We start from the raw sequence: 255888 nt of genomic DNA on the forward strand, positions 1-255888 counted from the left end.
AGCTTCCTTGTGAGCAGCAACCCTCTATCAAGAAAACCATGATAGGAAATGCAAGCACGGAAATATCGTATCAATTTGGAGATATATACCCCGTATGCAGGTGCTGCTGGAATGTTGCTACTTAGAAATGAAAAGTTCACAATTGGAAAACTGAAATAATCTCTTTTGTCCTAAAATAATTTGGGGAAAAAAAATCTTTTGCGAATTTATATTGACCGAGCCGTATCTAAAATATTTCGGAAGGATCCAATTATTGATTCGATGAAAATGTTATCTTTTCAGTCCAGTCTAACACTTTTGAAACCAAAAAATAAATAATGATGGTTACATGACTGGTTATACGACTGATCATTTGTGTAGTTTATATGCGTTACAAATAATCCTCGAAATCACTAATAATTTCTATTTATTTTTAGATAAAAATAGTGATGCAAATAATGAAAGAATTTACACACCTAACCCAGCACCAGATGACAGCACTACCCCGACATGCAACTATTGCCAGTTTACCTCGCCAATACCTGACATCGACTTTCGGGAACTACGAAAATTAGGTATGATGTTATATAAAAAAGTCTTACTGAACTTCATTCGATTTATGTATAATATTTTTTTTTATATTTGAAAATTTGAAAAGTCATAAACTTAGCGTTATATTGCGATATAGTCAAGAAAAGTTTCTAAACACGCCAAGTTTTAATTTTCTATATTATATCCATTTAAGATTCATAATACTGTAATTACTAAGAAAAATTAAAGAAAACTAAATTTTTGAAAGATACATACATATCAATATAAACTATGATATATAAAAAACAAATCAATGTATTATTTTTGTAGCTGAGTACACCTATATATGCTTTAATCCCTTATTCCGTTTTATTAATTTTGAAATACTAAATGTTACATCTTCCGACATCAGACTCGGACTTCTCTTGAATTGAATTTTAAGTGTGCGTATTGTTATGCATTTACTTTTCTACATTGGCTAGAGGTATAGGGGGAGGGTTGAGATCTCATAAACATGTTTAACCCCGCCGCATTTTTGCGCCTGTCCAAAGTCAGGAGCCTCTGGTCTTTGTTAGTCTTGTATTTTTTAAGCCCCGCTTACAATAGTAAGGAGGCATTATGTTTTCTGGTCTGTGCGTCCGTCTGTCCTGCTTCAGGTTAAAGTTTTTGGTCAAGGTAGTTTTTGATGAAGTTGAAGTCCAATCAACTTGAAACTTAGTATACATGTGCCCTATGATATGATAATTCTAATCGTAATGCCAAATTAGAGTTTTACCCCAATTTTACTGTTCACTGAACATAGAAAAAGAAAGTGCAAATTTCAGGTTAAAGTTTTTGGTCAAGGTAGTTTTTGATAAAGTAGAAGTCCAATCAACTTGAAACTTAGTATACATGTTCCCTTTGATAAGATCATTCTAATTTTAATGCCAAATTAGAGAATTTATTTCAATTTCACGGTCCACTAAACATATAAAATGATAGTGCGAGTGGGGCATCCGTGTACTGTGGACACATTCTTGTTTAATTTTAGTTTCTTGTGTAAAATTTTGAAATTAGTATGGCGTTCTTTATCACTGAACTAGTATATATTTGTTTAGGGGCCAGCTGAAGGACGCCTCCGGGTGCGGGAATTTCTCGCTTCATTGAAGACCTGTTGGCGACCTTCTGCTGTTGTTTTTTATATGGTCGGGTTGTTTTCTCTTTGACACATTCCCCATTTCCATTCTCAATTTTAATAAGTAAGAATGACATATTATGAACACTTAATTTTGTATACTGTCATAGAGTTAATTTTCGTCAAGCTGAGTTAATATACAAAGAAGACGTGGTATGATTGCCAATGGGACAACTTCCACATGAGACCAAAACGACAAAGACATTAACAACTATAGTTCACCATACGGCCTTCATCAATGAGTAAAGCCCATACCGCATAGGCCACGATATGACAATGTAAACCAATTCCATCGAGAAAACTAACTGCCCGGTTTATATGAATTTTGATTTTGAAGTGTCTTTGAGTATGCATGGGACATGAGTACATACAATAACCACTGATTTGTCGAACATATGTGATTGTAATTTCATATTTTAAAGACTCCTTAGTATCTTTCGATAGTAGTTATCATTGACATAAGTAAAATTGTCTTCATATTAATGTTTTTACAGATAATAGGTTTAAACATATTTCTAGTAGGTAGCACTACTATGATCATATGCTTGTTCAAAACTAAGATCAATAACAAACGAAACGATTGAAGTTTAAGAAGCTCTTGATAGTAGAATAATACTTTAAAATAACTATCATAATCTTTTCAAGGAACAATTGAGACAATAACTTCTACCCCCGTCCTTTGTTTACCATGTGAATCGAAGTGTGAGGAGACTACCTCTTCGTCGCCAACAACAATAGTACCGTCATCAGCAGCTATTACAACGACAGAAGAAGCCACGACAAAACATTCCTCATTACTACAAACAACAACGGAACCATCGTCTTCTGAAAAAGCATTGTCACGTACAACAGACATAATAACACAGTATACAACAGGAGAAACACCATCACGTGATATACAACAGACAACAACGGATTTATCAAAATTACAAATCAGTACGACAGAGGACAGAACGACAGAGACATCGACAACTATAAAAACAACACAAACAGCATCAGTAACAGAGGTGAAAACATCTCAAACAACGTCGAAATTGACTACAAATATTGTGATATCAGACACTACAACAACAGACATTATTTCAACTACAACTACATCACATATTTTAACAACACCATCAAAAGTTGTTGTTGCATCGAAAGATATCTCAACATCAACTGATGAGTCTATTTTGACAACACAACAAGAAAAACCTACAACTACTGCTAAATCGTCCGGAACAGGTAGGAATAGTAAGGTGGAACTAATAGTTTAAATACTTGTGTTTGTAAAAACCTACAACTACTGCCAAATCGTCCGGAACAGGTAGGAATAGTAAGGTGGAACTAATAGTTTAAATACTTGTGTTTGTAAAACCTACAACTACTGCTAAATCGTCCGGAACAGGTAGGAATAGTAAGGTGGAACTAATAGTTTAAATACTTATGTTTGTAAAACCTACAACTACTGCCAAATCGTCCGAAACAGGTAGGAATAGTAAGGTGGAACTAATAGTTTAAATACTTGTGTTTGTAAAACCTACAACTACTGCCAAATCGTCCGGAACAGGTAGGAATAGTAAGGTGGAACTAATAGTTTAAATACTTGTGTTTGTAAAACTTACAACTACTGCCAAATCGTCCGGAACAGGTAGGAATAGTAAGGTCGAACTAAAAGTTTAAATACTTGTGTTTGTAAAACCTACAACTACTGCCAAATCGTCCGGAACAGGTAGGAATAGTAAGGTGGAACTAAAAGTTTAAATACTTGTGTTTGTAATCGTTTTTGAAATCAGGGCAACTAAAGGTATTATATCTAAATTCATAATAAGAAAAATACCAAGAAATTACCTTTTTTTTATGTTTTTTAGAAGGGAATCAATTACATGATGTACATGACATATTGGACCAATAGGTCAAACTTAAAGAAGCATTCACATTTTGTACGTAAATTTACGATGCAAAAAGTAACTGTTGATATATATTTCAAAGAAACAGCCCAATGAAACAAAAAAATATGTCATCTTAGTATAGTTGTAAGTAGTTGTACAGTATGGGTAATACTTTGTTCAAATAAACGTCTTCGATCATTTTACATTTTAACATTCTCTAGTCATCGTTCTGACTATCCTTTTAATTTAAAAAAAAAAGTATCTTGTTACTGTTGGTAGACTTTCGTGCAATCCGCAAGTTTGTCATGTTCTGTCAAAGGAAACACAAACAAATCAAGTTGTAAATAACGTATTCCTAATGTATAAAATTTATGATAACAGGAACATATAAATGTTACCATGGTAAACAAGGTTGTGTCTATTGGTATATTTTCTCATAGATAGTCACAATGCAATCCATTTATGAGAAAGCAGTCATAAACTTCGTTATAATATTATGTACTTGTTTATAATCTTGAAAAAAAATGTGTAGTACCGTCATATTTGTATTGCAGGATCGATAGTTGACAACAATACTGAAGGATTGAGTGAATCCAGCATTTTACTCATAACAGCAAGCAGTATATCTGGTGTTTTGTTAGGTCTAGCTATTATAACTCTAGGTTTATGTTTAATTCGCCATAAAAGTAAAATAGCGAAAGGTCGTTCGGCCCAACAACAACATCATCATCATCATCATAGAGACAGAACTCGGGACTATTTCAATCCACTTTGAGTTCGAAATTTTTGGAGAACTTACTTACACATTGCAAAGACAATCTGACGGAAAACGTTTTTGAAAAAGAAAAGGATTGTGGGCATTAATCAGCACATGATCAATATCATGATCAACAAATCAAATGTACAGCACTGTTCCTCTGCAAATAAATTTTCATTTATCGAGAAAAAATAATTCTAAACTAACGTTTTGAATGTAAATGTGTTTACCTTAATTCAATAATTCAATCATATTTTAATATGATAATAGGAATAAAAAAAAACCAGTATATTGATTAATGATGAATTAGTAGAAACGACATTAAAGTTGAAAATGTGTAATATTTATATACAAACAATTTTAAAGAATTTCACTTGTGCCAAATATGTTTATTGAATAAATTATTATTGTTTTTCTTTGTTATCACATAGCATACGAAGTTACTTGACCTATTGCCTTCACATGGTTTCTGGTATTGTCGTCTGTTTATCGTCGTGAACATGGTCATTTAAACTTTCAAACTTATGCGCCAAATATAACTTAACTTTACAAAATTATTTCTACGGAATTGCAGTTTAGAATTGTATTCCGGGATTTGATCTATCAACGTACATGAGTGTTCTTGCTAAAAATAGAACAAAGTGAATGATTTAAAGTTTTTGTCTCGCCTTGTTAAAAGCGGAAAAGCAAGACTTGGACTTTTTGTTTCCATCTGCGGTGGCGGCGGTGGCAGCGGTGATGGTGGTGGCGTCAATGATGTATTAGTTTGAGACTAGTTACCTTTGAAATATGTACAATTGTGGTGAAACAAAAGTAAATAGAGAGAATCTTCCAGAAGTAAAAGTAAAGGTTATCCAATATTATAACATGGACGAAACCATTAATTCTGCAATTATTGCAGCTGTTGTCCTTGACAGACGACTTTAACTTTTTTTTGTACTTTTGCAGAAAATAAGAAAAAAGAAGTCAACATTAAAACTTATTGAAGCTAAATGACATTTTTTAGTTGTCACGTTAACTTAGATACATTTGGAGACATGAGCAAACCTCGCTGCTTTAATACATTCTGTTAAAACAAGTTTTCTCTAACAAGCATATCCACATTCACATGAATATAGTTTTTTATTTAATATCATCTAGAAATAATCTTTTGTCTTATTATTTCTTTTATCACTGTGTGGTGCACGCATATTCTTTTGCGCGTCATTACATTTTCTGTCTTCTTTTATATCAGACATTTTAGCCAATTGAGGTAGATGTATAGCTGATGATTGGTTTATTTCAAGGCTGGTAAATAAATACAACAGTAGTATCCGATGTTCAAAATGCATAAATTGATTGAGAAAAAATAAATCCGGATTTCAAACTTAAAGGGAAATCACACTATTTAAACTACTAATAATAATTCAATTAAATTTTGCATGTAGACAGCTCATACTTATTACAATATTTTAGGGGGGAAAAAAATTGGGGTCACCGATGTTGTTTTCGAGATATGACGTCATCAAAAATTAAAGAATTGCGTTATACCGTAATATAGAAATAGCGCTCAAAAATGCTAAAAGAAGGCAAAATTATTCAAAAACGATGTTTAACTGGTAAAACTAAAACAGTCAATTGTAAATTTTATCTTGTACACATTTATTTTTCTCAGTTTCCTTATTTTTAAGGCCCTTTTACATTTCCCGCCATTTTTAATTGCCATTTATTATAGATTTTTCTTGAAATAAAAAAAATCTACTAATGTTTTTTCCTTCAAACTTCTGCATTAGTTGCAGCCTCAGGGGAGATTTTAAAAGCATAAATAAAAAAGGGGGGTCACCGATGTTTAAAATCCGCTACAATGGAAATAATCTTATTATCGATTTTTGGCGAGAATTATAACTTTTTCTCCATAGCAGCATTTATTGCAATGCTTTGAACTATTGGGTTAAACCTTTTTACTAAAAAATTATAATATGTTTTTATTTTATTTATAGTATTAATGAATATTTTTGTTTAGATATTTTGATTATTCATTATTAAACATACAGTAACAGTTTATTAAAAAGTAATTGTCAAAGTTGGAGTCATCTAAATTTTTAATTGCATTTGTTGTATAGGAAAAACTAATGTGTGCATCATGCCGTATTACAGAATTAATTTACGGCATGCAGATTTAGAATCTTCTACTTCGGAAAATTTAGGGTATCTGGGCTGAAAAGTAACACGTTCCATTTATACTACAAACAGAATAAATTCACCAACTTGTCCATTGCAATGGGAATATAAAACCCGAAATGCCGTGTTTAAAAAGTCACAAACTCGGCACTTTAAAAAAGCCCTCAATGACACCGTTTCGGTAGAAATTTAAAATTGGCTAACATTTCTGTTAATACACAACGCCCCATAATCGAGCCAAATTAAGTTCGAGTTCCAGTTAAATTTTGAGTTATACTGTTAGATAGAATAAAAATTCTGGTAAGAGTTTAAATTTTGAGATCCGATGAAATTAAGAATAAGAATGTGGTTTCTATTTTCTGTTGGTGCACCTCTTTTTGTTTGAATGTATATTCTTTCATTGTGGTAAATGCACCTATTTTTGCCAATACTGATTAATGAAAAGGGGGGGGGGGTTATAAAAAAACTGGATGTCCTTTTCAGTCACGGTAGGGATCCGACAATCTCCCTTTATCCTGTCGACAGTGGTCACATTAAGTGACCTAAACTCGAACCTACATCTAAACTTTTATTTCTATTTTTTTCTATTTTTTTCATTTTTTTTATTTTTTTCTTGATTTTTGCAAAACTTTCAGTGGCAAATATTAGATGAACATCATCACAAACATTAGTCTATATGAGTGGAATATTCTTTCACCAGACGGACCATTAATGTGTTTGTTACAGTTTAGCAGTACTCTGTAAGACATGAATATATCTCTACATAAGTACATGTGTGTGTGTGTTAAATATTTCTCTTGTTTTAGACTGGTAAAGCCAAATGTATAGTATGTGTTGAAGTATTATATATATATATATCCGCCCGGTTACGGGACGTATTATGGTATACATCTGTCCGTCCGTCCCGTCGTCAACATGTCGGACATTAACTCAAAAACTCTTTAACCAATTGGCATAAATCTGGTGAATTGATTATATCTATTGACGTGAGCTCCCTTTCTTCTTCTTTTTTATGGATTTTGGGTTTACGTTTCCGAGTTATAGGGTTTTATTCATTAAAAAAAAGGGGATTTTCCAGTTTTCGGAGAATTATAACTCAATAACGCTTTCATCAATTCTCATACAACTTTGATAAATTGTTTATATCTGTTGATGTACATACCCTTTTGATTTTCATAAATTCTAATATGACATTGAGAAGTAATGAATCTCTCTGAAATTGTACCACAAAATTCCATATCACCAATGAAAGGCTGAAATTGATTTAAGGGGTACATGTAAATGCTCAAAACGTTCAGGAATTAATAGGAGCCACAAACAAGCATTTTACTAAATTTACTATTTTACAATAACTTGTGTTTAAGTGTATGGATCTATCTAAAATTGTACTACAAGGTTCAATACCACACAGGGAAGGCTGGGATTGAGTTTGGTGGTAATTATTCCAAGAGGGGAGGGGGTGAGGTTTTATTTTTTGGGGGCAAATTTTTCGAAATATCTCCAGAAGAAATCTCCAATTGCACAGTATTGCACAACACATTTTTAATATCTTTGACCACATTTATTTTGTGTCAGAAACCTATATTGTGTCATTTTTTTTTATCACAATCCAAATTTAGACCGTATCAAGCTTGAATATTGTATTCAAACTTGCCCTAACTGTTCAGGGTTCAGAGGCGTTAGATATTAAAGGAACATTTGTGAAAAATGGACGACACTTATATCATTTCTGTCGTCACAATTGAAATAAATAACGATATCAAATAAGAATTCACACATTTACGTCCAGTGGCAAGTTAAATGCATATTCAGAACTAGAACATATGAATTCTGACTCTGCTTGGTAAAAACTCGACAGGCTGAGCCGGATGAATTCTTGTATGAAATGAGATGTTTGATGAATTATATAAACGTGTAGTATAGAAGACTATATTTATGACGTTGCATGCATCAATATTTTAAACATGTAGTATAACGTAATCAGAGATCAATATTTTAATTAGATAGGAGAAAACTGTAAGTTGAAACTCATTGTTCTTATATTTACCACCCTCTTTTGAACAGAAAACTACATATTCCGATAGCTATACGCTAACATGATGGTACTCTTGGTCTATTTGTAACCCCCCCTCCCCCCTCCCCGAAAATATATATTACCTATTTTTTTGCCATACATTTTGCCATACATTTTGTCTATTTCGGGTAGCATTTTCATTTTTGCACTGAAGGTCAAGATGAGTCAATAGAATTTTTTGAAATTAAGAATTCAATTAGATATTGAACATAATATACATCAGAAAATAAAAATAAAATTATGTCACCGACTTCGTTATCGAGAAAATGGTCGGAGGGGGTACTAACTTATGACTAAGCTTCATTGAATATGCTACATGTATGAAATTCCAACGTTCTTAGTGTTGATTATGCGTGATGATTATGTGTTTTGTATTTGTAGATCCTTTTTATCATAATGGTCTGGATAGTGGATCATTCATTTATTAATGTTTATTTTGTGTTTCCAATATTTTGTATTCTTTATATCTTAGCAATTCTGTACAATTCATCATTCAATCTTTTTTTTTTACTTTTATTCTGCAGTATTTGCCAAATATTTTGTTTTCCGCAGGTAAGCCCCAATACAATCTAGAAACTCGCTAGTACAACATATCAGTTGTAAAAAAAAAATAATAAGTCCATTTAAGGAATAACAGTACTGTAGTTGAAGAGTTGCCACCGTCAATTGTAGATTTGACGGTCGCAAATGCAGTTTTACTGGCGACGCGTAGTGGAGACAGTAAAACGGAGATTTGCGACCGTCAAATCAAAATTGACGGTGGCAACTCTTCAACTACAGTACTGTTATTCCGATTCTAATGCATTACAAAAAGAAAAAAATACGATAAAACTTAAAAAATTGTCTAAATTTGTCAAATAAAAAAAATTCCACGAAACTTCATGAATGATTTTGGCACAAAGACGTCATGGCTAAACGTGACGTCATACAAATGAAAACTTACAAACTGGAGGTTATTACGTTACCTGTACGCTTCAAATTCGAATAAAATTACATTAAAACGGCAAATTCGAGGTAGGTGGTGTTTTATTTTCGATTATATAGTAGTAATCGAACATTTGTTGATTCATCAATTCAAAATTGCGGGTCTCTCCTTAGTTACGCCTGGTCAACTGTGGATTTGACGGCAACTTTTAGCCAATGAAAAAAATTGTAACATCCAAATTGCATTAGAATATCATTTCTCCTGCTTTAGTGGAACGTACCTTCGAGCGATCGCTTTTTCATATGAATTGGCAACCTTTACGACGGAATCGAAAACGGCGACGTCATAATACAGTTACGACACTATGGCGGCGCCGAGAGCGATGCGTATAAACAATAGTGTGATTTCCTTTTAAACCGAGGGGAACACATCAAGTATAAGTGGGAAAAAGAAATAACACAAACGCTTGTCATATGTGAATGAATTTTGCACCATACGACTACAAAAACATGTCGAAAATAAGGGTGCACAATTAGTACTCATTTGGAAACCCATTGTCTCATAAAATATAAATTCTCCAATCTCGACAGCATTTTGACATAATCTTCTTCAGTGTATTTTCAAATAGAATCAGTGTTGTTCGGATCGTCACAAAATGATAACTGTTATCATAACCCAAAGCAATTGTTTAACTCATATCGGATTTGTTTAGACTAGTGATAATATGAGCTTTATGTAGTAGTAACTCATGTTCATCATTGAAGATTGTATGTTGACTTTTTTATGATTTTGTTTTTCGGGATAGAGGGATGGTTAGATTAGTGAAGTTAGCTGTTTTACTTTGTTACACATATCTTATTAATAATGGAAAAAGAGCATATTGTTATGAGCAACTATAATATAGTTTGATCAAATCTTTTCTTAAAATTCAAAAGTGGACGTTGGTCCCATCTTGTCTCGGTCGCTCAAATCTCTCTACTGTAAAATATGAACATAAGATATTACATTGTTGAGGAACGATCCACTCTTCCAACCTAGCTAAGAGTTGATTTGTGGCAGATTTGCATTCCTACCTTTGGTTATCTTTTTCATTGATTCTATTGTTATGATTTTAATTTATGTAACGTAGTATAATTTTATACTTTTTCAGAACTGATTTGCTAAATGTTTTTTTGCACAAGTATTTCATTTTCCATTTTATCGTTAAAATGGACTTTTTTAGTTTTTGTATTATTTAATTATTATTGAGCCAGACATAGACATCGTACTATCATTCAATATATCAAATACAATTGCCCTTTTGATTTTAGTATCTAATAAACTGACAAAACCATGAAACTTAACAAATTAAGATCGATGAATAAAGAAAAAGAGGTCAACATCATTTAGGAAATATACAGACCGACATGTACACCTAACACGACATGCAGTGGCCCTATAGATACAGGTATATCAGCAAAAGGTCAAACCACATAAAATAAACATTACCCAGTGATGCATGATAATAAGGCCCAGGTTAGTTGATAGTTATCAAAGGTACCAGGATTATAATTTAGTACTCTAGAAGCGTGTTTCGTCTACATACGACTCATCAGTGACGCTCATATCAAAACTGTTTTAAAGCTAAACAATTTCAAAGTTGAAGAGCATTGAGGATCCTAAATTCCATAAGGTTGTACCAAATACGGCTAAGGTAACCTATGCCTAGTCGAAAATATACATCTTACAATCATTACTTACATTGTACTCTAAAGATTAACGAATCTGTGGTACGTACTTGACTACGCAACTAAACCTTGATCAATAAAATAAGGCACAGTCGAGGTCTGAACATAGCAGAATATTTTGAAATGCTTAATTAGGATCATCGATTTAAAATTTTATAATGGGGATAAAAATGAGCAATGAAAATTATAAATACACAATAAAACAATACCATTTTTTTCATAAGAAAATGAAACTTATGAAGGACGGACAAGTGGACTGATATTGCTTTAATAATTCATCTAGTCTGTGTGGTGTTATGAGATAATAAGATTCAATGGTATTAAACAATAATAGCCCAATTCATCATCAACAAAAGAAACCCAAGTTAGTCATGCAATTCTAGTTTTTTCTAAACCAATAACAAATATAAATTATCATATATTTGAAGAATGATTTGAACGACTCGATAACATCAGATCTTTCATGATCCTTAAAATGTTCACGATCTTCAAAATGCGGTACATGATCTTTCACAATCCAAAATATCAAGTTTGTGTAAATATTTCTTTTTTTCTTGCCGAGGTTCTGATTATACTTACACATAATATCTTTCAAAACCACTTGATTCATTCAATTTAAATGTATTGATATTTTTTGATAAAAAAAATCCTGTTTTTTTACATTTTTGATATCATTGTTATGTCAAGGAGCAATCTGTCTTTTGAAGTTTCGTAAAAATGATTAAGTTTAAATCTGGATTTTCCTCGCATACCACTTATAATGTTCAACCATTTTGACAGACAGCAAAGATTTTTATAAAGGAGTAGGTCCAGTAAGGGCCGATTCTGGCCTGAAATCTCAGGTTCATATAATGAACAATTTTAGACACGTTTCAAACACTTTTAGTGTCTAGTTCGGTCGATTCAATTTGTTTATGTGAAAGCTTTGAACTGATAACGAAAGACATTACAGACGCTCAAATTCAAGCTAAAATATGAAAAATCTATCAAATATGCCATAATGTCATTTTCAGATGTTTTTTTTATCAAAAATGAAGGTGGTCGAATCCGTGTTCATTCTCAATCTTTACATATGTTACAGGTATATAGTATCAACAAATACAACTTACATTTAAATATCATGAATGAGCACAAATGCGGCCACTTCCATTTAGATGGAAACCGTCTTGAATTTAACTAAAAGGCTTAAATTGTGAAGATTCCAGTAATTTAGCATGACTTAATGATGCTAGTTCCCGTTATATGCGCCTTGTATTGTCAAAATCAGCATATATGTATGTAGCAGAAGTATTCTACCTTCCAATTAAAAGCTAAAAGCCTACATTTTAAGAACTTTGTAAAACTGCTATCTTTTGGAACCAAAAAGAGGTTGACTAGTTATTGACCTTGCATATGTTTTCTGGGTTATATTAAATTCACGATCCGGTATCAGAGCTTTCACAATCAAGTCTCAATATTTAACCACTGTTTGGTATTCATTCACGATCATTACTCTCAATAAACCGAAGGACACATGTAAACATAGTAAATTTTAATCAATCAAAAATAATTAAAAACTTTAACAGTACGAGTAGACTGCACCATATGGACATTTCCGACAGTCATTTACATAATCGGTCTTTCACATTATTTCTTGTACAAGTATTACCGAAAAAAACGTTACGTTAGGATTGCATAATTCGCAAAGGGCAATAAATGAACTCTAGTTTAAGATTGTATATTTCTCGTTTTATTTTTCAATTGAATATTTCTTGTTTTTTTAATGTATGTAATCTATATTTTACTACATATTCTTTAATACAATGTTTCTTTATTTAAAATACCCAACTAGATTATATATTTCAGTTATTTACAACTTAAAACGATGCCTGTCAAAAAACTGCGAAAGATTATACATGTTTATACCGCACTCGTTCTATTTGAGCAGTCAAAATGCGTCAATCGTATATTTCCATGTCATATACAGTCACTGACATGATATCACTTTTCCTCATGAATATTTAAATAGAAATTGCCGAAATGATAATTAATTATTTATACAAACTATTCAACCTGTTCTTGATTTAAGTGTATACAACGATTTAACCCTATATTATTTATTTTGCAATTTATATAAAAAAAACATATTTCACTTATTAATATTTTGGTCTGCAAACTATGAATCATTATGTTTTATGCTTATTGTTGATAATTTAGTTTATTTAGTTAATTTAGCACCATATGGACATTTCCGACAGTCATTTACATAATCGGGCTTTCACATTATTTCATGTACAAGTATTACCGAAAGAAACGTTACGTTAGGATTGCATAATTCGCAAAGGGCAATAAATGAACTCTCCTTTAAGATTGTATATTTCTCGTTTTATTTTTAAATTGAATATTTCTTGTTTTTTAAGGTATGTAATCTATATTATTCTAGATATTCTTTAGTACAATGTTTCTTTATTTAAAATTTAAAATACCCAACTAGATAATATATTTCAGTTATTTACAACTTAATCCGATGCCTGTCAAAAAAATGCGAGAGATGATAGTTGTTTATACCGCACTCGTTTTATTTGAGGAGTCAAAATGCGTCGACCGTATATTTCCATGGCATATACAGTCACTGACATGATATCACTTTTCCTCATGAATATTTAAATAGAAATTGCCGAAATTATGATAAATTATTCATACGACCGACCTATTCAACCTGTTCTTGTTTTAAATGTATTTTGAACGATTTAAACTTATACTATTTTCTTTTGCAATTTATATGAAAAACATATTTCACTCGTAATTATTTTTGGTCTGCAAACTTTGACTCATTATGTTTTATGCTTATTGTTGATAATTTAGTTCATTTTCATACTAATTCGTTCACCATCGATTGCGAATTTACAGGTAATGTACATTTCACCGTGTTGCTTATTTCACCGCCTGCATTATATGAGGCCTTTTTTATATAAAAGGGGGAAGTTTCCCAATAATTAAATCAAATGATAAAATTTAGACATTAAACAACATTTGATTTTTTGTTTTATATTGCAGTATAAAGACAATAATAGTGCATTGACTTGACATATCAACGATATGAATATTCGGCCCAAAACGGGGAAAAGGCTCGGCAGAGCCTCGCATTTCTCCGTTTCTACGCTTCATCCTTATATCGTTGATATGTCAAGTCAATGTACTTTTATTGTCTATTTATACCGCACTCGTTCTATTTGAGCAGTCAAAATGTGTTGACTGTATTCGATATCACTTTTCCTTATGAATATTTAAGTAGAAGTTGCAGAAATAATATTTGATTATTCAAACGACATATTCAACCTGTTCTTGTTTCCGATGGCTGAAACGACTCATTCTTGTTTCTTTTACAATTATTGGAAAAACATTATGTCATTTGTTAACATTTTGTGTTTGCAACCTATATATAATTATGTGTTATGCTTATGGTTGATATTTTATTCCATACTCAAACGATTTCGTTCACCATCGAGTGTGTGTTTCAACAGGTAACTGTATATTTCCCCGCGAACATGATATGAGGTCTTTTTGAAGGGGATTTCACCCAATATTTAAATCGAAAAAATAACCGTTAGGTTCCACTAAAGTCAAAATATAGGACATTACATAATCGTCTTAACTTTGCCTTATTTCTTAACGTAAAATGCATAAATTCCTTAAATATGGAATACATATATATTCAATTAAACAAACTTAACATATAAATTGTAAATAAACTTGAATTTTTTGTGTTATTGTCAAAAAGGCTTGTGGGATGAGCACTTAATTTTCCAAAAAATCTGGAGGCCTCTGAGATGACTTGATTTGTTTTAAATAGGTATGAACGAATATTGTAACATGTAATGCAGTACAAGCTGATGTTTATTTGTCACACAAATATGTTTTAATGCCATTTGTCAACTTTCTCTATTGTATCTTCAAAATTTGTTCACTCAGATCCATAAAATTAACTGAAACTCGTAAATCAAAAACCTTTTCTTAAAAATCAACATTCGCTTCTTCTGCATTACATGTAATAATTTTCAAATTTAGTGTTCACCGCAAAAACCGGTTTGACCATAACACAAAAATTTCAAGTTAACTTACATTTTACACAGTGTGTTTGGTTAAGTGTGTTTAAATGAACATATTTTTCCAAAGTTTAGGACTTTATTCAGTTTATTTTGAGAAATACAGACAAAGTTAAGATGTTTCTGTAGTGTGTTATATTTTGACTTTAGTGAAACCTTAACGCATTAAACAACAATTGCAAATTATTTTTTAGATTGCAGTTTAATGACACTAATAGTGCATTGACTTGACATATCAACGATATAAGGATTCGGTCCGAAACGGGGTAAAGCTCGGCACAGCCTCGCATTTGCCCGTTTCGTAGCTTCATCTATATATCGTTATATATCAAGTCAATACACTATTATTGTCTATATCTTACACTCAGCTTCAAAAGCAGCAATTATCGCTATTTAACTAAGTTTAGTCATGGACAATATTCCGATTATTATTGCATTCGATTAAACAATAATAGATATATTTTATGAAAACCTTTTGTAATGTTTTAAGCCGTTTAATAAACAATATGTTTTGTAAACTGTTGATTGGACAATCTTTAATAAACAGTATGTTTTGTAAACTGTTGATTGGACAATCTTTAATAAACAATATGTTTTGTAAACTGTTGATTGGACAATCTTTAATAAACAATATGTTTTGTAAACTGTTGATTGGACAATCTTCTCCGAGCTTTCAAACTGTACACTTTTGAAAAAAAATGTATATTCTGTATACGCTCTTGCGTTTAAAGCAGCCGCAGCGTCGATTATATACTAACAGATTTTAATGTAACCCATACCGAAATTTACGGGGTTACATGTATATAAGGAAAGTTATACTATATGTTTTAGAACAGAAAACAAAATGTACCATATGGATAATAGAAAAAAATGACAACACTATCGCCAACAAGCAGTACACAAAAATGAAATAACGTCTAACTAGATACTACACAGAGAAAAGAAATGATGATTAAAAGTCCAGACCTACCAATATACTGTCGGAGAATAAATCTGCACTGGATGATGATAAGTTTTAATCATGTAGAATCATTTTGCTCAGGTTTAGAAGTTATATTCTGCTTATATAGCAATATGAACTTTTTAAACATAAAATATTACCAAATCCTCGAAATGTTGAAACATCTTTTTAATACTTTTGAAGGGTTTGAAGAGTTTACTCGACTTGTTAGTAATTGTTCGATTTAACTGTTACTTTTCTTTAAAGCTCTTTTTGTAGCCCCACCCCTGTTTCAATTTTTAAAGAATTTGAAAACAAGACTTGAATTATTGTCAGCTTAGTACTCTATGTGCATGTTTTCTGACACGTTTGAAATAATTGCATTCCATCTAATGTTTTAATGTATATTCAGACAGCCGTGTAATAACAATTATTTGCTTATTAATTAGCATGTTTAAAAAAAACAGAAAGAAATGTTTAAAAGTGCAACACACGGTATTTTAGGACAAGAAATCAATTTTCTTACACTTTTAAAATTCAAATGTAGGGAACAATTACATGCAAAGGAAATCAATATAGTTGACGCAGCAATGAAAAATTGTTACAAAGAATAATAAATATGAAATTGGTTGTCCCAATAGCGGGTTAAACATATTTCATTTGCAAAGGTAGCCAAAGGGATTGGACACAAGTTATAGTGACATTAGTGACGTCTTCTCCTAATTGTGGTTCACTTCTTTGCATTGAGTCTCAAACTACATATACAGAAATCTTGGTAAGAATATAGTCTTAGATGCATGATTGTTTTATTAGTTGTTAGTGGCTTTGAACTAGTAACTGCGAGTACTCTCAGATCTGTACTTATTATATTTTTGTTGTTAGGATATACAACTACCCGGTCACGTCTACTCTGTTTTTTTTTTGTTAGATGTATTTTTATTTGTATTCATTTGCTGAGTTATGCCCGTTTGAAAGGATTTGTATAGTTTGCTCTTATATTACACTGTTACACCACTGTTTTAGGTTAGGCGGAGGATTGGAATCCCGCTAACATGTTTAACACCGCCACATTCTTTATGTATGTGCCTGTCCCAAGTCAAGAGCCTTTAATTCAGTTGTTGTCGTTTGTTGATATTTTAATAAACTCAAACAGTGCTGATAATGGTCTGCTAATTCAAAGATGTAGGGTAGGGTAGATAAAAAGACGAGAAACATTATTTTTGTTTTATTATTTAAAGTTACATTGAATTTATTTCACAAATTAGAATCAAAACAATTTTGTTTTGCGCAATGATCCGTTTGTTCCGTAATATAAGAGACACATATTTTTTTCACTGTTTATTTATAACAAAAATTATAAAAATTGATCTCGCTTCGAAATCATAACAAGGCATCAACACAATTGAACATTTGATGATTTCAGAAAGTGTTAGTACAACAATGAGGATTACGCTACTTCTTCTTATCTGCAGTCTGACAATAGTTAATGTGGATGCCTTTGACTTTATGCGAATGGGGCATTATCTAGGTAACAATGTAATCTTAAGTTGTAAAAGATGAATAATATCTGGACATTCACCAAAATGATTAAATTTCAAATCATAAAATCAAAACCTTGTCATAAAAATGACGCAACTACGTGACACATTATTTCTATATATATTTTTTTTAAATAATAGTTATGGATAAAGAGTGTTTCAAATAATAATTTAAATCATTGATCTATCTGTTGTAATACTAGATCGTTGATAACTATTCAGGGTATCTGCGTTTACATGAAAAAAGACTGAAGACGAATGTGATGTAAAAGAAGTATGATTTGTTAGTATGTATATGTTTTCCAGAAGAAGAAAAATTGTATTATTTGACATTTATTTATGTCGGTATGGTGAAATTTTAACGGTAGTAGCCTTAAGCTTTTTATTGCGTTTTCCTATTTATTATTACCAAATCCAGGAAAACAATTGTTTGTAATTCGTTTAGCTTGTAATTGATTGTTCTATCCAGGTTATGTTGGCTGTTATGTTGACAAAAGTCAGAGATTGTTGGCGCGATTTGCAGGTGAAGGTAATATGAGTCTAGGGAAGTGTAGACATCTCTGCAGGGGATATAGATATCTTGGACTACAGGTAAACCCTTTTTTCATTTTTTTTTTTATAATTTCATTATATGTCAAAAGAAGATGTTGGTTTCCTTTTTATAATGTCGGGTGTTATACTAAGTCATACATGCGTGGGTCACACTTCTCTTGAACTGAATTTTAATGTGCGTATTGTTATGTGTTTAATTTTCTACATTGGCTAGAGGTATAGGGGGTGTTGAGATCTCATTAACATGTTTAACCCCGCCGCAAATTTGCGCCTGTCCCAAGTCAGGTGCCTCTCGCCTTTGTTAGTCTTGTATGATTTTAATTTCAGTTTCTTGTGTATAATTAGGCGTTTAGTATGACGTCCATTATCACTGAACTAGTATACATTTTTTAAAAGGCCAGCTGAAGAACGCCTCCGGATGCGGGAGTTTCTCGCTACATTTCGGCTGTTGTCTGCTCTTTGTCGGGTTGTTGTAGCTTTGACACATTCTCCATTTCCTTTCTCAATTTCAAATCTGTAATTCAAAAAAGTATGTTTGTTTTTATTCCTTTATTCCAAACAAGCCTTGCTGACCACATGTTGCGTACAATGGCTTTGTTCTTAAGTTTAGTTTTCGAGCGAGACCGGTGTTGATGATGGTTTGCTATTCTTTTTATTTTATTTTCAAATTCAATTGTATTGCTGTAATGTAATATTTCTGTCGTGCGAACATTAACTTCAAAAAACCATGATGAATATACCAAAGAAGAAATAAAAACTTCATGATCTTAGAAAAACAAAACATATTTGAAAGGTATATTTCTGACACGTGTATGAACCTATTCCGGAATTTTTCTTTTTAAAATTAAAAAGTTGAATTGATATAATTTCCAGTATGGCAAGCAGTGCCTTTGTGGTAACTATCTCAACCATCGGGCTTATCCACAATCATCAGAGTTACAATGTAACATGGTATGCACTTCAGAACCACATAGGATGTGTGGTGGACCATGGAGAAATTCGATCTACAGAGGTACCTTATTACTATTTGTATTAGCTTAGACAATGCATCTTATTTTACTTTTTGGAATTTTAGATCCTCAATGTTCTTCAACTTTGTAATTGTTTGGCTTAATAAATATTTTGATATGAGCGTCACTGATGAGCTCGAGTCTTATGTAGACCAAACGCGCGCCTGGCGTACTAAATTATAATCCTAGTACCTTTGATAACTATTTTAAACGGAAGATAAATCATTCTGTAAATTTTTAATTTTTATTCATTGTATCAATAAACTCAAACGAATTTTTAGAATTTTTAGTATCATATAAAAAGTTAATTTTTTTAATATTTATTTTACAATATAGTATAATACATTTTTTAGTTCGAAAAGGATGAAAGTGTCTCATATGTCTTAAAGGCAGAGATCTAATATGGGTTTAAAGATTGTTATGTGATGATGTATGTTGGATCGTGACACTAAAATAAACTATTTACTTACTTACTAAAGATAACTACAGAAAAAACTCCATACACAAAGACAGAATGAACAGAAATAAGAAATAAGGACAACAAATATAAGTTCGAAAAACATTAAGTAAAAAAAAATATATTAAATAACGTCAATCTACTTTAAACGAATTGTATATACATATAATACAAATGTGGTATAATTGCTAATGAATTCCATTAAGATCAAAGCAAAGGGTAAAGATGACTATATTTCCCTGTAAAATCTTCAATAATGAGGACAATTCGTATTGTATAGACGTCATTAAAGGTCAGATTTTTTATTTAACCATAAGTTACTCGAAGTGTTTATAAGTTCTTACTATATCACTGACAACTACTAGCTACTTTTGTTAAGATTATGTTACGTCATGGAGTAGATTAAAACTGTTTTTTCATTGAACAGTTTTTCAAAGACACTGAAAATAATAGCAAATATGAAATACAGTGATATCCTAGATCAAAAATAAATGCATATACAGCTTGCAACAATTATTTCATGTTATCTTTTAAACACATTTATATTTTTCAGTTTAGTGATTTGAGCGACAAAGAAAAGATTGAACCTTCCTTCACTTGTTATTCTAAATAAAATATAATTATGCAATCTTCTAAACTTTCAACAAATTCATCTAACTCATCAGCCTTAAGCTTTATGAAATAGAAGATGTGATATGATTGCAAATGAAAGCACTCTTCACAAGAGACAAATGCTTAATGACACAGAAATTGTCAACTATAGGTCACGGCCTTTAACAATGAACAAAACCTTTACCACATAGTTAGCTAAAAAGGCCCCTAAAGAACAGATCTGTAAAACAGTCTAACGTAAAAACGGCACATTTACGTACAAAAGACTATTCTAAGGGTACATCAATATATGCATTTCTCTCATATGGAAGAATTTAACGTAAAAATAAGATCTTGGGGTAAGATCTATTAATACAGCTATATACCTAAGGCGAAGAATCCACGTATGTTGACTGACAAAAAAAACATATAGTCGTCTAGGTTGAACAACAGTTTTTACTACATGAAGCTAAAAGAAGCCACAAGTCCTACTATCCTAAACAAAATGTGTATACATTATACAGTTGCTCTTGAAAATCTTTCCTTTACACCAAAAAAGAACAACAATCGTATGTTGAGTAAACCTGAGGATAATAAGGAAGACGATACAAGACTATTGACCGTACCCTTTTAAATAGTGAACCAAAGATAGAATAAAATCGTAGATATACCAGATAAAATTGTCTACCGTCACATTACAATAAATTCCACAAATGATTTTACGGGGAATGCGCAGGACTTTAAAAAAAAAAGATACAACGTAAAAAGGAGTCTTCTTAACAGAAATTGGAGATATTTTAAAGGAGTCAAAAAAGTTGACGAGAACAATACAAACAAACTTGATTGATTGTGTGTGGTTATGAAACATGTAGAGGTAGCCCATTATAATAAAGTTTGATACAAATTTGAAGGTTATCCTTGACCTTAGTTCATGATCGCAGTTAATTTAAAAATAAAAAAAATACCAGTCACTGGACCAGGCAGTCTATTTTCTTTAATGGTGCGGAACAATTATAAAACTGTTTTGCCTATCAGGACTGACAAAAATGGCTCGAATAATCCCCCTTTGTGTATAAATGTAGAACACCAGGGATTATCTCTTTGTTTACCAGACGCAAGACGAAATTAACAATATGATCTTAGGTTATACTACTTAGTTTAGTGTTTAGGTACACAATGACATGAGGTCGTGTCCTCTAATCTATTGATTAAGGATACTAATGTCAATCCCTTGTCTGTGATAATTAGAACACAATGGCTCTAGTTCATCCTCCTTTGTCTAGGACATTTACATGTATTATAATGAGTAAAGCAACTATCGTAAGTCACCCTCCTTTGACTTATATTTTTTTATTGTTTTATAATTATAATAAACAAAAGGAAATCATGATCACCTTGCGTCAATTTTCAAAAACTTGTTCCATATGAACACAAGGCTAAGGTTTTGTACTTTTACTGATAATAGAAATGAATGGACCATGAATGGACCATTGTCATTGTGTTCTACGTTATGATATGAAGGGATGACTAGTAATTGGATGTTCCACACTATCAAGCAAAGTTTATACGATTTGTTTTCTTTTGGTTTATGAAGACATATCATGTGAGAAATTTTCTTCTTTATACAAACCTTTATAAATTTAATTCCTGTCCGAAATATCGTCAACCTAAATCCATCAATTGAAAATACTATTTCAAAACGTTGAGGGATTCAGTCGAGGGTTATGCCAGGTAATGGACTAACCCCGAGAAGGAAGACGTAAACACTCTTTCCTAGTGGTTCAAGGTGGTGAGGTCGTTGATCGAAATCAGAATTAAGAAACTGAATGAGTCTATCAATGCCCATTCTACGTCAAACTTTAAAGACCCAAAGGTTGCAAAACACTTATCCTACTTTCATGGCAAGTTTGTTGTTGTCCCGCAAATAAAGCCCCTAATAGCATCTTTTTTGTTTGTAAAGCTCGTTACATTGACTGCTTGATAAACAAATTAGGTATTGACAATTCACTTTGTTTATTTTAAATTTCATCCAAAGATGAAGAGCTGGATCTTCCATCACTGTATTGGATACATAAACTAAATAAATGACCTTACAAACAACGGTATATTGCTGGGTCTTCCAAGTGATCCACGAAACCTCTTTCTAAATTATTAACATCTATTCTATCAGCAATCAAAGACGGGTTTCAAAGTTATTGTGAAACTGCCTATACTAGAGGTGGCGTGAATCAGATGTGATTACTTAAAAATTCCAAAGATTTTTTAGAATACATACAAAATGTACAATCTAACTCTCTTTCATCTTGCAACAGTGGACCTTTCTTCACCTTACACAAGTATGACACATTCTAAACTAAACGACATTGAAAGAGTTGGTATAGCTCTGTTTCATACAAAACAGAAGATCCAACGTAGATACAAGTATCTTGTCTTAGGGAGAGATAAATCCTACTTTGTAAATTTGTAAAGGATCACTCTGATTCAAGCAAAATAATCTCTGAAACTGACATTATCAAGCTGCTCAAATGATTTCTAGATTGACAACATATTTGTTAAGTTCGAAAGTCGTGTTTTTCAACAGACTATCGGCATTCCAATAGGAATCAATTGTGCCCCTCTTCTTGCCGACTTGTTTCTTTATTATTATGAGGCTGATTTCATACAGGAACTTCTTAGGGAGAGAAAAAAGCAATATCGTTTTATTTGACGTTCCGCTACATAGATGATGTTCTTTCACTAAATAATTCAAAATTTGTTGACTATCTTGAACTCATCTATCCAATCGAAGTAGAGATGAAGGATAGTAGATAAATAGTTAAGTCGGCCTCATATTTTGACTAACATCTAGAAATTGACAATGAGGGTCGGTTGATAACAATTCAAACCATGTAATGGGTTCAAATATCAAATGTACAATTAAACAAAGCATGTTCATGTGAGACGATTTCTTAAATTCAACCCTATAAAATACAAAGTAATCATAGTAGGATTACTTTCATATGTAGTTAGTAATAAGGCACATAAATATTGACAGTCTAATAAAATACATTGACCAGATCGACCTCTATTACCCTGAAACGCACAAATAAAGAACCTGTCTATTGTGCAAGAGTAAACCTGATGAAAGATTAATGATAAGAAGTTAGCAATATCCTTCAGCTCTACTTTCTGCTATATACTAGTAGATGATGTTCTTTCACTAAATAATTCAAAATTTGGTCATTATGTTGAACGCATCCATCCCATCGAACTGGAGATTAAGGATGCAACATATGCAGTTAAATCGGCGTCATATTTTGAATTACATCTCGAAATTGAAAATAAAGGTCGGTTGAAAACAAAACTTTACGACAAAAGAGATGATATCAGCCATCCAATTATGAGTTTTCCATTTCTAAGTAGCAACATTCTAAAAGCACCTGCATCCGTGGTATATATCTCCCGATTGAAACGATATTCTCGTGCTTGCATTTCATATCATGATTTTCTTGAAAGAGAGTTGCTGCTTTCAGGGACGCTATTAAACCAAGAGTTCCGAATGGTTAAGGTGAAATCAACCCTTCGTAAATTTCACGGACTCCATCATAAGTTGGTTGACCGTTATGGAATAACCGTTTTACAAATGATATCGTATATGTTCTTTACGTCGTTACTACAATTCTCTTCCCCTTTCATGAGTGTGACCTACCGAAAAAGACTATTTACCAGATGTGTTATAACATGAGGAACACAACGGGTGCCACATTAGGAACAGGATTTGCTTACCCTTCCGTAGCCTCTGAGATCACCCCTAGTTTTTGGTGGGGTTCGTGTTTCTTATTCTTTAGTTTTCTATGTTGTGCCATGTGTACTGTTGTTTGTCAATTTGTCTTTTTCATTTTTAAGCCATGGCGTTGTCAGTTTGTTTTAGATTTATGAGTTTGACTGTCCCTCTGGTATCCTTCGTCCCTCTTTTATGCACTTGTGTAAAAACATTATGGTTACATCGACGGCAAACAGTCAGCACAGAGAAAATAATCTGAAGGTACATGGAACCATGAGTGCATAATAACATATATTATAGCTTGCAGTATGATTTGTTCGAACTAAAACAATTACTGATCGAAACGTGCGATTTTTCCATTTAAAGTGAGCAGATTAGTTCAGTCAAAATAATAATTTTGACCCACGAACTGCGCTTTTCTTTATAATTTATTTCGTATTTACGAATACAACAGGACAGTTAAGAAATTTTAGTGTTTATGCCTTTATGATTCGATATTAAATTTCTCAATAGACGAGCACCGTTCATAACCTTTTGTCTCATGCATTTATTGTCAGTCGTAAAACCAATTTCATCGATAATATGATATAATATTCTAAAAAAAAATATAGTTAGAAACATTGTAGATATGACAATGTTAATAAATGTGTTCAGACATTCTTTATTAGGAAAAAAGTTAACTACCAAAAAAAAAAAACTCAGAGGAAAATTTAAAAAGAAAGTCTCTAATAAAATGTCAAAATCAAAAGCTGAAAAACTTCAAACAAATAAATAACCACTACCATATTCCTGATTTGGTACAAGCATACTCTTATGAAGAAGATGGTGTGATAACAGTGTTAGTGTCATTCTACATATATGATACAAAATTACTTGTATATCAGTTCTTCTGGTTGCTTTTTATGCGGATTTTACTTATATGACTTCCACTCACGCAATCTACACTAATTTGAAAATAGTAGACTTAGAATTGTTACACACAATATCTGAAAATAATGTACAGGTACAAGCTTCTGTATTGAAAACACATCCACCACATTCCAAATCCAAAATACAAAGACACGCGCATTCCTCTTCTGAATTTTCTTCCAAAATTTTGAGAATATTAAGGGTAGGAAAATTAGAATTCCTCTAAGTTTCCATTCTACCAAACTCTTCTTTTGACATTGTACAGTTGAATCTGAAACAAATAAGACTTTTTACATTTACAGTTAAATTTATAGTTGAAAATAATATGTGTATTTACATTGTATTTGAATGACAAACAAAATGAAGATATCCGCATCCTATGGCTATTTTGTTACTTGATGTAAATAAAAAGCTTTGGTAATCAAGTCAAAACATGTTTTAAGAAAATTTGTACTGTTTATAGGATGTTTATTTTTTAAACTTTTTTATCTGTTGAATCTAGAGTTGTACGTCATTCAACCAATTAAAATAAACATAAGAATTTTATTCTGACGGAATTTTCAACTGTTCTAATTTGATGGCAATCATCAATTGCCAGATGCAGTCGGATCTACAGACATATCTAAATTCAAGAATCAACTGCATATTGAGATAGAATCTGGACTTTTCACTCAAATGTGTATACATATTTTCAACTATTTATGGCGAGTTTTTTTAATTACATTATCAAAAGTCAATCACAAAAAAATATACTACAGGTATTCATGGGAATCAATTATCAAAAAAACAAATAATAAAATTGTGCACTCACCATCAAGAAAAAATTTCAAGTTGAAAGATGCTTCATGCATTGTACTGATTTCAATATTTTGAACTGCAAATGGGCAAGGCTCTTGCCATGTCATGAAGATGTGTTTGTTTAGAATATTTCCTGTTCCAACTAGAACATTCCCAACTAATCCAAAACGTTTTCTCTTGATTTATGTCAAAAAGCCCAGGTTTCTTAAAAAAGTTCACAACATCACGTGTGAGAATTTCACTCCGACCAAGGACCGATTTTTTATTAATCCATCCCGCTATTATATTATAGAAAATGGGTTTGCGAACTGATTACTTCCTTGATAGTAGTTGCAGATGAAGATCTTATGGTCCTTAACCTATGAATTTCAGAAACTGTTATTACTTTGGAAATTCTCCATAGTCTTGGAGAAGATCGTTATTTGTCGCGTTAAATTCAAAAGGAAGCGATTTAGTTGAAGCTACAAATTAATAGAGAATGTTAAAACATTTCAAATGTCGTGCAATGCTCTGTCAACAACGTGTTTCACAGTGTCTTGAGTTTCAGTATTTATTATTAAATATTCTGAAAAGTTTTATAGGAAAGAAAATGCATCGACAGGGGTATTGAAACTTGTTCCTTTATTTTGATTAAATTTTGGTTGGATAGTATTTTGATTTATTTTAAACGGTGAGATGATGTGACGTTATTTTTAGAGGAAGACAGAGGACGATAACTATGTTATGAATTGTCACTATTCGTTTTGAAATCATTTAAAATAAATTTAGATCAATGTAAAACTTATTGAGAAACATAAAAATCTATCTCTGTTTTGCCGTTATATATAGAATTAAGCCTACATATTTTTAGCAAAACAATTCCATTTATTATACTTTTTCGTATTTATTCGTTGTTCCGTAATATAAGAATCATCGATTTTTGTCATTGTATATATATTTATGTTAAGATTAATCACGCACCAAAATCATTTCAACGCATTTAACGTTAAACATTGACAGATTTCAGAAAGTTTTAGCGTTCAGAATAAGAATTCAACAATGAGGATTACGCTGCTTTTTCTTATCTGCTTTGTGACCTTTGCTAGTGTAAATGCCGCCAGAAACGATTTTATGCGAGAAGGGCATTATAAAGGTAACAACGCAATCTTTAAAAGTTGTCACACGATTATTATCGGTACAATTAACAAACTGGATAAACGTGCAATCATAAAATCAAAACCTTAACGTGAAAATGATGACATCACGTCACAAATTATTTCTTTATCTGGTTTCGCAAATGATAGTTATAGATCAGTTAGCTTTAAGATCATTAATAATCTAATTATTGAACTATCTATTGTATTACTTAAACATTTAGATCTTGATTGTTGATAATTAATCAGAGCTTTCTACCCATAAAAAAAAATTGAAGACGTGTGTGATGTAAAAGTAATATTGTGTTAGTATATAGTTTCGTTTACTAGAAAAAGAGGTTTAATTATTTGATATTATGTCGATAAAATGTAATTGTAAATTTAACCTAATTTTTGTGCTCCTATTTATTTAAACCAAGTCCAAGAAAAATTAAAAACCAATTGTTCAGAGAACAATTGTAGGTCTTTCCACTAGTAAAGATCTATTTTGATATTGAAATATGAAAAATCAGTTTAAAATGTTAGTTCCTATGGCTTTATGATGTATTTATATGAATTTAAAGCAAAGGTCAAAATCTAGAACGTCATCTTAACCTATGACCTTGACCTCAATTTCAAGTTCATTAACCAAGGACTTTAAATCAAAAGACCCTAGGTCTTTAATATGTTTGGTTTATTAGTAATATCACTTTACGAGTAATTCTAAATGTAAGATGGGCAAAAACTCCCATTTATTGTCTGCGCACCCTTTCAACCAAAATATACAAGTAAGGACATGTCGCAACTAACAGTTTATGAACAATTATTTGTCGATATGTCATAAGGTATTTGAAAATAAATGAAAATAAGCCAAAATCAAAATTTAGAATATGACCTTGACCTTTGACCTTGACCTCATTTTTATTTTTTTGGACCAAGGACCTCGAATCAAAAGACCCTATGTCTTTATCACTTATGGTTTACCATTTAGAAATGCATATCACTTAATTAAATGAAAAAGGGGGAATAACTCTCATATGGAGTCTCCGTAAAGCTTCGGTCCAAATGAATATCCTAATCCTGAAGATGTAACGAGCAATTTGGTAAAATAAATTTGTCATTATCTTTAACGGTTGCGAAGGAGTAGTGGCCACAAGAAAAACAGTGTTTGGGGAGATAACTCTTACAACGTAAAGTATTTTGTTACGCAGTTGTAAATTCTAAAGCGTATAAACTATACGATACCATATTCTAAATATCTAAGCGACATCTTTTGAAACATCAATACTACGCAAGAAAAAAAATTAGGCGGAAGAAAAAAAATAAAAATAATAATAATAATAATTAAAAACCAATTGTTCAGAGAACAATGAGGAACATTGGTCAATTATTCCCCTTTAATGACAACACAGGTGGCAGTGCAGTAGATCAGGTCCAACACACAGCATCTCTTATCTATATCATATTGAGAATTACATTGATACTTGTATACAAACTGTTATAAGAACTTTTTTTATTACTTAATATCTTTTAACTGATATTGTGAACTTGGATGTGTTTTATAGAGATGGACATATGTTTTTAAACATTTTTAAATAAGAAATTGACATTTGCAACAAAAAAGGAAAAAATATGAAAAGCACATATAATTGATAGTCCTATAACATTTATGATATATGACTTGGGGGAATTATTTTCTTTTTCAAAATTGATTTATTTTTTTACTTATTTTGCTATTTATTATCTTTCATTTTTACTATCAATTTGCATTAAAAAAAAATATCAGCATTAAAACATTAATTAACCAAAATATAATGCTAATGTATATACTATAGAACTAAAAGATTAATGGACAGCTAGCAAAAACAGTTTAATTTGCTGTGATCTTTATTTTTTGCAGAGTGATCATAAATCAGTTACAAGTTTTTTACAAATGAAACTAATTTGTAATTAAACAAAAAAATAACAATCTTATATTATATGATATTCGTCAAGAGCTACAGGTTTGAAATATTTTTCATAAAAAGAAGTTCTTTTATTTCAGCAATGTTAGGCCAGTATTAGTAACATGCAACACAGTCACACAGAGACTTTAAAATAATTAGATCTTTATTTATGTAACATTTTGTAGGTGATTTTTTGTTCTTTTCATTTTGGTATGAAACTTTATTTCGACATAGAATAAGTTATCTTTTGTTCCCAGTCGCAGGTATTTCAGAAATCTATTGTTGTTCAATTGCTGAGTTGTATTGGTGTTTTTAACCCTATTTGTTTCAGATATATCTTTATTGATTTTGATGAAAAATGTGCAGTCATTTCCAAAATTCTGATTTCTGTCATTTGATTCTCATTTTAAAAAAATGAAGTGAATTAAATCTTAATGCAAAAAAATATCAAATTTGAAATTGAAAGCTAGGTTTTGTTTTTAATTTGTTATATATACAAGTATAAAGATTTCTACCAGTTTAATTAATGAAATTTATTTAAAGAATAACACAAATGAAAAAAATATACTATATTTATATATGTGTAAACAATTTAATTATTATTTAAAAATATTCATAAATATATACATGAATCTAACAACACTTTTACATTCCATTTTTTTAAATAATAAAAAAAGAAATACATTCATTTAATTTATATCTTTAATTGTAAGTATGTTAAAATAAACTCTCTCATTTTTCTTCCACTGCATGATAATACACATGCACTCCTGTAGTTTTTCTTTAGTTCAGGCAATCAGGGACTTTCTATACTAAGTTCACTGAGGGAATGGATTCAAAATTATACACATTTGTCATTAATATACTAAATAGTGATTGAAATAAAAATAATATGTAAGAATTTATTTGAATTAAGATTTATCAGCATACACATATTTGTTTATCATATGTGGCAATGACTGCATGCTGGCTTTCTTATCATACAAACAGATGTTGTTGGACCTGATCTACCACAGCGCCACCTGGAATTAAGTGGGGATAATCTTCACCAATGTCTCTCATTGAAGGTCTTTCCACTAGTAAAGTTCTATTTTGATATTGAAATATAAAAAAATCAGTTTAAAATGTTAGTTCCTATGGCTTTAGGATGTATTAATATGAATTTAAAGCAAAGGTCAAAATCTAGAACGTCCTTTAACCTATGACCTTGACCTCAATTTTAAGGTCATAAACCAAGGACCTTAAATCAAAAGACCCTAGGTCTATAATATGTTTGGTTAATGAGTTATATCACTTGACGCGTTATTCTAAATGTAAGATGGGCAAAAATTCCCATTTATTGTCTGCGCACCCTTTCAACCAGAATATACAAGTAAGGACATGTTGCAACTAACAATTTATGAAAAATTATTTGTCGATATGTCATAACGTATTTGAAAATAAGTGAAAATAAGCCAAAATCAAAATTTAGAATATGACCTTGACCTTTGACCTTGACCTCATTTTCATTTTTTTTTACCAAGGACCTCAAATCTGAGGACCCTAGGTCTCTATCACTTATGATTTACTAGTTAAAACTGCATATCACTTGAATCAAATGAAAAAGGGGGAATAACTCTCATATGGAGTCTCCTTAAAGCTTCGGTCCAAATGAATACCCTAATCTTTAAGACGTAACGAGCAATTTGGTAAAATAAATTTGTCGTAATCCTTTACGGTTACAAAGGAGTAGTGGCCACAAGAAAAACAGTGTTTGGGGAGATAACTCTTACAACGTAAAGTTTTTTGTTTTGTCGTTGTACATTTTTAAAGCGTATAAACTATACGATATCATATTTCAAATATCTAAGCAACATCTTTTGAAACATCAATACTACGCAAGAAAAAAAATTAGGCGGAAGAAAAAAAAAAAAAAAAATAATAATAATCAGAACAACTTCAATAGGTCTTTCCACGGAAAAGTGGAAAGACCTAATAATAATCAGAACAAATTCAATAGGTCTTTCCACGGAAAGGTGGAAAGACCTAATAATAGCGTGTTATTTTTTAGCTGGTAACTGATTGTTTTATCCAGGTTATATTGGATGTTTTGTTGACGATGGACACAGATTGTTGAGGCGATTTGCAGGTGACGGTAATATGAGTCTAGGGAAGTGTAGACATCTTTGCAGAGGATATAAATATCTTGGACTACAGGTAAATAAAGGCAACAGTAATATAACGCTGTTCAAAAGTAAACTGACTGAGAGAAAAAAACATATTCTGCTTACAAATTAAACCGAGGGAAATATATAAACTTTGTGCTGTCTGCTATTCAATTAATTTTGATTATCTAGCTTATTTTGTTATGTAATTTTCAAATTCAAATCTATTACTTTGTTGTATATTTTTTTCCAAGCGAACGTGAACTATAAAAAATCAAACTAAATACAAAAATAAAAATAAAAAATGATCTTTAGAAATATATAGAAAGATGTATTTCTGAAATTTGTAGTTGCACATATTCATCACTTTTTCTTTTTTGAATTGATATAATTTCCAGTATGCCAACCAGTGCTTCTGTGGTAACTATCTCAATCATCGGGTATATCCACAATCATCAGAGTTACAATGTCATATGGGATGTACTTCAGAGCCACATAGGATGTGTGGTGGCACATGGAGAAATTCAGTCTACAAAGGTACCTTATTGCTCATTCAATTTACAGAAAAAACCTTTATACACATAGATGAACATGACCATAAATACCAGGTCCAAAATAATGGCCTTACATATTTTCAGAAACATTAAAAGAGATTAAGTAGCTTCAAGCTCCTTTTAACAAATTATGTATAACCATACAGAAATGAAGTATAGTTGCCAATGAGATATAGAACTAGATCGAAGAAAATGGTCAAGAAGACTACAGATTTCTGTAAAATCGTAACCATGAGCACAATTCGTATCGTATGGACGTCAATAAGATCAGATTTATAACTAAACAATCAAATTACCCGGAGTTTTTAGAAGTTTATACGCTATTACTTACATCTATTTGCTGATGATGTTAAAGTTATGACACGTCATGAAAGAGATAAAAACTGTTTTCGTGAAACACTTTGTGAAAGACACTGAAAATGATAGCAAATATAAAATAAAGTAATACATAAATCAAAATTAAATGAATATACATATTTTAACGATTCATGTATGTTGTATTTTATACAAATTGATATTTTACAGTTTAGTGACTTCAGCGACAAGGAAAAGATTGGACCTACCGACACTTTTTATTCTAAATAAAATAGAACTATCCCATCTTTTCAACTTTCAAATTATTCATCTAACTCATGAGCCTTTATGAAAAAGAAAAGTGGTAAATTCACATTGTGATAAGACGTGTCACGGTACTTATCTATCCCAAATTCATGTATTTGGTTTTGATGTCATATTTGTTATTTTCGTGGGATTTTGTCTGATGCTTGGTCCGGTCCTGTGTGTGTTACATTTTAGTGTTGTGTCGTTGTTCTCCTGTTATATTTAATGCGTTTCCCTCGGTTTTAGTTTGTTACCCCGATTTTGTTTTTTGTCCATGAATTTATGAGTTTTGAACAGCGGTATACTACTGTTGCCTTTATGCATGATTGCCAATGAGACAACTCAAGTACAAAATGACATAGACATTAACGACTATATGTCACTGTATGGCCTTCAACAATGAGCAAAAATTATAGTCAGCTATTTAAAGACCCGAAAGGAAAAAATGGAATACACTTCAAACGAGAAAACTAACGGCTTAATTTATGTACAATAAACTCATCATAGATACCAGGACTAAATTAAGTATATGCGACAGACGCGCGTTTCGTCTACAAAAGACTCATCAGTAACGCTTGAATCCAAAAAAAAACCAAAAAAAAACGCCAAATAAAGTACGAAGTTGAAGAGCATTGAGAACCAAAATTCCTAAAAGTTTGACAAATACCGCTAAGTTGATCTATGCCTGAGGTAGAAAAACCTTAGTATTTCAAAAAATTCTAAAATTTGTAAACAGTAAATTCATACATATAACCATATAAATGAAAATTCATGTCAGCACAAAAAGTGATGACTACTGGGCTTGTGATACCCTCGGGGAAATAAATCTCCACCAGCAGTGGCATCGGTCCAGTGGTTGTAAAAGAGGGACGAAAGATACCAAAGGGACAGTCAAACTGTAAATCTAAAACAAACTGACAACGCCATGGCTAAAAATGAAAAAAGACAAACAGACAAACAATAGTACACATGACACAACATAGAAAACTAAAGAATAAACAACACGAACCCCACCAAAAAGTAGGGGTGATCTCAGGTGCTCCGGAAGGGTAAGCAGATCCTGCTCCACATGCGGCACCCGTCGTGTTGCTTATGTGATTACAAATCCGGTAAATAGTCTAATTCGGTAGGTCAAATTCATGAAAGGGAAGGGGATTGTAGTTACGACGTAAGGGACATATCCGATATCATTTGTGAAACGGTTATTCCATAACGGTCAACCAACTCGTGATGGCGTCCGTAAAATTTACGAAGGGATGATTTCAACTTCACCATTTGGAACTCTTGGTTTAATAGCTTCCTTGTGAGCAGTAACCCTCTATCCAGAAAATCATGAAAGGAAATGCAAGCACGGGAATATCGTATCAATTGGGAGACATATACCCCGTATGCAGGTGCTGCTAGAATGTTGCTACTTAAAAATGGAAAGTTCACAATTGGAAAGCTGAAATCATCTCTTTTGTCGTAAAGGTTTGTCTTCAACCGACCCTCATTGTCAATTTCTAGATGTAAGTCAAGATATGAAGCCGACTTAACTGTATCTGTAGTATACTTTATCTCCAATTCGATGGGATAGATGCCATCCACATAGTCAACAAATTTTAAATTATTTAGTGAAAGAACGTCATCTATATAGCGGAAAGTAGAGTTAAAGGATATTGCTAACTTCTTATCTTTCTTCCTTGATAATATCGGTTTCAGAGAATTTTTTGTTTGAATCAGAATGATTCTTTACAAAGTAGGATTTATCCTCCCCTAAGACAAGATACTTGTATCTGCGTTGGTCATTCTTTTTTATGAAGCAAAGTAATACCAACTCTTTTAATTTGTCTTTTAGTTTGGAATGTGGAATACTTGTGTAAAGAGTAGAAAAGTCAAATGTTTTAATACTGTTACAAGATGAAAGAGAGTTAGATTGTATGTACTCTAAAAGATCTTTGGAATTTTTAAGTATCCACATCTGATTCACACCACCTCTAGAATAGGCAGTTTCACAATAACTTTGAAGCCCGTCTTTGATTGCTGATAAAATTAATGTAAATAAACTCATTATAGATACCAGGATTAAATTTAGTATAAACGCCAAACGCGCGTTTTGTCTACAAAAGACACTTCAACTTTATATCAATATATGCATTTGTAGAATGATTAAATGTAAAAATGTAAAAAAATAATCTTCTAAGATGAACAAGAGTTTTTACTAGATGAAGCTAAGCCCAAAGTCCTACTTTCCTAAACATATTGTATATACACTATACAGTTGCTCTTGAAAATCTAGATACAAGTATCTTGCCTAGTATGGATGAATAAATCGTACTTTGTAACTTTGTAAAGGATCACTCTGATTCAAGCAAAATAATCACTGAAACTGACATTATCAAGATGCTAAAATGATTTCTTGATTGACAACATATTTGTAACGTTCGAAAGTCGTGTTTTTCAACAGACTCGGCATTCCAATAAGAATCAATTGTCCCTCTTCTTGCCGACTTGTTTCTTTGTTATTATGAGGCTGACTTCATACAGGAACTTCTTAGAGAGAAAAAAAAAGTAATATCGTTTAATTTTACGTTCCGCTACATAGATGATTTTCTTTCACTAAATAATTCAAAATTTGGTGACTATGTTAAACGCATCTATCCAATCGAACTAGAGATGAAGGATAGCACATATATAGTTAGTCGGCCTCATATCTTGACTTACATCTAGAAATTGACAATGAGGGTCGGTTGATGACAATTCATGCCATGTTATTGGTTCAAATATCAACGCTGTAAAATACAAAGTAATCATAGTAGAATTACTTTCATATGTAATTAGTAATAAGGCACATAAATATTGACAGTCCAATAAAATGCATTAACCAGATCGACCTCTATTACCCTTAAACGCACAAGTAAAGAACCTGCCTATTGTGTAAAGTAAACCTGATGAAAGATTAAAGATAAGCAATATCCTTCAGCTCTACTTTCTGCTATATAGATGATGTTTTTTCACTAAATAATTCAAAATTTGGTTATTTGGTTGACACATCTATCAAATCGAACTGGAGATAAAAGATACAATAGATGCAGTTAAGTCGGCCTCATATCTTGAAGTACATCTAGAAATTGACAATTTAGGTCGTTTAGAAACAAAACTTTACGACAAAAGAGATCCAATTGTGAACTTTCCATTTCTAAGTAGCAACATTCTAATAGCACCTGCATCTGTGGTATATATCTTCCGATTGATACGCTATTCTCGTGCTTGCATTTCAAATCATGATTTTCTTGATAGAGAGTTGCTGCTTTCAGGGACGCTATTAAACCAAGACTTCCAAATGGTTAAATTGAAATCAACCCTTCGAAAATTTCACGGACGCCATCAAAAGTTGGTTGACCGTTATGGAATAACCGTTTGACAAATGATATCAGATAATCATTTTATGGGACATAAAAACATTTTTGTCAGGAAATTATTCTTATCAAGAGTAATATGAAACTGTAAATTTGCATGGGGTTGTCTGTAAGTTTTTGATTACAGGCAAAGATCAGTGGGGTTATCTCACGATCAGGGTCAAGATTAATTACTAGTATGATTGTTTAACGATATTTAATTGACCAATGAGGATTAGGTGCATGTTATCTTTTCACATGTGTTTAGATTAGCCAGCATTCTCGCAATTGCACTGAATGCTAGAGGACGCCATTTTAGTGTTATCAAGAAAAGTGAAGATTTTTAATTTTAACAACGATGTTGTATGCTGCAATGACGCAGAAAGCAGTTTTTGTCAGACGATTACATATGTTGGAATGTACAGAAGCAATTAATAAGAGATAACTAAAAAGGTAAAAGCCATCTGAAATAAATTTATAGGCATAGTTTAATATATTTTTATTTGATTTATAACGTAATCATTTTATAGCTTTGTGCATTATAGTTTATGGTTCATAATTTGAGTATTTATAAAGTTGGTTTTTTTTCAATTGTGCATGAGTTATGATCTTGTTATACATATTGTGAAAGTGACAACGGCCGATAAAATTTGGGTTTCGACAATTCCCAAATTCAGGTTGAATTTGCAAGTTCATATTATGTGGAGGTACATGGCATCCGAGTCAAAATACACTGACACACTTTAATGCATAGCCATATCGATCTTTATTAAAATTAGTGGTATCTAGTAAGCGGGAATGCATCAGAGAAATAATTGGCGCGAGATATTCGCATCATTCACGGACTACATATTATGTATGATTACGTGAACAATGAATGTGATAAGTGTCGAGGTATTCCGAAAGGTCGGTTTTATGGTCTTCAACTCTGAAATCGCGTAAAAAACATTATTTTTTTTGTGTTTTAGAAATGGAAAGATTTTCTGTTTGATTTCTATAAATAGATCTGAATATACACATCAACAATTAATATGTGTGTAGCTAGCTGTTGGCAGTGCAGATCGTCTGTTTTTGAGGTTTTAGCATTTAATTAAGTACAAGTTTGCCAAAAACATTATTTTTTTTTTTGGGTTTAATCATTAGTTATGTATTCCATGTCATTAGACACATTTTTTTTCAGTTTACAGTCTGTGGTTGAATTTGTATCTTTAATACGTTTGGTTTTATATGATTATATATGTATCATTTACACTAATGGTTATATATGTATCATTATATACATATGGTTATATGTATCATTATACAAATGGTTTTCTGTGGTTATTGATGTACCATTATGTACATATGGTATTATATGGTTATATATGTAGCATTCTACATATGGTTATATATGTATCAGTATACATATTAGTTTTATATGGTTATATATGTATCATTATACATATTGGTTTCATGTGGTTATATATGTATCACATCTCTATACATATGGTTTACATTTTATATATGTATCATTATATACATATGGTTTTATATGGTTATATATGTATCATTATACATATGGTTTTATATGGTTATATATGTATCACATCTCTATACATATGGTTTACATTTTATATATGCATCATTATATACATATGGTTTTATATGGTTATATATGTATCATTAAATACATATGGTTTTATATGGTGATACATATTGGTTTTATATGGTTATATTATGTATCATTATACATATGGTTTTATATATGTATCATTATATACATATGGTTTTATATGGTTATATATGTATCATTATACATATTGGTTTTATATGGTTATATTATGTATCATTATACATATGGTTTTATATGGTTATATATGTATCACATCTCTATACATATGGTGTTATATGGTTATATATGTAGCATTATACATATAATTTTATATGGTTGTATATGTATCAGTATACATATTAGTTTTATATGGTTATATATGTATCATTATACATATTGGTTTCATGTGGTTATATATGTATCACATCTCTATACATATGGTTTACATTTTATATATGTATCATTATATACATATGGTTTTATATGGTTATATATGTATCATTATACATATGGTTTTATATGGTTATATATGTATCATTATATACATATGGTTTTATATGGTTATATATATATCATTATATACATATGGTTTTATATGGTTATATATGTATCATTATACATATTAGTTTTATATGGTTATATTATGTATCATTATACATATGGTTTCATATGGTTATATATGTATCACATCTCTATACATATAGGTTATATTTTATATATGTATCATTATATACATATGGTTTTCTGTGGTTATATTTGTATCATTTTACATATGGTTTTTGCTCTCATTGTTGATGGTCGTACGGTGGTGTAAAGTTGCTCTAATTATATTCATTTGGACACTGTTGGGTAGTTGTCGTCTGAATTTACAATCATACCATATCTCCCTTTTTATGAATAATTACACTGATTTATTTTATAGTTATATACATGTTTCCATAACTATACATACAGTTTTATTGTTTATTGTTTAAGTTAATTATGAGGTCTAAGGTATTAGTTATTTTCAAGTATGGTTATTTTGTATTTGTCATTGATACTGTTTATTGGGCCACTATTTCGTTTCCTTTATAGATGATATATGAGAGAGCTGGGGTAAGAGGAATTACTGCTATTACAGATGTGACAGAGAGATTTAGAGTTGCAGCTTGTATGATTCAATGAAAAGGACGAAAACAGACCTGAAATAATAATGGTCTACGAAGATCAACAGCTCATACGATACTTTTGTAAGATGTCCCAATTCACTATCCTCATTTATAACACAGCCAACAGCTAAAGAAATGGCAGCGACGGTGATTGCTCAGTTGAATGGAAAAGTGTTGGTTTTTATTTTCGTATAACTGATAGCGTGTTGATCATTGGCAGATTACAGATTGTATATCATGTGTAGCTTCAACATTAGTTTAACACAGCTTGGATTTTCAAAAAAACAGAGATATAAATGTTGCCTTCACAACATTAGCAAACGCTGTACACTGCTCCCTTGAACCGTCTGTGACATCATACCGATATGTTTCAGCACATTTTACGCTCACAGCAACCCCAATGTGAGAAGATCGAACTTTAGGTATTGACAATTCTGTATTAGGCTAGACAGTTACGTACTTCTCAACAAAGATTTTGACCTTGGGCTTGAATTTGAATTAAAAACAAGAAAAGACAGTTGTGCTGATAACTTTATAGACTTAGTTATCCTTTCTCCAAATTTCAGTGAAGATAAAGATGATTGACAACTATTGGAATCAAAGGCGGTTTAACATAGTACGTAAATAATGTCGATCCATCAGTGTACTGCAACTTGTGATATTTATGTCTTTATATTATGTAAATATCTGGAATATCTTCTCACATTTTAAATATGTATAAATTATTAGCCCATTGGCAAAACAATTTGATTTCAATATTGCAAAATCATATGATGGAACATTTCTTGAGGTACTCAGAGTGATGAAGTTTGATTGGACAGTTGTAAATGATGATCATGTTTTTATAATAATAGCAAGTATACCAACAACAACAACTGATCAATTTTAAGTCACACGTAAAAGTAAGAAGTCGCATGCAATTCAGAATAAAAATAAATCGAACAATTTCATCCTTCCTGGGTTATAACCGGAGTCAAAATAGAAATAATTCACGGGTTTAAGTTTAAAAATATTTCATAACTAAGTCTTATTAAAGAAGATTAGCATTTCCCTCCAACAATAAATGTGCAAGGAAAATCCTGTGTTGGTCACTCTTAAGTCGAACATATGCAAAAGTGATAAAGGCAGAGTACGAGGACATATTGCTTGATGTATTTGCTTTCACTTGGGTCTGGTTCTAAAAAGAAAAAGATAAAGGAAAGCAGATTTTTTTGCTTAATCGTGTTAATTCACTACCAATCTTTTATTTAAGAGAAAGTATCGATGTTACTTTTGGAAAACCACTTGAATAAATGCCAGTTTCATATAAAATTGTTGAAACTATCATTGAGCTGGTCCAAGAAACATGGTTTTAACTTTGGAAGTAGAAAGCAGAATTACTATTTATAAGTTAGCCCCCTTTTTCAGTTCTCATGTGGTACATCATTGGGCGTTTTCCGTTAAGTCCTTGTTGAAGTCCGTTTTATTTTTAAAGCCGTAAGTCCAGAATGGTACCAGGATCTTAGGTGCTGCATTATTAAACAGCTAAAAGAGTGTTATCATTAAATAAACGCACGATTAAATTATATTAAATTGTACACTTTTATATCATGTCTTGGGCAGAGGTCAACAGGGCTTGCTTTGCCAAAAAGTAATTTTCTTAGTAGAGGTCAACAGGGCTTGCTCTACACTCTAGTAGTTAAGTAAGGTTTTAAGAATACCAGCAAATCACTCTTTTTTATGTGATGATGGATAGAGGTCAAAAGAGCTTGCTCTATCACTTTATTAATTTGTTTTGAATAGTTACAACAATGTACAGATTATTGTTTTGTTCTTTAAATCTGTTTTGCTTATCTTATATCTGCATGTATAAACATGTATGCATATGTATTTTGTCTTCAATTAATGTTTTTGTTTTTCATTCTACATTACGTACACAAATACATGACATCAAGGTATTTGTTTTATTTTTTATCATTTTTTTTTTCTCAATATATTTAATAACCTTTTATAGGTTGAATACAATAAGAAGTTATAATTTTTATTCATTATGCTATGGAAATGTAGGGAGGGATCAAAATAGTTTGCCTTACATTGGCATGTGTACTTGTCAAACATAAAAGGTAGATGTCAACATGGCTTGCTCTGCTTTTTTATAATCTTTTAACCTTAATATCCAGACATGGACAGGAGCAATGCTTTATATTATACACATATTTTTTCTTTCTCTTTTCATTTTAATGTCGTCTTAATTTGAATGAAATGATTGCATTTGGATGTAAAGAAAGCAAACATTTATATTAATCAATTTAACTCTTATAAAATTTATCTCCAAGATTTCTCGGGTGGCGGCTCCCCAACTCTGTGATTTGGGGATTGTGGCGGTATTTATTCCCCACCTTTGCAAATTATTGTCATTTATTCAGTATGTTCTTTACGTCGTAACTACAATCCTCTTCCCTTTCATGAATGTGACCTACCGAATAAGACTATTTACCAGATTTGTTATAACATGAGCAATACGACGGGTGCCACATTAGGAACAGGATATGCTTACCCTTCCGGGGCAACTGAGTTAACCCCTACTTTTTGGTGGGGTTCGTGTTTTTCTTCTTTAGTTTTCTATGTTGTGTCATGTGTACTGTTGTTTGTCAGTTTATCTTTTTTCATTTTAAAGCCATGTCGTTGTCAGTTTGTTTTAGACTTATGAGTTTGACTGTCTGGTATTCTTCGTCCCTCTTTTATGCACTTGTTTAAAAACATTATGGTTAGATCGACGGCAAACAGTCAGCACAGAGAAAATAATCTGAAGGTACATTGAACCATGAGTGCATAATCACATATATAGCATGCAGTATGATTTGTTCGAACTAAAACAATTGCTGATCAAAACGTGCGATTTTTCCCTTTAAAATGAGCAGATTAGTTCAGTCAAAATTATTATTTTGAACCCACGAACTGCGCTTTTTTTTATAATTTATTTCGTATTTACGAATACAACAGGACAGTTAAGAAATTTGAGTATTTATGCCTTTGTGATTCGATATTAAAGTCCTCATGAGACGAGCACCGTTTATAACCTTTTGTCTCATGCATATATTGTCAGTCGTCAGTCGTCCATAAAATTGTTAATACGATTCCTCGATAATATGATATCATTTTCTGAAAAACATAATTAGAAACATTGTAAATATGACAATGTTAATAAATGTGTTCAGACATTCTTTATTTGGAAAAAAGTTATAACACAAAAAAAAAAGTCAGAGGAAAATTTAAAAAAGAAAGTCTCTAATAAAATGGCAAATCAAAAGCTAAAAGACATCAAACAAATAGATAACTGCTACCATATTCGTGATTTGGTACAAGAATACTCTTATGTAGATGATGGTGTGTTAACAGTGTTAGTGTCATTCTACACATATGATACAAAAGTACTTGTATATCAGTTCTTCTGGTTGCTTTTTATACGGATTTTACTTATATGACTTCCATTCAAGCAATCTACACTAATTTGAAAATCGTGGACTTAGAATTATTACGCACAATATCTGAAAACAATGTACAGGTACAAGCTTTTTGATTGAAAACAAATCCACCACATTCCAAGTTCGAAATACAAAGAATCGCACATTCCACTTCTGAATTTTCTTCCAAACTTTTGAGAATGTTAAAGGTAGGACAATCAGATTTCTTCTCAAGTTTCCATTCGACCAAACTCTTCTTTTGACATTGTACAGTTGAATCTGAAACAAATAAGACTTTTTACATTTACATTTAAATTTATAGTTGAAAAAATAACAATTATATGTGAATTTAAATTGTATTCAAATGACAAACAAAATGAAGATATCCGCATCCCATGGCTTTTTTGTTACTTGATGTAAATAAAATTTGATGGAGATCAGTGTATGTAAGGTGCGGATCCTAAAATTTCATTTTTACTGTATATGCCATAAATGTCTAATGTAGAATGATAAATAAACAGACGAACTTTTTTTAATTTTTGAAGAAAATGAAGAAAATTAGTTAAAATGTATATGCTCAGAAATACATAATACTAATAAAACAAAGTGAGTGTTGCGAGCGGGGTTTTATCGCGCCTAAAGACATCCAGCTGTGAAATATATACCAAAATAGGTGAATATTTAGGACATTTCACGAACAGATCGTGCAGGTGCTTTATAACTAACAGATAAGATGTTGTTGCAGTAAAAAATATTCATTTTAATACAATTATTAAAGTTGTATAACATAGAATATGTTTTGTCATTCAGTTTCTTCATATTTAACAAACAATTCCACTATGATGATTTCGTAATGCTAGTCATGTTTACTGTCGAATAATGATACTATTCTTTCATTTTCACTGTGGAGCGAATCATTGGTATTGTATATGCGGTGCATTTTCACTGTATAATAAAAAAAAATATCTATTACAGCTCATTTCTTTTAGCATGTAGAGCAAGACTTTAGTTGACTTGCTTGCTTTTTTTTATTGGATAATCATTATGATAACACCCAATTTAATTCAAATATTAAAAATACAGGTTAAACTTTGCCTATTCATATTGTTTAAAAATGTCAATCTTATTACAAAGTTTGTATAAACAATTATTCAAACAAAGCAAGCAAGCCAACCAAAGTTTTGCTTTACATACATTAGGAAATAAGCTGTAAAGCTTTAATTTAGCCGACTTGCTCAAACAATAGATAAAGTAGGAGAAAGATTTGATAAAATTTAACTTAGGGAGGAAAGTTTGGTTTTAAAACACTCTAATAAATTCAATAGAAATAACATATATATACAAATGCATTCCATTTAGATTCAGTCAGAATAGAGTAAAATAGTGGGTCGCATTTGGGTATAAGCGTGACGCCGGATTGCTAATTTTTTGCAAACGTGACAGGTGAAAGTCAAATGATTGTGTCGTGAAAAATGGGGAATGAAGTCTAGCGGGACACGGATAATTACAAAAAAATGAGAACTGCATAGTATAAGCGGGATACGGGAATCTGACAAAACAATAAGCGGAATACGGGAATCTGCCAAAACAGTAAGCGGTATCCGGGATCAGAACCCCCCAATGAGACCCCAGTATAAGATATTTTTGTATATTCATCCTATTGTTACAGTCATGCCTTCAATAAGAAATGTATCCGATGCATGCATTTTTTTTTATATTTTTGGTCCCTTTTCAATTTTGTGGGGTCCAAATTTATAGACAAAAGTCCTTTAATATAGATATTTGGGATTGGTTTACATGCTGAATAGGTATAAGTAGGGGCCCACTGACTGCCTTAGAGGGTCCGCTGCCTGCACGCTCCAGTAATTCCCTATATAAGTAACCAAATGTTTTCCCAAAAAGGAGGGCGACTCCCTGTCCCCCTCGAAATCCTCCACTGGTATCGAGTTGTGCATTGCGGATCATTTTTTTTTTGTATCAAGGGTGCTCTACGTTACGTACCAATGCAAACAACTTACATTTCTTGTTTAATGACTGTGAATAATTTATGTCACATGCCGTTTCACCTTATACAGGGGAAATCATGCAAGCAACAATCGAGGCAAGAACATTTATTCTAACAAAAATATTTTTTTTCAGAATATAGAAATTGAAGCAGTTGAGGGCTCAACAGTAGAGGAGGAACGTGATGTTGGATCACAGGAAAACATATAAAGTTAAGAAGGAGGGGTCTTTATACCGGTGCACTGATTGTTCATTCAAGACTAAATGGGTATCTAGCTGGTACAGACACAAGAAGATACACACTGATGACTTATTTAAATCAAGGAGAAACGTAATCTGAAGAATACAATATGACATTTTGAGAATCGCCTTTGTTACAAGTTTGAAAAGCTATATATTTGATGAAGAATGAATGAGGAGTTTGTATTTCAATTTGAAAATACATGTATCATAAATCCTATCCTAAAGTCATCAACTAAGTTTGTTGCAAGTGCATTTATCACATAATTCTACAATAAAAATTCCTCGCATCTTTGAAAATTCTACATTAATAATGACTGCAATAACAGTGATAATTCATCGCATCTATAGTTTAAAATGGGTCGCTTTCAATGATCGATATGCTATATTATGATGCTTTTATAACACTTATTTGAACTTAAATGCTATGTGTGTATATTATAAAGACATATCACAATGAAAATATGTTAAAACTTGCCTTCAAATCACTTAACTTGATATTTTCAAAACGTAAACAAATACAGTTTTCCCATGATCTTTTATTCTACAATAGACATACCCGCATATAACAGTAAAAATGAACTAGCTGGATTCGCACTTTATATACACTGAAGATCATCAATTGCCAGATGCAGTCGGATCTACATACATATCTATACTCAAGAATCAACTGCATATTAAGCATGTTGAGATAGAAATCTGGCCTTTTCACTTCGATGTGTATACATATTTTCAACTATTAATGGCGAGTATTATTAATTTCATTTTCAAATATTAATCACAAAAAAATATACTACCGGTATTCATGGGAAACAATTATCAAAAAAACAAATTATAAAATTTAAGCACTCACCATCAAGAAAAAATTTCAAGTTCAAAGATGCTTCATGCATTGTACTGATTTCAATATTTTGAACTGCAAATGAACAAGGCTCTTGCCATTTCATGATGATGTCTTTGTTTAGAATATTTCCTGTTCCAACTAGAACTTTTCCATTCTCCCAACTAATCCAAAATTTTTTCTCTTGGTTTATGTCAAAAAGACCAGGTTTCTTGTAAAAGTTCACAACATCACGTGCGAGAATTTCACTCCGACCAAGGACCGATTTTTTATTATTCCAACCCGCTATTATTATATAGTAAATGGGTTTGCGAACTGATATCTTGCTTGATAGTAATTTCAGATGAAGATCTTTTGGTCCTTGAACTGTGAATTTGAGAAACTGTTGATGCTTTGGAAATACTCCATAGTCTTTGAGAAGTACGTGGTTTGTCCCGTTAAATTCAACAGTAAGCGATTTAGTTGAAGCTAAAAAAAAAGGCTAATGTAAAACAATTACATGAGAATCATTTCTGGTGTATTATCATAATGAAATAGCGTGTCAGTTAACAAGTTCTTAATTTTGCAAACAATAGCTGTTGCAATAAACGGCGTGCAATACTCTATCAGTATTGGGTTTGTAATATCTTGATGTTATCTATTCTCGCATTACATTCTGAGATTAAAAGAATAGCATGTTTGCATATTTTATTCATTTAAAAAGTATCATAGACAGATAATCATAAAAAAACGTGAACAATATTGGCACATGTTAACATGAAAGAAAAAGAAAATTTCCTGTGACTTTGGATTGTCGGGTCGTCAATGCTCTTCAACTTTGTACTTGTTTGTACTATTTTGATCAAGGCGTCACTGATTGTAACAAGGCAAATCGGCACCCAAATCCGAAGACATTTTGATATCCGGACATTTCGGAACCAAGACAATCCGGCACCTCGTTTTTAAAAATAAATTTATTATGAAAAAATTCTTAAGGGTTCCGCGGAACCCAGTGTCTCGCCTACTTTGGCTGTTAATTGCCATGATTGCAGGCTCAACGAAATAGAGGAAAAAAATCAATGAAAATATTCCTCTTGATACTATCTTTTGATTATAAGAAACTTCCATCCAAGTTTGGTAAAGTCCAGGATAGTTTATGAATCTAATAAATTTAAATGTTTTGAAAACTTTAACTGCAGATTGTATGTAATGTTAACTGGGAAAAACTAAGTCTATTTATAAGTAAAATACAGATACACAGGTACAAAGTTTTAACAAAATTTCCTTCTAGGAACTAGCTTTTGGTCATAAACAAGCTTCTGTCTAAGTTTGGTACAAATCCAAAATAGAATAAGAAAGTTCATAATATTTTTAAAACTTTAACCACAGTGTGAATGTGTAGTTTCCTGTTAGAAAATCTAAGTCCATTTAAAAGTAAAATACCGAAAAAATGTTGTTTTTTTTTCAAGATTTACTTCTGGATACTATCTTATGATCATAAACAAGCTTCTGTCCAAGTTTGGTACAAACCCAGGATAGTTTAAGATAGTTATTTAAATTTGAAAAACTTTAACTATAAAGTGAATGTAATCTTTCCCGGCAGAAAAACTAAGTCCATTTATAAGTAAAATACAGAAAAAATGGAATTTTATTTTTACAAAATTTAATTCTAGATACTATCTAATGATCATAAACAAGCTTCTGTCCAAGTTTGGTAGAAATCCAGTATAGTTTAAGAAAGTTATTTAAATTTGAAAAACTTTAACCCTAGAGTGAATGTATTTTTTTCCGGCAGAAAAACTAAGTCCATTTATAAGTAAAATACGGAAAAAATGGAATTTCATTTTTACAAAATTTAATTCTAGATACTATCTAATGATCATAAACAAGCTTCTGTCCAAGTTTGGTAGAAATCCAGTATAGTTTGAGAAAGTTATTAAAATTTCAAAAACTTTAACCACAGAGTGAATATTTGTGGACGCCGCCGACGACGACGCCGACGCCGACGGAATGTAGGATCGCTATGTCTCGCTTTTTCGACAAAAGTCGAAGGCTCGACAAAAATAAAGAATTATTGCATAGATATTATAATTTGTATTTGAATTACAAAAAGAATAATCATCATTTGATTCAACTCGTAATGATGTATGAATAAACATCTTTTAATTAAATCATAATTGATTGTTAGATATGTTATTGTTTGAATAAATATTATTTAAGTGAATCATAATTAAATCATGATCAATAGTAGTGTTGCATTATAAGCATTTTATGTTTAAATCTAATGATTCCTCAATATAGATCAAAGTGTATAGATTGTGTTTGCAGCTTGTGTTCTCGTTTGATCCATACATCTGTTAAGAAAACATGATAAATACGCGGACATCTAGTGCAAAATAACATTCCTTATCTCTTGTTATAATTCCTTTTTCGATGGATACTCCTAAAAATATTTTATTAGAACATTAACTAATAATATCAAAATGTTTTGTCGTTAAAAATATATATATTAGTTTTAAAAAATCTTTAATATATATGCACACGTACAACAAATGTGTGTTAACGCATACGGAAGAATATCTCAAAAAAGTTTGCAATCTCCCATGCAGAGTTATCTGTCTTTGCTATCTCTCAAGGATTCTGCATGGGAGATCAAACATTTGGCTGGAAAATATAAATGCTTACACAAATCCAATCTATTAGAAAAATCGAATTATTACAGAAGAGTGTCCATAATGCATTTGCACTGCACTATTATTAATTTGGTAGAATAGATGATATGCAAATGAATATAAATTATATATACATGTAACTGATATATACAAATTTTAATACAATATAAATCAACAAACAAGAGCGCCATGACTGATTTGTATCACTACAATATAATAGTTATTAAAATAAGATTGAATTCCCAGTCATTTTTTTATCATCAACGCATGAACTTGTTTAAAAAATATATATATATATATCTGTACATTTTCGTCATTAATCTGACTTTCATGTATAAATCTGTGAATTTTTTTTCGACAAGTGCTTGTGACCATCCACAAGCACTTCCAGTATACCGATAGAATTGATATAATTTTGTAATTACAATGAAATAGTTTCTATCCATTGACAAGACCTTTTGTTTTCTTGTTAATTTTTGTATGCAATTTTCTATCTTTTTTACAATGAATTCATATAAGCAAAATCAGAAATGGAACTCACTTTGCATTAAAGATGACCCCGTCAGCAACATAATATACCATATCTGTACTTGGAACCACAAAATAGAACACATATCAAAGCGCCTTAACACCCAAGCGGCTTCGATTACAGTCCTTCAAGTATATACCCTTTTTATCTGAAAGGTGTTTTTATTTATACTGCATTTGACCAAAACAAACATCGATTTAAAAAAAAAAATAATAAACATAATATAAAAGTATCCCCGGAAAACTGAATTAGAATTAGTGAATCACTATGGTTATATTAGCAACCAAAGATTAATTAAACAAAAAAGCAGTAATAAAATTACATTGCCAAATTCTTTCAAATTTATCCAAACAACATATGATAAACTTTGTTAAAACATTAATAAAAAAAATAGATTAACAAGAAATTTCCGGATATTAATCCAAATTGATTCGAATAACTTCGAAATGTAAATTAATCTATTTTATCATTTTTCGGTAATATTTGCTCTATCCTGTTGTATCATAAATAGGAATTTTGATTACTTTTACAGTCATCATTAAATAGATACATTTTAATACAACGACACTTTAAACAGAAAAGTGAGCTTACAATGCCCTGCACCAAAACGCCTGTCTTACTTATTAATAACACTGCACATATTCTAGCAAATATAAATACCATATTTTTCACACAAAAAATAAGTGTGAATTCATTTTTGATAAATTGTTTGTTATCGTTAGTTTTGTGTTTTTGTGTCGAAGATACCAATTCGCGTGACATTAGGTACGGTATAAATTTGTAAAAAAAAACAATCTATTGTTGTCGCTCTGTTTAATTATACCTTATAACGTTCAACTATGCTTTGAATAAATAAATAAAAACACTCCAAGATAGGTGTTGCTTGTCTATCTTTATAGAACCAATTGGAATTCAGAAATATTTAAAACAAATTGGACTTCCTAATTGAAATCAAGTTCAAATCAGAATACTAATATTTACTTGTTGAAATTCAGATATCGAGATTTGAGGAGGATCCAGGATATATCTAAGCACAATATAGTTAATTATGAATCTGGATATTACTAATTTGTTTTTGTAACTTATTGTTTTTATTGAGGCAAATGATCAGGGAGAAAACAAAATAATGAATAATGAATAATGCAACTCAATGTCAATTCCTTATTACAAACAAAAGTTGGTAAGAATATAAACAGCCTAAAAATTCAAAGTACAGTATTCATTGTTTGTAAACAAGGCCATGTGAATGCCCAAAAATGCCGCATGACCCTATGTTTTTATTGTTGCAAAAGATAGGGCTACATTTGTACGTTCATGAATGATATATGAAAGATTTTAATTTCTAAAGGTAAATCAGGTATAAATTTATTTCCACACATAGATTAGCATGAAAGTCAATGGGAGATTTTTTACTGAATTTACCCCTATATGGTGTCTTGAATATTAAAAATAATCAAAGATACCACGATTATAATGGGCGAAGATTTTTAGGCTTCAAAATATAAATGCATAAAACTCACATTTGGTGAATCAACTCAGAGTTTGAATTACGACAAACATGTTACTGCATACGTTCATTAATTTAAGTCTTTTTGTTTTTATCAAAGAAATTGGTTTTTACATCTTTGAATGTTGCAAATTCGGGATAACTGTGCAAATATTGTTCTTAAAAAAAATTTCAATACATTTCTGATTTTTAACGTTTTGTTTCCATTGTTAATTTTCAAAGTTTTCACGCCCTTATGATATACAGTTATTGACAATTATTTGTAAATCTATCTACTCCTCGTGTGTCAATATATCGCTTCTGCGTGTGTTGAACAGATTGTCGTATGTATCACTTTCAAACAAATAGCACAATCGTTACTAAGTGCTTACTGTGCTTTATTTGTTACATTTTTTTGTTGTTGTATTTTATGATGATTTAGATATTGCTGTATCCCTTTTTTTTATTTAAATTTGTTAACTGATCGTTATAAATATATGAGGTTTGATGCAACGGTCAAGTGAGAGGTTTAACTAGCTATAAAACCAGGTTTAATCCATCATTTTCTACATAAGACAATGCGTGTACCATGTCAGGAATATGACATTGTTGTCCATTCGTGTTGTGTATTTTAGGTTTTGTTTTTGCCTTTTGGTTTGGGCTTTCCATTTTGAATTTTCCTCGGAGTTCAGTGTTTTTGTGATTTTACTTTTCAATATAAGTTGTAGGTGAAACAACTGGATGTTCCTAATGTGCTTTTGAAACTTATGAATTTATATCTTTTTTTTAAACCATCAATTTTATAACTTATTGATAGCGACGTTACTCGAAACATTTGTAAATGCTTTTTTAAACAAACATAATGCTATCAGCATGAATCTAAATTTTAGAGTTTCTATAACAGTTTTATATTAGTTTATCACTAATCTGTCAAAGTTCAGAAATAGTCATAACAACATAAACTTTCCCTTTGATTTGTGAAAATATCCAATAAAAATACTAATTAAAACTCGATTGTAAATACCAAATGCTTATTGAGAACATGATATACCCGGGACGTGTCAACTTTTCTGTTGAAATCGCTATTAAGTTTTTTAACAACATAAGAATGCGTTCAACTCTTTTGAAATTATGATGGAAAATAATTAACCAATATTTACCTTATGTGTAATTTATTGGCTTATAAATATAGTTTACTATCATCTATGTAGGAGTGTCTCAGGTTTTTGTCCGAAATTTTTATTTCGTATTAAGAAGTACTGTTTTCTAGAATTGCCTATATACTTCGTGTAAAGGGAGTCTTATTGGTCGAATAGGATAAGGTAACTACCAGCTTACTTATGCAATATTCTGATAATCGGACACTGTAAACACTTTGCCCTTAAATACTGAATATTATATATTTAGATACTGCGAGACGTTAAATCACAATGGTATTGACAAACCTTGTTTTCGGATTTAACAACTTCATGTTTCATTTAGTTTTCAATTTGTTTTGATACGAGCGCCTCTAAGAAGTCTTGTGAAGACGACACTTGCGTCTGTCCCTCCTTACCATAAACCTGGAATCTTTGATTTGTGAGTATCATTTCTCGGTGAATGTCACTGCTGGTAGAGATTTTTTTGATTTTTTCATATTTCTTGAGACAAGTATTATTTGTTTCAAAATATACTGTTCTCGTCGTTAACCGTATATGCTAAGCTTATCCCTCAGTGTGTATCAAAATGAAGAGTTCAAGTATTTAAAAAGACGATGCTTTACTCTTCCAAAGTTAACCATTTAACCTATGATGATTTCATTTCCACATCTGCACGTGCCTATCTTATATAAGAATCATCGTTAGTCGTAAATTGTTGCATACATGATCATCAACTTGTATCATACTTGTTCCTCTTACAATAAAAAAAACAACAGGTAGCCAAAACGTTTTTCATAGTTACTGATTAAACTCATCTTATTAAATGGTCAAGGACAGAAAATATCGGTCAAATGATTTAGTAGCGTTGTTAAAACGAGTCAAATGTAGTGTACTGAAAGAAATCATAAATATTAAAAAAAAAAAGATGTGGTATGAGTGCCAATGAGATAACTCTCCGTAAGAGAACAAATGACACACAAAATGCCCGTAAAGGACAACTGTAAAAGAATTCAAACGAGAAAACTAACGACCTCATTTATGTACAAAAAAATAAAGAAAAATACCAACAAACGAAAACTACTTAATAACAGGCTACTGACTTGGAACAGAGACAAACATACAGAATGCGGCGGGGTTAAACATGTTAGCGGGATCACAACCTCCTCTTAAGCTGGGACAGTGGTGTAACATTACAACATTACATGCCTCAAACAAAATATTCTTCAAAACATTACATAAAAAACTAAAGATCAGGAAACTTAGCGAACACCTTGGTTTCTCTACTAGTAGTTTGTCCGGGATAGGAAAACTGGTCAGGCTTCACATGTGGCATTAGTCGTAATACGTATCTCATGTTTGTTCTTTTCATGATTTATTCATTATTTGTGCAAAATAAAAATACATTTGATGTTATATTTCATTTAATAATTTGTCTTTTGTTTTTTTATGTTAAACCGTTGTTGTCTTGCCTGGTTCTTCTAAAATTGGTCTCCAGTCAATCATCGGTTTCAGTGAATTTGTAAATTTCTACAAAAAAAAGATAATGGCACTTTACAGTAATAAACATATAGTGATCTAATATGTGATATTCCATTTGAAATACGTCAGACGTCAAATGTATCAGTGGGAAATTCATATGCATGAATGGGCAAAAATAAATGTCACATACTCAAACATATGTAAATTAATATCAATTCTAAATCTTTGAACTTGGAAACAAACGAGAGAGAGAAAGAAGTGCTACTGAATTTACTGAACGATTATTAGTACATACTAACTTCAGTGTAATATCAAAAATAGTTTGTAAATCAAATTTAAACTTAAAAATCAATAAAATGGAATGTTTGAAATATTTCGTAAATAGCAGTCAGTTTAGCCAAAGTTGGTCAAAGTAAGCTCAAAATATAGATAATGTAGTATTCACTTGCAAGTCATACATTCAAACTCAGTTCAAGTGAACTTCAATTTAACTACCTAACTGGGGACAGATAGCGCGTGAAATAGCAGTGGGCAGTTATTTAAAAATAAAAAGTTAAAGCATGTAAAAAATAATAGTGAAACAAGGGTGGACCATTTCGTTGACTGATTTGATCAACATAACACAAAATTCAAAAACGATGATTACTTCTTCAAATAATATACAAATTAAATAATTTTCAAAGGGTCCTTGCAAACCATATGTTATCTTTTGTAAATTGAATTAGTTTTGAAAATTCAAAACGAAAAGTCCCTAATCAAAAGGAAAAATCAAAAGCTCTAACACATTAAACGAATGTACAACAATTAACTGTCATATTACTGACTTTGTATAGGCATTTACTTATGTAGAAAATGGTGGAATAAACTGTATTAATATCCAAAATAGCGAGCAAAACCTTTCTCTTGTATGACAGTCGCATAAAATTCCACTATATTGACAAGGATGTGTAATCAAAACATGATAGGTAAAAATGTCAAAATAAGGGACATTGTGTTACTATCTTCATCTCTAAAAACAAACAAATATATAAACAAACATTTACCATACTGCAAATCACCAGCAGTTTGTAAAATAACTATTTTAAATTTTTTGAACCGATTCGGTTCTTCATAAAATAGTTTTTATAGATACCGACGAAATAGGTGTTTACATCGGTGAACAATGTAATGTAATTTGATGCGACTGTCATACAAGTGAGAGGTTCAGCTAGCTATATAACCAGGTTCAATCCACCATTTTCTACATAAAAAAATGCCTGTCCCAAGTCAGGAATATGACAGGTATTATCCATTCGTTTGATGTGTTTGAACTTTTGATTTTGCCATTTGATTGGGAACTTTCCTTTTCTTTGGAGTTCTGTATTTTTGTGATTTTACTTTTTCCTAATACTCTATTTTTTGTGCATTACCTGCAAAATTGTTCCATTAGCGCACCACAGTGTTTTGATAATGTATAAGGGAATTGGTAACACAGATACCATACCAATAACCCAGCCAAATCCAATAGCCCATGCTGGATACTGGTATGTGTCAAAGGAAACTGGTTTCAATTGCAACATGTTAAACAAAAGTATCATCTGAAATGTGAATTTATCAAACACAGCATCATGGTAGCACATTTGAATCGAAATCAAAATGACCAAACGCTTTATAAAATTACAATGATCAAAACATAAGTCTATAAAATAAACACCACCACCAAAAATCAGGGTGTAATCATGTGCTCCTGTCGGAAATCCAAGTAACAGGTCCTGTTTCATATCTTACTTGTCATTGAGTTGCTGTGATATTGACAGAGGCCTTAGGGTTCAATATATTTTGCTGACTAGTTAACATTGGGATGGAATGACAGCTTTTATCAAATCACTTTCAACATATAGACTGATTGCTACTGACTTATGAAGTCAAAGAAGCCTATATTTAGTATATATATTCTTACAAAGAACAAATACTGTATCAAGACATTTTAGATTTAGTTATTGAGGTTGAAGACAAGCACAAAGATATTGAAGTTGAAGACAAGCATAGTTATTGAAGTTGAAGACAAGCACATAGTTATTGAAGTTGAAGACAAGCACATAGTTATTGAAGTTGAAGACAAGCACATAGTTATTGAAGTTGAAGACAAGCACATAGATAAGTGTTTAGACCAAAATGTGTCAAAATTGTATTACGTTCTATAATTGCTATTCGTTTTCCTCTCTAATTGGTGTTACATTCACTCATTCCTATGTGAATTTTTGTTATAATCGGGGGAAAGGAATAAACATAATCCAAGGGAAACAGAAGGCAGACCTTTATTCATTAAAAACTTCTGTGATATTACTTTGCCATATATTTTTTTATGTTGAAAAGTAAACTACAGAAACATCAGATTAATTCTATATATTACATTAGACTCACCATCAGAAAACAAGGAGTCAACCATTTCCAACAAAATTTCCACCAGCAACACGGTGGATATCCTATCATCATCTGAATGTCTTGGTTAAATCTGTCTGTGCCTGAAATTGAACCATTACCGGTATTCTCAAAATTTACGCAACACACATGGTTTCCTTAAAATTATCAAAGGGGTCCTAGTTTCCAATGACGTTCTCTCACAAAATAATTCAAAATTTCGTGACTAGGTTTAACGAATCTATACCATCGTACTTAATATAAATGACACAACAGATAGCGTAAAGTCTGCCTCATATTTTGACAAACGTCTAGAAATTGACAGTTAGTTCAGATGATTTCAAAACTAAAAAAAAAGATGATTCCCCCATCCAAATTGTGAACTTATATGGAGCAATATTCCAGGAGCGCCTGCATACGGGTCTATCTCTCTTAGTTAATACGATATTCCAGGGCTTTTGTTCCCTATCAAAATTTCCTGGATAGAGGATTACTGCTCAATAAAAGCTATTAAATCAATCAATTCAGTACTTAAAGTTCAATATCCAATGGCAGTAGACCTCATCGAGAGTTCTAAGTGGTTATGTATTACAGACGCTTTCACGAGTTGGTTGACCTGTATTGAATATTCGTCTTAAATATGATAACGTATATGGTCCTTATGTCGAAACTACAATCCTGTAACTTTTCCCGATTGTGACTTACCGAATTAGACTTATCAATGCGTTTATAAGCAAAACAACGGATGTACCATGGTGTGTAGTATCTGCCTACCCTGGCTTCCGGACCACCTCAGATCACCTCTAGGTTTTGGCAAGGGTTCGTCTTGCTCAGCCATTAGTTTTCTAAGTTGTGTTCTTTTTTGTACTATTGTTTGTCTATTTGTATTTTTTTTAGGTATGGTGTTGTCTGTTTATGTTCGATATATGAGTTTGAACGTTCCTCTGGTATCTTTTGTTTCTGTTTTCCATCATTCATTTTTTTAATGCAGCTTTAAACGTTTTTGAGCCTTTATTATTGTGTCTTTCTATTATTGAAATTCGATATTTCTTGTAATCATGGCAGCATGTGTTCACCCTTTCAGAAGAGATTTTGAAACTTAATATTTACTGTACTATGGTAAAATACCTGATACCATACAATATGAGTAACCTAATTATACAAAAGCATACCATATATCCATCCAATGACCAAACACTCTAGAGTTGCCACTATCATTGGTGTAAATAGTCCACAGTACCAGTCAACGATTTGTAAAACATATATTCCTCCCTAAAAAGTCGAATTAAGTTTTAAATTAAACTATTGTTTCCTGTTCTTAAAAGTAAATTTAAACGAATAAAAAAATGTTCGTGTGTGTTTGTGAAGTTCGCATTGATTAAGTTATGATGCTTATAAGATATATGATGAATTGTAGCTTTGAAACTTTATAAAATGCTTCTTTTGTTATAAATTAATATCATTATAATGATTATGTGTCAACCGTATACAAGTATACTGACTTTTAACGTATGATCGAGGCTAGGTTTTTCTTATAATATATATGTAAATGTATATTATGTGTGTGAGTGTGTGAAAGTTTGTGTGTCACACTTACCTCCGTTATAAATGGTAAACCTAAAATAAATCCAATGCAACAAAAACAAACTGTGACCAGAGACTTTCTTCTCCTCAAAATATGTGGATATTCATCAATAATGGCATTTGTAATGGTTTCAAATGTACCAAACTACAATGATATCAAACAATATTTATTTGCATAGGAAAATATTCACCTTTCTATTTTTTCTGATATATCTATTTTGAATAAAGAAAGTGCAAGCAGGCTGTTTTTGAAAAATGCATCTGTATCTACGTCTGCATCAGTCAATTAATAAAAGCATTTAAGACGTATTTTCTTAATCTGGCTATAAACTGTGTTTCATTGTAATACATGTACAGTAATAAGATCGCTATCAAAGGGGCACAATTGGTGTCCATAGCAATACCTATAACCTGTCGATAAACTTTGAAAATTATCAAGGTGTTGTACAAACACATTTACAAGGGATTGAAAATAACCTATAATAGCTTTCACATCTTGCAAAATAGACACAAAAGGTTGATTTGGGACGTCGTTGATCAATATTGTTCTTTATATCTCGACAGAAAATCAGATAGAAAAAAAACACACTTATCGCTCATTTATTTACGCCAACAGATTTTTGTAAAAGAAATTCTTCTTAGAAATTACTATAGTTATCTTTATTATGAATTTTAATTTTTTTTACAAATATGAAAATAGTTCGTGTTGATCTACATATAGATACATTTTTACTGACCTGGGTATCAATGGCTATTGTCATCAGCATTAGAAAAAATAAAACTGCCCACAACGGCGATATTGGTAATTTTGAAACTGCCTCTGGATAAGCTACAAATGCAAGACCTGGACCTAAAAAAATAAAAATCAGTGCAAACGAGATAGAAAAAATTAACATGCTTCCTATTCGAAATAAAGGTGTTTTGGAAATTAGCAATCTCAAATGCACGCATATAACTTTTTTCAAACTGTCAGTTTGGAAAGGCTTTTATAAAATTTTATGATAATTTATCTAAATGCACACCCATAACATTAAAGGGTATGATCTATGGTCGGGTTGTTGTCGCGTTGACACCTTACCCATTTCCTTTCTCAATTTTATCAAATTAAACAATTAAACAATTAAAAATAGGGCATTCTGCTCCCACAATGATTTTAAAATATAGTAAACTATAATTAAAGTTATGAATATAAGGTTGTATGATTGTCATTTAGACAAAAATCTCAAAATCATATAACTTAATTTATAGCAAACACTAGAAAAGTTCTAGACTTCGTGCTACGTACATGTGGCAGGACTAACCTTAATCAGAAATACAAACAGTGTGAATAAAACAAATCAATAAAAACTAAGAGAGAAAAAACAAAATTGGTATTATAAGTGCATTGCATACATATGAATACATGGACTATTTCATATCTACAAAAATGCGTTCCTATACCCAAAAATCATCCAGGGATTTTAGCTCTTTTCGGTCAATAGTATACACTGTACACGCATATCATGAAAAAATGAATGCAAGTCTGACATAATGTACACGTTCAGCGAACTATAATATTGCTCCTTGACCACATACAAGTTTGTATATACCTTGTGTCACTACATCGTCCACTGACATTCCCTTTTCATGAGCCATAAATCCAAGTATTGAAAATGTTACAAATCCGGCAAAAATACTGGTTCCACTGTTTATAATAGGTACCATGATAGCATCCCTACAACAAAAACGAGGAACATTGACTACAGTTAATTGTCTTTTGTATGTCTATTTTACTGGTTATTCATGTTAAATTATTTCCTGTTGGTATCATAAGTTTATTTAAAAATAAGACTTGTGAATCTTCAAACAGTATTTCTTCAATGAAGTGCAGGTCTATTTATCCTGATACTGCCATTCTTCTTCAACACAATTGTTAAAATTCTTTAAAAAAAAATCCAAGATAATAACTTTTAAAGTATGCATATGCTAATAAAGTTCTGGAACTATTTAAATTTTGCTGCAATTACCGTTCCTATGATTCACTTATATATTTGTAACTTTCTTAAACCAAAACCACGAAAACCTGGATGATTCAATTTATTTAAGAATATTTATTTTAACGTTTGAACATGTAAATACATGCCAAGTTCGATTTTTACTGTTTCGAATTTCCATTTACGATGGTAAATAAAGGCAACAGTAGTATACCGCTGTTCAAAACTCATAAATCCATGGACAAAAAACAAAATCGGGGTAACAAACTAAATCCGAGGGAAACGCATTAAATATAAGAGGAGAACAACGACACAACACCGAAACGGACCACGCATCAGACCAAACACCACGTTAATAACAAATATAACGTGAAAACCAAATACATGACTTTGGGAAAGACAAGTACCGTGCCACGTCTTATCTCAATATCTCAAAAATAAGAGAAAACACAAACGACTCAACGTTAAAAGGCAACACACACAGAAACGAACAACAATATAACAATGGCCACCTCCTGACTTGGTACAGGACACTTTCAAAGGTGAATAAAAGTGGTGGGTTGAACCTGGTTTTGTGGCATGCCAAACCTCGCACTTTAATGGCAAAGTTAAATATAACATTGAAATGACAACATAATATTACAGGACTACAATACAAATAAATAGGAGAACATATTAGACAAAGAAAAACATGATTAATGGATAACAAAAAGCATCAGGTTTAAAATTCAATACGCCAAAAACGCGCCTTGTCCACACATGACTCACCAGTGACGACCAGATATAAAAGATCGAAAGTGAAAAAAGTACAAAGTTGTACAGCACTGAAGATCAAAAGTTGAAAAGGTGTCGCCGGTAAGTATGTTTTCGGGATAGTAATCTAATTTCGCGTGGAAGTAGTTCCATTTATCTACAGATCTTTCGTACCTTGTATGTAAAGTTTGACGGTTCATTGAAATATCAAATTATACAAAACTTTAATTAAATTAAAACATTATCATGATCATACCTTTGAATATTATGGTGAAATTTGTTAAAGCTTGCAAATGTCAGCAGTGCTCCCCAACCGGCTCCAGACGAGAAAAATATCTGCGTTGCTGCCTCACCCCAAACCTGTTTGAAACAATCAAAAATACGTTGTGCATATATACTGTGGCAAGTAACGATATCACATGTAACTGAAATGTATCTAAAAAGTTCAACCTTCGCAGTGATGGTCATTGTTTTTAATAAATTTCAAATTACCATTCCGTTATAAGTCATTTCTCATATATTTAGAGCAGATTTGACCTGTTGGAAATATCTTCCTAATTAGGATTGATATAAGTTATTCTAAGTATAAATTTTGTTGTTTCTAGTTCAAATCAAATCAAATTGTATTCGCTGAACAAGAATGAAGGTCTATATCATAAATTATAGTTCATCTACTCTCCACATGAAGTCTTAAGCTTATACAGGAAGTGTCTTCAGCAAGCTTCCTATCGCAGTACATGTAATAGCATGGGGAGAATTGTTATTACTTGGAAATGTATTGTTTTATTTGTTCTCCTTTTTATTCAGTATAAGTGTGATTCTTTGATCTTTTTTACTACTTTTATCCGAGCGTCACTGATGAGTTTGTGTAGACAAAGTGTGTGTGTCAGCCAAACAAAATCTTAATTTTGGTATCCACGCTTAGTTAATATACTACTCGCCCCAAGGAAGACGTCGCACTATAAATTATTCATATTCCTCCGATGTCTTGGAACGTACCTTTGTAGAAAGCATTTTGTGCCATTTTGGAATTAAAAAGAACTTTATTCCTTCTGCAGCTCCTGGTAATGTTACTGCTCTTACAAGAAAGATGACCATTACTATGTATGGAAAAGTAACAGTCACATACACTATCTATTAAAAAATATGAGACAAAATGTTCTACAATATGATAGTACTGTATGTATTAATGTACTTATGCAATAATGTTCAAAGTTTTAACTCGAATAATGCACATACCATTCAAAAATAGACGATTCCGGTGAAAACTACTTTATTGCATACATTAATATTGTTTGATTTGACCGGAAATCATTTTTGTCTGATATTTGACAGTTAGCATATATGTAACCCTTTTGTTACACAATTTTAGGGTTTATCAGTGTATATAAAGTGCGAATCCACCTAGTTCATTTTTACTGTTATATGCGGGTATGTCTATTGTAGAATAAAGGATCATGGGAAGACTGTATTTGTTTATATTTTGAAAATATCAAGTTAAGTGATTTGAAGATAAGTTTTAACATATTTTCATTGTGATATGTCTTTATAATATACAAACATAGCATTAAAGTTCAAATAAGTGTTATAAAAGCATCATAATATAGCATATCGATTATTGAAAGCGATCCATTTTAACTATAGATGCGATGAATTATCACTGTTAGTGCAGTCATTATTAATGTAGAGTTTTCAAAGATGCGAGGAATTTTTATTGTAGAATTATGTGATAAATGCACATGCAACAAACGAAAAAACTTAGTTGATGACTTTAGGATTTATGAAACATGTATTTTCAAATTGAAATACAAACTCCTAGTTCATTCTTCATCAAATATATAGCTTTTCAAACTTGTAACAAAAGCGATTCTAAAAATAAAAAATTCTAGATCCGCGAATGGATACGTCCGCAGAGGTAAAACCATACACATTTGGGTTATTGTACACAAAATGCATGCTACAATTCATTTTTGTTGATTTTAGACCCTTTGGAACTCTTTTTGGGCTATTTCAGCAACTAGGCAAAATTTCCCCAAACTAGATACACGGTTAGATTCAGCATGTAAGCGAATCCCAAATATCTATATTAAAGGAATTTTGTCTATACATTTGGACCCCACAAAATTGAAAAAGGGACAAAAAATATAAAAAAAAATGCATGCATCGGATACATTTGTTATTAAAGGCATGACTGTAACAATAGGACTTATATACAAAAATATCTTATTCTGGGGGTCTCATTGGGGGTTCTGATCCCGAATCCCGCTTACTGTTTTGGCAGATTCCCGTATTCCGCTTATTATTTTGTCAGATTCCCGTATCCCGCTTATACTATGCAGTTCTCATTCTTTGTAATTATCCGTGTCCCGCTAGACTTCATTTCTCGTTTTTCACGACACAATCATTTGACTTTCACCTGTCACGCTTGCAAAAAATCGGCAATCCGGCGTCACGCTTATACCCAAATGCGACCCACTATTTTACTCTATTCTGACTCATATTAAGCCCATTATAAATATATTAAAAAAGTAGCGTGGATTTTTTTATCCCGTCTCGTTTCGTTTTGATAGTTATCAAAAGTACCAGGATTATAATTTGTTTTACACGCCAGACGCGCGTTTCGTCTACATAAGACTCATCAGTGACGCTCAGATCAAAAAAGTTCAAAAGCCAAACAAATACAAAGTTGAAGAGCATTGAGGACCCAAAATTCCAAAAAGTTGTGCCAAATACGTCTAAGGTAATCTACTCCTGGGGTAAGAAAATCCTTAGTATTTCGTAAAATTCAAAGTTTTGTAAACAGAAAATTTATAAAAATGAGCCATATATAGATGTCGTATGTGACAATGAGACAACTCTCCATCCGAGTCACAATTTATAAAAGTAGACCATCATACGTCAAAATACGGTCTTCAACATGGAGTCTTGGCTCACACCGAACAGCAAGTTATAAAGGGCTCCAGTGTAAAACCTTTTAAACGGGAAAACAAAGGTTCAATCTATATCAAGATGTACGTAATTAGTGGTGAAGTGTCATGGAAATGGATAAAAAAGTAAGGATAAAGATCCCTATACGCTTTATAAGAAACTAAATGGAATACATTTAAAATAAATGTTATTTCTATTGAATATATTAGAGTGTTTTAAAACCAAACTTTCTCCGTAAGTTAAATTTTATCAAATCTTTCTCTTACTTTATCTATTGTTTGAGCAAGTCGGCTAAATTAAGGCTTTACAGCTAATTTCCTAAAACATGTAAAGCAAAACTTTGGTTGGCTTGCTTGCTTTGTTTTTTAAATTGTTTATACAAACTTTGTTAATAAGATTGACATTTTTAAACAATATTAATAAGCATAGTTTAACCTGTATTTTTAATATTTGAATTACATTGGGTGTTATCATAATGATTATCCAATAAAAGAAAAGCAAGCAAGTCAACTAAAGACTTGCTCTACATGCTTAAAGAAATGAGCTGTAATAGATAACAATATACAGTGAAAATGAACCGCATATACAATACTAATGATTCGCTCCACAGTGAAAATGAAAGAATAGTATCATAATTCGACAGTAAACATGACTAGCATTACGAAATCATCATAGTGGAATTTAGTTAAATATGAAGAAACTGAATGACAAAACATATTCTACGTTATATAACTTTATTTATCATATACTTAGCATTAATATGATAGCTTTTGCATATGTGTAACGAACGGAAGTAAACAAGCCATAATTTCCCACCCAGGCTGATAACCCATATCAGCCCGGTCTGATAACCCATATCAGGGGCATCTCGTGCAAAAAAACCATAACAGTGCTTCTTGTGCAAGTTACTTCCGGTGTTCCCTGTATCAGTTGTTTACTTTTCCATTGTGACGTCAGATATTTTTTATGACGACGTCAAAATTTACGTGAACTTTTGTGGGGATAGTTAAGTACTTGCTAACAAATGCCATTGGCATTTATGAATCATTTTATAGTACAACAAACCTGGAGTAATAATGATCATAAAACTCTTCCAAATTTTAAATGTTTCAAAATGCCTTTATAGGAAATGTCACCATATATGAGGGTGGTAAAGGGTTATTTTCGTGCAACGTGATCGCCGTTTTTTTTATTTCACGTTCAACGTGTTTTTACTTATTTATTTCACGTTCAGTCGTGCTGTTGAAGACGGGTGCCTCGTTCAACGTGTTCTGCTTATTTAATTTAACGTGCATCGTGATGTTCAAAGTCTTAATTTGCGTGCTCGGTATTTTTCAAATAAAATTTAAACACTTTGCAGGGATCGTCAAGAAATACTTGTTTAAAAGCCGTAAACCAATTATATCATAAATGTGTATACTAAATCGGGAATATCAAGTAAAACAAAGAGTTAATATATACAAGAAGACAGTGACTTACAAAGGTTCGCATAAAAGTATTTGTTTTTCGTGCAACGTACATTGCAGAAATTATTTCACGTTCAACGTGAAATTACGTCTTATTTCACGTTTTCTTCGTGCAAGCCCCCCCCCCCCCTTTACCACCCTCATACATATATGTGGAGGAAGTGATGCTGTTTTGGACCAATTATAGTATATTTGATTCATAACTTATTTTCTTTATAAAGTTTTTGACTGTTTTAGTTGTTGCATTTGTTTATTTGTCTTAAAAAAAACTATTGTCGGAAGTATATGATAAAGGGATTAATACATGGCATTTTCCATATCAGCCTGGGTATCATCCCTCGACCCATATCAGCGCCTCGACTCCGTCTCGGGCTGATATTGGGGTCTCGGGATGATACCCATGCTGATACGGAAAAGGCCATGTATTAATCTCTTTTAATTGTATTAAAATGAATATTTTTTACTGCAACAACATCTCACCTGTTAGTTATAAAGCACCTGCACGATCTGTTCGTGAAAAGTCATAAATATTCACCTATTTTGGTATATATTTCACAGCTGGATGGCTTTAGGCGCTATAAAACCCCGCTGCGTCTCTTACTTTGTTTTATTAGTATTATGCATTTCTGAACATATACATTTTAACTCATTTTCTTCATTTTCTTCAAAAATTAAAAAAAGTTCGTCTGTTTATTTATCATTCTACATTAGACATTTATGGCATATACAGTAAAAATGATATTTTAGGATCCGCACTTTACATACACTGTTTATGTTCAATCGCGTTTTGTTGCACTATATACGCGTAGAATCATAAATATACATTCACTCTATTTGTTTTCGACGCCAATTTAAAAACTGAATGTAAAAGTTCAAGTATGATAATTATAAAATTTCGGTTCTTTTGCATGTCATTTAATATGCGAATAAACAGATTACATGCACACTCTTTTTTTTTCGAAACATGAATTGATTTATGCAACTATATGATAATTGTAAGATGGATTTTTAAAATTTGTAATGTAATATGCGAATTATTAGATTACCATATATTATGAATAGTCATGCACCGAATTTGTTTTCGACGTCAATTTAAACTAATTTATGCAACTTTAATAATTATGAAATGCGTATAATCCATAATGTAAAATGAGAATGACAAGAATATACTATGAATAATAAACATGTATCTGTATTTGTTTTCGACGTCAATATTGTGAAATGTCGCGTTGAAAATCGTAATGTTTTGTTCAGTGTACGGATTCAATACGACTTGAGTAATTCGTATCCAAAAATCTGTCGCGCGTGTTTCGCTGACGTGAAAATTTTGAAATATTTTCCTCTGCTATTTTTTGTGTGTGTCTTTCATTGTGAAGTTGGCCCATTATCATCTAATATTGTCAACCGAATCTCGACCCTCATAATAATCCTTACAGATTCACGTATGATGTTGATTCTAATAGTAATTGCAGTATGATGAATCTAAGTATATTCATGTTTAGGTACAGGTCTATGTTTTTGGTTTTGTCTTATAACCATGACAGGCCGTATGTTGAATCCAGACATATTTATTTTCAGTACAGGTCTATGTTTTTGGTTGTGTCTAAAAACCATGACAGGCCGTATGATGAATCCAGAGATATTTAGTTTCAGTACAACTCTATGCTTTTGGTTGCTGTCTCGTTAACGATTTACCCAACATCACCTTTTCTATATAACCAAACTTAGTGCAGAATCTGCGCGTCCGTTTGGAGGTTAGGAATTCATTCCAAATTACAAAAAATATGCTTAATGTCAATTATCTATTTCATTTCAAAAATAATTAAAACTTTTGAAGGTCAACATTGATACAATCCATGACCTCCAGACGGACATACAGCTACAAAATACCTTTCCCGAAGACTTTATTCCTTTACATAAACAAAGAAAGATGATAAGCCAAGCGATAGCCAGACATACAAGAAGTTCCAGTCTAATTCCTCCTATATCCTCTATCCCTACTGTAATTTGCAGTACATTGTATCTGCAAATATCATTCATTTAATTCTGGCTCAAAGCGCAAAGTTGGCTCATTTTGCGAAAGATCTCTATTATAATTTTTTTTAATACGTCTTGAAAAATAAATTATACATGAAATTTCACCTTTATGAACGTTATAAGATTTTGATTTTGATCATTAAGAATTATTATGCGTTCTGAAAAACCCGAAATTATTAAAAAAATATATATCAATGAATAAAAATAATTAATATAAATATAAATTTGGGAAAAGCTTTCAATTTCTTGATAAAACAGTACTTCAAACGCCAATTAACAGTATCTTCAATCGAGTATGTGGATCTGAGCAAAACATTATTTTCTGTATCATCAAAGTGATAAATGAATAGCTCAAGACCAACTTACGAAGCAAGGTTGTCGGCTCTCCGGACATTCCCGAAGTCCTGCGTTCGATTGCCGGGTTTATTAGCTTCGTTCCTTGCTTGAAAGTTGGCTCATTACAATACAATACAAGTAGATGCGGAAACTAAGGCCGCATTTCTTTTTAACCAATATTTTGTAAACGTTGTGTCGCGTTTGTTGTTGTTTTCTAAACGCTACAAAGGTAGAAACGAATACATCGTTTAATAAGTCTTTATTGACCCTGTTTGCACTTTCAGTAATGCATGCAGATGTTGCTGGTAAACAGACTTTTTATAAACGTAGAAACAAATACTTCGATTAATCAGGTCGAAGTTAGAAACAAATGTAGCGTTAAAAACTTTGTACAAACGACAAACGACAAACTGCAGACGCATGTTTAACGTGTGCATAGTTTGTCAAAGTTTATATAAATTTTGCAAACGTATGTTTGAAAGAAATGATCAAACCATGTCTGCGCTTAGCTGTTTGCATCGTTCGTGTAAGAAAGTAATGCACTCATAGTCTTTACCTAGCATTACACGTTAAGCTTGTTTTATCGTCAAATTAAGTAAGGTTTGCCCACGGACATAATCAATCAAACGTTGCCAGATTTCGAACATCGTCAATTGAAATACTAATGGTCTCGACAGTTAGTTGTCAGTCTTGGAATTTATTCCACTGTACAAAAGTTAAGCTCGTATAAATTTTTGATCGAGATTATTTTTTTAAAGTGACCTCGGTGACCGAATGGTCGAAAGAAGTCATTATCGTTGTGAATTCTATGGAAGGCTGTTTGGGGTCATAACTTATTTTGTTACACGTACGATATTATCAGATTATTACATGACATTTTTCATATCGCATGTAATATCAGCCCTAGGTTCAATATCAGCCCAAGAGCCACATGGCTCAAGGGCTGATATTGACCGAGGGCTGATAAGTATAGATTATTACATGGCATTTTTCATACCAAACCCTTTATCGGCCCAAGGTTGTGGTATTAACGGAAAGGCATGTGATAACATTCCGGAAGCAGTCAATAAAGGTACCTTTATCAGCCCGCTATGGAAATTGTTAAGAATTTGATCAATAAACCTAGTAATCCTTTCATAGCCTTTTGATATTTTCAAACGTTATTGAACTGTAAAATTTTAGTAATATTTTATACAATATATGATAATACATGATATATGAAAAATGACATGTATTATGATCTTTTTATCATATGCTTCAACAGTGGAGAAAAATAACATATTCATATATTGATCCTTTTACGTGGTTCCCGAAAAGAAGTTGAAAGAGTTAAAGGGTCCCCGACGTCGGACCCTAAATTTGATACATTCAATAAGAAATCTTTCTATCATATGCCTCAGCAGAGAAAAAAAACACATTTTATATGGACGGATCGACAAAAAAATAATTCAACAATACTCATAATGAACATTGGTTGGAAAAGTCAACTTTTTTTAAAGTAACTTTCTAAATTATGTTTCAGAAAAACTTAAAAAATGCATTTATTTAATATATCTATATGTATACTTTTTAATTTAATTTCATTATTTTACACAATATACTTTCCAGTTTTCAAATAATTGCTTTGTACACTACTTTGTAATGTTTTTCACTGAAAACGTAGCATTGAGGTGTATTTTCCGAAATTTGCCGAGTATCACCGGAATGCCATGTCATAACGTTACGGAAAGGCATGTGATAACAATCGAAGCATGTGATAAACTTTTCATATCAGCCCGCTAAGCACCAATTCCAAAAATATGGAAAATACTTTTATTTAATGCTATTATCATACGGTAAAACTCATATGTTATTTAGTCTAAGTATATGATAAAATATAGGTACACGTCACATTTTGTTCACTTAGTCTTCCATCGTCGATAAAAACAGGTCACTAGGAGAATGCTAATAATGATAAAATTGGCATTAAACACCAAATATCACTAAATCATTATCAACAATCAATTTTTTTTTTTAACTAGTAGATTTGAATACCTTTTCTAATAGTAATTAGCAGTTTTTGTTGAAAGTTTTTGTTATTTTATATCTTCGTGTACAGATAAAGAATACAAACTTCGGGATAATATCGAGAACATACTGTACATCTGTCAGTACCCCTCATCTCAGTACATATATTTGAATAAAATACAGTCGATATTTTAAGCAATTTTAAAATTTCGCAGTAATTCAGAATTTATTTGCACAGTGCGATGATAACAGTTGATTTCAGTATAGACATCATTGTAAATATTGTCCAAATAAATGGCATTTATTCCCTTATTGTCACTTTATGTGTAACTTTATAAATGTGTATGGACTTAAACATACGTAGACAGAAGGCAAACATAATTTATTTATTAATTTTAATTATTAATTCAATATTATTTTGTATTCTCTCGACTATTACTAGAAACGTATATTTTGTTTAGATTTTATACTTAGGCTACATTAAAACTTTTAATTTGGATAACATAGAAACTTGGTTTTGAACACTGACCAGTATATAGAATTCAAATGATACAATATTTGATTTATTCATAAAACAAACATGATAACTTCTATTAAATAGAATTGATTTATAATAATTGACAATTGACAATTGAAACATGTAAGTGTCGGCTTTTAAAAAAAATCTGTTAATAACATGGAAGATTATTTATACTCTACGATGTTTCACCTCCAAAGGAGTTAATTAAAACAATGGAAACTTTATCACCATTCCGAGATTTTCCCGAAAATATTGCTAAGGTAAGTACATAACTACGTAAAGAAAGATCTCATTTCAGTAAGAAACATTACAACGTGTTGGATCAGTGGCCAAATGCAATCCAGGGGGTCCGAAGTTTGGACCCCATTTGTTTGGAACGATGAATACATTTGAATGAGGACATATGGTTGAACACCCCCCCTTTTCCCCTTCTGAAAATAGTTAGACCGGCTCCTGTGGATTATTAGAATTCTAACTTATTAGGATTATACTGTAAATATTGCATGTTTAGCCTATTAATATTTTTTTTTTTGTCACTAGCCAACCAATACTGAGGTTGTTAGTTCGAATCTCGCACGTGGCATGTGCATTCTACTCAAATCTAAATTGCCGAGGATCGTCTGTTTTCTGACAGAAGTGCGTTGGTTCTCTCCGGTCTTCCTCCGTCAATAAAAAGAGACCACTTTGAAAAAGATAACAATTCTTAAAGTGTCGTAAAACACGGACCAATCAACTTAACATATTTTATTGATTAGTGAGCCACATGGTAACAGACAAGTTATGCATAAATAGATACAATGGAAGGATATGTGATGTACAAATGTAAACATAACATAAGGACAACAAAATCATAAAACACCTAATATAATAACAAATTGCATCGTGTTATAAAATGCTCGCATTAACTGACATCAAGCTGAAAGTATATCAAGAGATGTTTTCCCTAATGTAATTTCAAGATTTGGTTGGTTTGCTTGCTTTGTTTGTATAAAAGTTTGCTCATGATCCAATAGCATTATACAAGTTAAAGCTCAACCTACATGTGTTAGGTGATTGTAATTGTAAAACTTACAATGCTTGAGCAAACATTAATATAAACAAAACAAACAAGCCAAGCAAACCTTTAAACTACATGCCTTAGGAAAATAGCTTTTAAACTTTTCCTGAGAAATCACGACGTCCTACAGTTACATTTGTATTATATCTCGATCGGTTGTTGTACTTCACAGTAGATTTCATACAGCAATGTTATAAACTCGTTTCATTGCATCATGCATAGTTCCTACATAGGCGAAATATTGAAGTTGGTAAAATAATTGGTCAAGTGCTTTTGGTGGAATTTATAAGTAATACAGCCGATTTCAATGAGTGTGTAGCTAAATGTAATATCTTTAGTTAGCTTGTTTGCTAGCTGAACCGTGAAGTCATTGTTAGGTAAAAGTATACTAGTACCCTCCTTTTGAAGTAGCCTTGTCCTACAAACATGATTGTTTACCTGTCGGACCTTTCTACTCTTAAAGGAGGATAGTTTACCTAACCTAACAATGACTTAACGGTTCAGCTAGAAAGCAAGCTAACCAAAGACATAACCTTTGCGTACACACTCAGTGAAATCGGATGTAAATGTTTATTTTACACAGTTAATGTTGTGTAAGCCAGAACTTCCACGCACAAGTTCCCACAAAATTTTTGATATATATACAAATTGTGAATGAGTCCGTCGAGTCGAAATTTAAGGGTCGAGATTCACAACAATGAATCCTACGGAAGCGTATTAGCGCCACACATTTTTTTTTTTTATTTTTCTTCCTATGTGTTTGCGTTATAACGCAAACCTTTGCGTTATAACGCAAACCTTTGCGTTATAACGCAAACCTTTGCGATATAACGCAAACCTTTGCGTTATAACGCAAACCTTTGCGATATAACGCAAACCTTTGCGTTATAACGCAAACCTTTGCGTTATAACGCAAACCTTTGCGATATAACGCAAACCTTTGCGATATAACGCAAACCTTTGCGTTATAACGCAAACCTTTTGCGTTAAACGCAAACCTTTGCGTTATAATGCAAACCTTTGCGTTATAATGCAAACCTTTGCGTTATAACGCAAACATCTTTATTTCAATTATTCATTAAGTTTTGTATATATGTCCGTCTGTCATTCATTTCGGATGTGATTTACTAGTAGATAAAAAAAGAAACATACATACAAGGCCAAATCATTATGATAAATATGCATAGGAATAATGGAATAATTGAAGTGCAATTATACATAAATTAAGACTGATATATATAGTCATATTAAAATTGAAAGATCAAAAATAATGTCATACAATTGTGAAACCTCCAAGTCAAATAGACAAAATGATCTTTCTGCTTTAAAATGAATTATTAATAAGGAAACATTTTTTTTAAATCTCAGAATATGATCAAGATTCTTTTATAGAAAGTCATTGAATTTTCATTTCAATATAATGAAGTATTTTTAAGATGCTTGGGTAGCAATTTGAATAGAGAGAACATAATTTTATTAATGAAACATCTTCATTCTATACATTTATTGCCAAAGGGTAGCTTGTTTGAATGTAACCTACTTTACACAGTTCTCAAACGAGAGCTTACTTTGAAAGTATATTTATATTCGGTTATAGCTATATTAGCAGGGTTGATTTTTTTCTTAGGTATAACCTCAATTTACTCAATTTTCTTTGTAATATATATACTAGTAGTAACTTGGATATCGTTTTTGGGGACCTTATAGTTTGTTGTTTAGTGTGAGCCAATGCTCCGTGTTGAAGACCGTAATTCGGCCTATGATGGTTTACTTTTACGAATAGTGACTTAGATGGAGAGTTTTCTTATTGGCACTCATACCACATCTTCTTATATTATTATGCTCATTATTAGTCATTGATATGATCTAATTATTCAAGTAGTTTACTTTGCAATTACTACAAAGGTGATAAATTTTATTATATCCAGCCTCCTCCATTAATAACTACTGTTTCCTTTGAATCTTAAATAAGAAATAAGATAAAACAAATGTTTGCGTTATATCGCAAAGGTTTGCGTTATAACGCAAAGGTTTGCGTTATATCGCAAAGGTTTGCGTTATATCGCAAAGGTTTGCGTTATAACGCAAAGGTTTGCGTTATAACGCAAAGGTTTGCGTTATATCGCAAAGGTTTGCGTTATAACGCAAAGGTTTGCGTTACAACGCAAAGGTTTGCGTTACAACGCAAACATAGGAAGAAAAATAAAAAAGAAATGTGTGGCGCTAATACGCTTCCGTAGAATCCTTCATCTGGGAAAATACATTTATCACTTATAAATGATTTATGCCAATAAAATTCCTTCAGATTAAAATTTATTTACTATGATAAAGGCATCATCGCATACTATGATAAAGGCATCATCGCAGACGAGTTCTTTTGGTTTTGTTAAACGGAAATGGATATTGTTTGGATATATTCATAAAAGTGATGTATACAGTAACAAACGATATACTTACTTCCAGAATTCTTCACTGGCAGTCATTTTGATCTCATTAAGAGGGAATACACGACTAGTATACTTAGATCCATTGACGGCTGACGTATTATGCGCTAACAATAGATTTGATTCATTATCTGCGGGACTATTATGACAGAGCATTGTATTCCATTCATTCTTGCAATTGCTCCATGGCAGAATCGGTGTCATTGATTTGTACAGAAAATACAATATCCATGTCAGAAATATGTTGATGTAAACACAAAATATCCCAGAAACTATTAAAGCTCCATAACCAACTCCTAAAAAAGAAATAATTCAAAAAGATAAGGTTTAAATGCTGGTTTTGAAGAAAGAAAAACATCGATAAATCAGTGTAAATAAAATTTCTTTCAAATGTGAAAATATGCATTATTTTTTTTTATTATTATTTTTCCAAATAAGAAACCACCAGTTACATAAATAGTATTTTATCCTAAATATCAAAAGACACCAAATGTGTTATTGTTTTGACCTACTTGTCACCGGGTTTGTACTTGCTTGAGCAACAAGACGGGTAACACATGTGGAACAGGATCTGCTTACCCTTTCTGAGAACATAAAATCAATTCCCGTTTTTTGGTTTGTTCTTGTGGCTCTGCCTTTAGACTTCTATTTAAGTGTTTTGTGTAAAGATATTTGTCTTTTTTCTTTTAAAATGTCATAACGTTGTCAGTTTATTAATGTTTTTGGATTGTGAGTGTGTATATACAAAAGAAGATGTTGTATGATTGCCAATAAGACAATTCTCCACAAGAGAGACCAAAATGACACAGAAATTAACAACTATAGGTCAGCGTACGGCCTTCAACAATGAGCAAAGTTATACGCCCGTTTGATAACTTTCGCCTCCCTTTGTTGTTTAATAACTTCAAATTGTGATATCTATATTCTTGTATTTTATCGACCGATCAGCAAAAGTTATGCTTCTGCTAAAAAGGTGTTGCTTCTGATACATTTGTGTTTCTCTTGTTAAATAGGTGTTGCTCCTTTTAAATAGACATTGCTCCTGTTAAATGTTTTACATACCTTTCAGAAGTGGACATATCTTCCAGACGGTTAAAACACTGCTGCTTGAAAATTGAGATATCCCGTACTCTAAGTAATATATTGGCACAGCACCAATGACCATAAATACAAGATATGGAATTAAAAATGCTCCTGTAAAATGACATTGGAAATTTGTAAACACCACAGAATTTGTAAACTTAATTAAAAAAGATAGTGAAAAATATAATAAAGAGTTGAATCATTTTGTCGGAAACAATGCGACTACATTATTTGTATTTACATAACTTTAATTACTGAAACGAAAATTAAGAGTCACTGGAGATACAATTCCATATAAAATCTATGATCCAGATTTTCATTCTTAGGTGTTTTTTTGTCTGCTATATATTGCATCTGCATTTCCGATGGCCGGTTATACGGTTTGTTTCAATAATGATGAAAGAAAGGTTAAAATAATCAGGTACATCCTAATTGAAAAACTTTTGGACAATTTTTTTCATTTCCGCATGAGACGAGGATTTAGCATTTGATTGCAGTTGTTTGGTGAATCAGGGATGAGTTGCATTTCATCCTGGAAATAATTTTTTATATAAGTTATGAATCCAGCAACACACATATGCTCTTCAACTTTGTACTTTATTTGGACTTTTTAACTTTTTTGGATCCGAGCGTCACTGGTGAGTCATTTTGTAGACGAAACGCGCGTCTGGCGTATATACAAAATTAAGTCCTGGTATATATGATGAGTTTATATACATGTATAATGACCACCTATAATGTTCACTGAAATCTTTTACAATAGTTATTAAAGGTACCAGGATTAAAATTTAGTACGCCAGACGCGCGTTTCGTCTACATAGGACTTACCAGTGTCGTCCATATCAAAATAGTTATAAAAGTCAAACAAGTACGAAGTTGAAGAGCATTGATGATCCAAAATTCCAAAAAAATGTGCCAAATACGGGTAAGGTAATTTATGCCTGGGATAAAAAAAATCCTTAGTTTTTCGAAAAATCTAAAGTTTTGTTAACCTGAAATTTATAAAAAATGACCACACAAAGGATATTCATGTCAACACCGAAATGCTGACTACTGGGCTGAAGATACCCTCGTTATATCGACAATTTTTACTCGTAATGTTCCACGCTAATTAAGAATTTTACAGTATCCGTTGGATATGTGCGAGATTTCTAACATCATCAGCTTATGCATTTTATGCTTGAATCGTTATTTGACATAGAACTTTATAATTATACACCTATATATATCTATAGCTGCGTCTATTTATACACTCATCCATACATAAATGTGTTGTGATGTTATGCTATTGTTTCAGAAAAAGGGAGAAGGTTTGGATCCATTAAAACGTTTAATCCCGCTGCAAATATTTGCACCTGTCCTAAGTCAGGAATCTGATGTACAGCAGTTGTCGTTTGTTTATGTAATATATACGTGTTTCTCGTTTCTCGTTTTGTTTATATAGATTAGACCGTTGGTTTTCCCGTTTGAATGGTTTTACACTAGTAATTTTGGGGCCCTTTATAGCTTGTTGTTCGGTGTGAGCCAAGGCTCCGTGTTGAAGGCCGTACTTTAACCTATAATGGTTTAATTTTTAAATTGTTATTTGGATGGAGAGTTGTCTCATTGGCACTCACACCACATCTTCCTATATCTATAAAATATATTAAGCCTAGCCGAATGATGCACTAGTATACTTTATTTTTATTCTATCATGACATCTCAGACTATAAAAGTGTCTTTCGATCATCATTCATGAACATTTGAATTTGATGGGTTTTTTAATATCTATAACTAGTTATATATAATGAAAAAGTAAATCATAAAAATACCAAGCCCCGAGGAAATTTTAAAACGGAACGTCCATAAACAAAATTAAATGGTAAAACCAAAAGCTCAAACACATCAAAAGAAGGATACCAACTGTTATATTCATGTATTTTCTTGAGAAATGCTGGAATGAAATCTGGTGTAAAACGAGTTGCGATAGATTTGAATTTTGATCAAAATGAGTATTGGTCAGACAAATTAAAATTCACGTACCTCCTCCGTTTTTATAACATAGATATGGAAACCTGCATATGTTACCAATACCGACGGCATAACCAACTGATGACAGGATAAAATCGAGTTGGCCTGACCAATGTTCCCGCTCTTCTTTCTTCTCTTCCGAGGTTTCACTTGAGTTTATAGTGTCTTCATTTTTCTGAATGAAAGCATAGAGGTTTTTTTAAGAATAATTGGACAATATAACGCTATCAGTCAATTTAAAATTGTTTTTAATTTTACATCCTCAGTCAACCGTTAAAGTTATTAAACTTTTGTTTCGTATAATCTAGAAATAGACATCATTAAGATGAGAGCCATATACTGTAAATAGCAAGTGTTACAAAAAGGTAGCTAACCCATAGAACATGGGGTTGACAACTGAAAAAAAAGTTGTTGACGTTGATCTTTGACATAGGAAGTGTTATATACGATATAACACACCCTCATTAGTATTGGTTAATAATACATGTCCAGAATAAACTTTAAAATCATAACGGTTCTCTAGATATGGACCAGACACGATCTGTAATATAGGACATAGGGTTGTCGACTTATCAAAACTTCAGTTTCTGACCTTGACCTTTGACATAAAATTCTTTATACTGTGGATTCATTAATATTCGTTGCATACCAATTTTCGTGGATTTCGTTGATACCGAAGAACCACGAATTTAAATGTTCAACGAATTACAAATTTTCTTAAGGAATGTATGCAGACGTTACAAAAACCACAAATTTTAATATCCACGAATATGCAAGTTTTCCTCAAACCACGAAAATTGGTACCCACGAAAATAAATGAATCCACAGTACATGTACATTATGACACAGCCTATGTGTGTCAAGTATAAGGTATGAAATCATAACGTTTCTCTAAATATAGACCGGATTCAATTTGTTACAGACGGACGGACGGACAGACGGACGGTACGACAGACGGACGGACTGATGGAAATACTAATCACTGTAGGGTAACCAGCGGGGTCTTAATGATATGTTCAAGTTTTATGGAGTATTACTTTCTATTTGCCATTGGGTATACTGAATGGAAATTAGGATCGACCTTAGATGGAAAGCCAAAAAAAAAAGTAATTTTTACATGCAGTTAATTCATTTTGCTTACCTGTAATGAGAGCCTTCTGTTTTCTATCTCCATATTTTGATGTCTATAATAAATATAATCCGATTTAAATGAAATAAGTCAAAAAGTTAAGTGATTTGATCAGAAAGCTTTTTATTTTTTAATGTCTCTCAAAACAATATATATGCATGTGTGTTTCTCTACCCTTCAGCCTCTGGAATGAGTCTAGACTGTCTACAATGCATTATAGACATATCTATTTATTACTATGTCAAAAATGATTCGTAAAAAATAACTTCTGTCATTTATGTTTTAAAATCTGACACTGTTTTGGCTTGTTGCACCTGCTAATATTATAATAACCTATTGAGGGTCACTCTACCAGTTTTATCTGGAGTTTGACATACCTGATATACATGCTCAATAACGTGTTCATATATGATTAAAGTAGAGCTTTAAATTTATTCTCGTCCTTGACATGCATGAAACATTTGCCAATGGACGTCAGGGAACCAACAAACAATGCAAGAAGAATGATATCAGTCGAACTGTGTCCTAATTATTTATATTTGGGCAAGTCAGTAGTGGTTAGGTATTGTACTAGTTAAGTTTTACTCTACTTCTGACTGAAAAAAATCGTTTGAGTTCTTGTCCATTCGTTTTTGATGCGTTTTGTTTTTTGATTTTGCCATGTGACTATGGACTTTCCAAATTGATTTTCCTCTGAGTTCAGTATTTTTGTGATTTTACTTTTGACTTAGCATTAAAAGAGCATACAATACAGTTTTGATCCCATATTTAAATTTTGCTGACAATTTGTATATAGACTATTTTTGCCTGATTAAATGAAATATGTAATAAAATATATACCTTCATGTGCTACTTTTTGAGTGAAATGAGGTCCAAATCTAATACAATTGCTCAAAATTCGGAGGTGTGGACGTATTTTTCCTTTCGACAGAAATACATTAACTTTTTTGTTTTAAAAGATAAACACAAGCTGTTTTTTGTTAAATTATTTGTTAATTCTGTCTTATATTAAGGTCTTTTTTTTGTGCAATTTGTTTTTCAAATAACTCATATATATCAAATATTCACGAATGTAAAACAAACGCCTATTTTTGCTGTATATTTATCAATAAATTAAACCAAAATGCACTATTTACGTTTTCATGAAATTGGCCTTCATAGTTTTCTAAGGTAATCAAGACAAATGGCATTTAAAAAAAAAAGAGGGGTCCATGAACTCGTTTTCAAGTTAGAAAAGTGTTTGAATGCCGAAAAATAGTCGAAAACTGAATCTTTTCCCAATAAGTCATAGTTTGACGTCGCGAAAATAACAATATATAAATAACACGTAACTCAGAGGGTGATAGAGCAGAGTGTTGCCCCTAGAAAACATTTTCCTTTAAATTGTCGATTTTTGATTGGTCTAGACAAAAGGGTAACATTAAAACAAGTTGCTTTCTTTAAAAAAAAGAAAATCAATACATGAACCTAAGACTGCTGACTGCCGGGTCACCAAAAGCTTGTTGCTGAATTTGTGTTTGCTTTTGAAATGAAATAATTGACTGTGAATATAAGAATCCAGTTGAAAGTATATAGTTACAGCTTCTACTTGAATAGTTATTTTAAAGCTCGACTATTTTATTTATTACTTGGGAATGTACATAATTTTTCCGATAATAACCTTTTGGCAAATTCTATTTGCTACTAACCGGTTGACTTATGCAAATTGCACAAACCTACTCAGTTTGCTTTATAATGTGGAATTCTGGATGCATTTATTTTATCTATCGTATCTTTATATTTTGTTTCCTACATGAATGCCTTTATATTCTCAACTCGTATTTGAAGCTGACTTTACTCATGGTAGATGTTGTATGCGGTGAAACCTGTGGCATGCAATTAATTGGGACCTCTTATGAAGAGACTTATTTTGGTCTCATAAAACATCTCAAATTTTAAGGATTTCCTGATTTGACTTAAATCAATTCAAACATTCTACAGGGAAACTTAGTTTTGCCGAAGAATTTCTTACTTCAGAAGTTTATGAATACATGTACGCACTTTCAAAATAACCAATTTATATAAAAAGGTATGTAGATATAAAAAGATACCAGAATTAATATGATGTACGCCAGACACGAGTTCAGTAGATACAAAACAAAAGCAGCAGTGACGCTCGAATTATAAAAGTTATAAGGCTAAATACATTACATAGTTAAGGAATCTATTCCTTGTGAAGACAATCCTTAGCTTTTCAAAAAGGTCATAGTTAGTAATAGGACAGTGACTCAAAAAAGAAACAAAAGAGAAACAAATCGAGGTCAGAATACCGTTAGAAATCCTGACCGTGCTTGAAAGTCACACGTGAAGCTCTTTCTGTCGTGTCCTGAATTTAGGTATCAAAAACAAAAATAAGTTTGCACGAGTGAATTTAATAATGTTGCATGCAATTAGTATCTTAACGCACGAAATAGTAAATAGCTAGAAAGCATCTCACTAATACTCAGGAAAAGAATACGCATTTGCATCATCACATATCTTAATCTAATAGTTGAATTCGAATGGCAAACGGCCTACATTAAATGTTGCGACTCCTGATTCATTGACATTTTATCCGGAATTTTTGAGAACGCAAATCGATAGTGTGCTTTTGAAATGTGATCTATAATGTAAATGAATCAAGAGGTGTAGGATAGTTGGTCAACACAATGAACACAATTTTCAAAACCGTACCATATAGTACAAATATGTAGATGCTATACGGTTAAACTATTAAAACAAACAATCAAAAATTGAATTTGAATTTTATAAAAAAAAACTAACGTACCTGTTAGTATTTTTTTTTTTTTTCAAATTCTTTTGAATAAATATAATATCATTAAACACGAACGTCAAGTATTTACGAACGGACAGTTTATTTATCGAATGAATCTACTTTTAAATTCTAACATTCCATTATGTGAATATATTATTATAGCAGTTTTACCTGACCATATCGGGAAATAGGTATTTAGTCGGATCTTAACACGTATTTGTGATTTGGTTAAGGTGGCACGGTAGTATTTCCTGGCCATATGGGATAATGATAGCCTTTTTAGAATTTTCACCACTTTCTAACACTGCAAAAAATTCTACATTCACAGTTAACTGAAGTACTTTCATTTTACCATTCAGAAATGAATTTGGATATGTACCATGACCGTTTACTTTTTTTGCTATTTTTAAAATCCTAAGGCCACTAGTACTTTTAGGTCTTTTATGGTGCAGTGAATGCAAAATTTTAAAAAATTCTCAAAAATTCATTTTCATCTGTATATAAAATTATTTCATATTTTTCTACACCTGATTCATCACTCAGTTTGGGAAAGTATGTTCAGTTGATACTGTATTTTTGTCCTATCACACTGTTTAGATACATTTACCTAAGTAGGGTACACAAAAGAGCAACCTAAATTCTGGAAAGCAAATACTACCGTGCCACCTTAAAACCGGTTTTGTTATAAATATACGAAGAAATGTCGAAATGTTCAGGACTTAATTAGAATCATATTCAAAACAGTGTGGTCCTGGCCATTGATTGACGACCTAAATTATGCCATTGACTGGGACAATGATTAGGTGAACGTTTGTCGGTAACAACCACTGCTCACTATGTACTTGTTAAAGACACTGAATCTCTGGGGTCACCAAAGGTTCTCAACACCTAAATAAAGCAATTCGAAAAACGAATCCGGAATAATACAATGTGTTGATGAATAATTTTTCGAATTCTTTTATTATTAGAGGCGTTAAGAACCTTTGGTGACCCCACAGTTTAAATTCTATAATAAGTAAGAAGTGAGCAATGGTCGTTACAGACAAACGTTCACCTAATCTGTCCCAGTCAGTGGGATAATTAAGGTCGTCAACCAATGGCCAGGACCACACTGTTTTGAATATTATGATTCTAAATCCGTATTACTGTAGGAAGGTGCAAGCATACGATTTTTATTGCGTCTTACACTTTGAGAAGCGAATAATCTTTAACTACTTTATTCAAATGTTGTGTAAAAACGTTAATTTTGAGCTTTGAAAGTCAAGTGGCTCGAGCATTTTTCTGAGGAAGTTTTAAAAATTGCAAAAAAATATTTTTAGAGTGGGTTAGCTTTCATTGGTCTTCACTATTTATAGATTAACAAATTTTGGTTATATTTATAATTTAGAATCACCATTGAAGGTGGCGGACGATTGCGCAGTTAAAATATTCTATTGATGTGCCATTGGTATGCAAGAGTGACATTTCGTTGTATTATGTGTCCATTCGAAAAAGTTATGCGAGTATTCTCTACCCTTAACAGGTTCATTATTTTATAATTAAGTTTACGTTTCTGATATAATTTGAATAATTACATAGTGTATCAATTCAATATATTTCAGTTTTTGTTATTGGTGTCTCAAAAACATTGATGTACGAATATAATTTCATAAATTTGAAACGTTTAAAATGATCACATACCAATATAAAGAACCGTTCATCACTATGATTGTACATCGAATTAATTATCTTCTTTTGGGAAATGAAACAGCGTTATCTTATTGTAATCACAGAGAGCACCGGCAAGCAATTTTTAATTGTAGCTGAATCAACGTTAAAACTATTTTCCATTATAAACGAATGTTACTTTATACAAATATAAGGACTTAGTTAGCTAAATCTACAAATTTTATTAGATATTATGATTTTTTTATTGCTATAGATTAATATGCTATATATTACTATAAAAAATATAAGCAAAAACTTCTAAGTCCTAACTAAAACGGTATAAAATGATCAACATAATGGTTGTAATTAAATTTTGTTGTGATTGTTGTAAATTTGTGAATTGCAAGGATTTAAAATCATGCTTTATGAATTGAAAACACACAAGTAGTTTTATTCACAACTGTTTAATATTTAAATATTTACTAAATTTATCTTACTTTCCGTTTTATGGATACAATTATTACAATACAAAAAAATAAATAGTAATTTCTCATAAAACCTAAATAATAAAATGGTATGAAATAATTAACGTAGAAATATAATGATTAATTGTTTATAAACATTTTTTTTTGTAGGATGCAAGAATTTATTTATATTTGATTTTTATGTTTCCTTTACAAATGAATGTTGAAAAACACAAATACAGTATCTATTTTGTATACATTTCTTTGATTCCGATTGAATTACAATTGTAAATACTTTTGATAAGAATATAATTATTATCTTTCTGTTTTCCGATCTAATATCAATATTTTAACCAAATTCTTCTCTCCCGTAAGTCTATGATGATACACACTCAGTATCCCGTGGTTAAATCTTCACACATAATTAATTCACATGTTATCGAGACAACATACAATACCACGTTATAATTGACCCATATACACACAGTGTACAGTTGTCGTTTTAAAACAAATATAATTGTGTCGTCAAGGGCCATCAAGGGATCATATCAAAGACGCAGATAACAACCTGTTAAGACCTGTATAAATGACCGAAAACTTTCGAGACATTCCGAGAATTTTTTCTGACTTCCGGCCGAGAGATATCGAGTGGCCCATAGACACATCAAAAACTCGCCAATATATAAGCATGAACCCCTCAGGGAGTTCATGCAAAAAAATGTCACCCTCTCAGCTATTTGATAGAGTAAACTAACACCCTCTTTTTCGCCAATCAAAACATGGCATTTAAACGTGAAGTATAATAATCAACGTTAGCAACGTCATAACCTCCCCTGTAACTGTATCGTATGCCCTTATATATTAGCATTTACCCTCTTAGTCCGTCTTTCCCCAGATATTTTTATACTAATATAGATTGAGTTTCAAAATGTTTATAAATGGATGTGTTTTTCTTTTAAGTTTTCATTTATCAACTGGATATTGAGTTGAATCCGATATTTGGTATATATTGTATTATGAGTGGTCAAATAAATATAAGTGGCGTTTAGGTCGACTTTTTTTACTTAGTTATAGAGATAATAAAAAGAAAATTGAAATGTCCTAGTTTCGCTATGTGATCGATTGCCGTACTAGCACTATTAGAAGTTTACTAGATATCACGGTTACTTATGAAAGAGAATGAATGTAAGCCAGTAATTTGTATACAGCTTTCGAATTTATATATTCATTCAACCTTAACAGTTCAGGGAATACCATAGATGTTGTTATTTCGTGTTACCAGATGATTTACTGAAGATAAATGTAGAAGTTTCTAATATCCTTTGTTGTGATTTTCATTAGCTTTGTAATGCCAATTATTTCTTGTTAATTCTTTGGTGATATGGTGTAATCAGTATCATCCGGTACAGGATGACATTCTTTCTTGAATTACTGAATTACTGATTTTGTAGGTAGGTGTATACTTACATTATGACCTCTTAAGAATTTTACTCAGAAAGAATAGTATTTCAATATTTCAAAACAACTATAATAACATACCAAATCGTATAAAAGATAAATAGATTGACAAAACAGTATGCAAAAAGTAAAATCACAAAAGAACCGAACTCAAAAAGGAAAGTCCATAACCAAATGGCAATATCAAAAGCTCAAACACATCAACAAATAGTAAATGTAATTTTTGTCAAACAGAAGAGGAAGATTACTTTCATTTCTTTATAACATGTTCTTTTTTAAAAGACTTTTGGGATAAAGTGGAACATCTTCTTGCACAACTCAATTTTAAAAATAAGATATCAGTTAAACAATTAGTATTTGGATACAAAATATCAGATAAAGGTTATTATGGTTTGAACTATTTTTTGACAGTTTTAGGTTTTTGCATTTTCAAGTCATACTATGTTTCAGAGCAAAAATTGAAATATATAGATGTGTATGAATTGTTTATAAAGGAATTAAGAAGGGTTATGAAGGAAAGCAAAATAATTTCTGAAAATGTATTTTTCATAAATTTGAAGAAATTGATTTAATAGAATAAGTTGAAAATATTGTAATAGTTTATGTAATATTGTTTATTATATTCTGAGTATGTTCCTGGCAACTCAGAAGTTTTTTCACAGGAATACTCCACTGGCGCTTAGACAGTGAAGTATAATTGTAACAAGATATCTTTAGAATAAAGACTATATTTGTTGTTAAAAAAAAACAAAAAAAAAACAAATGGATGCTAGTAACAAATTTCATATTCCCGACTTGTTACAGGAGTTTTCCTATGTAGAAAATGGTGGCTTAAACCTGGTTTTGTAGCTATATAAACCTCTGGCTTGTATGAAAGTCACGTACAGTTCCATTATATTGACAACGATGTGTGAACAAAAGCAAAAAGACACAATAGGTAAAAATGTCAAAAATTTTGATATAGCAGCCAACATCGTGTCATAATCTTAATCACTATAATAACAAACAAATATGTTAAAAAAAGAAACATAAAACGGCATATAGACAAACACACATTAGCAAAACTGCAAGACAAGAAAACAACATTTAACCATAGCACAATAACACAAAAACACAATTACGGGATGTACAAGTACTGAGCAATGTAACAGTTAACAAAGAAACACAACAGGACTCATAGACAAAACACATAAGAAAAAATGAATGAAAAAGATACCTAAATTTATCATAGCGCATTAACACAATGACGGGATGTAAGTACAGAGCCACGTCAAATCGATATCACCAAATAAAAACTAAACAGTACACAAGTAATATTCAAAAAGACAAATGAAGGATAACACTGCATAGAAACTAGAGATAAAGGACACTTACCACAAAAAAGTCCAGGCGAAAATCAAGGGATCTGACACGAGATCAACGTAGGTCGTGTTTCATAGTGACAATTTTAATTATCACGAGGTAAAAACATGTTGTGATAATCCTTTAAAGGAAATTTTGTAATAAACTTTAAATTCCGACAAAATAAAACCACTCAACCAATTAAATGTGTGTGTGGGTCTTTTGTTATCTTAATTCCTGGTCATTTTAAATAATTTCATATTGAAGCAGAAAGAAACTGACGTAAGTAAGTACATCTCGTCGCTTGCATTCTTTAAATCTTTAAGAATAATTACTAGAATTAAAAATTAGTTCATTGAAGAAATTTCAAGGGTGATAGTTTTTCCCCATAGAATATGAGTTCACACACATATATCATGACTATCTGCTCAAAAAATGAAACCGGAGAATAGAATTATACATTGTGATTTATATTGATACGATTGTGGAGGGAATAAAATAACCATGTGAGTAATGTTTTAGTTCTATAGTTTACACTTCTACACCAAAATATCGGGACAAGCATTTTAATGTACTTCAATAAATACAATTTGTGTTAAGAGGATACTGAAATACTTTTAATTCTATATCGATGAGCATGTTCATCCCATCTACTATATGCACTTATATAAAATAATGAGATGTAGATTAAGAATGATGGAAGTACACCGCTAATTCAAGACACCATTTGAATTGTATGTTAAATTCGGGATTTCCCAAATCGAATGTAGAAGCAACGCGTTAGGGTGTTTTGTACTGAAAGAAATCAACATGTATGCCTCTAACAGAAATTTAAAATTTAATTCTTTTTATTTAAAATTATACGTCAAAATTGTTTAACGATCACAATTTATTCAGTTTTTATTTGTTACCAAAATTACCTAAATATTCCTCAGATTTTGAAAGTTACACAGGGACCTATGCGTAGGAAAAATTTTGTGTCAAATATGAACTAATTTCTGTGATTGTCCGAATCAGTGGTGTTAAAACTGATTGCTAATAAAACAACTATCCACCAGAGTTCAAATGACAAAGATATAAATAGTTGTGTTACTGCCTTCATCAATGTGAAAACCCCATACCGTTTAGTTAACTATATATATATATATATATATACGTATAAGTACGTTTGAGTCAGTTAAAAATGAGGGTACTTTCTCTAAAAAATGAGGGTACTTTTTATATGGCCTTCCAAATACCGTTTCGATCCCTAACATCACTAAAGAGACATTTATTGTCGAAATCCGGATATGGTGTACTAAAGAAATATTGACACCGAATGTTTGTGGCACAACATCCTGTCCACAAGTTAACAATTTTTTTTTTTTTTTTTTTCTGTGACGTATTAAATTTATATTAACATCTTGTGATCAATTTTATTTGACAATCGTCAATGGCAGTCAGCAGGGTTAAAGAACATCAGTTGTTCGACCTGCTAGTCAAATGCGTTTTGTTTAAATATACTTTTTCACGCTTTTGGTCTTTTGGAAAATGTTGTTTGTGCTGTTTTTAGACCCTTCTACAACGAAATTTGTTTGACATGCACACGTATAAAAATTGCGGTTTTTATCCAACGCAGTCATAGGTTTGAACGTAGTTTTCAATTTAGACTCGTTTATATTTTTTGTTTGGGCATGTATCATATTTTCCCTCCGGTTTATATGATCCGTTCATCCTATATATTGACTCTTAAAATTCAAGAGTTAATCTAAAAATGAGGATACTTTCTCTAAAAAATGAGGGTACTTTTTATATGGCCTTCCAAATACCGTTTCGATCCCTAACATCACTGAAGAGACATTTATTGTCGAAATCCGGATATGGTGTACTAAAGAAATATTGACACCGAATGTTTGTGGCACACCATCCTGTCCACAAGTTAACAATTTTTTTTTTTCTGTGACGTATTAAATTTATATTAACATCTTGTGATCAATTTTATTTGGCAATCGTCAATGGCAGTCAGCAGGGTTAAAGAACATCAGTTGTTCGACCTGCTAGTCAAATGCGTTTTGTTTAAATATACTTTTTCACGCTTTTGGTCTTTTGGAAAATGTTGTTTGTGCTGTTTTTAGACCCTTCTACAACGAAATTTGTTTGACATGCACACGTATAAAAATTGCGGTTTTGATCCAACGCAGTCATAGGTTTGAACGTAGTTTTCAATTTAGACTCGTTTATATTTTTTGTTTGGGCATGTATCATATTTTCCCTCCGGTTTATATGATCCGTTCATCCTATATATTGACTCTTAACATTCAAGAGTTAATCTAAAAATGAGGGTACTTTCTCTAAAAAATGAGGGTACTTTTTATATGGCCTTCCAAATACCGTTTCGATCCCTTACATCACTGAAGAGACATTTATTGTCGAAATCCGGATATGGTGTACTAAAGAAATATTGACACCGAATGTTTGTGGCACAACATCCTGTCCACAAGTTAACAATTTTTTTTTTTCTGTGACGTATTAAATTTATATTAACATCGTGTGGTCAATTTTATTTGGCAATCGTCAATGACAGTCAGCAGGGTTAAAGAACATCAGTTGTTCGACCTGCTAGTCAAATGCGTTTTGTTTAAATATACTTTTTCACGCTTTTGGTCTTTTGGAAAATGTCGTTTGTGCTGTTTTTAGACCCTTCTACAACGAAATTTGTTTGACATGCACACGTATAAAAATTGCGGTTTTTATCCAACCATAGGTTTGAACGTAGTTTTCAATTTAGACTCTTATATATATATGCGAAAGCAAATTTACAGATCTAACATTGTTGGGTTGATGTTTAGACGAGTTGTATATATATATATATATATATATTAAAAAAAAAGCCTCGATAGGAAAAAGGTGAATCAATTAAAATGAAAAAACTATCGGCCTAATTTATAAGAATACTGTGCTACAATTTATAAAAAAACAAACATGGACAATTCTTGTTTTTTTATATTTAATAAACTATACCATATAGTCTTTATATGATTCAGATATTCAAATACTTACAGAATATAAACTTATTGAGCTTTTGACGATTTGATCTTCATTGTTTGTTTATAACTAAGAGTTTTTATGAGGTGAGTATACAAATATTTGCTCGGTAATTAGAAGTTTCAAATTGATTAAAGTTGATGGCTTTAGTTCATTATAATGTATTATTAGCTTATATCAGAAAAAGTAACGGTAAAACCTATCAAGACAAATTTAACCTTGATTAGTTTAAGTTAATTATTTCACAGGAATTAAATAACTTTTATCTTGGATCGCAAAGCTTCCTATATTAATAATTACATAGTGTGCTAGTGACCTTATACAATATATATGGGGTCAGTACATTCCATTTCGGATGAGAGCGAAGCCTGAATCACTATGTGGAATTTATTTACCCGATATTTATAGTATTAAGTCACTAGCACACTGTGTAACAAAATTTATCATACCGACTATCTTTTCTATATTTGATTGATTTATGAAAAGCTTAAATAGAACTTATGTTAAGATATTGAAAATAACAAAAACAGCTTTAGATTGTTCGCCTTAAATATTCATATTTCATTCTTAGTGTTATGAACCGTTTTGGAATTGACATACCAGTTACGTCGTATGTCGTGTCATATAGTTTATTCCACGTTTCATTGTTTCACATAGCAGTAGAATTGTCACAATCGTCTTTAGATTTATTTCAGACAAAGCAGGAAAGCATACCATTTAATAATGAGTAAATTAGTGATGTTTGTTAATGTCATGAAAGTTATTATTACAAGCGGATTGAAAAACTACACCAAACAAAAAAGTATAAACAGTGAAACCAAACTTTTATTTCTTTTGAATCAGGGAGTTATGAATACTTGTTCACCCATGAAACTTATTTCCCTCCCGCGATGCCACCATGTGAAAAGAATTTTCATGTTTGACAAAATATACCCATCTCCCTATAGCTAAAGAAAAAAATGGATATGCATATATTATATCGGAGATTTTTACTGGAAGTCATTACTACCTGTGCAAGTGAAAGATAATCGATGTTATAAATAACCTTGATAATAGTTATCAAAGGTACCAGGGTTATAATTTTATTACGTCAGACGCGCGTTTCGTCTACATAAACTCATCAGTGATAATCAAAGACGCTCAAATCAAAATATTTATATAGCCAAACAAGTACAAAGTGGAAAAGCATTGAGGATCCAAAATTCCGAAGATGTGGCAATGGTTTCAGTTAACTAGGTTTGCCAATCATCTTGTCGAATGTCGGCGATCCTCTCCGGGTACTCTGTCTTCCTTCAGAAACAAATCAGGCAGCCAAGTTATGGCGCAGAGTGTCAAAAGTGGCGTGAAACACAAACAATCAGATAATCAACCATGTGATCATAAGTGTATGGTTAATGATTCTTTTATTGCTTAAAATCATGCATTGTTTCTACTGTAAAGGAATTTTCTTCTATTTATTTACGATTTTAGCAAGTAAAAAGAAAATTAACTACGTTTTTAAGCAGATAAGTGTTGAATAATTAAATTAATCCTTGAGATTTGTCTGTATAAAGTGACAGATTATTGGAATCTAGGGAATCTAGAAATTAATACATGTCAAAATATTGATTGTATTAATTGGATGTTGTCGTAATCTATGTATAACTTTCTACATATTTTAAATGTTTATACTTCAAACGTTAACTTTAAATAAGCATCCCAGATTTGATGAGGTAAGAGTCTTCTTATCTTTAAATTATATTTTGATTGTTTTAAATGAATTGTTATGGTTCTATTAATTTAGTACAATAGTTCAATAGACGTAAACAGAAGCAGTCGGAACTGTAAGGTGACAATAATATTGAATGTGTTTGCACACAGACTTGCAATGTCGGATGGTTGTCCGATTGACAATCATACTTCATCTCCTTATTTGATATTGAAAATATTTGTTGGTTTTATCATGTTTAATGAAAACCACATGATCTGCCTGTATTCAGATTATTTAGTAAAGTTAAAATATTTTTTTCTTCTAGCCGAATCATTATATCATTATGTATCCAACAATTAAAGTTTAAAGCAGTATTTTACATGTTTAATACCATATCAAAACATTACATAACAATAATTAAAAAGATGTTGTAATTTAAGGTAGCACAATACAAAGATTTCATTACTTCCAATCTCCAACCTTTAAAATGCTGTTACTTTCTTATAACTGCATACAAATTAATGAAATTTATGTAGATAGATAAAAGATTAATCTTTTAAATGAATAGAATATTTATGCAATCATTATGTAATCAATTATTATGCAATTAATGGTAAAATCTTAGTCAGATCACTTAATTGAATTTAGCTCTTTTATCTATAGCTACACAAGAAATTTTAACGCTACCTTAATCAACACAGCAGGAACTACAAAAGGGTGTCTCAAATTATTGCCATCGTATTCCATTCTCTCATAAATTTTTGATAAGTGTCAACATCCTTACCACATAAAAATAGATAATGTATGATAAGGTAAAAAGTTTGATCTTTACATTCTATCCAAAATCTAAGACACCCGAAAATGACTCGAGGAACATTATATGATCAAATCAATCCTCTAGAGGGATCAATGAAGAAGCTTATTTTAATTGAAAGTGGAAATTTGTTGTAAAATTTTGTAGACACACTTATCATTATAATTAGTTACATAATTGTTGTATATAATGCATTTAATGTAATATTGTATTATATATTATTGAGAGGATGAGACTTAAATAAAATATTGAATTGAATTGAATTGTATAAAACTATCTATGCATTAATTTAAGAGAGTAATCTGTTAGCTATCTATTGGTAAAACTTTTATAAATTTTCAAGCATTATAAAGAAAGTTACAGCATTTTAAAACTGGGAAGTTGGAGATATGAAATCTCTGTATTTTGCTGCCTTGGTTTAATTTCGATTAACAATTTCAATTATTTCTCTAAACAAATATTCAATAATAATGTGTACTTTTTTGCGAGAGTGGACATGCAATACCAATAAAAGAAACAAAAATGTACACGTGTTTGATGTAAATATCTTTTTGCACTAAGTTAATTTGATGTATTTTCTTGCAATGTAGTTAAAATATCTGTCTTTCTTAAATTATAATTAAGTTTTTTAATATGGATTTTGCAGTCAGTAAATAAAAATGTAAAACCGTTTTGGATTCTAACATAGCCTAGATTACTATTACATGATTAAAATTTTACTATAACTTAGTTTAATTTCCATCAAGCAAAGTCAATAGGTTATTTAAGGGAGATATTCCAATGGATAATGAATCGTCGGTTTCAATACAAAGCATATTGTTAGAATGAAAACTAGAACATGTTTATCCACGTATCCATCTCCCTATAGTTCGGATTTAATGTTTCTTGGGGATAATGTTTAAAGAGATAGGATCCATATCCCGGATTTTATTCAATCAGGACTATTACAGGTTTGTCTTTCAATTACTTTTTTTATTTACAGCGTTAAGGCTTCAAGTACGAACTTGAGATCTATAAGTACATTTATACGATGATTCTGAATCAGGGACAGTATATACTAGGTATGGAAAGTCCCTGTCTGAATATTTATTAGAACTAGACATTCCTGTACATTTAAATTCTGTTTGTTTATGGAAAATTTGAAACTTTACAATTGAGAATGGAAATGGGGAATGTGTCAAAGAGATAACTCCCGATCATAGAAAAAACAACAGCAGAAGGTCACTATCAGGTCTTCAATGTAGCGAGAAATTCCCACACCCGCAGGCGTCCTGCAGCTGGCCCCTAAACAAATATTTACTAGTTCAGTGATAATGGACGCCATACCAATTTCCAAAGTGTACACAAGAAACAAAAATTTAAAAAAAACAAGACTAACAAAGGCCAGAGGCTCCTGACTTGGGAAAGGCGCAAAAATGCGGCGGGGTTAAACATGTTTATGAGATTGTTTGTCTATAGAAAATTTGAAATTTTGTTTTTTTATGGAAAATTTGAAAATTTGTTTGAACATGGAAAATTTAATATTCTGTTTGATTATAGGAAATTTAAAATTCTGTTTGATTATTATAAAGAACATCTACACAAAGAACTCAAAATGTCAATTGAAAGTGAACAAATAGTTTGTTTTTCCTTTACTAAATAATGCAAGTTTCACTTCGATACAATCTTTGACGAAAACGCATGAAATTGCAGTATTGTATCAAAACCAGTGGCACATTATTTTTTACATTATGAAATACGTTAAATGTTTTTGAAAATGATTTTCCTGAAAATTCGTAGACTGTACAATTTATATGCCATGAGATTGAAACAAATAGGATATACATAACTTTTAAATGAATCAAATGCTTTGATAAATGACCATTCTTCTTGTATGATTCTCCTAGCTTAAAATTGAAAAGATAATTGTTATGTATAATAAAGTTTTTTATATTTTCCTCGCCTTTCCAAAAAAATAAATTTCACCTTCATTATTATAAATACAACGCATGTCATAACAAATACAATTATGCTCTGATTGATTCCGTTACTATCTGTATAATTTGTCCTTTTGTAACAGCGGTTTAAACAATCAGATGATTATTGACATGCTATGACGTTTAGAATGTACTCAACGGTGTTTTGTTCATCGTGTATTGTTTTAACATCTCTGATGAATTCGCCTCTATTTTCATAACAATAGATATTGATAAAATTTCACATTATTATTTCAGATTTAAGGGTTTTCTACAACACGTTTTTAAATGTAAAACAAGATAACCATTAATGATTCATCTTTTTAAGATCAGATATCATTTGATTACAATGGCGCAACTATTTGCTTAAATATTACCAGCAACAGTTGCAAATTATTATGAATCCTTCGTAAATACGTATTATATTTAACCTCATTGTTAATTCAGAATTTATTTTCTCTAATTGCAGTTATACACGATATAATTCTGAGTACATTGTTGGTGTGAATCAGTTACTGTTTTATATTATATCTAGTCTTTCCCATTATAACCAAACATTCTAACAACGAAGGACCATATCTATATATTATTTTGGCTGTAATACAGCGTCGACAAAATGAACGTCTACCAATATTTTTCTTGGGAAAACGGTACTATTTATTCTGTCATCTGGTCATAGACGACTAACTACTTTTTTAGCTCACCTAAAAGGCCATGAGAGCTTTTCTTATCACTTGGCGTCCGTCGTCGTCGTCGTCGTCGTCGTCTGTCGTCGTTAACAATTTTTCAAACATCTTCTCCTCTGAAACTACTGAACAGATTCGGATGAAACTTAGCATGATTGTTCCTTAGATTATCCTGCACAAAGTGTGTGTTTCGATTTTTGATCCGTCAAAAAACATGGCCGCCGTTACTTAAAATAGAACATAGGGGTCAAATGCAGTTTTTGGCTTATATCTCAAAAACCAAAGCATTTAGAGCAAATCTGACAAGGGGTAAAAATGTTCATTAGGTCAAGATCTATAAGCCCTGAAATTTTTAGATGATTCAAACAAACCATTGTTGGGTTGCTGCCACTTAATTGGTAATTTCAAGGAAATTTTGCAGTTTTTTGTCATTATCTTGAATATTATTATAGATAAAGATAAACTGTAAACAGCAAAAATGATCAGCAAAGTAAGATCTACAAATAAGTTAATATGACCAAAATTTTCAATTGACCCCTTAAGGGGTTATTGTCCTTTAATGACAATTTTTCACAATTTGTTCATCATATTTGCTAACTTTAAAAAATCTTCTCCTCTGAAACTACAGAACAGATTTGGATGAAACTTAGCATGATTGTTCCTTAGATTATCCTGCACAAAGTGTGTGTTTCGATTTTTGATCCGTCAAAAAACATGGCCGCCGTTACTTAAAATAGAACATAGGGGTCAAATGCAGTTTTTGGCTTATATCTCAAAAATGAAAGCATTTAGAGCAAATCTGAGATGTAATAAAAATGTTCATTAGGTCAATATCTATCAGCCCTGAAATCTTCAGATGAATCAAACAACCCATTGTTGGGTTGCTGCCACTTAATTGGTAGTTTTAAGGAAATTTTGCAGTTTTTGGTCATTATCTTGAATATTATTATAGATAAAGATAAACTGTAAACAGCAAAAATGATCAGCAAAGTAAGATCTACAAATAAGTTAAATGAAAAAAAATGTCAATTGACCCCTTAAGGGGTTATTGTCCTTTAATGACAATTTTTCACAATTTGTTCAACATATTTGCTTACTTTAAAAAATCTTCTCCTCTAAAACTACTCAACCAAATTCAACCAAACTTCAACTGAATGATCAGTAGGGTGTATAAAATAAAGTTTGTGTTTTATTTTCTATTTCGTCAAAAAACATGGCTGTCATGGCTAAAAATAGAACACAGGTTAAAATGCAGTTTTTGGCTAAACAATTTCCCATTTTAGAATATTATGTCTAGAGATATACCCAAGTGAATACACGGAATAAGAGGCAAATATTTCAGTTAGAAATAGTTGTCGCGTCTTGAATTCTGGTGTTTCCAATTGAATTAATCATTGCAAAAGGTGAAAACAACTACAAAAGAACTATAGTTCGGTACATTTTATACAATATAGATAATAATGAAATCCTAGAATCAGGTTTTATATCAGTACCCAACAATTTGACTTATTATGATGACTCAGCACTTTTCTCAACACATAATTGTTCTCAGTTAAAAAATTCTATTCTTTGATATAAAACTCAAATGTGCTAATCGAAAGCTACAAAATAGTATGAAATAACTAAAGTCTGGTTGATTTTGATTTCCTTTTTAAACCTCAGTATAGGGGAAACGGTACTTTTTATTCTGTCATAGACGACAATACTACTTTTTTTCTAAATTTACCACTTTTCATAATCAAAACCTCCAGAAGACATTTATGTGTGGTGTTAGTAATTTAATGTTCTGTTTTAAAAGTGCCCTTACATCCAATCACAGCGCTCCTAATTTGACTTCCTTCACCTGCTTTGAGTACACAAAAGGCCAACCTAATGCACGGAAAATGTAATAGTACCGTTTTCCCTCTACTGTGTGTTTGTGTGTAGCTAGAAGTATGATTTATAACACCAATTCCGCATCGGAACCCTACGGTTAAAGCATTGCGGTTTTTAAACCTATTAATATAAAGTAAAGTTACACTCATATGCCGCTTATAACATGATATTTTTGAGGATTGATGGTGAGATTTCTATGATAACACAGTCGAGTAAACTTTATTATGACATCAGTTGCCTTTTAAAAAGTGCCATTTACATGTCGGATATGTTACTTATGTCGTAACTACAATCCCCTTCCCTTTCATGAATGTGACCAACCGAATTAGACTATTTACCGGATTTGATATCACATATGCAACACGACGGGTGCCACATGTGGAGCAGGATCTGCTTGCCCTTCCGGAGCACCTGAGATCACTCCTAGTTTTCTAATTGGGTTCGTGTTGCTTATTCTTTAGTTTTTTATGTTGTGTGGTGTGTACAATTGCTTGTCTGATTGTCTTTTTCATTTTTAGCCAAGGCTTTGTCAGTTCATTTTCGATTTATGAGTTTGGCTGTCCCTCTGGTATCTTTCGTCCCTCTTTTGTAACAGTTCAAATGGTTAATACGGTTACGCGTTTCTTCCGACCGAGGACTCTTAAAATCATACAATCTACAAAACAGATACAGCATACATTTAACGTTGGTAAAAAATAAAGGCAATATAAGCTTAAATACGTTCCAATCTCATAGATCAATAAAGAAATGTACATTTCTGCAGGGTATTGCAAAATGATAAATATTCAGGACCGCCTTAGCTCGTACCGTCGAAAGATATACTAGTTTTAATGTTTGCATGTGTTGTTTTCTTATGTTTTGATTCGATTCACAACGTTACAATAGAAAATAGATGAAAAATGTCGTCTAATAGTTATAATTTTACGAGAAGCTTTTTTCAGTTTCTTAACTAAAACTCTCTTGCTAATTGCAAAACAACAAATATGAATAAAATTGAGAATGGAAATGGGGAATGTGTCAATGAGACAACAACCCGACCAAAATAAAAAAACACAAAGTATATTATCAACAAATATCACAGAGGGTCACCAGACATAAGCCTTTAGATAAACGTTTATAAGATATTTCAATATTATTTTTGGTTTAAACCACAGGGTTTTAAACTTGCATATTAAGGCAAACCTAAACTAATTTCAAAATTTCATCATTGTAATATTTTTAAAATGATATATAGACAATAGTTTTATCCCACAATCACTGAGTACTAACCAATAGATTGAAAGTTGATACGTCATTTAAAGTGAGAGAAAGCATGACTTTGTGTAATGTCAAAACAAAAAGTAATCAACGAATTGTGGAATTGTGTACATATGAATGTACGAATGTGTATGACAATAATATTTTGTTGGATTTTAATCTATTGATAACAAAAACAAAATTGAAACCGATGAAAACAATATTCAAATATTTAATGTAGGTGTTGAATTGGTTATCTTTTACAATAGGTTTCCCTAAAGGATATATATTAGTATTCGAAGTATATCTAAATACGTGGGCTCGATTAACCACAATTCTGGAAAAATTCAAATATGATAGCCTATTGCGTTTGTAATAGGTTTTATTTAGGAAAAGCAAAACGCCCAAATTAAATCTTTGTCTATTTGTATATATAAATAGATAGAATTAATGGTTAAAGAATACATGAGAAATGAATGTTTTAAGTTTTGAGTCTCCTATACAAATGAATTTAAATATGATAAAACAAACAATATTGGAGAATTCTTACAATATCGTTATTGGTCTTCATCCTGTAATGTTAAAAAAAAACTCTTTTGATGATTAAGTAACAATTCAAATTAATGTTTGTAATTAAATAAAGAGATTCCCTTTATGGTTTACTATAGGCTTTGTCCTTTCGTAACAGTGGTATAAATCTAAGTTGATTATTGTAAAATTGGTACAGTTACTGTTATTTATTTGCTATGACTATCAGATATAAATATTTTTATCATGTTTTCAAAGTTATGACATCTCTGATGTATTCAATTTCATAGTCGTAACACTATTTAATTATTATAGTTATCAGTTATATTCTATCATGATTATTTTTAATGCTGTGGGTTTTATCTTAAATACGATTTTTTAACAAAGTGACACAACATAACAATAATTAATGCGTGTTTGTTTAACCAATTGTTCATCAATGAAAAAATGATATTGTTTGGAAGAAGTAGATTTCTACACAAAAATAAATTGTTATAACAAATATATATAAATTGTTTCAAATAAGTGACATTTGCATTAAATATCCTCAATGCTGTTCAACGTTGTACTTGTTTGGCTATATAAATATTTTGAGATGAGCGTCACTGATGAAACTTATATAGACGAAACGCGGGTCTGACGTACTAAATTATAAGATGGTACTTTAGATAACTATTTCCACTACTGGGTAAATGCAACTGCTGGTGGACGTTTCGTCCCCAAATGTATCACCAGCCCAGTAGTCAACACTTCGGTGTTGACATGAATATCAATAATGTGGTCATTTTAATTAATTTCCGGTTTACAAATCTTTATATTTTTAGTAAAACCAAGGATTTTCTTATCCCGGGCATAGATTACCATATCCGTATTTGGCACAACTGTTTGGAATTTTGGATCCTCAATGCTATTCAACTTTGTACTTGTTTGGCTTTTTAAATTATTTGATATGAGCGTCCCTGATGAGTCTTGCGTACTAAAAACTATAATCCTGGTACTTTTTATCATTATTAACACAATAAAAGTGTTTGTTTTCGATAAATGGACTTCATTACCTTGATTTCAAACCGATAACAATGTGTCACTATCATTTAAAAACTTTGAAAAACAAATGATGACCAGGTAGGAACAATACTGAATTTCGGAAATAGGGTTGTATCATTTTAATTTTAGTTTCTTGTGCACGATCTGGAAATTAGTATGGCGTTCATTACCACTGAACTAGTATATATTTGTTTAGGGGCCAGCTGAAGGTCGCCTTCGGCTGCGGTTATTTCTCGCTACATTGAAGACCTGTTGGTGACCTTCTGCTATTTTTTTTTCTATAGTCGGGTTGTTGTCTTTTTGACACATTCCCCATTTCCATTCTCGATTTTATTAGCTCATCTGGCCTAAAAGGCCATGGGAGCTTTTCTCATCAGTCGTCGTCGTCGTCGTCGTCGTTAACAATTTTTCAAACATCTTCTTCTCTGAAACTACTGAATGGATTTGAATGAAACTTAGCATGATTGTTCCTTAGATTATCCTGCACAAAGTGTGTGCTTCGATTTTTTATCCGTCAAAAAACATGGCCGCCGTTACTTAAAATAGAACATAGGGGTCAAGTGCAGTTTTTGGCTTATATCTCAAAAACGAAAGCATTTAGAGCAAATCTGACATGAGTAAAAATGTTCATTAGGTGAAGATCTATCAGCCCTGAAATTTTCAGATGAATCAAACAACCCATTTTGGGTTGCTGCCACTTAATTGGTAATTTTAAGGAAATTTTGCAGTTTTTGGTCATTATCTTGAATATTATTATACATAAAGATAAACTGTAAACAGCAAAAATGATCAGCAAAGTAAGATCTACAAATAAGTTAATATGACCAAAATTGTCAATTGACTCTTTAAGGGGTTATTGTCCTTTAATGACAATTTTTCACAATTTGTTCATCATATTTGCTAACTTTAAAAAATCTTCTCCTCTGAAAATACTGAATGGATTAAAATGAAACTTAGCATGATTGTTCCTTAGATTATCCTGCACAAAGTGTGTGCTTCGATTTTTGATCCGTCCAAAAATATGGCCGCCGTTACTTAAAATAAAACATAGGGGTCAAATGCAGTTTTTGGCTTATATCTCAAAAACGAAAGCAAATCTGAGATGGGGTAAAAATATTCATTAGGTCAATATCTATCATCCCTGAGATTTTCAGATGAATCAAACAACCCATTGTTGGGTTGCTGCCACTTAATTGGTAATTTTAAGGAAATTTTGTAGTTTTTTGTCATTATCTTGAATATTATTATAGATAAAGATAAACTGTAAACAGCAAAAATGATCAGCAAAGTAAGATCTACAAATAATTTAATATGACCAAAACTGTCAATTGACCCCTTAAGGGGTTATTGTCCTTTAATGACAATTTTTCACAATTTGTTCATCATATTTGCTAACTTTAAAAAATCTTCTCCTCTGAAAATACTGAATGGATTTAAATGAAACTTAGCATGATTGTTCCTTATATTATCCTGCACAAAGTGTGTGCTTCGATTTTTGATCCGTCAAAAAATATGGCCGCCGTTACTTTAAATAGAACATAGGGGTCAAATGCAGTTTTTGGCTTATATCTCAAAAACGAAAGCAAATCTGAGATGGGGTAAAAATATTCATTAGGTCAATATCTATCATCCCTGAGATTTTCAGATGAATCAAACAACCCATTGTTGGGTTGCTGCCACTTAATTGGTAATTTTAAGGAAATTTTGTAGTTTTTGGTCATTATCTTGAATATTATTATAGATAAAGATAAACTGTAAACAGCAAAAATGATCAGCAAAGTAAGATCTACAAATAATTTAATATGACCAAAACTGTCAATTGACCCCTTAAGGGGTTATTGTCCTTTAATGACAATTTTTCACAATTTGTTCATCATATTTGCTAACTTTAAAAAATCTTCTCCTCTAAAACTACTCAACCAAATTCAACCAAACTTCAACTGAATGATCAGTAGGGTGTATAAAATAAAGTTTGTGCTTTATTTTTTATTTCGTCAAAAAACATGGCCGTCATGGCTAAAAATAGAACACAGGGTAAAATGCAGTTTTTTGGCTTATATCTCAAAAACTTAGAGCAAATAAGACAAGAAGTTAAAGTATTTATTAGATCAAGGTCTACCTGTCCTGAAATTTTCAGCCGAATTGGGTAACTGGTTTTTCAGGTATAATGCCCCTGAATTGATGATTTTAAAGAAATTTTGCAGTTTTTGGTTATTATCTTGAATATTATTATAGATACAGATAAACTGTTAATAGCAAAAATGTTAAGCAAACTAAGATCTACAAATAAGTCAATTTGACCAAAATTGTCAATTGACCCCATAAGGAGTTATTGCCCTTTATAGACTTTTTTCACAATTTGTTCATCATGTTGACTTACTTTAAAAAATCTTCTCCTTTGAAACTGCTGTATCAATTTCAGCCAAACTTATGCTAAATGAGTTTCAGAGTATCTAGTATAAATTTTATTTTTCATTTCCTTGTATGTCAGAAACTTACCTCCTATGGCTAAAATAGAACATAGGAGAAAATGATTTCTTTTTTGCTTTTGAAGAAAAAAGGACGATTCAAAGAACATTTAAATAAATTGAAAAGCCAAAATAATCATTGATGAGATATTTAACCAAAAAAATTAAGGCGAGCGATTCAGGCTCTTGAGAGCCTCTTGTTTAATACAATAACAATTTTGCAATCATATTACTGTGTCACACTATTAAGCAATCATTCTTTATACCATATAAATACAGGTTGACAGACAACACAGAGCAATTAACCTGCATTATACGTGTATGGTCTCCTGGTATCCCGCTTCTGATGTGGGAGACCAGTTATAATCAAGTTAATGTTTACGGCACAGTTTCAAACGACCATTTAATTAAAAATAAAAGCTTCTGTTTGAAGTGTAGTGAAAAGAGTCAAAACATTAAAACTGTTAAAAGACTTTTTTCGGTAACATCGATAAAAAGGTTCACATTTAAAAAAAAATAGTTACTCCGCTATTTTTAAATGTTTTCATATAGTATTATCAGATTATGCGGCTCTTGTACTGATTTTAAACCTAGGGCTGATTATACATATGGAAAATGCCATGTTATGATCTTTTTATCATATGCTTCAACAATGGAGAAAAAGAAGTTTAATATATTGATCATTTTAAGTAATGTAATCAAGTAGACGTTCAAAAAGTGAAACTTTTACAGAAGACCGACTCAAAAATATGTTTTTCTCATTTATCCAACTTTTTAAAATCATAGGTAGTACAGGTAAAAAATAAGTTGGATAGATGAGATCAAAGATAATCAAGAACAAAGGGTTTTTCAATTAGAGTTTGGGTTAAAGACAGGTGAAAAATAAGATTGAAAATCATACCCAGATTAAATTTTCTATAGTAGTATTTAGCATAGCATATTAAAATGTGCCTCTGACATTTAGTTTATGAAATGTAAATCATTATAGATTATTTTGAAGTTTTTAACCGTTAATTAAAATGTGAATTATAAATATCAGTTGCAGTATAATGAAATTCTGAGGTTTATTAAGCTTTGTCTCTGTTCAAAATTCCCTATAATGGAAAGCTATTTTTATCTTAAACAAACTGATGTAAATGTAACCAAAGTATAGCCATGGCGTTGTCAGTTTGTTTTGGATTTACGAGTTTGACTGTCCCTTTGGTGTCTTTCGTCCCTCTTTTAAGTTTATCATCTCAAAACTTGACCAATTCAGTGTTCCACAAGTCTATATAATAAGATTTTTTTTTTCATATTAGCTTTGCAGATGTTTATTTTTGGTGATATTTAAACAAAAAAAATTCATAAAGCTATAACAAGATGGTTTTTTTTAATGAGAAGGATTCTGTGATGTTACATACGCGTCTTTAAGAGGACAACATCTTAAATCAAGATTTTCCAAACAATACTAGTAATTTAAAACGGATTTAATCATATCATAATATAATGGAAATCGCCCTAGCTCACATAAAATTCCAAAATTCGTGGACTTTTTATGAATACCTTAAACAAACATCAGCAAATTAAAACATTTTCTTTTTAAACGGGATGTATAGAGATGCACACACGTTAATGTTTATCTCTAAAGAAGTCGCTCCAAACTATCCTACCACTTGTCGCTACATTTATTTGGGGCTTGTCTTCTCTGACTGTTCAATTTGTTTCAATACTAAATCCCTGGGATGTGTTTTAGTTGATTTTAGACTGTAATGCAAGTGTTATTATTATTTATTTTTTTTTTTTTTGCTTTGATCTAGCTGTCAGTAACTGCGAGTACTCTCTAGCTCTAATTGTAAAGTTGTATTGTGGATATTAACCCCATATGAACCAAGTGTTAAATTAGGTTCGTTTATATTACAGAATCGTCTTGGTATTCCTACTCGGAAGATTTTATACAAGCAGAAGAAGAAGTATACCTAACGATAAAATTTGACAGTAAATTTGTTCCTGTAAAAAAATACAGGAACAAATTTACTGTCAAATTTAGAAAGGCACCTTATAATAACTTAACAAACAACCCAATAATTAACAAAAATAAAAAGATGGCTAATCGAAAAGACACCCTCAAAAATAATACTTCTATTATATGGCTTAACAGAGGAGAAAACCAAACGATTAATATATTTAATATAATCATTTGATAAATTATACTAGAAAGTATTTGTAATGTTTCCCATATATGAGCCCTAGAAAAAACATCTGAATTGTCTTGTCTTTGTAATTTTCATGAACTATTTCATGTAATTCGGTCGTTTTCTTTGCATCATAGGACTCATTGTTAGGATTATCTTTCAGAGCAAGGCTGCTTGTGATGCTGATAGTTATTGGTCATAATCGCCAGATGGTATGCCATCAATATTATTGTTTTGATCGGTTCCTTTTCTCTGTTCAAGATGTTTTGAGATACCACTACTACCGACATTTGATAAAAATATAAACATTTCTTGTTGCTAATTCAAGGAAGCACTACAATATTCAATAATAGATTGCACATTTTTGTGGCCGCTAAATTGCATAATTGGAGATGGTGGGATTTTTTACTTTAAATCCAGTATTTAGAATTAAAGGTTTTATGCATAATCATACATTTTTTTAATTTATTTATCTGTTTTTTAATTTGAATTTGTATTTTAACCTCTTATTGTTTTTTTCCCTGATAACAATAAACACAAAAGCATGATGTCAAATTTGTGGTGTTTTTTTTTCTGTGATTGATATTTATATTTATTTTTTTTTGCATTTTGTTAAGTTATTTTTATTAACATAATTAATTAGTTGATGTTCAAGTGCCTCATGCTAAATAAGTTATCAACCTTGTTCCAGTAAGCATGATACATGCATGTAAGTATCAGACAAAATAAAAGTGAAAGTGTGAACATACATTTGACCAAGTCTCAGGGTTTTTGAATTTCAGCTTATGTTACGATCTTTTTATCATATGCGTAAACAATGGAGAAATATAACAGACTCAAATGTTGATCCAGTTACGTGGTTACAAAATAGAAATTCAAAGATTGAAAAGGACGTCTGACCCTTGATTTAGTACATTCGATATGAAATCTTTCTAGCATATGCCTCAACAGAGAAGAACAATATTTTTTTTCTTCTGTTTTTTTTTAAATTTTTATTTTATACAATATACTTTCCAGTATCTAAATAATTGTTTTGTAAACTACTTTATAATGTTTGCTTTTTTAGTTTATTATGTAATCAACACATAGTAGATACCTTGAAGTTTTCAGAAAAGACCTGCAGCTGAGATATAGTAATGATATCATTGTTTTCAATATGACTCTCTATAAACCATACGAACCTGATTGAACTATTAAACTTATGTCATAACGTCATACCACCAACACATGTTTCTGCAAGTGTCCTTTGCAAAAAAATATAAAATTGGAAACAAGTTTGGCAAAGGGGAAGGGACTATTACAATATCGATATCGTAACTGATACTCATCCAGAATTTCCTCAAAGTGTTTTGATTAATACCTATACAATATTTAAATTTGGGAAACAAAAACATCCCTTAATCTTTTACTGTAAGAATTGTTTTTTCGTTGCAGTAAAACATGTCTTCACTGATATAAGATCAGATATCGATATGAAAAACAACTGAATGATAGTTTTTGTTATGTTTTCTAAAGTTTGACGTCTCTGAAGTATCTCGTTTTATAATCGTTACAATATTCAATTGTTAAGATTATTGGTCATATTCCGACATTATTTTTTCAGGCTGTTGATTTAATCCAAACACGATTATTTTACAATATGAAGCAACTTAACAATTTTTAATTACTATTTTGTTTAATCAGCTTTTTTCTTGTAAACATTCGGATCCCCAATGGAATGGAACATAGTTTCCGGATCATTTTTTGTAGATTTCAAAACGGAATGTCTTTTTATTCATTAGTTGTTTTGAATACGCATCACTTGAATTAATTGTACCAATAAAACAAAATGAAAGGCTTCCTTCGGCGTTCGCCTCGATAAAGTACTTCATCACCCATTATATATACAAAATAGATAATTTTTTTGTAAACATCTACTAAAAAATTAAGATTACAAAAGTTGAAATAAACATGTGTTTTACTGATGCAAGCCAATAATATTACTTAATATAATGGATTGATTTCAAATGGAAAAGAAAAATTATTGCAGAAATTATTTTTGAACTGAAGCATCATAATACGTTTGTAAATATTTCATCCAGAGATTAACACCAACCCAGCATTGACAGAAAAGCTCATTGATACGGTAAATTTTATGAATTACTTTTCTTAGAACTTTTAAATTGTTTGAAATTCTAAGGATTTTTGAAAAACAGGCTTGGTTTACCTCAGATGTACTAAGTATTTGACAAAATCTTTGATCATCTATTTGATCAAGCTAAAGGACGCCTCCGGGTACTGGAGTTTCTCGCTACATTGAAGACCCATTGGTGTCCTTCGGATATTGTCTGCTCTATGGTCGGATTGCTGTCGCTTTGGCACATTCCCAATTTTCATTCTCAATTTTAGTATAAAAATGATAAATCGTCATATATAACATTAAGCATTCTACTGATAGTCGTGTCCTTCTGTATTTTATTTGTTAAAATAGCGAGTATTAAAGCTTGTAGTTCGGGTTACGTTTGATTATGCTCTTCAAGACATAGATTCCTCCCGACGTTCATGATTGCATAAATATTTTTTTATTACCTCCAAATAAATTATCAGTGCAAAAGCACTTTGTATGCACATTTAATGAAAAAAATACTATTTAATTATCAACAGATGGGATTCCATGTGTAAAAACGGAAAGCATGAAATATTTTGATGTATATTTATATAATGACAATGGAAGTCTTTATAACAATATGATATTTTCAATAATTAATTTAAACATGAAAATTTGGATATGATTGCCCTCCGTCTATTGTCTCTGTATATAAAAAAAACGTAGTATTATTGCTTGAGAAACAGCACTCCACCAGAGTCTAAATGACTCGTTAGATTTGATGTTTTCATATTTCGTTATATAGTTTTCAGTGTCACTTCTAGTATGAGAGTCAGTCAATTAGGAATAAAAGGGATATATGTTGAGAGTATGTCAATGAGATATAGAAACTTAAAATAACTAGATTTGATGCATACGTCAAAAACACAATCAAAACAGGGATAAACACCAATCAAATAACCAATCAATGTCATAAAGTCCACACGCAGAACAGGAGCATCACCAGTAATATAGAGGCACTGTCTAGTGGGAAATATTACACAGGGGAAAGCAGTTAACATGGCGTGTAACGGAACTAGCTGGAGAATTTTCAGATGACAAATTATACGAGCAGAACACGGGCATTAGTCAGATTATTCGCAGAGGGGAATTCAATCGAACATTCAATTCAGCTGTACTAGTAAAATAATTCACACAACAACTAACAGTCTACATGTAATGCAGTGACACTTACTAGTTGGATGATTAGCACTTGAATTAACCGTACATGTGTAGTTCAGAAGCCCTTACTACGAGGGTGGTTAACACATGCAATAACAGTCCATGTACTTGAAATGAATACTTCATAATTAAAGGATTCACACGGGCAAAATATTCCGCTCTTATTGCAGGAACATTGCTTGCATTGGTGATTCAACGAGGGACTACGCACTAACCAGCAACGATATCGACCTCGACCATTATTGATATTTAGAAGCAAACAAATACACTACTATCTGTCTGGCATATTAAATTTTAATCCTGTTACCTTTGATATCTATTGTTGATGTGGTTCATAAATGTTTCTCGTTTCTCGTTTTTTCTATAGATAAGACCGTTGGTTTTGTAGTTTGAATGGGTTTACACTTGTCATTTGGTGGCCCTTAATAGCTTGCTGTTCGGTGTGATCCTAGGCTCTGTGTAATAGACCGTACTTTGACCTATAATTTTGTACTTTTACAAATTGTGACTTGGGTGAAGAGTTGTCTGATTAGCTCTCATACCACATCCTCTTAAATCTATTTAAACCTGAGTTAGAAACAAAACACTTCAAACATTCCAAGACTTGAAAAATGATTGACCAAATGTTTATGGTTTTCATGTAAATGATAAGAATAACATTTTGAAATTGTCATGCTTCCTGTGCGCTTTTATGGGTTACCCTCATCAGAAACGAGCAAATTGAAATTTCAAAGACAAAAAATGTATAACATCCGGCATGTGATATATAACCAAATAAGTATCTTATTATGAAATAAGATTTGTCTGAAGTCAGTTGGAAAATGAAATTGTATCATTTATTTTCAAATAATTTCTTAATTCATGGACGGCTTATTGATGGAAAGTTAGTTATCAAAATCATATCAGTACCAAAGCATTCTAAACTGAGCTAATTTTAACATCTGGGACCATTAGTTTACCAACAGTTGTATCGACCTAATGCTGGTAAATAAAAAAAATGCAATACAAGGTATTTGAGCTATTTTGTTTGCTTTGTACCTATTATGTTTGTTTTGTCCAATCAGCGTTGTCAATATAATGGAATTTGATGCAACTGTCGTCCAAATGAATTGTTTAGCTAGCTATGAAACCAGGTTCAATCCACAATTTTCTACTTAGGAAAATGCATGTACCAAGTCAGGAATATGACAGTTGATATCCGTTCGTTAGATGTCCTTGAGCTTTTTATTTTGCCATTTGGTAAAGGACTTTCCGTTTTGAATTTTCCTCGTGGTTCAGTATTTTTGTGATTTGGCGTCTTGCTTGTACAGTTTGTTCAATATTTTCCTTTCATGTGTTTGCCTTTCTGACCTAAATTTCCTCTCTGACACAAAAAACGAAAAAATCAATAATAGCTTCGTTATCTGATAAATGATATATTAAAGTTAATATCTTTTTAATCTATAGTTGTTTTGACGCTCAAAAACAATAGCTACTTTAAAGGGCAATGATGGGAGTTTTATGGAACATGAACAAAATCACACTTTAAAGTCATTAGTAATTAGTCATTAGTGATTGCTTCCAAATGGGACTAAAATGTTAATTCAACACATATTTTAAAAATAAAAGGGTTAGGTATGTTATTAATTGTCTGACTTGATGAATACGAATATTACCAAGCATCAAATATTTATTTATAAATATCCTTCTTATGTTGATATAGACATCTTTAAGTATTGGATCAGGTGTTTACAACAGGTCTTGAAACCTCTTGCATTGAAAGAAAAATGCAAAAAAAATCAACATTTTCTCATTGTTAGACTTGAACAACAGCCTAGCAAAAAAAACGTTTTGTACACAATGTCTTTTACAGAAATTTGTGTTTGTGAAATATCTTTATCATATGCTGTGGCTTTGGTGCTTCCTCAATGTCGTCCTAAATTTGAAACCGGCGTTAACACATTACAATAGATCAATCATTTAAATGGCTAGTTATAAATTTGAATTTCTAAATACTTGAATTTTAAACTAATTTTAATTATAAATATTTATAATTCATCTAATGCACCAATTTGTTTTTTCTCACATGCGTAAATGTTTTTAATTGGTAACTCAACATTGATTGCAAGTGCAATATGTCCCTTTAGTACTTAATGCATTACTGAAATGATGGCATGTATTGTTTCTTTGAGGAAGTTCGTCTTTCGTGTTGTAACATCAACATTGAACAAATAATATATTAAGCACTTTTTCATTTCTGCAAGGACTTTTCACATGGATAAGCAAATGTATAAAATGATTTTATTGACTAACTACAATGCACCAGAATAGGGATTTTGTTATCACTGACATTAAAATAGATATGTTTTATTTCATTTCGTCTTGATTGGTAAATCAAAGTGATGTCATAAAACATTCATATGCTTTTGACATATATTTCCGATGAAAATACTATAAACATTATTTCATTTTTTTTTTTGTTCTTTTCAGTAGAACTCTTTTATGTCATTTACCTCATAACGTGACTACGTATCTGAAAATCACATTTAGCATGATAAGGGGGACCTTATTACATGTCAGATAATCAACACCTTCTATGTTGTTCAGTCTTTTTTTTTTTTTTAAATTGTGTGCACTAATTGTCTTTTCATCGTTTTCAGGCTTATATTTTCGTAGCCGTATTTGGCACATTTTTTTGGAATTTTGGGTCCTATATTGCTCTCTAAATTTTTCTTACTTTCTAACTATTTTGATCTGAGTGTCACTGATGGGTCATATGTATACAAAACGCGCGTCTTGTGTAATTGATATAAGCCTGGTACATGTGATAACTATTTAGACCAATGGGTCGATGCCACTGCCGTTTCCGTAGGTATAGTCAGCACTGTTATCTGCACTTCGGTGTTGACATGAATATCAATTATATGGCCCTTTTCATAGATTAAATGTTTGCAAATGAATGATATATAAGAAATACTAAGGATTTCTATATCCTAGACATGGATTAACTTAACCGTATTTGGCACAACCTGATTTGAGTTTTGGGTCCTCGATACCCTTCAACTTTATACTTGTTTGGCTTCTTACTATTTTGATCTGGCCGTCACTGATGGGTGTTATGTAGACGAAACGACCGTATCAAAATATAAGCCTGGTACCTTCGATAAATTATTATCGTGTTTTGCCGTGGAGTTGTCAGTTTATCGATCTTTAGTTTGAATGTCCTTTTAGTATCATTCGTCCCTTTTTCATAATTGAAAGAAACGCTACAAGGAACATGTCGTATGAAATGAACGACTATGTGCACAGAGTGAATAATTAAGAACTATAGCACTTACGTTAACATGGAAAGAGGATTACTTTCATGCAAATGTAAACAGCAGTGGTGTGTTCATTATAGGAACCCTTTAAATATTACTTCAACATAGATATCAGACAATGAACAATTCCTAAACCCAGATTTAAATTAATATTGAGCTATTAAAAGTTTTAGCGTTATTAACACAAAGTAGTGTTAATAGAATATATTATAAAAATTGTGAAAACAATCAAGACATTATACATATAGACGTTTCACGTATTTACGTATGAGATTTTTTTAAACAATTGAATACAACAGATATTTTGTGTGAACTTATATCCAGTTTGGGTCATTTAACATAACTCTAATATGTAAGTCATTTTCATGTGTAATCATTACTTACACAACGGATCATTTTCTTGGACAAGTAAGTTTGCTTTACTTTTAATGATTTCAAAGATATTTATATCTATTTAATGAATTTGTTTCACATTCAATGTATACATCTTTATAGCACTATGAAAAGTTAACAGAAATGCAGTACAAAAATGATCTTATGACATGATTGATTTTACTAGATTATGCTTAAATCATATATTTTTTTTCAAACAACCCACAAAGCAATCAGACACTGACGGTGTACGTGACACGGGAAAGATACAATGGCATTTTCTCTTGGTTAATAAAACGTTTATAAAAAACAATATCATTATCCTCAACCCGGTCCCCTCTTCTACATTTGTCAATAAGCAAAATAACATATGGCTTATTTTTAATCATGTATCTTTAAAAGCTACCATAAAACGGCAAATTTGGATTTTTCTATTATGAATTAGGAACATAGTTTAGAAGGATACTCTTAACCACAACCCAAATGATATCGGAAACCAAGCGATATCTCAGAAACGAACTCCGAACGAATGCAATTTATTTTTCGGTGATGTTGAAATCATACCTTCGGCAATTTTACAAACGCAATTACAAGTTGGTTGACCGTTATGGAATATCCGTTTCATAGATGATAGCGGATATGTTCCTTATGTCGAAACTACAATCTAGTTCCCTTTTCACGAATGTGACATACCGAATTAAACTGATTACCGGGTTTGAACTAACATGAGCAACACGACGGGTCCAACAAGTGGAACAGAATCTGCTTACCCCTTCCGGAGCACCTAAGATAACCACCATTTTCTGGTGGGGTTGATCTTTCTAAGTCTTTATTTTTTATGTTCTGTTTTGTGTACTATAGTTTGTCTGTTTTTTTCTTTTTTAATCATTGCGTTCTCAGTCTATTTCCCTCTGGCATCTTTCGACCCTCTTTTATAAAGTTTTGTTCTTATTTCTTATGGAACAAATATATATTTTGTTGTCAGTGAAATATGTCAATGCAAAATTTCCATAGCTTGTTGTCCTCAATACGCTTAATTCAGTAACGCTGAGTATAAATATGATTTAATGAAAATACGTGAATGTCGTATATTAGCTATAAAAGTAAAAAGTAAGTTAAACTTTAACACTTTTCTGACTTAATTTCCTTAGCAACACAAAAAGATAACAGGGAAATAGAATATATATTTAAATGGTATCAGTTAAACATCACATTCAAAAATTGAAAACAAATAAATCAATAATAAAGAATCAAAGATATATAGTATTCTCCATATTGATTAGTCTAGTTTAGATCGCCTGATTTAAATCATGCAATATAATTTAAACTGATCATTAAATAGGCTTTTGATACTGACAACAATGGTCATGGCGCGTGTTTAAATTGGACAATATAAATGAGATTTAAATTGACTTTTGTACCAAGCAGCTTATGGGAAAGCAGACACTTTGTTAAATATGAAAAATAATTGTGAACTATTCAAATACAATTACAAATGACAAATTTTCAATTGATAGATTTTATAATACCGAGATTATGAATTACCTTTAAAAGATCAACGCTGTGTGCTAAATGGCTTATATATAATATATATCAATTCACTGTTCAGAATATATAAATATTTATAGAACGATTAATAAAAGTAAAATGTGAATTCTTTTACAACGTTTGTCGTTTGCCTTTCTTACTTCCTGGTGACGTCAATATAAGTGTGATTCCTGTTAATGGTAAGATAGTTAACTCAGGATATTTTTACAAATCAAGTTACAAAGTATTCTACTATTTGTAAGTATTTTGACGTTATTTTTGCACCATAAAAATGAACTGTTCGATTTTTTTGTTTTTTTTTTTGTTATCTCTTTCATAATGTTATATGAAACATTCAATATTCAGTATAACTTAATGTACCGTTAACATTGGAAGACACTGATATAAAACCAAAAATCATAAATGGATAAAATTAAACAGCTAAGACCTTTTATGGAACACAGTGTTTTGTGACAAACAAACTTTCAAGGGAAATGGAATATTTTAAAGGACACGTTTAAACTGGAAAAATTAGACTGGTGAAATAGGTTCTTGACTAGCAATTATTTACACCCAATGAACTTATCTTTATTGCAATCAGCTCAGAAAACCAACTCTAACTTTAAGAGTTATACTGGTTTTTACAAGGATTGTCTTTAAGAGCACATTTTGTTTAATTGTTTGCTTCAAGGTAGAATAATTCCCTTTTTTTTTTACATGTTTGCGTATAAAAATATTATTTTGATTATATGTGAGACAAATTTAATAAATAGACAACCTAAAACATCGCCTACTTTCTGTGTTAGCTTCTACAAATAAATGTGTGTTATCTGTTCAAAAGCTTGAAGTATTTTGCGCTGTATAGCTATATTTCAAGATGAAACACATCTCCTCCCCTTTCAAAGTTCATAGATGGGGGGACAATGAATGATAGGTATAGTAGCATTCTATTTCAAAAGCTTTAATTATATGTTAAATTGATTGATAAGTATATTGGAAGTTATATTATAAGTCTGATCATAATTGGAAACACATTCAATTATGATGTTATTGATATGTCATAACAATATGGTTACTGACATATGTCATACTATCTCGTGATTGCCATTTGTTAAAAAAATAAACATCTGTTTAATTTTTAAAATCGCTGATGAAATCAAAAATTGATAAAACAGCCTTGATGTGACCTACTGATACAATTTGTAATGCGTTTTTGTTGTCGAGCCTGCAACTGGTTACAGAAAGCTCGACATATGGATAGTGATCCGGCAGCGGCTACGGCGGCGGTGTTAGCTAACTTCTTAAAAGCTTTATATTTTAGAAGGTAGAAGACCTGGATTCTTCATACTGTGTATATAGATGCCTCATGTTACGAACTTTCCGTCAGTCACATGTCCAATGTTCCATGGTTCAGTGACTACTTGAAAAAAGTTAAGATTGTTTGTAATGTTGATTTCTCTCTTATTATAAGTAATCGGATAACTATATTTGGTCAGTGCGTACCCGTGCAAGGTCCTCGTGCCCATCAGACAGTTTTCACTTGACCTCGACCTCATTTCATGGATCAGTGAACAAGGTTAAGTTTTGGTGGTCAAGTCCATATCTCAAGTACTATAAACAATAGGTATAGTATATTCGGTTTATGGAAGGACTATAAGGTGTACATGTTCAACTGGCAGGTGTCACTTGACCTTGATCTCATTTTCATGGTTCAGTGGTTATAGTTAAGTTTATGTTTTGGTCTGTTTTTCTCATACTTTATGCAATAGGTCTACTATGTTTGGTGTATGGAATGATTGTAAGGTGTACATGTCTAACTGACAGGTGTCATCTGACCTTGATCTCATTTTCATGGTTCAGTGGTCACATTAATTTTTTTAGTTTTGGTCTATTTTTCTATACTTTATGGATTGAGTCAACTATATTTGGTGTATGTAAATATTTTATTATCTTTATGTCTGTTACGCAGGTTTAATTTGACCTTGACCTCATTTTCACGGTCCATTGCTAAGTGTTAAGTGTTTGTGTTTTGGTCTGTTTTTCTTAATTTATAAGCAATAAGTCAACTATCTTTGTTGTATTTAAGAATTGTTAGCTGTACATGTCTGCCTGGTATGGTTCATCTGACCTTGACCTCATTTTAATAGTTCATTGATCAATGTTTCGTTTTCTTGGTTAATGTTGAGTTTATGTGACAGTTGTAACTATAAATCTTTATATTTAGGTCTTTCAACATAATATCAATGATTAGTAAAGAAGGCGAGACATTTCAGCGTGTGCACTCTTTATATTGATTTTTTACTTAATTAAGGTTATATCTCGTCTCTCTATCTTTAATATATATCATCTGTAATAAGTTTTTGTTAGGACTATAAATTGTCCACTCTGTTTTATGAACTATGAACATCAAAATTGTTTTCTTCTTAAGTCAATATTTCTTCAATTATACTAAATACCTTTTGTGTTAATATATCATTTAAATTACGTCATTTCAATTGATTTTTTATGATGTGTCTTTTTTAAGTTGTGATATTATACTATTGTTTCAGATAAGGGCGAATGTTTGTACCTATTATAATGTTAAGACCCAATGCATTGGTTTGTACCTGTCCTCAGTCAGGAATCTGAAACTATTATTCAGTAGTTGTCGTTTGTTGCAAATTGATGTGGTTCATTTGTGTTTTCCGTTTTTTGTATAGATAAGACCGTTGGCTTTCCCGTTTGAAATCCTTTACACATTTCAATTGTAGGGCGCTGTATCCCTTGCTGTTGAGTGCGAGACAAGGCTCCGTACTATGACCTTTAATGGTTTACTTTCACAAAGTGTTACTCGGATGAAAGAGTTGTCTCATTGCCACTCATAACACATCTTCTAATATCTATTGCAATGAAAGATTTATAAATCACATCGATATAATTATATACATATAAATAAAAGGAAATGTGGGGAGTATGCATTAGAACAGCACAAAGATCTGTAAAGATAAGATGTGTTTCGTTCCTTAAAGTCAGAAATCATAAACGGAGTCTTCCTATTTATCTAACTTTAGAATAAAGTATTTTCATTTAGCCAACTTTTTAATATTTTTTAATTATTGGGTTGTTTGTTTAGTAATAATAATATATCTTTCTAAAATTTGACTAAATTTGTTCCTGTATGATTTTATATTATTGCAAAGCTTGGTGTTAAAGCGTAAATCTCACCAAAACAAAGGTTCTGATATTAAACAAAGCAGGCAAACATATTTGTGAAAAATTTACTTATGAAAATATCTTGATTGATAATGTTAATAATTATGAATATCTTGGTTTGCACTTTAGTGCATCAAGGTTATTTGCATATGCTCAGAATATACTGTATAAAAAGTCTAAAGTTTAAACAAAGCTATTGTAAGATACTCTGTGAAATATTTATAAAAAAAAAAGGAAATCATCACTTTTCAAACAAACCCGATTTCATATTCTACACAGGTAAAATTTTGTCGTTTAGTAAACTATTTCGTCGGTTTGTATAAAATCTTCCGATTAGGAATACCAAGACAGCTCTGTAATATATAAACACCTAATCTAACACTTGGTACATATGATGTTAGTATCAACAATAAAACTATTCAATTAGCGCTAGAGAGTAATCGCAGTTACTGACAACTAGCTAAAGACGAAAACAATTAATAATTGAAAAAAACTCATGCATCAGAGACTAAAATCAGCTAAAACACATCCCAGGGATCTAGTATTTTAACGATATGAAAAAATGATTTGTGCAATGCCAAAAAATAAACGTATCGACAGGTAGAAGGATAGTAAGCAGCGACTTCTTTAGAAATAAAAATTAACATGTGGGTATCTGTATACGTCTAGCTTGACAAGAAAATACAATCTAGTAATATTTTAATTTGCTAATTCTTGTTTTAGGTATTCATGAAAAAAATCCACGAATCTTGGAATTTTATCTGAGCTAGGGCGATTTCTATTATATTATGATATGATTATTCCATTTTGAATTACTGGTATCGCTTGGAAAATCTTGATTCCAGATGTTCTCCTCTAAAAAGACGCTTATGAAACATCACAGAATCTTTCTCATTAAAAAAACATCTTATTATGTCTTATGAAGTCAATTCTTGAAATGATCCCAGACATCAATCAAATATCTTTACCATTACCAAAAATCGATAGCTTCAAAGCTTATATGAAAAAAAATCATATTTTATAGACTTGTGGAACACTTACGTACTGAATTGGTAAAGTATTCAGATGGTAAACTTAGAACTTATGTTACATCTAAATCAGTTTTTTGGAAGAGAAAAATATCTTTCCATTATAGGGAATTTTGAACAAAGACCAAGCCTAACAAAGCTCAGCATTTCATAAAAGTGCAACTGATATTTTTCTATCCAATTTAAATTTCAATCAACGGTTAAAAACTTGAAAATACTTTCTAATGGTTTACATTACATTAACTAAATGTCAGTTGCACATTTTAACATGCTTTTCTAAAAAATACTACAGAAAATTTAATCTAGGTATAATTTTCTGTCTTATTTTTCACCTGTCATTCAACCCAAACTCTAATTGAAAAACGCTTTCTTCTTGATAATCTTTGATCTCTTCTATCCATTTTTTGTTTTACCTGTACTATCTATAATTTTAAGAAATTGGATAAATGATAATGAACCTTATAAACAGTGTTTGTCATATGAATGAACCTTGCAGTTTCGATTGCATTTGTTTTATTAAGACTTATCTTCGCTCGTCTATTATTACCCTCTAACTCGTCTTCCTTACCATATCTTCGCTCGTCTATGATTACACTCTGACTCGTCTACCTAACCATTGGCAGATTTAGCTGGAACTTGTGTGGATTTTAACCCTTTCACATGTCACTAATAATGTCTTAATCTGCCAAGGGTAGGGAGTGTTTGTCATATCGTCACATTTGGGCATGTCACAGATATTAGACTTGTCTGTCATGGTTGGAGAAGAGGGGGTTTCATTGTTACCTTTATGCACACGTTATAAATTCTGGTTTCATCAACCAAGGGCTTATTTGGCACAACTTTTTGGAATGTTGGATCCTCAATGCTCTTCAATTGTACTGGTTAGGCTTTATAAATATTTAGATATGAGCGTCACTGGTGAATTTTGTGTGGACGAAAAGCGCGTTTGGCGTACTAAATTATAATCCTGGTACCTTTGATAACTATTAGGACTGGGTCGATGTTTCTGCCCCTGCTTGCGAAGATGATATCTCCTTTCATATCAACTAAAAACTAACTAAATTTCAATTATTCATAAAAAAGAGGATGTGGTATGATTGCCAATGATACAAATCTCCACAAGAGACCTTGTGGCACAAAAAATAACAACTATAGCTCAGCATATGGCATTCAACAATGAACAAAGCCTACACCGCATAGTCAGCTATAAAAATCCCCGAAATGACAAATGTAAATAATTCAAACGAGAAAACTAACGGTATAATTTATGTACAAACATGAACGTTAAACAAATATGTAACACATCATCAAACGACAAACTACTGAATTACAACCTCCTGATGTGGGACATAAAGTAAGAACTATATGTCATCATCTGGCATTCAACAATGAGCAAAGTCCACACCGCATCGTAAGCTAAAAAAATCCATTTTCTATGTTGAGTGGACCGTGAAATTTGGGTCAAAAGTCTAATCTTGGCTTTCAAATTAGAAAAATCATCTCATCAGGAACATGTGTACTAAGTTTCAAATAGGTTAGAGTTCAGCTTCGTCAAAAACTGCCTTAAACTATAATCTGAGGCGGGACAGACGGACGAACGAACGGACGGACGAACAAACAGACGGACGGGCGAACGAACGAACGAACGGACACACAGACCAGAAAACATGATGCCCCTCTACTATCGCAGGTGGGGCATAAAAATAAACGTAAAACAAATTTGTAGCACATCATCAAGCGACAAACAACTGAATTACAGGCTCCTGACTTGGGACAATATAAGAATGTGGCAAGATTAAACATGTTGGGGGATTCCAACCCTCCCTCTAACCTGCGATATTGATTTAACATTACAACATAAGAACTAACTATAAAAATCAGTTGGAAAAAACTTCTCAGATGGTTACAAGACGAAATACATGTACATATGCAAAAACACAGAGGAGACGTGCTTGAAGGCCGTACTTTAACCTATAATGGTTTACTTTTTAAATTGTTATTTGGATGGAGAGTTGTCTCATTGGCACTCACACCACATCTTCCTATATCTATTGGAATTCACATGAATTTCACCTCAAACAAGCTTATATGTGAAACTCTCGTGAAACTCATGATCAGATAAATTAGTTTAACGTGAATTTCACATAAATTTTTAAAATAAAGTAATTCAAATAACATCTTAATTTTCAAATTAAACTAATACCATGAAAAATACCATTTCTTTTATTTTGAACATTTATTGTTATTAATGTTCTGCACATCCATAATGAGTCAAAGGTTAGAAAATGTCTTTGGAAAGTTGCACCTTTTTTGAAACATAGGAAAACACAAAAGTTAAGATTAAAGTAATCAAAGAAACAATGAAATACAGAACCAATGAAATCATTAATTTATGATAGGAAAATGTCACCCAGTTTTAAAATAGTGTTTGCAGTATATTTTCAAATCTTATTAAACCTGTTCACAACAAAAGTATCGCACCGATTAATCACAATATACAATACCGGGTACTTCTGGTAATTTATTTTGGTAAATAAAAACCTTCTGCATTCACCTTTCGCACTACTTTCCTACTTCAAATAAATGGTTGACACCAATGTAATTTAAAAATAGTTCCGGTACAACTCGATTATTATTAGGGCTTATAGTAAAATCCTGAAGTGGGCGTTCTTTTGCTATAGTTCGTTCTCCCTTTATCAATAGCTATATTGACCAACATATTGATACATGACATATATATAAATATTTGAGTATGATGTCAATTGGAGACAGGTTAAAAAAAATTACCTTATCGATATATCACTATATTAATTGATATTTATTCATTAACTTTATAAATATGATAGTTTGTACAACAATGTCGTGGTAGCTTCAAAAAGAAAAAGGTCACATTGGTTTTTCCTGTTTACTGTACTATTCAGATATCATAATTTTTGTCCATTTGCAGAAATAACATGACAGAGGCAGGAATGTTGTGCAAAATGAACATTTTACTAATAGCTTGTATCCTGAACTGCCTGAGTTTCTCCAGATATTTTGTTATGGGATTGAATCAAACAAACGTTCAAAGGTAGGTTTGACAGATTATGTATATCAGTATGTTGGACTGTAAAAATATATTTATATTTCCAGATCTTAGTCCAAATTTAATGATGATATTAACTGTACCAAATTTATTGCAAAAGTCATTAATTTCAACAGTTAAAGTCAAAATGCTTTAATCCAAAATTGTTATATAATTTGACGAAATTCAATAAAAATTTTCAATATTCGATAGATATTTTATGTATATTTAGTTTGAAAACAAATGATACAACTTGTACTTTTTTTTTCATTTACCAACAGATTTGTATTGTAAACAGTAAACAGAAACATATGGTTTGCCTTTTTTCTAACCAGGCGCAAGCTAGCAGCCACTCGCTAGCAGCCTCTACGCTAGTATTTTTTGTAAATTGAAATTTTTTACGCGGACAGTACTTAATTCTTAAATCCACAAAACTTTGTTTGCACTGGATGTGCTTTGCTTTACCCGCACATTAATTGCATGCCAGGTGAGTTTAGTTTGACTAAAATAAAAATATTAGTATCTTTTAATGTTTATATCTTTATTTTTTACAGAGTAAATACAGCCGATAATGATACAATGATCAGGTAATAATATAAATCTCCTTGTGTATTATAAAATAATATCAATATGTGAAGACGACGTCATTGATCTTTTTTTTAATTATAAATGACTCTGTTCTTTTTTTTCTAAATATGTTTTTTTTAATAATTTGCGTTCCAAAATTAAGATTGTTTGAAAATTGACATATATAAGTATTGTTTTATAGTGATTCATTGTGTATATGTTTTTAATTGCGTATGTATTACAAAAGGGCAATATGAAAATTATTTAGTCAAAAGATCATAAACAAGCCGATTCCTCCCGCCAAACAGGGGAGACAATGTCCTTGAAAGCAAATGCCCCATATTGATGACCAGAAAGTAGTGTCCTTATAGGTAATTAGTATGTTTCAAATTGGGGTACACAGAAATTCCCATTCTGTTGATTTCGTGAAAACTGCAGAGTCACTACTATATGTCTCAATAGTTTCAAATCGGCAAAACGTATCTATAATTAATATTTGAAAACTAAAAATGTGAAACAGTGAAGGAGACTCAAAGAGAATTCAAAAAGGAAAAAAGAGTTGTTACTGACACTTTTACATCATGTAATAACTAAGGAGAAAGATATATATGACTTTTTTCATTCGTCTAAAAGAAGAATATATTTGTGTTCTTATCTGATTTACAGAGAGAATATCCTAGAGAACATTTTATCGAAATATGACAAAAGATTTCCACCGCTTTACAATAAAGGTTAGTTTACAATATTTACTTAATAACAGATAGTCTGTTTTATAATATTTGTATTTACCCGTTTTATTGTTAAAATGTATATGTACTCATGCGTTTGATGGCGAATGATAACTAACCTACCTAATGCAATTTCAGATTTGGGTGCAATTCCGTAGTTTTTAGTACATGACAATAATTATCAAAGGTACCAGGATTATAATCTAGTATGCCAGATTTTATAAGACTCATCATTGACGCTCATTTCAAAGTATTTATAAAACCAAACAAGTACAAAGTTGAAGAGCATTGAGGATCCAAATTCCAAAAAGTTGTGCCAAATACGGCTTAGGTAATCTATGCCTGGGATAAGAAAATCCTTAGTTTTTTCAAAAAAAACTCAACGTTTTGTAAACAGGAAATTTAAACAAGACAAGACGAATTTTATTTTGAAATTATAAATTTCCTCTTCATAAGGGACCGGTCAATATTTATTGGGGGGTTGGGACCGGTGCAAAACATAGTAGGACACACATTTATTTGTACTTATTTTTTTTATACGACTTCTACTTATTTGATTTTCAGCACTAATAGGACAGCAATATTTTTATGGCATGTGTATGAATGTAGAATACAGGTTCATTTCAGTCATTTAAGCCTTTTAAGGATATAATTAAGGAATAAAAAAGTTAAAATTTTCTGTTCGGACTATATTTTAAATTATTTTGACCTTATAGAATACCAAGTAGTTTAATTGTTTGGTGTATTGCTGTTAAATTTATGGATTTAATTAATAGGTAAGAAATTTTTTTTTTTTTTAGTAATGGCTAAATTTACAGAGTCAACTTTATTTTTTTTTATAACTTTTTCAAATCAACTTGGATTTTCATAAAACTCAACAGCTATATCAATTATATATTGATCTTACAGAAAGCCAGTTTGTTTGGTACTTTGGTGTATTGCTGTCATTCTTATGGATTTTAAAAATAGGTAAAAAAAAAGCTGGAACTTTAAGTTTTTGCTGAATCTAGAAAGTCATCTTTAAAAAATTTTATAACTTTTTTAAATCAACTTTGATTTTCATAAATTTCTAAAGTTTTCATTTATATATTGATATTACAGACCGCCAGATTGATTGGTAGTTTGGTGAATTGCTGTCATTCTTATGGATTTAATAAAAAAAAAGTTTAAGAAAGCTCATCTTTAAATATTTTTATAACTTTTTCAAATCAAATTAGATCGATAAAAAAAATGCTAGTGTGAACGGGGTCTAATTCATAGATGAGATAGGACATATACTTATTTAGTAGATTTTTCGTATAGGACAGAAACATTTTTTGGTATATACAGAGGGTAGGACAGAAACTTTTTGTAAGGGAGAAATATGAATAGCAACGGTCCCAACCCCCAAATAAATATTGACCGGTCCCTAAGCAGCAATTTACCAACTTCACCTCCATATGGATTTAAATTTTTCAACTTTCTCGGTATTCAAAAGCTTGCAACTGCTACTCAGACTTTATTAGCACCACCTGTCTTATTGGCAATCATACCACATTTTCTTTTTTATATTGTTGATAAATATTCCGTATCAACTTCAAAATATTACATGACAGTCTTAGTAGGGCGAAAGACACCAAAGGGACACATAAACTGTTAGTTCAAAATAAACTGTCAAAGCCATGGCTTAATAAGAAAAAGGACAAACAGCCAAACAATAAATAGATAATAAAATTCAATATATAAAACTTAAGACTGGGCACCATGGTCCCCACCTATAACTAAAGGTGATCTTAGGTACACCAGATGGTACGCAGATATATGTTTCGAATGTATAAATTCTAGATACTGAAGTTGTTAATCATCTTAATATCATGTTACAATATTCTTTTTTTTACTTTCGGCGTAGTTCGGTACTTCATCTCTCCATTGTGTTATTGTGATATGGTGATATTTCTTATTCTTGTCTTTCAACTTTGCTCATTTGCTTTGTCGATAGAGTGTCTACATTTAATTTTCATTTTTTTTTACTTCATTGCCACAATTATTTTTACATTTTTACCTAATACATCTGTTTGGCTTTTTTTGCTCAGACATTGTTGTAAATTTGATAATTTTTATTCGACTGTCATACAAATGAACAAATAAGAGGTTTATCTAGCTAAAGGACCAGATTCAGGGCATTATTTTCTACATAAACGAAATACCTGGACCAAGTCCGGAATAGAACATTTTTATGTCCATTCGTTTGATTTTTTGGACTTTTTGCCATTTGTTAAGGGACTTTCCGGTCTGATTTTGCTTTGGAGAATCGATATTTTTTTTTTTTTTTTTTAACTTTTTTGTAGACCGCTGTTAGTCTTTTATCGTTATTGTTGTCAATGTCACTGGCTGTTTTTATTCGGATTTTAATTTTTTTATTGCTTTCTTAATGTTGGTGGTTCCATCCACTCAGTTTGTGTGTAACGACTTGCTTTTCAATCAAACCTCATCGGATACACCAATTTGATAAAAATTGTTATAATTGCATTAAGTTTTTTCGTCCTCTGTTTGTACCATTATTTTTAAACATATGTTACTTCTTGAAATTGTCTGAAAAGATTTACCTATTTTAGAGTTTGGTTAAAAAAAAAACATCGTATCCTTCTTGAAAAACAGAATTAAAAACAATTAAAGAATTAGAGATGGTACGGGCTTTTCAAACTCATAAGTCGAAAATAAACTGACAACGCCATAGGAAAAAACGAAAGACCAAAAGATAAATAAAAGTCTACAAAATACAACATAGAAACGAAAGACTGTGAAAAACGAAACCCACTAAAACCGGGGGTGATCTTATGTGCTACGGAAGGGTAAGCCAATCATGCTCCGTATGTGACATCCGTCGTGTTGATCATGTTAGTTACAACCCGGATAAAAATTTAGCTGATCACATTTAGGGAAAGGCGACGGGATAGTATTGATAACAATTAGAACATATTCGTCTTCATCTGTGAAACTGGTATGTTATAACTGTCGACCAACTTAATTGTCATGGCGCTGTAACGTTTTTTAATGGCTGCCTTGAAATTCTTCGTTTAATATCTTCTTTTTATTAGCAGAACCAAGAATAATTGATTGAACTGTTTTCATTTTATTGCTTTTAGCACAACCAGTAGAAGTTAAAGTCCAAATCTATGTTGTTGGAATCTTTGGAATTGATGAAGCGCAGATGGTATGTCATTTTGATATATTTACATGGACGAGGTAATCCCTGGTGTAAAGTTTATTCGAAACTAAAAGTAGTTAAATATTTTCCAATATTCTCACGAGAGTAGTATACCTTTTTCAATTTACTGTAGCATAACATAGGAATGGATATATTCAAGATCCAATAATTATGTCAATAAACATCAATAAGCAAAATGCTTTATCACGAGTTAAATACTAGAATGTTTTGCCCGAAATACTACAAAGGTAATATTTGAAAACGTAAAAAACAATAGTTTTCAATATGTGTCATGATAATGAATAAAAAAAAATACCACTAGTAAAAGTTGTCCACTCAATTTCCCGATCGTTAATGTTATACCTAATCTTGTAGCCAGGCTGTAATATTTATCACGACGGGGGCCACACGTGAGGCAGGATCTGCTGACCTTCCGAAGCACCTGAGATCACTCGCAATTTTTGGGTGGGGTTCGTGTTTGCTCAGTCTTCAGTTTTCGATGTTGTGTCTTGGGAACTATTATTTATCTGTTTGTCTTTTGTTCTCCATTTAAGCAATGGCGTTGTCAGATTATTTTCGATTTTTTAGTTTGACCGTTCCTTTTGTATCTTTCGCCCCTTTTTTATCGTGGCTATTTTCTGCACTTTTGTTCAGGTTGTTGTTTCTTTGTCACGTTCCTCTTTCTTTTTTTTTCAATTCCATTTGAATTTTTAAAAGGCTATACATATAAATGTCATTAGCATCATATATGCATAAGGGAGTTCCTAGTTGAATGCTACTAAATACATGTGACAAGAACTGATGCCAACATAAGGAAATAGTCAGTTACTATATTCTATGCTATGGTGCTAGTGTTACTAGATGACCTCTTAAACGATATAGTGTTATTTAAGAACAGAATGTCTGATAGAACTCGTCATAATGATATATCAATTATTCTTTTATAACGTTTTTCGCCTTCTTGTATACAAATTATATTCCACCCTTCTACCAATTCAGCTTCCTGTATGAGCTTATAAGTTAAACATACGAAATCGTCTTCAATTCTTGTGAAAATTGAGAAAACAATATGTAGTAAAAGTATTTTAATGTTTACATAAAGTGAGGTACGCATATTCAATATTTATTCAAAAGATTCTAGAAATTTTGAAGGCTTCAATATTGAAAATAGAAAAATTAAATACGGATAACATACCCAGAATATGATGTTAATAAATAGCAAAATTTCAGCACATGGATATTTAGAGAATATTAACATCAAATGTGTACATACAAAATGAGGTCAACATTTTTATTGTTTATTTCATATATTATAGAAAATTTGTGGCAATAGATAAAAGAGGGACGAAAGATACCAAAGGGACAGTCAAACTCATAAATCTAAAACAAACTGACAACGCCATGGCTAAAAATGAAAAAGACAAACAGAAAAACAATAGTACACATGACACAACATAGAAAACTAAAGAATAAACAACACGAACCCCACCAAAAACTAGGGGTGATCTCAGGTGCTCTGGAATAGTAAGCAGATCCTGCTCCACATGCAGCACCCGTCGTGTTGCTTATGTGATTACAAATCCGGTAAATAGTCTAATTCGGTAGGTCAAATTCATGAAAGGAGAGGGGATTGTAGTTACGACGTAAGGAACATATCCGATATCATTTGTGAAATGGTTATTCCATAACGATCAACCAACTCGTGATGGCGTCCGGAAAATTAACGAAGGGATGATTTCAACTTCACCATTTGAAACTCTTGATTTAATAGCTTCCTTGTGAGCAGTAACCCTCTATCAAGAAAATCATGATAGGAAATGCAAGCACGGGAATATCGTATCAATTGAGAGATATAGAATCATATTCAAAACAGTGTGGTCCTGGCCATTGATTGACGACCTAAATTATCCCGTTGACTGGGACAGATTAGGTGAACGTTTGTTTGTAACGACCATTGCTCACTTCTTACTTATTATAGAATTTAAACTGTGGGGTCACCAAAGGTTCTTAATGCCTTTAATAATAAAATAATTCGAAAAATTATTCAGGAATAACCTTTATGTTTTGATTAATAATATTGATATAAATCAACACATCCTATTATTCCGGATTCTTTCTTCGAATTGCTTTTTTTAGGTGTTGAGAACCTTTGGTGACCCCACAGATTCAGTGTCTTTAACAAGTACATAGTAAGCAGTGATTGTTACCGACAAACGTTCACCTAATCTGTCCCAGTCAATGGGATAATTTAGGTCGTCAATCAATGCCCAGGACCACACTGTTTTGAATATGATTCTATACCCCGTATGCAGGTGCTGCTGGAATGTTGCTACTTAGAAATGGAAAGTTCACAATTGGAAAGCTGAAATTATCTCTTTTGTCGTAAAGTTTTGTCTTCAACCGACCCTCATTGTCAATTTCTAGATGTAAGTCAAGATATGAAGCTGACTTAACTGTATCTGTAGTATCCTTTATCTCCAATTCGATGGGATAGATGCGTTCCACATAGTCACCAAATTTTGAATTGTTTAGTGAAAGAATGTCATCTATATAGCGGAAAGTAGAGTTAAAGGATATAGCTAACTTCTTATCTTTCTTCCTAAGAAGTTCCTGCATGAAGTAGATGAGGCGGGAAATTTTTCATACATAGCGGGTTCATTGTTTACCCTCCCACATTTAACAAGCCGTTACAGTATTGACACTTCCCGCAGCCTGGTTTCAAAACGGCTTTTTGTTGTTATCAAAATAACATTAAAAAAACATATAGGGAAAACGTTAATGTCTATTCGTTTCAACAAACAAATATGATGTTATAATGATAACATTATTACGAACCACTTTTGTTTCTTGAATTTATAGCCATTAAGTAAAATAAAATGCTTTAAATAAAGAGCATAACAACCTAATGTCACCATGATACACATAAAATTTTATATTTCAATACAAATGACTTTTTTAATTAATATACTAAAAACTGTTAAAAATTCCCTTAATTGTCATTAAAATAAATAATTCAGAAAGTCAATAAAAAAAGCAATTACAATCCGTGATTCAAACAATGTTGCTCCGATACTAAATATCCCGCTACTTAGCCACATCTCTTAATCTATTGTTTTTTTAGGGAGTACGATGAAACTCAGTTTTTAATGACTTGCAAAATATGACGAAATTTCTATTGGGTTTTAAATATTTATTTTACTTTTATTTTTGCTTTCTCTCTGATACAATGATTTAATTGCGACTGTCATACAATTGAAATATTTAGCGCTACATTTCTACATTGGAAAATGCCTGTACCTTGTCATGAATATGACATTTGATTAGAGACTTTCTGTTTTGAATTTTCCTCAGAGTTAAGTATTTTTGTATTTTTACTTTTTGTTTGCCGTAAGAAACATGATGCAAATATAATAAATTATGTACATGAATGCATACGTTAGTGCAAAATATTGTGTGTATGTTTAGCATGACTGTTGTTCATAATAGATTAAGCAAAAACACTTTCACCCTAATTTTCAATTTCGATCAAATATTTCAATCAAATATATCAATGATGACATTTTCGAAATACGCGGTGAACATTGCGGCCCTTTGATGACCAAAATTCCTAATGATATCAAAATAAAGAGGATCGGCTTGTTTCTATTTTCGAGTAGGAACTTAATAACCTTGGTTCCAATAATTTACATTCATATTTAGTTTAAGTCGAAATAATTTAAGGTTATTATATAAAAGCAACAGTTGTATACTGGTATTCAAAAGTAATAAATCGATTGAAAATCATTGAGAGAAAACAAATCCGGGTTACAAACTAAAACTGAGGGAAATACATCCACTCAACTATAAGAGTAATACAATGGAACAACACCAAAACTGAGGTGCAACGAAAACAAATGCCAACATACATAGAAACAAACTAATTGATAACATCTGCCATATTACAGAATACAAACTTTGCCATTACTTTGCATTCATTACTTAGATTATCTGAGCGTCACTAATGAGTCTAATGTAGACCAAACGCGCGTATGGTGTACTTAATTATAATCCTGGTACCTTTAATAACTATTAATATTATATCTTCGTCTTAACAAAACGATGAAGTGATTTACCTCTTATTACTGGTAGCTAAAATATTAATTTGTAGAAATATTCCATGAGTATGTACCTCCGACAACAATGGACTGATTCCAGGCTGAAATATGATGCGCCAGCGGGTTTAACTAAGATAGAGCTGGACAATGAAATCAAAAAGGAAATATGGGTACCAGACTTATCTTTTATGACGGATATGGATACTAAAGTTCATCAAGTAACACTGCCTAATAAAATGATGTTTTTATATCCAGATGGATTTGTGTCATACAGTACGAGGTAAATACGTTATTCACGCTTATATAAATAATGTATGCATAGACAGATTTAGCGTGAATAACTTCTGTCATAGAATTCCGCTGTTTTAATCCAAATTGACGCCTCATTAACTTATAAAATACAAAACAGCAAAAGTGTGTGTGTGTGAAGATATATAAGTATATTTGATATGAGTGCCAATGATGCAACTCTTCATCGAAGTCACACTTTGTAAAAATAAACTATTTTAGGTCAAAGAACGGTCTTCAACTCGGAGACTTAGCTCACAACAAACAGCAATATAAAAAGGGTCAAACAAAATTCCAGTGTTAAACCATTCCAACGGAAAAAACTAACGGTCTTAACTATTTGAAGTAAAACGAGAAACACTTAAGAACCACATCAACAAACGACAACCACTGAACATTGGGACGTTTGTTTTGCAATATGAAATGATGCGCCATACACCATATCCTTTTCAATCATACAAGGTGAGTAATAAGCACTTTTGTGTTAATATGGGTTATCATCTATATGGTTATATTGATAAATGAAATGTTTACAAAATCAAGGTGTTTGAAATACTAAATACGTCAGACACGCGAAGCAATGAATGTGGTTTTTAAATTTTATAGATGCTTTTGTTCTATTTTGTCATTTGATTTATGACTTTCCGTTTTGAATTTTCCTCGGAGTTCATTAGTTTTATGATGTTACTTTCTACCCCAAGAAAAGATTTCAATAGCTGTATGTGGTTAAACCAGTCGGAGTTAACAAAGTTTGTTCTTAACTTGTGTTACCGTTTTTAAAACCTGTTATATTTTCGAACATCACTGAGGAGTCATTCATAGACGGACTGCGCGTCTCTCGTACATAATTATAAGCCTGCTATCCATGCTGAGTTTATTTACTATTGAGGCAATTAACTTTTGTATTGAGAGGAGTACCAACGATAATGTACGCAATTTAAAACAAAATATACGTTTATGTATTATATCCATGACAGTTTTGCGCCTGTAGCACTCTCTATAGTGGAAACCACTCTGATGTATAATTTATAATCACTTGCTTATTTCAAACATATACATCTTATATTCAAATCAAAACGTGTTCGAATCATTGTTAACAGCATCTTATGAATAACAATTCATACCACAAGTATATGATTACTTTTTCTTTCAGAGTTACTGGCAGGTTTACTTGTTTTATGCAGTGATTACTTTTTCTTTCAGAATTACTGGAACATTTACTTGTTTTTTACAGTGATTACTTTTTCTATATTTACTTGTTTTATGCAGTGATTACTTTTTCTTTCAGAGTTACTGGACCTTTTACTTGTTTTACGCAGTGATTACTTTTTGTCTTTCAGAATTACTGGAACATTTATTTGTTTTATGCAGTGATTACTTTTCTTTCAGAGTAACAGGAACATTTACTTGTTTTATTCAGTGATTACTTTTTCTTTCAGAGTAATTGGAACATTTACCTGTTGTATGCAGTGATTACTTTTTCTTTCAGAGTTACAGGAGCATTTACTTGTTTTATGCAGTGATTACTTTTTTCTTTCAGAGTTACTGGAACATTTACTTGTTTTATGCAGTAATTACTTTTTCTTTTAAAGAGTTACTGGAACATTTACTTGTTTTATGCAGTGTTTACTTTTTTCTTTCTGAGTTACTGGAACATTTACGTATGTTATGCAGTGATTCCTTTTTCTTTCTTAATTACTGGAACATTTACCTGTTTTATGCAGTGATTACTTTTCCTTTCAGAGTTACAGGAACATTTACTTGTTTTATGCAGTTACATAATTTTCCATTTGATGATCAATCATGTGTGTTTGAGATGGAAAGCTGTAAGTTCTAGAAAGTTATTTTTTATGTGTTTTGTCATTTATTTTTGCTATGTGATTAGGGACTTTTCCAATTTGATTTTCCTCTGAGTTCAATACTTTTGTGATTTTACTTTTTATGGTCATAGCTAGTCCTAGTGTTTTCAAAGGGAAATCGTCGTACGCTTCAGTCACATTATTACTAATCTATTCAGTCTAATTTATTACTTCTGAACATCTGTTCAATGTTTTTTATTCATTTTCCCAAAAAATAAATATGTGTGAAAGATCCTCTTACATCATAAACTAATAGACTTCAACAACCGTACAAATGGTATAGGAATTTCAACTGTACTTTTTGTATTACATTTTTCTAAAAAGGATTTTCTTATCCTTGTCATAGATTACCTTAGCCGTATTTGGCACATTTTTTTGAAATTTTGGATCCTCAATGCTCTTCAGCTTTTTACTTGTTTGGCTTTATAAATATTTTGATGAGCGTCACTGATGAGTCTTATGCAGACGAAACGCGCATTTGGCGTACTAAATTATAATCCTGGTACCTTTGATAAATATTAATACACTGTTAAGGTGGTACTGGTACCATAACATTAGGGTTATACGTGTTTTATTTTAGGGATATTAACCTTGGCATTTGTGTTGTCTTTCTAGATGGATTCACTGCTGCAACTGTATCCTTTAGATGGGATGAGCCTGGAATGTCTTTTAAAGATGGCATTGTTCATAGTCAGTTTGAAATTGGGGCTGCCAAAACGTACTTGTGTGACAGAGAGTATCCTTCAGGTATGTAACACGTGTTAATTAATAATGGTATTTGTGTAAAAAATAGTTATGCACGATTAACAGCATACCAACGACAAACACATTGTACAGAACATCTCTGGGGTTTTGGTAGACAGTGAACACTTAAAAGATGGTTAAGATACTAAAATCTACATTATGTAAAATGAAAACAGTTTGTCATTTCACATCAAATTCATGAAAGATTGATTTAAAAAATTCGTTTTTTGTGTCAATTAGACAGCCATTTAATTTTCCTGAGGCGCATGGATGAAAAATGAAAGAAACAAAATTTAAAACAAGTTTTGAAAACTATAGGTATAAAATGTTAAGATGAATATTAAGAACTAAGTGAAGTTTGTCATCCTTTTCTTTTACTGATATAAATACCTTTAAAAACTAGTATTTACTAAAAGGTTTCGCTCCAGATTGATGCAAAAACACTCTTTGTTCTTAGATCAAACCCATGCCTTCAACCATCAATTGGTTACTCCTTTAAAATATAATATGTGAATATTTGACCAGTTACGTTCAAAACTTATATATATGGTTTAAAATAGCATTTCTACCATATGATGAACGAATTTTTCTTTTTAAGGAAATTATACGTGTATTGGTTTGACGCTACCTTTAAAAAGACGATATGGTTTTTATATCATACAAGTGTTTGCACCATCGATGTTGATTGTTGTGTTGTCATGGGTATCTTTCTGGCTAAATATAGATGCAGCACCTGCAAGAGTTTCTCTAGGAATATTGACAGTTTTGACAATATCAACGAATGGTAATCTTAGTGTTGGTATGTCGCAACAAGTTTCTTACATCAGGGCTATAGACATTTGGAATTCCGTTTGCCTGTTCCTAGTTTTTGGTGCAATGGTGGAGTATGCATACGTTTGTGTTATTGCGCGTGTGCAACAAAGACGGAAACGTGAGCGCCTCCATTCAAATATTTCATTGAATGGTTTAGCGGATATTGAAAATGGCAAAGTAAGTTTCAACATATTTACGCATTTTAAAGAGTTTTTAATCAAATTTGATGACACACTTTAATCAAAAGGTCATTTAATATTTGATGTGGTCAATATCCATTGTGAAACATATTTGATATGTGTCGTAAAGTTGATACAAATGAATATCGAAATCAATGATCATCAATATTCATCCAATTAGATGCTACACCAGATGGAAATGAGATAGATATATATTTATACATATAACTTTAATATATTATATAAATATTATTTCCTAACATTAAGATGAGAGACAAATGAGCAGACTCAACATGCTCAAACATTCTCCTACTAAACTGAAAGAGGGGCGAAAGATACCAGAAGACTGACAGGCAAACTCATTAATCGAAAATAAACTGACAGCGCCATGGCTAAAAATGAAAAAGACAAACAGACATATACTAGTAGTAGTACACAAGAAACGACATAGAAACTAAAGACTCAGCAACCCGAACACCACCAAAATATGGGGGTGATCTCAGATGCTTTGGATTAACAGACCCTGCTCCACACGAGCACCCGTCGTGGTATGAAGATTCAAAACAAGTAATACATGAAATGTCTTAATATAAACTGCAATATAAAAATTAACATTTTTTTACTTTTAGATTACAGAAAAAGTAACTGAGCAACATCAAATAGACAAAGATAGGGAGAACGCAAGAAAGATAGACAAAATTTCTCGAATTACTTTTCCTTTAGCTTTTGTTGTTTTTAACGTTATTTATTGGGTGTATTATTTGAGCTAAAGTCTGTGAAGAAAGTATCGGCTAATAAGCGTATCCTGTGATATTTGAACGTGTCTTTACTGACACTTTCTGTTTGAACAAGAGGGATCACATCATTCTCGCCTGGATTATATGTTGAACGTTTTGCCATTGTGATGGTCTTGCACTTTGTTGTCACCCGTCTCATCAAACGATATGATCATTTATGCTAGACGTGAGGGAAAAGAGAACATCACCTGCATAAATATATATACATATTTGTTTATGGGTCAGCTGAAGGACGCCTCCGGGTGCGGGAATTTCTCGCTACATTGAAGACCTGTTCGTGACCTTCTGATGTTGTTTTTTACTATGGTCGGGTTGTTGTCTCTTTGACACATTCCCCATTTCCATTCTCAATCTTATTTTTATATATAATATTTAACACATGTGATACATAGAAAATATGACTTGAATGGATTGAATTTCTTTTAGGGGGTTGGGGACGTTATTACCGTAAATTCCATCCCGTAAAGACGGTAAAAAGGATAAATCATTGCACAATTACTCCAGTTTAAATAAAAGTTTTATAGCAGTACTTTAAGAAAAAGCTTAAGTGTCATCATCTGAACTACACGTAACTCCTGAGGAATATAATGTGTCCATTTATCAAAACTTGACATCAACATCAATAAGGATGCACCTATCATTGTGTGTGACCATATATCAAAATAAGGTTCCAATTCAATATAAAGTAGATGGGTATCGTCCACAAAGAAAAATAATCGACAGACAAAATTACAAAATTGTCAAAAATGTAATGACAATACAAGCTACACAAATGAATGATTTAATCAAAGAGGGGCGTTTGATACCAGAGGGACAGTCAATATGCATATGTTGTGTACAAGTTATTATGTTGTACAAATTATAATTTGTATTTTGACTTTGTACAAATTAAATTTGTACAAAATGTGCCTGTACAAATTACAATTTGTACAAAATTTGTCCAAAACTCACTTATAACTTGTACAACAGTTTTAAATATGACTTTTGGTGAAAATGCAATGATTCACACGATAGAATTGTAATAGACCACTTTCGAGTTCATCCGTCACCGGCAAAAACTCGTCAATTATGCACGCCTTTATGACGTCATTTACCAGATAGAGGGGGTCGCCTGTATCCCTGCACTATTTACGTTCATAAAGCGTCTCAGTGATCGTCTTTGTGCAGAATAAACTAGAAATAATGGTTGCTCTGTAGGTACTTCGTGACCATTCCCTAATGACAGCAGTGTTGATTGTCAATTTCGAGAATTCAATTTGCTGAATAATTCGTACAATATAGAATTATAGTTTTCCAACCACTCGCTCAACATTGGAAGGGAAGTGACGACGCCCCTAAACTCACAAATGACGGTGATAAAGGCGCGTATAATTGACGAGTTTGTTCCGGTGACGGATGAACTCGAAAGTGGTTTTAACTGACCACACACTAAACCTTATTAACATAATACACTGTTTATACACAACTACAAAAGGCAGGTTGATCTTCGAAATTTTTGAGAGAGAAAAAAAGTAAACAAATATAAAGGATTTTTTTTCAAATTTTTAATACATAAACGTCTTTTTTCTTAAAAAAAAAGTATCATTCAATGGTACTGCTTGATAAGTTCTTATGGTTATTTTTAAGGATTTTTTTTTTATTCAGAAACTATGCAAACGATTATATTTGTAAAATTTCATATTTTGTATCGTGAAAGATCATGTACAGCGTTTTGATGATCCTGAAAAGATCTCAAAACATTTGTTGCCCCATATTCGTTATTTCTAAAAGTCAATGAAAACAATCAAATGTTTTTTTAAAAGCAAGTATATTTGTAATTGGTACATCAAAAAATTGGATTTACATGACTTATTATTTGCTTCACTTTTGTTTGTGAAAGGATTGATAGTTTAATGACATTGGGTCTGATAATTTTATAATACTACACCAACTAGTTTTCTTATAAAATAAAATTCTGTCTATCTGGTCTGCATAATTTTTTTTTAAGCAGTTAAATACACGTTTATTCACAGCAACGGTTCCTGAGCTTCAACGCTCGCTATATAAAACAGTTAAAATGCCTGTAAAACAGGTCGTTATCGATTTGAGAGCCAAAAGATTGTTTGCAATACCTGATTCCATAAATCACTAAATCACCTGCTCAAACGAATGATAAAGAACTACTTTTGAATTTTGTAACTTAAGTGTAATTTCTGGTCATTTAGTAGCAATATAATAATGTGTATCAATGCTTTTTTCGCCAAAATCCATATGAAAAATTATTGTACAAGTTATAAGTGAATTTTTGTCCTATTTTGTACAAATTGTAAATTGTACAAGCACTTTTTGTACAAATTACAATTCGTACAAAGTCAAAATACAAATTATAATTTGTACATTATAATTTGTACAAATAATAATTTGTACAAAATGATAACTTGTACACAACACATATAAATAAACATGATTGATCTGAAAACACCGTTTATAGTATTAACCTAGTGAGTAAGTGTATATTTTATTGTATTATGCAAAAAAAGTGAAATATAAACTTTGTGCCATATTTTACAGAATAAAAATATAATTACAAGATTGCTTGTCTCTATGTGTGTTCATTTAAAGTCTTCCGTGCTGTCTGTATAGAGGTAGTTTCAATTTCTTTATGTATCACCCAAAAAAAATGTCTAAAATAACTTGTAAGCCATTGAGATTTCAGTATAACGAATGGTACTAAGTTTAAAACTAAAATTTAGCAATCAATAACTGTAATGCTGATTTTCATTTAAAAAACGTCGCACTAACTATATCACAACGAGAGCCAACGCTATTGCAAGATTTAAACAAATATATTCTAACATTGTCAGACAATACGGAATTGATTTGGTACAAAATAGGAGAAAAACACAGACACTTCTGGGTGTTTCTTTGTTTGTAATGTTCGTTCAAATGAATTATATATTTTACAAACGACGAAGGACTGCATATATATTTGTAAATTGTCAGTGTGTTGTTTTTTTGTGTGGTGTATATTTTTGTTAATAAAACTTCAAACTTCCGTTGAATTTGTTTCAATTTTTTGTAATTTGTTATATGTATTTTTAGTCCTTTTATCTATTTTGTTTCAAATTTTAACTTTGAAATGATAGCAAGGTTCATTCCGGGAGAAAACCAACGGATTGCTAAGTATACTACTGCATAAATAGAGTGTACGGTTGATATTGAGGTACTTATTCGGAGTATGGAGGGGGAGGACAGGGGTAAGGGAGAAAGGAGAAAGGGGGTAGGAGAAAGGAGAGGAAGGCTGGGAGAAAGGAGAAAAAGTTTTTCCGGTAAATTAAAAAAAATAAAATAAGGAGAAGAGAGGTAGTAGAAAGGAGAAAAGGATGGGAGAAGGGTACCCCCCCCCCCCCCTGTCCTCCCCCTCAGTATGTAGCTCGAACAAAGAATGCACACGTGTAGAAGTTAGTACAGGGAACAAAATGCTGTAATATAATAGATAATAGCCAACATGTAAACGTTCAAATACAAGTCAACAAAAGTATTAATACACAAGTTTGAACTCCAAATAATCATAAAATATACTAAATTTATGGGAAAAACTGTTGAAGTATGCAAAGAAAAAAGTCCGAGAATATATAAGTATTCAAATATCCGCATGACATTCACAACTTTAAGCAGACCATATTTAAATTGAACGTTTTAACTTCTAATATCGATTTTGAATTTTAGAACGAAAATACGATTTTTGAAATGACAAAAATTACAACTTTAAAAGATCGCGTATTAAGAAAATAACACTGTTAATATTATTCATATAGGGCAATTATTTTCTTTGTTACAGGGTACCTAATTTCGTTATATATGGAAAATACATAGCGGTGTATAGTTTCTTTTGTTGATTAGTATACAAGTGTGGACACAGATGAGTGTGGATAGTATGTTTGGATGTTTGACAGTGTCTTATGACAAAAAGACTTCTATGTTTTTCCTATATGGTGTTAATAACTGTGTTGCACTGTGACAACCGATCTGAGCATTAGGAGTGTTATTTTTTTAATATTTTTTTATATTCAATACTGACATGGGGAGACAGTAATTACATTAGTTATGATAGAACATGTTCTACATCTTTGGTTTTGGATACATTTTGAAGCTGGGAGAGCAACACATAACAGGTTAATTTGTTCACGGTTTTTTTTCTAAATGGGAGATGATATCTAGATTTTTGATTAGTATATAATAAGAGCAGACTTGTTTCTTATCTAGACTTGTTACATTTAAAAAAAAAAACACTTTCCAAACACTTTGTCACTCGAATACCTAATGAAAGTTATTCAAGAAACTGGTAAATAGATATGAGCGTGACAACATTTAATATTATAAATCAAATTGCCTAGTAATAAAATTGATAAAATTGAGAATGGAAATGGGGAATATGTCAAAGAGACAACAACCCGACAAAAGAACATATACCAGCCGAAGGCCACATATTGGTCTTCAATGCAGCGATAAAATTCCACACTAAAAGGTGGGCCTCAGCTGGTCCCTAAATAAAAAAATGTACTAGTTCATTGAAAATGAACTTCATACTAGAAAGACAGAAGTGGCGTGTAAATTTAGTAATATAAAGAGCCTCTAATTTACAGGAATGTATGTTGTTGTTTCTTATTTTTTATTGGATATTATATCGAAATGAGGTGCTGGTGTTTAATGCAGTTTGTGGAGCTGCATTTTTACATAAAACAAATACAAATAGATTAACCCACATCGACGGTACAAATAAGAGTTTTGCAATAACTGAAAAATATCCCAGACACGGAAAATAATATAAAAAAGAATAATCATTTAAGTTCATATAATCAAAGCAAACAAAAATAGTAGTTTTGTGGTCGGGTTGTTGTCGCTTTGACACATTCACCATTTCCTTTCTCAATTTTATTATTCCAAAGATGGCCATGTTGAAGTGAAATCGTCAGTCCGTCATGAGTTCCTCTACAGATTAATTCATTGACAGTTTAGTGAGATGCTTTAGTTATACCATTCTAAACTCGGATACCATTTTACCAACATATTAACTTGGCCTAAATATTTACATTCAATATAAAAAAAGAAGATGTGGTATGATTGCCAATGAGACAATTCTCCACAAGGGACCAAATGAAACATATTAAGAGCTTTAGGTCACCGTACGGCCTTCAACAATGAGAAAACCCAATACTCTGGATGTTTTCCAATACGGCCAAATTTAGATAAAAAGACCGAGTTCACATCGTTTGAATCCTAATATATATGAATTTGAAATGAGGGGAATTTATATAGATAAAAGGTGTGGGAATAACGTCAAGGAGACAACCAAATTACAACACAAACATAATTTAATCAGAATGACCACATGGTATTACAGCAAATATTGCAATAGACGATATAAATATAAACATTGATGTTACTAGTTTAATCAGAATGACCATATGGTACATGTATTAGAGCAAATATTGCAATAGACGATATAACTATAAACATTGATGTTACTAGTTTAATCAGAATGACCATATGGTATTACAGCAAATATTGCAATAGACGATATGACAATAAAAATAGATGTTACTAGTTTAATCAGAATGACCATATGGTATTACAGCAAATATTGCAATAGATGATATAACAATAAACATTGATGTTATAAGAAAGAAGAACCGGTCGACAACCCTGGCTATCCTCTTCCATTCATTTTCAAAAAACTGATCTAGTTCATCGTCTGCGCGTTGTTGACACAAATCTCTGTAAGTATCCTTTATCAGCTTCATGAATTCAATGCGAGACTGGTTCTTTGGTACATGGTCTAAATTGGCAAGACTTTTCATAACTCTTAACGCCGACTTTTCTAGTTGAGGAGCCATATTTGAATGCTCATCGAAATGTACTTTAGTAGATATTGGGGAATGCACCGTATGAAAATGTGAACTTGAATGGTCTTTCATTCCAGAGTCAGCTGAATGTGATTCACCAATGTTTATGGTGGGTGGATGTAGTTCATGCGTATGCAGTTCATGCAGATGTTGTTCATGCTGATGGGGTTCATGCAGATGCTGTTCATGCTGATGCGGTTCATGAATATGAAGTTCATTCGAATGCACTTCATGAATATGCTGATCATGCGTATGCAGTTCATGCGTATGCAGTTCTTGTGGGTGCGGTTCGTGCGTATGATATGTATGAAAGTTGCTAATAATCTTACTTTCTTTCCTGTCAACGTGAACTTCAGGTATCGAACTTGAGGCAAAATCTTTTGAGTGGGCGGAATCTTTGTTTTCCGGATGTACTTTGTTTGCTTCACTGACATTCATGAATAACATTTTCGCCATCCAATGCAGAACAAGTTTTCTTAACCAATTAGGAGGGGGTTTATATTCAGTTCTAAGATGAAGGTTCAATACAATTACTGATACGGCAACAGAAAACGTGGATTCAGCCATGAAGAACAGCAAATATATTTCTGAAATGAACAAACAAACTTACTTATGAGTAAGACAAAACAAAATATTTCTGTTTACTGTTAATGCATTCGTGTAAACTAAAAACAAAACCAGTTAAGAGTCTCAATAATCAGTATACTAAACACAACATTGAAAGCCTAAAATTTCAAGCAACTGAAACTTAATTCTTCCTTTCTGATTATTTAGAATTTCATACAGAAAATTCAAATAAAATTGTTTCAATTTTTCGAATGGTTCCCTGCAACAACAGCCACAACAAACATAGCTAGTACTAGTAGTAGCATAACCAGTAATGACTGAAGTCAGAGTCTTGCGCTTCTTCCCACACCCATGACTTTAACCCGAATGTGATCTGCCGATTCATACCTAGCATTGGATTTGAACTAACACAAGCAACACGACGGATGTTACATAAGGAGCAATATTTGCTTACCCTGCTTGAGGACCTGAGATCATCCTCAGTCTTTCGTTTTACTATATATGTTATATTTTGTGTACTATCATTTATCCGTCTTTTTTTAAGCCACGGCTTTGTTAGGTTATTTCAACTTATTAGTTTGAATGATCCTTTTGTATCTTCGGCGGAATCTCTTTTAAAACACTGTTAATATATCATATGAAACAGCATTCAAAATGACAAATGCTTGTATTTCGAACAATATAGGGGAAATTCCAATCAATACAACCAAAAACGAGGACATCAGTATAAAAGTTAGAACACTTTTTTTTAATTGAATGACAACATGAAGATGGAAAGACTAAAATTGTTAGTTCCTGGAAAGCATAAAACTTTAACATGCTACCGTTACGAAGACCTATTGAGTTCAGTTAAACCTATAAAAGATGACTGAAACTTGTTCATTGAAGAGGAACATTAGCATCACATAGCTTATACATAAAGAGAAACATACTAATATAATTTACCAAGCATTGGCGTAGCATCAGATGTAGATGGAACACTCTCAGCAATCATCAACTGAAACACTGAAAATGCAAGCAGCACAGTAACGCCAAGTGAAACCTTTTCCCCAGCATCCGGTGGCAAGTGGAACACCATTAATACTAGGAGTGACATAAAGAAGCATGGCAGTACAATGTTGATGATGTAATACAGGATCTTCCGGCGCATGTGAATCTGGATGACAATCTATAAATATGAAAAATATCTAAATTGTGTTAGACTACATGCAAAAAAATCTATGCATGACTATAGCCAATTATTTTAAAAATGAAAAATAAGAACTTTGTTGATATAATACATAATTTTTCGGCACATGTTAATCCTGACAATCTAGAACGCAAAAAAATAAATGTTCATAGGAATCAAAACCTCTGCATCACTTTTCAGCCTCCATACTTTTAATCTGAAAGTTAAAGGTAACTAGAATTATCAGTCATCCGTGTTCCATAAGCACTCCATTAATGGTCATTAATAAAATTTATTCTTTATCAATGTTTACTTTTCGAAGCAACAATAAGATACATGTGCAATAACTTAATAAGACAGAAAAAAATAATGTGTGTGTTTCCTATTACATCTTAGTTAAAAAGGGTAGGTACAAAAATGTAGGTAGGGATTTTTGTTCATTTTACCATTTTTATTACGTTTAATCTATGGGAGTGTCTTTCTGACTTTAACAGTGCTTATTGGAAAATGACTGTCAAAATACTACCTCTGGGTATATATCCTCCAGTGTATTCCCTCCAGACGACCATTCTCGTCTGATTAGCTTGGTATGCTCTATTTCCCATTCTCCATTCCGCCAAAACGTATCTTTGTTAATGTTTCCACTGCATGACAAGTTTAACATGTCTAAAGTGTAATGCCAGCTTGTAAAGATGATCTCACATGTTTGATGATCAAAAGGGTATGACCTAATATCAAAATAACATACAGTGCTGAATGAACCACCGGGCTCCCACATCATTGATCCATTACTGTATATCACAACTTGGAATGCACTGTTGTATATGGATGTGTACAAGTCGTCAGCACTAAAGAAATAAAAACAATGCTTAAAATGACGCATTGACATCTTGTTTGTATGTCTTGAACACAGACACTTGTGTTAGAATTCCTTTGTATACAAGTAAACAGGTTTTTAAAAAATGTATCTACAATTGCCGGTGGTACAGACATGTATATAATGAAGATTCTGTCGACTTTCGTCATAAACAATGTTGATATATTCAAAATGTGAAGCTTGTATACCTATAGTAGTTTCATTATCAATGTACAGTAGAAATCATGCAAAAAAACACTGTGGCAAAAATAAAAAATAAAACACTTTTAAAATAGCATGCACCCTACGCGCTTATCTGAATATACCTTATATTAATCATGAACACTCAAAGCTGAATATTTGATAGCCAATGATGTACAAGAACAGAAGCAAAATATTGATTTAACCAATTCAATAAATGAGGCACACAGAGTAATGAAATTGGGAATGGAAAAGGATAATATGTCAAAGAGACAACATCCCGACCAAAGAGCAAATAACAGCCGAAGGCCACCCAGAGATATTCAACGCAGCGAGGAAATCCCGCATCCGGAGTTGGTCCTCAGCTGGCCCCTTAATAAAAGTGTGTACTAGTTCAGTGGAAATGGACGTCACAATACAAAACATAAAAATGAGCATGGGGTTGTTGTCCCTTTAACACATTCCACATTTCCATTCTCAATTTTAGAATAAAAAAAACAACATACAAGACTAACAAAGGCCAGAGGCTCCTGACTTGGGACAGTTGCAAAAAATGCAGCGGGGTTAAGCAAGTTTTACGATATATCAACCCTCTCCTTATACCTCTTCCCGATGTAGAATAAAAAAACGCATAGCAGCTCATCTTTTGCATTTGTTACTCGTTGTGATATTTCATAGTCATATCCAGTAAGATTAATAGTCAGGAAAATGGCCATTAAACGGTAAGAGATAAACAATTACGGACATGCATTACAAATACAAAGGAAAAACATTTATGGAGATTGCCAATAAATTCTGTTATTCAAATTTCTAATAATATGGCAAAAAGAAGTTTTTGAATTAGGAGTAAGTATCAAATCTGTTCATGGCAAATGAATTGCATATCGAATCAAATGAGAAAGGTAAACGTCATAGACTGGGGTGCGCAGATATAGACTTACTAAGTGATATCTGTGACGGAGGGGCTATCTAAATCACCGACAATATCAAAATTAAATGTGTTGGTCAAGAACAAGTTTCGATGAGATAATTGCATTTGACATAATTCTTTTCTTTCAGAATTATATCTTTGGTTTGCTGTCTATTTGGCTTTTATATTATATTTCACGTTTGTGGCTATAAGACACGACCATGGAATTTTTTATGACTTTACTAAAAGGATTGTTCGTGTGCGTTGCATATATATTCAAAGCCATGAATGGTATTCTTTCTCTCTTGGTTAATTATTGAATACTCAAAAACTTTAAGATACAATTCACTGTTAAAAGAGTTTCATCTTTAATGTAATCTTTGTAAAGCATGTGTATTGCTCTTTCATAAACTTTAGGGGGGAATGCATCAACGATAATCAAAAGTGTTTCCACGTCTTGGTTTTATCTTGTGAATTTATAATCGCGAAGCAGTGATGAGTCATATGAGTAAAGCGTATACGAACTACAATAATATTGTGTTTTAGTGCACGCTAAGGCACCCCCCCCCCCCCCGTGAAGGCAGCAACTATTTGATTTTCTGTGGGGGGGGGGGGGGGGGGCTATTGATTGTTTTTTTTCGCGAACAAACTTTCTTTTTCGAAAAACAATCTATTTTTTGGGAAACAAGTCGAAAGCATTTTTTTCCTTCAATTTTAGCATTACATATAGTGGCAACTGAGGGTGAAACAAACAAATTATTTTTTTTCTCCAAAAACTGGAAACAAACCTTTTTTTCTCCAAAAACTTGAAACAAACCTTTTTCCCAAAAAAAAATCCATACCCCCCCCCCGAAAATCAAATAGTTTTTGCCTAAGCTATATAACAGTTAAATGTCAGAATACCTGTTATCTAGAGCAAGGTCTGGTTTCCAAACTTTAGCTGTAGGGACTATTATTTTACTTATATTGTTGAAATCTGTTGCGTTCCATCTGAGAAAATCGTCATTCCATCTCTACAAAGAGCCAAATACATAATGCAGTTCAGTAAATTAAAAACATAATTTGTCGGAAATGCACCTCTCATTACAAAATATAAATTCCATTTTTTTTTCAAGGATCATAAATCGTAATGTTGAGAAAAAATACATAAGATCCTGTAGTTGTTGTCCATCTCACAGAAGAATGTATTCATTTTACGATAGCACTTCTTGAGAAATAATTGTTACACAAGTGTGGTATGTCCTGAAGAGAAGGTCGTGCTCCATCTTTATTTTTTTTATGATATATATTTTTAGACATGTCAATTATTTTAAGACTTTTGAACACTGAAACGATTTCTAAATTTCTTGGTTTTTTTTGTGTTTATTTCCTTGTATATCTGTTTATTTTAAAGCATTAAAAATGGATACGTACCACAACCATCCAGCCTGTTGTTATCATTTTATTATTCCGCAAATCCTGAAAAATGTAAATGTTGACTGAATCATAAGTAGATACTAGAAAGTACAATTGTATTTCCGCTATAATTTCTGAATGTTATTCGTGGATTGTAAGACCGTTTACACCAACTTTCCCGTATTCATTAAGTTCTAAACAATGTTTTTTTTTCAATTCAATACCACGGCGAAACCCGCTAAGTTACATATGTTAGACTCGAAAAAAAACATCACAATGATTAATCCTTGTTGAAATTTGAAAATTGGACCTTGACATATCCAATCAATGTTTGCTTACAAATATAAGAACATGAAAAAAATAACAAATAAAAATACTAACATTGAAACATTGCAATTCAGAATTGTCCATTCGTTTTTTATGCGTTTTTTTATTTGATTTTGCCATGTGATTATGGACTTTCCGAATTGATTTTCCTCTAAGTTCAGTATTTTTGTGATTTTACTTTTTACCCAATCCCCATGCAATTAAGTTTTAAAACAACATAATGCAACGGTTTCCAGTTGTTTTCAAAATGTTTATGGCAAACGAAAGGTTAAAACAACATGTGTCCTTCTAAAACATTATTTTGAAAAATATGAATGATAGATTTCTTTAGTGCATATGTGTTAGACCTAATACTATAGTATTGAAAAAGTTTGTGTTTCGTGGGTTTTTTTTGTGAAATGCTGGGGAAGGGGGAAGGTCAAAGTAGAAAGCTCACACACCAGTCATAACTTACGTACCGTGTGATCAAGACGAGTTAAGTAGAATCCTACATCGACCATAACTGATTCTGTAGCGTTTATTCTAGGTCTAGCAGCTGGGTTATATCCAGACAGTATGTGATCCATAAGAGTTGCTTCCCCATTGAACGCACCTAAGTCATCATAATAAAAAGCAAAAGAAAATATTGAAATTAAAAACACTTGTATGATATTGAAATTTTAAAAACACTTGCATGATATTGAACACTTGCATGACACTATATCCAATTTTCTTTACAAGCACTATTAAAGATCTGAGGCCGCCGTGTTTAGTGCATCGGACTACTAACAAAAAAGTCCCTAGTTTCATTCCCGTTCCAGGATGAAAAGTTCAGGGACTGACATCATTTGCATGCAAGCATGGGCTTGATAAACGATGATAGTCCATCGGTAGGGGGCGATAAATGGCTGACCCGTTTTAAGAGAGAGTCCTATCTCTATAGCATGTAAAAGACACCCTTGTAAATTTCGATAAATAGCAGGCTAATCCCGCTAGAAGGCAGCACTCGTACCCGTCTAGCGTCTATAAATCTGAGGGAATAAGTATTACCCGATTGGGGGCGTTCAAGTTCAAAGGTCTGGAGTATGTTTGCTCCCCTTTTGATCACAGGAAATATTTTTTTGTCCTTCAAATCGTTTAAAAAACAGAACTTTATCGCACGACCCTGGATATCCTTGATTACTATTCTTTTCTGACGGTGAGAGGAGAAGTTGCTCCCACGAATTCCCGACAAAAATAATGCATTTATCCCCCTACATCAAGAAAAATTATTCAGTGTTTTTCCGTCTCACGATAATGGTAGGCTGAATCCCGAATTCACGCGAAAATAAAAGTCTAACCCCGACGTCCGGAAAAGGTAGTTCCGCCCCTTTTTAATCGAACAGACGTTTTTTGCGTTCTTTACATTTTATATACAAACCTAAACATCTTTTGATGAAGATGTTCAAGATGAAAAGGCAAACTGCTAAGTCCATCCTAATGAATACAATGCCAGTGACGTCATTTCTAATAATGACGTTACGCGTTTTAAGGTCGGGCCGTACTAAATGCGCGTGGTGTATTTGTACAAGTGGTGTGGATTTGGGTTTACAGAATAAAGTCTTTAAGAGTGATAATGATAAGATAGATCTATAACGATTAAAGAAAACGGTCTAAAAGTAGAATATGCAGTGAAGAAGGATAAATTTCCAGCTTCGCTCCGAAATTGCCACCCCGTGTCAAACAAAGCCGACACCCCACATGAAATGTTCTACACGGTGTTGCAATTCTCGGGAAATCGTGATACTGTTTTTTTTCCCGCATTTCCTGTCAATTATCATCTGGGGTCACACATTGGAGTATAGACCGGTGTTATATAGCCATTCTTCCCCCATGCCAGTTTTTCCGCCGGGGGAAAGACTGGCATGAGCCAATGTTTCCCCCGGGGAAATTTTGGATCATTGTCATTCTTCCCCTGCGGAAAGTTGACAATACGTATACATATAGTAACTTCCCCGATATATCACGATAATGACCAGTTTTTCAAGAACTATTATGTTTATTTCATTGAGAAACCATGTTTTGGAAAAGTTTCATTAATTTAAAATGCCTAAAGCGAACTCCAGAAGTTGTACGATTTCTATGGCAAAGAGTAAAGACCAGTCGTAGTAATACTGGCATTCATTTTAATGCAATTTTTTCAGTATATAAATACTTAATCAAGTTCTCTTTTTTTATATATAATTTACAAAAACATATAATAAACAATTCAACAACTTCAATATAATATTAAAAATAGGAACATGTTTTATAAAAGGTACATCTCACTAAATAGAGAAACCACGCCCCACTGGTCATTAACAGAGAAACCATGCCCCAGCGGTCATTATCAGACGGAAACCACGCCCTAACGGTCATTACCATACAGAAACCACGCCCTACCGGTCACTATCATGTAAAAGTTCGTTAACGAGCGGTTTGCTGGTCCGTTTTGTTCTGTTTATGGCCGATGGAATCTATTACTGAAGAATAATGAATGACATGTGACCCCTTTTTATCCAATAAGAAAATCTTATTCTCAACCGATATGAAATAATTATATTTATTTGTATACAAATGTGTTTTTCATTCAAATTTACACAAGGCTGTCTGCAGGTTAATCAGTCTGTCTATGTGTCAACTAGTCAGTCTTTCTGTTCAACAGTTTTCGATGTGTTCCCAAGTCTTTTTACGTTTTCAACTGTAACTGTTTGTCTTTATGTCCACAAGTCTGTCTACATATTCACCAGTCTGCCTTTCTATGTGTCCCCTAGTCTTTTTACATATTTAACTGTCTGTCTATCTGTCCACAAGTCTGTCTTCATATTCACCAGTCTGTTTACATGTTTACCATTCTGTCTATGTCCACTAGTCCGACTAGAGAACATCTACACTGGCTTTGAAAAAACTTTCAGTGTAAACAGTGCATACATTTTACTTTCATTTTGGTGCTTTGTATCTATATTTTTTTTATATGTAAGTGATTATTGGGCACCGTACTAACAATTTAGTGAAGTCGATTGCAGATGATATTTTACAGTATTTCCTTCGGTGTGCTGTCCCGTATTGTGTTGGAGGAGGGTTGAGTTTAATGCCGCCACTTTCTTTATGTGCAATTCCAAAGCCATGAACATGTAGTACAGTGGTTGTTGACGTTTCATGTCGGCCATATGTTTTTCATAAATTATTTTGTTATAAATAAGTCCGTTAGTTTTGTTTGAATTTTTGCACATGTTTATGGTAGGGGCATTTTAAAGCTGACTATATGTTAATTAATACTCTCTGTTATTATGTATATATATGCCGACTCTAAATAAAATTTACTTACTTACTTACTTACTTACTGAGGGTTTCTCGTTACGAAATGCCGTACGGTCCCAGAGGCCCTTAATTACTTAATACCAAGTCGAATTTTTATTTTTTATTAGTGCTGGAAAGTGTTCGACCCTATATACGCACCTTTAGTGCAGTGGTTAGTCCCTGTACTTCCACGTCTTCCGTGCTGGCAAAAGCGGTAGTTTATATCTCCTCTAAGTTTAATGAAGTTTCATCCGTATCGGACTTCTTCTCCTGAATGAAAGCTTTAAGTCGACGAGTATTCCTCTTTATCCGTGCTGTTTTTTAGTTCTTTTACTTATTAATACTTTATACTTTGCATGATATATCATGTGAAGTCATTTCATCATAATACTTTGGAGATATCATAGACGTCTGTCATGGGAAAAATCTACTAATTGACCAGAAGTGGTTAAAGTAATTGCATTCATTTAGTCAATGATACCAAGGGTTCACCAAAGAGAATGAATGTGAACATCACATAAGAATGTGTTTCGTGTATATAAATATAACATATATATCTCTATTAATACCTATCAAATGTATAATCATACGATGAAGCTTTGGTAACTATAAACTGATATAAGAAAAGTTACTATTCTTTTGTTTCATAAAAAAATCTTACCGTGACTGACGTCGCCGACGAAAATTTAGCTTCTCACGCTTCTACGGGGGGGGGGATTGGCCTGATCCTGGTTCAAATCCCCCCATAACGCTATGGGGGAAAAGTGGGATCATGCCAATTTTTCCGGGGGGAAATATAATATTGGATCGATCCAGTCTTTCCCACCGGCAAATTTAGCATGGGGGAAGAATGGCTATAGGACACCGGCGTGCACCAAACCTACAGAGAAAATTGACAAAGTCGGTATACGTTAGTTGCACGCCAGACGAACGCTAATTCCAATCGTTAAACGCGCGTTGCATAAGTTTGAAGTACGTCGAAATATAAAGGTATACGCTTGGTGAGCGCTACAACTCGAGGAAATTTTAAAGCAGCTACAAGCTAGCCTAAACGCGCTACAGATAAGTTTGATACACGTTTAGGGCACTTTGTATACGCTTCGAGATCGTTCGACTGTAACTAAAATGGATGCGGGTGCGTTTGTAACAAACACCTCATAATAGAACGTCCAAGATACGACCGGGGTGCATCTCAAATACGTTCAAGAAACTTTTGTCTTTTGTAGTAGCGTGCATAATATTTACGTTAGACAAACACCAATTAAGCATTCGTCAACATACGTTTCTTGAACGCCCGATAAACAGTAATGATTAACAGGATGATGAATGCATCCAAAATTACTAGCGTATTGGCAGCGTATATGATTGTTGAACACGCCCGTCGTACGTCGGAGCTATGCACTGATGTGTAACGCCGGTATAAGTTTGGTAGTTGCATATTCAATCATTGATGTTGGCGCCATTATTTGTAAAGCAGTGTGCACAGCCATATGCTACCCATGTCTGTAAACTAAAAAAATCCTAGAATATGTTTTTATTTGAATTATAGCAGATATGGAAGTTTACCGTGCAATATGGGTCATTTTCAAAAATGTCGAATTTTGAAATTGAAAAATCTATTCAAACAACCTTCTATAGATACATAAATCAAAACAACTAAAGAACAACATATTAAAAGATGCAATCTTTATAATGTCATACAAGAATATCTTGAAACATATTTTGATAGGTGGTACAATATTTTGTTTCTCCTGTTACCATTTTCAAAAGAAATTTTGGGTTACCAAGAAAAGGTTTATATAAAATTTTATATATAAAAGCTTGTTTTACGTAGCCAATTAGATGGTTCTCAAGAGAATAAACTTCTATATTTATTCATTCTGTAAATATAATAGATTATTTACCAATTTTTCAGGTTGTACTGAAAAATGTCTCTATGAATTAATTTTCAAAGGTTGAAAAAATTACCACCAGTAATGCAAGTCTAAGATATAAATTCATATTGTATGGCAATTTTCTCTCTTTCAAATAAACCCAACATCAATCAAGTAAATCCCTTATAAGTTAATTTACTTTTGTCTGTATTTCATTGATCTTCATTTGTAACAGGAACGTACTTTTATGATATATATCACTAAATAAAAGTTTATCCTGTTACCTTTTTGTCTATCCTGTTACCGATATCAGTATTGCACCTGCAAATGCTTAATTGGGAAGAACAAACTGATTATTTTGTTTATTCATAGGGAGAACAATATCACGGCTGATTTAAGTAGTGGTAACATGATGGACAAGAACCTCCCGTATACGCTGATTGAATTGTTTGTAGATAATATGCTACATATAATGATGAAAGAAGCTGCGATTTTTCGTTAACGTTCTTGAAAAGTCCCTTGTGCGGATATCAAGGCGATCAGAAAATCGGGAAAAATCATTTGAAATGTTTTTTTCTGACATTGTACGCACACAACTATCCCCTAAACCTGACTTAAATACATTATAATCTTATCAAAATAGATGTAAATCGTGAAAAATATCGATGTTCTGAATCATAAATCCGACAAGCTTTCATTTAAACCATTACAACTGAAATTTCCATTAGAAATTAAAAAAAAATGAGCATGGGTGTACCGAAATTCAGCATTTTTGAAAATGACCCATATAGCTTTTTTTTCTAAACCTGATTTTGGGGTTTATAAGGCTGTAGCAAAATAATTGAAGAAAAAATCATATGGTGTTGCACTTCTTTTTTTGCTACGGCCCTGTGAAAATGCCTAATTTTGATGATTTTCCCATTTTTCATCGATATTTACCTATTTTTTGGCTATTATCGTGAAAAAATCAACTATTTTCATCTGACCTTGACCTCATATCATGGATCAGTAAGAAAGGTTCAGTTTTCATGGTAAAGTCCATATCTCAGATACTATAAGCAATTGGTCTACTAAATTTGGTGTATTGAATGATTTTAAGGTGTACATGTAAAACTGGCAGGTGTGATCTGATCTTGACATCATTTTCATGGTTAAGTGGTTTACATTTTTTTTGTGTTTTTGTCTTATTTTCTAATACTTTATGCAATAGGTCAACTATTTTTTGTGTATTGAATACTGTAAGAGGTAAAAGTCAGTCTGGCAGGTTTTTATTTGACCTTGACCTCTTTTTCCACAGTTCATTGCTCAGTGTCAAGTTTTTGTGTTTTGGTCTGTCTTTTTTTATAAGCAATAGGTCAACTAATTTGTTAAAAAAAAAAAAATAAAAAAAATAAAAAAAATATTTGTTTAATGCAAGTATTATTAACTTCTGTCAGTCCTGGTTCATATGACTTTGACATTATTTTCATGGTTTATTGGTCAATGTTAATTTTTCTTGGTTAAGAAACTATAAGCAATAGGTCAACTATACATGTATTTAGTGTATTGAATTCTTGTAAGGTGTACATGTATTTCTTGTTTGTTTTATGTGAGCTTGACCTCATTTTATTTGATCATATTAAGTTTATGTGATAGTTGTAGTAAATCTTGATATTTAGATCTATCAACATAATATAATGGTTAGGTAAAGAATGCGAGACATTTCAGGGTGTGCACTCATGTTTTAGTTTGTTCTTCTATTGTGCTGTAAAGCAATTGTTCCAAATTAGTGGAGGGTTTTGACACCCACAAACATGTTCAACTCTGCCCAATTCTGTATGTCGTGCCTGTCCCAGTCAAGAGCAAGTAATTCAGTGGTTATTGCTTGTAAATGTAAATCATATTTGTTTTGTGTTTGTTGTTTTGTACATCAACCAAGCTGTTTGTTTTTCTCATTTGAATTGTATGACATTTTGTTATGTAAGGAGCTTTTATAGCTTGCTATGTGGTATTTGAGTTCTTTTCAATCTTTTGCTCTCAATTTGGTGTTTGAGGGGTCATAATGTAGGAATATCCCGAAAAACACTTGGGACACACAAAACTTATAAACAGTCACAAGTTACTGTGGACTTGCCAATATTTTGTGATACCAATTTTTTTGGATTTCTTGGTAAACCAGAAATTTAAATGTTCAGTGTAGTACATATTCTATAGGTTTGTATGCAGAAATTTGTAAAACAATGAAATTAAATATCCATGAATATACAATTTTTCCTTATTACACAAAAATATTGATATTCACAAAAATAAATGAATCCAAAGGGGCACATTATGTTTGCCTGCATTTAGAGAATTTTTTCCGACGTAGTCGGTATAGTTTCGGTTTGTGCCCTTTGAACTTAAGGACGCTTAACTATGGCAACAGAATACGCATGCTCGAAAATCCTTTCTGTGATTGGACAAAATGCTGTCATGGTGGGTAATTTGGTTGTGTTTGAAAAAACGTCTCGTTTATTATATCGTGATGGAAAGCAAGTGAAAAACTATAAATATTTGAACTAGATCTTACAAATATTTCTATTTTTATTAAAATAATTGTTTCTCCAATAGCTCTTTGTATCAATGACGGCTTTTTATTCGGGACAATTATATAATTTTTAATGTAAACTTTGTTGTACGAACATACATGACTTTTTGAAGGCACCTACGTATGTGAGATTTCTGCGGGGTTTTGGAAATGTAAACAGAAAGATACGTCATTGTGCTTCTGAAGGTTATCGAAATGATAGTTATAAACATATTATACTCAAATTTAAATATGTCAGATATCTTTTTAAAGATAGTTCTTGTTACCTCTGAACTCAGCTTTTGATTACATTTGTGTGCAATCCTTTGACAGGTTAACTCAGGTAAAATTAAAGCTGCATGCAAATGTAATGATTTTTCCACGCAAATGTAATAGTAATGGTAATTTGCTCAAATGTAATGCATGGATACAAAGTAATTCATTTTCTAAAGAGGATTTAAAATTTAAAATCTCTGACATAATAAACAGTATTGGTTCACCATCAAAACCCTTGATACATCGTCCTATTAAATTTGACAGTATAAATATAACACATATCGACTGGTTACTTTTTATTACTTATTTGTTTATTAGTTTAATACCATTGAAAGACAAAGGTTACGATAAGACATTATAAAATATATCACTAAATTGTCTGCCTTAATCATGGTCTTTGTTCTAATGCTAACTGAATCACTTTGCTGTTGATGCTTATTCATTAAAGAAAGCATGTGTGGTGTAACGGCTCTACTATTTGTGTACTGACTTCTCAGGATGCAAACATATTCGAGTACATTTTCTTTTCTTTTGCCTTGTATGCATCTACTAGTTTCTTTGTCTTTGCCATTTCAGTGAGAATACCTGCAAAAGAAGTGAATCACTTAAATATAAACAAAGATTTAACTTTAATAGGATAACAAACTTCTTACCAGAATTATTTCCCTTTTGTGATACAAATGTTATTTCCTGACAAGTTGTCTCCCATATATCTCAATGTTCTCAATGGTTGTCTTAATAGTTTGTATTGTTTTTTCACCCTTCAGTATGATTGTCTGGCTATGTTATGACAGAACTTGTTAAAATTGCTTTGATCTATATACACCTTATCACTATTTGCCTTATTGGATGGCCGACCCGGCCGCTTGAACTTTTCCATTGTGGCGTCAGATATTTTGTTTTATGACGTCAAAATTTTACGGGAACCTGTGTGATATCCAGTAATGGCGGACAAATAGCGATAAGGTGTATTACTCCATGGCTTTGTTACAGCAATGAAAACACTGTTTCTTTTTGTGTTTTTTACGCTGTGTATACAGAGTTTGTGTCATGAAAGGATACCCCATAATCTTTTCTGTTATAAGAAATAGGAAAGGGGATAATTCGTCATATACTGAATTTATTATCTCCCCTGATTAACACTTTATTTTGAATTTAAAGCCATAGGATGAAGCTGTTTTTAAACTATATCTTCAAAGTTATAATTTAAATATAGTTGTTCAGGGTATTGCTTGTTATACTTTACAAATTCATGGCAAGAACATATCTAAATGAAATAAATTGTGAGTGAACATTTAGTCATGTCAGATGATACTGTGAATTCATTTATCTTCGTGGGTACCAATTTTCATGGATAGAGGGAAATTTTCATTTTCGTGGATATTTGATTTCGCGTTTTTGCAAAAGTTTGCATAATATCTTATATACAATTTGTAATTAGTTGGTCATTAAAATTTGTGGTTCTCAGGTGACCACGAAATCCACGAAAATAGGAATCCAACAAATAATAATGAATCCATAGTATATATAATCTTCCTGAATAACAGAGTTATGGTTCTTACCTTTATCTGTTGGTTCTACTTGACTTGCCTGCTTTAAACTTTCCTGTTAAAATAATAAAAGTTACATATAAAGTATTTTACCATTGTGTACCAAATTAACTCCTTGTGTATTGGACAACTATTTTTTTATATTTTGATATGGATATGAATTTTAAATTGGTGTAAATTAAGCTTAACAAAACCAATATTTTATTTTATTTCTATTATTTTTAACAAAGTAAGGAGTCTGTGATTAACATATAAATGATTTGTTAGTAAGTAAGTAGGTAATTTAAGGCAGCAATTATAAGCATTTTTTAAATGACTTTACATAAAGTGGATTTTTCATCTTTTTGATAACTAGTGGCATTGGACTTTTGACGACATGATGCTAGTCGGCGGAATGGTGTAAATTAGCACAATCAAAATACAATACTCAAATTTACATAATTATGATAAATCTGTAAAATAAGTTTGCTAAATACATACCAGTGCTTCGTCCCATTTATTTAAACCATTTAATGCCTGTCCTCTTCTGAATAAAGCTTTCACATTCTTTTCATCTTCTTGTAAAACCTGTTATAAAATACTCATATAATATCTTATCATGTTATATTTTTCTATTTTTACAAATATAAACAGATTTGTCTAGTCTATACTGTAAATTCAGAAATTTTTATGTGCATTTATTATTGCGATTTTGTCATTTTGTAATAAAACGCAATTTTATTTTTTTGCGATATTGTGAAAACCTATCTAATTCATATAAAACATTTCAAAAGGCATGTTTAAATCATTGTGATTATAGCCATGTCGCAATTTTAACAAAAATAAAAAAAAATCGCAATTATTTCTGAATTTACAATTTGTGCCTTTCAACAGAGCCTAAAAATAAGTGGAAGACATTGGTTTCTGTCTCTCTTATAGTTTTAATATAAATCAAGCTGTTGGTCTTATTGTTTGAATTGTTTAACATTTGGTTCTGTCAGGTATTTCTCATTGTTGAAGGCTGTATGGTGACCTATAGCTGCTTCTACCCATGTCAAGATCATACCACATCTCCTTATTTCAAAATAAACAAGTTTGTGAGAGGTTAACCTTCCTCCTAACCTTGAACAAAGGTGTTCCAATATCTTCAAAATGCAGTTATCCAAAAAAAATGTTTCTTATTCAGATTTATAAAAAAAGTTACAAAAGTAAGGCCATGGTTTTTTAATTTGTTGGTTTACGGATTTTCTCCATGAAAAAGTCCGGTCGGTCGGTCGGGAAAAAACAGGAAAAAAAAATCTTTCAAGACAGAAAAATCTCCAGAGATTATGCAAAATCAATATATAGTTCACCTTTCTAATAATATGTTTCTTATGCTATTTTGTCATCATCTCTTAAATTTTAGTTGAAATATTATTGCTCAGTTTAATATCATAAACATTGCACAACATTGTCTAATAATTTCCCGTAAAAAAGGGGGATGCACCGATAAAGACGAAATTAAATCGTCATTTCACAAACAAGAATAACAGATTCTCGTAGCTCTTAATCAATTCCAGAAAACTTTGTGAATAATGATCTTCAAGCACAAAAAATGATAAAGAAAGAGTTGTAAAAACATCATGCGAAAATAAGTTTCAACACACGTGTCAAAATCGTAATAGACTTGTCCACTGGAATAACGAGAATATGGGATTAATCTGTTCCCGTTTTTTTCTTATCCAAATGGGCGATATATTTTTTTATTATCTAGGAAACAAGAAAATTTCAAATGATTTGGTTATATTCAGTAATTTAACTTGATGTCTTGAACTTCCACCTGTCCACATTTGGACAAGTCTATTTCTATGAAATGATGCATCTTACGGACTGATGAAAAATAAGAGAAACGAACTTGTTATGTAATTGGTTTTAAGCGCAGGTTTCGTAAACAACATTTCAAGGTCAGTTAACATGGATTTGTCTATTCTTAAAAGGAAAACTGGAAGTTGTATTTTTTCACAACAGAAAGTATTATTAATTATGTTGGTGATAAATGCATTTCATTTCATAAAAAAAATAATATTTTAATTATTTTTCAGGGATAATGCATTTGTTAGGCTTGACAGAAATAAAAAAGCATGAAAAGTCAATTTTATTTTTATTCTGGAAATCGGCAAAATCAGGTCGGCGGATCCGTAAACCAACAAATTAAAAAATCCTGGCCTAAATGTAATCTTTATCTTGTCCATTTGTGATATCAGATTTCTTTTAATATGGTAAACTTGAACATATTGAGTTAGCTCCAGAAACAGGACAAAATTTATGAGTAAGATTGCATTCTCCACAAATGCATCACCTTGATCAAAACCACTTTAATACTAAAAAACTATTGTAAACCAACTATTTTTTTGAATTGCTTTATTTTCAGGACTTTTTGAGAATAATAACATGAATATTAAAACTTGGATCTTTTTTTATTCAAGAATATAAAGTAAATTAGATATTTTGAAACAAGAGTGCACACACTGAAATGTCTCGCCTTCTTTACTTATCATTGATATTATGTTGATAGTCCTAAGTATAAAGCTTTATTAAAAACTGTCACATAAATGTAACATTAACCAAGATAACTAAACAAAGACCAATGAACCAGTAAAACGAGGTCAAGGTCAGATGAACCATGTCAAGCAGACATGTACAGCTAACAATGCTTCCATACAACAAATATAGTTTCAGAAAAATAGACCAAAACACAAAAACTTAACACTGAGCAATGAACCTGTTAAAATGAGGTTGAGGTCAAATAAAACCTGAGCGACTGACATATAGATAATAAAATATTTCCATTCACCAAATATAGTTGACCTATAGCATATACTATAGTATTAGATAAAAAGACCAAAACTCAATAACTTAAATTTGACCATTCAACCATGAAAATGAGGTCAAGGTCAGATGACATCTGCCCGCTAGACATGTACACCTTACAATCATTCCATACAACAAATATAGTAGATCTATTGCATAAAGTATACATCAGAAAAACAAACAAAAACACAAAAAATTAACTATAACCACTGAACCATGAAAATGAGGTCAAGGTCAGATGACATCTGCCAGTTGGACATGTACACCTTACAGTCCTTCCATACACCGAATATACTAGCTCTATTGTTTATAGTATCTGAGATATAGACTTGAGCACCAAAACTTAACCTTGTTCACTGATCCATGAAATGAGGTTGAGGTCAAGTGAAAACTGTCTGACAGACATGAGGACCTTGTAAGGTACTCACATACCAAATATAATTATCCTATTACTTATAATAAGAGAGAATTCAACATTACAAAAAAATCTGAACTTTTTTTTCAAGTGGTCACGGAACCATGAAAATGAGGTCAAGGACATTTGACATGTGACTGACCGAAACTTCGTAACATGAGGCATCTATATATACAAAGTATGAAGCATCCAGGTCTTCCACCTTCTAAAATATAAAGCTTTAAAAAAGTTAGCTAACACCGCCACTGCCGCTGTAGCCCCCGTATTATTATCCCTATGTGGAGCTTTCTGCATCAAAAGTTGCAGGCTCGACAAAAAATCACAGAGAAAGGGTGAAAAAAATGTATCTGTGAAAACAAGCTGGTTAATAATTGTATAAATATGTGTACAGGACATTTTAGGTAATGGAAATTCATTCAACCAGCACAATATGAAATGAAGACAACTGTCATATTTTTCTTCCATCTAAATTCTATTAAATACATAATAAAAGTTTTTACCTGATCACAATGTTGTAAGGCATCAGAGTATTCCTTTAATTTTAAACTACATGCAGCTCTGTAATAGAAAATATTCAAAAAAATCTATATCATTATGCATTGACAAGGAAACATTTAAATACCGATGTCCTCATAGAATCATTTATAATGAAGTTTATCACTATTTACAAAATATTCCTTTGATCTTACTGACTGATGTTCTTTCTCAGTGGAGTTGAGTGATATGAAAATTATCGCTAGAAACTAAGGTGCATGTGGCATTGCTAATGAAATTGACATGCAATTGACTATGTTGTCAAAGGTAGAATAGCTATAAACACATTATCATTGGTCATCTCAACTTGATGAACTGTACCGGCTCAAGTGAGAAAATCAATCCCGTTGCAGTGTTCTCCCCAGGATTTTTTGAAGGCGCAAAATTCAAGGGCGCGTAACTCTTTTTTTTAGGATGAACTTGTGTGATCTGAAGCAATCAGTTATAAATCATGACATGCTATATGAATAATAATGTTTTGTGTTATGTGTTTAATAATGCAGAGTATAAAGTACAAGAATGTATATGAAATAAAATGATTTTAAACACAAAAGTTTTTCATATTCAGTCAATTATAAAAGAAGTCAAAATATAAATATTCATCTCTATACTCTCTGCTCCTTTTAGGGATTATATTGTTTCAAGATAGTGTTATTTTGTTGGACAGTCTGTTCCTCAATTTTGTCTTTATCCTCTTTTAATAGGGTTGAAAACCCCCTCTGACAACTAATGTACAATAACTTTTGCCTATACCCCCTTTAACATTTATAAGCTATGAAAAACTCAGGCAGCCATGTCATTGAAACCAGAGACAGATGCTTGCTGTTATCACTTGCTAAATCTTTAGCTCTGTTGGTAGGAGAAGCAATGACATCTGCTTATACTGTCAGTGTAGAGGAAGTTATATTCCCCCTTTTATTAGAAGTCATTTGGTTGAAAAAAAATCTACTTCCATCATCTGCCTTTAGCTTAGAAGTCAACCCTTTCTTATTAGCAGAGAACATGTTCATTCATAATTAATAAAATCAATTACGGTTAAGATACTTGGTATACAACAGTCAACTTTAAAAAAAAAAAAATGTTTTAATGAACAGCTGACTAGTTTCCGTAGTTTGACATTACTCCCTTCCGTGTGTATTATTCTTAAAACCTATCATTGGCATGTAGATATAAACGAAACTTTACAAATTCGTTAAAGCTATAAGCATTGAAATTATTTACTAGTGACATTATACAGAAGCTGCAGCGAATCCGTACCCGGTCGTGTTGATTGTCACATATTTCCCGACGCACTGATTTACGATCGATGTACAATTATCATTTTCTTTCTAAAAACACGAGTTTGAGACGAATTTACCTTGCAAGCAACTTTTAATCCCTTTCTATTTAAATAAATAACTCCTAGTTATCTTAAATCAAAGTTTATTTAAATTTTTTCACCTACAAATACTCTCATTCATAATTTTCATCGTAAATATCTTTAACCATGTGTATTCAAATTAATCACGTGTAATCAGCGCGTTCATTGGTCGTGTTAAAATAGATTCTTCTTCTCGACCAATGAAAAAATCCGTTATGTAAATGGTCAAGTGGTCACACACACACGATCCGAAAATACAATGTATTTGCGATCTATTTCTTTAATTTCTGCACTGCAGTTTTTATTTGTTTTAATATTATTCTACACATATCTATCGTTTTAATAATCATTTACGCTATTACATGATAACATAATCCGATAAGGCTGAGATAAGCGTGGCTCAGGTAAAACTTGTTCAGACTTCAGTATCAGTTATTGCGCAACACTGACTGACCTCTCAGCGGTGATCAGCAACTTGCCAATTTTAACCAATATTTATAATGAAAATATGAAAATTAACACGCTGCGGGATCAAGTATTAAGGGACAACGGCCAATTAAGACGCTGCGGGATCTACGAAAATTTTATGAAGGCGCTGCGGCACCGCAGCGTCATATCGGCCTGGGGAGAACACTGCGTTGAGATGATCAATAATAATTTATAAGTATACTTTTTGGTCTTTCTATTAAAGTTTTATAGTTGGCCAATGGATCTAGAAAGGTGATATTAATGAGTGTAAAATAAATCTGCAACAGTAAATGCACACATTTAATATGAAAATAGTAGTCCATTTTAACAAACTTTATGTGATAGGTATATTGTACAGATTTACTAAACTTACAAATTGGAATAATGTGCAGTTTTACCATGTTTACTAAAAAAATTCAATGTGATAGGAATATTGTACTTACAAATTTAATGTTATAGGTATATTGAATAGTTTATCCATATTAGATTCATCTTCCTCCATATCCATATTGTCTTCTGCATACTCTAAATATCTGTAAAGAGAGAGGTCAACAATATACTTGGCTATCAACTAAACCATTATATAAAAAAGTCATAAAAATCATGTTATTTCTTTCAGAGTTGAAGATGAAACAGTATGAAATAAAACGTGCCAAAATGTTGTAATAAATTGCGATACAGATATTCACATACAGTATCTGTATTGTAGAAAGAATGTTAAAGCTAATTAAACTTATCTTCTAATACTAAACTTAGAAGAACTTCTTTTGCATCTGACAATAAAGAGTTCAAATATAGTTAAAAAAAAAATGTTTCATTACAACATATCTGTGCCCCTGTCTGAAGCTTAATTTTTGAATCTGCAGGCATTAAAAGTAAAGTCTGGATAAGTACTTATAAAATCTTCTAGCAACCAAAAAATAACTCCAAATTTGTAAACATTACACAAAAGAAGTAGTTTTACAGAAAAAAGACCAGCCAAAGGGCAATAACTGTGAAAAGTTGGTTGAATAAAATAGAAAACAAACTCAAAACATATATTTCAGCTTTACAATAAATAAAGGTCAACCAGAATGAAAATCAATCTACTGAAAGCCATCATACACATATTGAGTCCACCCCTGCAACAAGTGTAATAATACTTCTCCACTTGAGACAATTAAATTTTGATATCTAAAGTATGAGGTTTGAGAGCTGTTTAAGTAATTTAAAAATCTAACTGTTATCGAGTTGAGAAATATTGCAATACACAAGTTTTACTAGTGGAACCTGTTTTCAATGATTTTTTGTCCTTTATATTCAAAGATTTGCAGAAAGTTGTGTTCTATATATATGACATCATCAGGCATGGTAATTTTTTGTTCATGAAGTCACAACAGGAAATTCAACAGAAACCAAGGTTTGACGTCATGATTAAAATTTGACCAATTATTTGCAGAGAACAGATATATCACTGCTAGTGAGGAGAATTGTCTTTCTCACACCGATCAAGAAATGTCAAAATAACACAAAAATAAGAGAAAATTATCTCAAAAATCAGATTAATATCTATAGTATAACAGAAAAATATACAGATAACTATTTGATTTCTTTAGGGCTGAATGACAGACATAAGTAATAGAACATGCCCAAGCCACTTACTGTCAGAGCATAGTAAGTGGCAGGGGCATATAAATGTAGAAATGTCATTTTTGCCAGAAGATTGGCCTTACCTCAATGCTTTCTTGTACTTTCTTTTTGCATCTTGTATTTTTTGCTCTTTGAAGAAGTTATTTCCAAATCCTTTGATTGAGGTGATCATTGTTAATACTTTCTCTTTGTTTTCTGTCTGCAAAAATATATAAATAATCATGATGAATTAAGTAGTCACAAGTGGCACAAAGTAATTTGTGCAAAAAGACACACAGCTTGGCACAAACAGATATCTTCCTATTAGTTTTGTAGTAGAAGAAAAACTCAACAATTTTGCCACATACTACTTTATCTATTCCTTCAAAAACCCTAGTCATCAATAATATCTTTTTCACATCGAAAGGTACCTAAAGATTAAGCATAGATGCCAACCCCTTTTGACACAATCAGTAACAAACTATCAAAATTTCCGTATTTTTGAAAAGTTTTCAGTAATCATTCATAATCTTGCATTTACCAATAAAAATTACTGACGTGTGGTTGCAAAATGATGTGCACTAAAATTTGTCGTTCAACATGTTGTCTGTAGTATGCATTCCATTCATTAATTGTTCAGAAAGAGATGTTCTCGACTCGTACATTTTCGTTTTGTCAAGAAGTAGAGAAAGGGGGAAAGCTACTGAATAAAATGCAAGTTTGCCTCTTCGGAAGTCATTACATTGGCGTTTTCTAAATACCGGACCAGGACGGAAAAGTAATGATAAAAATCCGCGTTTTACAAAATTGAACGGCGATGATTGGAAATCCGTAACTTTTCGACTTTGACTGTAATAGCGTAGTTTTTATCGCAAAATCGGAAAAACTACGGAAAAATCGTAATGGTTGGCATCTATGGATTAAGCATGATAACAAGTAATTATAAGAGAGATCTCTATTTCCATATTACTATTGCTTATTCCTAATTATGAAATCTTTGTGTGTTAAAGCAGAAAGAACATTACTCTTTTATCATAATACAAACATTTTCAAAGTCTACTCCTGAGTCCTCAGGCCATTCTGGATAGATATCTCCACTGCCATCATCTTTCACAAAACCATCATCCTCTCCTAGTGCTATCTCACCACAGTCAGCTATCTTACACTCCTGAAATTATCCAATACAATGAGTTTCTAGACGTACAATTATCCTAAACATAGGTAAACATGGTAAATGGGTTTTGTTTTATATGAGATTATCCTGTATTATCCCTATTTTGTGCATTTTTCCTTTGTTTTGTTTTCTTATGATAATTTTTCATATCATGCTACTCGCTTGAGATGGAAAATGTACCTTGAAACTAAGAATGCATGTGGCGTTGCTAATGAAATTGACAATGTTGTCATAGGTGAAATAGCGATAAACAGATTATCATTGGTCATCTCAACTCGATTTCTTTTCTCACTTCTGCCATACTGGCTCAAGTGAGAAAATCAATCTCGTTGAGATGATCAACAATAGTCAATAGGTTAAATTTTCTGTCAATAGGCAGATATATCATGTTATTTTCAAGTAAAAAAGGTGCAATTCTGGGCAAGTTTTTAAAATAAAAACAATAACCTGTACTTAAAAAAACCCAGATTAAACATTTTTGATGTGGCATTGTTGTGTCTTTGTTTTTGGCACAGCCTTAACCAACAATGATATTTTGTAACATATATATCTATAAAATCAGAAGTGGTCTATTTGTTAGAATAAGCTTCACCATAATTAATTACCTACCTTAACAGGTGTTTCTTCATTCTTTTCTGTATTTTCCAGTGTTCTGACCACTCCCATACCCTTGAGAACTTTACCAAACACCACATGTTTACCATCTAAATGATGTGCAGGCTTACATAGGATAAAGAACTGTGAACCATTAGTTCCTGGACCTGAATTAGCCATACTGAGTAGACCTGCTTTATCATGCTGAAAAATAGTAATGTTAAAAATGATTATTTTTTCACAGTCAATGAGAATGCAATTAATCTCAAATCTGTACAAATTACTAAATGATATCGGAGCAGTACAACCAACTCTCAATAATAAGAAATATGGAGTATCCTGTATTCCTAACATTGGTTTGTATACCCTAAACGTTGGTTTTAACCATCCTCCACCCCCCCCCCCCCCAAAAAAAAACCAACAACAAGCATCTTGCTTTTCCTTTTCCAAACTGTTAGCTTTCTTTAATTCGCTATGTCATAATAATGTCTGCTATTGGGTTGTTGATCGCACTTTTGATTTTGGTATCTCTCCATTTCATTATCTTACATTGTAGTGCTTGTGATGTACTGTTTTTTTATTGTTCTTGTCATTTTTCCTCTTTTCAATAAACTGCTCCAAATAAGGAGGGCAGTAGGTCGTCTACAGAAGGAAGTAAACCCTGCCAAAGGTTCAAGTCCCTGTCCCCTGCCTGATATTCCTTTTAAATGGTTGCCTTATATTCTTAGTTTTAAAAATCTTGATATGCATTCTTTTATTCCATTCTGTATTTTGACCTCTAGATGTCCTTTGATTCTTCTCTGTCATTAGGTAGATGTCTAGTTGATGTATACCTCACAGAGGCGGATTTAAAGGGGGACAAAGGGGGCCCTGACCCCCTTTGTTTTGGGAAAAATTGCGTTGATTATAAAGGAAATCACTGAAGCATGACCAGAGTGGGCCCCCTCTTAGGCAGTCAGCGGGCCCCCACTTATGAAAATTTGTGGGTCCACCACTGCCTCATATCTGTTTATTCGTATTTTCATCATTTTCGTTTTTTGTGTTGTTGTCCAAATTTACCCTCTATTTCATTTTTTCATTCATTTTAGCATAATAATCTTACAGTATATGGAAAACCTTCATCATCAAATTTTTCTCCATATATGCTTTCTCCACCTGTACCATTCTTGTTAGAGAAATCCCCACCCTGTACCATAAAATCTTTTATAACTGAAAATAAACAAAACATCTTTGTCAATTAAGATCAATGCCAAATTCATAACTAGCTGATGCTGTGTACTCCTTCTCTCCTTTTATTCATATTTATTTATAGTAACCTCTTTATCATTTTCGACCTTGCATTAAACTTCAAACAGGAGGTACAAGTTCATAAACTTGCAATTTAAAAACAGACTTTTCATCTCTCCATAACCATTTACATTAAAACTCAACCATTAAAGTATCTGATCTAATGTTTTCAAGAACAATAAGGCAAAGGTTGGTATATAACATCACATGCAATATAATAATCAAACTTGCAAACGATTTTTTTTCTCAATCTGACTAGCTTTTAGTTTCAACAAATTTTCTTTTTACCACTCTACTTTATTCAATAAACATGCAGAATCAATAATTATGTGCAGACACCTTCTGTTTTAAAAGGTTTTAACTATCCTGTTCCACAAAAGATACGGACATCCATTATTCAGGAACAACAACTCTGTATATCACTGACTTATTGACAGAAATCAAGATAATACTGGGTAATTTAACACATCACTGGTTCCTAAATGATCTCATATAACAATTTGTCAGACATTAGGAAAATACAACCAGTTTATATTGGCTTTTATAATCCAAAGACTTTCAGACCATGATAGGAATGTACACTGTGTAAGACAAGTTGCTGGAATAGGTACCTCTTATAAAATACATATGATAATTAAATAAATATATCAATACCTGTCAACTATCCCAATTTATAGGGGATATCCCCCATGAGAGATATTGACCTGAATTTTAAAATTCTTTATTTTAGAAACTCACTCGAAACACCTCAAAACATTCCTATGAGTTAAAATAGTATTTAAGCACATACATTCTCAATCAAATAATATTGTAGTAGGTTATAAACACTTATGACAAAAAAAATGAGGAGCATTAAAGTTCCTCTACCTCTTGAAATCATTAATGGATATTTTGAAAAGTTGACAGGTATGCTTTCTACCATCCATTCTCATCTCCCCCTTTTTTCATTCCACCACCTTCATTTATGGGTCATGATTTCAACAAGAATTCAGTACAGATAAATGTGTGGCATTTTTGAAATTCCACCTGTACAATGTATATCTGAACCAAAAATCCCACAGAGGGGAACAGGGCACTTGGTCAGACAACTGTTGGATAATACATGAAATACACATAATATTATAAGCAGTCCAAATAAACAAGGATGTAAACTTCAATAAACCTCACCTCACAGAGAATTGGAGATCAGTACTTATGTACTAATGTAGAACATCTATCTACAGGCCCGTAGCCAGGAATTTTCAAAGGGGGGTTCGTTTGACTCACAAACTCTACTTTAACAGTCACAATTCGAACAGAACATTGACTTTAACAGTGCTTATTTGTTTTCGTCCGAACCCCCCAAACCCCCCCTGGCTATGGGTATGATCTATCTATCCAATACAAAATACACCTACCCAAAGATTCACTCCTCAATAGTTTCAATTATACCCCAAAACAAATTTTATAGGTACAAGTAGGTGAATGGTGTTTTAAATCTGATAAATAAAAACCCTATGTCATAATTTGCTAGTGATTGATGATTATGGAAATGAGAAGTAAAACACAAAAAACTTAACTATAAGTACATGTAATAGATATATGTTCACACCTATAAAGTATGGTTATGTATAAGAAAAGTAATTATGACATCTTTTACGATCTATTCATCATATCAACCAAAAGCGGACTTGAATTAATCATGTTAATGGTACAGATTGTTTAAAATCTTAAAGAAAACGTCACAATTTTAAAAAATCTTTAAAGAAGACGTCACGACTTTTAAAAGAAAATGTCACGATGGAGAACACTGATGTTCCTTTAATGTTTTAGTTATTTTTCAGTAATCTATGTGGTTTTTTTTCCAAGTTCCTATTTTTTTAAAATAATAAACTGATCGATGTCTTATATTTGGCAAATGTCTACATTTCATATATCATCTATTTTAGGTAATGATGTAGATGTTATGCCTAGAAGTAATAGATTGTCACTGTTTACTGGGTGTAATTAAAAATTATAGTTCAATAAGTTAAATTTGATTTCAACAAACAGTAAAAAAGTTTGGTTTCCGTTAAGATTGAATATCAATGTGACAAAACATGATAAAAGTTTCAGCCAAAACATTCATTAGTTTTAGTACATCTCAATTAAATCCCAATTAGACTACAATAGGAGAAAATAATATCTAATGTGCGATAAACTTTATTCTGACTAATATTATTGAAAGACTACTGAAATTGCATAACAATTTTCATTAAATAATAGTTTGTGTTTCCAGTAATTATTTGGAAACCTGGATTTACCTACAAAGTCATAGTACAAAATGAAACCAAGAGAAGTCTTGGTTGGAAATGCAGGAGTTGAAGAATCTGCTTTAAGTTGGTTGCCTTTGCATGGTCTATCTAAAAACCAATGTAGTTCGAATCTGTGGAAGAAATGATTTTAAAAACCTAGTGATATCAATTTTATTATTCTTTTTTATATTATCAAACCTACAGTGATATGGAGAAAAAGAATAACACTCAACTACAGTGAAAACAACTAATTACAACAGCTGAAAATAAAGCCAATTCCTCAGAGCAAAGAGAAAAGTTAAGGAGTTATCAGATAAAAAGAACTTCTGTGATAACGGTCACTGAGGAAATAAATATTTGTACTATCAGAAGATCTTATGATTGTTTACACACCACAAGATACTTATTTACCAATAATAAATCATTAATTCTGTGTTAACTGCACCTTAAGGTTATACCTGTAAAACTGTCATGCAAAAGTTTAAATGGATTTTGATCAAAATGTTTAAATTTTAATAGGAGTCAAATATAAGGAATACACGTATGTTTAAAAGTTAAATAAAAGGGATATAAACTTTACTGGACTATGGAACGTTGGAGACATCAATTAAAAGTACATAAAGTATTTAAAATGTGAATGTGATATATAAGTGGGATTTTATTTTATAAAACTTTCATACTAATATGTTTTTTTAACAAATTATATATATGAACTATGATGACAAGTTAATTTTACCTAGAGGATAGACATGAACGGGACAAGTAGCTGTGAGGAATGGTGGTGTGATGAACCAGAGACATTACTGGCTTTAGAAATTATTATCATCATTCTATGTTTAATAGGAAGTACTGGAAATATTCTAACTGTTCTAGCAATCTGTTTCTCAAGTTTACGTTTCAATATAAACTGTATTCTTATTGGAAGTTTAAGTTTTGCTGGAATTTTATACTGTTGTTTAATCCTACCGTTAGAAGTAGTGACATTTCACAGACAAAATCATACAGTGCCGCCATTATTCTGTAATGCCGTTGGAGGAATTAGATACACACTTGTAGGTGTTATTCTGATACACTTAGGAATTATTGCACTGTATCGGTACCTCAATGTGGTACATATAACACAGTACCAAAAACTTTCCAAGACAAAACCATTGATAATTACAATTGCTATTGGGTGGTTACTGCCACTTGTGTTTACAATGCCTGCTTCATTTCAAGTCTGGGGTGGATTTACATATGTTCCCGCCATTTTAGCCTGTACATTTGATAGAGATATAGAACAATCGAACAGAATTGTCACGGTTTCATTAGGATTTATAGTACCATGTATTTTCATCATATTCTGTTATGCTAGAATAGGAATTAAAGCCTATGGAAGCTCAAAACGTGCCAAAAACACATCTCTGATGAAAGCTTTGCGTCTATCTACAATGATGTTGTGCATATTTGCAGTATATTTTGTTGGGACATTTCCTTATTTTATTGTCAATATTCAGGACCAATCATTTTCTAAACCTGTCCAACATATATGGACTACATTTTTAGGATGGACATTGTACTGTATAAATCCTATAGTGTATACAGTAATGGATTTAAAATTCCGCCGAGCATATAAACAACTTCTCTTGTGTAAATGTGAAAAAAATCCTGTAAGAAGGGTAGCTTCAGGTACAAGTACTAGAGTGTAACATACTTCTCAATATTAAATCTTTCTGAATTTCTTTAGTTGAATTATTTTATTTACAGAGTAGCCTTTAACCATATTGAAGGCTGTACTTTGGCCTATAATTGTTTACTATATACATTGTAAATATAAGAAGATGTTGTAAGAGTGCCAATGAGACAACTTTCCCACACAGAGCAAAATTGAAGTTGGCTAACACAGAACAGCAAGCTACAAAGTATATACATGTATATATTCATTATTAATTTTGATTTGGATGTAGAGTGGTCTCATACCTCATCTTATTATTTATAATAAACCCTATGACCTACCTCTTGTAACCAACTAAATTTTGCAAGCTTTCAATTACAAAATTTAAACATGACTTAAGCTATATATATATATATATATATATATATATATATATGAGTAGTAAAAGTAAGGGAGTTCATTTCTAAAATTGATAAGATTTCAAACCAGTCAGAAGCCCGTTATCAAGTGGCTATCATTGGTTGCAGTCTACAATGAGTGGAAACTTTCACATAATGTTTAGAAGAGTATCCAATGAAAATTGATGGTGATGTCCAGGCAGAATTAAATCACTTTTGAGACTGAGCATGCTGAGTTAATTCTAAATGTAACTTGTAAAAATAGATCTAACTAACAAAACACAAATATACATTGTAGCAATACTTTTTCATTCCAATTCAATAGCAGCTAGACTTCTTGGTAACTCATTCAAAAGGTAATATGGCACCATGACATTATTTTTTTTAAAAGATTTTCCCCCCTGTCATTGATAAACAAAACTATCATGAATACACATCCATGTCCACTCTGTGTTTTTGTTATATTTTACATTTGTCGTTTCGTGGCCTTTTAAAGCTGACTATGTGTATGGGCTTTGCTCATTGTTAAAGGACCTATAGTGACCTGTAGTTGTTAATTTCTGTGTCATTTGGTCTCTTTGAGGAGAGTTGTCTCATTGGCAAACACATCACATCTTCTTTTTATACATGAGTTCCAGTCCTCTACACTGTTAAACATTTGTTAATCACACAGTACTGTGTATTTTGCTGTGTGTTTATTTTTTTCTAAATTAGCTAGAGGTATAGGGGGAGGGTTGAAATCTCACAAAACATGTAAAACATCCAGCATTTTTATGCAGCATTTTTGCAACTGTCCCAAGTCAATGCCTCAATCCCTTGTTAGTCTTGTATGATTTTTAATTTAAGTTCATTAATATGTTTTGGAGTTAACTACATGTATGACGTCCATTATAAATGAACTAGTACACATTTTTGTTTAGGGGCTAGCTGAAGTACTCCACCTTTGGTTGCATGATTTTTTGGCTGTGTTGAAGACTTGATTGGTGGCCTTTGGCTGTTTTCTTTGGTCAGGTTGTTGTTTCTTTGACACATTCTTAATTTCATATTCATATAAATGAATATCTTCACGTTTCATGAAATTGTTAGCTGCCTAAAACAAAATGCCCTGGACACTGTTCTGGACATGCTACAGATTAAAAAAAAATATCACTACTAAAAGTTATTCCCTCTTTAAACATGTTAAATTCAGATGGGAAATAAGCTCATAATTATATAAGTAATTTTAAAATAAAACTTGTGACACAATAATTGTTTTTGTTGTAAATACAAAATAAGCTGTGGACTTAAGTGTCAACGACATCAAAAGAGGATAAATATCGAGGGTCACTCTACCACATCATGGAATCTACATGATCTTTCTCGATTCACTTTAGACTTTGAAATTTTCAAATTTAATCTTATGAGATATTTTTCCACTATAGACTGAAATTGTCAAATTCTTCTACATTAAATGTGATATTTCTCCACTAAAGTCTTTCAAATTTTCAAATTTATTTCTCAACTATCACTGTAGCATGACTAAAGACTTTCAAAATTTCAAAAATTAATCTAATGAAATATTTCTCCACTATAGACTTTCAAATTTTCAAATTTAAAATGCAAGGCTCTTTTAGGGTAAATTTATTTCGAGGCATTTGGTTACACATATATTGTTATATTAGTATATTTATTATTTGCATAAGAGCTCTAAAGAGCTTATATGTCTATGCTATCTGTATGCATATATGAAAACCAGACTTTAATTAAAGATTACTTTACTTTAAGTTTTTCATTAAGCATCATTAAAGCCCTTACAATTTTAGAGAAGCACTATTTCCCTACATAATCTATGTAAAACATTTTTTTCCAAAAAAAAAATCATTTGACCTACCTACATGTATCTTATTTTGTTTCTTTAGGAGGCAGAGGAGACAAGTATATATCATGTGGTGTCTTCTGGCTATTCCTACATTTTGTATTTTACTATTCTGGCTATTCCTACATGGGGGATTAGTGGAAGAACAATACATGTTGTTATTGCAAAATATGTTGGTTTAGTCATTAGTGTCTAATTTGGTCAAAGGTAAATTTACCTGTGGAAATTAAAGAAAAATCATTAATTATATGTAAAAAATTAGACTTTCTTTTTTGAAAACATGCATAAAATAATAATTTTAAGTATTTTAATACCATGTACTTTTCAAAAAAGCATTGGAAAAATAAAAATAAAATGAAAGAAAAGTAGTAAATTTAAAGCATTTAAAAGTCGGGGAAAGTCTGAAAAAAAGTATTTAAAAAGAAAATTGATAGTTACCCACACTTTCAACTTCAACTCAAATAAATAAGGAGATGTGGAATGATTACCAATGAGACAACTGTCCACAAAAGACCAAAATGATACAAACATTTTTTTTGTTTATATAGATTAGACCGTTGGTTTTCCCGTTTGAATGGTTTTACACTAGTAATTTTGGGGCCCTTTATAGCTTGTTGTTCGGTGTGAGCCAAGGCTCCGTGTTGAAGGCCGTACTTTAACCTATAATGGTTTACTTTTTAAATTGTTACTTGGATGGAGAGTTGTCTCATTAGCACTCACACCACATCTTCCTATATCTATTTACAATTTTAAGGTCACCGTAAGGCCTTCAACAATGAGCAAAGCCTAAACCGCATGGTCAGCTACAAAAGGCCCTGATATGACAATGTAAAACAATTCAAAGGAGAAATCAACGGCTTATTTATATATAAAAAATGAACGAAAAACAAAGAATTTAATAATTTCATTATTTGAACAAATTATGATTTTTAAAAATTAATACAATATCAAAAACTTAATTATTATAGATAATAATAGAAAATAAGGTTACAGAATGATGAATTTACTCCAGTCGAGTATGGAGATGCTGCTTCTCATCTCCTGCACATTGATTAAGACTTTGTATTCTCTTACATGTTGTATTACTATGTGAGTGCTATAAATACATTTAAATTTAAATATAAATTAAGTATACTTTTGGGGCTTTCATTTATTGCTTTGATTAAAGAATGATTTATCATTGATATTTCAAATGATATTGTTTACTTGTATATATTATTGTAAATAATTGGAATTACTTGTGCATGCGATTGTAGCTATGAATTCATATTGTGCATTTTACATTAACATAAACTGTGCCGTTGAAATTATTAAATGAAATATAAGATTGTGATATAAATTTTTCTTTTTCTTTATTTTCTACAAGAATTACCTGCATTTACCTTGATTCATAAGATCTCATTAGTTTAATGTTGTTACAACATAATCCTACATAATCCCATTGTTTACACAAAAATTCTGGGAACTCCTACATAAAATTTTACTATTTTACCTATAAATTTCAAAATGTAGGAATAGCCAGAATGAACCCTATCATGTATATTTAGATGTTGGCTTATCATTGATAATAAACACTTCATAATCAAGCCAATTCTCTGAGTAAAATAAACTATTCTGATGTATCAAACAAAGGAGAATTACTCTGTAATATTGGCCACTGAAAATGTTTTAAGTAAACTTGGTGACTTATCAGACAGAGAATTACTCTGTAAATTTGGTCATTGAAAAAGTGCATATATCTGTACTGAATAAATACTTGGTGAATTTGGTCATTGAAGAAGTGAATATATCTGTACTGAATAAATACTCGGTGAATTTGGTCATTGAAGAAGTGAATATTTGCACTATCAGGAGATCATTAGATTGTTTACATTCAACAATATACTTATTTACAAGTAACTAATCAATTATATCTACTATTCTAGCAATTACCTGTAAAAAAATATCATGCAAAGTTTAAATGATTTTTTTCACAAATAGATTATCTTTTAAAAAGTAAAAAATATGGAACAAAAAAACAGGAAGAATTTTCTGTCCTTCAATGTATTTTTATACTTATTTTAACAAAAGTATGTTACACCAATTAGCATAATATACAATTTTACAACTTGCAAATGAGAACATGAAATAAGCTGGAATTATTAATTATTATATAACGTCTAATGCGTATTTACCAGATTATTCATGCAAGTTACATGTCAAGTTATTTATATATTTTCTTATATAATTAGCAAGTTAATTATGAAGGATAAATGTATGGAATGGTGGTGTGATGAATCTGAGACATTACTGGTATTAGAAATTATTGTTATCGTTCTCAGTTTAATTGGATGTGTTTGGAATATTATTACTATTCTTGCGATTTGTTTTTCCAGTTTACGTTTCAAAACATACTGTGTCTTTATTGGAAGTTTGAGCCTTGCTGGATTCTTATATTGTTGTGTGATTCTACCATTAGAAGCAGTGACATTTCACAAACAATATCAATCTGTTCCGCCATTATTCTGTAATGCAGTCGGAGGAGTAAGATACACACTTGTGGGTGTTATTGTGATACACTTAGGAATAATTGCACTTTATCGCTACCTTAATGTTGTACATTTGAAGCAGTACCAAAAACTTTCCAAGACTAAACCTTTGATAATAACTATTGCTATTGGGTGGTTACTGCCACTTGTGTTTACAATGCCTGCTTCATTCCAAGTCTGGGGCGGATTTAAATATGTACCTGCCATTTTGGCATGTACTTTCGATCGAGACATAGAACAATCAAACAGAGTTCTCACTGTTACACTAGGTTTTATAGTACCATGTATTTTCATCATATTCTGTTATGTTAAAATTGGAATCAAAGCCTATGGAAGCTCAAAACGTGCCCAAAGCACATCTCTGGTAAAAGCTTTGCGCCGTTCTGCGATGATGTTGTGTATATTTGCAGCCTATTTTGTTGGGACATTTCCATATTTTGTTGTCAATATTTATGACCAATCATTTTCTAAACCTGTCCATCATGTCTGGACTACATTCTTAGGATGGACATTGTACTGTGTAAATCCAATAGTGTATACAGTTATGGATTTTAAATTCCGCAGAGCCTATAAACAATTTTTCTTGTGTAAATGTGAAAAAAATCCAAGAAGGGGGTCTTCATTTACAAGGAAAAATCCATTAGAAAGGATGTCTTCAGGTACAAATACAAATTCTGAAAAACTTGTGCATCCAGACACATCGAGTACAATTCCTATCAAAAGCTTGCATCCATGTGCAAATTCATATTCTGTAAGAGGAGTGACCTCCGATACAAGTACAAATTCTGCAAGAGGAGTGACCTCCGATACAAGTACAAATTCTGTAAGAGGAGTGACCTCCGATACAAGTACAAATTCTGTAAGAGGAGTGACCTCCGATACAAGTACAAATTCTGCAAGAGGAGTGACCTCCGATACAAGTACAAATTCTGCAAGAGGAGCAACCTCCAATACAAGTACAAATTCTGTAAGACGTATGCCTCCAGATCTAGCTACATATGTGTGATATACACAGATTCGAAACTTTTTGTTACTTTTCTTTTCATGCAACAGAGTTGGACTTGATTAATTATGTCATGCACATACTATTTTTGTTTATACAGATAAGAATTTGTTTTTTCCAATTCAATGGGGTTTTTTCTTACTACATGTAAGATTTATGACAATACAAAAGTACCAAGACTTCAACAATAGTCATGATAGTATGCTATTACTATACTTCCTGATTTTTTTGTCATAAATAGAACTGCATCTTTTAACTTTTATAGTCATGATATCATAACTATGAATGTATCATACAAACTTAAAATATTTTCTGATCAAGATAATGAAAGGAAACCAATCAAGCGGAAATGTGACCAACTGCTAAGTCATAATACCCTGCTTTTCCTTCAACATGAAGTTGATAAGCTATCGGATATGAAAAGGTATTACATGTCATTACATTCTCTGCTTACATGAAGCTAGATACCATTATAGGAAGCTTTAATTTGTAGTAACTGATTAATATGAAGCAAAAATTGCAAAAGGCTAATATGTGAACGAATACATGTTTTATCTAGTTTGTACTGTTATAACACTGTACAAGGTTCAGAGTTGGTTGGTTGCCCCCTAACATGTTTAAACCCACCACATTTTGTATGTGCTTAACCCATTGAGTCAAGAGCCTGTAATTTAGATGTATCATGTTGTCATTTGTTGCATTTTGCAGTACAACATATTTGTATTTGGATCTTTTTTGTTTTTTCGGTTTTACTTTTACATGTACATAAAATTTATTTTCTTGTTTGAATAGTTTTACATTTGAAATTCTGGGCCTTTTATAGCTGACTATGCAGTTAGGGTTTTGATCATTGTTAAAACTGTACAATGACCTTTAGCAAATGTTTAGTCTTTTTATGTCATTTGGTCTCTCTTGTTGAAAGTTGTCTCATTGCCAATTATACATGTTATACCACCATCTTCTTAATTTTACAGGCTTCAGGGTACAAAAAAATCAGCAAATATTTATACATATTTGTTCTCATTTTAATTTTATTTATTACACTACTAGCTATAGTTATAACTTTATGATATGGTACAACCAGATGCTCCGCAGGGCGTAGCTTTATACGACCGCAGAGGTTGAACCCTGAATGGTTGGGGCAAGTATGGACACAACATTCAAGCTGGATTCAGCTCTAAATTTGGATTGTGATTAAATAGTTGACACAGCATAGGTTTCTGACACAGAATGAATGTGTTCTAATGAACTTAAAATTTTTGTTTTCTCTTAGAGCAATTCACTATGCTGTTGAATATTAATCCTCTCAAAAAAATGTTTGAAGAAATTTTCTTTTTATTTATGAAATTTCAAATGAGAAAAATTGAACCCAATTTTTTTAATCACATCCCCCTTTCCCTTATTCCAAAACTAATCTCAATTAAAATTTCTAATGGAGTTTGCAACAATAACTACTCATTTAAATACATCATAATATATTAAGATGTAAAAAAAACTGCTTGTTATCACTGAATGGTAAAGATTATTTTAATTTATCAGTTGGTAGTTAAAAGTGAATATACATTGTATATTGTATATAACAAAGATTTAAGTTGATTCTGGACAAAGAAAGATAACTCCAATTAAAAAATATTCTTGCTCTCGCACAATATTGTGAAATTAGATATTTCTTGTTGATTCTGGACAAAGAAAGATAACTCCAATTAAAAAAAAATTCTTGCTATTGCACAATATTGTGAAATTAGATATTTCTTGTTGATTCTGGACAAAGAAAGTTAACTCCAATTAAAAAAAAATCTTGCTATTGCACAATATTGTGAAATTACATATTTCTTGCAAACTATTCTGGAAAAAGAAAGATAACTTTAATTTAAAAAAAATTTGCTATTTCACAATATTGTGCAATTAGATATTTCTTGCCATTGCGCAATACTGTGCAATTGAAAAGACTTGCTATTGCACAATACTTAATATAATAATTTTAGATCCTGATTTGGACCAACTTGAAAACTGGGCCCATAATCAAAAATCTAAGAACATGTTTGGATTCAGCATATCAAAGAACCCCAAGATTTCAATTTTTGTTAAAATCAAACTAAGTTTAATTTTGGACCCTTTGGACTTTAATGTAGACCAATTTGAAAACAGGACCAAAAATGAAGATTCTACATACACAGTTAGATTTGGCATATCAAAGAACCCCATATATTCAATTTTTGATGAAATCAAACAAAGTTTAATTTTGGACCCCGATTTGGACCAACTTGAAAACGGGGCTAATAATCAAGAATCTAAGTACATTTTTAGATTCAGCATATCAAAGAACCCAACCGATTCATTTTTTGTCAAAATCAAACTAAGTTTAATTTTGGACCCTTTGGACCTAAATGTAAACCAATTTGAAAACGGGACCAAAAGTTAAGAATTTACATACACAGTTAGATTCAGCATATCAAAGAACCCCAATTATTCAATTTTGATGAAATCAAACAAAGTTTAATTTTGGACCCTTTGGGCCCCTTATTTCTAAACTGTTGGGACCAAATCTCCCAAAATCAATACCAACCTTCCTTTTATGGTCATAAACCTTGTGTTTAAATTTCATAGATTTCTATTTACTTATACTAACGTTATGGTGCAAAAACCAAGAAAAATGCTTATTTGGGCCCTTTTTTGGCCCCTAATTCCTAAACTGTTGAAACCAAAACTCCCAAAATCAATCCCAACCTTTCTTTTGTGGTCATAAACCTTGTGTCAAAATTTCATAGATTTCTATTAGCTTAAACTAAAGTTATAGCGCGAAAACCAAGAAAATGCTTATTTGGGCCCTTTTTGGCCCCTAATTCCTAAAATGTTGGGACCAAAACTCCCAAAATCAATACCAACCTTCCTTTTGTGGTCATAAACCTTGTGTTAAATTTTCATAGATTTCTATTCACTTTTACTAAAGTTAGAGTGCGAAAACTAAAAGTATTCGGACGACGACGACGACGACAGTATGATAGCAATATACGACGAAAATTTTTTCAAATTTTGCGGTCGTATAAAAATCAACCCAAATAGTCAATTTGTTGATGACAAAAAATGTTTATATCATTGAAAAAGTTCCCAATTACCTCCCTTTGGAGAAAAATGCCACTTTTGGCATTAAAATTGAAGTATATTTTTTAACTCATTGGTGACCAATATTTAAACAAAAATGCATGCTTCTTTCGAAGGCAAATCATTGTGAGCTGAAATTAATGGTTACCCCATACTTTTATTTTATTTTTCTATTAAGGTATGAAGGATAAAGTTTATTTATATAAAAAAATAGCGAAATCTTATATATATTAGATAAAAAGATTTAAACCCACGAGCCCCCTTAACAATTTAAATTTCTTCACCCTGGCTCTTTACAGTCCTTAAAAAAATCTGCTGGTTTTCACTAGTATTTCTGATGAAAAAAATATCAAAATTTTGTTGGTCCTTAGTAAACTTTGGTGGTCAAATTTTGTGAAACTATCATGGCAATATGCCAGGGCCTTTTATAACTTTTCATACTGTAAATGAGTTTGCTCATTGTAAAATGGAGGGCCACACTGTCAGCCATGTGCAACTAGCCAGGAAGTTTGGGGACATGCCCCCCCCCCCCAAACAATTTGAATAATTAGGTACAATATTCTGCATTCTGAGAAGTAATAAGTAAATAACTATGAATTGCAAACAAGATTCAAGAGATTTACAAACAAAAAATGATATGAATCATGCGACACTAACAAATTCTTGAGAAGATATGTATATATAGGATGGAGAATTTTAAAGCTGAAAATTGAGAGAAAAATGAGAATATTTCTCTTTAGAATTGGGGCCAAAAGTCAGACCTAAAATGAGGGATGTAAAACCCTGTCATACCACATCTATATGATGAACATGATGAAGAGTTACTTATTTTTTTAATTTAACAACCTACAAGTTAACTTTAATTAAAATTATTTCCTTTGAGTTTCTTTTCAAAAACTTCAAAAATATGTAGCACGTAAGCTTAATTTCAGGTAAGTAAAATTTACAGCTTTAGATGCATAAGATATGTCTCTAATACAATTATTTCAGTTATTAACAACAATAGCCTTCCTTATTCCCTCAATATTGATAAAAAAGATTAAAACTTTTAACACATCCAAATTTCAAGTATACTTACTTCTGTGAAACGGACATCCTTTAAAATGCAGAGGTAATCCTGTTGTAGCACCATTGCCTTTCTCTCCTGTACACAAAGCTCGAAAATTCTCTGCAGTCTTTGGCAACTTATCTTTAAACAGCTCAAAAACAATTCTCCCAACTAAAATACACAATTTATAATTGTTTTAACTTGATGTGGTTTAACCTTTAGGACTGTATCTATATATATATTCCACTTGTAACTGCTTAAAAAGTCCCTTAATTAATAGTAAAATACAGAACAAGCAGCTGACAAAATAACAGCAATCAGCATATAGGTTTATATTGCAATTATTTTTGTCAATTCAATGTTCAAGCAATTCAAAGCCACAAGTAAAGAACAGAAGAAAAGAAATAACCAAATGGACAATTTCAAATCAGCCTCCCAATGGATCATCAGTAACAACATAATAAAAAGTGATGGTTTGATAGTGCAAATATTCAACTATTTTCACAGAAAGAACTTTAACATGTTATACTGTCCTTAATAATAGTAGATTCAGTGATCACATTCATTTCATATACATGTATCCAAGAGGACTTGAAATTAAAGATACTACTGACATAGATAAATTTGATTCATATTTAGACCTGTTTCTTGAAATGACTACTAATGGAAGGTTAATACAAAAAATTATGACAAACACAAAGATTTTAATTTGCCTTTATAGTCAACTTTCCATTTCTGTGTAGCAACATCCCAGCTGCACCAGCATATGGAGTATATGTGTCTCAATTGATACTTTAGAGCTAGCTCAAAGGATGTTGATTTTGTTAAACGAAGAATACTGCTTTCTCATGATCAAAAGTTGCTAAGACAGGGCTATGAATCAATTAAATTAAGGACATCACTCAAGAAATTTTACGGTTGCAATCATGAGCTGTGTGTCAGAAATTAATCATATCTGATATTCTTCCTCAGTCATAATAACCTTCCATTAGGCCAACCTTAAAAATATGTTTGTTTGCAGTTTTCCGACTGTACCTTCAGACTGAAGGGTCGGTAGGTAGGAAAAATATTTTATTTTATCAGTCAAAATACAGTTTAAACAAGCAGTTACACTAAACTAAGTTTCTTGTGAAGAAAAAAAAACATTTTAAAACAACAAACACTGGACATGCTGAAAACCAACATCAAATGAACAGGCATTTTCAGATAAAAAACTTTTTAACCAAAACTGGAACTTTATTTAAATTAACATAGTGTCATTATCCAATTTATGACATAAAATATGGTATAATTATTAAATACTGGAACACTTATAAACAAGGAATGTCATTATGACTAGAACTGTTTTAAAGAAATATATTCAGACATGTATGCTTCTTGACTAGAATGTTTTCATGAGTAGAGTATTTTCATCAGTAAAATGTAGATATTAAAGATTTATAAGACAATGTATTAAAGAGTATATTTTTAATGAAAAAAATTAACCACTGAATCTTCCTCAATTGAAAAAAAGGCAACTTGAAAAAAAAGTATTAAGACATCCGACTGTTTTCATATTTCTAACAATATTTAATTATATGTGATAAGGTTATATTTTTGCCAGGCTTTAATGAAAACCAAAGAAATCTAAAGTTTGGGGTGAAATCCATAGCACCCCATTAAAAGTAAATGGTCTGTACTGAAATGCTTTTAATGCATAAAAGAAAATGGCAGCATAGCTCCTAAGGACATGTTTTAATTGAATTCACATAGGCCACACAGTTTGGGTATATTTAATATTGTAAGAAAGAGAATAATTGCAATGAGTGGGGCAGCCCCCCTTATCCTAAAGGAGCATACTCATTACAATCGAAGATAGATTTAACATAGAGAGAGTGTATTTATTTTTCAAGCTAACTATTCATTTTCTCTACATCTTTGTGTAGTTAGGGTTGCTTCTTATTGATTTGGCATGATCTGTATCCATTAACATTTCAAATGAGCCCTTCCTCCGTACAGGCGTGTTTACAGATATCCATGAAGATTTAAGTCACAGAGGAGTGGTTTTATCTTTGTCGTCTTCACAACGATTAGTAGAAAATATGCCATACTTCAAGCTGCTGTCGAATTATTTAGCCACCGAAATTGGTTCCATAAAGTCAGGCTCCACAGATTCTGAACCAGTTTGAGACAGGGTTAGGTTATCGTGTCAGTTATGAATATCTGCTGCATCATCGTCAATGATATCATCACACATCATTACATGTGCCTGAATCTGTATAAACAGTTTACTAATAAACCTTTTTGTTTGTTATTTGTCTTAAAATTGACACGAGACGACAGCGTACAGTACTCCTCTGTGACTTCATGGATACCTGTAAACAATTTCCATGTGCTTTATCATTAAATGGTCACATGAACGCTTGACGAGAAGCTAAGAAAAACCGAAATTGAAATGCAAAATTAACCCAGACTTTAAATCATTTCCGGAAAGGACCCAAAGTTCCGGATTGCGTCAATCATTTGTCAATAGAAGTATTAAAAAAAATTTCTTCAAATTTAAAGCAATAAAATATTCACAGTCGGGAGGATTTTCAAGGGTCGGTCGGTAAACTGCAAACAAACAATATTTTAATTTAAGCCTTAATATTACTGAACTGAACAAAGAAATAACACGACAGGTGCCGTATAGGATGCAGGAAATGCATATACTTTAGGAGCACCTGATTTCACTCCCGGTTTTTAGTGGAGTTGGTGTTGTTTCTTATTTCTTATTTATAACTGTTGATGTAAATGTCCTTTGTACATGTTCTGTAAGTAAAATTGAGAATGGAAATGTGGAATGTGTCAAAGAGATAAAAACCCAACCATAGAATAGACAACAGCAGAAGGTCACCAAACAGGTCGTCAATGCAGCAAGAAACTCCCTAAATAATTACTCCTTGGTTTTGATTGTTATTGTCTTTGCACACGTTGCATTGGTACAAGTTTGTTTTCAGTGGTACAAGTTGACATTGGTGGAGTCTGCAATGGTACGAGATGCATGTAAACTATAATTCGATGGTCTGTACATAAGCTAGTCACGCTTGCTGGGGTGCTGATTTAAACTTGGTTGTAGCGAGCAGTCAGCACACTAATAAATTCTACAGATAGTTCCAATCTACTGGGGTGATTTACATGTCTCCATTCAAATACATTGATCGTCCAAAAAAGGGGTGGTCCAACCCCTGGAACCCCCCCCCCCCCTTCTGGATCCGCGCCTGAGTCAGCACACTAATAAATCCCACAGGTATTTGGGGAATGGACCCCCCTTTTTTTTTGGACCTCACTAAAATAAAATTTTGGCGTTTTTTTATTCATTTACAATTTTCTACAATGTATAAACATATATCAAGTCTCAACAATCCATTGCTAGACGATTACAATATTTTTTTTACTATCCATACGAGCCCCAAGTGAAAAATGAAGAAGGTAATTACCTTCGATGAATGACCTACTTTCACTTTGGAGGATCAGGTCAGGAAATCGATAAAAAAATCATATAAAAACGCACTTACTTTTCATATAAATTACATCCCTAGATTCCTGAGACATTTTTCTCCACGTTTAGATAGGTGACATGGTGATCTGCGGAGGTTTTGTGTCTTGTTTTCTGAGTTTGTTCTACAATTGTCGTCCGTTTGAACCTCGATTCACGGAAGTGAAAATACAGCGACATCTGTGTGGTCTTTTGCTATGTTGAAATAACTCCGTTTGACTAAACTGTTCCCTGTTAACTGTTTTTTTCTTTAATTTGTAAAAGACCGGCAAAACTACTTTTTTCGAATATCTCTTACCTTTTCTTAGTGCTACATTGCATTCGGAACCCATCTATAAAACTGGTAAACAAAAACAGGGAACAGTTTAGTCAAACGGAGTTATTTCAACATAGCAAAAGACCTCACAGATGTCGCTGTATTTTCACTTCCGTGAATCGAGGTTCAAACGGACGACAATTGTAGAATAAACTCAGAAAACAAGACACAAAACCTCCGCAGATCACCATGTGACCTATCTAAACGTGGAGAAAAATGTCTCAGGAATCTAGGGATGTAATTTATATGAAAAGTAAGTGCGTTTTTATATGATTTTTTTATCGATTTCCTGACCTGATCCTCCAAAGTGAAAGTAGGTCATTCATCGAAGGTAATTACCTTCTTCTTTTTTCACTTGGGGCTCGTATGGATAGTAAAAAAAATATTGTAATCGACTAGCAATGGATTTTTGAGACTTGATATATGTTTATACATTGTAGAAAATTGTAAATGAATAAAAAAAACGCCAAAATTTTATTTTAGTGAGGTCCAAAAAAAAGGGGGGTCCATTCCCCAAATACCTGTGATAAATCCTACAGATAGTTCCAATCTACTGCAGTGCGCACACGAATATAGTTGTTGAACAGATCACCAAGGTCTGTCTTAACTATTTGGAAATATGATTGTTCCAGTTATAACTTATATATTTTGTAGTTAATGTCAAAGACTGAAAGAGTAGTTAAACTTTAAATCTACAAGAACTGAAGAAGGGCACTATCGACATTATCATGACATTTTACCTGACCTCGGAAACAACATATCATCATTATTTGAACATACCCGATTCATTTCCTATTTCTATGTCAAAAAATACACGGGGATTTTCTTCGTTTTCCATTCTAAATGTTTAAAAAAGCCTCAAATGTTTCGTTTCGAAGCCGGTGCTCGATACAGATCAAAGTCGATGAAACGCTTTAATGTAATTTTAATCGTTTCCTTGATTTAAACGTTTGTAAAACATGGATGTTTAATGAAAAAAGAAGGATAACTCTGTTTGGCGGGAAAGCAATACAATACGATCACCCAACTCATTGTGAACTTGGTAAAATATCTTTATGGTTCCAAAAAGAGCCATAATTTCATCAGACAATATGCACAAAATGATGTATTTGGACCGTACGCGTACGGTCCGGACTGTACGCATACTTTTTTTAAATACGCGTACGGTCCAACGGTCTGGCTGATTTTAAGAAGTAGATAAAGTTCAATAGATACGAATATATTACAGGTCAACCTAACTGAAATCTCGAAATTAATATAAAATCTACATTAGTAATTCGAATAAAAACATAATATTTTAATTATTCAACAAAGTCGCGGTAATTTAATCTGATAATCTCATGTATTTAGCATGTCAGAAATACATGTACACGAAATTGAATATAATAATTGCTCACTGAAATTGAAAAGGGCTCTTCACGGTTAGTTCGGCCATATTGGATAGGGGGCAAAATATTTTGGAAGAAGGTGGAAATAGTATGAAAGTGTGGGAAATCCTATGTGTGTTTCCAAGCAACAGCTCTGTTTTAATGATGTTTTCCCGTATTTTTCACACCATTTTTACCTCTATTATGAAAATCTGCCCCCTATCCATTATGGCCGAACTAACCGTGAAGAGCCCTATTGAAGTTATTAGATTATTTAGAAGTAAACAAAATGTGGGAAGAAAAGTTTTTAGAATATTGAGGAACTTTATTAGAAAAACAGTCAAACTAGCTGTTTACTTGTGAGAAAACTGAGAGAATAAGAAGTGTTTTGATAAATGGAAAAAGTGATTCAGCGAGATTCCGACAATATGTTAAGGAGAAGCAATTCGCATTGATCAATTGTCCTGAATTTGGAATGGAAAACAAATTTCCTTGCATGCTGCCGTAAAACAAGACATGCAAATGTAAGAAATCAGACGTTCCTTGTGGCAGCAAGTGTCACCCGGGCCGAGAGTGCCAAAAAAGGTTTTCGATAGACAATTAATTTCAGAACTACTCAATTCAATTAAATGTTCACTTGTTCATTTTATTTATCTAATTGTAATAAATTATTAAATGTTAATTTGTAAAACTCAATAAAAGTTTGTTGATAAATGTTTGTTTAAAATATACCCATACGGTCCAAATACCGGTATGGTCCAGCTCGTACTAGACCGTATGGGTATACTCGTACAGTCCGACCGTACGAGTATACACATACGGTCTGGAACATATTTAGGTGTCATACCACCAATTACTCCCTCAAATTTAGAACGTATGTGAAAGTAGGCCTACTAGGACAAAAAAAAGTGCATTTGATGTCCTTTGTTACTTAAACTAACCAACAAATTGGCAGAAATGAAACTTTTGGTGAAAGAGGAATATATTATGACCATTTTGAGCTAAAATTTACTTGCTTATGAGTTTGCATTCAAAATTGAGGATTAATGCACTCCATAGTATACTAATTTAAGATTTCCAGAAAACCAGGGGTTATTTTTAGTGGTACCTCTATTCGGAACACTTTTTCTTTTTTATATGATTTTAAACACCTATTGAAAATTGGCATGTAGAAAGCTGATACATGTAGGATTCAGGATATACCTGGTTTGTATGAAGTCAAACTTAAGGTTAAATATTTAGAAAGCTGTGAAAAATGTAAAATTTGGTTGAACAGATAGGGACTTTTAATTTGTGGTATGACACCTATAGTGATGACTGATTAGTCCAAATAAATATGACGTCTGGTAAGGCTATTTTTCTGGGAAGCCTTCCTTCGATGTCAGGAGGGCGTCCCAGAAAGAAAAAAAAATAGCCTTGCCAGATGTCATAATTATTAGGACTAAGGACTGCTGTCTTGTGAGGACATACACTGATACAGGTTTAAGTGGGTGGTTTTACTAGCAATTTATGTCTGTATGTATTCTTTCCATCTAATAATAAGATTTTACAAAATGTAACAAGATTTTTTAGAATATATTTCATATTAATATTTCATAGATACATGTACATGTATTTTAGCTTTTTTCTTACTACTGTAAATTGAAAATGAGACAGAGTTGTAAGGCAATAATTTAAACTAGCATTTTGAAATATTTTGTATGAATTGAACTGGATTTTTCTCAAAATCGCCATTAATAAAATTGAATTTAATGCTAAAATGAAAAAAATTGCAATAATTCATGTAGATGCAAACAATTTTATTGCAATTTTATTTCTGAAATTACTGTATAACATACTTAATTATGCTGTATTTATTGTTACAATGTACTGAAATATGGGCCTTTGCCAATTATTTTAAATGTGTTTGTACTAATAAAATATTTGTATTTAAGAAAGTTAAAACTGCATTTTTGTCGAGCCTGCAACTTTTGTTGCAGAAAGCTCGACATAGGGATAGTGTTCCGGCGGCGGCTACGGCGGCGGCGGTGTTAGCTCACTTCTTAAAAGCTTTATATTTTAGAAGGTAGAAGACCTGGATGCTTCATACTTTGTATATAGATGCTTCATGTTACGAACTTTCCGTCAGTCACATGTCCAATGTCCTTGACCTCATTTTCATGGTTCAGTGACTACTTGAAAAAAAAGTTAAGATTTTTTGTAATGTTAAATTCTCTCTTATTATAAGTAATAGGATAACTATATTTGGTATGTGCGTACCTTGCAAGGTCCTCATGCCCGTCAGACAGTTTTCACTTGACCTCGACCTCATTTCATGGATCAGTGAACAAGGTTAAGTTTTGGTGGTCAAGTCCATATCTCAGATACTATAAGCAATATGTCTAGTATATTTGGTGTATGGAAGGACTGTAAGGTGTACATGTCCAACTGGCAGGTGTCATCTGACCTTGACCTCATTTTCATGGTTCAGTGGTTATAGTTAAGTTTTTGTGCTTTGGTCTGTTTTTCTTATACTATATGCAATAGGTCTACTATATTTGATGTATGGAATGATTGTAAGGTGTACATGTCTAGCTGACAGGTTTCATCTGACCTTGACCTCATTTTCATGGTTCAGTGGTCAAAGTTAAATTTTTGAGTGTTGGTCTATTTTTCTAATACTTTATGCATTAGGTCAACTATATTTAGTGTATGGAAATGATTTATGATCTATTTGTCTCTTACGCAGGTTTTATTTGACCTTGACCTCATTTTCACAGCTTATTGTTCAGTGTTAAGTTCTTGTGTTTTGGTCTGTTTTTCTGAATTTATAAGCAATAAGTCAACTATATTTTTTGTATTGAAGAATTGTTAGCTGTACATTTCAGCCTGGCATGGTTCATCTGACCTTGACCTCATTTTCATGGTTCATTGATCAATGTTTTCTTTTCTTTTTTAATGTTGAGTTTATGTGAGAGTTGTAATAAAGCTTTATATTTGGTCTATCAACATATTTTTATATCTATGATAAGTAAAGAAGGCGAGACATTTCAGCGTGTGCACTCTTGTTTCAAAAGTGACAAAAACATATTTAATTACTGGTTTGATTTTAAGCATCCTAGTACTATTAGAAGCAGATTTTTTGGTTGTATTTCTGTTCTGGATCATTTTCATTTTCTTTCAACATAAGAACAAATATTATTTTTTGTTCAGAAATTTGCTGTATCTTATGATATATATATATATATAAGATTTCATTATAATATTTCATTATCTGTGTTCACATCAGGAGAAAAAAATGAAAAAAAACCTAATTATTGCCAAAGAAATAATTACAGTGTCTGAATCCTTATTTTACCCAGTTAAACCTAGGTTTTCCAAATATTACTATTTTATGTTTTTCATTGGAATTGCTGCTTAAGGATGTACTTAGGTGAGATTAGGTAAAAATTAATAAATTAAGAAGTTAAAATTGATACCATAGGCTGGAAGAGCATCAATAAGTATAAAAATAAGCTAAACATATTGATAGGTCTTGGACCTCCTTTTCGAGATATTTGAGATTTAGAAAATGGCGGGAAAAGGCTGACTCAGACTTTTACCTAATATTTGCATTAGTATTATTAGGTCTCAAAACAAAAGAACGAAAATTCAGAATTTACACAAAAGTTTGGTAAGGAATTCAGATAGAGTTATTTCCCTTTTGTTGTATTATTTAAAGCATTCCAAAAAAAAAATCAAAATGTAGAAGTAAAACTTTTATGTGCAAAATGAATTACATCCCTTTGTCCATAACAGCAAACAAGTATTATAATATAAAAAACCCTTGTTGTAAAGTTTTAAACTAATTTGACAAAAATAATTATCTTTTCTACTCTGTAAGAAAGTAAAGAAGATGTGGTATGATTGCCTAATAAATGACACAGCTGTCCACTAGAGACAAATTGATGTAGTTGAACATTAGCAACTATATGTCACAGTACAGATTTCAACAATGAGCAAAACCCTGGTCCAATACTGCAAAGCAACCTATAAAAATTTTAAAACAATTAAAATAAGAAAACAAATAGATAAGTTTATGTACAAAACAGACAGAAAACTGGTCTAGTTTTGAACTGATAGAAAGCAATGATTTGCTCTACATATAAATTTGCAGCTTCTATAGAAAAATAGAGTATACATGTAGTAGCCAGGAAATGTTGTACATTATGCAAGCCTTTTAAACTTTTTTTTATTCAGACTTGCATATTTTGCTGTTTTCTCTGTTATTCAACTTAGTTGTTTGTAGAAGAAAGGATTGGTATAATTCATGTATTTAAATTCTCTACAATACATTATTTCAATTTATTTTTAGTTTCTATCTACTAGATTGGATTAAACCATCTAACAGAACTTATAAAACAAGTAGTGTCTTCATGGAGAATGTACCAAACATTAAAGAGGATATTTTTTACCTGGTCTTTATGGGAGAAAAAAGATTTCCAGTGTATCAGATGATTGGCCCAGGATATTCATGATATTGGTAATATTGAAAAGCTAGATATATTTTAGAGAGGAAATTTTTATCAACATCTTTAAAACATGTTAATAAATTGAGAATGGAAACAGGGAATGTGTCCAAGAGACCACAACCGATTAAAGAGCAGAATACAGCCGAAGGCCACAAATTGGTCTTCAATACAGTGAGAATGTAATCCTTATTTTGAAAAATTGCTCATATGAATTTATATATTTTTCGTATAAGGTTACTAAGACATGTATATAGTTTTATCTCTGTATCCTAAACAGAGCAAAATAATAACCTCAAACAAAATCTTTCAAAGATGCAAATTAATAACCATGCTTAAAATGGCAAATTTTTGGTGACAGACTTGTGAAATTCTACATGTGGAAATTCTTTCTCCTTAGATAAAGATATCAGATTCAAACTTTTTTCCATTTCAATTACAGAATCGTTAAAATCTGATTGTCCTTTCTAACCAAAATATTTTGAGTTCATTTTAAGTGTGCACTTCATTTGTTTTGAGTCACTGCGTCCCATTCTCATTCAGTAGGACATTTGTTTTGAGTCACTGTGTCCCATTCTCATTCCGTAGGACTTGTTATGTTATCAATACCTGCGTATTACACCATCATTAGCCGTGAGGCTTGACAATGCCGAACACTTTGATAAAGTTGTCACAACTGACCGACCAATACAAAAACATGTGATTTAATCAATTACCACAAACTATCCTGTTATTTTCTCAACCTAGCTCACATACAACTTAAATGACCCGTCACTGATGGAGTTTTATTATAACCCAGAGTGCCGATTTTCACTTTTTGCTAGTCTTAAAAATGATATTTAAATCGAGCACAGCAGCATACAACCTTAACAAAACACTTGTTTGCATCAATAGTTTTATTTTCAATTAATTTTTCGAATCTGATTAAAATCCTGATGCGAAATTATCATCCATATTTTGTATGGTCACTGTCACCACAGTATTGTAATTTTATGATCTTCACATGGAAGGTGGAAAAGATATAAAATCTGCTCACGGTGTCATTATACCTTTGAAACTGGATGCGTTAATGTACAACAGATCATAAGTAGGCATTGGTGATACAAAAGTAACCTTCTGTTTTATTTTTACCAAAATCTGTTTATTTAACTTGTTTATGGGGTCACCCTAGGGTCACCCTATGATCACTTTTAAATTGCAATATGCTGATTTTCTCACATTTCTGTCCTTATGTTAACGTATAAGTGATTTCAATGACTTAAGGCCATATATGTCAACAATTAATAGATTTGACTTCATATTTTCATGATTGTCCCTACAATTTCAAATTTTGTATATATACATGTAGCTAAATATTGTGCTTTCTCATTGAATAGATTTGTTCTTTTATCTATCGGAGGTGATGTCATATTAGATGAAATTATTATATCGATGTTTTGAGAGGTGACTTTCCTGGTATGGAACTTGCGCCCTATTTATATGAGAGTATAAATGTATTCAATATATATCAAATCTTTAAAACAATCATTTATAGTAAATGTATTTGCAGTCAATAGATGTTTCAAATTGAAATAAAACATTACAATGCCACTTTTTCATAATTCTCGTTTATGTTTACAACAGCAACCCAATTAAAAAAAAAAAAAACAAACCCACAACATTGAGTTAAATTATTAGGATTCCGGGAAATGTTGCATTCAAATAATGCTACCTGAATTTTTAAAAATGTGAGTCTTTATCTTGTAGCGATTTCGCAACAGTAAAACCATGGTAAAAATTTCTGAATTAACAGATTTTTTTCAGTTAAGTCTGCTTATTCTATCATCATTTAATGGTTTGATTGTCAAAACAAAATTTTTACAGCAATATTTTTTTTCAGGAAACTGCATTGTTTTTAAAATAAATGTAGGTGTTAATGTGATGAATTGATGGTTTTTATTGGTTTTTATTTAAAAGATCATTTAAAGTTAACAAGATGAGCAGTAACAAAATTGATTTCACTCAAGAACAAAAGCATTCAAAAGAGAAAAAACAGAATTGCAAGAAGTAAATAATATCATAATTTATAAAACAAGGTATGCAAATATCACACAAGGAAAAATATGTACATAAAGTTGGTTCCTTGGTTGAAATTACAGAAATAATTATAAACTTATTTTTCAGGTTCAATGGTGAAGTAAAATTTCAGAACTGATACAGTATGGATAAACCAACAGTATTAAGAAATAAGAAGACCTTATGAAATCAACTTGTGTGAAAGATATGGTTCTGCTTCCCACAAAAAATACTTTCTAAGTTGTCATGTGTAAGTCACAGGTGCTTTCTAAATCTACCATATTAATTCCACACCTGTTAAATCAATTACATACATTCAGCAGTAACCTGTGGTTTGTATATCTGAGATTTAAGAAACCATAAAGTGTAACATTACCAAATTACCTCCCTTTATCAGTCAACCATGAATGGCTAATGAGTCAATTTGTGCTGATGTGTCAAACATAACCTCAGTTTCATTTTTCATTCCAATAAGATTTTTGAAGTGCACAGAATGATGTCAATTGTCCAAAAATGCAGAGTTGTTTTGCAGATGTGCACCAATGTATTCAAATAAGCGTGTTAAGTGTTAAATTAATGTGACACAAAATGTTTGAAAATCCTTTAAAATTAAAGAAAATATCAGCCTCAGAAATAATAGGATTCACTCAACATGCAAAAATACTGAAAAAAGTACACTGTACATTTTGTACCTGTCTGATAACAGTACAATGCTTGCAATTGTATTTTCACCACCCTAGCTTCCCTATGGTAAGATTGAATTTGATTCTTTTGTCATGTAGTACATTTAGATGAAATATATAGTTAATTATTGAATTTTCTTAAATTTTGCTCTCATCAGACAATCTGATTCTGAAAATGATGATTTTCTAACTCAAGCACCTCGTCTGACTATGTTTTTTCTGAGTTGAGTAGAGTGACAATGCAATGACTATACTTAATCCATTGCGTTGAAAAATAGCAATATTTATCAGATGGCAATATCTCAATATTAAAAACACAAAAAAATCAAAATATATTTTGATTGTTCACAATATGCCTGAAATTGAAATAGATTTCTGGAAAGATTTTTTTTAATCTTTTTCAAATGTTTAGTACCATCGTTAAAGATGTTTTAACACAGAAATCATAAGAAGATTTTTTCAGAAATTTCTATTTTATTTTAATCACACAGACAATACATCTGATACCATACAGACTACCTCAAGCTTTCAATGTGAGTTTTCATATGGATGGTGAATATTTTACCATAAAAGCATGCTTTTTGTAAATGCATTCATGATGAAGTCTCAATATTTGAATACCCTTATTATTTGTTTTTAGTCTGCTGCCAACAATTTGAAAACACATACTTTAACATTTACGTTTGTTATTTTAATGTACCAAACTTTTGAGCTAATGTTATCTTTTTCTGTGAAATCAAAATGCACTGCACACATCTGCTCATAAATTATATCCTTTGTTCAAGTTTTTGTAAAGAGACAGACTTCAGACATTTTCTGTGAACTTTTTTTTGGAAAAAAATTCTTGATCAAAACAACTTATCGTAATTACCTTTTTCGGTAAATTTGATCTTGAAGGAATGTCAGATTTTTGGGATAAGAAAAACAAAAAATTGAAAAAAAACACATTTGGTCCCTGAACTTACCAAATGTAAAGGGTTATCACACATATTCTTTAATAACTGAAAACTTGACTAAGGTATAAGGAACTAAGAAAAACAAAACAAATTTGACATTGAACAAGTTACCATGGCAACAAATCACGACCTTATTTGCATATTTTGTCAAATTTCGTGATTTTCCTTGTTTTTTCATCAAATTTTAAGTATATTTCAGATTTAAAAAGTATGTGTGCACCCAAGAAACAACTTTATATTTGGTGAGATTGTGCCAATAGTTATAATAAAGCTTCTGTTAAATTATTTTGTTGTTTCTGGGCTGCGCAGGATGTTTCCACAACGGAAATAAAGACAGAAAACTGCATAAATTCTGTATTTTTCATCGTTTTTGTGAAAACAGTACATATCATGACGTAATTTTGACGTCACCAGATAAAAATCTTTATGTTTTTCATTTATATTTCTTGACCCTATGCATTTCTAAACATTATGTGCCAATTTCAAATGGGTATCAAACATTTTATTTTCTTGGGCCAGAACGGGGCCTTAATGCCCCTACTCCTTTGGGGAAAACAAACCCCTATACAGTATTTGGTAACAATGTCATATAATATTGTCAGATTCCTGATTCCTGATTCATTGGCTGATTGGTCTATGTACTACAGTGATCACTAGTCAACCTTGTTTAAACCCTGTCAAATTGAATGATATGCCTGATTCCAGTTATTTGCCGAAAATATCCTAGGTGAAATTCTTTATAGGTCTTTGCTTTGACCAATGATCACATAAGCTCTCTTTTGATCATTTTCACGTCTGTTACCTACAAAATGTTTTGCTTTGACTTAAGTAGTGAAAAATTAACATTTCAAACTTATAGGATAGTATTTAGAAATAGATTTTTGCAAGAGCAGACAGATAGCATACCCGTAGCCAGGGGGGTTCGGGGTGGTTCTGACACACCCCCCCCCTCCCCTTTGAAAACAAATAAGCACTGTTAAAGTCAATGTTCTGTTTTAATTGTGACTGTTAAAGTCGAGTTTGTGAGTTAAACGAACCCCCCTTAGAAATTGCTGGATAGGTTTTTCATTTCTGATCAGTGTATCTTGCATTGACAATTTTACAAAAACCTTATGTAAGCTAAAGGTTCCTGATAAAATTTTGAAAAAGTTCAAGCCTTAATTTGCAAAGAGAAGAAGTCTTAATGGTTCTACTCATTGTTGAAGGCCGTATGTTAACTTATAGTTGTTAATTTCTGTGACATTTGGTCTCTTGTGGCTACTGGTAGTTGTCTAATTGACAATCATACATTATCTTCTTGTTTTTTGTATTTTCCAAAATTGTATGAATATTTACATTTGGTATGTACAGTACATCTTTTGTTTGGTCCCTCTAATATCTTTTAGTGTTTACCCATGGCAAAACGGAAACATGAAAGTTTATTAATCGGACACAAAACCGCAACATGAAAGTTTTTAATAGGATACAAAACAGCGGAGCATGAAAGTTTATTTAATAGGACACAAAACAAGAGGATGTTATGTTCACAATAATGCAAGTCCTGTCTTCAAAATATAATAACTGGCAAATTACACATTCAGACTTGTTCTGTTTTATATTATGATTTTTATCTTGATATTTGAATTATTCTGCCTTGATACGATAGAAACATTACCTTTCTGTGAAAACAGAACAGTATTGTCAAATTAAAGTACATTATGAATTAGGTTATTTTTATCAATAGATGAAACAAGATATTGTTCTTAAAATAATGCAAGTTTGAAAAAAGGACCTTTTTATTTCTTAAATTTTTTACCTGATAATTAACTATGTAAAAGGGAGGCATGTATATCTTAGTTTCGTGTTTACTTTGATGAATATTACTTTTATTTTATTTTCATGCATATGAATTTAATTCTTTTGTTAAGTGAGATTTGATATTATGAAATTGTAATTGTTTATGGAAGTTTTAATTACAAAAGTTTACTTTATTTTAGATATCAAAGCTCAAAAATGGGAAACAGAAACTAAAAACAAGTGGATTTTTTGTGTGAAAGGGAGGTATATTTAATTTTCAAAGGTCACTTTGATCTATATTAATTTTATTTTTCATGCATATTAAATGTTACTGCAATGTTTTGTGAAGTTAAATTTAATATAAAGATTATGAAATTGTTATTGTTATTGAAAATTTTATTTACAAAATTGAAATTTATTTTTGATATCAGAGCTCAAAAATATGAAACCAACACTACACTCAGGTGTAGTTTTGATCAAAGTGTAGAAAACATATTCCCCTCAAACTTAATAATCCTGATAACTTCTGACCCTACAACTCTTTGGGTGGTAGAGTATGCATAGCTTACTGTAAGTGCTAATTTGTGTGTAGATGTTATGCAGTGTTTGATTGGGATTTTATCAATCTGACTGGCCACAGACCACTACTGGAGGATATACCAAAATACCACGAAATGAAAGAAAATGTAAAATATGTAATATCTTAGACGATGAATTTCATTTTTTCTTCAACTGTAAAATAAATAAAAATAAAAGAGAAATCTTTCTAAAATATTATATACAAAAATATGTAAATTTTAATACACTTAATTTTACTGATAAACTCGTGATAATACTTAATCCATCAACACCAAATGATGTAAAAGCAGTTGTTTCTTTTATTAAAGAGTCATTAGAACTGGGGAAAGGAGAACAGTAACTGTTTTTATCATATTTCTTATAATATTGTCGAGTTTTCATTATGTTTCATCAATGTATTTGCCACAACCAAAATTGGTTTTTGTATGTTTTTGCAAATAAAGATATTAATTTCCGTATTAGTTGTAAAAAATTTTAAAGTTTTGTCATCTTAAAAAAATCGAACCTTGAGAAATTTTCCCAATTCTGTGTGTGTATTGTACAGTACAAGTCCCAATATAATGTCCAATATTTAGAAAAAATGAACCTTTTAGCAGACAAATTTATAGCTCATAGACAAGTCAAGAGAGGTTCTTATATCAAAAAAATAAAAAAATCAGCTTTATAGACAGAAATCATTTAAATATATGTAAATATCTGTAATGAGAAGAAATCATCCGACTTTAAATGAAATTGATCTGTTGATCTGTTTCAATTATCTCTAAAAACTACACTCTCAAGTAAACTGTAGTTGATGTTCAATACTGAAGTATTGCAAAGCCCAACAAAAGTGAAAAGACGAAGTTGGACCTACAAATAAATTTTATTTTAACTACTAATATCAGTTTCTTCAATTTAAAAAAAAAATGAAATTGTAGACTATGAGATCTATCTCTCTCAATATACAAGTTATTATTACCCCACACAAGATATATTGTCAAAATGACAATTCATATATTACAGTTGTATTTAAAGAATGAATTTCAAATATTGTTGTATACATTTGAAATGTGATGACTTTGTGATAAATGATGACGCCAGTGATGGCTATAATTATACCTTCCAATTAAGACAAGATCATGAAGATGTAAAAGTTTCAAGTTATCAGCATTAGATTTAATTATTGAGAAAGTTAATTGTCAGATAACATTACTCCTTTTTCTATTTTTGCAGGTAGAATGTCATGCCTCAAGGGAAGGGAGCAGTGAAGATGCAGAGAATTATTCGGAAAACGGATATCCTGAAGAGTCGATTGTCGGCATGATTAAGAATAATATAATTACAGTGTCAAAGTAACAGGTAGAGTTAATGTTATGTTATTAGTCGTAATTTTCCGGCCTGTAAACCGCAATCCATAAATGAAGTTGACTCCGATTTCACTTAAATAAAACCCAAGTGTTTACTTTATAAATTGTTTAAAATCTTTTTGATATTCAAACTTCTTAAATATCAGTAAGCAGTCCATTTTTAACAAGACATTGAAACGGAAACTTAATTTGTTTATGAGGACTTCCCGAACAGGATTTGAACAGGATTTAATCGTTTTGAAGATAAATGTAAAATTAAATTTAAACAATATCAGCTTCTACTTAAAGGAGACAGTTACCGCTTAATGATTTGAGAATTTTTGTTTGAAAATATTGATTTTGTTTTCAATGATTTATGTACTCTTTAAAGTCTTAAGACCACCAGTGAGACGAGATGACAGCACCGTATTGACAAGACTGGACTAATGTTTGATTATGTAGCTTCTGTTTCATTTGACGATTTAATCTGCAAATAAATCATTCATATTCTGTTAGCCTTTTTAACTTTAGGGATATAGGCAGCAGATAAAAGTGGTGATTTTTTATAAGAGTTTTCAAAAATCATTACTGATATTGATGTAATACTTCCCTTTTAAGTGAGGATCAGTTAAAAAGCATTTGTTCAGGCATTTCACAAATAAGGATATCTTTTATTACAAAAGTTTATGTATACACTTTCATGCAACATTCATTGAACATCTTTAAATTTTTCAAATTGAACTATGTTTTTCGGGTTTGTTTTGGCAAGTAGTTAGTCAAGAATATGAAAATTGTACTGTTGTATAACCAATGATGAGCCTGATTTGGTTAAATGTTGAGAAACATGTCTATTATGCAGGTTCTCATAATTCTGACAGAACTATAAACCTTGGACTTAATGAGGTATTAACACTTGATTAAAAGTAATTTGGCTCGTTTAATTTTCATTTTTTTTTTAACAAAACCTTTTACATTGGGCCCTTTGACTAGAATATATAAATTCAAAAAACTTGAACCAGACACATTATTGGAAAAAAATGGTTGGATATATAGCAGTTTGACTAACACCAATTGTGATCATTGAAAAGCTTAATATTTCCTCAACAACACAACATCATTAAAATATTTAGCTGATTTTACATTGTTTTCTCCCTGTAATGTTAGGTACCACCTTAATTCCTCAAATTGTCCTTGTTCTGATGTTTTGTTGACATTGCAGATGTTGTCCTGAACTTTAGTATTAAGGGGTTTATTGATGAGTTTCAAATATATGTCATGTGATGTTTTTCTTGGTTTATTCTACTTTGTAGAAAATTAAAGCTTTTGTGTTTATCTTTCATGTTTTGTGGTTGCGAAGAGGGGTTCAAATATTTTTATATATACATTATATAAATGTTTCTATTACTATACAATGTTCAGAAATAAAAATCTGAACTGACTGAATTGCCCATGTACCAAATCTGTTAGTCTTACCTAGTCAATTTTATTTTCTCATGAATTTATGATTCTATTAAATACTGCGAAAATTGATGGGATTTAGTTATTAAGCTACCTTAATTTTTCAAAATTTAATAAAATTTCTGTATGGTTTTCAAAACTATTTTGAATTGGTCACAAGGATGAGAGTTTTATGGTAGAAATGGGCTAAAACCACAAATAAATAAAACTAAACAATAAAATGAGAAACTGTGTCAACATTGTTACTCTCTGGCTTTAGTTACTTTGAAATTTTGTGAAGCTTTGGTATTTTGATAGGAAAATTATGTAGTGATAAAATTTCTCATTTCCTTTGTTCTATCATATTATCATTCATCAAAAGTAATTTATCACGATTTCATTTGTAATTTAAAAATAATTTCAACTGAATAAAGCATTTAGGATAACTAAAGTTAATAATATGATTTCATTTTGACTACAAATGTTTATGAGGATTAAGTAAAATAAACTTATTTGTTGAATTAAGAATTTATTTGATGAAATTATTATTGTACAGTTATAGGAATATTTCATTTCCGTCCCTTTTCCACACATCATTGGTATTTTAAATTTGAAATTTTCAAGTAGCAGATTTGAGTCTTCTTCATTATTAAACACTAAAAATGTCTGGTTCTATGAAAGATTGTTGTTTGATATCCTGAAGTAAATTTTCAATAAAAGCGTGTACCAATAAGAGGACCAAATGTCAGCTTTACGAAACAAAAGGACGAACCCTAATCAATATTTAATTTGTAACCGCAACTGTAAATTTTTTGTAAGAGGTATAGAAAACTGGATATTAAAATGCCATCAATAAAGATCGAACTGTCAAGTAGGATTATCTCCTCCTGTCCGACAAGTGAGGATTGCCATCAGTTTAGACGGCTAATGATCCCGCCATTGTTGGTATTCTGCATCATTGAAACGATTTGTACGCATTTTCTGTCACAAGGTGAATTTAAGCTTCTGAAATTATTTGTTCAGGTCAGGTTCTAAAGTGTCCTTGGTGTTTGGTTAAAGCTTAAGCCAAGTCTAATTGACACTAGGCCCTTTTTTGTAGTCAAGGGTGAAAAGTTTGTAAAATTTAATATTTTGAAGATTTAGTGCATTGTAAAATTTAATAAGTGTCATGTTGGACAGTCTTGTTAACAAGTTTGTCAACAATTATTTGAATAAAAACTAATTTTGAACATTCATGCTTTTATGGACAAACTAAACTGTTCTTTGAAGTTTTGAAATTTATTTTATAATTAAGTCAAAATGACCATTTTGTGGAGAAAAAACAACTTTATAATTGGAATTGAAGATGTGGCATTAACTTTTTAACTTCCATAGTAAATTTTCAGCAGCGATAACTTAGTTTTCTATCTGCCCAAGCCTTCAAACTTTCTTATGCCTATGCAATCTTTGCAGATAAACACCCCTTGAGAACACATTTGGAGAATTTTTAAAAGATCCCTGGTTGTTGAATTTGAGTCAATTTTTAGCAGCATTCTCAATGTAGACCAACCATTTTGTGTAATAAAATTCAACACTGTTTCTGAAAACACTGCTGCTATTTTAGTGGGTATGACGAAACTGCTAAAATAGCAACAAAGTTTATAAGATTTTAAATCAAGATAATTTAAGGTAATTTCTTTTGTATTTTAACTGTTTTAATGTTTTAAGATTTAAGGGTTTTGTACACTTAAAAAAGTCTTGAAGTTTTTAATCCAAGTTTGAACATGATAATATATTGAAAATCAATTTGATGTTTGAAATGAAAACAAATTAAATAAATGATAAGGTAGATTGTTTATATTGGTACAGGTTAATTGTATATAAGTAGTTTAAACTACCATAGATAAAATATAGGTCTTTTCAACATTAGTGTCAATTTCAGGTCCTTTTGGTGTTAATGTCAACACTTTAGAACAAATAAATTTCACTTTTCAGAAGATAATAACTGAAAAAAGCTTATAAGTGTGTTTTCCCCTATTATACAAGTTCAGGCAAAATTAAGGGAAATTATATAGCATTTAAAATTGAAATAGATTAAATATGGGTCTTTAATACAGGTGTCAGTTTCTTTTGTCATGTTTGTAGTGAGATTCACATGTCGTAAATTGTAAATTACCGAACCTGACAAGAGGATGTTTTTTTGTCTCTGATTACATATTATTATCTCCTAGTATTAAGTATTTGGCAGGACTGGTGCCATCTAGAAAAGCTGTACATTTGTCAGTCTTGTTTCACACGTGGGTAAATTGTGATGGATAGGAACGTCAGAGTCACTACTTTTATACCTCATATCATGAATACTTTTTTTATAAAATTGTAGTCTATTTAATACCACTTAAACTATTATAGTGACCCCATTAGAGCACATCTCTCCAGTTTGATACAGCCCTTCATGTCAACCGCTAATTTATTATACGTCCAATTTTTTTTACAATTTCTACCTTTGATATTGTGGTAATGAAATTCAAAGGAGTAAAAATTGAAAATTAAGTTTCATTTTGTTGTTGACAGGTTATTGAATGAATAGATTTTACCCATAATCCTAAATTGTTTGGTTTTTTTTGTCGTAGTTATATGTAATTAGTAGCTTAGTCACTTGGTTAAGTGTAAAAGTTGCAGATATTTTTGTAACAAGTCATACCTATTGATTCTATCCCCGCCCATACAATGTACTGAGTTAATTGTCCAGGTGATGTAGTAAGAGAAAAATCTTAATCCTTATTGAAAGTGGTATTTTCAAATCGAAGCTTTGTTTGGTAGCTGCGAAAAACTTTTACCACAAAAATAACTGATTATCGTGCTGAAAAGTATAAAAGAGCTTAAAAATGATTAACAGTCATGGAGAGGGATAACAAAAAAAACATTATTGTATCTATTGATATATAAGATTTATTACTTCAAAAATATGTAGATATCATTGCATCAACATATAAAACATTGAAACTTTTAAAATTCTGTAAATTCAGAAAAAAGCATGTTCTTTTTTCTCACACCTCAATGAAGTTTAGAAAGCCAAACTTAGGAGTAATGTTCACATGCAGGTGGGACAATGTATTGGTTTGTTTTTAGGTCACTCCAAATCTCTTTATAAGCTTTTCTAGCCCATTGGGCCAAGTGAGCTTTTCTCATCACTTGGCATCTGTCGTCTGTTAACTTTTACAAAAATCTTTTTCTCTGAAACTTTTGAACCAAATTTAACCAAACTTGGCCACAAACATCATTTTGGTATGTTGTTTGAAAATGTGTCAGATGACTGCTCGCAAACCAAGATGGCCTACATGGCTAAAAATAAAACATAGGGGTAAAATGCAGTTTTTGGCTCATATCTTTGAAACAAAAGCTTTTACAGCAAGTTTGACGAAGTAAAATTGTTAAGTAGGTTATGTCTATCTGTCTTGAAATTTTCTGACTTATCAGGCAACCCATTGTTAGGTTGCTATCCCTGAATTGGTAATTTAAAGAAAATTTTGCAGTTTTTGGTTAATATCTTCAATATTATTATAGATAGAGATAAACTGTAAACAGCAATAATGTACAGCAAAGTCAGATCTACAAATAAGTCACTATGATTAAAATGGTCAATAGATATTTTTATGAGTTATTGCCCTTTATAGTCAATTTGTTGTTGAGCCTTCGACGTTGGTCAAAAAGCAAGACATAGCGATCCTTCATTCCGTTGGCGTCAATAAAAATTCACTCTGTGGTTGAAGTTTTTGACATGTTAATAACTTTCTTAAACTATACTGGAATTCTACCAAAATTGGACAGAAGCTTGTTTATGATCATAAAATAGTATCCAGAAGTAAATTTTGTAAAAATAAAATCCCATTTTTTTAGTATTTAACTTATAAATGGACGTGGTTTTTCTGCCGAGAAACAATAAATTCACTCTGTGGTTAAGAGTTTTTTAAATTTTGATAACTTTCCTAACTGTGCTGGGTTTGTACCAAACTTGGACAGAAGCATGTTTAAGATTATAATATAATATCAAGAAGTATTTTGTAAAAAAATAAATTCATTTCTTTCCTTGTTTGTTCGTCCATCCCTTTCGTCCGTCTGTCCTGCTTCAAGCTAAAGTTTTTGGTCAAGGTAGTTTTTGATGAAGATGAAGTCCAATCAATTTGAAACTTAGTACACATGTTTTCTACAATTTCATCTATGAAATTTTCAGGCCAAATTAGAGATTTTCCCCTATTTTCACAGTCCAATGAACATAGAAAATGATAATGTGGAGAGGGCATTCCTGTACTGGGGACAAGTTATTGTTAAAACATTTATTAGATTCATAAACTTTCCTGGATTTTTATCGAACTTGGACAGAAGCTTCTTACAATCAAATGTTAGCATCAAGAGAAATATTTTTATTGTAATTTTTCCTCATTTTTGTTGAGCCTGTAACTTACAGAAAAAGAAGGCAAGACCCTGGGTTTCATGAACCCTTACAAATTTTGTTTATATATTGTAGATGTTATCTTTATGCAAAATGTACTAATAAATAGTTTTGAAAATTTTTATTTTGATTTAGAAAGGAAAATTCTGAGTTTTAAGTTTTAAGGACTTGCTGTTGGAAGATGTTCTTACAACATAGGGGACTTGATTGAATAATAACAGTTTTGTTTTTGTAGACAAAGAAGTATACAAGCTTTTAAAGACCACACATTTTTTTGAAAGAGTTAATAAAAAGGTTTTTGGTTTATAAAAATATTTGGTAGTTGTTGAGAGTTATATTCTTTTGACCTTCAAACTTGATGAACATTTCAAAGTCGTATACATTTTACTCTGGTAAAGGCTGACTGATCATTTCGTGTATGATTTCTTGGTCCAGATCACTAGAATTTTTCAGATAGTTTTGACTCTTGATTAAAATTTGTGGTTTTGGCTTTTTAATTGAACTGTTGTTTATTTCTAAAGCTTGGACTTGTGTTTGACCAACTGCGACTTTTGTGCATTTTTCCTTGAAAGTGTGACTGAAAGTTTCATATCAATGACTTTCAATTTCGTTCTTGAAAATGATATTGAAATTTATTCAGTGGTCAATTTAAATGTCTTAAATCATCCTGCAGAGAAGGAGGATCAATTTTAATGTAACTTCATTCAATTCTCAAGAGAGATCATGATTGATGACAAAAAAATCGGTCATCTTTAAAAAGATATCAATTATCCTAGCCTTGACCGTGGAGCCATCATGTCCAATAATTTCTGCCGTTATTACACAGTATTATATGAGATTGAAGATGAGATTAAAAAAATTTTCGTTAAGAACAGCGGTAGATTTAGTACTTTGGAGACATGCAGACGTTTGGACTGTCACATCACATGTGTAGATTTATTTTACCCAGCTCAACTTCACTGCACAAACCACTTAAATACAAAATAATAGGATGCAGATAGGGAAAAACCTAGATTAATATTGACATTTACATGGATTTTGTCTGGTCTTTAAGATGTTTATTTGTATTGTTTTCCTACATGATCATGTCAAGATCACCCAAGGTGACAATATTGTCCCAACCTGAGAGTACAATTAACTTTGCTGACCATAGTAAGCATCTGTTAGGAATCTTACAATATTAGAATGATATGCTGGAACTGTTTTCTTAGAGGTTGATTTGTGCATTTTTGTTAAAATTCTAGTATATCATGATTAGAAACTTCAAAGCTTTAGAGAGATTTTTCAGAGTTCTGGAAATGAAATGGATCAAATGTTTTGACCACCAAATTATTAAAGAGACTGACACCATCTTGTCATTTTGCTATAGAAATATTATAAATAGGGAGAACCAGTAGATTTTCCTCAAGGAATACCTGTGAAAAAAGGATTTTTGGATTTTTATGTATTATGATATTAAAGTAATAAATATGGAAATATTGCCAATGAGACAACTCTTCACAAGAGACCAAATGAATCAGAAGTCAATCAGTAGGTTATATTGAAAGAGTTTTGGTGTGTAAACTTGGCAGACTCACTCACAAACTGTATTAAGACTGAAAAAAAACCTGTTAAATTTGTACGGTCATGTGGAGACATTTTCACTTCAATAAACTCCACAAAAAAATCTAATTACTTATATAAGGCGCATAAATTTCTAAAAAAAATTATGCATAGAGCAAAATATTTCATTGAGAAAGAACTTTACAGAACTTTTTCACTTGTGTATCTAGTTGTGATAAATTCATAACTTCATCTTATATTTTGTCACACTGTTTTAAATATTTCCATGCTAATGCCATAAAGCAGTCATCAAATCTATCAATTAAATGTTTTCTACATGACTGTTGAAATGTGTTTCATTATACATTTACATACTTCATTCTTTCAGCCAAAGAATCTATCAGAAATATATACATTAAATATTCATACAGTGGATATGTGAACAGATGAAAGTGCTTTTTGGAAATGATGAAGATTTTCTGTCCAGGGATGTGGAAAAAACTGGTATGACCTTGAACCTAAATTAGTTTGAAGGTGAAGGAAGTTATTAAATCCATACTAATCTACTAATTTAAGCTTAAAACTAGAAAAAGCTCAATTAGAGTGATGGCTATAAGAAGATTTCTTGGCTCACCTGATACAAAAAGTATAACATGGTGTTCCCTGTCTTGTTAGCTCACCAGATACACATTTATTTACCTGGTGTCAATTGCCTTGATATGTCACCTGACCTATATAGCTATTTGAGTATTTTCTGTCACTTGGTATGAAAATGAACTTTATAAAAAAATCTTCTTATGTCATTTGGCCAGTATCAACCAAAGTTGGCCTGCATGCATATGATCTAAAGAGAGTTAATAACATTTGTCTATTAAGAAAGGCAATCGACTTTGCAACAGTGGCTAAAATAAAACAAAATATAAGAGTATCATGCAATCTGTTATCTAGAAAAAATAAAGATATATTTTTTTTTGTTTATCTCATTTGATTGCTCTTAAAATGCTGCATATTGAGTAATTTGTTTAGGGAGAAGGAAAAAGAAATGACTGATTTCTCTAATTTTTCACCATAGTGATTCCTTCTACCAGGAGCCTCTAACAATTTTTATTGACAATGGAGAGTTAGTGCAAAGAGAAAATTTATCTGTGGGTACTGTGTGTAACCTATAAGTTTTCAATATAAAAAAGAAGATGTGGTATGATTACCAATGAGACAACTATCCACAAAAGACCAAAATGACACAAACATTAACAACTATAGGTCACCAAGTCTTTTGATTATGTTTAATTTGTTGTTCTTTTTAAAATGTTACTTATTTTTCACTAAAAATTTGTGAAAACACTGATTATCACTCGCAAGTTATCATCCTTTGCTTGGGCCAAAGCCAATTTTGTGCGTAATAGAACCAGTCCACGATTGACAAGGGGAAGAAATTTGTTTTAAAAGTGGGTAATAACAGAATCTAATTGGTAATTGACAAATGGACAATTACCGTTGGTTTATATTACACATCTATCTAATTATAGAAACATATAATTTCCAAACCACTGGAATCAGAAGCCATTATTATAAAACTTCCTGAAGGTCTGTGAGAACAGTTTTTAATAAGATTTCAAATCATAATTTAGACATAATAAAAGAATAACAATAACAAATTTAAAAGGAGTGTTAGTAAATTAATTTACATTGTGTCAGATTGGGGTCATATATCTGAACTATTAAATCAAATTAAAGTTTAATGAATGGATATGATTAAGAGATATTTCCCACTACCCACAATCCTTTGTTTTAATCAACTGAATCAGATTTGAAATTGGCATCAAATCAAATGAAAAGATTTTGCCATTTTGGTGCTATAGTTCTTGGTCACATCTGAATTGTCAATAGATGCTTCAGGTTGATAATATGATTCAAAATAAAAGAATTCAATGACCTTTATTTATATCAAGCCCTTAAATTGGTAATAAATTTTATCGAGATGACACAAAAAAATATGCAGAAGTTGTATGTCTGTTTTGTTTTTGGATAATGTGTTTAATTACTTAAATAAAACAAAGGTAAGCTAATTGTGCAGTACACCTATCATTATAGATATCAAAATTAATCGTTTGTTATAAATCTGTATTTGGATCCAACTTTGCTGAGGTCATTAATTACTTTTGAACAAAGTCTTAGATTGACACTTATCATTTTAATAATCAAAATAAATCTTTCTTGCTTGGCACTTATCTTTTTCATTAATCGCTGAGTGGCTTTGAATAACCTGTTGACCACCAATCAATTTAGTCATCAGAGATTTACGTTAGTGCCGAAATTTTCAATTTACCCCAATCGGATATGAAACCGTATATATCTAATAATAATAATGATAGAGTGAGTCGTTCATTAGAGTGCATTGTGGTAGAGAAGCCGATCATTATTGCCTCAAATAGTCGGGAGTCATCCCGTCAATAGATGTATCAAGTTACTTCATGATGAACAGCTAAAGACCCTAGTCTGAATAATATAGGATAGTATCTTTTTAAAATTACTTTTTGTATTGAATTCATTTTAAAATATTTTTTTCATCTTTTTCTATGAGGTTGATCACATATATTTGTGACATGCCTGCTGATAAGACCAGGGCAGTGTTACGTTTCATCAAAACCTCGATGTTTATCTTAAAGTATTCTTTTTAGATGCACAAACCCATTAAAGTGTTATGACATTTTCCTTTAAACAAATCAAATGTTTCACAGTTTACTGTTTTTCAAAGCTGCGCACCTGTGAAATTGTTGCAAACTATTGTTTTAAAGAAACATCAATATTTGCTGGTCTCTGAGAAACATGAACATTTGTTATATTTATTTTATCGTTATTTTTGGCAGGGTTTTCCCCGATTCTAACCTATTTGCATTTATCTGACCTTTTCTGTTACAGTTTTGTAAAGTGCAAATGGCCTTGTTTTTATAAACTTTTATAATGAACTTTTGTTTTTGCCCTGAAAGACTTTTATAGTGACGATATTATACACTGGGGTCACTGAAGGGGACAAGGGTACATGTGATTTTGGTTTTACACTTTTCTTCTCACACTTATACGACAACATAAGTGTTATTTTGTTGGAAAATCTTGAGTCAAAACAAGAAAAGTTATCATATATTTTGGAGAACGGTTGCTTTTGTCTGGTTTTTAAAAGATATTTTACCCACAACATAAGTAGTAGCATTCCAAAGTGGCCAAACATGCATGAGAAAAAGTCATATTAGACCAGAAAAAAACACACGAGTGCATTTTTTCTGAAGTTGTCATATAAGTACCACTTGTCCTATTGAAAGCATAAGTATTTTGTTGATGGAAATTAATATCAGAATGGTTATTATGATGATATAGAATTAATTTTGGAATAGTGTAAGAAGTGGATGTACTTAGGTCAATGTGTTTTTGTAATTCCCTTGAGGGCATTACACTGAAAGATAAAGTATAACAAAAAAAACATATTCTAGCTTGAAGTGTCTAGAAATTCTTACAAAATATGGAAAGTCAGGAATCTGATGTACAGTAGTTGTCGTTTGTTTATGTAATATATACGTGTTTCTCGTTTCTCGTTTTGTTTATATAGATTAGACCGTTGGTTTTCCCGTTTGAATGGGTTTACACTAGTAATTTTGGGGCCCTTTATAGCTTGTTGTTCGGTGTGAGCCAAGGCTCTGTGTTGAAGGCCGTACTTTAACCTATAATGGTTTACTTTTTAAATTGTTATTTGGATGGAGAGTTGTCTCATTGGCACTCACACCACATCTTCCTATATCTATGAGATGGTAACAGGTATGAAATAAGAAGTATGTAAGTGCATATCATCAGTATATGTCACAAAATAGTACATTTTATAGGTTTTCTTACTTTGGTTGCTTTCATCAAATACCGCTACATTATTAATTCTAGGGGGGATCCAGCACCCCACTGGATCTGCCACTGTTTAGTGATCATAGACCATCATAAAATCAGAACAGCGAAATTTGAATAAAATTTATTCTCGAAATTGACCTCTGAACATAAATTACATCATAATTACTTGACATGTTGATAAGATCAGCCTAAAATGGATTTTTCACATGAATACAAATTTATTATACTGTCTGCAGCTACTTCAAGAGAAACACAGGCTTCAATTGATTTGAAAAGTTTGTAGACAAGTCTTCAATTTCTTTCCAATTATATCAGATAGTTAACATTTGAAACAAAATCAGGACTTGAGTCTGAAATACACTTGTATGGAAAAATTCTAGCCAGCGGTCTGCTACACGGCTTTAACTCAATATAAATAAATTGAGACCGATTACTACAGGATCCTAAAATTATCCTCATATTGAAAGTGTATACATCATAACTGATGCCGGGAGATAAAAATGACAATGTTTATAATGTTTTCTACAATAAAACCTTTGAAGTGTTGTATTACTGTAGATTATAGTATAGATATACAGTGATATATGGATTTTTACCTGTTCTAATAATGCTTGCCTATACTTTCAGTTTTATTTTACTATAGAAGATAAAAGATAAGTTACTTAAATACTTGTTTAGTTATTTTTTACTGATGTCAGTTTCAATTAAATCAAAGTATAGTAATTGAAGGTGGTCCACAAGTTTTTAGGCTGGTGCCACCGAGGGTGCCACTTAATGCTTACCTTGTGTCATCTAGACAAACAAGACAAATAAATGTCAAATGTCATATAAAATTGTTGTTTTTATAATTTGTTTAATTGTAAGATTGATAAAAATAATAAAATGCTTTAGGTCTTTCCTTATAAAGAAAATAGATATAGGAAGATGTGGTGTGAGTGCCAATGAGACAACTCTCCATCCAAATAACAATTTAAAAAGTAAACCATTATAGGTTAAAGTACGGCCTTCAACATGGAGCCTTGGCTCACACCGAACAACAAGCTATATATATTTCTGAAAGTTTCACAATTTTTAGTGCCTGTATAACTAAAAAGTATTGTATGTTGAAGATGCCAATTCTGGGTTTAACTTAATGGGAGAGAGACCACCATTTGTAAGTGTTTGGGTGAGTTGGAAAGATGTTTTGAAGCTCCTGACTTACTCTGCTTACTGTATCATAGCTGCCAACTTTTAAAAATGCCCATGGGGGTTTTGAGTGCAAGATGGCTGTCATAGTCCTAAATAACCTTCAAGGGGGCCTTCAAATTCATTTTAATGTTGTTTTTTGGCTTCTTCATGCTTTTTTATAAGCCTAGAGTTAATGTAAATTAACTGTTTTGTTTTAAATTGTGGACAAAATTGCTCTTTCATTATTTCAATTTTGAGCCTCCATGGGGAAAATCCCCCGCAAATAGTGACAGTTGGCAGGTATGCTGTATCTCTTTTTAGCTTTTTCCAATAACTGCCTTTACAAAAAGTGATAACATAAGTATTAAATAGTTTTTTGTCTGTGATCTTATTTTATTGTCACTTTCTTAATTTATAACAATGCCTAAGCCTCCAGGTGAATATGCTGGATTTTTTAAAAGCAGACCATCCATCATCATCTAAGGCTTATATCAAGTAAATACAATTAAAAAAATGACCAAGTTGATATTAGAATTTTTTCAGGTGCTTTATCATTTGTCCAGTTGTCTTTAGATCAATTAGATTTTTTGTCCAAACGTTGTTTATTCTTTCCAGTATAGCACCAATTCACCCTGTATCATAGACATTGATGTACTGTTGTTAATTCTGTGGTCGGTTTAAATATGGCAGAAAATCATTAAATACCTTTAAGCTACAAAAGAAAAAAGCCATTAATTGAAATGATAATTTGTGTAATTATTGAAATATGATTTCTCTTTAGTGAGCTATTAATTAAGATGAAGATCAGTTGGTCTACGTAAGTCCGAAGGCATACTGAATTTCATGTGGACATTAGTTACACGCTGTTTTGTGCAAACCATTCAGTATAAAATGGAATTGAAATTTTCATTTTCATTTACTCCTATTTCTGCTAATTCACTATCCTTTGTGAAATTTATTGAAATATAATATCTTCTATGGTAATTAGAAGAAATTTACAATATGACTGACAGTTTCTGTGAGGTCACGATCATTTAGAAGATAAAAGCGAAAAAGATGGAAATTTTGATTAAAACTACATTGTGTCCTGTCATGCAACATTAGGCTTAAAGTGTTAACTGTGAATCTGTAAGATTGTTTTCCCAATCTAATGCTATGTTTTTTTCTGCAATATAAATGGGTTTAATAGTCTTATAATATAAAACAAAAGATGTTATATATATTGAATAATATTCCGTCTCTATTTCTAGGCTAAACCACAGTTCTCACAATATTTTTTTGGATGGTGGTCATAGGTGGATCCAGGACAGCCCTGAGGGGCCATGGGCCCCCTTTTTTGAAGAAAAATTTGGTTGATTATATAGGGAATCACTGAAGCATGACTTGAGTGGACCCCCCCCCCTTAGGTTAGTCAGCGGGCCCTCCTTAGGAAAAGTTATGGAATTGCCACGGGTGGTCCTTGAAGGAAAACTGTTCATGTCTTATATATCTCAAAAACTAGAGCATTTAGATCTAAAGGAAATATGACATGCTGTAAAATTGTTCATTAAAGACATTTGGTCATGTTTTATTAGTCATGAAATTTTCAGATGAATCTTAACAATTCATTGTAGGGTTGCTGCCACTAAATTGATAATTTTAATGAAATTTTGCAGTTTTCAGATATTATCTTGAATATTATTATAGATAAAGATAAACTGTAAACAGCAAAAATGTTAAGAAAGTAAAGATTATATGACCAAAATTGTCTCCTTCCAGCTTCCTCCACCAATAAAAACTTGCCGCCACCAAATAGCCTAAATGTGGTGCTTGAAAGTGATGTTAAAACACAATAATTAAAATCAAACTTGAGGAAAATTTGTCACAATTTGTTCATCTAGTTTCCTTATTTTAAAAAACCTTCTCCTTTGAAACTGCTGAATCAATTTCAGCCAAATTTTGTATTTTATTTTATTTATATATCAAGAAACATAGCCACAGTTGCAGCCAATAAATTCTGGAATATGTAATAATACTTTAGACTATTATTGATGTAGGTAAAGGATTGAAAAAAGATATTTTTCTCCATTACTTCAGCTATGCTTGTGGACATTTGACTTCCATGAAAACTGATTCTCAAATTGATGGCATTGACTAATGAATATATAGTTTAATATGAGACTTAATGATAAATATCTTTCGACATGCAGAAACATCATCCATTCTAATGGTTGACATGGTTACGGAAAGACTCATTTGATATAGTTTCCTGGTAATTCCTTTGAACTAATTTTCGTAGAATAAATTCATAAATTACAAATGTGTCTATCCTCAGATTCTCTAGTATTCCATCTTTGATTCATAAAATTGCACTAAATTTCCACAACTAAAAGTATTCTTGAAAGGAATCCCGTCTGTGGGTTACTCAACTCGACTTGGAAAAATTCCTGTCTCCTTTCTTTAAAAGGACTGATCTCCCTTCTTGAAAAGGACCTTATGAAATACTTCCACCCTCTTTTATGATAGCAAGTGATATCTGGTCTTTCTAAATCATTGATGTTTCTTGGATGACAATATTTAAATTTTCTTATCTTAAGGTGGTACCCAACACTTTCACTAAAATCAATTTGGCTCGTTTAATTTTCATAAAATTTTGGCAAAGTATTTACTTTACCCCTTTGACAAAAATATAAAACTTCAAAACAATTTATCAGAAAAATTACACTGGTTATTTAGAAGTTTGACAAACACTCATTTTCATCATTGAGAAGCCTAATATTCCTATAACAATGCAATTTAATTAAAACGTTTAGCTGATTTTACAGAGTTATCTCCCTGTAGTGTAAGGTACCACCTTAAGGTTTAAGACTTGTTATTAAAGTATGAGTACATTTGAGGAAAACTTCTTAGTCTGACCTCTACATGGTGTTCAAGGTCAAAATAGATTAATGGATTCTGTTTTGTTTTTTTCATTAGTTTAAAAAGATGTTGAGTTTCCACTTTTGTCTTCTTCTTTTGCCTATCCTTGACCTAATTACTTAACCCAATGTCAAGTAGCTAAGCTTATGCACTTCTTTGGAATATCAACCACATTGTCGATGACTTCATGTAATCCTGCACATTTGGCAAATCCACTTGTAATTTAATGTCTTACATATGTATAGCTTATCCCTTATGTAAAACAAAAGAATTGACCACAAATCTGTAAAGAAAAAGTTCATTTAAACTTATTAGGTTTATCAGCACAGTTCATTTTAGTTTAAAACTGCACATGAAAACAAAAGACGTACTGTGGCCGTTTTTTATAAATCTGAACTGTTACCACATTGAACAGTTTATACAATAGCTCTAGGAATTATCCTTTTGATTTTATTTCCTAAATCTGTATTAAAAACTTGGCCATTGAACATTTTAATAATATTTTGGTAGATATCCAGATAAAGTCTTATTTTAGCACGATTTTCTTATTTAATATCAATATCATAACAATATGGGGGATTATAAATTGCTCACTTGGTAGGTAAATGTTATTAAAATTTCAATTATATATTTTAATTATTGAATTATTTGTTATTTTTAATGTCATTCAATATTTTTATTATATTCCCAAATATTATTTTATTCTCCATAGAATAAATTTATATGTAATAATTGCATTGTATTGTGAGTTTTAAATCTGACAGTTCATTTCATGCTGGGATTTGAACTTTGACGTCCTTGAGTATGTATTCATTATGGAAATGAATTTATTATATGAAAGTAACATGTTGAAATGCTTAATTATATAAATTAATTTCCTTGACCAATAGACACCAGTTGCAAATTAAACTTAACTTATCTTTGTTATCTCCCCTTATAGGGTTTTGTGCTCTTGCATATGAATAAAAGGAAGATGTGAGGTCAATGAGTCCTTTAAGTTTTCAAACTTTTTAACAGATGTTTCCTTTTATCAAGAAGTGTATATATTTTGAAAACCTTGTCTAATAATATTTCAAAATTTTCCAATTTCAAAATTTAAGACAAAACATTTATGTACAGACTTTTGCCTCAGCTTTTTGACCTAAGTTGTCTATATTATAGTACATTTTTATAGTCAGTAACAAATAAGTTCAACATTACAGACTTAAATTCACAATAACCTAGTATGTCTTGGCTATATAATGAACTTTCACCCCACTAGTCTATATTTTTATAAAAGCAAGATCAGAATCTTTACCTAAAGTTCAAGGTCACAAATTTATTTAAATGTTGCAGATTCTTATGTTCACATTCAGATATACTCATTACTGTGAATTCAGAAATTAATGCGAGGTTTTTATTTTTGGGAAATATGCGACTGAGTTGCAAACGCAATAATTTAAACTCGCATTTTGAAATATTTTTTATGAATTTAACAGGATTTTCCTCAACATCGTAAAAATTAAAATCGCATTTAAGTCTAAAATGACAAAATCGCAATATTAAATGCACGCAATAATTTCTGAATTTACAGTACATTGTAGTTTCCACTCTTCATCTTAATAACTACTGTTAGTGAATTGTCTAATAGTCTGCTCAATTTAAGATTTGTTGTGTGAAAAAATGGAATCTCTAGCTTAAAGCTAAAAGGTCAAATATAGTCTGAAACTTAGTAGAATTAAACATTCATTCGGTTCATGGTGTTGATATTGACTCCAACACCCTTACTTTGTTAAAAATAGCATATACAAAGTTCATGTTACAAGTTGTACCTTCTCTATATCCTCTGAAACCAGGATTCCAGTATTGTACTAAGCCGGTAAACAATGTGAAGGAAAAAACAAGTGAAGCCTTCAGTGGAATTTCATTCTGGATTGGCCAATTTTTGTAATGGATCCACTTGATGGTCCAATTATTAAGTGTAAAATTAATAGCATTATCTTTAAAAATGAAAGGCTGGATATGGGAATCTGACAAAACTATAACTAGTATCTCTGATCAGAACCCTGCCACCAATGAGACCCCCTTGGTAGTAATTTGCAAACACTTAGTTTCATGTAAACTGTTATAAAGACATGTGAAGTCTATTGTCATGAATGCCAAGTACTAATTAAAGGTGTATTGTGAATAAGGTGGAATTTTCTATGTGTAATAATGAATATGAACATAGACCAAGGTCAGCAACACAGGCTCTTAGAGCCTCTAGTTTATCTTTGATTCCTTTTTTAATTGTCATTAAAACTATACCAAGGCTTGTCAGCTTTGACAGTATGACAGTTCTTTTACAATACTTCCTAAAACAGAAAATAGAAAATTTTAGGCAAAAAAAAAAAGATACTTAAATATAAGAAATGGATAAAATATATTTAAAGCAGCCAAAGCAATACAAACAGTTACCTACATGCAGAACAGAAAATATGTATGAAGTCATCTAAACAAACAAGAGTTATGTCATACACATTCTGGCATTATACAATCATGCATTATTGCACTTGACTGAAATTAGGAATGCCACCCAGCAAAAGAAAAATTACAAATGTCAACAAAATAAAGTATGTTGATTAAAAGTTATGTTATGTAAAAACCAAAGAGTTGAACAGCAGTATTTGTTTTATACATTTTACATATTATTTCACAGAAACAAAATGTTCTGTTTTCCACAAGCAGAAAAAAAACCAGTTATGACTGGACAAAGCACAAATATTCAATATATAAAACCTACTAAAGATATTCAATTGCATACCTATATTTTAAAGTCATGAAAAGCACAGGGCAAAAGGATATTTTCACAATTCAAGAAAAGATACAAAAAATCCAAAAAGAATTATTTTTTTTAAACAAGGTTTTCTAATACTCTATAAACATTGAATTTTGAGCAATTTATTGTTTTATAAAGAATTATTGTTAGTTGCCATTATTTGTGTCATTAAATATCTATACTCTATGATATGTCAATTTTAATTGTAGGTCAAACGACATCTAGACAAGGGCAAAAAGACAAAATGGTGAAGTTAATAACATAGTAAGTGTACATCATATAATTTAGGGAGCAAGGGGTAGTTATGGTTTTTTGTCTAGATCAGATTTTTTTTTAAGCACAAAGCATGAACATTTTCTTTGTTTTTCAACACTGTTAATCCATTTTTTTTATTTCAAGTTTTAACACTATAAGGAATAAGGAAAATCTGAATTCAGAATGTTTTGTTGCTGTAATAAATATCTGCTTGATCACAATTTTTTTTTTCTAAAATTGTGAATAAGAATAAATATATTTTTTAGAAACCTCCCCCCCCCCCTTTTTTTGGAGTTAAATGATTGTTTAATAAGTGAGGTACATTTTTGGAAAAGCATATTTCTTCAACTAAAAGTGATGACTGAAATTTAGCATTATGGTTGCAAACAATTCAAAAAAGAATAAATTTCAAAGTTATGTCACCCCAGCATGATATTTGTATTTACTTTCATTTCATAACAAGTGTTTTTATTTGTTGTTGATCAAAACACTTGATCAGCTCTCAGAAATGGTCTTTTTAATCTCTTCAATCTTCTATAACTTTCCTTTGATAAGATGGCGGCCTACAGTTTTTTTTCTTGATTGACCAACCAAACACAATACATTCATGTCACCAATATCCAATTGTTACGTTTAAATCGGCTAAATGACAGGATCAGTTTCTTAACACAAACAAGAAGCTTAAATCAAGCAGTTCCTCGATTTCAACAGGTTTTAAATCACAGCTTTTTGCTTAATCGGCAGACTACTGTTATATGAGGGATAAATTACATAAATGTATAAGAAATCTATTGAATTCATATCAGGTAAGCAGATTAAAGAAATTATAAGTAATAATCCGAAAGCTTAAGTAGGATAAACTACTCTCGATCTTGTGTCGACACTTTCTTAAATAAATTTCTTATTGTTCTTTTTAAAAAGATGATTACCTACGTTCCAGTAAACAATGATCTATCATTATCACATTTTATTTTTTGACACTTCTCATAAAATTACTAATGATTTGTCAAAAAAAAATTGAACAAGAATTCTAATTAGCAATAGTATTATAATTATGTTATATATTCATGAACTTTAGTAATTTATTATATTAGATCATGTCAGTTAAGACAAATGTTTGATTTCAAGACGTAAAATTCATTTACCGCGGTATTTGTTACAAATATTATTACAGAATCATTGTGATGTATTTCCTTGTTTCGGGGAAGAGCATAATGTATCATCTTGGAAATCAATCTAAATACATTATGATTAAAATTACAGTTTTATGAAATTAAAGTAGCTTATTTTGGGAGGTACACTGAAAAAGGATATTAATCTGTGACCTTTTTGTAACAGCAAATAACTTCATTTCTGTTAATAGAAATATTTCTTGAAATTTGTCTCCACATTGAAAATAGCTGCATCTCCACATGAAAGTATTGCAGCCCTTGACCACTGTGTACACATACCAATACATGTACAGGAAATCTTAATGTCTGCTGTTGATGACAAAAGTTCATAAATCAAACGGAATGAAATTGATTTTTCTTATGCCTTAATCATGAAGGTTATTCAATTTATTAACTTCCAGATTTATATTCAGAATTAGCTTATATTACAATGAAACATTGATTTAACTGTATATATGAAAAACCTTTGCCATAGTATTGCCATTTGAACTGATTTGGTGTAAAATAAACACAAAAAAATTACTGTATATCTTATAGGGAACATGAGTTTAGTACAAGTGTTTTAAAAAAAAATGTCCTGTTTGCATTTCTTGTTCCCTATTTTGCAAGGTTGTTTGTGGTCATCTTATTGGTCACTAGACAGAGAAAGTTTTTATTCTATGTGTATGTTTGATTTTTATGACAATTGGTTTAAAAGGGCAATGGGCAGAACAGACTCAACACCTCCAGTGAAATATTTTACTCTAAACAGCTGAGAGAAAAAATAGGCTATAATTACATGTGACCATTTTGTAATTACACCTGTCCAATACAATGTTATTATAATTTGGCACCTTGCAACACATTCCACTGAAATTAAAGAAAGGTGTTTCATCATCATAAACATTCAGACAGCTTACTTTTAAAAAAAATGCATGTCATCTTCTTCAGAGGGATAATACCTGTTGAAAGTGGATACAATTCTATTTTTGTTCATAATTCTATACAACTATCTAATCGGATGAGAGAGGATTCCATATGTCCAAAATGAATTATAAATGACCATCATAATTTTGCTCAGTCACAATTATAGACTGTTTACAAGAATTTTGTAAACATCAAAGCTTGTAAAGTGTTATTGTTTGAGAACTTCTGACAAAGTTGAATCACATTGAGTCTCAGGTTACTGGGGTGTGCTCTATTCATAGTCACAGCATGTTCCAAAATTGATCAGCTTAATTAGGAATGGATATTTTTCACCTGATTGTTTCTTTCATGTCGGTTACCTGTAGGGGATACATAGGTGTCTATTTTTCTGTCACAAACAAAAAGATTTGTCAAACAGGGAGAAAGTATAACTAATCTAGGTTTAAATGGGGGTGTTTTATGATTGGGTACAATTAAATGACGTCATAGTGAGAATGTTGGCCTGTTTTTGTTCAGCCTTGTAAATGACTACTAGATATCAAACAGTGTCGAAGCTTATTTGTTTCAGAAAAGGAAACATGAGTCAGACATGTTTTCTTCGTTTTTCACACATTTATGTATGAGTGTGCTTCCGTGTAGGCTGTGTGTATATGTGTTAAGTTGTCAGAGTATTGTTGTGAGTCCTATGGTCACGTAATTATCTGCAGAGGCAGTTATTTTAGTCTTACACAAACTGATAATTTATGATTTTATTCTTTTGTGAACCAAAAAGATAAATAATTAGGAATTTGACTAAATACTTGATAGTACATGTATTTGTTTTCCTTGATACCTGAATTTTCCCTAATTGAGGGAAAATGTATTTTTGTCAATATTTGAATTTCATGGTTTTGCTGATGTCTGCATATAGGCCTATAGATTTGTTTTTCATATACTCTTGTCTCACTACAATTGGTATCCCACAAATGATATGGTTGAATGCCATAATTTTTTTTCAGTATTCCTTATGATATGGAGATAAATCTTTCTGTGAAGTTATAAATAACAAGTATTCATATTCATACATTTTTGTGAGCCAAATGAAGTTAATCATTGTATGCTAATTATCTTTGGAAAAACAGACAAGTACAAATTTCTTTTTCTCTTTTTCTTTCAATTTATTTCTCTTGGTCTTTATAATGATTCTAATCTTCTAAAATAAGCTTTCTAATGCAGAAAAGTTATAACAGGAAATATCCTAAATATTGAATAGTACCAACCACCATGCCAACTACTACCAACACCAATAACTTGGAAATTTGTTGCCATATTTAGCTTTCCTGTTTTGATTGATTGACTCATTTGCATATATTCCAGTGGCAAATATTTCATACTATGCAACATAGCTACAAGAAACAACTGTGTTAAAACTTGTAAGTTAATGTTTTTTGAAAGCACAGGAGGTACTGGATGACACATACAGCTCACAATATTTTCCCACTTATTGATGTAAAAAGAGAGCAAAACTATCATTAACACTGTCATTTGGTAAAATGTACTTGTAACTCTGCCAGTGGTTCTTTTAAGCTTGTAGACCATCACAAAAGTTGACTATTGGGTAGTTCTATTGAATGTATAGCTTCAATGTCTACACATATGGTGTCTTGGTGTTGACACTCAGCCAATGCTCAGAAAAGTATGTTGGCTTCAATATATATTTTGGGGTTTGTTGTTTTGAGTCAGGTTTACGTTTTATGGGTTTTTTTCTCCCTAAAATTCCTTAAAAGTCTTGAAATTTCATTTCAGGAAGTCCTGGGATATCCCAAGAAAATATCTCAGGAAATCCAAGGAAGGTCATGGGATATAATAGATTCTTGCAAGGGTGTAACATCCCTCAATTGCGTTTGGCCTCATCCTTTTTGTGCATGAAATATTTACCACTGAACAATCTCATTTTAACTATTATAAAAATTGATAATTATTAAATAAAATGGCAGGAATGCTATTTGAATAATACAAAATTGAGCATTAAGTCATACTTGTTGAGTTTAAATTTATTGATTGAAAGAATCTGGAAAGAAAAGACTTGGTTGATTCTTACAAAGTATGGTATTATATAATTTAATTTAACATCTTTTTTTATTCAGAATTAAAAACACAGAAAAAGCTTGTTTTACGTTAATTTTCCATTTGGTCATTTTGCCCTTAGGATTTGGAAACATTAGTACTAAAATGAAATATTTTAATTTATGACATATTTTCCTGCTTACAATGTATTTTACACAAGTTTATTTTACCAATAAAGATTTTTTGTAGGATAACACATATAATGGTTACAGATTGTTACATAAAGTGTTGATTTGACCAGATAAAGGGAGACCATTTGCTATTAGCTCCCTTTGGTTTTACCTTTGATCTCTTGTAGCTTCAAGCTACATGAAATTAATACACATGTATCTTATTGTTATGTAGTAATTATTAGCACCTTTGCTGTAAAATTAACAAACTATGAGCCTTTGTTCATGTTCTACTGGAAATTGATTTTGGAAAGTTTTCACATGTAAAATTTCTAATACAAAAGTACCCTGAATAATTCAATCGCTATATTCTGCTACTCTACAATCATTTTGACAATGGGTACTTCAAACAAGTAGGGAAATTGATTTAAGTGAGGGACTTGTTTAGTCAGGTTAATACAAAAGGGAGAAAAACCAATAACTTGTGGTCCCTTTGCTTTCATTGTTAAATTCTCCAATATCAAGCATTAAAAGCTCTCTTTTAGGTCTTCTTCTGTTTTAATAAGTTGACGGTCTTAAATTTCCATCTCAAAAGCATATGAATCTTGACTTGTGCTGAAAAATCATCCTATCTTTGATTGCATGTAGATGTGCACTAATTCTCCTATTGTTTGTGTGTACAAAAGGTATTTCTGATCTGGGATATAGTCAAAAATTGCCTGCCTATTTTAATTTCAGAACCTTATCCGAATAAATATTCAAAAAGGGTTCTACAGTGACCATTCGTCCTTATGCCTTTCTTCATTACCAGAAATGTAACACATTAAAACAGTTTCAGATATGAAAAATTATTTTGTTTTCAATAATTTTCACTGGTATGTTTTCTGATTGAATCCCTGAATTTCAATTGAACCCAAAGTCGTATAGCAATTTGCTTCTGGGACAGCATCAATATGTCAAATTTTGAAGCATAACAATAAGTGCTACACTGAATTTAAATGATTGCAATTTTCAGAACAAATACATTGATCAAGTTAACTTTTGAGATATATAAAAAGGGATATCCAATCCTATTTACATGTATATATATAGCAGTTTATTTTTATCATGTTCTTCATGTCTCTACAATGAAGGCAAGACATTACTCTGTGTCAACATTTTTCAATTTTAAATTGAATGTAGGTAATAAATTTTCTATTTACCTCAAGGTTTATTTTTTATTCTCTAAGTATTCTCTAAGTTTTGCCTAAGACATTTTATTTTTTATGATGACCACTTTTATACAGTTTATGTTACCAATAAAGATTTTTATATCAGATATCAGTGAAATTGTTACATCAAGGTGTTGATTTGATCAGATTAAGGGGAGACAATCTGTTATTACCTCCTCTTTGATCCTTTATAAGATACAAATCTTGGAATTTGTAGTTTTGCATTTGTGTGTTAATTAACTACCAATTACAGAAAAATGAATCATTGAATATCATATTGTTTACTAATAATTACATTTTATTTTGTTGTTATTGATCAGGTAAGCCTTTTGATGTATTGTTAATAGTTAGCAATTATTAATATGCTTAAGGCTAATTCATGTATTAATTAAATTTTATTACAGAATTCCTAATGTTAATTTCACACTTTCGTCAGTTAATTAAGTACTGGGGCTTAAAAGTTGTGCAAAATAATATTATACTAGCAAGATTAAATGTATATATCAAGAAAAAATGTATATATCAAGAAACAAAAATATGTTCAAAAATATGAATACAAATATGAGAGAAAAAAAATGGAACTGACTTTACATTGAAGACTTCAGTTTGAATTTTACACAATTTAAAGTGTTATCACATTCAATGACGTCAAACAGTTTTACTGTTTAGTAGTTCTTATTAAGAGCAAACTTGTATTCCTTTATTTGAATGTTCAATATATAATTATAAACTATAAGAACTACAAATATGTAATTTAAATAAGAAACTCAATGTTGAGGGAAAAAATAAACTTTATTGAAATGTTGAATACAAAATTATGAACTAATTGAACAAATGTTTGTCTTTTAAGAAGAAACTAAATTTCCGAGGAAAAAAAACCCCAGCTGTATTCAATATGCACTAAATAACTTAAATGAACTTTTATTTATAAAACAAACAGGATCATTGGGTGAATAATTGATGAAAAGTCATAAAAAGTTATGAATATGATGTCACATTTAATATCATACGATACATCTAAAAGTTTGAATGGAATATTAATCAGAAACAATATTGACAAAATGTCAATTCATCATTTTATTAATTTACATATTCATGATTGTAATTTGCTTTACTTTGTTAACCTATTCCATAATTCATCTTTGTTTGTCAACTATGAAGAATGTTTTTTGCAGAATTGTCTTTATTTTGTATATAGGATTTAGTAATTATATGCATATTATATGATTATAAAAACGTGTGCTTTAAACAAAAAAGTTCAGGGTTTGTTTAAGTTCTTCAATTAGAATTACAAATTATATCTCCCCACACTTCCTATCAATAAATATGATATATATAAGGTGGATGTTTATTAAAAGAATATAACATGATGTGAACTAGATCAAACATGAAATCAGGGAGGATTCATTTTACTTTTAGGCTAATTTCAACTTTTAGGAGAGTTATGAGATAGTTGTTGTTTTAATTATAAGTTGAAAGAGTTGTATAACGTGATATTTTCTATGCATCCACCCCCCTTTCTTTTGCCGATCAATGCATTTGAATGGGGACATATAGTTGAATCCCCCCCCCCTTCCCCTTTGTCCTGGGTTCGGAACCCCCTGGATCAGCCCCCGGTTTCCTGCAATGTTCAAGCTCAATCTCTCATTTCATTACTTTGATACCAATAGGACACTCAGGACTGACTTAGCTACAAATAAGGACTAAATTCTTTCAGAATATTAACCTCTAGAGTTCAAGGACTAGAGTCACTGATCAAATTGGGATGATCTTCAATAAGCTATATAAAAGTATATGCAAAGATGTCATTCTTCTGAATCAAACACATGCCATTCTAATACATTATTTTAAATCTTTCTTAATCTACAGAGATAGTGAGAAATCGACCTGGATGATTGGGTCTCCTTAACTAAAACAAATACCCAGATTATTTAAGCTCAATTTTCATGTCTCCCCCATGGTACAAATATTTATCTAACAGGATAAATTCATGTTTGACAAAGTTTACTGTTTGTTTTGAGAGGACGGGGAAAGGAAGGCCTGTTGACAAGAAACAAAGATTTTCTTTTAATTGGAGGATTGGATTTCAGACCTTTATTTGGCAAAGTTTATTTAAATAGGAGAATAATATGTTTTGTTATGATTAAAATCAGATTTAGTTGTCTTCTATTTGTTTTATGTTAGCAAATTTGAAAAAAAAAGAAACATGTCAATTTATTTTTAGGAAAGATGTCAAAAAAAGTTTTAAAAAGTGAAAGATGTCAAAAAATATTTATAATTTTGGAAAATATATGAAACAGTCAGATAATCATGTTCTCAGATTTAAAGGAAATTAGGAAAGAAACTACAACCTGAAATAGTAAAAAATATTTACTGAAATTTTAAGTAATGTCTCAAAATTTGAATTAAATGTTAGAATGTTCCACAAGTTTTAGTACTTTTAAATTAAACTAACTAGTTAGTATGTTAAGCATGATAAAGGATACAATAATTTTAAAAAGAGGCTGAAGATAATCTGTGGACATAACCACTTCAAAATTCAAAGATAAAAGACCATCATACCATGGAAAAAACTCTGGTAAAAACAATGAAAAGATAAATTACACAGAAATCTAGACTTCAAACAACACAAATCCCGCCATAACCGATGGGTTCTCAGGTGCTTTGGAAAAAAATGGATAAACTTGACAATACCAAAAGTGACATCTCAATGTTTCATATCTGGATCAAAGTAAATAAAATTTGGCATTAATTTATATGGATATTGAATATTTAATCTTTAAATTACTAATTTCTTATCTTAATAAAGTTCTTTATTAAATTTTGACTAATATTTACAATGGATTCTCACAGTTCCGTTTTATTCAACTTATTCCCTAAGAATCCAGTTTTATTTGATGTGCTCATCTTGTAGCTCTTTAAACTTTAAACCATTCAAAAGAAGCTGTCAAATTGACCACTATCAGAATCGTAATTCTTTTGACGAAGGTGTTTTATATCGAAACAATTACATTGCTATCTGAAGTAAATTAGATAGATTTCACACCTGCCTAGTTGATATAACTCGATTCTTTTTCATTTAATGATATACAACCAGTGTTTCCACAGCCAGGCTCAAGAGTATTTTGTAAAATTCAATAAAGAGGAGATTCTGTTATCTGTCTAATCAAACAGACCCAAATCAGGGAGACAAAGGTGTACTTGACGACAGAAAGATTCCCTGTAGCTAAGAAATTGATATCTGGATCATTGAATATTATGGACCTAGATTAAATTATACTAAAATGGCAAGTTTTGATCTTGTTTGATGTGAGGGGATTTATACTGGTATTATCTCAGATAAATTCTTGGGTTTGCCTATGTCATGGAGGGTTGTAAATTTTATTTCTTAAAGTTGGATCATAAATTTATTCCATGAAATTGAAAGACGTTATCATAGTTGATAAACAGTCAACTTTATTTACGAGTTCATCAGCACATTGACCATTTATATTTTCCTGTAATTTTCAAATCTATGGGAAAATATAAATGGTCACTGCTTGTAGTTTCCTCATAATATAAAGATTGTTTCCTCATAATATAAATATTCAAACACTGGTCCAATCTTTTTCAATAACTAATTTATTATAAGATTATATCATTTTAAAACATGTATCATATTAATCTTTGTCATAATTTTTGGCGTCTAAAACACATGTTCAAATTTGAAAAAAATCCAAATTTAGCTAAAGTGATTAGATGCTACATGATATACCAAAGATATATCAAGTTTATATCACCAAAGTAATCTAATATGATGCTCATAATTAAAATTCATTACAATAAACCTATAGAACTTATGATCTCCGGTAGTCAGTCAACCTGTATATCGTGTAGGCAGTCATAATGGACCCTGATAGTCACATGATACTGTGTAAAAAGACGTATTCTTTAGCTGTCACTGGAATAGATGTTTTGCACCTCCAAATCATGTTCAAGCCCCAAAATTTGACAAAAAATATTCAATATCTTGCCATAAATAATGTTTTTTCCATGTTATACATAAACTCGTTAAAGTTTAAAATATTTGCTTATAAATTATTGTAATAATGATTTAATAAATTATTTATTTTGGTCTAAAATGATACTGAAGTTTCAGATTACATCTGAAACAATTTTTATGGATTTAAACTCCAAGTTCTTTGGACTATTATAAAATATTTACTAAATTTTGATATTTTGAGTGATTTCAGTGTAACTTTGGCACAGAAGTGTTCAGAATAAAAGTGTCATATAGATACATGTATCCTGGATGCAGCAATCATATACTCATGGGATTGTAGAATAGTTCTGCATACTAGTATTTGAATGAATTGGACCACTAAGCTTTACAACATTATATACAGTTTTAATATAAAAAAAAAATCTTTTTAAATACTGAAGTAATCCAAAGCACTTTTAATGTATTATTCATACATGAGGTTCAGGCTACTGTTTGAGTGATCAAGTTTTATATGATTAAGAGGAATGCATTGAAAGAAAAAGGTATAAAAAAAAAGTAAGGTATATCAGTTTAACACTTTGCTATGTATTTTTGTTTGTGACTGGACTTATTAACATTTTCAGGTGTGACATTAGGGACACATTGCTCATAACCTTTACCTCAGGTGACAGCCGAATAAAAACAAAATGACACCTTCACATGAAAAACACTTGTTAAAACGTATTAAACTCAGAAAACAGTTAAATAAAGTTTGTATAGGTTTTATACGTATAGCCACACACATCTTCGACAATAGTATGGTTCTTTGTAATACTGCCGTCAGATAGGATTGTTTGTTAACAGCTTATTCCGTCACGTTGACTAAAATCTTACAAAGAGTAATACTTATCTTCAATCTGATTAAAGCGATTTTCTATAGATTTGCATTTTGTGTTCTATTTCACGGTTTATCAGGTTAGATTGAACTATTAAAGATGTATCAAAAGGAGTTTTGTGAGGGGGTCGCGATTTGACGACCTTGAATGACTAACGCAGGTGCTACACAGTGCAGGTAAATTCGGCTCGTCTATTATTAAGAGATAAGATGTGAACTTAAAGATGCATGTTGGATCACATTACCATAATAAAGGGAACAAGAAAAAATTTAACGGCAAAAGACGAATATTTGTGAACCAATTAAAGCAGAAAATTGGATCTAATGAAACACTTCACAAAATAAATGCAAACTTATGTCTCAATTAAGTATCAATCTGATACCTTTGATTAAAAGAATATTTCATAGGCATTAAATATTTGATAGTACCTCCATCATCTGAACCAATCATTTTATATGAACTTTGATGCAAAAAAAAAGGTTTAAAAAATCAATTTAAGTAATTGTGGTGGTATTTAAAGTTCATTTAACAAATTTATGTGTTTTAATGTTATTTAAACTGTAAAAAGTCTGTAATTTTCTAAATTATTATTTCCTTTTTTAGTAGTAAGCTAACCTAATTATAGGGGATAGTCTAATTTCATGGTTCCTGGACCATAGTAATAGATGGTGGTTATATTTTATTACTATTTTATCATCAGATTTTGCTAATATCTTCATGGATATTAATTATGCTATTGTGAAAAACAGGTTTTTTGTATAAAATTGTTTATTGATGTTTTCTACCTACCAATTAAGTTCTCTTGCATCTTTCTATGTTTACGATCTGTTGTTGTCTTCTTACTGTTTACATATATAGGAGAGTATATATATATTATATACAACTCGTCTAAACATCAACCCAACAATGTTAGATCTGTAAATTTGCTTTCGCAAATTTTTGGTTCTTCCCTCGCCAGGATTCGAACCCATGCTACTGTGATATCGTGACACCAAATCGCCTGCACTGCAGCCGTCCCGCTAGACCACACGACCACCTGGGCTCTCAAAAAAAGAGCTTTCGGTGGCCATATGTTACCTTTCCACGTCAGTTTTAATCTAGCGGCGTACTACAGTACATGATATATAAGGCATGAAGATGTTATTGTTACAGATCAGCTAAATTATTTATAGTAAAGGATCCTACAAATTAATGTAAGATACAGTCACAGAAAATAATTATATGCATAAGTACGTCTGAGTCAGTGACAACCCTACAACAGATGTATCCATCGGATCGCCATCAATGATGGTGATACATGGCTGTGTACATAATGTATATACAACTCGTCTAAACATCAACCCAACAATGTTAGATCTGTAAATTTGCTTTCGCAAATTTTTGGTTCTTCTTCATATATATATAGTCTTTGTGTAATTTGATTATGTCATTACAATCTCAAAATTACCTTTTATTCAAAGAGAGAGTTTTTTTTTTAACTGAAATGCAAAATATGCACTGTGTAACATGTAAACAATCTTATTTGGCTACCCACTGTGGTTAAAAAAATTCTTTTTCAAACATATGAAAATTGCTGCACATAGAATCCCAAAAGAGATTATTAATGGCTCTCCATATAGACCCAAAAAAGAGTGCTCAGAAACATAACAACATTGCCAAATTTAAATAGAAAATTTTGTCCTAAACATTGCTTAGTGTATGTATGTAATTTATGGGGATTGAAAATGAGAATCAGGTGCTGTAAACAGAAAGAGAGCAAAAAGTTAAATGATAGTTTTAAGGAATCACCAAAAATGTGAAAACTCAGTAAGATTAAATGATATCTCTATTCCAAATTTTGAACAGATGTTAATGCTTCCGATTCCCGACACCAAACAGACTGTAATTGCTCTTACTGAATATATTTTGTGGTTAATTTGATGTTGATTTGATGTTGATTTTTTGGGAGACACAGCTAAATGGAAAGAATCAGAAAACACTTATAGCTGTATTACTAATTTTATGGTTTTTAAAATTTAATAGATCAATAGTTAATATTGTTTTATTTATCAGATGAAATTGAAAAAGAAATAGCCTATCTCCTGACTTATTGGGAATAAAGAGGGTATGGTGTGAAAAACAATCATATTTATAAAGTGGGCCTTTTTGTTAGAACATGTATTTCAATCATTGGCAGATCCGTGGGTTGGATCCCCCCCCTTTTTTTTTTGGCTGATCAATGCATTTAAATGGGGACATATAAGTTGGAACCCCCCCCCCCCTTTATCCTGGGACACCCCCTTTTTTTGAATGGCTGCATCCGCCACTGTCAATATACTTTACACAGAATGATACATTGAAATGGTGTCATATTAAGTTATATTGAAATCATGTGATAGAAATCAAAGGGGAAATTTGTTCGCAAGGTTTTACTTTCATGGTTTTCTAGTCTTTTATTAATATCTTCCTTCAAGATAAAATTAAAGTTAGGGATTTTTTCACAATTTTATCTTAATCTTTATAAATCCCTCTCTAAAAAAATTCAACTTAAATAAGTATTGATCATTGACGATTATTTTATATATATGGTATTTTATTTTCATATAGAAATGAAGCAAAACTAAAAGTACTTGTAATTTCAGGATTATGATTTTAAATGCAAATGCACTTGGTGTCACATCCGTTAATTTTTCACTTCGTGCACAAGCTAATTGGCTGAATTGTGTAGTTGTTTACTTCAGAAACCCACAATAATTTTCTTCCAGAGATAAATTTTGTAATAGAATAATAATGTTATAACTTTTAACATATGGACACAAGTTGTTTTGAGGACATAAACCTTAAATTTAGTAAGAAAACCCTTTTAAAAGCTAAAGTGTGTCTAGTTAACTTTTAACAGCTTCTGTATGCTAGCTGTGAAATTCCTTGGTAGCAAATTTATTTCGTTAATTCATTACCTTGGTGTAGATTTCATTAGCACCTAGGCTATAAATCTACCTGGCTGTATTTTACCTTAGGGAAAAGTCTTAATCTTGATTGACAGTTGTTTCACACTTCTTTTTTAATTCTTTTTTCTGATTGGTTAATATTTTTTTAAGGGAGGAGCTAACTTGTTTTGAGCCAATGTGTACTGACTTTGTGGTTAATAGTAGCAGAAAAGGTTGTGAATTAATTCTGATAGCAAGGACACATTTTTTTCGTTTATATTTTCATGACAAAATTGTATTTTTATGCATATTTTGAAAACAAAAGTCAATTTTAAAGGAATATATACATTGTGAACTAAATTGGTAAGTTATAATTAATCTCATTAATGAAGTTTATAAAGTAAATAATGTTATTTTATGATATTTTTAGCCTATATTGTTTATTTCTACATTGCGTGACACACATGTTGAACAATTTAAGTTACATTTAATGATAGTTAAAAGATAACTAAAAAGACATAATAGTTTAATTTGCTCCTAGTTGAACAGAAAATAGATTGAATATCATGGCGTGGAACATATTGTTTTGAAAAACTAGTTAGAAGATGTAATAGATAATAGGTGATCTAGGTACATTTGATTAATATATAGAAAATATATTTCCTGTGCTATTATTAATTTGATAAGTCATTTATTGAAAAGGATTGTTGAAATAATGAAAAACAAAGGTTTTGGGTAAAAAAAATACTCATCTGAAAAATGAAATAAAAATATATAGATTGCATTGTTTTATTCATAAAACAATTACCAGGAACTGAAGTATATATTTTTATTACTTTATATAAAGACACTCAACATGTTTGTCATACAGTTTACCACCTACAACTGATATCTTAACTAAAATATGAATTTTTAGTCATATATTTAAGAATGCAAAAGAGAAAAATAGCTCTAACCTGCAGAAACATTACTTTCATAGAACTTGAATATTTTAGGAAGGTCAAGACCATTAGAATACAGTAGAAATTGAATTGTTCTTAGTTGTATAATTATACAAACTTAGTAAATGAAGTGTAGAATATATGTGTTGGCAGACTTTGTTTAACAATCTGTCTAAGTGTGAAATATATCAGTAATGTAAGAATAATATTTTCTTTACTTCAAATTGGATTTAATTACATATGGATAAACAAATAAGACTTCAACACACTATACTCAGTCTAACACTACTGGGTTTCCTGTTGGTGGTTAAATGTGTCTTAATACCATGTGTCAATATTTTTACATCTATTTTTCAGAGTGAAAGCAAGGCAGTAATAATATTTGAATTGAAGTAATAACAAGTTTTGATTGGAAGAAATTGGAAATTTGATAATCGACTATTAAAAAGATCATGAGAAAATAGAAGTCTGGAAGCACTTAAGAGACTTGTAAAGTCTCGACACAGTTACGAGAAAGATGGAGAAGATATTAATTATCGGTTTCATGTTTTTCCCAACATTACAGTCACTTGTATATTACATAGATGAAGAGAGTGGTTCAAATAAATTCCTTGGGAACATTGCAACGGATACAAACTTAGAAAAATTGGTTAATAATTCTGACGATTTTAAAACAATACAATATAGCTTTCTTACTCAGGGACATCCACATTCATCAAAATTTAAGATAAATGAAACAACAAGTGAAATCCGAACAAAAGAAAATTTAGACAGAGAAACAATCTGTGAATATTCCCCTTCATGTGTATTATCTTTACAAGTTTCTGCCAAGTCAACATATGGAATATTTTTTGAAACATTTGATATTTTTGTTCATTTGAATGATATCAATGACAATACACCGTATTTCCCATCATCAAGTGTTAATCTGTCAGTTTCCGAGGCTTCTCTTGTGGGAACAAAGTTTACAATCAGCAGTGCAATAGATAAAGATAGTACGAACTTTTCTGTGATAGATTACCAGATCTCACCCCTTGGTTCACCATTTAATGTGGAATTTTCTAAAAACCTTGATGGACAAACCACAACAGTATGGCTGAAAGTGATAAGAACATTGGACAGAGAAGTTAAAGACAGCTATAAAATTCAAATTATGGCAAAAGATGGTGGCAACCCAGCAAAAATAGGCACTTTGGATGTTAATCTTGTTGTTGATGATGTCAATGATGAATCTCCTAAATTCAGTAAATCTTTGTACAATGTAACTTTGGCTGAAGATGTGGTTATTAATTCAACCATTGTAACTGTTTCAGCAACCGATTCTGATTCCGGTAAAAATGGAGAAGTGAGTTACAGATTTAGTGCAAGTCAAAACCAGGATATTCTTTCAACTTTCTCAATAAATACTAAGACTGGAGATATCAAACTCATAAAGAAGTTACAATATGAACCAAGCGAGTCATACAAAATGATTGTAGAAGCAGTTGATAATGGTGATCAGCCTTCAGTATCTCAAGTTTTCGTTCATGTAAATATTTTGGACTCTGGGAATAATCCACCTACAATTAACATTAACTTGTTATCCGATTCTGACATGGCCGAGGTGTCAGAGTTCGCTAACATGGGAGCTGTTGTGGCCCATGTAAAAGTTGATGATGGTGACACCGGTCGAAACGGAATAGTCACATGTCAAATCCAAAACAATTTCTTCCAACTACAGCGCATGGAAGTAAAAGAGTACAAGGTCATAGTTCATCAACCACTGGACCGTGAAGCAAAACCAGAACATTTGGTTTCTGTTTTCTGTAGTGATGTTGGAAGTCCCCCATTAAACAGCTCCAAGAACTTTGTGGTTCAAGTTATTGATGAAAATGATCAGTCACCAGTTTTCATGAAGACAACCTACACTGCAAGTATTGCTGAAAACAACAATTTCAATGACGTTATACTTCATGTTTCTGCTTCAGATCGGGACATTGGAGTAAATGCAGAGGTCACATACAGACTACACGCAGATTCAGGACAAGATTTTACCATTGACAGTGAAACAGGACTTATTCGAGCCAACAACACCTTTGACCGAGAAAAAATTGACCAATACAAATTTCGAGTTTTAGCTGTTGATAAAGGGAAACAACCCCTGAGTTCAACATGTACTGTTATTGTAAACATTGATGATGTAAATGACAACGATCCTAAATTTGACAAAGATGTCTACCATGCTCGTGTCCTTGAAAATCTTAAAGATTTTAACGTAACTTCATTGCATGCTACTGACTTAGACAGCGATGTGAATGGAATCATAACTTACTCTCTAGCAAAATCATCTGAAGGAGTACCATTCCAAGTGATGCCGTACGGGACAATTAAAACAACCAAACTTCTTAACAGAGAAGATCAGGATAGATATGCTTTCATGGTGGTCGCGTTTGACCATGGTAATCCACCAAGAACCAGTACCGTCAATGTGATTGTTGATGTAGACGACCAGAACGACTATCACCCAATCATTATGTACCCCAATGCTACCAATGATACAGTTCTGGTTTCATATCAATCACCTGTTAATTCTGTTGTAACGAAAATCAAAGCATTTGACCCAGATTTGGGACCTAATAGTGACTTGCTTTTTTCAATCAAATCACGGAATGACTCTGATATTTTCAACATAATCAGTACAACAGGTGAAGTGGTTGTGGTTCAGAGGATGACCATTCTAAACATGAATCTTAAATATTTCTTGGAGATTGCTGTATCTGATAAAGGACTACCAACATCTTTAACATCAACAAGAAAATTACACATTGTTGTGTCGTTACGGAATATTACCTCAGCCTCACCAATGGCACAAGAACAGCAGGACTATAGTATTGCTATTGCTATAACTGTTGTCGTGGTAACTATAGTATTGGCAGCAACAATTATCATTACTATATTCGTTATTCGTAGATTGGATAAACAGAAACGAATGTACCAGGAGACTGTGGTACCAGATCAGAATAAGAATCTGTTTTCCTCCTCTTCTGACAAAGGTTCGCTCTATAGTCTGCCAGGTGACAGATCATCCAGTCAGCATACAGAGTACAACCCTTCCCATGATGCAAACAGTGTAGCCAGTCAGAATACATATCAGGTAAATTTCTTTCTAAAAATGGGAGACAACTCTTGAAAAATACAAAATGATAGAGATATTAATTTAATCTGTCTAACTTGATCCTATTTGTCCATACATTTCCTTATGAAAGAGGGAAAATCTTACTTTAGCAAGGAAGGTTAAATTTATGTTTGTTTAATTTACAATTCTAGGGTATATAATGCTTCTCAGATTTGGTCATTTCTTTTAATTGATCTCAAGGGTTAATATTAACTTTTTAATAGCAAATCTCGAGCACTCTTTTAGAAACAGAGTTCAATTTCTAAATACTAAATAGGACTTTACCAAGGTTATCTATATCAAATCACTTTACACAATCCCTTGATATCATACACCAAAAAATAACATACTTCATGAAGAAAGACATTTTTCTTTTGCTTATTTTTTTCCCTCTGGGCAAAACACCAATTAGTGGTGGAATAAAGTCTCTTAAGTTATATCAACAATGAGACATATTGTTGTCTCTCTAAACATTGTCATTGATTTTTTGTATCTTGTGAGTTTGAAACTCATTAATTTTCTGGGTAAGCTTTTCTGGTATGCATCCCTCATTAGAAGAGAAATGTCTTAAGAGGGATAAGAAATAGCGTGTGTATGTCAAATGAATTAACTACAAAGACTTAGGGACCAGAAATTATTTACTTTGTATAAAAACATGAGCATCAAGCTGTTACAGAAAAATGTGACAAATTCTTAGTACAAAAGGATTTTCCATCACAAAAAATGTTAATACTTTATTTAAGGTGTGCTTCTGCTAAAAATACAAACAAAAAATAACATTAGCATTAATATTATGTATTAAGATTCCTCTCATATCCATTTTAAATCTCATGACTAAAAACTAATAAGAGACAGTTTTCTAAAACAAATTGTTGTTTGTAATTTCTAATGACTGTTGGAAAAATACTAGCAAATTCTAATGATCCACACACAAATAAAAGCAATTCTCTGATGGACCTATATTTGCAGTAGACAATGACCTCACAAAATGTAAAAAAAAACCAGGGGTATGGGTATCTACAGGTATCTGACATAAAAATCAGCAAGGCCTTCAACACAGAGCATACATGTATAATAAAACATATTTGGTTAGTTCTTTTATAGGCCTAACAGAATTAAGGGTCAATTCTAAGATAGATTGCTCAATTAATTTTGATTTCACTTAGTCAACCTCTGAAAATTACTATGTTGATTCTCATTTTTTATGGCCAATCTACCTTTTAAGATCTTGATTCATAACAGCCATCTTATTTGGAAATGGACTTTCTTTCCTAGATAAATTTATTATTTCCATTAATAAAATCTAGAATCAATTTGCTGTAAATAAATCTGATGCTTTAAATGAGTACAAGTATTAAAAAAAAGTAAACTAAAATTTGTTAATATTAAAGTCCTGTTCAGCAAAGTACATATTTGTCGTTGAAAATTCAGACTAATAACCTGTTGTGGTGCATATATTGTAAAACTGCACTTATATGTAAACATTTAATAATTGATTGATTGATATGTGACAAATTAAATATTCTATTGTTTTTTTAAGTCAAACAAATTGTTACAATGTGGCGACTCAGTAAATAGTTGTGGGAATATGACATGATATGATATTGTCAAAGTCAGTTAACAACCTGAACTATCTAAATACCAGCATCTAAATTTCTGAAGCATGAACAGAACTGGCCCATTCATTTCCCAATGCTTTGAAACAAATGTGGTTTGCACACGGGTTTAAATTAGTTTGAAGTTTTGTTTTAAGTTTTTTATAATTGCTTATGTCAGAATAAAGTCATTATAGTTTCCATGATGTATTTTCACTTTGAAACACTTTGAAATGTTTTCAAAGCTTGTCTACATAATGAACGGTTCAATTGCTTGCCTACATGTAAGGAGGTTTTGTAAAATAGTTAAGCCACCTTCTAATCTTTGCTGCCACTAAATCAGTAATATTACAAGCATTTACATTTATTCAATCAGATATTTTTGTTCTTTTTTCATAACTGTACTGCTGTTTACCAGTGGCTTCACAATCTTGGTGTTATAAAGAACTTTAAGTTTTGGGAACCAAGTTGGATATGAATATATGTTGTTTTTAGCCATTTATAAGGTTTCCGAATCGTTTTTTTAAATCTTTAACTAAAATAGGTTCCTCTTAACTAAATGAGGAAAACGGTGATATATAATATATGTGGGTCAAAGAAAAGTGCTCACATACAAAAATATTCATGACAAGAATAGCTTGTGATACCATTTAAATAAGTTTTTAAAATATTGTACCTTTTGCATTCACAACTGAGTTGTTTAAAATACACTTTACTTTTTTAAAATTTGCTACGTAATTGTGGGAGGAGAAACATTTTGAGAGATTGTTTACTTTTAAAAATGACAACGTAAAATGAACAGAGAGTATATCTGTTCGTTAGAATTTTTGGCTACAAAAACTTCCTAAATTTTATAATATGGTCTTCAAAATTATATGTTTGATTTTCAAAGCAGTATGGGTTTCGAGACTTAATTGTGTACAAATAATAATATGTTTCATAAGAAGTCAAATTTTGAATTAGGCGACTTCAAAAGATTATATTAAATGTTTTCTTCCTTAAAAAAAAAGAAGATACTTGGTGTTGCTGTGCAAGAGACTAGTAGGAGGCATTGATCATTTGGTTTAGTAAACATTCCCGCTGAGCAATGGAAAATGTCAAACTGTTTGACACCCTATTTAAGATTTATTTTGCAAAATCACTTCTTTAAATCCTTCAACAAGTTCTCTTTGTAAAACATACTTAGTATGTTTACTTTTTCAATCACGAAGTCAAACTAATTTATCGCAGTGCAAACATCTTCAGCGTTTCAAGGTTCCGAGGCACACAAACAGCAGTGTGTGTATTGCATAGATGAATAGAAATCAATTTCTGACTAATTGATATATATAAGTTGATTATTTACATTAATAGAGTTAATTAACGGTCACATCTGTGACAACTCCCAACTAGACTAGACTTTAGTTTCAGTTTCGGTAACAACTGGAATTTTCCGTCCTACAAACCATAATAGGGTTCATGTTATGTTTAAGAATAAAGTCCTGCTCTATTTATATAAGGCATGAATGTATAGGAGAAATTAGGAGCCTTTAGGTAAAGGTAAACACTACCCTACCCCCCCCCCCCCCCCAAAAAAAAAGGAAAGACAGACAGACAGGATGGAAAACTCAATATTTAAGAACACAAAAAAGAAGGAACTAGGGTGGTCTAATAGTTACACAGTTCTTGTAAAATTCACTGATTTGTTATATAATGAAATGGATGTGCTAATTATTGAATTTATAAACTTTTCTACATTCAGACTTTTGTCATAACCAATATTTAAGTTTAGTTTTGCATCATGCACAGCACCTAAATTAATATATGATGAAAATGTGTCATTCCATAATACTTTAAGAGTGCAAGAAAATAAGTGTTGCCACTTAGAACCTTTTTTCTTGATGGAATATAGTGACTTAAGTGAAGAGGTCCTTATGATACAAAAAAAAATCATTTCTTACTTTTGATGACAAATGGAGAAAAAATAATGAGAACCATTATACAAATAGTTAGCTTGTTTCTTATTCATAACTGTCATAAGATGATAATCTCAAAACATAAAATTTATGTTTTGTACTGGAAGCTAAAAGTATATTGTCATATTCATGATACTTTTTAAATTGAAAATTAGGCATTTTAAATGAATGTTAGAAAAACTGTACTCTAAATACATGTGGCAATTGTTTTACTGCCTGTCAAAACTACATTAGATATGAATTATGATAATTAATGCTATGAAAAAAACAAAAAATAAAGTTAAATTGCATCTTAGATGGCTTTTAGAATTATCGTCTAGTATGTGTATGACCATGAGGCATTAGCCTTGTTTTGCTGATTTTTATGGTTGGAGTCTTAGTCTAGGTCAAAGTGAAATTGCTCGTAAATATCATATAAAGATAATCGAGATAATAACTGAAAAAGGTTTTAAAACTGTATAAATATGCTCAAAGGATAAATTGACAAAAGAATAAGATATTTTTGATTTTACTGAAGTTAAAGACGAGTTTTCTAAAACTATTAGCCTATCAAACCTATCATCTTTTAGTTCTTTATAAATTTAATGGTTAAAATCAGGTAAAAGTTGAAATTAGAGGAATATAATTTATACTTTTGGTTATAGAAATTAAAAGTTTTAACTTTAGATAATTAGAAAATGAGACCAGCAAACTTCTGAATCTCGACAAATTATTTTTTTCTGTACTGATCTTTTCCTTTGCTTATAAATTCAGTTTACCTGATTAGAAGGAGAGAAACTTTTTAAACATTTTGAGACAGAAATTAAAAAAGTATAAGTTTCAATACAGTAATTATGTGAAAATATTTGATTTCAAGATTACTTTCAAGATTTCATCTCTGATAAAAAGTGTCCTCGTAAACAGGGTTATGATATGGAGTCACACAAATAAATTGCGACAATAGACAAACTTCATATAAGAATTTGCTGCACAATAACTTTTTATGTAAAGTTTAGCTGAAAATTTGCTGCATTGTACTTTTTTGACATAGATGTCAGATTGTACGAATTTTTAAACTGAATTTTTAAATATAGAAATATAATGAAAAATGAAATTAATGCAGATTTTTTGATAATTTTTTTGAGTGGCAGTATAATTGAAAACTTTCATACTAGTTATATGAAAATAAATGTGTTTGTCAGAGATTTTGTTACTGTTACAACTTATGATTTATTTATTATGTCATTTTAAAATCAAATTTTAAAATTATTATTAATTTACACTTTAGTCGTAAATTGTTATTGTTCAGGTTAAAAGTGTTACAAATTTTCCCATGCCTCAAACATAATTAAAGTTTTCAATAGTAAAATTTACTGAAAAATATAAGGTTGTTTTGTTTTTAAAATTGTAAACATCAGAAACATAAATGTTAATTTCAAAGTAGAAAGACATAATGACCTTATCAATACTCTTCTTAGTCTATGCTACATTGTGTTTAGGGCTGAAGACTTGGCTTGAGGATTACAATTTATGAGAAATGATAGAGGTTCAAATATCTCTCAAACTTTTGGTGCTCTTAAAGTGCAAAATAAGATTCTAGTAGAAGTTTGATTGTTTGTGCTGATAGGCTGCTGCCTCAATTATATATTCCTTTTATTCATATCTATGAATCTTAGTTATTCCAATCTTTCTTTTCATAACCTAAATCCTGAAATTTTTAACTTATAAAAGAAGTTTAAGTCCAGTGTACATTGACAATATAAATTCTAAATCCATAATAACTTTTTCAGATGGTCAATTATTGTACTCAATAATATCGTTTAATAATCAAATATGGGGGAATATATCAGTTTTGTCAGCGAACAAGAATTCAATTTTACAAATTAAACTCATGAAAAGTTCAAATAAACATTTGATAAGCAAGTTTATTTCTTTGCACTCATTGTTCAAAGCGATGCATAAGTCCTTATTGTGTTTTTATCCTAATCCCCTTTTGAGAAATGGACAAGTAATTTGAATTGTACTGAGTTTCACAGTTTTGCCTATCGTATGAATAATACTGGATTAAGCCGTGAATAATTGCTTGTTTGTGTGAGACTATATTAAAGGATATTTGTCTCATTACAAAGCATTATGGTATAGGGTGTAGCTCCACAGGGATATCTGTTTAACGAACAGATCCAAATGAACATGCCACTGTGATCTGGGGCCGACAGAACTTAATACAGGGGGATCAGTGTCAAATAGATTAAAATCTCAAATTGTAACTAAATTCTTTCTTTTCATTATAGTAAAGGCCTTGCTAATGAACCTACTCACTCTATTATTTGGTATTGTTAATTTCAATTGGATGAAATACAGAATCTTTAAATTTTTAAATTGTGGCTATTATCAGAAAAAAGTTTGTGTCTAGTGATTTAAATTTCAAATGAAGATGTCTGTATACATTTAATTGGGATTTTTAATGATTTTCTTTTCAAGGGAAAGGAAGAAAGTTAAGGTTTTTACCAATCTGAATAAGCCCTGCCAGTTTACAAATGTTTAGCCATGTCAAATTTTATTTCTTATAAATATTTTAAGAAATGTGTTAATGTATTGAAGTTTCTGAAAAATCCAAGTATGACCAAAAAAAGTACTACGCATAAAATAAGTATGTAATAAAATTAGATGAAAAGGGAACTGCAATTTAGATCATTGGTAAATTCAGGAAAATGTTACTGCATATCTTTAATCTTCAGTTTTACATGTTATATGCTATATAATCTGACAGTCTGATATCACCCTAAAGATTTACAGCAGAAGATATCAATTCTGTCCTTGGAGACAATCTTACTTTGTCTCTAGTTATATATTCCGCCAGCAGACGATTAGATTACAAGTCACTGAATATTGAGTCATATTTAATATTCAGGTGTATTTGTAGATAATGGATGGAAAATATCGATTCTTGTGAAAAATAAAGGAAAAATTGTCATTTTGATGTATTGGGCATTATATAATTATATTGTATTAGGGAAAACTGATTGGTTGTTGAGAATGACATTGTACTTCAATCTTTCATTCTATTTTGATATGGCAACAATGGGTTGAGTAATTGTCTTTTGATGGGATATCAGTTCCTCCATTTATTTTGAAATGAAATGTAGAAATTCTTATATATATCAAATTAGCCATGTATCTTTACGAATGCTACATCTAAATATATTAATAAGAATTACAACATAAGCCAATCAGGTGTTAATCAACTTTATTGTGGCTTAAGTGCATTGACATTTATTGTCACAATTGTATAAGATTCGATTTATTCTTAAGGTGAAATTAAATTAATTTGTATATGTTGATATGCAATCCTATAAAACTGAATAGAAAAATCATGAGAAATACAGTACATGCCATTGATGTGGTCACACCATTTTTCTTGCCCTAATCAGTTCAGATTAAATTGTAGAAAGAGCTATTAGATGACTTAAACTTTATTTTGAAATAGGAGGACTGTGTCATATTGATATTTTCTTTCTATAGTTTATTAACACAAGTCTTATTAATGCAGTATTTAAATCCAGTTTTGAGAGTGCTAAGATTTTTGGGTTGAAAAAAGCAGCAGAAAATTGTAATTTGTGTGTGTCGAAATCATCCAACTAGTTGGTATAACCAGGACATAGGAAGGAGTGTGCATTCATTGTATTTTCCCAGAGAAATTCCAATTTAACGTTTTTATTTTATTTTATTTGTAGAGACCTCAATCTGTAGCAGACATAAGCCATGATGAGAGCCGAGACAAAATTGGGGGATATTCCAGACCTATTTCTCCAAACAGTGACGTGAGACAATCAGAACTTACACGCCTTGCTTCCATAAGATTACACCAACAGTTAGCACAATCACATGACAAACCATGGACCAATCAGCATTCAGAGGTAATTACTTTTTTCAAAATATTTTTTTTTTCTTTAGCATTACTGTGGACCATAGTTCACAATATGTGCTTCTGTTTGAATGCAATTTGAGTTTATGACAATATCCTTAAAGCAGGAATTGAAAAAAATCCACTGTCTGAGAAAAAAATCTGTAAATTCTAAGGAATAAATATAACTGGTAATGGCTCTAAAAGACACTTTAAATTCAATGTCGAAAGATGTTAGTATCAATCTAGGAATAACTTTTAGGGCAGTGTTACTGATTTCTTTTAAATCTTTTAAAGCATTTTTTTAAAAATCAAAGATTAACTTTTTTAAATAAGTGAAATTGGTTAATATCAGTTATACCTTGACTTTCAGTATGTATTTAAAACTATTTGCACTTACGATATTTTACACTGTAGCATTTTACGAAAGAATTTATTGAAAAGAAAATCAAATAACTATTATTTTCCAATGCCCTCAGATTAACCTTACTACCTTTCCATCACAATACTTTCTAACAGATCAATTTTTCCATGAAATGAATTTTTTGGGCGGATAAATACATGATAATGTGCTATCAGGGGCAATCTTCCGATCTAAACTTCTTTTGAAATATGAATTTACCTATATGTTTTGGATAAAAGGAAGATTAGTATGTTTGGATTTATATTAAATTTTTTGGACATATATCATGTGAAGACATTTATTTAGAAATTTTGCGTTCAAATGAATATGCAGAGTATCCATTGTACTCAGAGACTCTGAGACTAGATATTAAATTTCCATCTCTATATTGGAGAAATTAGTAACGATACATTGAAGCATGAAAATAGGTATTGTCAGTAGGGGTCATATCAGTTTTAGGTCACACTTTCTGCTTCTTTTCTAAAACATGAGCTTAAAAAAAGTCTGCAAAAATGTTTGAAAAAAGGAATTGAATTGGTATTGTCATTCATTGCCTTTAAAAGAAAATATGGAATGTTTTTGAAACCAATCAAAAACCAAAAACAACACATTATCTTGAAACAATTTCACCAAGAATAACTTCCAATTCAATTACTTTTTTTCAATTTTGTCTGTGCAAGAAAAATTGCGGGAGCTTTAGGCAAAGATTTGATAGAAAAATTTATTATAATGACCTGATTTTATAAGGTCGCTGAAAAGTTATATTTACCAGTATAATGCTTGATTTACCAATTCAAATATACAATATTATTATTTTAAGATTAAATTATCCAAGTTTAAGCAGGTGTGAGTAAAATGAGTTTTTCTTTCAAAAAGAAATAAAGCCTTCATATTGAAACTGTTACAGATTTTATGTAACCAAAATTCATTTGAAAATGTATCAACAAAGACAAACAAGACCCATAATAAAGATTTAAATTTGATTCAGAAACAAAAGATCTTCATGAATTAATTTCATGCCGTGTGATTTTGTTAAGTGGCATATACGGGCATGAATAAACAGTTTTACACTTGTCTAAGAGGTAAAGAAATTGGATTGTTTGATTTTAGAAACAACTTTAAATAATTTTTGAACTGGAAAAACGGATAAATGTTGATTGTTTGAATTCATTGCCAATTAAAACAGCACACAATCACAAAGTTTAGGATTATCAGTATTTATCAAAGCTTTGATCAAACTGTTTACGAAAGATTGTAGAACGGAGTTATGGACGGTCACTTCCTAGAACCAAAAAGATTTTTTATCTGTGGAAATATTTTGGATTTAACTTTATAAACATTTAACAAAAGAGCTATTACAATTATACTATATGGTGTGGAAAAATTGATAAATCTTATTTATAGGGAAGATAATATCGAAAGTAGTGGTCTCAAATGAAAGAAAATTGAATATTAGTGGAATATAAAAAGTCTAATATCCATTAAACAGTGAGAAATTTGACAGGGTGAAAAATATTTTTCAGCCATATCTCAAAGTTTTGACTATTAATTGTGAATAAATTGATGTACATCAGGGTGAATTTATTCTTAGGCACATATATTTTATATTTTCTCATAAATTACACATTAATAATTTTATGTGGTCAGTTTTTATAAATATTAATTCATATCTTCATGCAAGCATCAACAAATAAAATATTTATGGATTTTCATAACCAGCAGCTCATGACTTTTTTCATGAAATGGTCATTTGTCGGGAAAATCCTTAAAATACTTTATAAAAAAAAAATACTGGTAAAGGTTATTGTAAAAAAAGTCTTTCATATGCAGTAAAAATTTAACTAGTTCAAAGATCTGAGCATTTGCATAACTTTTGGGTCAATAATTACAATTGTTCCGGGGAGATATGTTTTTTTACTGTACAATACTAGTATACAGTAAAAAAAAAGTTAAATATTTCTTTGCCATATTTTCAAACAAGTGTAAAGTTTTGTGAATATCAGTCTGTTAGCTAGTTTATACTAATGTTTCTATTCTATTTCAGCATCCAGTCAGGAGACCTGGAGATAACCATAGTGACACATCAGGGGAGACAATTCCTAGTGATAGTGGGCGGGGGAGCCTAGATGATGACCATCATAATATGTCAAAATCACACCAATCAGGTAAAAATAGAAGTGTTTTTGAATCACTTTTTTTTTATTCAATTAACAGTGATTGAATTAGTAAGAAATGCCCAAAAGAATGTGTCAAATTTTGTGACAAAATGGTCTCTGTTTAGACTTGAGCAATCAAGTCTCATGAGATGTCAGTGCTAATCTGTTTTTATCCACTTAAAAATATGTTTTTAATACCAAAAAAAATTGGAAAGATAAACTAAAATATGAAAAACATGTCCAAGTAAAAAAAAAGATATACAACAAATCTTATTTTTTTTAATTAACATTTTAAATTGTCTATTAGTGTTACATGTATAAACTTAAAAGAATAGAAAAATTTGAATGGAGTTAAAAAGAAAAAAACAAAGCAAGTGATAATAAAAATTTAAAAAATTAAAATTTTCATTTTTTTTGTCTATATTTCAAAAGCAAATTTGTCCATTAGTGTTTTAATCTTCTGACTTTTAAATAAAACTGAGAATGGTAAATTTTTATATATATTTTCTTTATTTTTCAGAAGACTTCAGAAAATATTTACTACATCCAACAGGCCAGCAAGGCAGGAGGGGGACTCCACCTCACAAACAAAATATCTCAAATCCATCTCATATTCCATATACTGTAAATAAACTGGGGCCATCAACCCCACATAAACAGACAAACATTAGTAGTCCACGAGATCCACCAAATCATCCATTTTATGAAAACATTAATCCACATCATCAAAATCGTCATATTCCATACACTGGGAGAGATCACATTTCATACGGACATTTCCAGAAGGGATTACATCAGCGACCATATTTAGATGAGACAATGGACAGTGTTAACACGGGTTATGATGACGATGATAATACAACCACGTCTGGAAGTTACACAATTGATGCTGACGATTTTCCTACGGAAGTGAAGTTCGATAAAATCCAAGATGTGATTGTTTAATCGATGATTTTGATTGGACAATGTGGTGCTCCTCTAGTCATTTTTATACTCATTTCGCAAATTGATTTAAATGTTCAAAAATGATTTTAAAAAGTGCTGTTATTTTATATATATGAACTCTTAAGTATTATATATTAATTGCTATGAAGTTATTTCATATATATTGTTATGTATCATTTTATAAGAAAATGGTAAATGTATTTGGCTTAAAACTTTAGCTTTCTTGAAAGACAATTCCTAATGTCTTGAAAATAGAACATATAAGATATGTTTGAAATTTAGACCTAACAATTTGGGTAGTATTTTTGCAAAACAATCTTAATGAAAAGTATACAAAACAGTCTTTGTAAGAATCAGGCAATTTAGGTAAAAATCAAAACATGATCAGAAAAAAACCACCGAGCTAATCATGCTATTTAATACTAACCATCGTCCTCAGTTAAAAATAATTGGTCTTTCGTTTGTCTGTGTCTGGTAATATCAAATAACTTGGTTAGAAAATTGGTTAGAATGATAGCAAATTATAGCATATTACAGAGTTATCTCCTCTTATTCTTTAATTTCTAGTGCATTTCAACCAAATTGTATCTTCTATTACCAGAACAGAAAACGGAAATAAATGTTATTTTTGTGCATAACTACATTTTATGAACTGAAATCAATGTCAAATTGGGTGGGTTTTTTGGTCATGTTTTCACCACTGCCTGATTCTTAGGCAGACTGGCACTTAACACCAAAAATAAAGTATTCATGTGTGTGTATATTGGCATATCTGAAGATCATTGCTAACCGTTGATATTCAAACAAGGGAGATAATCAAATAAAAGTTGCAGTCAAAGGTCATTTTTACATATCCTTTTTGGGGAGGGTGTGGTTGTCAACTAACCCATCCTATACAGGACAGTGAGGCATTATATATTTATAAACATATTTTAAAATATGAATTTGTTGATGCACTCTTATGGTTTTGAATTAAATTCTTCTGAATATTTCAATTGTTCTTGAAAGATAAGTGACATATAAGTGCATCTCAGATTGTTTTAATTATCTCCCTTTCAATCAAGACCTGTGTAACACTTCTATTGTTCATTATCAATAAAACCTGTGTGTTGCTGTTTTCCCCTAATATGTATTTCTATAAAACCTATTTTAATGACATGTATAATGACTGCTGCTCTAATGTTTTTCTAAATGATCTCAAGAGTAAAATATTTTTGCAATTTATAGACAATATAAAATATGACAATATTTTCATCAAAGTGAGACGACAATTTTTACATCATGTATAGATATCTTGTAATGTCAGGTTGTACTAAGCCTAAAGTTGTTATTATTTTTGATACCTTGCTTTTACTGTTGCGTTATGAAAGAATGTTATTGATATTGTTAATGAATAAATATTTTATATACCCTACAGAATTTGTTTTTTAAAATGTGTGTCAATGAGTTATTGGACATGAAATTGGCATTCTGTTTTGTACAACATAAAATTGAGAATGGATATGTGGAATGTGTCAAAGAGACAACAACCCAACCAAAGAGCAGAAAACAGCCAAAGGCCAACAATGGCTTTTCAACACAGCAAGAAAATCCCACAGCCGGAGGTAGGCTTCAGCTGTCCCTTAAAAATGGCTGTCAAACCAAACTCAGAAACATACAAACAGGATTTATGATAATATATAGATATAGGAAGATGTGGTGTGAGACAACTCTCCATCCAAATAACAATTTTAAAAAAGTGAATCATTATAGGTCACTGTACGGCCTTCAACAAGGAGTCTTGGCTTACACAAAACAACCAGCTATAAAGGGCCCTAAAATTACTAGTGTAAAACCATTCAAACAGTAAAACCAACGGTCTAATTTATATATAAAAAAAAAACAGGAAACGAGAAACACATATAAATTACATCAACAAACAACAACTGCTATACTGTGGATTCATTATTATTCGTTGGATACCAATTTTCGTGGGTACAGGTGAACCGCAAATTCAAATGTTCAACGAATTACATATTTTCAATATGCTTTGTATACAAAAATTGGCAAAACCACGAAATCAAATATCCACGAATATGCAAGTTTTTAGCAATCCAAGAAAATTGATACCCACGAAAATAAATGAATCCACAGTATATCAGATTCCTGACTTAGGACAGGCAAATAATTAATATGGAAATGAGAGGTTTTAATGACAATATGACTGCAGGAACAATACCATTGACCTTGACTGAGTGTCCCCCTTTAGTCGACATAATCATAATCACAAACTAATGAGCAAGTGTTTCAAAGTTAATAGATCATGACTGAGGGGGCAGAGCCAAATAATTCCCATCATGGAAATGAAATGTACCAATGCTTATACATCTGTATACCAAATATCATTGACATCCGATAGTAGTTCCCCTTTGGCTAACCTTATACATGTAATAAACTTGTAAATGTTAACTGAGTAAAAGGACCACAGTCAATAGACAATGACTGAGGTGGCAGAACATAATAATCCCCATGGAAGAAAATTGTCTAATACGTATATGCATTTCAAATATCAATGACCTTTGACCAGTGATTTCCCTTTAGCTGACTAGGCCTAAAATTAAAAACTAATACATGTTAACTAATCAAAAGTTTCAAAGACAACAGACTATAACTGAGGGAGCAGGGCAGAACACTCCATGGAATTGAGATGTGCAAATGCTAATATATTTGCATGCAACATATCATTGACCTACCAATGACACTCCCCTGTATAGCGGACAGTCACAAACTTGTACATGTCAACTAATTATAAGCCCCAAAAATTTAATATAGAATAAAGGGATGTTAAACTGTAACGAATACAGAATAATGGACCACATTTAGAAAAAAGAGAAGGACACCATATCCAGACCCTCACTATGCATGCGAATTTTAGAGAAACAAAATGGCAAAGGTCAACAATGGTAAAATCAAAAAATCCTCGTCACATTGACATCTTATATGACCTTGTTCTATCATTAACATAATTTTATAATGTTGCATGTATGATACAATTTGTTCGTTCAGATTTCAAAGATTTGACTTGAATAGGTTATCATTTCTAGCTTCATGATATACGATTAAGATGAAATATATAAGGTTGCTGATTGATTCATAAGTATCTTAAACTATTCAGATGTCTATATTTTCACAGGCGCTGTTAAATGTACAAGATTTTGTCAAATATATCTGTCTTTCCATGAAATTGCGCAAGCATGATAGCTAAGAAGGTACATGTATATTAAAAACATATATGTCAGACAGGGTATTTTTTCACGTTTTTTTTTCAAACAATTTGACAAGGTTGTGAAACTCAATGTCTCAGCTGGTCACCTCTACCACTAAGAGATACATAGTAAATCTTCGAGGTTACACAATTCTGTATATTTTTTTTTTCTTTCACACATAATAAGTCTCAACTCAAAAACTCCTCTAACAAGGTTACGAGGAACATTTTTCAAGTTCTATGGTTGAAAGCCATTTACATTACCTGCTTAGAACCTCAGCTTCATTTGTATATAATCACCAAAGTGTGATGAAGATAGTTTGATATGTCTTTTTCAAACAACATATCATTGTAATGACTATTCCAGCAAATGTTTTGCAGATCTAAAGAATACACGTTTTCTTTTAAAATCATTTTCACTTGTTAATTTTCTTCTAGTTTTTCATCACACATATTTCATCTGAATAGTAAAAAAAGATCAAATTTTCAAAGCTATGGACATACATAAAACCATACTATAAGTTTACAATTTTAAAATTTAAGGTTAATATTCATTAGTTATGTCCTATTTACCGGAATATGACCACCTATTTTATCATTCTGGACAATTATCTATCAAAATTACATGTATTTAAATTTCACTTTAACCATTAAATATTGATTAATACCATAATTATTGAAAAATGCCGGATAAATATTACAAAAAAATGTAAATATAAGAGCAAAGACACTTACATGAGATAGAAATTGATATTGACGGAGCATGACACCACATGAGGAGATAGACTTAAATATTCATCATCTAAACATTCACCGTTGTCATATTTTGGCCTTTGAAATGTGACCTGGTCGCCATTCTTCAGCACGAGGACGGGAAATTATTCATAATGTACCCAAGAGTATGTTAAACAAAAAAATGGATAACCCTTTAGCTTTCTCTTCTTTAGAATGCTACGTAAATAGTTATTGAAAAATGTTCATAAGAGTACGAAGTTAAATACTGTACAGAATAAACATCTACATTTTTCAAAAAGTTTTCGCAAACAATTCAGGTTGGACAACTATAACTCTCATAGCAACCGCAATTTGCCTTTTGTCCGCTTTGCTTTTAATCCGATAATTTTGCTTTTTGTGCGACACTTTTGCTTTATGTCCGCTACTTTGTTCCTGGTTCGATTCCCTTTCGGGATGAAAATTTCAGGAACTCAATTTTCGGCTCTCCCTTGACACTATTTGCGAGTATGGTCTTAAGGAAACTTAAGAGAGAGCCATACATTTGTATTTCTTGCACGTTAAAGACACCCTTGTAGATTTCGAAAAAGAGTAGGTTAATGCCGCTACAAGGCAGCACTCGCACCCGCAAAGTGGAAAGGGATTAATATAGGCAGTGGCTATTTGACCGGCACCGGCTAAATAGCAAATTTGCTATTTGACCGGCACCGGCAAAATAGCAAATTTGCTATTTAGCCGGCACTGAATAAAACTGTTCATTGATGTGATAAGTAGAGAGTAAAAAAGCTTAATAATAATTTAAAATCATTTTATCACAATATCAAGCATTAAAAATACAGTACAATCAAAAATAAAATATTGAAGATGTTCATAAATAAATAATTTATAACTTTATAATATTAATTCAAAGCATGAAAACAAATTTGTATATAAATTACTAAATATATTTTTTTATGAAATATTTATTAAAAAGATGTCCAAATCTGTGTAAAATCTATGGTTTAAATATCCTGCCACGCTATACAAATAGTGTTATGTAAAACTACGTGCATCATAAAAAAGACAATATTAAAAATTGTTTGATACGAATTTCAAAGGGACACATGATTTCACATGTGCAATTGTTACAAAACCAATTATTTGCCTTTGGAAGTTGTTTTAGTCTAGCACATGATAATTGTTGCCACTCAAAACAGGAACTACACATTACACTGGCTTCCTTTGAATCTGCATCATGTGTGCATATGTTGCATATGTAGATAGGGTTATTTTTCTTCTCTTTATATACGCTCTTAATAGCTTACCATGCATTGTTTTGGCAATATTTTTGATTAAATCAATGTTTACAATTGAGTCCAAACAAGAGGCAGTTAAAAGTTCAGGAATTGCTTCAACTTGTTCCTCAGTAATTAAAATAATCTATGTGATGTCCTGACTTTGTTAATCTTCCAACGATCTGACACTGCTCCAGCAATAAATAATTTTCGTGAATTTGAGTATATGCCAACACGGGAGAAGCATACTTTATTAATAAATATTTTAGAAAAAAATATACATGTAGCTAGTAATGTATATACAAATGTGTTTTCATGCTATGAAATAAAATATTTTTAAGTTATGAATTATTTATTTATGAACATCTTCAATATTTTATTTTTGATTGTACTGTATTTTTAATGCTTGATATTGTGATTAAATTATTTTAAATTATTATTAAGCTTTTTTATTCTCTACTAATCACATTAATGAACAGTTTTATTCAGTGCCGGCTAAATAGCAAATTTGCTATTTTGCCGGTGCCGGTCAAATAGCAAATTTGCTATTCAGCCGGTGCCGGTCAAATAGCCACTGCCATTAATATAAGTTGCAAAAACTTGTTTCCCAATCCACTAGAAATAAATATGTTTAATTTAAATAAATATGTTTAAACTTAAACTAAACTACTTTCTGTCCGTTTTGCTTTTTATCCGATAATTTTTCTTTTTATCCGTTGCCTTTTGTCCGTTTTGCTTTTTTAGCTCACTGGTCCAGAAGGCTAAGTGAGCTTTTCTCATCACTTGGCATCCGTCGTAGTCGTTAACTTTTACAAAAATCTTCACATCTGAACAACTACTATAGAAACAAAACCGACTGACTCTTATCTGGAAAACCGAACGACCAGTGCCATATAAGTTTACTTGAGAATGCAGATATTTATTTGGATGTGATGTGGTGTGGATGTGGATGTGGATGCGCAATGTTGAATATTGTTTTGCTCCTATCCTCTAAACTGTTACTACCTCATTGACTACACTGTACATAACTTTTGATAAATATGAATATATATATAAAAGGAGGGTTTTGCCATTACAATTTTATAAATACATGACTATACAAAAGAAGATGTGGTATGATTGCCAATGAGACAACTGTCCACAACAGATCAAAACGACACAGACATTATTTATAAATAACTATAGGGGACCGTACGGCCTTCAACAATGAGCGAGGCCCATACCGCATAGTCGGCTATAAAAGGCCCCGATATGACAATGCAAAACAATTCAAACGAGAAAACAAACGGCCTTGTTTAAATAAAAAAATGAGCGAAAAACAAATATGTAACACAAAAACAAACGACAACCACTGAATAACAGGCTCCTGACTAGGGACCAACTTTTTTTCGCGGATACTTTATTTCGGGTTTAGCCCCTTCTATCCGATTTAATTTTGCGATTTCTGCATGTACTTGGACGAGGAATGATCCAAGTTTTTTAAGATTTCGCGACGAAAAGAAATTGCTCGCGTTTACATTAAACAGATTTATAAAAACCAAGTGTTGATCTGCCATGGAAGTATTATAATGACGTCTTACTTCCATGTTCTGACGTAAGTTATGTTGATCTTTTCCGTGAACGACTACTTTGAACACATAATTGACATAACTACATGCATGTGTCCACAAAAGTATATAAAAACAAGTATATAAAAACACCAAAAAATACATAGAAAATGTCATATTTTATCCAATTATCAATGTTGATATTTTCAGGTTTAATTTTATTTGTTGATTTGAATTTCAATTTGGGTCAGATTAAATCATGCGATATTCGGACTAAAAGTAAAAATCCCTACTTAAGAAAAAGATTTGTAAGCGTTTCCCCATGGAGTCAAGATTATACCGCCTCGGCTTTCACTAATTGGTGTGTTGGTCATTGTTTAAACCTTGTTCTGGGTTAAGAGCCTTTCGATACTAAATATTAATCCATGTTTTCGATTTTAAATCTTAAGTAATAATTTTATTTCAATTTTGTTTGCGTGTAACATAAACTTGGCCCGTGTTTATCAAAAGATCATTACAGGAAAATACAGTAATATATATTAAATTGAAAAAGATAGCTGACTATAGGCCGGACGGTGACCTACAGTTTCTAATTTCTGTGCCATTTGGTCTCTTGTGGAGATTTGTCCCATTGGCAATCTTACCATATCTTCTTTTTTATACCTGTTTTCGTACAGTCAAAAATCGGGAAAGCATGTAGCTTACACAAAGTATAACTGATATCAAAATAACAAAAGAGTAACAGAAATAATGACAATAAAACAAAAACGTTTCACACACATCCTCAAGTCATGCATAACTTAATGGTAAAAACTATCATGAAAGTTCAGTGCTAATCTGTGGCACCCAGCAGTCACAATTTTCGTTTAGAAGATATATATAACACTGATTGAATAATTTTTTTCTATTCATTTACGCTATAAATATTTTCAAATTATCCGAAGTAGCGCATGATAAAAAAAAAAAAAAAAGGAGTGAAGAAGCAAAACGGGGAACGTGGATAAAAAAACGAAATCCTAATAGCCAACAAAAATATTTTCAGTTCAGAAAAAAAAATACTTCGCTCTCGGGACGATTAAGTATGAACATCTCACAAGCGTTTGTGGAATGAATGTCCCTTTTTTATTTTTATTTTTTATATTTTATTTGAAAATATTTTTTTCATATTTCAACTGTCAACTTAATTTTACTTATATATGTATGGTTTGCGATTAAACAATATTAATAAAAAAAAATGTTTTCTCTATCCCTATCTGAACATCTGTCTAAATCAGTAACCTGCTAATATATAATTGCAACTGTCCTTTGAAGTGCAAAGTTGGTACTGAAACTATATGTTTAATATCTGTGATTAACTGAATCGTCATTTCGTGGCACATCTTCATCAAGTATGGTGTATGGGAGGTAACTCTAAAACAAATCGTAGCCTTGAAATCGTTTCTTCGTTGTATTGTACCTTTTCTGATATATAGTCTTATAGTACTATTAACTGTCTTAAAATTCAAAAGCCGTTGTCCTTGTAGAAATCTAAAAACAAGCCAGTAAAATTGGATAAATAATGTTTTGACAATGACTGTAAATTTGCTCACCAAATTATCGCAAGCTCTACAGAAAATTTAAAAACATTAGATCAGTACAAACAAAACTGCCAAATTATGAAAACTTTACCTCAAAATATCGGAGCTTGACAAATTATGAAAACCTTACCTCAAAATATCGCCGGGAGCGTGACGATTTAGAGTTAAGATTAAACACATTTTATTTGATAAATTGAAGCAAAATGGATTATACACAAGTAAATTATATTCATGAAGTTCCATGATACAATATAAATATGTTCATTATCAGTGAACGAGTATATATATTTGTTTAGGGGCCAGCTGAAGGACGCCTTCGGGTGCGGGAATTTCTTGCTGCATCGAAGACCCGTTGGTGACCTTCTGCTGTTGTCTCTTCTATGGTCGGGTTGTTGTCTCTGTGACACACTTCCCAATTTCAATTCTCAATTATACAATAACATCACAATGAGCATGCAGGTATTTGAAAACAGTTTATAGAATATAATACGCTATAGTTAAAATAATTATATGTCCGAATCACTGTAACAAGATACTATAGATATTATGTTATGTGGTATGATTGCCAATTAGACTACTATCCGCTACAAGTTAGCGGCCTCAAGTTCAATAATGAGCAAAAACAATCATTTTTTTATAAAATGCCTTGATTTAAAAACAAAATACAAGCAATTCAAACGCGAACACAACCGAATTGATGTATGCTAAAGCGGTGAGTAACAAACATGACAATCAACACACTGCAGTACGTCCAGATGACTTAATAATTGGAACAGGCACACACAACAAGAAAGGGGACGTATTATACTGCGCGAAACAAGAAGAACAAGACACAGCCTAAATTAAGAATAAAGAGATGGGTGCAATCTTCGCAAGTTATCTTCTATACTAGAGTAGAAGATTGGATTATAACTCTTGTATTGCAAAGATGGATGGGTGCAAGACCTGTATGATATATTCATTTAAAGCCTGTTGATCTAGAGCTGCATTTAGAGGGAAATAAAATGTATTAATAGAACGAATGCAAAAAGGTATCATCTGTGATCATGAGGAGTAGGGATTTTATGGAAGCAGACATCTTCGAAAATATCATTAGCTATAAATTATAAAGAACGATATTATCTTCACCAAGTATATAGTGTATGGGAGATAACTCTAACATATTACGGAACTTCAAATTATAACCTTGATGGCTCCTTGATGAAGGCTGCGTCGAATTTAATATCCTAAATAACGTATGTCGCGTTGTTGAATTTTTGAATAGACAGTTAAAAATAATTGTTGAATACAAGGTATCTATATACGGTGTTATTGATATAATGAAGTAAGTTTAGGATTTGTGTGATTGTTATTGGTTGTAAAAAGAAAGAATGCTGTAGAATGTAGAATGGTAGTAAAGGGATTTTATATTTTCTGTGATAATATGTAAAATTTGTTGTAAAAAATAGAATTGAGGTTTAATAAATATAAAGATAAAAAAAATTAACGTATGTCGCACATTCGGTCTTCTAATTTGAAAAAATGGATTGGTTGATAACGACTATCTCATATTACAATCATTAGATTAAAGCATTATGTTTTATATCTTAAATGAAAAACGCGCGTTTGCTGACATTTAATAAAAGATATAATATGCATGTTTTCCTTCCTACACTAAAGACAATGTTTTTTTTTATTTATGAAAATACCGATCGAACCAAATACAAATATCAAACAATTGAAAATAAGTTGCCTTTAGTTGCCAACCTTGCTCATTTTTTTTTTTTTTCATTTCTTTTATTTTAGTGAGGATAGTTGGAACGACCGTGGGCTTTTTGTATTGCACTCTGTTCCTTGACTATAGTAAGTCTACACTCTGTTTCTTGACTTTAGTAAGTCTACACTCTGTTCCTTGACTTTATTAAGTCTACACTCTGTTCCTTGACTATAGTAAGTCTACACTCTGTTCCTTGACTTTAGTAAGTCTACACTCTATTCCTTGACTATAGTAAGTCTACACTCTGTTCCTTGACTTTAGTAAGTCTACACTCTGTTCCTTGACTTTAGTAAGTCTACACTCTGTTCCTTGACTTTAGTAAGTCTACACTCTGTTCCTTGACTTTAGTAAGTCTACACTCTGTTCCTTGACTTTAGTAAGTCTACACTCTGTTCCTTGACTATAGTAAGTATACACTCTGTTTCTTGACTTTAGTAAGTCTACACTCTGTTCCTTGACTATAGTAAGTCTACACTCTGTTCCTTGACTTTAGTAAGTCTACACTCTATTCCTTGACTTTAGTAAGTCTACACTCTGTTCCTTGACTTTAGTAAGTCTACACTCTTTTCCTTGGCTTCAGTTAGTCTACACTCTCACGGTTCCTTGACCTCAGTTCAAGTCTACACTCTGTTCCTTGACTTTAGTAAGTCTACACTCTGTTCCTTGACTTTAGTAAGTCTACACTCTTTTCCTTGACTTCAGTTAGTCTACACTCTCACGGTTCCTTGACCTCAGTTCAAGTCTACACTCTGTTCCTTGACTTTAGTAAGTCTACACTCTGTTCCTTGACTTTAGTAAGTCTACACTCTTTTCCTTGACTTCAGTTAGTCTACACTCTCACGGTTCCTTGACCTCAGTTCAAGTCTACACTCTGTTCCTTGACTTCAGTAAATCCCGTCAGAACTAAATAATTTGATGGATGGGCATTTCAACAAGATATTTTATTTATCTCTCTAATCCAATTATCGGATCCAGGAGGGGGGTCCAGGGGTTGGAACCCCTTTTTTTTGGCCGATCAATGCATTTTTTAAAAGGCTGGATCCGCCCCTGAATCCATATTTGTAATTCTCACTAAATAGCCATTGCTACAGTCGGCCATGATACGTAAATTCACCGTAGTCATTTTCATAACGTTCCTTTTATTATTCGCTCTATGCATTCGAAAATATATATAAAAAGGTCGAATATTCTATTAGTCCGAAGTTATCCGCGTGAACGTGAACACTTCGAGTAATTTATATTCATAATAACCATGGCACCAGGCATAAATACATGAGTTCTCAGTGTAGTGGACAGGAACATATATATTATGTTAGATATACTGTTCCCAGAGTGGGTAAAGCCATGTTGTCCCTGGTGGAATGTTTATTACAATCATACATCATCTTCTTATTTTTATTTTGATACAACAATGTGTTGTAAGTGAAGTAATATACACCATATCATACAATAGTGAGTGCTTGACGTGATGTATACCGTTTGAAAACGTTTACATGGATTAATTTATAGCGATCTGTTGTTTCGGTATATTTCAACATTGTCATGCTTTTTTCTAATGATTATCATAAAAGGGTAAATATCTGACTGTATTACAAAACTACTAAGGCTTTTCTACCTCATGAATAGATTACATTACCTGTATTTGGCAAAACGTTTTGGATTTTTTGTCGTCAATGCTCTTCAACTTCGTGCTTCATTTTGGCCTTTTTAACATTTTTATATTCGAGAGTCATTGATAAGTCTTTTGTAGACGAAACGCGCGTATGGCGTAAATACAAAATTTAATCCTGGTATCTATGATGAGTTTATTTACTTTGATGCCGTATTCAAACTCTGGACATTAATAGTCTGATATCGGCTCGACATTTGCTGCACTTCGGTAATAAGCAAGTTACCAGGCAAACAATTATCCATGAACAGGTTGTATGCTGATCGATGATGAATAGCTGTTTAACGTCCAGTGGCAAATTTAATGCATATTCAGGACGAGAACAAAGTACAATGTAATATAATATTAAACAAGCTTTGTTCTGTAGACAGACATGTTGAGCCGAATTTTTAACGTTATAGTTCATGAGGTAACAATAGGTCCGCCGAAAAACATATCACAATACTCGTCTCGATCACATTATTATAACTCACAGCCAAACAGTTTTTACACTTACTCAATAATGCAGGGTGCTTAACAAAGAAGCGTGAGCAAATGTTTACTTTAAAGTCTTTTGCTTAAACTGCGACATCACGCACTCAAGGCAAACACTCTGACACGAGTTGGTTAAAAAATAGTTGAATGAAGGGAGAGATGAGGTATATGCCAATCGTAAACGAGAGAAACGCACAAAACACGAAAACTTAATTCCAGAGGGCAACATAATATATATTGGCAGTCGGCAGGGTTTAAGAACATCAGTTTTTCGACCTTTTAGTCTAATGCGTTTTGTTAAAATATACCTTTCACTTTTTTTGGTCTTTGGGAAAATGGTGTCTGTGCTGCTGTATTAAGAACCCCCTCCCAAAAAAATTGATTTACATGTACATGTATAAAAAAAAAATGCGGTTTATATCCATTGCAATCATAGGTTTAGCCGTTGTTTTCAATTTAGACTTGTTAATATATTTATACAGCATCAATGTTTTGTTGTCAGTTGGTATTTGCGTTTCCCACTACTTGACACACACCACACATCTCCTTGTATAGTATCAATAAATTATAGTTTCTTATACAACTAAAAATACATAAAAAAACGGTAAGATATAAAATCTAAAAAATAAAACACACGAAACTATCCATTTTCTATATAAAAAAGCAGAAGTTTATAAGCAAAAGAATAATTAACAGTTTCCTTAAATAATATTTACCGTTATTGAAGACAAGCTCAAAGTGTAACATGTTCGGCTTGTTTATAAAAAAAAACCTGTTTGTATCCATGTTCACAGAATCTGAGATACTTCAAAATTAATCTATATAAATAAACTTTCATAAAAAAAATAGTTTTACTTCAAACTTCAAGACCATACTATCTTTGAATCTAAATAACAAAGAAACAACAAACTACAAAGGAACTACAAAAATCAGAAACATAAAAAATTCTCAACTGCAAAGAAACAACAAAAAATGTTAAATATTTGTATTTAGATTCATACAGATGGATTCATACTCTAACATTAGAACCTGCCCTTAAATGTTGATTTTTTTAAATTTTATTTCCTTTTTGTAGAGCCTGCGACTTTTGTCGCAGAAAACTCGACATAGAATTAGTGATCCGGCGGCGGAGGCGGCGGCGACGGCAACTTACTGCTTAAAGTTATATATCTTAGAAAGTAGAAGACCTGGACAGTTCAAACTTTGTGTATAGATGCCTCATGTTACTAACTTTCTGTCTGTCACATGTCCATTGTCCTTGACCTCATTTCCATGGTTCAGTAGCTAAAAAATAGTTAAGATTTTTTGTAATGTATTTTTTTTCTTCTTATTATGAGATCTTATGAGTTATAGGATAACTATATTTGGTATACCTTGCAAGGTCATCATGTCAGTCAGCTAGTTTTCACTTGACCTCATTTCATGGATCATTGAACAAGATTAAGTTTTGGTGGTCAAGTCCATATATCCACTATAAGCAATAACCTCTAGTATAGTGTATGGAAGGAGTGTAATGTGCACATGTCCCATTGCAATCTGACCTTGACCACATTTTCATGGTTCAGTGGTGATAGTTAAGGTTTTGTGTTTTGGTCTGTTTTTTTGATACTCTATGAAATAGGTCTACTATATTTGGTGTATGAAATGACTGTAAGGTGTACATGTCTAACTGGCAGTTGGCATATTACCTTGACATCATTTTCATGGTTCAGTTGTCAAAGTTAAGTTTTTGAGCTTTGGTCTTTTTTTTTAAACTATATACAATAGGTTAACTATATTTGGTGTATGGAAATGTTTCATGGTGTACATGTCAGTCTTGCAGGTTTTATTTGATCTTGACCTCAATTCACGGTCCATTGACAAGTGTTAAGATTTTGTGTTTTGGTCTGTTTTTCTTAAACTTTAAGTAATAGGTCAACTGTATTTGTTGTATGGAAGGATTGTAAGCTGTACATTTCTGCCTGACATGGTTCATCTGACCTTGAACTAATTTTCATGGATCATTGGTCAATGTTTAGTTTTCTTGGTTAAGTCTGTTTCTTAGAAACTATAAGCAATATGTCAACTTTATTTAGTGTATTAAATGATTGTAAGGTGTACATGTATTTCTCGTTGGTTTTATCTGACCTTGGCCTCATTTCTTGGATTAAGTTTGTGTGATAGTTGTAGTAAAGCTTTATATCAATGATTACTAAAGAAGTTGAGACATTTCAGCGGTTGCAATCTTATTTAGGGAAATTATCATCTTTTAAATTTTGATAGCGATATTTATGCATTAAATTCGGCTTGCGTTTATCTGAAAATAAAGATAACAGTCTATTTACTTAATTTAAACATGATTATAATTTCGTTTTCAATGAGAAGAGGTTTGTGATATTTCTCTTTAAAACGAAAAATAATGTATTCAAAAGTTCTAACCGAAAAAAGAGTCAAGAAAATAAACATACACATACAACAAAAGATGTTTAAATTAGAAATTAACCAAATAAAAAAAACCTGTACGCAATTTTTTTAAGTAAAAAAAAAGCTGTCTTCATATAACAGTGTACATAATTAAAAACGAGATGAACTCAAAAACAAGACACAGAATAATTTACCTTTTAGAAAAAAAATAGTAAAAAAACTTTCTCACTATGCAAGACATATATAAGTAAGCCTGTCGTTTCTGTTTATAATGACGTTCTATGTATAGTTTGAATTATATAGAATAACATCCATGCATTTACAGACAATCGACAGTGAAATATTTGCCTATGAACCTTAATCAACCAACAATGAGTCTTTACATGACAAGACAAATAGACTGGCTTATCCATTATACATAAATGTTGGTGTGTGTGTGTGTGTGTGTTTATTGCATCCTTTTGTGATGATTTATTTATAAAAAGTAGTGGTATTGCAAGGGAGATAATTCTATTCAGGAAACGACACTTCCAAATAATTTCAGCAAAATATATTGAGTTGTTTCCCTTATATCGTCTACGTTTCACCATCGTGACTCAGTGTGCTCTCTACCAACTATAAAATGAATTGATATTTTTTATTATTTTTAAGAATTTGTTTTATTCCCATTTTTGCACTTGTATGAATAAACATGTTGAGCAAACCTGCAATTTATAACTATATACATATAACAAGCTTTACAGTAATAACATAAAGAATTTAATTTACTGCATCAGGGAACGAGATAAGTACACACAACTGCAGCTTGTTCCCTTATTATAGATATAAAATTCTGGAATGAAGTTACTTTTTTCAAAGGTGAGACAACTGCACATGGAAGTATTGACCTTCTTGTGTTTAGATTGAAGTTTGATATGCAATTACAATGTTTCGAGACATTAATTTGTGTTGAACAAGAAACAGTATCCCCACTCTACCTGTGAAATGACAGTAAAAGATGTCCATAAGGTGATATTAAAGTATTATATGCATGTAATGAAACGCTACAATCGTGAAAAGGAAATGAAACTTTCCTTATTTTATTGTTGTCATGTGACGTTAATATTACCATTTGCAGATGGTCATCTGACAAAACGGAAACTTTTAAATTAAATGACCTTGAACTAACTTCCTTCTTATAGATATAAGAAGATGTGGTATAAGGGCCAATGCGACAACTTTTTTGTAAATTTATAAAAGTAAACCAATATACGTCAAAGAACGGTCTTAAACACAGAGTCTTGGCTCACAACAAACAGCAAGCTATAAAGGTTCCCAAAAAATGACAAGTACCGTAAAACTTTTCAAACGGGAAAACCAATGGTCAAAATAACAATTACAAAAAGTCAACCATAACCTTGAACAAAATTCCGCCATATAACGATGTAACCATTCAGCAAAACAAGCATACTATAGAAGCACACAATTAGAAATGCTATAAATGAAACAATTGAGATCACAGTGTTGTCAATTGTTCTCAGATAACTCTCTCACTGAAAATCATACGAACATTTCTATTTTAATAAAAATCTATGCTGGTTATTATATATTTTCAATTATTTTAAGTTCCCAAAATGAGTCCTTTGGGTCAAGCAGCTTTGCATGTGTGAGGCTATTCTCAACCACTGAACCAACGTTCATCTCGCGCGGTTTGTCTGATAAAACATCGAATTTAATTTCAGTTGTGCGAATACCTCAATGCAGTTTCATGCTGTGTTTTATTTATTTATCAAAATTCCAAACATTGGATTTAAAAGATTTATGAAGGCGTGAATGAACACTGAGAGGGTCAAATGATCAAGAAGCTAATTTTTAACATCAAAAATCAATTTTCATGAAATGTTTTTTGTTGTCATTTGATCGCTCAGTAAATAAATTAAGTGTTTAATGAGGTTTTAAACAATTGAGTATTTGTCTTTTAAAAGATTTATCTGATGAATGTGGTAGTGTGAACCTACCTAGTGCCCGCTTCCATTTAAAATAACTTCATAAATAAAATCGTCAGATTCCTCAAATTTCAAACCTTGTGAAACGTGAGATTTAAAATAAATCAGATCACATTTGAATATAAACTGGACAGCTAAATTAGCATTTTCTTTATTATAATTCCTAATTTTGATTTCCTGATTACAGGTACAACTGGACAGCGCGAAAAGAAGAAATATCCATGTTACCCCTCTATTTATTGTTTCCTGAACTATGATATTGAAATAGAGGCAGTAATACGTTCATTTCTGGAGTTATTTTAAATGATATAGATGATGATATAAACGGTATACATGCATGTGTTAAATATGTAACTGATTTGAAGAAGGATAGCAAAACG

General features: G+C 31.4%; 9 protein-coding genes and 1 long non-coding RNA gene across 16 annotated transcripts in view; 7 read left to right on the forward strand and 3 right to left on the reverse strand.

Moving 5' to 3' along the window:
- The window catches only part of LOC134695745 (mucin-2-like), a 20441-nt gene extending 15716 nt beyond the window's left edge, over nucleotides 1–4725 (forward strand). For both annotated transcript variants that reach the window (XM_063557148.1, XM_063557149.1), the window contains 3 exons: nucleotides 417–554; nucleotides 2330–2908; nucleotides 4110–4725. In XM_063557148.1, the coding sequence (XP_063413218.1) occupies nucleotides 417–554; nucleotides 2330–2908; nucleotides 4110–4330 (938 nt within the window). In that variant the 3' untranslated portion in view covers nucleotides 4331–4725. The remainder of the gene's footprint in view (nucleotides 1–416; nucleotides 555–2329; nucleotides 2909–4109) is intronic.
- A 12901-nt stretch (nucleotides 4726–17626) lies between these two features.
- LOC134695841 (sialate:O-sulfotransferase 2-like) lies at nucleotides 17627–20406 on the forward strand. Its single transcript, XM_063557277.1, has 4 exons — nucleotides 17627–17751; nucleotides 18231–18352; nucleotides 19187–19325; nucleotides 20334–20406. The coding sequence occupies exons 1-4, from the start codon at nucleotides 17637–17639 to the stop codon at nucleotides 20336–20338; spliced, it is 381 nt and encodes a 126-aa protein (XP_063413347.1). The 5' UTR covers nucleotides 17627–17636; the 3' UTR covers nucleotides 20339–20406.
- A 6414-nt stretch (nucleotides 20407–26820) lies between these two features.
- Nucleotides 26821–32199, forward strand: LOC134697117 (sialate:O-sulfotransferase 2-like). Its single transcript, XM_063559161.1, has 4 exons — nucleotides 26821–26973; nucleotides 30974–31095; nucleotides 31442–31580; nucleotides 32123–32199. The coding sequence occupies exons 1-4, from the start codon at nucleotides 26880–26882 to the stop codon at nucleotides 32125–32127; spliced, it is 360 nt and encodes a 119-aa protein (XP_063415231.1). The 5' UTR covers nucleotides 26821–26879; the 3' UTR covers nucleotides 32128–32199.
- A 3425-nt stretch (nucleotides 32200–35624) lies between these two features.
- Nucleotides 35625–39058, forward strand: LOC134696320 (uncharacterized). Its single transcript, XR_010102928.1, has 2 exons — nucleotides 35625–36027; nucleotides 38240–39058. It is a non-coding gene; the product is annotated as an uncharacterized LOC134696320 (long non-coding RNA).
- Nucleotides 39059–41401: 2343 nt separating this feature from the next.
- LOC134697711 (sodium- and chloride-dependent glycine transporter 1-like) lies at nucleotides 41402–83697 on the reverse strand. Its single transcript, XM_063559996.1, has 18 exons — nucleotides 83590–83697; nucleotides 75865–75907; nucleotides 74736–74898; nucleotides 72693–72824; nucleotides 71644–71926; nucleotides 65120–65252; nucleotides 59835–59969; nucleotides 59092–59195; nucleotides 57699–57823; nucleotides 56847–56959; nucleotides 56123–56254; nucleotides 55698–55797; nucleotides 54529–54629; nucleotides 53535–53702; nucleotides 52116–52173; nucleotides 44854–45309; nucleotides 41832–42035; nucleotides 41402–41454 (listed from the first exon to the last, which is right to left on the reverse strand). The coding sequence occupies exons 2-18, from the start codon at nucleotides 75895–75897 to the stop codon at nucleotides 41402–41404; spliced, it is 2493 nt and encodes an 830-aa protein (XP_063416066.1). The 5' UTR covers nucleotides 75898–75907; nucleotides 83590–83697.
- Nucleotides 83698–89941: 6244 nt separating this feature from the next.
- On the forward strand, nucleotides 89942–132374 carry LOC134696212 (glycine receptor subunit alpha-2-like). 3 transcript variants are annotated; one of them, XM_063557881.1, is made up of 10 exons: nucleotides 89942–90034; nucleotides 116720–116842; nucleotides 117391–117423; nucleotides 118070–118134; nucleotides 121257–121324; nucleotides 125466–125692; nucleotides 127444–127526; nucleotides 128175–128306; nucleotides 128902–129293; nucleotides 129925–132374. In XM_063557881.1, exons 1-10 carry the CDS (start codon nucleotides 89979–89981, stop codon nucleotides 130063–130065), a joined length of 1320 nt encoding a protein of 439 aa, XP_063413951.1. In that variant the 5' UTR covers nucleotides 89942–89978; the 3' UTR covers nucleotides 130066–132374. The 3 variants fall into 3 exon arrangements, with proteins under 3 accessions (XP_063413951.1, XP_063413952.1, XP_063413954.1); XM_063557882.1 differs by lacking the exon at nucleotides 89942–90034 and adding an exon at nucleotides 107914–108061; XM_063557884.1 differs by lacking the exon at nucleotides 89942–90034 and adding an exon at nucleotides 109656–109752.
- A 3306-nt stretch (nucleotides 132375–135680) lies between these two features.
- LOC134696067 (neuronal acetylcholine receptor subunit beta-3-like) lies at nucleotides 135681–142912 on the reverse strand. Of its 2 annotated transcripts, XM_063557648.1 has the most exons (7): nucleotides 142801–142912; nucleotides 141860–141993; nucleotides 141093–141137; nucleotides 140583–140692; nucleotides 138239–138560; nucleotides 137490–137712; nucleotides 135681–136564 (listed from the first exon to the last, which is right to left on the reverse strand). In XM_063557648.1, the coding sequence occupies exons 1-7, from the start codon at nucleotides 142853–142855 to the stop codon at nucleotides 135681–135683; spliced, it is 1773 nt and encodes a 590-aa protein (XP_063413718.1). In that variant the 5' UTR covers nucleotides 142856–142912. The 2 variants fall into 2 exon arrangements, with proteins under 2 accessions (XP_063413718.1, XP_063413719.1); XM_063557649.1 differs by lacking the exon at nucleotides 141860–141993 and having other exon boundaries at nucleotides 142801–142875.
- A 6764-nt stretch (nucleotides 142913–149676) lies between these two features.
- Nucleotides 149677–179853, reverse strand: LOC134697166 (peptidyl-prolyl cis-trans isomerase D-like). The gene is made up of 11 exons (XM_063559237.1): nucleotides 179687–179853; nucleotides 175104–175244; nucleotides 161028–161134; nucleotides 159941–160129; nucleotides 159203–159325; nucleotides 158262–158377; nucleotides 156993–157082; nucleotides 154688–154745; nucleotides 151424–151510; nucleotides 150956–150998; nucleotides 149677–149978 (listed from the first exon to the last, which is right to left on the reverse strand). The coding sequence occupies exons 1-11, from the start codon at nucleotides 179742–179744 to the stop codon at nucleotides 149887–149889; spliced, it is 1104 nt and encodes a 367-aa protein (XP_063415307.1). The 5' UTR covers nucleotides 179745–179853; the 3' UTR covers nucleotides 149677–149886.
- Nucleotides 169487–171083, forward strand: LOC134697165 (G-protein coupled receptor moody-like). Its single transcript, XM_063559236.1, has one exon. It carries the CDS (start codon nucleotides 169577–169579, stop codon nucleotides 170924–170926), a length of 1350 nt encoding a protein of 449 aa, XP_063415306.1. The 5' UTR covers nucleotides 169487–169576; the 3' UTR covers nucleotides 170927–171083.
- A 4751-nt stretch (nucleotides 179854–184604) lies between the features above and the next one.
- Nucleotides 184605–240256, forward strand: LOC134696873 (putative protocadherin beta-18). Of its 3 annotated transcripts, XM_063558832.1 has the most exons (9): nucleotides 184605–184774; nucleotides 186924–187065; nucleotides 192022–192147; nucleotides 199931–200076; nucleotides 210502–210556; nucleotides 225114–227889; nucleotides 235174–235356; nucleotides 237791–237911; nucleotides 238423–240256. In XM_063558832.1, the coding sequence occupies exons 6-9, from the start codon at nucleotides 225274–225276 to the stop codon at nucleotides 238845–238847; spliced, it is 3345 nt and encodes a 1114-aa protein (XP_063414902.1). In that variant the 5' UTR covers nucleotides 184605–184774; nucleotides 186924–187065; nucleotides 192022–192147; nucleotides 199931–200076; nucleotides 210502–210556; nucleotides 225114–225273; the 3' UTR covers nucleotides 238848–240256. The 3 variants fall into 3 exon arrangements, with proteins under 3 accessions (XP_063414902.1, XP_063414903.1, XP_063414901.1); XM_063558833.1 differs by lacking the exons at nucleotides 184605–184774; nucleotides 186924–187065; nucleotides 192022–192147; nucleotides 199931–200076; nucleotides 210502–210556 and adding an exon at nucleotides 210946–211353; XM_063558831.1 differs by lacking the exons at nucleotides 184605–184774; nucleotides 186924–187065; nucleotides 192022–192147; nucleotides 199931–200076; nucleotides 210502–210556 and adding an exon at nucleotides 223876–224178.
- The last annotated feature ends 15632 nt before the right edge of the window (nucleotides 240257–255888 follow it).

Source organism: Mytilus trossulus, chromosome 14 (assembly GCF_036588685.1).
Source record: "Mytilus trossulus isolate FHL-02 chromosome 14, PNRI_Mtr1.1.1.hap1, whole genome shotgun sequence".
Lineage (NCBI taxonomy): Eukaryota > Metazoa > Mollusca > Bivalvia > Mytilida > Mytilidae > Mytilus > Mytilus trossulus.

Coding starts and splice junctions, on each gene's coding strand:
- LOC134695841 (XM_063557277.1), top strand. CDS start 17,637: ATGATTTCAGAAAGTGTTAGTACAACAATGAGGATTACGCTACTTCTT. Junction 17,752..18,230: donor GCGAATGGGGCATTATCTAG/GTAACAATGTAA, acceptor TGTTCTATCCAG/GTTATGTTGGCTGTTATGTT. Junction 18,353..19,186: donor ATAGATATCTTGGACTACAG/GTAAACCCTTTT, acceptor TATAATTTCCAG/TATGGCAAGCAGTGCCTTTG.
- LOC134696212 (XM_063557881.1), top strand. CDS start 89,979: ATGTTTAAAGAGATAGGATCCATATCCCGGATTTTATTCAATCAGGAC. Junction 116,843..117,390: donor AATCAAACAAACGTTCAAAG/GTAGGTTTGACA, acceptor TATTTTTTACAG/AGTAAATACAGCCGATAATG. Junction 121,325..125,465: donor GAATTGATGAAGCGCAGATG/GTATGTCATTTT, acceptor ATTAATTTGTAG/AAATATTCCATGAGTATGTA.
- LOC134697165 (XM_063559236.1), top strand. CDS start 169,577: ATGCAAGTTACATGTCAAGTTATTTATATATTTTCTTATATAATTAGC.
- LOC134697117 (XM_063559161.1), top strand. CDS start 26,880: ATGAGGATTACGCTGCTTTTTCTTATCTGCTTTGTGACCTTTGCTAGT. Junction 26,974..30,973: donor GCGAGAAGGGCATTATAAAG/GTAACAACGCAA, acceptor TGTTTTATCCAG/GTTATATTGGATGTTTTGTT. Junction 31,096..31,441: donor ATAAATATCTTGGACTACAG/GTAAATAAAGGC, acceptor TATAATTTCCAG/TATGCCAACCAGTGCTTCTG.
- LOC134696873 (XM_063558832.1), top strand. CDS start 225,274: ATGGAGAAGATATTAATTATCGGTTTCATGTTTTTCCCAACATTACAG. Junction 227,890..235,173: donor CCAGTCAGAATACATATCAG/GTAAATTTCTTT, acceptor TTTTATTTGTAG/AGACCTCAATCTGTAGCAGA. Junction 237,912..238,422: donor GTCAAAATCACACCAATCAG/GTAAAAATAGAA, acceptor TTTATTTTTCAG/AAGACTTCAGAAAATATTTA.
- LOC134696067 (XM_063557648.1), bottom strand. CDS start 142,855: ATGGACTTAGCAGTTTGCCTTTTCATCTTGAACATCTTCATCAAAAGA. Junction 141,138..141,859: donor TAACTCGTCTTGATCACACG/GTACGTAAGTTA, acceptor TACATTTTTCAG/GATTTGCGGAATAATAAAAT. Junction 140,693..141,092: donor CAACAGGCTGGATGGTTGTG/GTACGTATCCAT, acceptor GGCTCTTTGTAG/AGATGGAATGACGATTTTCT.
- LOC134697166 (XM_063559237.1), bottom strand. CDS start 179,744: ATGGAAAACGAAGAAAATCCCCGTGTATTTTTTGACATAGAAATAGGA. Junction 154,746..156,992: donor ATACCTATAACATTAAATTT/GTAAGTACAATA, acceptor TTTCTATTACAG/AGCTGCATGTAGTTTAAAAT. Junction 149,979..150,955: donor AGTAGAACCAACAGATAAAG/GTAAGAACCATA, acceptor CTTCTTTTGCAG/GTATTCTCACTGAAATGGCA.
- LOC134697711 (XM_063559996.1), bottom strand. CDS start 75,897: ATGGAGATAGAAAACAGAAGGCTCTCATTACAG. Junction 71,927..72,692: donor GATATGTCCACTTCTGAAAG/GTATGTAAAACA, acceptor TTTCTTTTTTAG/GAGTTGGTTATGGAGCTTTA. Junction 53,703..54,528: donor TGACTCCTTGTTTTCTGATG/GTGAGTCTAATG, acceptor TTCACATTTCAG/ATGATACTTTTGTTTAACAT.